Below are 288,358 nucleotides of genomic sequence, written 5' to 3' on the forward strand. Positions count from 1 at the left end.
GTCCTGGAAAACCGCTGTATGACCTTGGCCACCATGCTGTAGCTCAGTTTCAGGGTGTTAGCAATCTTCTTATAGCCCAGGCCATCTTTGTGGAGAGCAACAATTCTATTTCTCACATCCTCAGAGAGTTCTTTGCCATGAGGTGCCATGTTGAATATCCAGTGGCCAGTATGAGAGAATTGTACCCAAAACACCAAATTTAACAGCCCTGCTCCCCATTCACACCTGGGACCTTGACACATGACACCAGGGAGGGACAACGACACATTTGGGCACAATTTGGACATGTTCACTGTGGGGTGTACTCACTTATGTTGCCAGCTATTTAGACATTAATGGCTGTGTGTTGAGTTATTTTCAGAAGACAGTAAATCTACACTGCTATACAAGCTGTACACTGACTACTCTAAGTTATCTCCAAGTTTCATGTCTATAGTGTTGTCCCATGAAAAGATATAATGAAATATTTGCAGAAATGTGAGGGGTGTACTCACTTTTGTGATACACTGTATGTATATTTAAATTAAATATATGTGCATAAAATATATTCTGTATAAAAACCAAAAGTGGTTAAATGCTTGTTTTAACTTTGGGTCTATTGTTTCCCATATATTTTCTAAATGTATTATATAAACTTACTCTTAATTTTTTTTTTCTTTTATATATCTTAACATACAGTGGGAAGGTGAAAGTCTGACTTGTAAAAATAAGTCAGGGTTGTTTTCTGAATTAATAAATGTTTTTTAATTACAAATAGAATAGATTTATAGATTTAGAATGCCTTTATTTGTCATTTATACATGTACAGATGTACAGTACAATGACATTCTTTCTTTGCATATTCCAGCTTGTTTGGAAGCTTAGGTCAGAGCACAGGGTCAGCCATTGTACAGCGTCCCTGGAGCAGAAAGGGTTAAGGGCCTTGCTCAAGGGCCCAACAGTGGCAGCTTGGTAAAGCTAAGATTTGAACCCTCAGCCTTTTGATTGATAGCCCATAGCTCTACCCACTAGACTACCACTGTCCCTTTAAAAAATAAAAATAATAATAGTAAATTATACAAATAATACAATCAGCATAACAAATTAAACTTTCATCTTGGAAAAACGTACATGAATTTCTGTATTTTAATATGTGATGTGGCCATATTGATAATAGGTAAACAATGCCTGCTAACAAATTAAAAATAAAATATCCACCTCAGTGTGGTCTGGGCTTGTATTTTAATGGAAACTATATAATACTTCATAAGAAAATTTGATCTGTTGTCATTACTTGCTTTTTAGTTGTGCCGGCTACTAAGAAATTCTGAAAATCATGTGTTTTTCAAAGGTTCAACATAACATATTTCTTGCAGTGTGTATTTGTTTAAAATGTAAAGTCTTAAAAATACCAGGTTCACACAGAGACAGTAATTTTAGAAATTGCATAATAAAACCATTATTGTGGTAGTATCATGTGTGAGGCTATTCCCAACAATGAAGAGTCTTCAGAAGGATGCTGTAAAATCTTGGCACAAATCGCTTTATTTGTAAAACCAAGTGCACTACCTAGGGTGTTTAGTCTACGAGTCTTTGGCATACTTCGTAGGGAGGAGGAGTGGATTCGGGATCAGCCCTGGTATACCTGCGCCACGGCAGTCTGACGACAAGGTACTCGAGCCGCGTCACAGAGCCTGCAAGGCGGAAGTGCAGAAGCCGATTCCACGTCATTTGAGGTGCACTGCCACCAAACCGTGGGCATCTGATGTGGGAATATGGCATGTGTGTGAAAAGAACCAGTCTGTGCCGTACGTACTTGGCCCAGTCAGCGTAACAAAAGGAGACGGGATAGAGACGGGTCTGGGAGGTTGGATTCTGCAGGTAGTATTAGTATTCTCCTTGTTGACCTAGCGTGGTTAGCGTATGAAACCGCATACTAGCGTACTAAGTAGTATGTGAGATTATAACGACGGCATGCGGCCGTACGGATCTGGCATACTATGTAGTACTGTAGTACGGTAGTATGCGGATTGATACACTGCTGGTATTACTAGCGTTAGCCTGGTTGTTATTTGTAATTGACAGGTAGTTCCTTTCTTTTAAACACGCATTATTATTAAATAATATAATCTTCTGTGTGTATATGATTATATATAATTTTATTGCGTATTACTTAGATAATTACGCATTAGTGAAGCTGTTAACACCAGTCCTTCACCCAGCCACAGTTCTGATTAATGAGGCGCTTTGCTTTTCCTGACACCCTGTGATTCCGTCTCATTTATATAATCACCCTCATTTATGTGAAGGTTACTATGGCTGTTTGCTTTATTCTAACCTGGTTCGTTATTGAACTGGAGGGTTTGGTTCACCTCCAAACGGTGAAGCCCTCTGGGCTGGCAGGTGTCTGTCATGTAAACATAACATGAATAGAAAGAGCAAACTCAGCATGGTGAGGCTGTGTGTGCTTCAAGCAGAACTGCCTTATGCATGTATTTTCACATATCCAATCTTGTTTGGAAGCTGGGGTCAGAGCGCAGGGTCGGCCTTTGTATAACACCCCTGGAGCTGAGAGGGTTAAGGGCCTTGCTCAAGGGCCCAACAGTGGCTGCATGGCAGATCTGGGATTCAAACTCTTAATCTTCCAGTTGATAGGTCAAAGCCCTACCCATTAAGCTACCACTGTACCACTAAACAACTTCATTGTACAGTGGTACCTTGTAACTCAACGTCCCCTAAACTCACAATCTTTGAAACTCAACGCCCTTCATCGAGAAATTTCTACCTTTAAACTCAACGTTTCTCTTAAACTCAACGTATGTACGACTGCTGCTTTGTTCAGCGCTCGGTTTGAGCGGTGCAGTAAAACGTCATGAGAACATGAGACGAATCTGCATTTGTGTGAAATAACCGTCAAATTTACCCTGAAAGTAGGCCGCACACGCTGGAACCAGAGCTGGGATCTTGAATACATCGTATCGAATCTCAGCTCTGCCGGCTGGGCTGAGCAGCCACATGAACAACAATTGGCCTGTTGTTCAGATAGGGGTGGGATTAAGCCGAATACGGTCTCTCTCTCTCATAACTAATGCAATTACGACCTCTGCTGGCTGATTGATGGCGCCTGCACAGAGACGGGAAAAGAGTGCTGTCAGGGTGTGTCTCCGTACACAGTGCTAAGCTGCACTGCACTCGGCAAAGTGTAGGTGATGAATGCATACGGCATGCTGCTCACGTGTCGGAGGGGGCGTGGGGTAGCTTCGTTCTCCTCAATCAGAGCGGGGATCGGCATAGGTGGAGAGGAAGCATGACGCAATCGGGCAATTGGACGTGCTAAAAAGGGAGAGAAAGGGGAGAAAAATGCATTAAATAAAAAAAATATATAAAAAATTATAATTTACTCTGAAAGCTCCAAATGTATATGTTCAGCTGTATTTCTCCTTTTTCACTTTTAAACTTGTGTTATAGCTCGGGGTTCTGCTTATTTGTTCTCTCCACTAATTACGAAGCATAAGAAAACAATAAAGAGGTAAAGGTAAAGAGCAGGTTTTATTTTATTTTTAGTTGATTTTTAATTGAATTTCAGTGTTTTATATATTCATTTTCAGTGTATAAGTGTCAAAAACAACCTCATTATTTTCCATTAGCCTAAAATATATGCAGTTCCACGGGACCATGAAACACATTAACAGGTTTCCCATACATCCTTATGGGGAAAAAATACCTTAAAGCTCAACGTCTTTTAAACTCAACGCCACTCCCAGAACCAATTGACGTTGAGTTTCAAGGTCCCACTGTATATTGTAAACAGAAACACGTTTAGTATTTAATGCCTGCAACACACTTAAAATTGGCTTGTTTACCACTGTTACATCACCTTTCACTCAAAAACGAAAGCAACTAAATAAGCCTGAAGTCCTGCTGGATTCCAGGACACTGCGTCTTTAAGGGAAATGAGCAAGCAGACTTGACAGCAAAGCAAGCTGTAACGTCCCAGCTCCAACAATGTCCTTATTCACCATCTGATCTCAGACCAGCCATAAAAGCATACACTGCAGAAGCCTGGCAAAAAGTATAGAAAACCTTTACCACCTCTAACCACAGACTCTATCAGAATCAGAATCTTTATTTCGCCAAGTACCAGATGTACAAGGAATTTCTCTTGGTGCAGGTGTCAACATATAAACATCTAATTAAATAATAGAAAGGTATACTATATATAAACATAGAATGAATCAACACAGCAGCGACATAGAACAGAACAGCATCAGACAAGGTGTACGATGAAGATGTACAGTACAGTACACTGAAGACGAAGAAGTAGAGAATTGAAAAGTTATACTATATGTAAACAAAGAATAAACGACTCAGCAGCAATAACAACAGTATAGCATTCGATAAAGTGTGCAATACAGATGCATAGTACTGTACACTGCCACACTTCAAGTATAAAAAATTGTGCAATAGATATTCCAAGTAAATAAGGTGCAAATGTGTGTAAGGGAAGAATGTGGAAGGCACGTGTGATGTGCAGCATGTTTGTTGAAGTCCATGTGCATTTGTTAAAGCGGAGGAATGTGGGAGTAGTCCTTGTGGGAATAGTCCTTGTGGGAATGGTCCTTGTTAAGTATGGTGATGGCCTGGGGAAAGAAGCTGTGGAGGTGACGGTTGGTCTGAGTCATTAAGGCTCTCACTCTCGGTCTCCGCTGGGATGTAAACTGCTGGAAAAACAAGTGAAAAACTATGAGATCCTATGATAAAAACAAACAGAACTCAATACCACAAAAATAGTTGGGAGCAAATCATTTACACAAGATGTTGGCACGGTGGCTAAGTGGGTAGCACTGTCGCCTCACAGCAAGAAGGTCCTGGGTTTGATCCCCAGGCGGAACGGGGCGCCTCCGGGAGCTCCGGTTTCCTCTCACAGTCCAAAGACGTGCAAGTGAGATGAATTGGAGACACTAAATTATCCATGACTGTGTTTGATATAACCTTGTGAACTGATGAATCTTGTGTAATGAGTAACTACCATTCCTGTCATGAATGTAACCAAAGTGTAAAACATTACGTTAAAATCCTAATAAACAAACCAACATACACAAGATGTCGTATTGGACAGACCAAACTTACTCGATATGAAAATGGAACCTTTTATTCAGCCATGATAACAGCCATAGCAGCGTTAAGAATCAATCGAACAAACAAACAAAACAAGACCTTGCCTTAAACTGCCGTATGCATGTACAGTATTTTCTCTGCTCCTAGTCTAACTAGTGTTTTTGCATTTTATTTATATAAATCAGCACCCAAACGTGTGCTGGAATCATTAATAACTAGTATGCACAACCTGCATTCCACTTAAGGGTGTTGGAATGGGTGTATCTGCTAAAGTTCATTGTTTATTGTGTGTGACTTATTAGAGGGTGTGAAATTATAATCTAACTTAATTACTAATTCTTTCTAGATGAATTGTTCAGAAATTGGCCTAAAATGTAAAACCCATATCAGATCAAATCGAGTAAATGTAATGTATGGGTGTAAAAGTCATCCAGATGTTCCTACTCATCCAAATGTTCCTAGTCATCCAAATGTTCCTAGTTCCCAGTCATCCAAATGTTCCTACTCATCCAAATGTTCCTAGTCATCCAAATGTTCCTAGTTCCCAGTCATCCAGATGTTCCTACTCATCCAAATGTTCCTAGTAATCCAAATGTTCTTAGTTCCCAGTCATCCAAATGTTCCCAGTCATCCAAATGTTCCTAGTCATCCAAATGTTCCTAGTCATGCAAATGTTCCTAGTCATGCAAATGTTCCTAGTTCCTAGTCTTCCAAATGTTCCTAGTAATCCAAATGTTCCTAGTTCTTCGTCATCCAAATGTTCCTAGTTCCTAGTCTTCCAAATGTTTCTAGTCATCCAAATGTTCCTAGTTCCTAGTCTTCCAAATGTTCCCAGCTCCTAGTCATCCAAATGTTCCTAGTTTTTGTCATCCAAATGTTTCTACTTTCTAGTCATCCAAATGTTCCTAGTCATCCAACTTGTCCTAGTTCCCAGTCTTCCAAATGTTCCTAGCTCCTAGTCATCCAAATGTTTCTACTTTCTAGTCATCCAAATGTTCCTAGTCATCCAAATGTTCCTTAAACCCAGTGGCACAAGATCTCCATGGCCTGGAGCTGATTGGTCTTGGGTACTGAGTAGAAAGGATGACGTTTCTGTCTCCCTTATTAATCATGCCACGGCTGCCAATATTGAGTGTCTTTAAGGTTATTTATCTTGGCAAGAAGAGTTAGTGCGTCCCCCGAGCTCCCCCCAGCAATATTTGTCCAATATAGACAATGTGGCTCAATGGTTAAGGTACCTACTTGCATTGCATGGGGAGTGGTAGCTCAGTGGTTAAGGTACTGGTTGCCAGTTCAAGCCCCATCACTGCCAGGATGCTATTGTTGGGCCCCTGAGCAAGACCCTTAACCCTCAATTGCTCAAATTGTGTTCAGTCTTAATTGTAAGTCGCTTTGGATAAAAAAGCATCTGCTAAATGCCACATGAATTATGGTCACAGTTGTAAGTCACGTTGGTTTATAGCGTCTTCTAACTGGTGTAAATGTAAATGTATGGGCAGTTATTGCCTTTTCCAAGTTTGTCAGTTTGTAAAGAGGTAGTGAAAAGGATGTACTATAGGAACTGGCAATATCTAAATTGGGGAAAATTGTAAAAGGAAAACAAACGAACAAATGGGGTGATTGGGGGCCACAATGGTCTAACACATTAGCCCAGCATTGCTGAGATCTTAAGCTCTCGAGTTCAAATCTCTGCTCTGCTGAGCTGGCCGGGTGCCTACACAGAAATGAGGGTGTGCAGGCTAAAGGGATTCCTCAATCGCAGCCTCTGCTGGCTGGCTATAAGTTACCCTTAAAAAAATAATGAATTAACCACAAAGATTAGATGCTATGCTATATACCTTTATTTTAAAGTTCTCAGTATGCTTATCATGTTTTACTTTTTTTTCAGTTTGAGAGTTCTGGTCCATATCCCGATGGGGGAATCAGGGCAGCGACGCTCCACCCTAGTCTCCAGGTTGCCCATCTTCAGGCGGAGCGGGAGGAAGAGGCAGGACTCGCTGCCATCCTCTCCCTCTTCTGGAGGCATTGGCAATGGTGTCCATACCTCCTCACCGTCTAGCACCAACTCGAGCTCCAGCAGCACGGGCAAGCGACGAAGCCTCTTCAGAACCCCCTCTATCAGCTTCCACAGCAGGAGAAGCGGCGATTCATGCGCCGATTCCAGTCAACTCAGCTCAGACAACCGGAGCCAAGTGTCCGAACCTGGCTTCAACAATAAAAGCAATAACTCTAAGACTCGACATTCGTTTGGTTTCGGCGGACACAAGAAGAAGATCAGTCGTTCCCAGACTGAGGACTTTGAAAAAGCCTCTAATAACCGCAATGTTTTCATCAACTGCATCAGCTCAGGGACGAATGAGGGAGATGATTCAGGTTTCCTGGATGACCCAAGCAGCAGAAGATCCTCCAAATCCAAGAAACATCTACTGCCCAAATCATTTTCAGCTCACCATCGGTTTTCTAAGAACTCCTCTAGTTTGGCTGAACCTTGTAAAGCCCAGGATGATGCGCCCAAAACAGGAACTCCTGGTTCTTGGCCAGGAGAGTTGGCAGAAAGCTCACTACAATCCCCTATCATTTCTGAGGACCGCACAACAGCCTTAACACCCTCAGATTTTGTACCCGTCACTGAGGACACCGTCTCGGAAGTGGATGCTCTACCTGTTCCAAGTCCAGCTGAGGTTCCACCTGAGAACATCAGTCACGCTGCTCCTGTCCCACAGCCCTGTATCAGTCCAGATCTGCCTGCTGAGGAGAAACCTATACTGCCAGATGTAAACCAAACAGCCAACGTACAATGCGATAGCACAACAGTTCAAACCGAACCAGAAACGCTGATGACGGTGGAGGAGCTCCACCAGGAGCACAGTGAAACCAGTGAGTGTGAACCTAACCCAGAGCTGAGTGAGGGGAGCGGGGTCAACACGGGGCGCAGAGACAGAATGCACCGGAATACAGTGTTCATCCAGCAGTCGGGAAAACCTGTCATCCTGGGCAAACTGGAGAACAGGCCAAGCCATCTAAGAAAACCTCACACAGGTAAGATTAATGCTGTAATAACTACACTACCTTTTCCGAAAAAGTTGGGACATTTTGTAAAACACATAGAAAAGAAGAATCTTTAATTAACTGACCAATTCAGAATATACAATAAAAAAACCACCTCCTTGTTTCTACACTCACTGTTCATTTTATCAGCTCCACTTACCATATAGAAGCACTTTGTAGTTCTACAATTACTGACTGTAGTCCATCTGTTTCTCTACATACTTTTTTAGCCTGCTTTCACCCTGTTCTTTAATGGTCAGGACCCCCACAGGACCACCACAGAGTAGGTATTATTTGGGTGGTGAATCATTCTCAGCACTGCAGTGACTCTGACATGGTGGTGGTGTGTTAGTGTGTGTTGTGCTGGTATGAGTGGATAAAACACCTCACTGTCACTGCTGGACTGAGCGTGCCCTGTGGGCAGCGTCCTGTGACCACTGATGAAGGTCTAGAAGATGACCAACTCAAACAGCAGCAATAGATGAGCGATCGTCTCTGACTTTACATCTACAAGGTGGACCAACTAGGTAGGAGTGTCTAATAGAGTGGACAGTGAGTGGACACGGTATTTAAAAACTCCAGCAGCGCTGCTGTGTCTGATCCACTCATACCAGCACAACACACACTAACACACCACCACCATGTCAACAACAGTAGCTGCATGGCAGCCTCAACCTTTCAGTTGATAGCCCAAAGCTCTACCCACTAGACTAACACTGTCCCAGAACCAGGACTGTCTGTTGGCTCATTGGGAAATGTTGCTCGAAAACAAAATGCTTCCAATTTTATATGCTGGATTTTACACCATGTGATTACTAAAGGCCGGTACACCCAGGCTGGCCTTTCTAGTAGTAACCCATAGCACACTGCTCACAGCAAGCAACACACTTAAACCCTGGCTCTGCTTTCCTGCATGCAGCTTTTTGTTTAATTAACTACTTTTATTAAAGCAAGCTGTAATGTCTTCACTTCCAACAATGTCCATACCCACCATCTGATGAGATCCACCCTACCATGAACGCTGATAAAGCTCAATACCTCAAGAACTGATGTGAACAATGCATATACACAAGATGCCGCATACAACACACAAAACTGACCCATACACACCTGCTTAAAGGAGACCAGACCCCCACTTGCCCCTTCTGTAAATCAAGAACTTCTATCAAACACATCCTCTATTCATGCCAACAAATGAACACCATCAGAGCACAATTCTACAGTACAAACAGCTACAAGGAAATCTTCACATCAGTACCCCCCAAAAAACTGCTTAAATTCTTGAAATCACTTGCAAGTACAAACACCATATAAGTTACACCCTCACAGTCACACAAACACTCTTAACCACCATTCGTACATAGAGAGAAAAAAAAAGGACCCACCACCTTGCTTGACGTTTACATAATCTATTAGTTAGCCATGATAATAGCCATTGCAGCTGACATGGCGTTAAGAATTAAACAAACAAACTCACCATCTGATCTCAGACCAGCCATAAAAGCATACAGAAGCCTGGCGAAAAGTATAGAAAATGTTTACCACCTCTAACCACAAACTCTATGAGATCCATCTTACTATAAAAACAGACAGAATTCGCTAGTGCACCAGAGTTGGGGTTTCGAATACATCGTATCAATCTGTTGTTCAGGGTTAGGGGGTAAGAAAGTCGGATCATGGGTCCTCATAACTGGTGCGACTGCGGCCCCTGCTGGCTGACTGATGGCGCCTGCACTGGGCTGAGGAATAATGCTGATGGGGGTGTGGCCCTCCATACACAGTGCCCGTCAGTGTATGAACTCGACTCGTGCAGGTGAAAAATGCAGTCTGTACTGACTGTACGTGCCGGAGGGGGGTCGAATCAGTATAGAGGACGCAATCAGGGTAATTGGACACGACTAGATTAGGGGAGAAAAACTGGGGGAAAAGTGGGAGAAATAGAAAATAAAAAAAAAAACTAAACAAAAAAAAAACCCAGACAGAATTCAATACCCCAAAAAACGATGGGAACAAATCATTTACACAAGATGCCGTATTGGACAGACCAAACTTACTCATACCTACCTGCTAAAGGGAGACCAGGCCCCCACTCGCCCCCTCTGTGGAGCAAGAAGCTCTGTTAAACACATTCTCTACGCATGTCAAAAAATGAATAACACCAGAACAAAATTTTATAATACAAACGACTATAAAGAAATCTTTACCTCAGTCCCCTCCTAAAAACTGCTTAAATTCTTAGAAGCGCTAGGATTTAAAAACGTATAAGATATGAAAAAACCATAGTGGCTGATACAGTGTTAAGAATGAAACAAACAAATAAATAAACAAACAAACATTACCTTTCCTGTTCATTTAAATGTATTTATCTTTTGGAAGCTGAGGACACAAGTGAAATTTTTGCCCATTCTTGCTTGATACAAGACATCAGTTCCTCAATATCCATTGTCTGATTTTTAATAGGAGACCAATAGGAGATCAGACAGCACGGTGGCTCGGTGGGTGGCACTGCTGCCCCACAGCAAGAAGGTCCAGGTTCGATTTCCAGGTGGAGCGCGGTTCGGGTCCTTTCTGTGTGGAGTTTGCATGTCCTCCCCTTGTCTGTGTGGGTTTCCTCCCACAGTCAGGTTAATTAGAGATACTAAATTATCCATGACTGTGTTTGATATTAAACTTGTAAACTGATGAATCTTGTGTAACCAGTAAGTATCTGTTTCTGTCATGAATGTAACCAAAGTGTGTAAAACATGACGTTAAAATCCCAATAAATAAATAAATAAATAATAGGACACGCTCAGGTGGCGCAGCGGTAAAAAACACACGCTGTTCACCAGAGCTGAGATCTCGAATACATCGTATAGAATCTCGGCTCTGCCTGCCGGACATTGGAAAATGTTGCTTAAAAACAAACACTGTCAGATGCTGGGTTGTACGCCATGTGATTACTAAACACATGGCTAGGCTAAAACCTGGCATTTCTAGTAGTCACCCATAGCGCACTGCTCACACAAGCAACACTTATAACAACTCTGGCTCTGCTTTCCTGCATGCAGCTTTTTTTAATGAACTTCTTTTATTAATGTGTCTACAGGGTGTTACAGCTCACCAACTTTCATTTGATCACAAGAACACTATACGTACCATGATGCTTTAATAACCTTTATGCAACTATAGGCCTGCAGCCTTGGAGTGTTGCTAGGGCTGTGGTTGCTGTAAATAGATTTAGGTACCACATGAAAAATAGCACTCAAGCATTCCAGGAATTATTAAAGCTGAGGGCAAAGGCTGAACCTACGACTATGCTTGATAAATAGACCAGGGTTCTAGGGGTTAATGTTTTTCACAATTGAAAGGATGAGTATTTGTCAAGACACAGATTAGGCAATACAAGACAGAAAGGAACTTGTCGTTGTAGAGGACAGAGATATTTACACTCCCGTTTTCTGAATTATAATTATAATTATAGTTTTTTTTAAACATTTGCTTGTGTCTAGAAGCACCAGTACAGGTAATTCTATGAGTTATATTGTTTGTTAGCTTCGGTGTAATATAAACTGCTGTATTGCATCAAACATCTTCCTGTTAGCTTCTGCTTGTGTTCGACACTACTGTTTTTCCTTCTCCAGCTTTCTGTTATTACTGTGTATTTCACTGCTGCTCTCACTCCAGAATTCCTGTGGCTAAGTAGCTTTGTAAAAGCCGTACAGTCTTGTTCCATCGTATTATGTTTCCTCCAGCCGAGACCCGATCTGCTTTCTCTCTCCAGTTTCTCTTATTTCATTAAGCTTCTGCAGGAGAAAGTGAATTCTGTACACATTAGAGGTGTTGATTCACAATTGTACAACATGACTTTAATATTTAATTGTCCTGACTTGTTTGTTGTTGTAGTAGAACAGTAAAGGGAGCTGATATATTAATGCTACTGGTTTAACAGCGAATGACTTTAGGGTGTTGGTGTGTTCTAAGAATGTAGTGGATTAGCAGGATTAATAAGGTATGACAGGAGAGTATACACAAGGTGCCACATTTAGTTTGTGTTTCTCATTCTGTGATCGGCTATGGTTTCACTACCTCTAAATAAGGAGAAGCTGATGTTAGAATAAACAAACATATTCGTGGGCCGGCCTTGTTTTACCAGTAATCTTAGAATATTTATGTATTTATTTATTAGGATTTTACCGTCATGTTTTACACTTTGGTTACATTTATGACAGGCTAGGTAGTTACTCATAACACAAGATTCATCAGTTTACAAGTTTTATATCAAACACAGTCATGGACAATCTAGTATCTCCAATTGACCTGGCTGCATGTCTTTGGACTGTGGGAGGAAACCGGTGCTCCTGGAGGAAACCCATGCAGACACGGGGAGAACATGCAAACTTCAGACAGAAAGGACCCAAACAGCCCCACCTGGGGACCGAACCCAGGACCTTCTTGCTGTGAGGCGACAGTTCCAGACCCACTGAGCCGCCGTGCTGCCCAATCTTAGAATAAAAGCAGAATTTGAATATGAAGCATTTATGAGACAGTATTTGTCTCATATATGTTTAAGTATTTCTGACTTCATCACCTGATCAGTTTAACGAAACATTTCTGTTCTGATGACGACGATCTCTTCCAGGATGACAAAGTCCCATTCACATAAAACAAATGTGTTAAATTATGTTAGACTGTATTAAAGTAGGGCTCTGTCTTCACAAATTCGGGTTAGTTTTTCATCCCTTCCATTTACAGCATTAAAAAAGCAAAGAAAAGACAAACATGAGCCTGCCAGTCCAGTAGGTGGCGAAATATATTTTTAACACGCATACTGCTTAATATACACTGATCAGCCATAACATTAAAACCACCTCCTTATTTCTACCCTCATTGTCCATTTTATCAGCTCCACTTACCATATAGAAGCACCTTGTAGTTCTACAATTACTGTCACTGTCACTGCTGGACTGAGAATAGTCCACCAACCAAAAATATCCAGCCAACAGCACCCCGTGATCAGCATCCTGTGACAACTGATGAAGGTCTAGAAGATGACCAACTCAAACAGCAGCAATAGATGATCGATCGTCTCTGACTTTACATCTACTAGGTGAACCAACTAGGTAGGAGTGTCTAATAGAGTGGACAGAGAGTGGACACGGTCCACTCATACCAGCACAACACACACTAACACACCACCAATATGTCAGTGTCACTGCAGTGCTGAGAATGATCCACCACCTAAATAATACCTGCTCTGTGGTGGTCCTGTGGGGGTCCTGACCATTGAAGAACAGGGTGAAAGCAGGTTAAAAAGGTATGTAGAGAAACAGAAGGACTACAGTCAGTAATTGTAGAACTACAAAGTGCTTCTATATGGTAAGTGGAGCTGAGAGTGGAAACAAGGAGGAGGTTTTTATATTTCTGCATTATTCCAATATTTTTGTGTTAAGTATGCTCTTTACCATTTTGAAATCTGACTCCAGTGTGATTCACTTTCTGCAGTGTCCATGTGCAGTAGTATCAGCCCGTACCGTGAGGTGATGCGCATGGAGCGGAGGCTGCGCTCGGCCTCGGAGGGAGCCGGAGGACCGAGACTTCACCTCAACCTTAGAGATCCTAACTGCACTGAGGATAGCATGCTGGCTAAACACAGAACCAACTCATCATCCTCCAAACTGGGAAGCCTGGTAAGCAGTGGGGTAAAGATTATGGGCGCTCATGCTTGTGCTGGTGTTGATTTTATCTAAAGGGTTCCAGGTCGTAAAATATAAGGAAGGCTTTGTGGAGTATTTCTGAGCTGAATGTACTGTACAGATCAGTTTTACTCCTAATCTTACACACTGCAACTATTTCTAGATTTTCAGATTTGATGTGGGCTGTGCTTGACTTTGCCAGCATTTATAGAGACTGAGACTCAAGATTAGAACTAAGACTGTTATTGCATCATATGTAATATAGACTTACTTCTGCTATTCAAATCCTGTGACCTTACCAGCAGTCAACCGAATACCAGCTGACTGCTGTTTTTATTTTTGCATATTACCCGATTGCATTTCCCTTCCTCTCTACTGATGCTGACCTCCACTCCTGACCGAGGAGTACCGTGACTAACACACGCCCCCTCTGACACGTGTGCAGTAGCCGACTGCATATTTTTACCTGCACAAGGCGAGTTCATTTGTGGATCAGTCTCACGCATGGAGAGTCACACCCTGTCCACGTTATCCACATTATCCCTTGTCTCTGTGCAGGCGTCATAAATCAGCCAGCAGAGGTCGTAATTGCATCATTTGTGAGGAATCCCCGCTGGCATCCACCCTACGAACAAGCCAATTATTGTTCAACAATGAGCTGGGATTCGAACTGCGCCCCAAGCGCCCACCAGCTGACTGCTTTGCTAGCGCCCAGCTCTCAAGCGCCCACCAGCTGACTGCTTTTATCCTGAATAGGTTTTGTGTGATTTGGAGCAGGACTTTGGCTTCAATTAAGAAGCGTCCTTGATAGTCTTAATCGTCCGTCATATTTCCTCCACCATGCTTTACAGATAGCATCAAACAATTCTGGCGCTCAAGTGGCGCGTCTGTCTGCAACCAGGTGCCTACATATACATTATTGGCCATGTCTGAGGGGGGAAGCTAAAGCCCTGCAATTGATTGAATTGGCACCTTGTCTAGGGCAGGGTTTTTCAAACTTTTTTTTCAAGTGACTCACATTTTGTCCAGGATTTTTATGTGACTCAGGCAACACATTTAATGCATCTTACTTTCTCTGTACAATCTGGTCCCACTGTGGTTTACAAGATGTAACATAAAGCCTCCACAAGCAGGCATTCGCGTACAAGTTTATTTAATTACTATTATTTTTCTCTGGGGGCGGCACGGTTGCTAAGTGGGTAGCACTGTCGCCTCACAGCAAGAAGGTCCTGGGTTCGGTCCCCAGGCGGGGCGGTCCGAGTACTTTCTGTGTGGAGTTTGCATGTTCTCCCCGTCAAGTCAACTTTATTTATATAGAGCTTTTTACAATAGACATTGTCTCAAAGCAACTTTACAAAATCCAGGACCAACAGATACAAAACCGCCTGTTGAGCAAGCCGAGGGCGACAGTGGCAAGGAAAAACTCCCTGAAAATTACAGGAAGAAACCTTGGAAGGAACCAGACTTAGCAGGGCCCATCCTTCTTGGGTAGCCTGGAGGATACTTTAAATAAATAGGATTTACACAAATCAATCAAACACAGATTTAAATAAACTAAAAGTTATAACTGGCAATAAATAAATTAAAAAATGTTATTCGGTCTAGTCTTCAATAAAGTCTGTAGTTAGTTCTTGTCATTCTTGGTGCAATTACTCCAGATCCGTCACATCCGGCAGGAGCAGCATCATTGTCACGGCAGTCTCGACTTCAATCCTTAACCTTGGCGGGTAAACAGGTTTCCATCAGAATGTCCTCGGGGTAAAACAACAGAGAATGTAGTTAAATAATGTACAATGGTAGTTGAGTAAAACAGTTTCTGCGTGGGTTTCCTCCGGGAGCTCCGGTTTCCTCCCACAGTTCAAAAACATGCAGTCAGGTTAATTGGAGACACTGAATTACCCTATAGGTGAATGGGTGTGTGTATGTGTGTGTGTGTGTGGGTATGTATTTGTGTCTGCCCTGTGATGGACTGGCGCCTCGTCCAGGGTATTACTGTGTGCCTTGCGGCCATTGAAAAGCTGGGATAGGCTCCAGCACCCCCCCACCCTGATTGGATTAACGGTTAAGAGAGTGAGTGAGTGAGTATTTTTCTCTGTGACCCAATTTTGGAAATTTTGCACCCAATGTTTTTTGGTGGAATAAAATCTCGACCAGTATAGTGCTTGATAAAAAAATGAAACAAAATGATATCAAGCAGTTCTCCAGCATGATGTCCTTTTTGTGATCCGAACACCTCAAATTTAGATAGATTTTTCCCCAAGTGTCCATTCTCCATCCTCCATGTGTCCTTTTCCTTTTATTGGCCTGTTTCAAATATGTTTTTTTCCCCCTCAAATTGCTGCCTAGAGGTCAGCCCTCCTGGTAGAGATGAAACTGGTACTTTGTGCCTGCTCTTTAATAAAGCTGCTGGATAAAGACCGCTGAGGCGTCATTTTCTTAAACTAGAGATACTGTTGTTTTTTTTTCCCTCTCTGAACCGAATGCTCCCACTTCTATTTCTTTCCTTTTTTGTGAAGGAAGTAGTACACATCTTGGTGAGCTGTCTGCACTTTCTTGGCAATTTGACAAGAAGTAGGTTTCATTTCTCAAAACGAGGAGAGATTGGCGGTGTTGTAAAGAAAGCTTTTTCTGGACGCTTGGAAATCAATCCCACTGATGATGATTCAGATGCTGAAGTAGAATAACCAAGGCCAGCTTTATCGCTTCCTGTAACAGCAGTACGATTTTCAGCTGTGCAGACATCATTGCATAAGTGTTTTCTAATGATTAATTAGCCATTTAGCATGAGGAGTAGCTAACACAGGAGTGTCGATTGCAGTGGAGGGAAATGATCTTGTATGCATTAGTAGACGTTCCATTATAAATCTATAACAGACAAATACAACATTGCCAGCATCTGTACTGCATTTCTTTTTTTTATATATATATATATAATTTAGCATAGTAAGTTTGTCTTCTGCTGCTGGGGGATCCCTGATTGCAGTTGAGGAGGGTATATTGCGGCCCACACCTCCTCTGACCCGCGCACAGCCCTTAACAGAACCCTTTTCCACCCACGTACTCTGCACAGGTTCCTCTATCCATCAGTCAGGGTCCTTACACAGCGTTTGAAGACCCCGTCCACATATTCCGGTCATCCCTCCCTGCAGGCACTGCCAGTTGCCCGCTAGATGGCACCCAGCCGACCAGTGGCAAAGCCGAGATTTGAACCGAGGAGTTCAGAGTCACTGCGCTGGTGTGCTAGCGGAATATCCCGCTGCACCACCTGGGCACCTGGACTGCATTTCTATTGAAAATTTGGGGAGGAATTCCTCCACCCCCGCCCTGACCGAGGAGAGCCACAGATTATCACACGCCCCCTTTGACATCATGTACAGGAAGGCGTTCTAGACTAGGCTGCTCTGTGAGTCCCACTCGCTTTAATGTAGGTCGCATTTGCAGCCTCAGTGAGGAACCCGGCTGACTGTGTCTGTTGGACGCTCTGCCAGGTTGATAGCACATCTGAGATTGGAAATCTGGAGCGCAAGAGCTCAGTGGACATTAGACCCCTGCGCCATCCGAGTGACATCTATTTTTTTAATGCATTTTGCCCCTTTTCTCCCAATTTAGTGCCAATCAGCTGTTGGGGACCCCTCCAAGGAGGGTGTATATTCGCCTGACACATACTCCCTCCGATGTGTGCGCAGTCCACCAAGCCCTTTTTATTCTCCCATTCTTCGGTGGATTTGCGCCTTAGGTCGGCTTTGTGTATGGAGAGCCACGCCCCAATCTGTGCGCTTCTCCACTTTCTGTACAGGCAACCAAGGTCCTTACACAGAGTTGATAACCCCGTCCCTTATTCCAGTCTTTCCCACCCAGCAGACTGGAGGCCAATTTTGTCTGCTGCAGGCATTAGCCAATTGTACCTGCTAGAGGGCGCCCAGCTGACTGGAAGCAGAGCCAAGATTCAAACCCGGGAGCTCAGAATCTCAGCGCTGGTGTACTAGTAGATTATCCTGCTGTGCTACCTGGGTGTTCAGACACCTGTTATTTTAATTAGAAAAAATATATATTTTCTTTTACAACAGTAAGTTTCTCAGTACATTTTGAAAATATGGCGTAGATACCTGAGCAATTACCTGAGCGATTTGTAGGCTTGTAATCTACCAAGCTGCACATCGGCACTCAATGATCTGTAGGATACTCTCTGTCCGAAGAAGCTAAGCCTTTGCTAACTGGCTTAAGCGTTGTTATCCAGCAAAATGCAGCACATTGTAAATGCTCATCTTTATACCTCCAAGTTTGTTTTGTCCCATGAGTAACATTATGGCAGAACACACCATAAATAATATAATAAAACGATACGTGAGAGCGGACGGGTGGTAAATTCTCCGGCCTGTCGTCGTTCCGGCTCTGCAGGGCGTTTTACTAAGTAGGAGCGGAACGCAATCGATACAGTCAGCACATCAGCTGGAAGATTTGCAGCCTTTAGAGGTGTGTGTTTGAGCAAAGTTCACAAAAAAGATGCTTCAGTTTGTGAAGATTAAACTTTGATTGGACCAAATTACTTTGGACTTTGATTCACGACTATGTTTCATTAGGAGTGCATTGGGAAGCCATTTACAACAATCTTCATCAGGGATTCGTTACCAAAAAACGTTCATAGCGCTAAGTACTTTGTAACCTCATACTAAAGAACATTCTTACATTTGCGAGTGTTTCTCGAAACCCTTCGTAACTAACGTAGTACTTAACTAAAATATATTTAAGTAGTCTGACCCATTCATAACTCACTAAGTACTTCTTAACTTGAAGTTTGCGTGCACAAAAACAATAAATGCAGCTAATTAGCCTTAAAAAAACCCTCACAGACGCACTAATTCTATGCATGGCATTTGTACCTTTATAAAAAAATAAATATTACATATAATATAATAAGTTTCTGCACTTTTCCCGATTGCATCATGCTTCCTCTCCACTAATGCAGCCGTATGCATCTCTTCACCCGCACTAGGCGAGTGCTAATGCGAATCAGCACTGTGTACGGAGAGACGCAACCCGCTCCTTCACCGCCCCTGTGCAGCGAGCAGAGGTCATAGTTGCATCAGTTATGAAGAGACCGTATCCGGCTTATTACTACCCCATTCCTATATGAACAACAGGCCAATCGTTGTTCATGTGGCCGAGAGTCGATACGATGTATTCGAGATCCCAGCTCCGGTGTGCTAGCGTGTGTTTTTACCGCTGCGCCACCTGAGCGCCTGCACTTTTATATTTTGGTTGGAAGCAGTGAGGGTGGGAGAAGCAGTAATCGGTCGTGACTGAGAGACGCTTATAGTCCGGATTTAGCACCATCTGATTTCCACCTTTTTGGACGCTCAAAGAAGCTTTAAGGGGAAGAAGATTTTCATGTGATGATGATGTGAAAGCAGCGGTGTATCAGTGGCTACGCGCTCAACCAAAAACATTTTTTGCTTTAAAAAGTTGGTACCAGTGCTTTGGAAGTGCATTGGAAGTTCTTTGTGAAAATTTCCCTTTGCGCTGTAGGTTCACCATGCTTCTGGATTGATGCATGAAAGCTTAGTTGTGGTATGTGATAGATTTGCAAATGTAATATTTGTCATTATTTACTTAATGAATTATTTGCTTTGTGTGATATAATAAAGACAAACTGTCTGGTAATTGGTGATTCAGTTTTCGACTGGCAGTGCATTTTTTTTTAGAGATGCAGAGTCAACAAAGAACTACTTAAAACTCGTTTATAATTTCAGAGACTTAAGACGGCTTTTGGGAAACACTCAAAACTGGCGTTCTTAAGTTCATGTTGTTCTTAAGTTGTTTGTAAATCGCTAAGATTAATCGTTACCAAAAAACGCACCTCAGAACTGTAGGGCAGTAGATCTCAACCTGAGGGCTGCCCTTTACCAGGGGGCCTCAGTGAGTACAGAGGAGGGTCCCATTGCGTTTTATTGAGAAGAGTAAAAAATAAACACATTGGATGGCAAAATCAGCATGATGTTAGCATAGAATAGATCTCATATGGTGATGTCATAATAATCTATTTTAACCTACCTTTAGCTTTCATTGGGTCTTTTATCATGGACAAATATTTGATTTGCTCACCTCCAAAGTGCAAAGTTGAACGAATGGTCACCATGAATGATTCTGACTAAAGCAGACCCAGGTGAGGAAGCTCCCACCACCAGTTCAGAAGAAGTGAACCCACTACATCAATTGAAATTAGAAAGGGTGAGGGGCAGGGGCGGCTCGTTCCTTAGGGCGATCGGGCGACGCACCACCAAAGGTCGAATGGGAAGAAATTTTTCTATCACAGCTGTGACTGTTCTGGACAGTCTCTTGCCTCTGAATATCGTAGTCCAATCAGCGTCGAGTTGTGTTCCGTACAGTTCCGCCCCTTTTGGGGCGATTTCAGTCTGACTAAAAATCACCCCGATTGCTCTTATAGACTCTCATGTTAACGCTCTTTTTTTCGAACTGCAGGCGCTGCAATACAATCTGAATGGGTTCCGGGAGGGCTCGCACTTACGCGCTTGCGTCACACGTAACCTGGTGTCGCGATCTCGTCACCATGACTACCATCACCTCAGTTCTGAGCAACTCCATCGTGACATTAAGGGAAATGCCATTCAGTCATCATAGTAATCAGGATAAATTAGCAACTTAAGAAATAGGACCAAATTTAAACATCAAGCAAGTATCTACAAAGGGGGGAAAATCATATAAGTAACAAGTAAATTACAAGTAAGTAATGTAATTTTTAAATTGTGAATTGTGATTGCGCTTATTGTATCTCCCCAATTGTTTAATTGTACTTCTTTATTCATTGCACATCAGCCCCGATGCCCCAATCTTTATTCTGGATCTGCAGCACCTAAAATAAAATGCTATCCGATGAAGACTAAATTAAATTGTTAGTGTGAAGCTTTACTTCATTTAATGATTGATGGTAAAGCTGGTCTCTCTCCATGTTCAAAGTTATTTGTGAGGGCAAACTGACAGATGACTTAAGATGTTAATTATTTAAGCTTTAATTTACCCATTAAACAATTCAAAGTGCTTTACATAAGGAAAAAAAAAAATTAAAAGCATTAAAACATTCCTGAGGTCTAGAATCTCATAAAGACTTCTTGCAAACATTTAGTTACAATTAAGAGAGCATGAAATTCAAACAAGAGAGATAAAAAATTAAGAACATGAAAAATTAAAAGAAAATATTGTAAAATATACCCTACAATTTGGGAAATACGAAATTAAAACAAGAGAGATAAGCAATTAAAACTTGAAAACTAAAAGAAAATATACACTACAATTTAGAATGTACACTACTCTATAAAAAGAATTATTAAGAGCATGAAAAACTAAAAGAAATAGGGTAATAGCAAAAATTTCGAGCTCAATCATAGGCACAAGAAAAAAGAAAAGTTTTTAACCTGGATTTAAACATTTCTACATTTGAGGAACATCTAATATCTCCTGGCAGTCTGTTCCAGTTATTTGCAGCCCAACAGCTAAATGCTGTTTCACCATGTTTAGACAATATACACACAGTTCTGTCAGTCACGTTGGATAAAAGCATCTGCTAAATGCTAAAAATGTAAATGTAAACATCTGTTTGTGCCCATGCACAGCCATGCAGGGACTGTCGCCCCACAAAATAATTCAACTTATTTTATTCAGTTGTTAGCAGAGGGTGTTGTTTAAACACCTGAAGCCAGTTATTAGTAGGGGTGTCCAAATAATTTTGACCATATAGTATATTTTCCTTTCATTGTGTTTCATTATTTTTCTCCCAATCTAGTTGTTTCCAGTTCCTCTACTGTAATTCCGCTTGAGGTGGCACGGTGGCTTGGTGGGTAGCACTGTCACCTCACAGCAAGAAGGTCCTGGGAGTTTGGGAGTTTGCATGTTCTCCCCGTGTCTGCGTGGGTTTCCTCCGGGGGCTCCGATTTCTCCTACAGTCCAAAGACGTGCAAGTGAGGTGAATTGAAGATACAAAATTGTCCATGACTGTGTTAGACATTAAACTTGTGAACTGATGAATCTTGTGTAACGAGTAACTACCGTTTCTGTCGTGAATGTAACCAAAGTGTAAAACATGACGTTAAAATCCTAATAAATAAATAATAATTCTGCTAACACCATGTCCGCCCTGACCAAGGAGAGCCACAGACTATCATGCGTTCACTTCAATACACATACACACAGTTGCTGGGTGCTTCTTTCGCCAGAGGTAAAGGTTAACAGAGAGACTATCAGTCTGTCTGAAAACCTCTACGTAGACCAGCATTTCTCAAAGTGTGGGGCGTGACAGCAGGGGCGCACCTGACCGAAATTAAGCGCGGAACCAATGTTTTAACGTCGGACTTTTTACGAATTACGAGTAAAGGCACCAACAGGCTCTGCACGTCCCAGTGTTGCCAGATTGGGCGGTATCCAATTTAATAGCAGTTAAATAACACTTCTATTTAAAAGAAAATATTCCGTTTTAAGAAGCTCCAGCATTGTAGAAGGCTATTAAAAGTAAAGTCAATTTTCATTGCTGATTTGGCTTTATAGTGTTGGTCAGTCTGTGTCATATTGTTAAAAGAAAATTAAAATTTGTTTTCCATGCTTTCACGCTAGCATGTTCTGGGGTTCAATTGAGTGTCATCATTACACACAAGTTGGCAGCCAAATGAAGTATTGCAAAGGAATATCTTTGAAATTCTTCCTCATAATGTTTTTTTCAGTCACTTGCTCTGTAAAGCTGAATATCAATATTGGAACTGAAGCGCATTTAAAAAAGCTTCAAAGCTTTTTTGAAAAATGATGAGGCCGACCTTAAAAAGTAGATCAGGATGACCAGTAGACTAAAACAGTAGATCTCAAGCCATGAAAGTGTGTAAATCCCTGGTCTAGATGTACAGAATGGAGAGGTATTTGACAGGGATAAAAATAAATGTGATAAGACTTGAACTCTCACAAATGACTTTTTTTGGCACAGATTCAACTTGATCTTTTTTTGCAAAGTGTTTGCAAATTTAATTTCCTTTTTTTTAAATAGCAGACTGATTGAAGGAGCAGTTTAGTGATGGCAAAAGGGGTTTGATAAAGTCTAGTACAACAGAAACGACTGACATAAAGGTCAAAGGAAAATAAATGATCTTTGAAGTTGTATCAACAAAGTTAAAATTGACCTATTTTTGTCAGCTGTTTTTTTTTTTTTTTGGGGGGGGGGGGGGGGGGGGGGGGGCATGACAGATTTTCATCTTCCAAAGGGGGGCGTGACAAAAAGTTTAAGAACCACTGATGTAGACGCATGTTACGTCCTTCTATGCTCCTGAGAAGAAGGCATGTCTACATTCTTAGGTACCTTAAAAGGCTGCCTACTGAGTTGCCTTAATTTGAAGCTATAATCTGGCTGAATAACGAGGGAGCATTTGATGCTTCCTTAGCTGTGAAGGCAATCCCAGCATTCAGTGCGGCACAACTTTTCTCACAAAAAATTACAAATATGGCGGATGAATGTGGAGCAACCAACGGAGTTCTTTTGAAATGTAAATAAATTCTCACTGATTTTTAAGTTGTATAAAGGTGTAATTATACAAGTGTCATTTACTTGCAAATTCAGGCTAGTCAGTGACAGTTTAACCGTTTCCGGTACACAGAGGGAGATGTTAGCTGGCATGCTAGCGGGTTGTGCCACCTCAGTCCATTGGTTGGAATGGCCTGAGGCTAACTGTGTTAGCTTAGTAAGCAAAAACTGCAGTGACGTAATCACTGTCTAAGTAGTGTATTTAAATGATCTGCCTTATGAGTCTGATGTTTTATTAGAATCCTCTCTACTTAGGCAGCTGCCCAGGTAGGCAGTAGGCAGCAAGGCAGCTCACTAGGTTTTCAGACAGACCCTGTAGCATTCGAGGAGCCATGCTGTGCTATTTTGAGATCCTCCCCTTCCTTGTACAGGTGCCTCGACCATCCAGCAGACCAGGTCACATTTGCAGCAGTAAAGCACCCTGTCAACCTCCCACCCTCAGACATAACCAGTTGTGTCTGTTGGATGCCTGGTCGGGTTGATGGCACAACTGGGATTTGAGGAGTCCAAACTTGAGAACTGGAAATCTATATAGTCTATTATGATGAATATGCACAAATATTATTATTATTATTTTTATTTATTAATTAATTTATTTTTTAATGCATTTTCTCCCCATTTTCCCCCCGATTTAGCGCATTTAATTTGTCTTCCGCTGCTGAGAGATACCAGATTGCATCCGAGGAGAGCACGTCACTGTACACGCCTCCTCCGACACGTGCACAGCCCTCCTCTTCTCTTCTCGCCCCTGCATTCTGCACAGGCGTCTTTTCCGCCAATCAGGGTCCTTACACAGCGTATTAAGACCCACACATAGTCCGGCCCCCACCCTACAGATACCGAAGCCAATTAGTATCTGCTGCAGGCACTGCCAATTATGCCCGCCAGATGGCTCCCAGCTGATCGCTGGCAACACAGAGTTTCGAACCAAGGAGTTCAGAATCTTGGTGCTGGTGTGCTAGCGGAATATCCCGCTGCTCCACCTGGGCGCCTATATTATTTGTATCACAGCGAAAACAAAAAGCAAGTAAAACAGATGTAAAGACACAGTATCAGGCTGAACAGTGATTCTCATGCTGCTTACAAAGGCAGAACTGCTGTGGTGAATGTGATCACAATCATACTGATCTCATTAATCTTAGTGTTAGGCTTTTATTAGTAGTGTTAGGTTTTTATCTTAAAGCACACACGTTACTTGTTCTTTTGACTACATAAACTTTTATTAACCAATCAGTGAACAGCAGAACGTGACTGATTTATATTACATAAAGAATAAATCTTCTCACTTCCTCTGCAGAAAAACCCTTTATTTTCCCCTGTTTGTAAAGTGCAGTTCTGTTTACACTATCTGATAACATGATAGGTTCTCTATGTATCTTCCTCTGTGGACAGGCTGCATTCCTCTTTTACCATCAAGTAAAGTGCAAACACAAAAATAAAACCATAGTAGAAAGAAATAATCCTAACAATAGAGCCAATGGTTGCTTTGGTGGCGCTCTGGTCTAACGTGCTAGCCCACCACTCCTGAGAGTTCGAATCTCACCTGTGCTATTAAAAGGATTGACCGTGTGTCTGTAGGGTTGAGCAGGGATTCCTCATCAGTGCTGCTATGACTGTTTCTGCTGTTCACTTGAGGAGCCTACATAAAGGGCAGTAGATCACGGCTGGCAGTGTGTGGCTCTTGGTTAGAGCTGGGCGATATGGCTAATAATGCTATCACGATAATTTTTTATTGTTAGAAATGTTTTCTACCCGGTAGTCGATACCCTGTGAAGTATCAACTACCAATTATCCAATTACCTGATTACCTGAAGCATTTGTCTTCCTCTGTACTGATGCTGATCCTCACTTCTGATTGAGGAGAGCCGAGACTGACACACACCCCCTCCGACACGTGTGCAGTAGCCTACTGCAGCTTTTCACCTGCACGAGGCGAGTTCATATGCGGATCAGCTTTGTGTACGGAGAGCCACACCCTGGTCACACATTATTCCTCGACTCTGTGCAGCCAGCAGAGGTCGTAATTGCATCAGTTATGAGGTCCCTGCTCCGGCTCCCACCCTGTATGAACAACAGCCAATCGTTGTTCATGTAGGCACCCAGTCCAGCTGGATGGCAGGGATGAGTTTCGAACCGATGTGAAGGTTTTTGAAGCCTTCTTTCTCCACCGTACTAATGGACATCATTTCTTTAGCCAACGGCAGAAAAAGACACCACAAAGACTGTTGCTTAAAAGAAACTCTAGTGCTTGATGACTTGTAAACAGAGCTTGGACACCGCTCTGTCTCTGTGTACTCAGCTAGGTGGTATTTTTTCAAATGATGAAATAAATTGGTAGTGTTTCTCGACTTTGTCAGCGCTGGATGGCGACATATTTAGCATTTTGGACTGAAAAATTCGAACCACTTCCAGCAGTTTTTTTTGGAACGATGTTATGAGAGCAGACGGCTCACCTTTGCCTTCGCTTTTGCTTTTTGGCTTCTCTCCACTGGCCATCTTTCTAGCTTGCTACTGTTTTCGTGCTATTCCTCACCTTGTGTAATTCAGCATGCAGATTGGCTCAGATTGGCTCAGATTGGCTATTGCTATTGCCATTGCCAGCTTTACGCCAACCTTCAGTGCTGCGTGATTTGGCTGCTTATTATGGCTTTTCTGCATTAGTAAGGCGTGAAATAGAATTATGCCCAAAGCTTATCATCGTAATCAAGAAAAAGTTATCTTGATACAAATTAAGATTGTTTTATTGACCAGCACTACTCTCTGTACATTATACTGATCAGCCATAACATTAAAACCACCTCCTTGTTTCTACTTTCACTGTCCATTTAATCAGCTCCACTTACCATATAGAAGCACTTTGTAGTTCTACAATTACTGACTATAGTTCATCTGTTTTTCTACATATCTTTTTAGCCTGCTTTCATGCTGTTCTTCAATGGTCGGGACCCCCACAGGACCACCACAGAGCAGGTATTATTTAGGTGGTGGATCATTCTCAGCAATGCAGTGACACTGACATGGTGGTGGTGTGTTAGTGTGTGTTGTGCTGGTATGAGTGGATCAGACACAGCAGCGCTGCTGGAGTTTTTAAATACCGTGTCCACTCACTGTCCACTCTATTAGACACTCCTACCTAGTTGGTCCACCTTGTAGATGTAAAGTCAGAGACGATCGCTCATCTATTGCTGCTGTTTGAGTTGGTCATCTTCTAGACCTTCATCAGTGGTCACAGGACACTGCCCACGTGGTGCTGTTGGCTGGATATTTTAGGTTGGTGGACTATTCTCAGTCTAGCAGTGACAGTGATGTATTTAAAAACTCCATCAGCGCGGCTGTGTCTGATCCACTCATACCAGCACAACACACACTAACACACCACCACCATGTCAGTGTCACTGCAGTGCTGAGAATGATCCACCACCCAAATAATACCTGCTCTGTAGTGGTCCTGTGGGGGTCCTGACCATTGAAGAACAGGGTGAAAGGAGGTTAAAAAAGCATGCAGAGAAACAGATGGACTACAGTCAGTAATTGTAGAACTACAAAGTGCTTCTATATGGTAAGTGGAGCTGATAAAATGGACAGTGAGTGTAGAAACAAGGAGGTGGTTGTAATGTTATGGCTGATAGGTGTATACTGTGTTTAGCAGGGAAAAGTGACTACATTCTGCATTACATAGATGCAGAAAGTATGAAGTCTTTTGATATTTGGCTGACCATTAAGTCACACTTATACTTTTGTTTATACAAAGTGTCTGTAAGAACCTGGAAAAGATCAATCGGGCCGAAATGGCAAACGTTTCATAGATTTTTCTGGTCTTGAATGTGTTTACCTGGTAGTTCCTCTCCATTAAAATACATAGCATGGTTTTGCATGCCTGAAAATAACTGCTGGAAGCTTTCGCAAAGATTGGATCAAGTTCAACTGGATTAAATTTCAATTACAGGGCACGAGATAAACCTGCGTAGTGCAGCAACCCCCAGGTTAAAGTGGCAAATCTCTCAGCAGAGGTAAACAGTGATATTGATGGGGCTGCACATTAACAGTAGGCAGCTCTGGGCATCTGTTAACCTGATAAAGAGGAAAAGCAGCTTCCAACCTAAATTAGTTTTATTCACCGGCTTACCAGGATGAAAATAAATGCCTTTAAATGTGAGAGAGCGAGTGTGCATATTCAATCTCACTGTGGAGGATTCTGGCTTAAAGTTTGCTGGGGAGACGAAATGACGTTACATTTAGGAGGGTGACAGAAACACTTTAGGAGAACATTACCTACATAGAATTACAATTATTGTGATATAGGTACACTGATCAGCATTACCATTAAAACCACCTCCTTGTTTCTACACTCACTGTTCATTTTATCAGCTCCACTTACCATATAGGAGCACTTTGTAGTACAATTACTGACTGATGTTAATCTGTTTCTCTGCATGCTTTGTTAGCCCCCTTTCATGCTGTTCTTCAATGGTCAGGACCCCCACAGGACCACTACAGAGCAGGTAATATTTAGGTGGTGGATCATTCTCAGCACTGCAGTGACACTGACATGGTGGTGGTGTGTTAGTGGGTGTTTTACTGGTATGAGTGGATAAGACACAGCAGCACTGATGGAGTTTTTAAACACCTCTCTGTCACTGCTGGACTGAGAATAGTCCACCAACCTAAAATATCCAGCCAACAGCGCCCCATGGGCAGCGTCCTGTGACCACTGATGAAGGTCTTGAAGATGACCAACTCAAACAGCAGCAACAGATGATCGATCATCTCTGACTTTACATCTACAAGGTGGACCAACTAGGTAGGAGTGTCTAATAGAGTGGACAGTGAGTGGACACGGTATTTAAAAACTCCAGCAGCGCTGCTGTGTCTGATCCACTCATACCAGCACAACACACACTAACACACCACCACCATGTCAGTGTCACTGCAGTGCTGAGAATGATCCACCACCTAAATAATACCTGCTCTGTGGTGGTCCTGTGGGGGTCCTGACCATTGAAGAACAGGGTGAAAACAGGTTAAAAAGGTATGTAGAGAAACAGATGGACTACAGTCAGTAATTGTAGAACTACGGAGTGCTTCTATATAATAAGTGGAGCTGATAAAATGGACAGTGAGTGTAGAAACAAGGAGGTGGTTTTAATGTTATTGCGGATGGTGTATGTAAATAAGTCATTAAGAATACATCAGCTAATTAGCTGCTAATAACTAGCTAATTTCAGGTACTGCAGTCTGTTCTGAAATGTGTATCATTAGGTTTAAGAACTTAGAACTCCATTAGCCACTTCATTAGGAATACCTGTACACCAGCGCATTCATGTAATAGTTCAATTAGCCAGTCATGTGGCAGCCACACTGAGCATAGAATAAAGAGGGGTCCAGAGCTTCAGTTAATTTGATCTTTATGTATTATCATAGTCAGACTGGTTTATTTAAGGATGACTGAAACAGAAACCATGTCTTTAAAGAATAGTGTGAACATAAAACATCAAGTGAGCGGCAGTTCAGCTGGCTAAAACACCTTGCTGATGAGAAAGGTCAATGGAGAATGGCTAGACAGGTTCTGCTGGGGAAATGAAATGACGTTACATTTAGGGGGACGACAGAACACTTTATACATGTACACCAGCGCATTCATGTAATAATTCAATTAGCCATTTATGTGGCAGGGCAGCCATTCAGGGCAGTTGTAGCCTAGTGGTAGTGTAGACTAGTAAGCAGAAGGTTGCTGGTTCCAACCCCAAACTGCTAGGTTACCATTGTTGGGTCCTTGAGCAAGGCCCTTAACCCTCAGTTGCTTGAAGTGTAAGTCGCTTTGGATAAAGGCATCTGCTAAATGCCATGTAAATGTGGCGGCCACACAGAGCAGACAGTGGGTCTCGGTGGTAAAAATGAAGGACTGGACTAATGCGGACAAAATAAGAGGGCAACAGTTCATCCTTTAACATAACAATGGTACAAAGCATAACCTCAAAACAACACTGCAGTGACTTTGGGGCACCAAGCGCATGGTGATGTTGAGTTTTCATGTCTGTGGACAGTGTCCAGTCATATAGCACTATATAGGCGCACGGGTGGTACAGCAGTCTATTACAGGTGCTTTCCCAGAAGAAAGGATATCACCTTGTTTCTGCTGCAGTGACTTTTACAATGCGGCCAAGTCACTCTAGCATTTTAAGAGCGCGTTAGCACCGATCAGTAAATAAAAAGATCTCTTATTTGTAATCACACTGACCTGTTCAGTTATTTCATCTCAGTGTTTTTTTGTGTTTACTCGTTCTAACAGCAGTTCAGAGTTTGTCTGTTTACTAGCAAATCAAAAGAAGCCGATAATGAGATGAGGCTCAGTGTTTATTTCAGGAAGTATTGAGGATAAACTGAGCTCTGCATCGGTCTAGACAAAAGAAAAAACAGCCTGTCTAAATGGCCTGCCTAAAATGGTGAAACTAAACTGATTTACCTAAAAATTGATTTGAAAGAAATGATCATTACATTAGAACCCGCTAGATTAAATGAGCATGTCTCTCCTGGTTGGGTTTTGTAATGAATCATCATTAAATCAGCCTTGCCTAGATAATAATAAATGGTTATGAAGTACCGTGTCCTCAGACACTCATCAGTGATGGGTAACCTTGTAGCAGATCTTCATAAAATCCAGCTTATTTATTTAGACAGTGCAATAACACAAGACAACTTTATTCTGATAGCACAGCTTTACAAGGGTCTGTGCTTCTCACCCTGAGCTCTGCCAAGTTAAAAATGAGTTACATTTATTTACAGTGCAAGAGTAAGGACAGTGGTAGCTCAGTGGTCAAGGTACTGGAGTACAATTGCTTGAATTGCATCTGTTTCTCTGCATGCTTTGTTAGCCCCCTTTCATGCTGTTCTTCAATGGTCAGGACCATCACAGGACCACTACAGAGTAGGTATTATTTGGGTGGTGGATTATTCTCAGCACTGCAGTGACACTGACATGGTGGTGGTGTGTTAGTGTGTGTTGTGCTGGTATGAGTGGATCAGACACAGCAGCGCTGATGGAGTTTTTAAACACCTCACTGTCACTGCTGGACTGAGAATAGTCCACCAACCAAAAATATCCAGCCAACAGTGCCCCATGGGCAGCGTCCTGTGACCACTGGTGAAGATCTAGAAGATGACCAACTCAAACATTAGCAATAGATGAGCGATCATCTCTGACTTTACATCTAGAGGTGGACCAACTAGGTAGGACAGTGAGTGGACACGGTATTTAAAAACTCCACACAACACACACTAACACACCACCACCATGTCAGTGTCACTGCAGTGCTGAGAATGATCCACCACCTAAATAATACCTGCACTGTGGGGGTCCTGTGGGGGTCCTGACCATTGAAGAACAGGGTGAAAGCAGGCTAACAAAGTATGCAGAGAAACAGATGGACTACAGTCAGTAATTGTAGAACTACAAAGTGCTTCTATATGGTAAGTGGAGCTGATAAAATGGACAGTGAGTGTAGAAACAAGGAGGTGGTTTTAATATTATGGCTGATCGGTGTATATTGGAGTCCTGTATGTCAAACCTGCATTGTCATCAGTGTAATTGTTAAAATTGATGTACTGATTTTGTTTTGCCTTTTTATGGAATGAGTTTTCAATTGGTCTCTTGAGCATCTGTAGTCGTGGTAAATTGTAGCAAATTTGACTTACGCGTCCATAAACGTAATTAAATTAGCACGTTATACGAGTAAAATTGTTGCTTTTTCTGTTTTGGGAAACAGGTGGTGATTTAATAGCGCTGTTAGGGTATTATCAGGGTCTCATTATTGTTCTCCTGAGCTGAGTGCCTATGACTACAGAAGATTTGATTGCCAATCATCGTCACTAACATTCGCTTTGCTTTGATGCTTCTATCAGGCATTTTGCCGAAATGGTTGAGAGGTTTAATGCCCATAATCTTGAGGATATAGACAGTGATAGTCTGTTTAAAAATGAAGCTAACTGCAGAATGGTTGTTCTGTTCCTCAGAATGTTACATTGACCTAAAAGGAAGTTTTTTCCAACTTTATTTGATCTCTGCAATGTGTTCTTTTTGGTGTCCAGTAATGGAGTTGGTAGTCGCATGTTGGCATTGCCCAGCTTATCTAAAAGCTTCGACTTTTATTTGATGTCAGACAGGATGAACCTGAGATATTTCATGTTTTATCTGCTCAACTTCATTTCATTTATTAATAAACATCCATTCCTGCATTTCAGGCCTGCAACACATTCCAAAAAAAGTTGGGACGGGGGCAATTTAGGGCTAGTAACGAGGTGAAAAAACTAAATAATGATGTGATTCCAAACAGGTGACATCAACATGTGATGGTAATCATGGTTTGGTACAAAAGCAGCATCCAGGAAAGGCTGAGTCTTTGATGAGCAAAGATGATCAGAGGATCTCCAGTTTGTCCACAAATGTGTGGGAAAATTATTGAAATGTTTAAAAACAATGAACCTCAAAGAAAGATTGGAAGGGATTTGCATATTTCTCCCTTTACAGTGAATAATATCATTAAAACATTCAAGGAATCTCAGTGCGTAAAGGTCAAGGGCTCAAGCTTAAGCTGAACGCCTGTGATCTTCGATCCCTCAGACGGCACTGCATCAAGAACCGCCATCAACAATATCTGATAGAACCACATGGGTGAGGGATTACTTTGGCAAACCTTTATCAAGCTCTACAATACAGAGTTACATGCACAAATGCCACTTAAACTTTACTGTGCGAAAAAGAAGCCTTGTGTTAACTATGTCCAGAACTGGTGTCAACAACTCTGGGCTCGGAGGCATCGAGGATGGACCATCACACAGTGGAAATGTGTATTGTGGTCAGATGAATCAGCATTCCAGGTCTTTTTTGGAAAAAATGGACACCGTGTGCTCCGGATCAAAGACGAAAAGGACCATCCAGACTGTTATCAGTGACAAGTCCAAAAGCCAGGGTGGTATGTCATGGTATGGGGCTGTGTCAGTGCCCTTGGAAAGGTCATTAACACTTCTGTGATGGCAGCATTAATGTAGAAAAGTACATTGAGATCTTAGAGCAACATGTGCTGCCTTCAAGACGTCATCTTTTCCAGGGACGTCCAGCATTTTTCAACAAGACAATGCAAAACCACATGCTGCACACATTACAAAGGCATGGCTGTGGAAGAAGAGGGTACGGGTACTGAACTGGCCTGCCTGCATTCCTGACCTGTTCCCAATAGAGAACGTGTGGAGAATTTTGAAACGACAACGACGACCCCGTACTGTTGCACATCTTAAGATGTGTTTGCAGGAAGAATGAGACAACATACACTGATCAGCATAACATTAAAACCATCTCCTTGTTTCTACACTCACTGTCCATTTTATCAGCTCCACATACCATATAGAATTGTATTACTATTTGTAGTTCTACAATTACTGACTGTAGTCCATCTGTTTCTCTACATACTTTTTAACCTGCTTTCACCCTGTTCTTCAATGGTCAGGACCCCCACAGGACCACCACAGAGCAGGTATTATTTAGGAGGTGGATCATTCTCAGCACTGCAGTGACACTGACGTGGTGGTGGTGTGTTAGTGTGTGTTGTGCTGGTATGAGTGGATCAGATACAGCAGCGCTGCTGAAGTTTTTAAATACCGTGTCCACTCACTGTCCACTCTATTAGACACTCCTACCTAGTTGGTCCACCTTGTAGATGCAAAGTCAGAGACGATCGCTCATCTATTGCTGCTGTTTGAGTTGGTCATCTTCTAGACCTTCATCAGTGGTCACAGGACGCTGCCCATGGGGCGCTGTTGGCTGGATATTTTTGGTTGGTGGACTATTCTCAGTCCATCAGTGACAGTGAGGTGTTTAAAAACTCAATCAGCACTGCTGTGTCTTATCCACTCATACCAGCACAACACACACTAACACACCACCACCATGTCAGTCTCACTGCAGTGCTGAGAATGATCCACCACCTAAATAATACCTACTCTGTGATGGTCCTGTGGGGGTCCTGACCATTGAAGAACAGCATGAAAGGGGGCTAACAAACAGATGGACTGCAGTCAGTAATTGTAGAACTACAAAGTGCTTCTATATGGTAAGTGGAGCTGATAAAATGGATCATAAGTGTTTATGGCTGATCGGTGTAAATTCTAAAACACTAAGTCATTTGGTCTCCTTGGTTGAAAGGGAATGGCAACGTTACAAAGTGGTAAATGCTTTACTGTCCTAACTTTTTTTGGAATGTGTTGCAGGTCTGAAATGCAGGAATGGCTGTTCATTAATAAATGAAATGAAGTTGAGCAGATAAAACATGAAATATCTCAGGTTCATCCTGTCTGACATCAAATTAAAGTCAAAGTAAATGTAGGGAGCAGACCATAGTTTCTCCTGAAAGCTTTTTTTATTTGGCTAGTTTAATGGACGGAAGACTTAACAGGCAGCTTGACATGCATGGTTTATCTACAAATGAAGAAGTAATTGTTTTTTCCTGATAATTGTCATGCTAGATGCTGTCAGATCAATGAAAAAACATCCCATGACACAAAGGGAACTTGACTACTAACAGATTGTATTGATTTAAGGAACAAAATTTTCCAACCGTCACATGATGCATGTAAAACCTAGCTGCTTTTAGCTCATTAGTTTCATTTTTCATTTCATTAATCACGTAGGTCTTATTTGCACCCTGTCCAGGGAATTGCAGCCTTGCGTCCCAGGGTTTTGGCATAATCAAACACCCAACCCACTATTTGATAGCATCTACTGAGCTTTGGCTCTGAAGCGGTGTTTGTATTTCAGAACAGCAGCAGGTTAGCAGTTATCAGGAGACGAGCTACCACATGACGCCAGGCTCCTGTCGAGGACTGGGTATTATGTAGATCGGTCACAGAGTGGGCCAAAATTAAAAACTGGGACTATGTTGAGAACCGGGGTCAACAATTATGCAACAGGATATTGGATTAAGTGCAAAAGGAAAATATATTCTTTAATTATGACCATGCCAACTCCACAAACAGGGCAAACTGGTTTACCAGTTTGTAAACAGATATGTAAATAGATACTCTGCCTCCCACCTGTCTTGAAAGCCCCTGTTATTGTAGTCCACCTTTCGTTTTTTTCATTTCTTTTGGACGGCTTGTTTAAACGTAGTTAAAAGTGATGAGCGTGTAGGCCGCTCAGGTGGCACAGCGGTAAAAAACCACGCTGCAACCAGAGCTGGATCTCGAATACATCGTATCGAATCTCAGCTCTGCCTTGCCGGCTGAGGATGAGCGGTCACATGAAAAACGATTGGCCTGTTGTTCAGATGGGTGGGACTAAGCCAGATATGGGTCTCTCTCTGTCAGACTGGTGCAATTACGACCTCTGCTGGCTGATTAGAGGCGCCTACACAGAGATGAGGTAAGAGTGCTCTTAGGGTGTGTCTCTCCGTACACAACGCTAGGTGGCACAACACTCGTCAATGTGTGGGTGATATGCATACGGCTTGCTGCCCACGAGTCGGAGGGGGCGTGGGTTAGCTTCGATCTCCTCGGTCAGAGCAGGGATTGGCATAGGCGGAGAGGAAGCATGATGCAATTGGGGCAATTGGACGTGCTAAAGGGGGAGAAAAAGGGGAGAAAATGCATTAAAAAAAAAAGAAAAAGTAGAGTGGACGAGATCCGGGGTGTGAATATCACTGGCATTGAGAGGCAAATTGCCAGATTGCATCGCGCTTCCTCTCCACTAATGCCGACCCCGGCTCTGGTTGAGGAGAACGAAGCTAACCCACGCCCCCTCTGACACGTGGGCAACAACTGTATGCATCTTGTCACCTACACTAGGCGAGTGCATATACGCGAATCAGCCTTGTGTACGGAGAGACACACCCTGATCCTCACTCTTTCCCCGCCTCTGTGCAGGCGCCATCAATCAGCCAGCAGAGGTCGTAGTGCACCAGTTACGAGGAGTCCCTATCCGGCTCAATACCCCACCCCTATATGTACAACAGGCCAATCGTTGTTCATGTGGCCGCTCAGCCCAGCCAGATGGCAGAGCTGAGATTCTATACGATGTATTCGTAATGCGGATCAGGACTGTATACGGAGAGACACATTCGTCTCTGTGCAGGCACCATCAATCAACCAGCAGAGGTCGTAGCCGCATGAGAGAGTCCAGATCTGGCTTAATATCCCACCCCTATATGAACAACAGGCCAATCGTTGTCATGTGGCTGCTCAGCCCAGCCGGCAGGCAGAGCTGAGACTCGATACGATGTATTCGAGATCCCAGCTCTGGTGTTCTAGCATGTGTTTTACCGCTGCGCCACCTGAGCAGCCCTACAGAGTGCCTTTTAATTGAATGGCACAAATTCCCACACAAAAGAATGAAAGCTGTTATAGCCGCAAAGGGGAAAAAACAATACCCATGGTTTTGGACGCTTAAGGTTAGCTGTCCACATACTTTTTGGCCATTTAGTGTGTCCATGCTCAAGCGGCTGGAGAAGTTTGTTCACAAGTTTATTCTGTTTCATATTATCAGACACAAACATTGCAATTTAGGTTGCAATCGAACTGTTTCGACTGACTCGGTGGGTTCAGGATCCAACATTAACAAGTACAAGATGTTTTCGGCTGGCTGTGTTATGAGGGAAGAGGAAAATCAATATGTGTACGGGGGAGCGAGAGTGAGTCACACAAAACGTCCGTCACCCCACAAACTCTCACGGCTCGCTGAACGTTCACATGAGAGCTTTTCGACAGGGAAATAATAGATATTTCTGCAGTTGCTGTGGGTACCTGTGTGAGGTTGCCAGTGTTGATGATCCCTCTGGACTGAAAATACTTATTAAGTAATGAAACTCTACAACAGTGGATAGGTTATAGTGAAACGTATGGATGACTGACTTCAACCAAACAGTCAAAGCATGTACATTAGAAAGCTATTTCTGTCACACTCCTTACTAACAAACAGAGGTGGAAAGTAACGAATTACATTTACTCACGTTACTGTAATTGAGTAGTTTTTTTGTGTACTTGTACTTTTTAAAGTAGATTTTACAGCCTGTAATTTTACTTTTACTTAAGTATGTTTTGTATTAGGAATTGTAATTCGCTACATTTTAAATAACATCCGTTACTGAGTAAAATAAACCGCGCGGCTGGGAAACTGCTGCAGTGAATTCTGCGATTAATCCGGCTTAATCCCGCCCCTATCTGAACAACAGGCCGATCATTGTTCATGTGGTCGCTCAGCCTCAGCCGGCAGGCAGAGCCGAGATTCGATATGATGTATTCGAGATCTCAGCTCTGGTGAACAGCGTGTGTTTTACCGCTGCGCCACCTGAGTGGTGTTCTAGCAAACTTTACCACTGCGCCACCTGAGCGTCCCTTAATGCCCATTCATCTTGTTCTAGTCCGTCATCTTCCTCTTTTCCTTCAACTCTTCCAAGCAAAATTGTTTTTTCCAAATGTTGGCCTAAAACAAAAGATCAGCGGTTTGAACTAGGGTATCCTGGACAGCGAAGAAGACAAACAAATAAATAAACTGATCCTCAACCAAATCAAATCTCAAAGCCCAGAAAATCAAAGGCATCAATATTCTTTCTGTCCTGCTTTTTTTTTTTTATCATCCAGCTTTCACATCTATAAAGAATCACAAAGACGACCACAGTCTGGACAGTTCTGATCTTTGTTTGAAGGGACAAATCCAGTATCTAGAGATCTTTCATCTAGAGTTCCTTCATGTTTGTTCTGCCAACCGTCTGTGTCATATCTCCTGGCTGCTGAATCCTTTGCTCTTAATAATTGAACCATGTAGGCAAAAGCTGTCCACCACTCTGACGTCTCTTCTCTCAGTGGTAAAACTTTCTAAAGTTATTGTTATTTCATGTTGTCATGATTTTGTGTTCTTCATATTGAGCTGACATTCCATTTTTCACTCTGTTTATTAACTTTCCTTAGAAGGGCCTTAAGGTCTTCCTGATTTTCTGCTTTGAGTGTTGTGTCATCCACATATTGAAGAATATTGATTTTTTTTTTCTACCTACCCTGGATCCTCAATCATCTTCCTTCAGTCCTGCTTCTCAGGTGCCAGAAGAGTGCTACAGCTGGAAACAGTATTCCTAGATAGAAATTGGGGTAATGGAGGAATAATTAGGCTGGAGTCAATTATTTTTGAACAAGTTCAGGCTGGGCTACCAGTGGAAGAACAATCTTAATGCTACAGCATATAATTTAGTTTAGACTTTTAGACAGTTTGGTTTTGCGTCGTAGCGGGATGATCCACTAGCACACCAGCGCAGAGATTCTTAGCTCCCTGGTTCGAATCTCAGCTCTGCTACCGGTCGGCTGGGCGCCATCCACCAGGCACAGTTGGCTAATGCCTGCAGCAGACAAAATTGGCCTCCAGTCTGCTGGGTGGGAAAGACCGGACTAAGGGATGGGGTTATCAACTCTGTGTAGGACCTTGGTTCTACACAGAACATGGAGGGGAGCAGAGATCAGGGCGTTGCTCTCTGTACGCAAAGCCAACCTCGCACGTAAATCTAAGAAGGGATTGGTGGACTGCGCACTTGTTGGAGGGAGTGTGTGTCAGGCGAGCATACACCCTGCTTGGACGCCATTGGGGTCCCAGCAGCAGATTTGCTATGCTAAATTGGGAGAAAAAAAGGGGGTAAAATATATATGTAAAAAATGGCCCCAACCTCTTTGTCTAACTAACTGGCTTGCGCCAAACTAATTCATATTATTTGAGATGAATTGGAACACTTCATTAAGCAGTACCCACTGGCCATCATCAGTGCTCACCAAAAAACCCTAAGTGACCTCTCACAAACAGTAACCACTAGAGGTTTAAACCCAGCTCCCTGGGAACCATGTTGCTGTACGGCACTCACTCTCTCTTGGTGATGTGTTAGACGATGGCATCTTCTTATCACCTATAGTTGATGCTTTTTGCATAAAAACGAACATCTGTAACAACAGCACAAATGCTCGGAGGTAATCTACTCGCTCCGTCACCTTGTTACTACTCTTTACTTCTGTTGCGCAACGCCCACCGTTGATGATGCATCCTTGGTTTCCAAAAACTGGTGGAAACGCAGATCGGTTCTCTAATAAGCACCAAGGTTCTAAAAAGCCTAACAAGAACCGGTTTAAGAACCAGAGCTCTTTTGGTGGAAAAGTGCTACCGATGTCCTCGTGGGGTTCTTCCAGGTGCATTGGTAGATTCTTTAAACTGGAAAACCAAACGTCCGGTCCGATTCTTTAAGGTAAATAAAATTTCTTCCCAGTAGTACAGTACACCAATTTTAATATACACTGATCATCCATAACATTAAAACCACCTCCTTGTTTCTACACTCACTGGACTGTAGTCCATCTGTTTCTCTACATGCTTTGTTAGCCCCCTTCCATGCTGTTCTTCAATGCTCAGGACCCCCACAGGACCACTACAGAGCAGGTATTATTTAGGTGGTGAATCATTCTCAGCACTGCAGTAACACTGACAGCAGCGCTGCTGGAGTTTTTAAATACTGTGTCCACTCACTGTCCACTCTATTAGACACTCCTACCTAGTTGGTCCACCTTGTAGACGTAAAGTGAAAGACGATTGCTGCGATCGCTGCTGTTTGAGTTGGTCATCTTCTAGACCAGGGGTCATCAAACTACGGCCCGCGGGCCGTATACGGCCCGATGCTGTCATTTGACCAGCCCCTTTAACCACAGTAGCAATACATGTTGTCTGGCCCCTGTTCATCTTTAAACTCACAGTATTATAGCGGAAAAAAAATAACAGAAAAAAAAAAAATTGGCCACCTGGAGTCTCCGTAGATTATATGGCAGCGATCCAACGGGTGGCGCTCCAAGCATGGTGGGTTCTGCGAGAGGAGTAATTGTGCATATCAATAGAGAGATGACTGACCGCAGCCACTGCACTGTGTTGCAAAGCAGTTAAATGGAATTTCATTATGAAAATCGTTGTGTCCTGTGTTGATTTCATTAAAACTAATGCTCTTAACTACATGCAGATTCAGGAATTATTGTCCTGTTTGGACGTGAACAATTTTACTTGGTATACGACCTTTGTTTGGAATACGACTCGTGTGCTAGAACTTGTACGGGTCAAAATGAGTCACGACACCGCGCGCTACTCTTGTTTACCTCTCGCGAGACAAAGCCACGAGCGTTAACGGTGTGCCGTATTGCTAGGCAACATGAGGGCGAACGTAACATTCGCAAACTATTACACTATTTCTTGGACGAAACACCCGCTTAATGATCAGGATTACTGTTTATATTAATCTGGACGTTTCCATGTGTAGTACATGACTTAAAATAGTGTTCAACCAAGTTTGTACTTTTTCTTTTCAGTGGCGTATTAATATGGAATGATGTGAGGTGGTGACAGGTGCGCTTATATCATTGATTTTACAGCGGCTTCGAACGCGGCTCAGCCAATCAGATTTTAGGACCGGAACTATCCGTTTTATACATTATTTTATACAACCCCATCAACGTATAATATGCCAAAAACAATAGGATTTTTTTCATGGGAACGGATTAATCATTTTCCCTTTATTTCTAATGGGAAGAATTTGTTTGGTATACGTCCTGTTTGGTATGAATCCAAGGATCTGGAACGGATTAAGGACGTATACCGAGGTACCACTGTACCTGTGAGCAGACTTTATCGAAGTTTAAACACCTTAAATCTCCAACCAGATTCAGACTCATTCATCAACACTTATTACCTATTATGACTGGCAGTAACAAATATGGAACCTGATGCTGACTGTCTCGTCAGGCAAAAGCAGACTCACAGTTCACACAGATTGTTTGGGAAACACTGTATGAGTTGGGATAACGGAAATGATTAAAATAAATAAAATGTCTGCATTATCATTATGAAGTAAAATTATACTACAGTTATACACAGCAGACAATACATCCAGTATACATAGTAAATAGCTTTTTTTGGGGTGTGTTTACTATTTCATCTGTGGTCCGGCCCCCCGAAACACTGAAGAACAGTAATCCAGCCCTTAAGTTAAAAAGTTTGAGGACCCCTGTTCTAGACCTTCATCAGAGGTCACAGGACGCTGCCCACGGGGCGCTGTTGGCTGGATATTTTTGGTTGGTGGACTATTCTCAGTCCAGCAGTGACAGTGAGGTGTTTAAAAACTCCGGCAGCGTTGCTGTGTCTTATCCACTCATACCAGCACAACACACACTAACACACCACCACCATGTCATTGTCACTGCAGTGCTGAGAATGATCCACCACCTAAATAATACCTGCTCTGTAGTGGTCCTGTGGGGGTCCTGACCATTGAAGAACAGCATGAAAGGGGGCAAACAAAGCATGCAGAGAAACAGATGGACTACAGTCAGTAATTGTAGAACTACAAAGTGCTTGAGTGAATGGGTGAGTGTGTGGTAGAAAGCCATAGACCGGTGCCCTGTCCAGGTAGTATTTCTACTGTTCCACTATGTTTCCTGATGTCACCATCGGGCCCCGGACCTACTGCACCCGGGTCAGGATGGTTATTAAAGGTGCATGAATAAATTATACAATTTGTGATGAGGCGTAATCTTTACTGCCACTGAAAATGTCATTAATGAGTCGTGCTTTAAGGTGTCGTTGTAGCACGTAGTCTTTTCTTGTGCTTTTTTATGTGTGTAGGGTAATTACCCCATGCTCTGCAGCTTTGTTCTTCCTTACAAAAACTTTGTCTCTTTTCTTTTGCCTCATGTATTCACGAGCACAATTAGGTCCTCGGCTATGTTTAAGTACTTTATTTTTTTTTTCTGTTCAGATTTTTTATGATTTTATGGTAAATCTGAGCAGACAGGACTGTTCTCCACTGGACCACAAGATGGCAGTGTGTGTCTTTGTAAAAGCTTTTCCAAGCACTTGGATGAGCAAGTTGATCAAGCAGTTCGTGTAATTTAGATGTGCTGCATTATTTTGACCTTCAGTTCTATTGGTCAGTGAGGGACAGTCTGTGTTGTGTGTCTGGATATATTTCTATTAATACTTTTTCTATTAGGGCTCCGTCCACTCAGCTGGATTAAATAATATGAGAATATTAAATCAGCTTAACTTGTATAACTTATATATATATTTCTAGACCAAATGTTGCATTCCAGTCATGGAAGCTTAGATGGTCAGCACAGATTTCCCTGCGTAATATAATATATACACCGATCAATATATGACCACCTTCCTAATAATGTGTTGGTCCCCCTTTTGCTGCCCCATACGCCACAAACTGTGATGCACTGTGTATTCTGACACCTTTCTATCAGAACCAGCATTAACTTCTTCAGCAATCTGAGCTACAGTAGCTCGTCTGAGCCTTCGCTCCCCACATGCATCAGTGAACCTTGGCCGCATGACCCTGTCGCCGGTTTACAACTGTTCCTTCCTTGGACCACTTTTTATTTTCTTTTTAATGCATTTTCTCCCCTTTTTCTCCCCCTTTAGCGCGTCCAATCGCCCAATTTGCATCACGCATCCTCTCTGCCGATGCCGATCCCTGCCCTGACCGAGGAGATCGAAGCTAACCCAAGCCCCCCTCAACACGTGAGCAGCAAGTCGTATGCATCTTGCCACCCACACATTGACGAGTGTTGCGCCACCTAGCGTTGCGTGCGGAGAGACACACCCTAAGAGCACTCCTTCCTCATCTCCGTGTAGGCGCCTCTAATCAGCCAGCAGAGGTCGTAACCGCACCATTCTGACAGAGAGAGACTCACATCCGACTTTAGTCCCGCCCATCTGAACAACCGGCCAATCGTTGTTCATATAGCTCCTCAGCCTCGGTCTGTAAGGCAGAGCTGGATTCGATACGACGTACTCGAGATCCAGCTCCGGTTGCAGCGTGTGTTTTTTTCCGCTGCGCCACCTGAGCGGCATCCTTGGACCACTTTTGATAGATGCTGACCACTGCAGATCGGGAACACCCCACAAGAGCTGCAGTTTTGGAGATGCTCTGACCCAGTCGTCTAGCCATCACGATTTGGCCCTTGTCAAACTCACTCAAATCATCACGCTCGTGCATTTTTTCTGCTTCTAACATCAACTTTGAGGATAAAATGTTCACTTGCTGCCTAATATATCCCACCCGCTAACAGGTGCCGTGATAAAGAGATAATCAGTGTTATTCACTTCACCTGACAGTGGTGTCATAATGTTATGCCTGGTCAGTGTATGTAGCAATGCAAGAAAAACCACCTGGATTTCTGCATGAATTACTCAGAAAATATTACATCGCTACAGTCACATTCTGATGCATTTTTCCAGCGTCGTACCAACTTTTTAATGCCATCAGCAAAAAATATTTTTTTGGTCGAGCATGTAGCCACTGATGCACCGCTGCTTTCACATCATCATCACATGAAAATCTTCTTCCCCTTAAAGCTTCTTTGAGCGTCCAAGGGAGTGTGTGTCAGGTGAATCTACACCCTCCTCGGACGCCATTGGGATCTCCAGTATCGCACTGGCTCCGCTAAACTGGGATACGAGCTTAATACAAGGCGGCACGGTGGCTCGCCTCACAGCAAGAAGGTCCTGGGTTCGATCCCCAGGCGGGTCCTTTCTGTGCGGAGTTTGCATGTTCTCCCCGTGTCTGCGTGGGTTTTTTCCGGGAGCTCCGGTTTCCTCCCACAATCCAAAAACATGCAGTCAGGTTAATTGGAGACACTGAATAGGTGTCTATAGGTAAATAAGTGTGTGTATGTGTGTCTGCCCTGTGATGGACTGGCGTCCCATGCAGGGTGTTACTGTGTGCCTTGCGCCCATTGAAAAGCTGGGATATGCACCCCCTCGTGACCCTAATTGGATAAGTGCTTAAGATAGTGAGAGTGAACTCAATACAACTGTGCCATTTGTGCCTGGCATGAATCCAAACATAGTGTCGGCATCTCCGCTGGTGGGACCGCACTGAGCCCAGCATCACTGTTCTAGGAACAAGTAGGTTGCAAACAGAGGACCTAGAAAGAGACCATGACAAATAAAAACACTTCCACCTGGAGCGAGGTAATGCTCAACTAGGCAGAGGAACCGACACGTCAATCATCTGCTCCTTTGTGCCGCATCTGCCAACCATAAATGGCAAGGCAGACAGGCATTATTCTGTGATCTGATGTATTGTGCACAATAATGTGTATTCAAGAGCATGTTATTGTGCATGACTTCCACACTAACAAAATGTTTATCTCGTTACAGGACGCTTTAAACAATTTTGGCTCTTCAGAGCTGGATGAGGATGATCTGATGCTGGACATGGAGCTCTCAGATGACCAGAGACACCGACATGGTACGCCTTCAAACATGTTCACTTAATCCTCAGCCTCAGTAAAGTCTGTGATGAATATCTGTAATATAAAGATAATTATAGAAGTAATTTGCATAATACTCCAGTGGTTGGATTGCTAGAAGGAATATTTTACAGGCCTCACTTATATCTCGTTAGTAAAGTACATTAAAATTTAACATCTATTTAATACTATAAAATGACTTATGAGCTAAACGTGCACGTAGATATCAAGTGTGTAATAAAAATGTCACCATTCTATACAATCTGTCGTATTTATATGTAAACTGAGTAAACTGGGATTATAAAATCAGCTTCTGTTTATCATTTCAGCATCATTTCCTGTCACACTGTACAGTTAATACTCCATGGAGGTTCGACATCATGTCAGCGAGACGCACTTTCATCTTGTTAGTGAAGTAGGGGCAGTTATAGCTCAGCTGTTAAGATACTGGACCAGTAATCAGAAGGTTCCCGATTCAAACCCCACAAATTGCCACTGTTGGGCTCCTGAGCAAGGCCCTCAACCTGCAACTGTAAGGGCGCGAGCCTCGGCACAAACTGCTGCTTTGCTCAGCGCTCGGCTTGAACGGTGCAGCAAAACATCATCAGAGTGAGAATATGAGACGAATCTGCATTTGTGTGGAATAACCATCAAATCCACTCTGAAAACATCCACATGTATCTGTGTTTAGCTGGATTTTCCTCACTGTTTCACTTTTAAACTTGTGTTACAGCTCGGGGTTCTAAAAAAAATTGTGAGAATCAGTTTTTTCGAGAGAATCTAAAACACTTAACGTCAAAAAATAAAGCTTAACGTGGTTTAATGTACTAAAAGAACGACACAGAAACACTAAACCTCTCTTGGTCATCGTTTTAGTACAATAAGTCACATTAATGGTACGTTGTTCATTCTGCATGAGTCGCTTTTACTGCATCATATCAAACAGTTCGTTACATTGTAGGCCCTTTGAAAAGGTCAGCGGCAAACTGGGTTTAAAGTGCAATCAGGTGAACTTTGACAGAGCGCAGCGACAAGCTAATGCCCAGATCACACCTGGCTTTCGCTCGACAGCAGGTCGACACTAGATGTACTCGGCTCTCGATCGATATGTGTGAACTGTTCGACGACTCGATCCCAGCGGCTCGCAGACTCAAGAAAAATATCTAACATGCTAAATATCTGGACCAGTCGGCGAGTCAAATCTCTTTTCTCATTGGCTGTCGAACTACAGTCAATGGGAACGCAAGATACAGGGTGAGGGGAAACCCGGGGATGGCATGGAGGCTAAGTGGGTAACACTGTCGCCTCACAGCAAGAAGGTCCTGGGTTCAATCCCCAGGTGGGGCGGTCCAGGTCCTTTCTGTGTGGAGTTTGCATGTTCTCCCCGTGTCCGCGTGGGTTTCCTCCGGGTGCTCCGGTTTCCTCCCACAGTCCAAAGACATGCAAGTGAGGTTATTTGGAGACACTAAATTGTCCATGACTGTGTTCGATATACCTTGTGAACTGATGAACCTTGTGTAATGAGCAACCACTGTTCCTGTCATGAATGTAACCAAACGGTGTAAAACATGACATTAAAATCCTAATAAACTAACAAACAAGGGAAACCCGGGAGAGGAGTGTAAAAACTTGGGACAGGGGCATAATATGGTTTCTATCAAAATACATCACTACACATACAAGCTTTACAATATTTGTGACCTTATCGTCCATGCCAAACCATAATACCAACTCACTACAGAACAGATGATCCCTGCTAGTCATGTTGCCAAATCCACTCTGATTCATTTATTTTTCCTATTTGATTTTATGCTACACATCAGCGCACACACAACTTTGATCGCTCGCTTATTGTTGACGTACACTTTTAGATATGGTATCATTAAACCCCTCGTCACTTCTCGCGTGTGTTTTCGTGACAAAACGTAGTTTGGGACACCAGACAGACTCGCCTGCTATTCCTCATGGTGATAGATCATGTAGTGTATGACCCCCTTATGGCCGATCAGTCGTATAGTGTGAAATATACAACAACTCAAAAGACTCCCGACTGCAAGAGATCCAGTGGTGTAGTGTGAACTGTACAGTGATCTGAACACCTTGGAAGTCATGTAGTGTGAACTTAGCATAAGCAGCACAAAAGCAGTTCTCATGTAAAAGTCTTTTTGGATAAAAGCGGCTGCTAGATGCTGTAAATGTAAAATGTAAGATGAAGGCTGTGTTTATACATCTCATCTTTACTCAGCGGGCAAACTTAGAAAACATAGTGGAGGCTGGATTTCATGTATGGTAGATATATTAAAACAGCTTCTGTGTTTCACAGTGGTTGGATCTACAAGCTGCTTTTATCTTGCACATTTGCAGTGGCATTCATGCGTTTAGTTATATACGTGGTATACTATTTAAAACACGTTGTTTCAGGACTCATATCAAAATAAATAAATAAACAAATAAATAGTGTTACACCAGGAAGAGACTTGTGGCTCTGCCTGTTCCATCTTTTCCTATAAAGTTCTGCGTACCTTTTCTTGAGTGTCACCACCGTGCATATTTGGCACTCATTTTTTACCGTTCTGACTTTGAACTTTGCCCTAGTTTGTCGCTGACCTTTTCAAAGCGCCGCTAATGAGACAGATTGTTTATATAAAGTAGACAACAGTGCAGCACAGACATGGTGGTGAGAAGCGGATTTACAAAACATTTAACATTTAGAAATCCTGCGTTTACTTATCATGGAATTGCTGAGTTTTATATCTTATCTCATCTCCAAATGACGACAACTGCCAGATGTTTTTTTTAATTATTTCAAGTAGGGCTGGCACGGTATCGGTCCGATATTGGCACAAATCTCTGGATAGGATATCGGAAGGAAAACGTGTAATCTGATCTGATACTGTTGCTTAATGTAAATAACACTTAATGTAAATAAAGCCATTCAGAAATGAAAACACACTGATCTACTTAAACTTTTAGCATTTAAAAAAAACCATCTACTACTGCCACATCTAAAAACACTGTTTTACGGCGTGTCGTAATTGTGTCTACAATTGGAAGATGTGGATGTCAATCAAAAGCGATGGACCAATTAGAATTGTGCTTGGTTGAGATTTTCCGTTAAAGTTCTGTCATGTTTTTAGATTATTAAAAACCAAAGTGAGCTTATTAAAAACCCTGCTGGATTTTGAAGAGGACATTTGTGACTAAACAGGAAACAGTGTAGTTTGTTTAATTTCATAACACTAATGGATTAATCATTGAGGATGTGAGAGATCTCCAAGCCAGGACAAGATAGATACATTTGTTAATTTTTTATTATTTGTGTCATTTTTACTGTTTATAAATCATATTTTTTATTATTTATTTTATGTATTTTTTTTGCTGCCTCTTCAAGGTGTAGACTTGAGAGTTGACAGATCTAGCATTTTATATTGAAATTATAATTTATTTGTTAAATACAGATAAAGTTGCACTTTACATTTAATTTTAAATGTTTGTACGGTGCTGTTAAACAAGCCAAAAATGCTGCTAAATGTTCTGTGTGTAAAAGTTCAAATAAAAACAGTAGTTCTGCATAAGTGTGATGTTGTAGGTTCTGTATTTATTCCTTTAGAATATTTGTTACACAGTCTGAGCATTGTTATTTAGATAGATAGTGCATTGAGACATGTATTATTACTGCTTAGTTGTTTGAGAGGAGAAATGATGGTATCGGATTGGTATCGGTATCGGCAGATACTCAATTTGCAGTATCGGTATCGGACATAAAAAAGTGGTATCGAGCCAGCCCTAGTTTCAAGCTTGGTGTTCTGTGGTGATAAAGCCAGTAGAGAAATGCACATTATTTTGCATATAATGTCGAAGGCTTAAATTTGTTTTACTACAGAATGTCCCAACATTTTTGAAAATGATTTTTATGGGTAGTCATTTTAAATCTCAGTAGAATGTTTAGCTTGTGTTTTTACTTTGTTGTGTTTTTGTTTCAGCTTCTCAGGAAGACTCCAGCCAATCTCTTGCCTCCTGCCTGAACCTGCTTCCTTCCCCCCTAGAGCCGCCTACAGACCAGCACACTGCCAAACAGTGTCGAGAGAACAACAGGTACTCCTCCCTCTTCCTCCTCCATCTCACGCTCTTCATCTGTTTCTCTCCTCTCTGCTTCTCTGTTCGAACATCATCTGCTCTGCTCTTCTTTTCTCTTCTAAATCTTTGTTAATATTTAGTCAGCAGGGCTTTGGAGAGCCACCTAGAACAGACGTACTTCAGTCTTCAACATTGTAGTTCATCAGATTAATGGTGGTGGTCAAAGCGAACAGTGTTTGTTGTTAGTTGAAACAAAATGCCAGCATTCTTAGGCAAACAAGGCTGCTACTTTTTTCTGTGTCAGACAGAATTTTGTTGTTGCCCTATTGCTCTAAAATCAATACTGTAAAGAACCATAAATAACTGCTTTTAGGGTAAATAATGACCAAGAATAATGTAAAACCCCATTTCTGGAAAGTGTGGGACATTTGCCATGTTTGACTGTTGGTTTGATGTTCTTATGTAGGAGTTTAGTGTTAGCTTTATGCCAGGTGTAAAAGGACAAGTGTCAAAAAGTCTTGGGGGCGGGGGGCGGGGCACTTAGATGTTTTTTCTTTGGCAAATGTGAGATGCACCTTTGTGTTTGTTTTGATCAGCAGACGTTTGCCACTGTGACTTATTGTGGATTGTGTACATTGACCTCTACTGAGGCAAACCAGGCCTGCAGTTCTTTACATGTTTGTCTGGGTTCCTTTGTGACCGTCAGGACTCACCCAGGACCACTACAGACCAGGTATTATTTGGGTGGTGGATCATTCTCAGCACTGCAGTGACACTGACATGGTGGTGGTGTGTTAGTGTGTGTTGTGCTGGTATGAGTGGATCAGACACAGCAGCGCTGATGAAGTTTTTAAACACCTCACTGTCACTGCTGGACTGAGAATAGTCCACCAACCTAAAATATCCAGCCAACAGTGCCACGTAGGCAGCGTCCTGTGACCACTGATGAAGGTCTAGAAGATGACCAACTCAAACAGCAGCAATTGATGAGCGATCGTCTCTGACTTTGCATCTACAAGGTGGACCAACTAGGTAGGAGTGTCTAATAGAGTGGACAGTGAGTGGACACAGTATTTAAAAAATCTCCTGCAGCGCTGCTGTGTCTGATCCACTCATACCAGCACAACACACACTAACACACCACCACCATGTCAGTGTCACTGCAGTGCTGAGAATGATCCACCACCTAAATAATACCTGCTCTGTAGTGGTCTTGTGGGGGTCCTGACCATTGAAGAACAGGGTGAAAGCAGGCTAAAACAGTATGTAGAGAAACAGATGGAGTACAGTCAGTAATTGTAGAACTTCAAAGTGTTTCTATATGGTAAGTGGAGCTGATAAAATAGACAGTGAGTGTAGAAACAAGGAGGTGGTTTTAATGTTATGGCTGATCAGTGTGTATATATACTGTGTAAAACGAAACTTTTGCCCAAATTAAGCTAGGCTGGACTGTATCATGTTGCCTATATTGCACCACTAATTGAAACACTTTTGAGTCTTGATGTCTCTTTGCTATCTTGGCATCAGTTAATTAATTTGATCTGATTAAAACACAGCAGGTCATCAGTGCTGGGTCACTTACTCTTACACAGAAATTCATTCTCAGCGTCTGTTGCTTTAGGTGGCCGAAGCTATTAGGCAAAAAGATTAACAATAGACGAAAACTATTCATGTAAAACAAAAATGTATAACGATTTCAAGAACTGTATAAACAGCAGGAAATAAAGTCTTAGACTGATTTTAAACCAGGTTTTTTTTTTCAAGCAACCCACATTTTGTCCATTTTCCTCCTGATTTAGCACACTCAATTTGTCGTACGCTGCTGAGGGATACCCGATTGCATCCGAGGAGAGCATGTCGCTGTCCATGCCTCTTCCGAAAGATGCACAGCCCTCCTCTTCTCGCCCCTGCATTCTGCAGAGGTCAATCAGGGTCCCACCCACACATAGTCCGGTCGTCCCACCCTAGCAGATACGGTGGCCAATTAGTATCTGCTGCAGGCACTGCCAATTATGCCTACTAGATGGCACCCAGCCGACCGGGGGCAACGTCGAGTTTTTACTGTGACCCAGGCAACAAAAACAATGCATCAAAACAAAACACAAAATGAAATACACTTAATAAAAATGGCAGCAATCTGGTCCCACTGTGGTTTACAAGATGTAACGTAAAGCCTCCACAAGGGATGTTCGTGTAGAGGTTCATTTTGTGTTTATGTGCCTGTTAAATATTGTTGATTTGTTTATTATTATTTTTTTTAATTTATTTTACTAACATGGGGCGATGAAGACAGAGAATCAACTTTATAGCGACTAACAAATACCTTAGCTACATGTGTTAATAACCCTAATACAGTATATACACCGATCAGGTATAACATTATGACCACCTCCTTGTTTCTACACACATTGTCCATTTTATCAGCTCCACTTACCATATAGAAGCACTTTGTAGTTCTACAATTACTGACTGTAGTCCATCTGTTTCTGTGCATGCTTTGTTAACCCCCTTTCACCCTGTTCTTCAATGGTCAGGACCCCCACAGGACCACCACAGAGCAGGTATTATTTGGGTGGTGGATCATTCTCAGCACTGCAGTGACACTGACATGGTGGTGGTGTGTTAGTGTGTGTTGTGTTGGTATGAGTGGATGAGACACAGCAGCGCTGCTGGAGTTTTTAAACACCTCACTGTCACTGCTGGACTGAGAATAGTCCACCAACCAAAAATATCCAGCCAACAGCGCCCCATGGGCAGTGTCCTGTGACCACTGTTGAAGGTCTAGAAGATGACCAACTCAAACAGCAGCAATAGATGAGCGATCGTCTCTGACTTTACATCTACAAGGTGAACCAACCAGGTAGGAGTGGACAGTGAGTGGACACAGTATTTAATAACTCCAGCAGCATTGCTGTGTCTGATCCACTCATACCAGCACAACACACACTAACACACCACCACCATGTCAGTGTCACTGCAGTGCTGAGAATGATCCACCATCTAAATAATACCTGCTCTGTAGTGGTCCTTTGGGGGTCCTGACCATTGAAGAACAGCATGAAAGGGGGCTAACAAAGCATGCAGAGAAACAGATGGACTACAGTCAGTAATTGTAAAACTGCAAAGTGCTTCTATATGGTAATTGGAGCTGATAAAATGGACAGTGAGTGTAGAAACAAGGAGGTGGTTTTAATGTTATGGCTGATCAGTGTACAGTATATATATACAGTGTATCACAAAAGTGAGTACACCCCTCACATTTCTGCAAATATTTCATTATATCTTTTCATGGGACAACACTATAGACATGAAACTTGGATATAACTTAGAGTAGTCAGTGTACAGCTTGTATAGCAGTGTAGATTTACTGTCTTCTGAAAATAACTCAACACACAGCCATTAATGTCTAAATAGCTGGCAACATAAGTGAGTACACCCCACAGTGAACATGTCCAAATTGTGCCCAAATGTGTCGTTGTCCCTCCCTGGTGTCATGTGTCAAGGTCCCAGGTGTAAATGGGGAGCAGGGCTGTTAAATTTGGTGTTTTGGGTACAATTCTCTCATACTGGCCACTGGATATTCAACATGGCACCTCATGGCAAAGAACTCTCTGAGGATGTGAGAAATAGAATTGTTGCTCTCCACAAAGATGGCCTGGGCTATAAGAAGATTGCTAACACCCTGAAACTGAGCTACAGCATGGTGGCCAAGGTCATACAGCGGTTTTCCAGGACAGGTTCCTCTCGGAACAGGCTTCGCCAGGGTCGACCAAAGAAGTTGAGTCCACGTGTTCGGCGTCATATCCAGAGGTTGGCTTTAAAAAATAGACACATGAGTGCTGCCAGCATTGCTGCAGAGGTTGAAGACGTGGGAGGTCAGCCTGTCAGTGCTCAGACCATACGCCGCACACTGCATCAACTCGGTCTGCATGGTCGTCATCCCAGAGGGAAGCTGACGCACAAGAAAGCCCGCAAACAGTTTGCTGAAGACAAGCAGTCCAAGAACATGGATTACTGGAATGCCCTGTGGTCTGACGAGACCAAGATAAACTTGTTTGGCTCAGATGGTGTCCAGCATGTGTGGCGGCGCCCTGGTGAGAAGTACCAAGACAACTGTATCTTGCCTACAGTCAAGCATGGTGGTGGTAGCATCATGGTCTTGGGCTGCATGAGTGTTGCTGGCACTGGGGAGCTGCAGTTCATTGAGGGAAACATGAATTCCAACATGTACTGTGACATTCTGAAACAGAGCATGATCCCCTCCCTTCGAAAACTGGGCCTCATGGCAGTTTTCCAACAGGATAACGACCCCAAACACAACCTTCAAGATGACAACTGCCTTGCTGAGAAAGCTGAAGGTAAAGGTGATGGACTAAACCCAATTGAGCACCTGTGGCGCATCCTCAAGTGGAAGGTGGAGGAGTTCAAGGTGTCTAACATCCACCAGCTCCGTGATGTCATCATGGAGGAGTGGAAGAGGATTCCAGTAGCAACCTGTGCAGCTCTGGTGAATTCCATGCCCAGGAGGGTTAAGGCAGTGCTGGATAATAATGGTGGTCACACAAAATATTGACACTTTGGGCACAATTTGGACATGTTCACTGTGGGGTGTACTCACTTATGTTGCCAGCCATTTAGACATTAATGGCTGTGTGTTGAGTTATTTTCAGAAGACAGTAAATCTACACTGCTATACAAGTTGTACACTGACTACTCTAAGTTATATCCAAGTTTCATGTCTATAGTGTTGTCCCATGAAAAGATATAATAAAATATTTGCAGAAATGTGAGGGGTGTACTCACTTTTGTGATACACTGTGTATACGTATATAACGGTTTTAAACAAAGGTGAATAATGTTAAGAGGAGCTCTTATACAGCTCAATTTAAGCTAAAATGAGCTGGATCAATAGTGCTTTCATCCATCCTGGATTTCATTATTAGTTCTTCTTAACCCACAATGCAGTGGTTCAGTTTCCTCTCTGTCCTCTCAGACTGTAATCAGTGGAATTGAATCAGTCCCTTTTAAATTCACTTCAGCCTCTCGACTTCCTGATAATATGAAAGTGTTTTGATAATGCTGACAGCTGATTACAGTCATTTATACCATTACAAGGTTTCGATTTTGTCTCTTGACTTCCCGATGCCCTCACGCTCGCCCTGGCACGACAATCCTCATTTATACACTTGTTGATAAATATCGTCCTGACAGGACTGAAGCTCAGCTTTGACAGCACGCTTCTCCTGGTAATGACCGCAGAATCATCTGAAACCCATCTGCGTCCCGTGTGGATACGTCGGAAATTATATTAGCATGGAAATTAGCCTAGAAAATTAAATGTATTTCCGTGACCTTTTAATGATTTGTACAATTTTAGAAGCAGCCCTGTAATTGCTCTGGCTTCTTTTGGAATCTGAAGTATAAAAATATACGAAATAGAAAAATGGATACAAAAATCGTGTATGTATGTATATGTGTATGAGGCATAACATTATGACCACCTTCGTAATATTGTGTTGGTCCCCCTTCTGCTGCCAAAACAGCCCTGAACCGTCGCGGCATGGACTCCACTAGACCCCTGAAGGTGTGCTGTGGTATCTGGCACCAAGATGTCAGCATCAGATCCTTTTTACTCCTCCAAGTTGCGAGGTGGGGCCTCCATGGATCGGACTTGTTTGTCCAGCACATCCCACAGATGCTCCATTAGATTGAGATCTGGGGAATTTCTACTCCTCAGGCCAAGTCAACACCTCAAACTCGTTGTTGTGCTTCTCAAACCGTTCCCGAAAATGAACGAGCAGATCTGATCGCCAGAACATCCACTGCAGACACGATCACCACGTGACCCATTCCCCCCAGAGACGCCTTTCCAAATATCTTCACATTCTTTAAAAACAAATCGCAGAATCGCAGAATGAATGGGACAGTAAACCACAAAACAAACTGTACGAAATAGAGCCAAAAGTAGGACAAACCCATACTAGAATGGACAGTCGACTAAACCAAACCATCCTCACAAGATGCTGAGTCGGACACTCCAAACTAACGCACAAGCATCTCCTCACCAGGGAAGATGCTCCAACCTGCCATCGATGTAAAGAGAGACGAACAATCAAACACATACTGATAGACTGCAAAACACTAAACTCAGAAAGACTGAAATGTCGACACCACCAGGGAAAATAATGAATTTTTTAACATATTTAAATCTAAAACATCTTTTATAATTCGTTTTAAATGACACAAAGTGAAGAAGCAACTTGAGTATTGCCGTATAAATGACCGACCCCAGTGTGTCAGTACGGCGCTAAAACTAATCAATCAATCAAGCAATCAATCAAACCGTTCCTGTACCATTTTTGCTTTGTGGCAGGGTGCATCATCCTGCTGAAAGAGGCCACAGCCATCAGGGAATACCGTTTCCATGAAAGGGTGAACATGGTCTGCAACAATGCTTAGGTAGGTGGTACGTGTCAAAGTAACATCCACATGGATGGCAGGGCCCAAGGTTTCCCAGCAGAACATTGCCCAAAGCATCACACTGCCTCCGCCGGCTTGCTGTCTTCCCATAGTGCATCCTGGTGGCATGTGTTCCCCAGGTAAGCGACGCACACGCACCCGGCCATCCATGTGATGTAAAAAAGAAAACGTGATTCATCAGACCAGGCCACCTTCTTCAGTTGCTCCGTGGTCCAGTTCCGATGCTCACGTGCCCATTGGTGGCGCTTTCAGCGGTGGACAGGGGTCAGCATGGACACCCTGACTGGTCTGCGGCTATGCAGCCCCATACGCAACAAACTGTGATGCACTGTGTATTCTGACACCTTTCTATCAGAACCAGCATTAACTTCTTCAGCAATTTGAGCTACAGTAGCTCGTCTGTTGGATCGGACCACACGGGCCAGCCTTCACTCCCCACGTGCATCCATGAGCCTTGGCCACCCATGACCCTGTCGCCGGTTTACCACTGTTCCTTCCTTGGACCATTTTTGATAGATACTGACCACTGCAGACCAGGAACACCCCACAAGAGCTGCAGTTTTGGAGATGCTCTGACCCAGTCGTCTAGCCGTCACAATTTGGCCCTTTATATACACATACACATGCTGGGGGCAAAGCAGGATGCCAGTTCGTCCCACACCTTCAGTCAAATTTGCCAATCATGTCTGTGTAGACCTGGCTGGCCGATAGCACTGCTGAGATTTAAACCGAATCTCAGAGGTGGAGGGCTAGTGTAATAGGCCACTTTGCCAACAGATGGCAACTTTCAAAATAATTCAACTCAAACACACCAAACCAAAGCAGCAGATCGAAGCAGGACTAGAAAAAACAATCAGCCGCATTAATAGAGCAGAAACACGACACTCCACTACCAACTCTCTTTCTGATCTAGTTTCTCAGTATTAAACTGGGTTTGCTCATAACACTGTTCCACATTACAGAATATTGTTTTTTTGATCAATAATGTTTAAAGACTTGATATGAAGCTCAGTGGCATGTTTTAGATTTTACCATACATGGTGCTCAAAGATTGCTAATGGATAATCTGTTGGTTATCACACAGATTATTAAAACACGGACAAAAATCTTTGTCTTTGATTCAGAATATGAAGCCTCACACAGTCACTGGATTTTTTAGGTTTACATTCAACTATTAAAGTAGGCTGTGCTTACTCACTCACTCACTCACTCACTCACTTTCTTAACCGCTTATCCAATTAGGGCCGCAGGGGGTGCTGGAGCCTACCCTAGCTTTTCAATGGGCGCAAGGCACACAGTAACACCCTGGATGGGGCGCCAGTCCATCACAGGGCAGACACACATATTCACACACATACACACCCCCATTAATCTATAGGGCAATTCAGTGTCGCCAATTAACCTGACTGCATGGTTTTTATTGGACTGTGGGAGGAAACCGGAGCTCCGGGTGGAAACCCACACAGACACGGGGAGAACATGCAAACTCCACACAGAACGGACCGGGACCGCCCTGCTTGGGGATCGAACCCAGGACCTTCTTGCTGTGAGGCGACAGTGCTACCCACCGAGCCACCGTGTCGGTAGGCTGTTCTGTGTATTGTAATTAGGGACGGTGAGTAGCCTAGCGGTTAAGGTACTGGGCTAGTAATCAGAAGATTGCTGATTCAAGCCCCACCACTGCCAGGTCGCCACAGTTGTAATTCATGAGTGAAATTTAATGACTGCCGTGAAATGTGGCACTTTTCTTTTAAAAAATCTGATTTTTAAAAAACGAGGTGCATGAAATTTAGCAATTTGTTCCAAGAAGGACTGAAGCTGTTGCTTTTTGCTCCTATATAGCAATGTATTGTTACTTGTACATTTTTTCAAAAGTTCAGAGCGCTGACTGACATTCCTACTCTGTTTTTGAGGTATGGCAGTCCTAATGCCATTAGAAAGCTTCTTCCTCGAACAGGGTGTTTTACCCCGTCAGCAACATATGCACAAATGACCTTGGCTGAGCGTTTGATGTTGGATGGTACACAGTCTCTTGTAAAGCAGTCTGCTGGTCTGCCTTTGTTTCATCTCAACATGATTTTTTCTTGTAGTTTCCATAATGACAGCACAGTCTGTGCACTGACAGGGTTTGTTTTTATTCCTTTTTCATGTTCTCAACCGTCATAAATCAGTTCACGGTCTGTCTGAGCTGCAGAGGCATTGTTCAGCAGATTTTGAGGAATAATTGATCAAAGAACTTGGAATGTCATCGCTCTGAGTGAGAAAGGGCTCGGTAGCAGAGGTGGAAAGTAACGAATTACATTTACTCGCATTACTGTAATTGAGTAGTTTTTTTGTGTACTTGTACTTTTTAAAGTAGATTTTACAGCCTGTAATTTTACTTTTACTTAAGTATGTTTTGTATTAAGAATTGTAATTCTCTACATTTTAAATAACATCCGTTACTGAGTAAAAAAAACACAAAAAAAAAACGCGTCTGGGAAACTGCTGCAGTGAATTCTGCGATGGGGAGTCGGATCTTTTGGCTCGGTTCCTTTTAAAGAGCCGTTCAAAAAAAATGGCCCTTCATTCTTTTGTTCAGGCAGCGAGAGGCGCTACTGTAACTATAATACAGCCCCGATATTAATATCAATGATGAACAATCATCTAATTCAAACAACACTTAAATGAGAAAAAGAGATTGTTGTCAAAAGTATACCAATTGACAACAAGTATATTTTAATAACAAAAATAGTTTAAAATAATTGCAATAAATCATCTGTTGTATAACTTATAGCCAAACTGGGCTTACATTTCATTTCATTACATTCTGCTCGGTAATACCTGATAGAGAAAACACTACAGGGAAGAGACATGCTGTGGTTGCATTGCATTTAGTTTTATGGGATAGTCTGTACTAAAATGACACATTACACTAAATTTTAAATGTTGTATCAACATGTTTTTTCTATTATATTTGAATAAAAAACAACTATTGTGAGATTTATATCCACTTGTCACCCTCTCCTGTTAAAAAAAGTAACTAAGTAACGTTTACTCTGAGTACATTTTAAATGAATTACTTTTTACTTGAGTAGATTTTTAGACTAGTAACTTTACTCATACTTAAGTAAAAATTCAATAAAGTAATAGTACTTTTACTTGAGTACAATATTTTAGTACTCTTTCCACCTTTGCTCGGTAGTAGTTACAGATGGTTACGATCCTCATCACGACTATAGTGCTCTTACACTAATGTGCTTTTGCTCTCTGAGAGCTGAAAAAGCAGTTCATATGTTTAAGCTATAATCACACACTTGTTCTAAGTGAAATGATATATTATCTAAACGTAAGATCTTGACAGTTTCAGCAGATGACACGTCAACTGTTGACAGGGCTGATGTTCAGAAGCTTGTGTTGAGCTTTTACTGGCTGCGGAGTGTTTAATCTTTCAAACTCATCTCTGAAGACTGAGGCAGAGATTAACTGAGCAATTGAAGGTGAAAGGATGAAGGGGGCTTTTCCTACTTTGAGGCAGCACTTATATTGACAGGCTTCACAGTTACGGTGGGTCCAGCACCACTCTAAAACACTCACTCTCTTACTTATTCACACCCGGGGCAATTCAGAACAGCCACTTAACCTTCTGCATGGTTTTGACAGTTGAAGGAAAATGAATGACCTGGATGAACTTTACATGGACACTGGAGGTGAGGATCAAACCCAGGTCGGCAGAACTCGTGTTCCTGTGCCCAGTCTGACAGCTGTGCCAGTGTGTGACCCACACTAATATTGGGTTAGTCGGATTTGGGGTGTGGTCTTCAACAAATCCGCCTCATTTTCCGGGTGGGACAGGATTACAGTATCCTGCCCTTCTGCCTTGCCGTTTATAGCCAGCAGAGGGGACATTGAGGCACAGATTAGTGACATGTTGGTTTCTCTTACCTGACAGTCACCTGTGCTTTGTTGAGTGTTCATTTGCTTCAGGTGGAAGTGTTTCTATAAGTGTTGCTGTGCCATCTGTTGGCAACCTTCTTTCTGGATTTGGTCCAGTTTTCTGCCAGCGCAGATGGTGGCACTATTTATTTTTTGCTGGGTACTCAAGACGATGCTTTCGTAGTCAAGATGGAACCACTCTGGACTCTGCCCCAGAAGTGGCATGATGTTGTTTTCTAGAGCAGGCCACACATTTAATTTGGATTCACGCTGGGTGTGAGTGGTGCTCGTCCATTGCCCAATCCCTGTCTTGTTCTGCGTTTTCCTTTTGTGACAACCAGTTGTTCTTTCTACTTAATCCATTTTCTGTCCACAATCTCTGTTGCTATTTGTTACTAGTTGTTTGTTAATTTATTTTTTGGCCACCTTTGTTTTTTCCCATTACCCCTTTTGGTTTGTGCCTTTCAACTGCAGTATTGGTTTAAACTGGTTAGACATCTTGCACATTGAGTTTGTTTTCAGTTCTTCTAGCCCGCCTAGATATAAATGGCTCATTTTGACTGGAAAGCATGGTGGAGGGTGCATCATGATTTGGTACTGCTTTGTTGCCTTTACGTCTAGACAGCTTGCACATACTAAATAAGCAGGTTTCCTACTTATGGACTCGTATTTTGTGACTTGTGAACATCTCTGGTATGTAGATGCCTGACCGTCTGATACTACTGCTGAGGATTCAAGCCCTGTGTCCCAGTGGTAGTGGGCTAGTGTAATTTACTGCTGTGCCACCCGAGCACCCAGAGTCTCTGCAAATATTCATAAAATGAAATCTGATTAAAAGGAGCTGCTTTATGGATTTATTTTGCAACTTGGAAATGTATTGTTGACCTTACTTTGCGAACAACTTTTCTATTTTTGTTATTTAAATTAGAAATGAAATCGGTATCTGGCCGGAGCCCAGGTGGTCAGTGCTTAAAGTCTCAGCCTCAAAGTGCTGTTTATCATGTGTGTCCTTCAAGAACAGGTTTGCTGCAGCAGGGGGGCAGACTACATAGGTTTGTGCAAGCTGTAGTCCTTCTCAACAGAAGGCGGTGTGTCTGGCCCTGTTCTACTTTCCCTTATATTCAAGGTGATTTAGAATAGTGGCCTGGTAAAAGCACGGGTCCGGAGAAAAGTGCTGCAGAGTATTCGGTAGGTCATTGCTTGGTTGTAAAGACAAATAAAGATTGTGCGTTAGGTTTTCCGTCATGTTTTCGCTTGGTTCTGAGATTTGCCGAGCCACTTCTTTTACATCAGCCTGTGATTGGAAATTCCTTGATGATTCTTGATTGTTATGTTTTCTGTCACTCAGTGTGAGGCTGCATACACAAGAATCTGCATGGCTTCCATAAGACAAGTAAAGGATGTGTGTTGCAGGTTTGTTGTAGGTGTGATTGCTGGTGGTGATTATTTCTTTCAAAACATCACATGAGAAATAAAATACAGAGCATGTTTAGTCAGTGAAAAAAAAATAGTTGTAGTGGTTCTAACCAGATTTTCTTTTAGGACTCAAACATGGTTAACAAGGTTAATTTGCATCTAATTACATCAAAACATTAATTTGATGGTTTTGAAAGATGTAGCTGTAGGTCCTGTAATATCATTCAAACTATGTGTAGTGCCCAATTTACTGGAAAATGTGCTTAATTAGCCGCTCAGGTGGCGCTAGCTCACCAGAGTTTCGAATACATCATATCGAACCTCAGCTCTGCCTCTCCGACTGGGCTGGGCGGCAGCATGAACAACAGTTGGCTGTTGTTCAGGGTTAGGAATAGGAAAGTCGGATCATAGGTCCTCATAACTGGTGCAACTGTGGCCCCTGCTGGCTGACTGATGGCGCCTGCACAGGGCTGAGGAATAATGCTGATGGGGGTGTGGCCCTCCATGCACAGTGCCTGTCAAGTATATGAACTCGACTCGTGCAGGTGAAAAATGCAGTCTGTACTTACTGTACGTGCCGTGGCGTATGTCAGTTGAGAGGCGTCCTCAGTCAGCGGTGAAGGGTCGAATCAGTATAGAGGATGCATTCAGGGTAATTGGACACGACTAGACTGTGTGATAGAAATTGGGGGGAGAAAGAGGTGAAAAAATATAAAGAAAAAAGAAAAAAGAAAATGTGCTTAATTTCACGCACCTCGTTTTTTAAACATCACAGATCTCTACAGAAAAGTGCCAGATTTCATGTCAATAAATTGCACTCATAAAATGAATGCTAGAATAAATAGAAGCTACAATACACAGCAGAGCTACCTTAACAGTTGAATGTAAACCTAGAACATCCAGCGACGATGTGAGGCCCCGTCTGTCTCAGAGACAAAAATTCTCCCCCCCCCCACACACACACACAGATTTGGTTGGGAGTTTTCCAAACTCACTAACCCGAGTCATGTTTTTAGGTTTAGACTTCAACACCTTGGTTATTTTGTCTTATCGATTGGTAACTGAATTGCCGTAGTATTGCTAGGGTATTGGGTGACCACATTTTGTTCATGATTTTTACTGCGACCCAGGCAACACAAACAATGAACACAAAAAACAGGATGCACACCGCAGTGTACTTAGGGGCAGGGTTTTTTCAAGTTTTTTTCAAGCGACCCACATTTTGTCCATGATTTTTACCATGATCCAGGCAACACGAACGATGCATTAAAACAAAACACAAAACGCAATAAACTTAATTATCAAAAATGGTGGCAATCTGGTCCCACTGCTGTTTACAAGATGTACACGTTTATTTCATGTTAGTTCCGGTTAAAATTTGTCTATTTAATTTGTATTATTTTTCTGCCTCTGTGACCCATTTTTTGGCTCATTTCCACTGCTCCAGTGCAGTGGTGGCATACTACGTACACTACTCCATTCTTTGAAAAACCCTGATTTAGAGGAAATGTGCAATGACGAAGGGGCAGAACAATAATGTCCTGTACAAGTGCACAGAATCTTTTGACTTTAGATGAATCCAAAATATCCTTGTAAACAATTTTTTTGTTTATTTATCAGACACTTTTGACATTCAGCCCTGATTACAGTGGCTGTTTGGAAGTGTCACGTCTCTTTTACTCACAGGCAAATTATGGTGTAATTATTATTTGTTTACTTGGAAATAAATGGTATAAGTATTAAAGTGGCATTTCCCTTCATTCTTAGAGTGTAAATAAGGAATATTGTTCAGTTTTCTGTAAATACCATGCCCCTTGGCATTTTTCAGCGAGCATTTAGAAGGCTAAACAGTGAGCTATTACACACAGATGTGACTATTATGGCATAAAAAAAGTGCATTAGTGTCAAACAGATCACCCGCAGCCATCACCTCTGCATTGTAAATAAAGTTAAATCACCGCCGCTACGGCACTAAAACATTATGAGCGGCAGAAACTAAACACATCAGCACTAAACAGGTTGTTGGTTTAAAAGGTCAAGGAGGTCGAACTTCAATACCCCGAGCGTCAACATGTAGCATTAGCATTGTGTTACAGAAACCCACACTCATTCATCGGACTGCCAGATACAGAAACGTAATTCATCACTTCACAGAACACGTTTCCACTGCTCCAGAGTCCAGTAGTGGTGTGCTTCACACTATTCCATCCTCCGCCTGGCATTGTGATTGGTGATGTAAGGCTGACATGGAACAGCTTGCCATAGAAACACTCGCCATGAAGCTCCTGGTGCACAGTTTTTGTGCTCATGTTAACTGTTTATCACAGCAAATATCAACTACAACACACTCCAACATTAGAGTCAGTATGCACCATGTGCCAGCTAATAGGGTTCCAGTTAGGCTGAATGTTGGGTGACCGACCTGCAGGGGCATCTTTCATGTTGTTCTTCAATGGTCAGGACCCCCACAGGACCACTACAGAGCAGGTATTATTTGGGTGGTGGATCATTCTCAGCACTGCAGTGACAATGACATGGTGGTGGTGTGTTAGTGTGTGTTGTGCTGTTATGAGTGGATAAGACACAGCAGCGCTGCTGCAGTTTTTAAACACCTCACTGTCACTGCTGGACTGAGAATAGTCCACCAACCAAAAATATCCAGCCAACAGCGCCCCGTGGGCAGCGTCCTGTGACCACTGTGGACAGTGTTTTTAAAAACTCCAGCAGCGCTGCTGTGGCTGATCCACTCATACCAGCACAACACACACTAACACACCACCACCATGTCAGTGTCACTGCAGTGCTGAGAATCATCCACCACCTAAATAATACCTGCTCTGTGGTGGTCTTGTGGGGGTCCTGACCATTGAAGAACTGGGTGAAAGCAGGTTAAAAAAAAGTATGTAGAGAAACAGATGGACTACAGTTAGTAATTGTTGAACTACAAAGTGCTTCTATATGGTAAGTGGAGCTGATAAAATGGACAGTGAGTGTAGAAACAAGGAGGTGCTTTTAATGTTATGGCTGATCAGTGTATGTTCAGGCAAGCCATATTATGGGATTCCTTTTAGCTAATCATCATTTATGTACTCTTTGTATTTGGAAAGCTACAATAGTTACTGCTACAAGATTATTTCAATATTAATTGATAACTCCCGCTTTAAAAAGGTTTGACTTGTCAGCAGTTGAACATTCAGTTGAAGGCTGTTTCCTTTATTTGAGCACAATTAATGCATTGCAAAACATTTGACTTTTCCTATATTTTTATTGAACAAAGAGCTTATTAAAACTTTAATTTTCTGACCTTGATAAAGGTTCTGCAATGTAGCCTCTCATGCAGAACTTCAGATCATTTTGAAGGGTTCACATATTTCTCAGAATTTTTCTAATGAGTATACCAGCCTTACTGAGTTAGCATGCTGAGAAGCAGCACTGCTCCTCCAGCGTGAAATTAACGTGTAATTAGAAATCAAAGACACCGTGTTGCATGATGCTAAAGGCTCTAATGGGAATATTGTGCTTAGAACTCAAACGCTGAATGCTAGCTATAAAGCAGTCTAGCTGGAAGAGTCTATTGTGTAGGACAGATTCTCATAAAGAGCAAAGGGACACTGACTCCCTGTGTCCTCCAACACTGAAGAGTCCAGGTGAGAGCACAGAGGGGGCCGTCAAACCCCAACACAAACAGACTCATATTCACATGACACTTAGACCAGAAGACGTGATTAGTATTCACACAGCCGAGCGGTGGCATGAACTCTGGGAGTCCTGGGGGAGGCTTTAATGGTTATAATGATATTAAAATGGGATATTCGAGGTGAGACTGCAATGCTGTCAAAGATAATGGTCACTACTCTGAGATGTTTTACTCAGACCCAGATTACGAGAAGAAAAGCTGGAGGCACTGATGTGAATTATGCTCACATTTTGATCTGTTTGAAGTTTAAGGCACCTAGCTTGTGCTAATGTGGATTAAAGGAGTGCTTAAGAAGTATTGGTCATGTTTTTAAAATATTCTTCAGATCAATCACCCACTCTACTTTAACAAATGAGATTTATTACAGTAGCAACAGTTTTTATCTTTGCAAAGGACTTAGAGAGTGACCAGTGGGTTCTATCGTACCTTCCTGATCTATGCTCCAAGTTTGTCTTAGTGTTTACATACATGTTCCAGCTTGATTGGAAGCAAGGTGTTGTCATTTGGTTGGGTTGATTTTAAGGTTTGTACTGAAAAAAACAAACACTGTGTCAGTTATTTCCATAAAGCATTTAAAAGTAGGCGCTCGGGTGGTGCAGGAGTCTGTTACGCTAGCCCACCTATCGGCCAGCCGCGCATCTGCACAGAAGTGATTGCCCATGTCTTGTGGTTGGGGTGATAGCTAAAGTTCTGTGATAGATTGGTGCCCTGTTTAGGGTATTACTGCCTTACGCTTATTATTTCCTGGTGGTACTGGACCCACTGTGGACCCACTGTGAACCCGCTGACCAAGATAAAGCAGTTAATAAAATGAAAATTACATTTTAAAGTAATTTAGTAATGATAATTGTCATACTTATAATATTAATATTATTATTAATAGTAATAATGGTATTATTATTATTATTAATAATAATAATTAATAATTGCATAAATAATAAAAATAATAATATTTATTGTAAAATAATATGAAGAGTAATAATTTCTTGTTCTTATATCTATTATAACAATACTGATAATAGCATTAATAATTATAATAATAATAATAAATTGTGTAATAATAATAATAATAATAACAATAAATTGTACAATAACAATAATAATACCAATAATAATAAATTATACAATAATAATATAAATAATAATAAATTATACAATAATAATAATTGGTATAATTAATACAATGATGTAATAATAATAATTATAATAATAATAATAATAATAATAACAATAATAGTAATATAATAATAATTAGTATAATTTTAAGGGTGATTATTATATTAAAAAATACATTAATAATAATTGGTATAATTATTACAATGATGATATAATAATAGTAGTAGTAGTAGTAATAATAATAGTAATAATAATAATAATAATAATAATTGGTATAATTTTTATGGTGATTATGATAATAAAAATAATAATAATAATAATAAATAATACATTAATAATAATTGGTATAATTAATATGGTGATGATAATAATAATAATAATAATAATAATAATAATTGGTATAATTTTAATAGTGATTATGATAATAAAAAATAAAAAATAAAATAATACATTAATAATAATTGGTATAATTAATATGGTGATGATAATAATAATAATAATAATAATAATAATAATAATTAATTCAATAATAATAAATAATGCAATAATAATAATTGGTAAAATTTTTATAGTGATTATGATAATAATAATAATAGTACAATAGTAATAATTTGTATAATTAATATGGTGATGATAATAATAATAATAATAATAATAATAATTAATAATAATAAATAATACAATAATAATTGGTATAATTATTACGATAATATGAACTAATGTTTATTATTAATAATTTTCTTCAGCTGCTCCCGTATTTAGGGGTCATCTCTACAGACCGTTCAAGTCTGCCCAATAAACCAAGCCCAGAGAGGTCAGCGTCGTTTCTGGACATTGTTGACATATTGTTTTCACTGTGGGATAAAATGGCACAGCCTATAAAGTGTTTCTTGGCCTTGTCCTTTATTTCTCTGGATTTTGTAAAATTTTTAATGATCTTTTGCAGTGTGGAGAGACCTAAAATCCTTGTCATTTCTCTCTGAGGAATATTGTTCTTGAGCAAGGCCATGAACTAGCCTTGAACTAAGCTTTACCTGGATGCTCCTTTTATACCCAAGCATTCTTACATTACCTATTTAAATTCTATTTTTAACATTCCCTGTGTGGAATTACGTACGGAATTATGGAATTATGTATAATTACCCTGTCCCAAGTTTTTTGGAACATGTCAGAGCGATCACATTTGAAATAAGTGTTTATTTACAAACAAGCAACGAAGTAGCATCTCATCTCATCAGAGATAATGTTTTTGTAATGTGAATTCCAGTGCATTCTTTTTTTGATCGACTCAAATAGGATTAAAGCAAAAACAATAACGCTTTCAGAACATGAAGTGCAACTAACTGAATGCTGTTGTATTTCAGAGGAATATGACTGAGCGTGTGATTTTCACTTTCCTAAATGAGAAACACGTCTAATCAAATCCTGTGAGTTAATTTGGCAAAGCAGAGTGAGTGGATGAAAAGAGAAGATTATGTGTATTTTGTTATGCAGCTGGTAAAAATCACTCCTGAGTATTTTTACTGTAAGATTTTCACTGTACCTTTAGTGACGAGTGTTTATACTTACAGCATTGTACTATACACCCATCAGCCATAACATTAAATCCACCTCATTGTTTCTACACTCACTGTCCATTTTATTAGCTCCACTTACCATATAGAAGCACTGTGTAGTTCTACAATTACTGACTGTAGTCCATCTGTTTCTCTGCATGCTTTGTTAGCCCCCTTTTATGCTGTTCTTCAATGGTCAGGACCCCCACAGGACCACTACAGAGCAGGTATTATTTAGGTGGTGGATCATTCTCAGCACTGCAGTGACACTAACATGGTGGTGGTGTGTTAGTGTGTGTTGTGCTGGTATGAGCAGCGCTGCTGAAGTTTTTAAACACCTCACTGTCACTGCTGGACTGAGAATAGTCCACCAACCTAAAATATATCCAGCCAACAGCGCCCCGTGGGCAGTGTCCTGTGACCACTGATGAAGGTCTAGAAGATGGTTACAATAGTATAACAGTTATAATGGTTATAGTTATAATAGTAATAATAATAATAGCTTTAATAATGATAATAATAATTATAGTAACAATAATTATAATAGCAGTATTGTTAATAATTATAATTAATAATAATAATAATAGCTTTAAAAATGATAATAATAATTATAGTAACAATAATTATAATAGCACTATTGTTAATAATTATAATTAATAATAATAATAATAGCAATAATAATAACAGTGATAATTTTATAATAATAATACTATTAATGGTAATAATAATATTTACTAATTCTATTTATTATTATTATAACAATACTCATAATAACATTATTAATAATAATAAATAAATAAAAATACTACTACTATTAAAAGTTATAACATTATTTATTATTAATAATAATAATTATTTGTTATTATTATGATATTTATTATTAATTTCTATTCTCAATTATTATTAATTTATATTATTAATATTATTATTAATTTATATTATAGTTATTATTCATTACTATTATTATTCATTGTTATTAACTTCTGTTATTATTCATTATTATTAACTTCTATTATTAATCATTATTATTTATTTCTATTATTATTAATTCTTATTTTCTATTATTATTAATAATTTCTATTATTATTACTTTTAATTATGAATAATTTCTATTATTCTTATTCATTTCTATTATATATTATTATTATTTTCTGTTATCATTATTAATTATTGTTAGTTTCTTTTATTATTATTAATTATCGTCAATTTCTATTGTTATTATTAATAATTATTATTATTTTCTATTATTATTTAATAATTTCTATTATTACTATTTTTTTTTTTACTATTATTAATTATTTATAATTTCTACTATTAATTATTAATTTCTATTACATTTATTATTTATTATTATTAATTTCTATTATTATTATTTATTATGTAATGCCACAGCCTATGTAGTGGATTTTGGCCTTGTTTTGTATTTCTCTGGATTTGGTGGGGGGAGTTAATACATTAATAAATCAATGAGTGAATCAATGAATAAATAGCTTAATATAAATGAACGAATGAATGAATGAATGAATAGAAAAGTAAATAAATAAATGAATAAATACTCCTGCCAAGGTGGCACAACCATTAGGTTTAGGGGGAATTATTTTTTACATGAATTATAAAGGTTTTAAATAAATCTTTTTTTTTTAATAAATGGAATGAATATTTTAAAGCTCCTTTCTGTCTTGACTCATGTTGCCTTTTTTATACTGAAATGAGTTGGAAGATCTGACACATTTAAATGTGACAAGTTAGCAATAATAGAAAAAAAAGTAGCGGGACAAACACTTCTTCACAGTACTGTATGTAAATCACTGAGAGCTGAAACTCTGAATCTTGAATTTTACTTTTCTACCTGTGTGAATAAGAGCTAGAATAGTATATTAGCATTTAACTAGCCAGCCTGCTGTCATGGGAAGGTGGGACGGCATGGTGCAGTTTCTAAATGGCCTAGTAATGCATAGATGCATAGATCGTGATGTGAAGGGTGAAAAAGCCATTATTCTTTTCCAGACCCGTTTCTCGTGGTATGGAATCTTCACTACAAAAAAGTCAGTAACAAAACAGCAGGTATAGAAACGTTCTAACCCTTTAGTGTCTTGTGTTTGATTCTTTATTTTGCAGGGAACCACGGCCAGTGTCTCTGTGCTTATCCCGTGATGATGAGCCGTTCTCCGGGCTGGAACCATTACCCTTAAGACTTATGCAACAGGACTGCACGGCCATGAAAACGCTCCTGCTGCGTCTCCGCAGACATTTACAGGAGGTAAGAAACGTGGTAGAATATGATCACCCTCAACTAGATGATCTCTGGCCTGTGAAACATCTACACCAGCTTTATCAGAGGCCACTGGACCACGCAAAGCACACACACACACACACCAGTTGTTCCTGAAGAACATCTGCTTTATCTTGACCTGTTGTGCAGAAATTAATCCCTGTTTGGATGGGAAACATGTCTGAACAGTTTAATCTCGTACTGTCCATTCCCAATAAGAAAAACACGTTATGTACAAAGTTTTTTTGGTCAGCCCTTTTCCAGAGCGGGCCCCATGTTTGGACCCACGCTGGGCACAGGCTAGGTCAGTTAGGAGGGTCAGATGCCGCTCATGCATTGCCTTCCCTGGGCTGTTCTGGGTTTTCTTTCTTCCTCTTCTCCTGAGAACAGTTTGCTGTATTTTGACAACCGGTTTTCATTTCTGCGCTCCCCTTTTTTGTCCACTTTCTTTGTCGTGGGCTGCAGATTTTTTAATGCATTTTCTCCCCTTTTCTTCCAATTTTTAGTGCGTCCAATTTTTACCCAATTGCGTTATGCTTCCTCTCTACTGGAACTGACACACACCCCCTCTGACACGTGTGCAGTATCTGACTGCATCTTTTCACCTGCACGAGGCGAGTTCATATACATGTCAGCCTTGTGTACAGAGAGAAACACCCTGATCAATGCATTACTCCTCTACTCTGTGCAGAGGGTGGCTCGGTGACTAAGTGGCTAGCACTGTCGCCTCACAGCAAGAAGGTCCTGGGTTAGATCCCCAGGCGGGGCGGTCCGGGTCCTTTCTGTGAGGAGTTTGCATGTTCTCCCCATGTTTGCGTGGGTTTCCTCCGGGTGCTCCGGTTTCCTCCCACAGTCCAAAGACATGCTAGTGAGGTGAACTGGAGATACTAAATTGTCCATGACTGTGTTTGACATTAAACTTGTGAACTGATGAATCTTGTGTAATGAGTAACTACTGTTCCTGTCATGAATGTAACCAAAGTGTAAAATCCTAATAAACAAACAAATAAACAAACTACTCTTTGCAGACGCCATCAATCAGCCAGCAGATGTCGTAATTGCATCAGTTATGAGGTCCCTGTCTGGCTCACTACCTGGATGAACAACAGCCAAATGTTGTTTATGTAGCCACCCAGCCCAGCCGGATGGCCGAGCTGAGATTCGATACGATGTGTTCAAAATCCCAGCTCTGGTGTGCTAGCGTATTTTACCGCTGTGCCACCTGAGTGGCCTACGTCGCTTACTTTGTTACTTAGTTTCTGTTATTTTGGTCACCTTTATTTTTCATTTACCTTTTTTTGTTTGTGGCTTGATGAATTGGACAATTATGGACCCAATGAATAGGATGATTAAAGCAAACTGGATGTACCTGATGATGGTTCAGAGTGCCTGATTATGGCTGATTAAGTATTTATTTATTTATTAGGATTTTTACATCATGTTTTACACTGTGGTTATATTCATGACAGGAACGGTAGTTACTCATTACACAAGATTCATCAATTCAGTAGTAAAGAGTAAAGATAAATAAGTAAAGATTGATGGTTAAAAATGATAGTTCTGTCCATTCAAAAAGTCAAAGGGTCTGAATACTTCCAATTTCCACTGTATAGAAATAGACCAGAGCTACTGGGAGCCCTGCTAAACCAGTTTAAACACCACAGCTCTCGTCATCGGAAGGTTTTGATTGAAACCCGGTGTGAAAGCTGTAAACACCAGCTGATTTGTTTTGAGTGGAAGTTCTTTTACTCTCTGTTGACTGCTGTTCATTCAGCTGTCTTTATTGACTCTGACCATAACACAAAAGACACGACGCACCCGCCAGACAGCTTCTTCATCACATTTCTCCAACCGCCAGCAACATGAAATCTATTTTGTACATCATAAAAACCTAAAATAACAATTACGAGCCAAAAAAGAGAGACATCGAAGGAAGAAGAGCATGAATATTAAAGAGGAAATTGTTTGCCCTCCTTGACGACAGTGTCCTCTCATTAACTTGCAAATGTGCCGTCTTCCATCTCCATGTGTAAACTGCTTCCCAGCCAGAATCACAATGACTCTCTCCTCTCTGCCGTGTTTGTGTTGTATGACCCGGTGATATTGAGCACAGATGAAAACTTCTCTCATTTCTTTCCCTCGGCTTATTATATCACCCGAGATCAACCTGGAGCAGCGCAAATATACGCCAATTTTTGAATGAAGACCAGCTATCAAATGCATTTTGAATAGAAAATAAAAGCACAATGTGTCTTAAAGATCTAAATTACAGGGTTAGACTACGAGATGAACACCCCAACGTCAGGAATAAACAGAAAATACATTATGGAAAACGTACAGACCATGTTATCAACACTTAATGTAGAATAGGCCGTTCCTGACTAACACACCAACAGCTAATACTAGGAGAAGACCCTACACTTTGCAAAGAATGTCAGACACCCATCACCATAAAACATATCCTAAATGAATGCCCAAAGTACAACAGTGAAAGACAAAGACTACATACACCCAATACATTAAAAGAAATTCTCAATCAAGATAATACAGAAATACTCCTCAAATTTTTCACTAAATTCACGGGAAAGCATCACCTTTTTAAAAATCACAGATTTCACAGATTTTTAAAGAAAAGTGCCACATTTCACAGCAGTCTTAAAATAACACTCATAAATTCAATGATAGAATAAATAGAAGCTACAATACACAGCACAGCCTACCTTAACGGTTGAATGTAAACCTAGAACATCCAGTGACTTCATGTTCTGTCTCACTGGCAAAAATTCTTATCCGTGTTTTGACATACACCCCCTCTGCGTCCACAGACTTAGTAAATCGAGTACAGTGGTACCTTGTAACTCGACGTCCCCTAAACTTAAAATCTTTAAAACTCGAGGCTTGAGCGATGTGGTTAAACGTCATCAAAGTGCGGATATGAGACGAATCTGCATTTGTGTGGAATAACCATCAGATTCACTCAGAAAGTGGTAATGGGTGAGGGGGCCTATCTTTTAGGTTATGTCCGGAACATGGCAGCCATCTTAAAAGCCGCCATATTGGATCAAGGGCAAGTTTTTCCAATACGAAGGTGGTCATGTAGCATATCAAAGAAGAAAATCGATTTCTCAGAAATCGATTGCCGCAATCAGATTTGCAATATCTCTTGTGGTTTAAAAGTTATCAACACAGAAAGTTGCAACAACAACTGGGAACGTTCCCTGTGATACACAGCTATTTGACGTGTTCAATGTGTTGTCCCTGGTGCTGAACACAGAGCTGAAGGCGCTGGATCCAATCGTTATGAACCCGCATGAGAATCTCTGGAGAAATACTGTCACAAGCCTCCACGATGCGGTGCTGAAGGTGGTGTTTGTTGCGGATTTTCTCAGCATACACAATTTGTTTGAGATGACCCCAGAGATAGAAGTCGAGTGGTGTGAGGTTGGGTGATCTGGGCGGTTATTCCTCAGGACCACGACGGCCAATCCAATGACCAGGGAATTGAATTTCCAGCCACTGACGAACACCTGCTCCGTAGTGTGGTGGAGCCCCATCCTGTTGGAAATAACAGGGGAAACTGCCATCTTCGGTCAGAATGGATGGGAACACTGTTTCCTGTAGCACTGTCAGGTAGCGCTGAGCATTTAGGGTCTGGTCGATGAAAATGGGTCTGATTACACGGGTGCCCCATATTCCACACCACACCATAACCTTCACATCACCTACGACTTTGGTGTCTGCTGTCCAGTGAAGGTTTTCGTCACTCCAGTACCTCACGTTCTGGCGGTTGACCTCACCACTGACATAAAAATTGGCCTCGTCACTAAACAGAATGCCCTGTGCGAATGCGGGATCCCGTTGATGTTGGTCTAACGCCCAGGTGCAGAACTCGACACGTCTATCAGGGTCATCCTCTGATAGTTTCTGCTGCAGCTGGATCTTGAAGGGGTGCCACTTATTGGTATGAAGAATCCGTACAAGGGATGACTGGCTGACACCACATTCTGATGCGAAACGTCGCGTGCTGCGTCGTGGACTTTTCGCAAAGGCTGCCAAAACCATCGCTAAGGTTTCTTCGTTGGTAGCGGTCTTCGGACGACCACTATGTGGCTTGTTGTCCACAGTCCCGGTTTCTCGGAATTTGGCTATGAGGGATGCGACAGTGCTGTGTGAAATTGGTCTTTCTGGGTGTCGGTTGTTGAAGTCTGTGGCTATGATACGGCAGCTGCGTTCCCCGGACATCAGAATCACCTGAATCCTCTCTTCTTTCGTCACTTCCATCTTCAGTTGTAACCTGCAACCAACAACAAACTTTGAACTTTCTGTGTTGATAACTTTTGAACCACAAGAGATATTGCAAATCTGATTGCGGCAATCGATTTCTGAGAACCTTCTGCTTCTGCTTATGCTACACGACCACCTTCCCATTGGAAAAACTTGCCCTTGATCCAATATGGCGGCTTTTAAGATGGAGGCCATGTTCCGGACATAGCCTAAAAGATAGGCCCCCTTACCCATTACTTGCAGGGCTATTCAGATATGTAATTTTCCCTTAATATTTCAGATTTTCCCATAAAAGAGTGTTCTGCGACTTTTGACTCACCCTGTATATATACAGCGTATCACAAAAGTGAGTACACCCCTCACATTTCTGCAAATATTTTATTATATCTTTTCATGGGACAACACTATAAAAATAAAACTTGGATATAACTCCAGTAGTCAGTGTACAACTTGTATAGCAGTGTAGATTTAATGTCTTCTGAAAATAACTCAACACACAGCCATTAATGTCTAAATGGCTGGCAACATAAGTGAGTACACCCCACAGTGAACATGTCCAAATTGTGCCTAAAGTGTCAATATTTTGTGTGACCACCATTATTATCCAGCACTGCCTTAACCCTCCTGGGCATGGAATTCACCAGAGCTGCACAGGTTGCTACTGGAATCCTCTTCCACTCCTCCATGATGACATCACGGAACTGGTGGATGTTAGACACCTTGAACTCCTCCACCTTCCACTTGAGGATGCGCCACAGGTGCTCAATTGGGTTTAGTCCATCACCTTTACCTTCAGCTTCCTCAGCAAGGCAGTTGTCATCTTGGAGGTTGTGTTTGGGGTCGTTATCCTGTTGGAAAACTGCCATGAGGCCCAGTTTTTGAAGGGAGGGGATCATGCTCTGTTTCAGAATGTCACAGTACATGTTGGAATTCATGTTTCCCTCAATGAACCGCAGCTCCCCAGTGGCAGCAACACTCATGCAGCCCAAGACCATGATGCTACCACCACCATGCTTGACTGTAGGCAAGATACAGATGTCTTGGTACTTCTCACCAGGGCGCCGCCACACATGCTGGACACCATCTGAGCCAAACAAGTTTATCTTGGTCTCGTCAGACCACAGGGCATTCCAGTAATCCATGTTCTTGGACTGCTTGTCTTCAGCAAACTGTTTGCGGGCTTTCTTGTGCGTCAGCTTCCTTCTGGGATGACGACCATGCAGACCGAGTTGATGCAGTGTGCGGTGTATGGTCTGAGCACTGACAGGCTGACCTCCCACATCTTCAACCTCTGCAGCAATGCTGGCAGCACTCGTGTTTATTTTTTAAAGCCAACCTCTGGATATGACGCCGAACACGTGGACTCAACTTCTTTGGTCGACCCTGGCGAAGCCTGTTCCGAGTGGAACCTGTCCTGGAAAACCGCTGTATGACCTTGGCCACCATGCTGTAGCTCAGTTTCAGGGTGTTAGCAATCTTCTTATAGCCCAGGCCATCTTTGTGGAGAGCAACAATTCTATTTCTCACATCCTCAGAGAGTTCTTTGCCATGAGGTGCCATGTTGAATATCCAGTGGCCAGTATGAGAGAATTGTACCCAAGACACCAAATTTAACAGCCCTGCTCCCCATTTACACCTGGGACCTTGACACATGACACCAGGGAGGGACAACGACACATTTGGGCACAATTTGGACATGTTCACTGTGGGGTGTACTCACTTATGTTGCCAGCTATTTAGACATTAATGGCTGTGTGTTGAGTTATTTTCAGAAGACAGTAAATCTACACTGCTATACAAGCTGTACACTGACTACTCTAAGTTATATCCAAGTTTTATATCTATAGTGTTGTCCCATGAAAAGATATAATGAAATATTTGCAGAAATGTGAGGGGTGTACTCACTTTTGTGATACACTGTATATGTATGCCGATTTCATTATAGTTGACTAGACTACTGGTTTGAAGTATCTCTGAAACAGCAGTAGGTGCTCACAGGCAGCTCTAATGAGTACCCACTGAGGAGGGACTGGTGGTGCTGGGGTCTAATGCACTGCTGAATCTACATTTATATTTACATTTCTGGCATTTTGCAGATGCTCTTATCCAGAGCAACTTACTGAAGACATTTAACAACACAGTAAACATTCCCTATTTTAGTAAAAAAATTTTTATAAGATGCTATGGGGTGGCACGGTGGCTTGGTGGGTAGCACTGTCGCTTCACAGCAAAAAGGTCCTGGGTTTGATCCCCAGGTGGAGCAGTCTGGATCTTTTCTGTGTTTAGTTTGCATGTTCTCCCCGTGTCTGTGTGGGTTTCCTTCGGGAGCTCCGGTTTCCTTCCACAGTCCAAATACATGCAAGTGAGGTGAACTGAAGATACTAAATTGTCCATGACTGTGTTTGATAATAAAAACTTGAACTGATGAATCTTGTGTAACCTATAACTACCTGTCCTGTCATGAATGTAACCAAAGTGTGTATAACTGTGCCCAGGTGGCGCAGCGTGATATCTCGCTAGCACACCAGCGTCGAGATTCTGATCTCCTCGGTTCGAAACTCGCAGTTGCCACTGGTCAGCTGAGCACCATCTAGCGGGCATAATTAGCAGTGCCTGCAGCAGACACATTTCTGCTAGGGCAGGATGACCGGACTATGTGGGTGGGGTCTTCAAACGCTGTGTAAGGACCCGGATTAGCTGATAGAGGGGCACCTGTGCTGAATGCATGGGTGAAAAAAGGGTCCCGCTAAGGGCTCAGGGGTCGGAGGAAGCGTGAGCAGCAATATACCCACCTCGACTGCAATCAGGGATCCCCCAGCAGCGGAAGACAAACTGACTATACTAAATTGGGAGAAAATGCATAAATAATATAGAAAAAAAACCCTACTAACTTATTAAATAAATAATAATAACAATAATAATAATGTAGATTAAACTGTCAGTGTGTGCTCTATTTTACTGGGTTGATATGCAGACATACAGCTGGATGTACAAGTTTAGGCACCTCCAGCTAAATCCTATACTTTGTTGCTTTTTGAGGGTTTTTGCAGGTCAGTAACACCCTGTGAGAGATATTACAGCCTGCGAACACTTACACAGCTTGAAGCTTTTCTGTTCTTGTTCTAGAAATGTTCACCCACTCTTCCTTGCAAAAAGCCTTCAGTACTAAAACATTCTCTGGTCATCTTGCATTAACAGCATTTTGACTCTAAAAACCGATATTTTATGATGTTCGAGTCAAGTTCATGTTTGTGGCCTTTCCAAAGGCTTCCGCTTGCATTTTATTGGAATCTGCAGTGGTTTATCCTGTTATAGAAGACTTTTTCTGGACTTTTCCAATTCCTCTTAATTACAGTTTCTAAGTGACATTTCGAAAGTATAATTGAATCTTTTTTACAGCCTTATTCTGCTTTCTAGGCATCAATTTATTTTATTTTAGCTACATAAGGTTAAAGGGTCAGATGAGTTATGCTTTAAAATGATCAGCTGAACGTTTCTAATTACACTTCTTTACTTAAGTCCTAGATGAAGTCCTTTGTGCATAAACAGTTCATTTTTTTGGCATCACACCCTGGCACAGTCAAGTGTTTATGCAGCATTTGCTAATCACGTCAATAAATCAACTATTTACATTAAATTTACGTCATTAAATCAACAATTTTTTTTATAAATGGAGCTTGTTGAAGGTGCTCTGATGTGCTGAGAAGAATACGGCTGCTGGAGAACATTCTTCCTGGGGCCTGTTATGTCGTAACTATTATACACCGATCAGCCATAACATTAAAACCACCTCCTTGTTTCTACACTCACTGTCCATTTTATCAGCTCCACTTACCATATAGAAGCACTTTGTAGTTCTACAATTACTGACTGTAGTCCATCTGTTTCTCTACATACTTTTTTAGCCCCTTAGGACCCCTACAGGACCACCACAGAGCAGGTATTATTTTAGGTGGTGGATCAGTCTCAGCACTGCAGTGACACTGACATGGTGGTGGTGTGTTAGTGTGTGTTGTGTTGGTATGAGTGGATAAGACACAGCAATGCTGAGGGAGTTTTTAAACACCTCACTGTCACTGCTGGCTCAGAATAGTCCACCAACCAAAAATATCCAGCCAACAGCATCCTGTGACCACTGATGAAGGTCTAGAAGATGACCAACTCAAACAGAAGCAATAGATGAGCGATCGTCTCTGACTTTACATCTACAAGGTGGACCAACTAGGTAGGAGTGTTTAATAGAGTGGACACGGTGTCTGATCCACTCATACCAGCACAACACACTAACACACCACCACCATGTCAGTGTCACTGCAGTGCTGAGAATGATCCACCACCTAAATAATACCTGCTCTGTAGTGGTCCTGTGGGGGTCCTGACCATTGAAGAACAGCATGAAAGGGGGCTAACAAAGCATGCAGAGAAGCAGATGGACCACAGTCAGTAATTGTAGAACTACAAAGTGCTTCTATATGGTAAGTGGAGCTGATAAAATGGACACTGAGTGTAGAAACAAGGAGGTGGTTTTAATGTTATGGCTGATCGGTGTATATATCATATAGAGGTTTTTATGGAAATATATTGTCTTGTCATGTGTCAAAAGTTTTTTTATTCACTCTGCATCTGTCCTGTCAACGAGGCAGCCGGTCGGTGGGTGGTGGAGGGACAGACAAGCATTTTACTTGATAAATCATGTGACAAAACCACAGTACACGAGAACAAACGAAAAGGAAAAGCACCATTTATTTCAGCTAGTTGACGTTTTTTCAAATGGTTAGTTTTTCTGATACTAAAACTGACCCAGGAAACACTCACGCACGCACTCACTCACTTTCTTAACTGATTATCCAATCAGGGTCACGGGGGGTGCTGGAGCCTATCCCAGCTTTTCAATGGGCGCAAGGCACACAGTAACACCCTGGACGCTGCGCCAGTCCATCCCCAGACACATACACACACACTCATACACACACACATTCACTCATAGGGCAATTCAGTGTCTCCAATTAACCTGACTGCATGTTTTTGGACTGTGGGAGGAAACCGGAGCTCCCGGAGGAAACCCATGCAGACTTGGACCGCCCTGCCTGGGGATCGAACCCAGGACCTTCTTGCTGTGAGGCGACAGTGCTACCCACTTAGCCACTGTGCTGCCACTCAGGAGACACAGACAGTCTTATCAGTAAAGCTTTGTTAGGTTCAGCTACTGCTAGTGAGTCGGTCTTGGAATGACCCAGCCAGAGCCCAGACCTGAATCCAATAGAAAATGAGTGGGGTGTTCTGAAGAGGGCTGAGCACTGGAGAGGCTCTCGCAACCAGACAGATTTCGAGTGCTTTTGCAAGGAACAGTGGGTAAAGATTACTGAGATCTGGCATGCTGATAGACTTATAATAAAAAAATGTTATTATTAAATCAAAAAGAGCTGCAGTAAAGTGCTACTCTAAGGGTGTGCATATTTATACTGCCATTAAGCCACTTTTTTTTGCATTTTATCCAATTTTCCTCCCAATCTAGTCGTACCGAATTACCCGATTGCATTACGCTTCCTTTTCTACTGATGCTGATCTCCACTTCTGATTGAGGAGAGTGAGACTGACACACATCCCCTCCGACACGTGTGCAGTAACCGACTGCATCTTTTCACCTGCACGAAGTTCATATGCGGTTCAGCTTTGTGTACGGAGGGCCACACCCTGATCAGCATCATTCCTCATCCCGACTGCAGGCGCCATCAATCAGCCAGCAGAGGTCGTAATTGCATCAGTTATGAAGTTCCTGCTCCGGCCTCCCACCCTGTATGAGCAACAGCCAATGCTGTCTGCACAGACGCCTCTATCTGCTAATCAGGGTCCGTTTGAAGACCCCACCCACATAGTCCGGTCATCTGGCCCCCTAGCACAGCGGTCCCCAACCTTATTTGCACCACGGAGTGGTTTCATATAAGATATAATTTCACGGACAGGCGGGGTGGTAGGATTTAAAATAGAATAACTATAGAATAGCAAATCAGTCTAAATCCTTAGCTTTTTTTGCTGCAATGAGATGCTACTCCCATCTAACAGCCAATCGTTGTTCATGCAGCCGCCCAGCCCAGCCGGATGGCAGAACTAAGTTTCGAACTGACGGATTCGAAATGTCAGCTCTGGTGCGCTAGCGTGTTTTACCGCTGCGCCACCTGAGCGGCCTACATCCACATTTTGGCTGCTCTTGAGGTTCAGCTTACAATTGGGCTGAGGCACTGTCGCCTCACAGCAAGAAGGTCCTGGGTTTGATTCCCAGGTGGAGCGGTCCATGTTCTCCCCATGTCTGTGTGGGTTTCATCCGGGAGCTTCGGTTTTCTCCAACAGTCCAAAGACATGCAAGTGAGGTCAACTGGAGATACAAAATTGTCCATGACTGTTGAACTTGAACTGATGAATCTTGTGTAATGTGTAACTACCGTTCCTGTCATGAATGTAACCAAAAGTGTAAAACATGATGTTAAAATCCTAATAAAATAAAATCGTTTATTCCTTTTCTCTTTCTTTCAGAGCACCGAGATCAGTCCTGCCAGCAGCCTTCATTCTTTACCCATTAGCCCTTGCAGTGAGAGGTCACTTCCTTTTAAGGTAATTAAAAAAAAAAAGTATTTATGCATTTTTCTCTCATTTTCTCTCAATTTAGTGTAGTCAATCTGTCTTCCGCTGCTGTGGATCCCTGACTGCATTCGAGGAGGGTATGTTGCTGCTCACGTCTCCTCCGACAAGTGCACAGTCCCAGTCACAGTCTATCTGCTAACCAGAGTTTTTGTACAGCGTTTGAAGACCCCACCCACATAGTCCGGTCATCCCGCCCCCTAGCACAAAATAGTGCCAATTATGCCCGCTAGATGGCGCCCAGCCGACCTTTCGCAATGCCGAGTTTCGAACCGAGGAGTACAGAATCTCGGTGCTGGTGTGCTAGCGGAATATCCCTCTGCGCCACCTGGGCCCTTGTTCTACAATTACTGACTGTAGTCCATCTGTTTCTCTGCATGCTTTTTTTGTTTGCTTTTACTCTGTTCTTCAATGGTCAGGACCCCCACAGTACCACTACAGAGCAGGTATTATTTAGGTGGTGGATCATTCTCAGCACTGCAGTGACACTGACATGGTGGTGGTGTGTTAGTGTGTGTTGTGCTGGTATGAGTGGATCAGACACAGCAGAGCTGCTGGGGTTTTTAAATACCGTACCCACTCTGTTAGACAGTCCTACCTTGTTGGTCCACCTTGTAGATGTAAAGTCAGAGACGATCGCTCATCTATTGCTGCTGTTTGAGTTGGTCATCTTCTAGACCTTCATCAGTGGTCACAGGACGCTGCCTACAGGGCGCTGTTGGCTGGATATATTTGGTTGGTGGACTATTCTCAGTCCAGCAGTGACAGTGAGATGTTTTAAAACTCCATCAGTGCTGCTGTGTCTGATCCACTCATACCAGCACAACACACACTAACACACCCCCACCATGTCAGTGTCAGTGCAGTGCTGAGAATGATCCACCACCCAAATAATACCTGCTCTGTAGTGGTACTGTGGGGGTCCTGACCATTGAAGAACAGGGTGAAAGGGGGCTAACAAAGCATGCAGAGAAACAGATGGACTACAGTCAGTAATTGTAGAACTACAAAGTGCTTCTGTATGGTAAGTGGAGCTGATAAAATGGACAGTGAATGTAGAAACAAGGAGGTGGTTTTAATGTTATGGCTGATCAGTGTATGTTCAGTTGAGTTATTTATAGTGTGTACTTTCATTGCTGTATAATGCAACTGGGGCTTTAATTTCCTTCGGAATCAATAAAGTATCTATCTATCATCTATCTATCTAAACATACTGTAAGTGCACACTTTGTTGTGGTTAATGCAGATGTTGTAGGGTGTCAAACAACTTCAGATCTGAAGAACTTCACCTTCTTTCAAGACACGATTCTCTAATATATCGGTTGATTGTGATTTCTCCTTATTCAACTTTTTCAAATGCTTTTTCATCCGCGTCCCAAAAAAACTGCAGCCTTTTGAGTTTATTTAATGTGCTCTTTATAAAAGCCAGCTCGATCGGAATTGCTCTTCTCAAGCATCAATAACATTTTCTCCATCTATCTTTGAAGAGATTATTTTATTATGTGCTCAAATCCTCCAGAGTTGGGACAGGCCTGTCAGGGGAGAGAAAGCTTTCCGATTTTGCCGATGGAGCTTTTTGTGAAAAAGAAAGCGGATTTAGTTTTTCATTCTTTCTCTCTCTCTCTTTTTATTACGATCGGAAATTCCATCAAGCCGAGCGCAGTGAAACGAGGTCTCTCTCTGTGTCCTCCTTCCTGACCTATATGGAGTGCTTGCGGAGGCAGCAGTCACCCCAGCGAGCAGCGCAGCGTCGCAGCTCGTCCACGGCTCGTCCACAGCTCAGGAGGGAAGCTCAGAATATTCTGACCTAGGTGTTGGGATAACGGGAGAGGGGCAGGGAGGGGACTCGTCCTGCTTCGTTCTAGAAAACTTCCCGGGTTTTAAAAATAAAACCCAGATTTGCACCTGAGACAGAACCGTGTCACTTCCTGTCCTACTTTGGATAGAGGACTTTGGGTACTGAACATTTTTTAGCTCTGCCTTTTTTACAAATGGAGTCTGTGGAAGGTGATCTGATGTCTTGAGAAGAATATGGCTGCTGGAGAACATGCTTCCTTGGGCCTACTTTGTTAGATTCTGGCATGGCTGAGCTGTTTCTGCTAATAGATTTTTTTTTACCTAACAAAGAAATTCTGACACAATACATTTTTAAATTGAGTATTTGAAAAGGTGGCACTCTATTTGTGTCTGTCTAATTGTGGTGGCACAGCGGGATTATCCGCTAGCACACCAGCTTGGCTTCCAGGTTAAAATGCCTGCAGCAGAAAAAATTGGCCTCCAATCTGCTTGGTGGAAAAAGACTGGACTAAGGAGTTGGGTTACCAATGCTGTGTAAGGACTCCGATTGCCCAGGGCACCTGTACAGAAAGTGGAGGAGGGAAGAGATCGGGGCGTGGCTCTCCGTACACTAATCCACCGAAGTATGGATGAATAACAAAGGAATTGGTAGATTGCGCACACATCAGAAAGAGTGTGTTAGGCGAATATGCACCCTTCTTGGATGTCGTCAGGGTCTCCAGCAGCGGATTGGCTATGCTAAATTCGGAGAAAATGGGGGTAAAATGTATAAATAAATAATAATAAATAAATAACGTATGCTTCAAGCTTTCTGGGAAGGTTCTTTCTTGTGTGCACAAAGTTCCGACCTTAATCTCACCAAACACCTGTGAAATGAATTGCCGTTCTCACCCAACATCGTGCCTGACCCTACAACAAGTGTGTTAACACTATTTGTGCACTAATGGGTGGCATGGTGGCTCAGTGGGTAGCACTGTCACCTCACAGCAAGAAGGTCCAGGGTTTGATTCCCAGGTAGAGCAGTCCGGGTCCTTTCTGTGTGGAGTTTGCATGTTCTCCCTTTGTCTGTGTGGGTTTTTTCCGGGAGCTCCGGTTTCCTCCCACAGTCCAAAGACGTGCAAGTGAGGTGAATTGGAGATACAAAATTGTCCATGACTGTGTTTAACATCAAAAACTTGAACTGATGAATCTTGTGTAATGAGTAACTACCGTTCCTGGAATGAATGTAACCAAATGTGTAAAACATGACGTTAAAATCCTTATAAATAGATCAGTTACATATATTATAAATCTTTATATATATTAGAACAATTTTTACTAAATTAGTACATGCTTTCAGCTTTCTGGGAACACTTTGGGGAAGGTACATGTGTGCACAAGGTTCTGACCTTAATCTCACCAAACACCTTCTAAATGAATTGCCGTTCTCGCCCAACATTGTGTCCTACAAAACAAACCCCTACAGAAACCGATTCTCACAGACACAATCCAAAATCTCGTTATCGCCCATGGTTTTGACCATATTGTGTATATTTTTTATAACGGTGACTGTAAAGCTGAGTGTTTTAAAGCCAGACTCTCTGCATTTAATAGTGTTGAACTAGGACATCCAAACTTAGAACTACATGCAGCTTTACAGCCTGATGCCAAAGACACTGCGTACGGTCCTGTTACGCTAAGGGCGTCCGTCTGTCTGTCTGTCTGTCTGTCTGTCTCTGTATTAGATGTGTGTGTTTTTTTAAGGGTGTGTGTGTGTGTTTGTGTGCAACTCCAAGCCGAATTGCTCTCAGGAGGTTTACTGCAGAGATAAAACGCCTCTTGGTTAAAATCTATAATTATTTCATAATTAAATATTCCCACAGGCTCGGATTTGGAAACGACTTTTTTCTGGTGGATTTGATGTTTTAAAAAAAATGTTTTTTTTATCCTGTCTAAATTCAGTGTCAGGCAGAAAGTTAATACTTTGTCTAAACTTGTGTTGAAGTAGGGGGCAGATTTAATCCATGTTCTTGTCAGTGGGGCATCAGCTCCATTCTAGACGTACATTTTCTCACAAAGGAGCATGTTATAGCTGAATAAATAAAGTGTCGACTGATTAATTTGAGTGCATGACATTGAAATCATAATCCTTTTGACTGATGAAGGACTCTCAACCATATAACAGGATTAAGTTCAGCCCTTGAACAAATTCTACTTTACACCTGGATTATTAAACACCGTTATTATATAGTAAAAAAAAAAAATCTAGCTATAAAATATATAGGTAGATATTTTATAATTATATTAAATATTATTATATAAAATATGTATTTTTTATAATTATCCAAAAGTTAAATATATACTATATACACCCATCAACCATAACATTAAAACCACCTCCTTGTTTCTACACTCACTGTCCATTTTATCAGCTCCACTTACCATATAGGAGCGCTTTGTAGTTCTACAATTATTGACTGTAGTCAATCGGTTTCTCTGCATGCTTTGTTAGCCCCCTGTCATGCTGTTCTTCAATGGTCAGTGTCCTGTGACCACTGATGAAGGTCTAGAAGATGACCAACTCAAACAGCAGCAATAGATGAGCGATCGTCTCTGACTTTACATCTACAAGGTGGACCAACTAGGTAGGAGTGTCTAATAGAGTGGACAGTGAGTGGACATGGTATTTAAAAACTCCAGCAGCGCTGCTGTGTCTGATCCACTCATACCAGCACAACACACACTAACACACCACAACCATGTCAGTGTCACTGCAGTGCTGAGAATGAGCCACCACCTAAATAATACCTGCTCTTTACTGGTCCTGTGGGGGTCCTGACCATTGAAGAACAGCATGAAAGGGGGCTAAAAAAAGCATGCAGAGAAATAGCTGAACTACAATCAGTAATTGTAGAACTACAAAGTGCTTCTATATGGTAAGTGGAGCTGATAAAATGGACAGTGAGTGTAGAAACAAGGAGGTGGTTTTAATGTTATGGCTGATCGGTATATATTAGTATTATAGAAAATTTTATACCAATATATATATATTTTTTTATAAAAGACACTTTAATAAAGCCAGGGTTTTTTGGGCAGAGCAATGTGTCAATATCATGCACAAATGTGGCCAAAAATATTGGTACGCTTCTACATTCTTTAAAAAAATAAAAATAAAATCAACATTTTTTTTTTAAAGACACTCGGATGATGCAGCAGTCTTTTACACTAACCCGTCACCACTGAGATCCGAACCTGGAGTTTACACAGACATGATGGTAGTAGCCATGTCTACTGTGATGGCCGAAGCTCTGCTTTTCGTTGGCACCCTGTCTGTAACGCTTATGGGCTATGACAGACAAGAGGGGTGGACACACACGCAGAGATGTTTCAAACGAAGATTTAATAATAAAGACAAGACACATATACAAACACATGTAACCTATGCTAAGCTAATGCTAACTTAAACATACATGAACTAAGCTAAAGCCTAAACATGAAACATGAACCTAGACCCTAAGCTAAACGAGAACTAGACAGGACTAAACAGAGCTAAACAGAACTAAATAGGACAAACAGGGCTAAGGCTAATAGAAAAGACTAAATAGAGCTAAACAGGCTAAACGGTGCTAACAGGGATAAAACAAAGGCATTGGCTGACGGACGGACGGACGGAATCAGGCAAACGGACAGACCAGATCAAATCAAAATAACAGGAGCTAGAAGCAAACAGAGTTCAGAAGCAAAATAGCCTCCAAAGTCTGTTCCCCAGCTCCCCTCTTAAATACCCTCAGATGAGGGGCAGCTGGGGCTAATTAGCCCAGGGGACCAATCATGAAAGGGGGCGTGGCAGGAGACTGAGAGTTCTACCAGAGAGAGGGGTGTGGCGCATAGGAGCACAGGAGCTCCAGCAGGAGCACAAAGAGGCTGGATTCATGACACTGTCCAGGGTTTTCCCGCCTTGCGCCCAGTGTTTCTTGATTTTTTCACATTGAATATAAAAACAACAATAACAACAATACAGTAGACCCTTGACTTACGAATTTAATTGGTTCTGAAGGGCTGTTCTGAAGTCAAAATGTTTGTTAGTTAAACCTATTTTTCCCATAAGAAATAATGTAAATATAATTAATCTGTGCCAGACCTCCCAACACCCCCCCCCCCCCCCACCTAACCTTTCTAATGTCTTAAATGGTCTTTTTTGTTATAAATACAATTATATATTCCCTTGATAATAGAATAGACATTACTGTAATAAACAATAATAAACAACAATACACAGTAGTACTGTACTGTACATAAACACACACACCACATTTCAGTACAGTACGTGTGCTGCACCATACACCATAATACATTTGCTTCTTTTTATATAAAATGTATCTACCAGAAACAACAATAACTCTCATATTTCTCTATTATTTCCTTCTTTATTTCAGTAGTGTTGTATTTTGTAAGTGTAATTGCACGAAAGAAAGAATACTTTACTGAGCCGAATTCCTTCTTCTCTCTTACTCACTGTCCCCTCTGTCTGATACACAGTGACACCCACTGGCAGGAGTAATTATATAACACAACAACGCTTTCTCTGCACCTTCTTTTTGGCCATTTTAATATAGAATTTTACAAAATATAAAGAAAACACTGAAAAAAAAAACATTGTCCGCTGTCCGAATGTTTGCTCACTGTATATATATCAGTGAATCAGTTAGACCAAGAAAACCATTACGGCGAAGTGTGTTACTAATGGTTTTCTTGGTGACTGTGCTTCCAGCTCCCTTGAGATCATTGACAAGCTCCTCCCGTGTAATTCTGGACTGACCTCACCTTTCTCAGAATCATTCTTACCCCACCAGATGAGATCTTGCATGGAGCTCCAGAGTGAGGGAGATTGACTGTGATCTTGTATTTCTTTCATTTTCGAATTATCGCGCCAACAGTGGTCTCTTTCTCACCAAGCTTCTTGCGGATGGTCTTGTAGTCCATTCCAGCCTTGTGCAGGTCTACAATCTTGTCCCTGACGTCCTTTGATAGCTCTTTGGTCTTGCCCATGGTGGTCGAGAGATTTGAATAGAAGAAACTGATTCTGTGACAGGAGTCTTTTATACAGGGACAGGACTAATTTGTGTGCCTCATGGGCACATAACCGGTCTGTGGGGGTCAGAATTCTTGCTGGTTGGTAGGGGATCAAATACTTATTTCCCTTAATTAAATACAAATTAATTTATAACCTTTATTTAATGTTTTTTTTTTTCTGGATTTTTTGTTGATATTCTGTCTCTCTCTGTTAAAATAAACCTTCCATAAAAATTATAAACTGTTCAAGTCTTTGTAAGGGGGTAATCTTACAAAATCATCAGGGGATCAAATACTTATTTTCCCCACTGTATATATAGTGTATATACAGTATATATAGTTACAATAGTAACATGATGATGATTATTATTATTCCACAGTCCCACAGTCCAGTAGCTGGTAACTACCTGTCCTGTCATGAATGTAACCAAAGTGTGTAAAACATGATGTTAAAATCCTAAAAAAAAAAAGTAAATAAAAATATTATTATTTTCAGTCAGGTAAAGTGTTCATTTTGACTTTCCATTTAGTAATAAAACATAGAACATGAAATGAAAATGACATGACATTTTCCCCGACATGACCCATTAAAGTGGCTTTTAATCTTTATACTCTTTAGGCAGTAACTTTAATGAATGCATGTGAAGCAATGTAGGCTCCTATTTTATCATACTGGATTTACTTTGCTAGCTTAAGATGATCAGAAATAGCTGTGGAGTCTAAATCCAGGTCGCTAATGCCAGTCCACTACCAGTCTAATCCATGCCAGACTTTTCGTATGTGCTTGATTGGACCAAGAGTTTATGCTGTGAGTTTTGTTCAGGGCTTCACCCCTGAAGTCGCTGCCTCCTCCACATGCACATAAAAGATGCCTCGAACCCTCGCTGGAGAGAGTGTTTCTAGTTCACGCCAAGTTCCTGGTGAAGTGATAAACTTGCTGTTTTTTGGACTTACTTAGAGAGCTGGTTTTAGAAGCTGGCCTGAATACCGCAGTCCTCTTTAAAACAGACCGTGTGTGTGTTTGTGTGTGTGTGTGTGTGTGTGTGTGTGTGTGTTTAGGATCCAGGGCGAGATGAGTGCCAGTCTCTGCAGCAGCAACTGAAAGAAAGAGATGAGCTGATCCTGCAACTGCAGACTGAGCTGGTGAGAACAGTCCAAACTTTTACATTCATTACATTCAAAATGTATCAGCTTATTTTCTGCCCCAAGTGTTGTCAACCATGTCCCAACATTTTAGCATTTTATTGTAAGTAAAGCATATACAAAATATTAAAGAAATATTATTTTTGCTTTTCTTCCCCCTTTTTTTTTTTTTTTTTTTTTTTTTTACAAATCTAGTGTCAGAAGGATGTAATCTAACTACCATGTTATTAAGTTTTGAGAAAAATGATAAAATAATAATAATAATAAAACAGGCCATTTGCTGCGGCACTTCCTGTTATTGTTTAGTAAATCTTGCTCATTTTAATTATCCTTAAGCTAGAGAATAAGGTACTGGACTAGTGATTGAGCCTCACCTCTGCCAATTTGCCACTGTTGGGCTCCTGAGCAATTTACATTTACATTTTCAGCATTTTGCAGTTGCTTTTATCCAAAGCGACTTGCAGTACTGTGACAGTATATTGTCTAAGCAATTGAATGTTAAGGGCCTTGCTCAAGGACCCAGCAGTGACAACCTGGCAGTGGTGGGGCTTGAATCAGCGATTTTTTGATTACTAGTCCAGTACCTGAACCACTAGGCTACAACTGCCCTGCAATCTAGTGATTTCCATTTTTCTACTGATATCCCTCAGTGGCCGAGGAGAGCCGCAGACTATAACCCGGGGGTGGGCAAACTTTTTGGCTCATGGGCTACACTGGGTTGTAAAATTTGACTTGTGGGCCGCGCTAGTAGCAGATTTGGGGGAGACGGTGGTAAACTAATATAACTTGTAAATCTCATTACCTAAAAAAGATGTTATTATTTCCTACCTTCTTTAATCAATCACTGTTTGAAGTGTGCCATTTAGTGGAATCAACTGAAATGTGGAACTTGTCTACACCGATTAGGCATAATATTATGACCACTGACAGGTGAAGTGAATAACACTGATTATCTCTTCATCACGGCACCTGTTAGTAGGTGGGATATATTAGGCAGCAAGTGAACATTTTATCCTCAAAGTTGATGTTAGAAGCAGGAAAAATGGGCGAGTTTGACAAGGACCAAATTGTGATGGCTAGACGACTGGGTCAGGGCATCTCCAAAACTGCAGCTCTTGTGGGGTGTTCCCGGTCTGCAGTGGTCAGTATCTATCAAAAGTGGTCCAAGGAAGGAAGAGTGGTAAACCAGCGACAGGGTCATGGGCGGCCAAGGCTCATTGATGCACGTGGGGAGCGAAGGCTGGCTTGTGTGGTCTGATCCAACAGATGGAGAAGTTAATGCTGCTTCTGATAGAAAGGTGTCAGACTCAATGCCTTAAGGGTCAGGGCTGTTCTGGCAGCAAAAGGGGAACCAACACAATATTAGGAAGGTGGTCATAATGTTATGCCTGATCGGTGTATATTGATGGATAAAAGTGGGTAATAAAACACAAAGTTTGCAAAAAGTCAGGGGGTCTTAATAATTTCTAACTCCACTTTAGATGTTTGAAGGAGAAATATGGCGGCTCTTTATCAGATTTATAAGCTAGAAGTGCAGATGATAAATCAAAGAGCTGTAAATGGAAGAGGACAAAGGAAGAATAACACTGAAACCATGATGTGAAAGACGATGTCTTAATGGTTTTCTAGCTGTTAAATGATATTTGTTGGACTGATTTGTGGAGATTATAGATGGAACTCTTAAATCATGTCAGTCGGGAGACCGTTGCTCTGAAAGGATAATGTAAAGGATGAAGGTCGAATCACACGTTGAGTTTTTATCAGTATGCTATTATGATTGTCCTTCATGTTTTATATGTTGTTGTAAGTAGTTTTGTGATTGGTCTAGCTGTTTGGCTAATGCGTGCTGTAATTCATGTTGTAGATAGACACTTTAGTAACCTTTTTTACAGTTGCCAGAAAAATTCCTCTAAAACCTTGGAAACTTGCTGGACTTTTTAGATTAATTACTCATAGCTAAGGCCCTGCCTAACTTATTGCCGTGAAATAAGTTTCCCATGTAATATGAAATTTGCTGTAAAATTTAAACTTTAAGGTTTGTGTTTAGTGACTTAGCATTTTTATTCGTGTAGCGTTCAAGTGCCTCATGTTTACTGGTTAATTTGAACTATGAGGCGGTCCTAGCAATCCTACGGCAATTCAGTTAGCAATCGGTTAGTCAAAATTTCGGTGTATTGGGGCGCCCAGGTGGCGCAGAGGAATATTCCGCTTGCAAACCAGCACCGAGTTTCTGAACTCCCCGGTTTGAAACTCGGTGTTGCCACCGGTCGGCTGGGCGCCATCTAGCGGGCATAACTGACAGTGCCTGCAGCAGATACTAATTGGTCACACGGACACTGTGACATCTTACATCAGCTTTTGTGAAGACATCTGTGTTCCCACCAGGACTCGCATTAAATATAATAATGACAAGCCCTGGTTTAATGCCAAATTGAAACAGCTGCGCCGGTCTAAGGAGGTAGCATATAGAAGTGGGGATCGGGCGCTGTACAACCAGGCAAGGAACACCCTAACCAAAGAGATCAAGGCTGCAAAGAAGAACTACTCCAACAAGTTAAGCAGCATGATGTCCACAAATGAGCCATCAACCACCTGGAGGTGTCTGCAGAACATCACCAGCTACAAAAGGCCACCTACACAGACAATGGGAGATCGTCAACTGGCCGACGACCTTAACAGATTCTACTGCAGGTTTGAACAGCCCAGCAACGAGCTCCTATCCAACACCACTTCACACCCATCTGACTATCAGCCACCCATCCAGCCTGCCCTGAAGATCTGCGAGGAAGACTGAGACTTTTTAAAAAACAGAAAGTCAAGAAGGCCCCAGGTCCTGATGGAATCTCTCCCTCCTGCCTGAGGACCTGTGCAGACCAGCTTGCACCTGTCTTCACTAAAATCTTCAACAGATCACTGGAGCTGTGTGTGGTTCCATCCTGTTTTAAATGCTCCACAATAATACCCATTCCCAAAAAGGCAACTACCACAGGACTAAATGACTACAGACCTGTTGCCCTGACCTCTGTGGTCATGAAGTCCTTTGAAAGACTGGTTCTCAACCACATTAAGGAAATCACGGACCCCCTGCTAGACCCCCTGCATAAATTTATTTATCGGGCCAACCGGTCGGTGGACGATGCAGTGAACATGGGTCTCCACTTCATCCTCCAACACCTTGATCACCTGGGAACTTATGCAATAATTCTGTTCCTGGACTTCAGCTCAGCCTTCAACACCATTATTCCAGGACAATTACACAGCAAACTGGCTGAACTCAGCGTACCAGCCTCCACCTGCCAGTGGATAACTGACTTTCTTACTGGCAGAAAACAGCAGGTGAGGCTGGGAAAGTGTACTTCAGGGACCCGAACCATCAGCACAGGTGCCCCACAGGGTTGTGTACTCTCCCCACTGCTCTTCTCGCTGTACACAAATGACTGTACCTCCATGGACTCCTCTGCTAAAATCCTGAAGTTTGCAGATGACACTACAGTCATTGGTCTCATCAGTGACAGTGATGAGTCTGCTTATAGACGGGTGGTTGATCAGGTTGTCCTCTGGAGCAGTCAGAACAATCTGGAGCTGAACACAGCAAAAACAGTGGAGATGACCGTGGACTTCAGGAGGAGCCCCCCAGCCCTGCCAGCACTCACCATCCTAGACAGGACTGTGATGGCTGTGGAGTCCTACAAGTTCCTGGGCACAACGATCTCCAAGGACCTGAAGTGGGACAGCAACATCAACTCCATCATCAAGAGGGCTCAACAGAGGATGTACTTTCTGTACCAGCTGAGGAAGTTCAACCTACCCCAAGAGCTGATGGTGCAGTTCTACACAGCCATCATAGAGTCCATCGTCACCACATCCATCACAGTGTGGGGCAGCGCTGTCACAAAACATGACACCAAGAGACTGCAGCGCATCATCAAGTCTGCAGAGAGGACCATCGGTGTAAAGCTGCACACACTGCTGGACCTGCATGCCTCCAGAACCAGGAAGCGTGCAGAGAAAATCATCACTGACCCGTCTCACCCTGGCCATCACCTGTTTCGGTGCCTTCCATCAGGCCGACGCTTCAGCCACATGAAGACCCGAACGACCAGGCTACAGAGAAGCTTTTATCCAAACTCCATTACGCTCATGAACAATTGAACACTACTGTACTGTTAATACTCGGGACACTTGCACATCAAAAACTACCTATTTCATTTATGTAATGGCATACACAGGATTTTCACCTTTACTTCCATTTCATATTTATATATTTTTATATTTTCTATAGTTTTTATATTGCACAAAACTGCACCTTTTTAAAATTACAATGTAAATTGCACATGCTAAATGTTTACAATGTTTTCTATGTTTACAGGTATGAATGTGTGTGTTAGAGAGAGTGAGCTGTGTGAATAAGATTGTCTTTACTGTATTTTTTTTGTGCACTGCAAGCATCTGTGTAACCAAAAACAAATTCCTTGTATGTGTGAGCATACTTGGCCAATAAAGCCCGATTCTGATTCTGATTCTGATTCTGATCTGCAGGGTGGGGGCCGGACTATGTGTGGGTGGGTGGTTCTTCATACGCTGTGTAAGGACCCTGATTGGCGGAAGAGACGCCTGTGCAGAATGTGCAGAAGGAGGGCTGTACACGTGTCGGAAGAGGCGTGTACAGTGACGTGCTCTCCTCGGGTGCAATCTGATATCGCTCAGCAGTGGAAGACAAAATTGAGTGCGCTAAATTGGGAGGAAAATGGGGAGAAAATGCATTAAAAAAAAAAATACAATTCTGTGTATTGTAGCTTCCATTGATTCTATCATTCAGTTTATGAGTGTTTTTTAATGACTGCTGTGAAATGTGGCACTTTTCTTTGAAATTTGTAAAATCTGTGATTTTTAAGAAATGAGGTCCGTGAAATTAGGCACATTTTCCCATGAATTTAGTAGGGACCTACTCAAAACATTTTGTTTTCTCTTCATTTATGCCTCAAATCAATGGTCCCGTCACACATGTGAAAGTCACCCATGCCTTGGGCGCTGATGCACCCTCATACGTGACAGTTGGCTTTTGCACCTTTTGCTGATTACACTCTTTGCCAACATCAAGCTAGAACGTGCACCTATCTGACCGCAGTGTACATTTTTACTGTCTCAGATAAGCTCAGGCACAGAGAACTCTGTGGTGATTATTTGTGTAAGTTCACTCACTGTCCACTTTATTAGACACTCCTACCTAGTTGGTCCGTTGGCAGCAGGATGCTGCCCACGGATGCTGTTGGCTGGATATCTTTGGTTGGTGGATTATTCTCAGTCCAGCAGTGACAGTAAGATATTTAAAAACTTCAGCAGCGCTGCTGTGTCTTATCCACTCATACCAGCACAACACACACTAACACACCACCACCAGGTCAGTGTCACTGCAGTGCTGAGAATGATCCACCACCCAAACAATACCTACTCTGTGGTGGTGAAAGCAGGTTAAAAAAGTATGTAGAGAAACAGATGGACTACAGTCAGTAATTGTAGAACTACAAAGTGCTTCTATATGGTAAGTGGAGCTGATAAAATGGACAGTGAGTGTAGAAACAAGGAGGTGGTTTTAATGCTATGCCTGCTCGGTGTATGTTGTCTGAGGGTTTAAAAATGTCTTTTCTGGAAATCTGGTTTGTTATGATTTATTAAACAGTATGACCTTTTCTACTGATACATTTTTAGTTTAATTTTTTTTTGTTAAAACATCATATGCTTTTTCTCATACTTCTCACTGTCTGGGAAACCAGCAGCACTTCATGTATCTGAAACAAGAAAAAACTGTGAAATCCTTCAAGCAAAAAAACATAAAAATAATAAAGATCATTTTAAATATATTTGCCTTCTCAGGTCTATGCTTAAATATTGCTGGCTAGAGTTCTCAACTATGTTTATTAAAAACATGCATCTTCTCTGCTTTGACAGAACTGAATTCAGATTTATAGATGTTGTCACTAGAGGTTTTGTGCTGCCAAAAACAAGAGCAGTATTTTTAAAGGAAGTGATACTATAGTCAAAAAATGAAAGGTATTGTTTAATGTGGCACCTTCACATTTCTCAAAAACATGCCAATCAGCAGCTAAATGTCAGCTCGATGAGAAGTGGGCACTGCAGAAAAAGTTTGGGAATCACTGGCTTAACTGATTTAGTGGTTGTGCATCTGTGTGCAATGGAGCATCTGTGGGATGTGCTGGACATGTCCGATCCATGGAAGCCCCACCTCACAACTTACAGGAGTTAAAGGATCTGCTGCTAACATCTTGGTGCCAGATACCACAGCACACCTTCAGGGGTCTAGTGGAGTCCATGCCTCAACGTGCCAGGGCTGTTTTGGCAGCAAAAGGGGCACCAACACTATATTAGGAAGGTGGTCATTAACCCTAATCGTTGTATGCTCCCAATCTGTGACCATTTCTTATCACTTGACTCTTTTGGGTTCCCACACAGAGCTGTGTACAGTTACCAATTATTATGGTCCAGCAATTTTTGTTTTTCTAACCCAGTTATTTATTTTAGCTGCTCGTTATTTCTACCAAATTTGGCGTTAAAATATAAGAAGCATTTTCATTGAAATGTAAACATATAATTAAATATTAGACTGAAACGAGAGCTAGCTACATGACTCCTAATGGAATGCTTCAGTTTAATTGTGTGTTTGTGTTTGTTTGTTCTAGGAATCTGCACGAATCGCCCAGAAACCCCTTCGCCAAAAAAGTGACAAAACAACCCAGACGGATCCCGCGGTCCTAGAGGTGAGCGCCCATTAGCTGATCATAATAGAACTCTTAGTGGCTCCTTTCACGTCTCGGCTTCATCGAACACTGTCAGTTTTTTAATTGAATTTAGGTCACCTCGCCCTGTGTTTTTTTTTCTTTTAATTCAGCGACTTAAAAACACTTTAAAGCAGTAAGACTATAATCCATGAAATGCATGTTTAGGTTCAGATAGTGCGGCTTGAACCGAAGACTTTGTGAGAAAAAGCGTCAGGTCCCCTGAACCGTAAAGTCCTGACACAGCATCTCCTCTGACGTCCTTTCACTAAATCGTTTCTGCACAATCCTTCAGCAGCATTCAGTGAATCACAAAGCTGCATAATTTACACACACTAGTATATCTGATGTACTTTAGATCTGTTTTAATGATTATTACCCTGTATTAGTAAACACCAGTGGAACCTCGATTTTACAGACTAAAAGGGGGAGCACTGGTCTGTAAAAAGTGAGTTTTTTTCCATGAGGTGCGAAAATATATGAAAACAGCACTAAGGTCCACAAAAGTGCTAAACATGTAAATATTATAAGCAGTAAAGTGAACATTGTAAATATATTTGTACGTTAATGAATATTACTGTACTACTGGAGAGAAATTTTATTTACCTAGTGTGGTGGAGGAGATTTTTTTTTTGTGATCTTATAATATGGACTCAGAGTATCTATTATTTTGAGTCTGAAGCAGTGCTGGTGCATAACTAAGCACTAGAACTTGAAATTAAGAGCAAAACACTGAGAAAAAGGTGAGAACAAAGCGAGCCTCCCGACAAAATAATGCCTATCATTCATGTAAACAGAGACGTGCACCGGCTAGCGGACAGTTACTGAACTACTGGTCTTCTCACACTTCTTCCAAAAATCCAAAATCTATTAAATGGAAGTCTGTTAAATCGAGGTTCCACTGTACATTGCTCTTTCAATCCCGACTCCATTGTTAAGTACCTCAAGCTCACTGAAATGATTTTTAAATCATATAGGCAGTTGTAGCATGGCAGCTAAGATAATGGACTAGTAATTAGAAGGTTGCTGGTTCAAACCCACCACTGCCAGGTTGCCACTATTGGGTCCTTGAGCAAGACCCTTAACCCTCAAGCTTCGCTTTGGATAGAAGGGTCTGCTAAATGCTGAAAATGTTCTGACAGTATACAGTTCAAGCAAGTAGACAAGGTTAAGGGCCTTGCTCAGGGGCCCAACAGTGGCAACCTGGTAGTGGTGGGGCTTAAACCAGCAACATTTCAATTACTAGTCCAGTACCCTAATCACTAGGCTACACCTGCCTACACACACACTTTTGCAGTACCTATAATTTTAAATCCTGGGTTTCATCCCATTTTTCTCTTAGTGTTGGCTCTTCATGTTACTGGATGATGTTTGTAATAAGTTCATTTCCTGTCTCACATGTTTGACACCCACTGGAGTGAGAATAATTACTTGTACTATTTGTCACCTGTTGGTGGTTGAATTCTGTCATCCAGCTGCTTGTTGTAATTTAAGAAGGTCTCAATTTTATTTCAATGTTCTTTTTGCTCTGCTCGCTTCATTCAAAGTAACTTAACAAAAAAAGTCAGGAAGTCCACTTCTTTTGGAAATGCGGTCTTCATACCCCAAGCCTACCTTCCCTCCCCTTCCTCCAGCAGCTCTGTGTGATAATGTTTTACTGTGATGTGAATTTCAATGACTTGTTTTAATTGGTTTATCATTCACACCGCTAACACAACATACATCATCCAGCAAGCCGTCAGATCTTCCAGCATTAATAAAACCACTAAACTTTTTCTCTGCACTACCCCATTTATCAATCGAAAAAGTTCCCCACAGGACCCACACTGACAAAAAAAAGCCTAAACACTCGAAAGAAAAGTAAAACAGAGAACAGCAGTTGAAGAGCTACTGATATGGGTAGCTGATGTGTGGGCAGAGACGGAGGAAACATGCCTGAGTCTGTGTCTGAGAGAGGAATCTACAGAGAGTGCTGGTATAAAAAGAGAACACAACATGCAAAAGGGAAAGATTCAAAAAACAAAAGAGCCATTAAGTGTGACTAAACCTGCTACTCATTCCACTGACTATTTACATCCCAGAAGCTTTTGAGAGCATGAAAAGAGGAGTCAGAAGTCAGAAAATCGATAGAGACTAGAGAGGCTTGAGAAGCTTCCACAACAACCATTAGAAACTCAAGAAGAAAGAAGCTGGGCCGGTCAGGTGGCGCGGCGGTAAAAACACACGCTGGAACCAGAGCTGGGATCTCGAATACATCGTATCGAATCTCAGCTCTGCCTGCCGGCTAGGCTGAGCGGCCACATGAACAACGATTGGCCTGTTGTTCAGATATGGGCGGGACTAAGCCGGATGGGGTCTCTCTCCCATGACTGGTGCAATTACGACCTCTGCTGGCTGATTGATTGCGCCTGCACAGAGACGAGAAAAGAGTGCTCTCAGGGTGTGTCTCTCCGTACACAACGCTGAGTTGCACTGCACTCGTCAAAGTGTAGGTGATAAGATGCATACGGCATGCTGCCCACGTGTCGGAGGGGGCGTAGGTTAGTCAAGTCAAGTCGTCCTCGTCCTTCGTTCTCCTCAATCAGAGCAGGGATCGGCATTGGTGGAGAGAAAGCATGATGCAATCGGGCAATTGGACGCGCTAAAAAGGGAGAAAATGCATAAACAAAATATATTAAAAAAGAAGAAAGAAGAAGAGGCAACTGGATTAAATAAAGTAGCCACACTTTATGGGTTGAGTGGAAGAGAGATTACGATTGCTAAGGTTCATGTAGTCTTATGCCTAGTTTACACGACTTGATTTTTATCCTGAATTTGTCTTGCCGACAGGTCGCTGCTAGATGTGCCAGCTCGGAGGCAAATCAGCGTTTGCTCGCAATTGCCATGTGTGAACCGTTCAATGTCTCGATCTGAGCACTCGCAGACTCAAGAAAAATATCTAGCATGTTAAATATCTGAACCTGTCAGTGAATCATGCAGTGTGTAAAGTGTTGCGATCAGGTTGTAACTGGCAGTGAGTGCGATGTAGAACTACAGCCAATGAGAACGCAAGATACAGAGGAGATGTAAACGTATAGGGCAGAGGCATAATATATGAGGGTTCTTCAAAAAGTTTCCACACTTATTTTAACTGTATTTATTAAAATTATTTATTAATTATTTATTCAAAAACAAATGAAATCACTTTTCTACATATAATTTGAGCCTTTACTATTTTTATCTGATGTACCTTGAGCTGTTGTAATACTTGACTTTTCCTTTGGGATTAATAAAGTGATCTATCTACAGTGCCTTGCAAAAGTATTCGGCCCCCTTGAACTTTTCAACCTTTTGCCACATTTCAGGCTTCAAACATAAAGATATGAAATTGTAATTTTTTGTGAAGAATCAACAACAAGTGGGACACAATCGTGAAGTGGAACGAAATTTATTGGATATTTTAAACTTTTTTTAGAAATAAAAAACTAAAAAGTTGGGCGTGCAATATTATTCGGCCCCTTTACTTTCAGTGCAGCAAACTCACTCCAGAAGTTCAGTGAGGATCTCTGAATGATCCAATGTTGACCTAAATGACTGATGGTGATAAATAGAATCCACCTGTGTGTAATTAAGTCTCCGTATAAATGCACCTGCTCTGTGATAGTTTCAGAGTTCTGTTTAAAGCGCAGAGAGCATCATGAAGACCAAGGAACACACCAGGCAGGTCCGAGATACTGTTGTGGAGAAGTTTAAAGCCGGATTTGGATACAAAAAGATTTCCCAAGCTTTAAACATCTCAAGGAGCACTGTGCAAGCGATCATATTGAAATGGAAGGAGTATCAGACCACTGCAAATCTACCAAGACCCGGCCGTCCCTCTAAACTTTCAGCTCAAACAAGGAGAAGACTGATCAGAGATGCAGCCAAGAGGCCCATGATCACTCTGAATGAACTGCAGAGATCTACAGCTGAGGTGGGAGACTCTGTCCATAGGACACAATCAGTCGTACACTGCACAAATCTGGCCTTTATGGAAGAGTGGCAAGAAGAAAGCCATTTCTCAAAGATATCCATAAAAAGTCACCTGGGAGACACACCAAGCATGTGGAAGAAGGTGCTCTGGTCAGATGAAACCAAAATCGAACTTTTTGGCCACAATGCAAAACGTTATGTTTGGCGTAAAAGCAACACAGCTCATCACCCTGAACACACCATCCCCACTGTCAAACATGGTGGTGGCAGCATCATGGTTTGGGCCTGCTTTTCTTCAGCAGGGACAGGGAAGATGGTTAAAATTGATGGGAAGATGGATGGAGCCAAATACAGGACCATTCTGGAAGAAAACCTGTTGCAGTCTGCAAAAGACCTGAGACTGGGACGGAGATTTATCTTCCAACAAGACAATGAACCAAAACATAAAGCAAAATCTACAATGGAATGGTTCACAAATAAACGTATCCAGGTGTTAGAATGGCCAAGTGAAAGTCCAGAGAATCTGTGGAAAGAGCTGAAAACTGCTGTTCACAAACGCTCTCCATCCAACCTCACTGAGCTCGAGCTGTTTTGCAAGGAAGAATGGGCAAAAATTTCTGTCTCTCGATGTGCAAAACTAATAGAGACATACCCCAAGCGACTTGCAGCTGTAATCGCAGCAAAAGGTGGCGCTACAAAGTATTAACGCAAGGGGGCCGAATAATATTGCACGCCCCACTTTTCAGTTTTTTATTTCTAAAAAAAGTTTAAAATATCCAATAAATTTCGTTCCACTTCACGATTGTGTCCCACTTGTTGTTGATTCTTCACAAAAAAATTAAAATTTCATATCGTTATGTTTGAAGCCTGAAATGTGGCAAAAGGTTGAAAAGTTCAAGGGGGCCGAATACTTTTGCAAGGCACTGTATATATCCATCCATCCATCCATCGTCACCTTCCAATGCTTTTTCCCAGCGTCGCACCAACTTTTTAATGCCATCAGCAAAAAATGTTTTTGGTTGACTGCGTAGCCACTGATGCAGTGCTGCTTTCACATCATCATCATCACATGAAAATCTTCTTCCCCTTAAAGCTTCTTTAAGGGTCCAAAAAGCTGGAAATTAGATGGAGCTAAATCTTCACTATAAGCTCTCTCTTAGTCTCTCAGACACGACCAATTACTACTCCTCCCACCCTCACCATTTCCAATGGAAATATAAAAGTGAGGAAACTTTTTGAATATTCTTTGTAGTTTCTGTCAGACTACATTGGCACACACAAGCTTTACAGTACAGTGGTACCTTGAAACTCAACGTCAGTTGGTTCTGAGAGGTATTTTTCAAGGTATTTGTTCCCATAAGGATGTATGGGTAACCTGTTAATGTGTTCCATGGTCTTGTGGAACTGCATATATTTTAGGCTCATGTAAAATAATGGGGTTGTTTTTGACACTTATACACTTAAATTAACACAAATATAATGTAAAACACTGAAATACAATTAAAAAAAGTTACAAATCTATCAAAAATACAATAAAACCTGCAATAAAACCCTCTATTGTTTTCTTATGCTTCTTAATTAGTGGGGAGAACTTATGAGCAGTAATAATTAAGAGGTTTAGTGTTTCTATGTCGTTCTTTTGATACATTAAGTCACATTAAGCATTTTTTAATGATAAGCATTTTAGACTTTCGGAAAAGCTGATTCTTACAATTCCTACCTCGAGCTGTAACACAAATTTAAAAGTGAAACAGCGAGAAAAATCCAGATGAACACAGATACAAGTGGACGCTTTCAGAGTGGATTTGACTGTTATTTCACACAAATGCAGATTCATCTCATATTCGCACTTTGAGCGCTGAGCAAAGCAGCAGTCGCACACATGTCGAGTTTAAGAGACACGTTGAGTTTAAGGGTAGAAATTTCTCAACGAAGGGTGTTGAGTTTCAAAGATTTTGAGTATAGGGGACGTTGAGTTACAAGGTACCACTGTATTTGTAACCTTAAGGTCCACGCCAAACTGTAATACCAACGTTGCATTGCAAAAAATATTTATTTACCTCCAACTCTTTCTGCAAAACAGGTGGTCACGTACCCAAATCCGCTCCTTCACCCAGATTCATTTCTTTTCCCTCATTGCTTTTTCGCTGCATATCAACTTTGATCGCTCGCTTCTTGCTGACGTGCATTTGTGGAAGGAAAAAAACCCATCTCACATGTGGTATCATTATACCCACTGTCACTTCTTGCGTGTTTTCGTGACGAAACGTAGTTTGGACGACCAGACAGACTCGTCTACGATTATTCTTGGTGATAGATTTGTTGCTGTGTGACCCTCTATTGCTGATCAGCCGTGTAGTGTAAGAACCAAACCACACCGACTTAAAAGACTTCTAATTACAAGAGATCAACTTGTGTAGTGTGTAAAATGTGTGTAAAATTAGACAGCATGGTCTTTAGGTGTTGCTTGTAATCCCTAGTAATGAGGCACAAGGATGGTGAAGTACACTGTGCTTAGACCTGTGCCCACCACCTTCACCCCTCACCCCTACCTACAGGTCGGTGTGAGCAAGTCAGGTCTCTTTTAAATGGGATGGGGTAGATGTTCATAGTTGGTAACTGTAAACCCACAAAGAATGATTAAATGAATGAATGAATAAATGAATGCCTTTATTTGTCATATATACATTTATACAACTGGTAGTTCCGACCTTACAATCTGATTGGTTGAGAAGCGTTCTAAACGTGCTGATATTCATGATAACAGCACGGTCTTTTCACACTACAATGGTATTACTCCGCTGACGCGTTGCCATTAACGACAAGCTTCATGCACATAAACGCGCACGCAGGCGACACAGACTTTTTTCCCGGTCGCGTTTTAAATCCGTTATCTGATACACAATCATCTAGCGCACTGTGTAGGGAACATAACCAATTGTCTAATTTACTATCTAGTGCACTATGTAGGGAACATATATCCATGATCTGATACACAATCTAGTGCACTATGTAGGGAACATTAATGTGTTTGTAACGCGAACAGTTAGTTAAGCCCTAGTAGTTCTGTTTTCATCCATAGCCTTTGGTGTGTGCGAGAATTTTTTTATTTCTTTTTTTCCCTTCGGAGGTTCTTGCTTTCTTTTTGTTGTTGTTCTTACCTCCCTGAAATGAGTTTTTGCAACTTGGGATGTCTGCTTTGTAGTGTTAAACTTTATATTCGTTGTGGAACTACTTTTTGGCGGAAGGTATTGTCAATATTAAAGCATTTTTAATATGAAATTCAGGGCTTCTTTGATTTATTTTCTTTCTTTATTTTGTAAAAACTGTTGTATAAAAGCAATAGAACACTCGAGTTCGTGTGTTATTCGCGATAACACACTCCCTCTCGTGTTCTATTGCTTAAATACAGGTATACAGTACAATGAATATATTGGCTTGTTTGGAAGCTGGGGTCAGAGCGCAGGGTCAGCCATCGTATGGCGCCTCTGGTTCAGAGAGGGTTATGGGCCTTGCTCAAGGGCCCAACAATTTCTGCATGGCAGAGCTGGGATTCGAACTCTTAACCTTTTAGTTGATAGCCCAAAGCCCTTCCCACTAGGCTACCACTGTCCCTAAAGTGCATCAATAGAAATGTACATACAAGATCAGTGAGCGACTTCAGACTCGACTCGGACTCGTTTCAAATGACTCGGACTTGACTTGTGACTCGCACAACAAAAGTCAGCAACATTAGTTACGTGTGACAATTATATATATACATATATATGATCCGACATCATTCTGATCGTGTCATTTCTGCTCTCTAATAACGCTCCGGCCGTCTTAACCCACAACGCACGCAATGGCTAAATGTTCCAGCCAGCTTCCGACGTAGTGATGAAGCGTCGCTTCCGTACTTTGAATTTGTATCTCACTTAAAATGGTGGAATACATAGTGCACTTAACAGTAACAGATGTGAATAGAACGCTCTTAAAGAATTGGCGCTAATGATTGAAAAAACGCTTTTTGAACCAAACAGAGCCTCTGATTTTAATTGTTAGTAAGAAATGCTGTTATTTGCATGTATTTAGTTTGCAGCGTCACACAGATTATGTCAATGAAACGCTTGATTGGCTTTCTAACGAGTTCGTGTTTTACTTCACAACCGGGAAAAGTTTGGAGGTTTTTAATTATAAGCACATTTACAAAATAACGGATTATATTCGTAATGGGACAACACACGGTTATACAGTGTATCACAAAAGTGAGTACACCCCTCACATTTCTGCAGATATTTAAGTATATCTTTTCATGGGACAACACTGACAAAATGACACTTTGACACAATGAAAAGTAGTCTGTGTGCAGCTTATATAACAGTGTAAATTTATTCTTCCCTCAAAATAACTCAATATACAGCCATTAATGTCTAAACCACCGGCAACAAAAGTGAGTACACCCCTTAGTGAAAGTTCCTGAAGTGTCAATATTTTGTGTGGCCACCATTATTTCCCAGAACTGCCTTAACTCTCCTGGGCATGGAGTTTACCAGAGCTTCACAGGTTGCCACTGGAATGCTTTTCCACTCCTCCATGACGACATCACGGAGCTGGCGGATATTCGAGACTTTGCGCTCCTCCACCTTCCGCTTGAGGATGCCCCAAAGATGTTCTATTGGGTTTAGGTCTGGAGACATGCTTGGCCAGTCCATCACCTTTACCCTCAGCCTCTTCAATAAAGCAGTGGTCGTCTTTGAGGTGTGTTTGGGGTCATTATCATGCTGGAACACTGCCCTGCGACCCAGTTTCAGGAGGGAGGGGATCATGCTCTGCTTCAGTATTTCACAGTACATATTGGAGTTAATGTGTCCCTCAATGAAATGTAACTCATTTTTATTTCTTTTTTTCCCTTCGGAGGTTCTTGCTTTCTTTTTGTTGTTGTTCTTACCTCCCTGAAATGAGTTTTTGCAACTTGGGATGTCTGCTTTGTAGTGTTAAACTTTATATTCGTTGTGGAACTACTTTTTGGCGGAAGGTATTGTCAATATTAAAGCATTTTTAATATGAAATTCAGGGCTTCTTTGATTTATTTTCTTTCTTTATTTTGTAAAAACTGTTGTATAAAAGCAATAGAACACTCGAGTTCGTGTGTTATTCGCGATAACACACTCCCTCTCGTGTTCTATTGCTTAAATACAGGTATACAGTACAATGAATATATTGGCTTGTTTGGAAGCTGGGGTCAGAGCGCAGGGTCAGCCATCGTATGGCGCCTCTGGTTCAGAGAGGGTTATGGGCCTTGCTCAAGGGCCCAACAATTTCTGCATGGCAGAGCTGGGATTCGAACTCTTAACCTTTTAGTTGATAGCCCAAAGCCCTTCCCACTAGGCTACCACTGTCCCTAAAGTGCATCAATAGAAATGTACATACAAGATCAGTGAGCGACTTCAGACTCGACTCGGACTCGTTTCAAATGACTCGGACTTGACTTGTGACTCGCACAACAAAAGTCAGCAACATTAGTTACGTGTGACAATTATATATATACATATATATGATCCGACATCATTCTGATCGTGTCATTTCTGCTCTCTAATAACGCTCCGGCCGTCTTAACCCACAACGCACGCAATGGCTAAATGTTCCAGCCAGCTTCCGACGTAGTGATGAAGCGTCGCTTCCGTACTTTGAATTTGTATCTCACTTAAAATGGTGGAATACATAGTGCACTTAACAGTAACAGATGTGAATAGAACGCTCTTAAAGAATTGGCGCTAATGATTGAAAAAACGCTTTTTGAACCAAACAGAGCCTCTGATTTTAATTGTTAGTAAGAAATGCTGTTATTTGCATGTATTTAGTTTGCAGCGTCACACAGATTATGTCAATGAAACGCTTGATTGGCTTTCTAACGAGTTCGTGTTTTACTTCACAACCGGGAAAAGTTTGGAGGTTTTTAATTATAAGCACATTTACAAAATAACGGATTATATTCGTAATGGGACAACACACGGTTATACAGTGTATCACAAAAGTGAGTACACCCCTCACATTTCTGCAGATATTTAAGTATATCTTTTCATGGGACAACACTGACAAAATGACACTTTGACACAATGAAAAGTAGTCTGTGTGCAGCTTATATAACAGTGTAAATTTATTCTTCCCTCAAAATAACTCAATATACAGCCATTAATGTCTAAACCACCGGCAACAAAAGTGAGTACACCCCTTAGTGAAAGTTCCTGAAGTGTCAATATTTTGTGTGGCCACCATTATTTCCCAGAACTGCCTTAACTCTCCTGGGCATGGAGTTTACCAGAGCTTCACAGGTTGCCACTGGAATGCTTTTCCACTCCTCCATGACGACATCACGGAGCTGGCGGATATTCGAGACTTTGCGCTCCTCCACCTTCCGCTTGAGGATGCCCCAAAGATGTTCTATTGGGTTTAGGTCTGGAGACATGCTTGGCCAGTCCATCACCTTTACCCTCAGCCTCTTCAATAAAGCAGTGGTCGTCTTTGAGGTGTGTTTGGGGTCATTATCATGCTGGAACACTGCCCTGCGACCCAGTTTCAGGAGGGAGGGGATCATGCTCTGCTTCAGTATTTCACAGTACATATTGGAGTTAATGTGTCCCTCAATGAAATGTAACTCCCCAACACCTGCTGCACTCATGCAGCCCCAGACCATGGCATTCCCACCACCATGCTTGACTGTAGGCATGACACACTTATCTTTGTACTCCTCACCTGATTGCCGCCACACATGCTTGAGACCATCTGAACTAAATAAATTAATCTTGGTCTCATCAGACCATAGGACATGGTTCCAGTAATCCATGTCCTTTGTTGACATGTCTTCAGCAAACTGTTTGCGGGCTTTTTTGTGTAGAGACTTCAGAAGAGGCTTCCTTCTGGGGTGACAGCCATGCAGACCAATTTGATGTAGTGTGCGGCGTATGGTCTGAGCACTGACAGGCTGACCCCCCACCTTTTCAATCTCTGCAGCAATGCTGACAGCACTCCTGCGCCTATCTTTCAAAGACAGCAGTTGGATGTGACGCTGAGCACGTGCACTCAGCTTCTTTGGACGACCAACGCGAGGTCTGTTCTGAGTGGACCCTGCTCTTTTAAAACGCTGGATGATCTTGGCCACTGTGCTGCAGCTCAGTTTCAGGGTGTTGCCAATCTTCTTGTAGCCTTGGCCATCTTCATGTAGCACAACAATTCATCTTTTAAGATCCTCAGAGAGTTCTTTGCCATGAGGTGCCATGTTGGAACTTTCAGTGACCAGTATGAGAGAGTGTGAGAGCTGTACTACTAAATTGAACACACCTGCTCCCTATGCACACCTGAGACCTAGTAACACTAACAAATCACATGACATTTTGGAGGGAAAATGACAAGCAGTGCTCAATTTGGACATTTAGGGGTGTAGTCTCTTAGGGGTGTACTCACTTTTGTTGCCGGTGGTTTAGACATTAATGGCTGTATATTGAGTTATTTTGAGGGAAGAATAAATTTACACTGTTATATAAGCTGCACACAGACTACTTTTCATTGTGTCAAAGTGTCATTTTGTCAGTGTTGTCCCATGAAAAGATATACTTAAATATCTGCAGAAATGTGAGGGGTGTACTCACTTTTGTGATACACTGTACATTTAATATAATCTGGAACAACATAAGCTAAGGTAAGCAGTATTATGGATTTTTTGCTGTGTTTGGGATTTTGGCCGCTGTGCCGTAATTTGCAATGAAAACAAAACGTATCAGTTTAAGCTTTTAACTGGTACCTAGGAAAGTAAAGGCACGAAGTAAAACGGCAAAATACAGTCGCTAATCTGTTATTGAACTTACATATTATCTGAACTTACATATTATTTGTTTATTTCTATGCTACACTTCCAATATGTGTTTTGTGTAGATTATATTGCCTCGTGACTTGACTTGGACTCTAGCCTAAAGACTCGTGACTTGACTCGGACTCTAGTCTAAAGACTCGTGACTTGACTGACTCTAGCCTAAAGACTCGTGACTCGACTCGGACTTTAGCCTAAAGACTCGTGACTTGACTCGGACCCTAGCCTAAAGACTCGTGACTCGACTCGGACCCTAGCCTAAAGACTCGTGACTTCACTCGGACTCTAGTCTAAAGACTCGTGACTTGACTGACTCTAGCCTAAAGACTCGTGACTCGACTCGGACTTTAGCATAAAGATTCGTGACTCGATTCGGACTTTAGCCTAAAGACTCGTGACTCGACTCGGACCCTAGCCTAAAGACTCGTGACTTGACTCGGACCCTAGCCTAAAGACTCGTGACTCGATTCGGACCCTAGCCTAAAGACTCGTGACTTGACTCGGACTCTAGTCTAAAGACTCGTGACTTGACTCGGACCCTAGCCTAAAGACTCGTGACTTGACTCGGACCCTAGCCTAAAGACTCGTGACCTGACTCGGACCCTAGCCTAAAGACTCGTGACTTGACTCGGACCCTAGCCTAAAGACTCGTGACTTGACTCGGACTCTAGTCTAAAGACTCGTGACTTGACTGACTCTAGTCTAAAGACTCGTGACTTGACTGACTCTAGCCTAAAGACTCGTGACTCGACTCGGACTCATATTTTGTGACGTGTGAACATCTCTGTTTGACCCACACGTCATCATGACTTTCCATGCTTAGCAAAAAAGTGAAGCAGCTCCTCTGCACTATGTAGACTGCACCGCTATATAGGTTACCGCATTGAGGACACACAAATATCCAAAAGTGTGTCTACAAGTGGGTCAGCTATTTCTAAGCCTGCTTTGACTTCAGAAGGTTATCGTTTCTTTTTTTCTCCTCTGTATCCTTAGTTCTCGTTTTTTTTTTCTAGAGCACCCCGCCTCTCCTCTACTAGGCTAATTAGCTCTAGGGGAGAAGAGGCAAAGGTTCCATGTCCTCTTTTCAGCCACAGATCACCAGAAGGAGCAGACCGACCCTGTTCATAGAAATTGGACAGACCGGCACCCCGCACGGCTTCGACTCATCAACGGGTCGTAATGCTCTGGTCAGACTGACACGAGCCGGGCCGAGCCTCTCATGCATGCCCATCAATTTTCATCTTGTCCACAGTTGGAGAACTGATTATTTTAATACCAGAGTAATAATTTTCTGTGCCAGTTCCAACTGAGACACAAGCTGATCATAAATTAGATGAATTCAGCCTGTGGGTGCTAAGAACCTGTTTTTTTTCCATTCCCTGACTTTGACTCGAGCTGCTTTATTTGCCATTGAGATGGTCATTTAGAACAAAGTTATGCTGTGGTCAGAACCCTAAAATGCCTCATTTGCTAAAAATGTCAGTAGCCTGACCCAATCAGGTCAGTTCTTCAACAAAATAAAATATCCAGCTTTTCCTCTCTGTGGATGCCACTCAGATTCTTGTCCAGTCATTTTAAGGCTAGACTAGTGCAACTCGCTTCCAGTAGATCTTGGAATGCCCGAATGCCCCTATGACAAGGTTTTTCGTTGCGAGTCAAAAAAATGGGTCGCAGAAAAAAATAATAAGAAATAAACTAATTTCAACAGGTACAGAAAAATGAAATAAACCTGTACACGAACGCTTCCTTCTGGAGGCTTTACGTTACATCTTAACATAAACCACAGTGGGACCAGATTGCCACCATGTTTATTAAATAAGTATACAGTGGTACCTTGAAACTAAATGTCAATTGGTTCTGGGACTGGCGTTGAGTTTAAAAGGCGTTGAGTTTCAAGGTATTTTCTCCCATAAGGATGTTTGGGAAACCTGTTAATGTGTTTCATGGTCCCGTGGAACTGCATATATTTTAGGCTAATATAAAATAATGGGATTGTTTTTGACATTTATACACTGAAAATAACACAAATATAATATAAGAACACTGAAATAAAAAGCTGATTCTCACAATTTTTCAGAACCCCGAGCTGTGACACAAGTTTAAAAGTGAAACAGTGAGGAAAATCCAGAGAAACACAGATACATGTGGAGCTTTAAGAGTGAATTTGATGGTTATTTTACACAAATGCAGATTTGCACTTTGATGACGTATTACTGCACCGCTCAAGCCAAGCGCTGAACAAAGAGATTGTTCATTGTTAATTTGAAAGTAAATAAATACATTTTTTAAAAAACAAACTGAACACGTTTGAAGGGAAACGTTGAGTTTAAGGGTACAAATTACTAGACGAAGGGCGTTGAGTTTCAAAGATTTTGAGTTTAGGGGACGTTGAGATACTAGGTACCGCTGTATTTCCAGAGTTTTTGGATAAACGTGGCGGCTCCAAAGAAACTAAAACTAGACAGTAAATACAGAAGATTTTAGGTGCTGGGAAAATGAATATTTGTTCACTGAGTTCAGTGGGTAGTGGGTATGTTTAATTTAAAGAAGTATAATAATCTTCCCATTAGGATTATAAGCTGGTAAGTAAAATTGGCAAAATCTTAGTTTACACAACACTGTCGACGATAGATCATTAGTCACTCAAATTAAAAGAAAGAGGAATTGTTAGTAATCAAGTAGATCTGTTATATTTACATTTTTTTATTACAAAAGAGTCTATGGCCTGTGTTTGCATTTTTTTTTACTCCATCTGGTCCCCAATAAGAAAAGTTTGGACATCCCTGTGTCCAAAATGATCACTTTTGAAAGCGGAATGCTCAGTGTGTTGACATCAGAAAGCTTCAGTAAGAGAAGAGGTGTTGCAGTAAGAAACCTTGTGACAGAACCTAGTGTGTGTTTCCACACGCTTCCACACGCTTCCACATGCTGTTCCCACCATCTGAGCATGTGCTCATGCTTTCTTCAGTTTAGTGACTCTAGCCAACAATCTTCACTATAAATTGGAAAGCACTTAAGAGGTCATTTACTTTTTGCAGTCCTTGGTCTGTGGCACAGATATGAAGTATAAATTACTCTCTAGTTTTTATAAAACTCAGCTTCAAGTCATAAATCTTCTTTAGTGAGGTGACAGGTCATTAAGAGCTTGAATATTTAGCCATATGGAACACCCCCTTCAGACAGAATGAATTGTTCTGATGCCGGCCTCGACACTTTAATCCATACAGGCGGAGGGTGGTGGGGGAAAATCGATCCGCGATCAACGTTGTTGCTAGAAGAAACCTGTTAGTCGAATAGCAGTTGACTTGGGCATTTATGCTCTTTGAGATGTTTCGTCTGTGCAGCTGACAGACCTTTCAGACCTTTTCATTTCCACCCAGCTTAAATCCTTGCATTCTTTGTTACCGATCTGCCAGGGCGTAAGAAGGTCTTAGGTTTTGCACTTTGCTCACTGCGAGCCTCGGAGCGAATTACCACTTTTTTGTTAAGCGCTTGACTTCAGCGGTGCGGTAAAACAGCATCAAAGTGAGAATATGAGTCGAATCTGCTTTTTTTGTGGACTAACCATCCAATTTACTCTGAAAGCATCCACATACGAGGGTTCTTCGAAATATTTCAGCACTTTTTAAACTCTTATTTATTAAGAATTTCAAAAACATATTACATCACTTTTCTACACAGTCACCTTCCGATGCATTTTTCCCAGCGTCATACCAACGTTTTAATGCACATCATCATCACATGAAAATCTTCTTCCCTTTAAAGCTTCCTTGAGCGTCCAAAAAGGTGTAAATCAGATGGCGCTACATCCGGACTATAAACATCTCTCACAGTCTCTCGGACACGACCGATTACTACTCCTCCTACCCTCACCGCTTCCAACCAAAATATGAAAGTGCGGAAACTTTTTGAAGATCCCTCGTAGATCTGTGTTTAGCTGTATTTTCCTCACTGTTTCACTTTTACATTTTCAGCATTTAGCAGACGGTTTTATCCAAAGCGACCTACACAATGAGCAGAACACGATGAGCAATTGAGGGTTAAGGGCCTTGCTCAGGGACCCAACAGTGGCAACTTGGTGGTGGCGGGTCTTGAACCGGCAACCTTCTGTTTACTAGTCCAATACCTTAACCACTGAGCTATCACTGACTTTTAAACTTGTGTTACAGCACAGAAATTGTGAGAATCAGCTTTTCCGAGACAGTCTAAAATACTTATCGTTAAAAAAAAGCTTAACGTGGTTTAATGTACTAAAAGGACGACACAGAAACACGAAACCTCTCTTAATTATTACTGCTCATAAGTTCTCTCCACTAATGAAATTCCTTGCTCGTTGTTTTAGTACACGTGTCAAACTCAAGGCCCGCGGGTCAAATCCAGGAGCTTAAAAGACGTATGATTGTCTCCCACAATGCATGCCGATTTTGTGACCCGCAAATTGACCACATTCCGCCACTAGATGGCAGTGTTTCCACATCAGCGTTTAACTGAGGTGGTTTTCCAACAAGTGATGTTAAGAAATATTTACAAATAATCCCAAAATGTACAAGAAGAGAAAATTGAAGCAGAAGGAGGAAATGTAATGAAAGATGGAAAAGTGAAAACAAGTTTGTGCTTTAAGAAGAAAAACGGTTACGTCTCTTATGTGATGAGGCCATGTCTGTGGTAAAGTAGAACAATATAAATGTAGATATACATTATAAATATACAGCATTAATTTGGACATTTTGACACCAAACACAGAATTTAGCCTCCAAGAAAAACAACAAATTGTCCAAGGCTTAAAAGGCAGACTGCAATCACAGCAGGAAATGTTACAGTCGCCACCATAATGCAGATGTGGCTCTCGGGGAGAATGAGTTTGACACCCCTGTTTGAGTACAATAAGTCACGTTAAGCTTTGTTCACATTAAGCCTTGTTTTTACTGCCTGAGTCACTTTTACTGCGTCATATCAAACAGTTTGTCTCATTAGAGGCGCCTTGAAAAGCTCAGCGGCAAACTGGGTCAAAGTTCAATCAGAGCTTTGGGAAGCGTAGCGGCATAGAAAACAACAGCACAGCCAGCGCAAAAGCAGTTTTGCCACCTCTCATGTGCCCTTATTAGCGAAGTCTCAAGCTGAGGCTCATCTGATCCTGTAGACAGCACGCCTAGCTCTGGTGCTTTAAGCTTTAGTCTTAGCATCAGTGCTAAATGTGGTTAGAATATTAAAGCAGGGCTTCACAGGATCAAATAGAGTTCCCAGCAAGCTGTAATGCTGCGAGCGGACATCCAGTCTGCAATGTCAGACCTTGTTTTTGCAGATTTTCAATTTGGTGGAGAACTCTTCAAAGACCGAGCCTAAAAGATACCCTCTGTTAAAGTCTTGTTAATCCTAACCCTAAATTTACACCAGGCGTGTTTAAAAGCAACTTGTCTGTGTTGTATCGCATCAAATGGCACATTTGAATAAAAAGTCTGTCCACAGTGGGCGTGTCTTTGCTAAGTATACTAAGATACTGAAATTTTATGGATAAAATAGGAAAACTATAAGGATTTTAATAAGACATTTTAATAAGACATTGACTTTTATGGCAGATTATTTAGACTCACTACTTAGACAGCGATTACAGAACTGCAGTTTTAGCTTACTAATGCCAAGTTCAGACTACACGACTTTCCAAGTCATCAGGTCACTGTACAGTTCACACTACACGACTGGATCTCTTGTAATCGGGAGTCTTTCAAGTGGGTGTGGCTTTCACACTACACGACTGATCGGCGATCGGGGGTTTCACACTACACCATCTATCACCAACTGGAATCGCAGGCGAGCTTCTCTGGTCTCCCAAACTACTTTTTGTCACAAACAAACACGAGAAGTGACGAGGGGTTTAATGATACCACGTCCAAAAATGCACGTCAACAAGTAGCAAGTGATCAAAGTTTGTGCGCTGATGTGCAGCTTAAAAACAAGTAGGAAAAATAAATGAATCTGAGTGGATTTGGCTACGCAAACAGCAGGGATTGTTCAATAGTGAGTTGGAGGTTAATAAATATTTTTGCAATGCAACGTTGGTGTTATGTTTTGTAGAAAATGATAAGGTCAAAAATACTGTAAAACGTGTGTGTGTGCCGATGTATTCTGACATAAACTATATTACACCCCTGTCCCACCGTTTTACAAAGCCTCCCTTGCGTTTCCCCTCACCCCGTATCTTGCGTTCTCATTGGCTGTTCGGCATAGCACTCATTGCCAGTTGGGCGACTCAGATCCAGATATTTGACAAGCTAGATATCTCTCTTCAGTCGCAGAGCACTCGGATCGAGTTGTTGAGTAGTTCACACATAGCGATTAAGACCAGAGTTTCGATCGCAGAGCGAAAACCGAGTTGCTTTAGAGCCGGCAAATCTAGTGCAGACCAGTCGGCAAGCAAAAATCAGGGCAAAAATCGTGTAGTGTGAAAATTACATTTGTAAAGATCTGTTCGTTGCTCCGCATTCATTCGCTTTATTTGTAATTTTTATTACCGCCAAGGAAACACGGGATGCTCCTTTGTTATCTGTCAGTTTATTGCTTAGAAATAACCTCAGTAGGCAGCATTTTAAGGTATCGAAGAATTTAGACATGCCTTCCTCTCTGGAGAGTGTTGGATGACGTAAAATGCGTCTATGTAGAGAGATCACTAATTTTCATACAGACCCTATTACAAATAAATGATTTAAAGTTCAACAGTCGTAACTCTGGAACGTTAATGTAGGTGTAACATTAATGTTTTGAATTGGGGAAAAAGAAGACGGGGAGCGTTTTAGATTAGTTTTTTGCCGTAGCGACACCCATAGTTTAAAAAGTTCAAGGAGTTTTATTTCAACCTGCTTAATAGTGCACCAACTTAATTTTTATTTATTAAATACCTTGCAAGCTACTTCAAAAATGGTAACGGGCCGTAGTTTAGACATTCCTGACCTAAGAGAAACAATTCAAATAGAGTCCCAGCTAAAAAAAATCAGCTCTTAATATGCAATGTGGTTTATCATTAATACTGATTAAATATTGGTCACAATCTGGTTGCTGGCAGGTCTTCAAGAGGTTAAAAAAAACATCCCTTACTGAAGTCCTGTATTGCAGCAGTGTGTACAGGTATTTATTTCAGGCCTTAATTGTGTGAATTACTTTTCCTATATTCAGGGAAAAAACTCGTTGGGGAAATCAGATGGTTCTCAGACCTTGAAAAATACCATTAGACATTGTGACACCTAGCTGAAAGGATTGCACATGTATGGGGATGAATATTCTCAATATAGGATATATAATCCAGTAGGAACGTTCCTGAGAAATTGTTTATCAATATAATTAGTAAAAAAGGGAAATTTGATTACTCGTTAAGCCATAAGTTTTTACCTTATTTATATTTAGGATGGGCATGAAAATTAAGAAGTTTGTCACGGCTGGGCAAACCAGACTGGACATAGAGACACCCCTTCCTCCTGCCCCGCCTTCAGAATAAAAAGTAAAAAAAAAAAACACGCCTAGAAACAACAGGTAATTACAAGCCTAAATTTTCTTTTAAGCAGTAATTAGTTTCGGGGGTGAGTTAAAGCCCCAGAAAAATAACAGACAAAATATTTCTAACTGGTATTAGAAACTAAACTACCAAAAAAATAATAATAATAAAATACAATGTTTCCCTGTCTCCCTCTCTATCATAACCAGGAGAAAACATAAAAACAAAAACAGGGCCTTACCCCCTTTACTCTGCTTTAGGCTTGATAACAAAATAAAAAAAAATACATAAATAACTTAACTTTCAATTTCCAAAGAAAATACACAACACAACAATAAAGTTTGTCTGGCTGGCGGCGCAGGAGGGAAAAAGATTACTCTCGCTCAGGCGTAACAAAGGGTCTTTATAGCGGCGGCTTTTTGTCACTCCACCAATCACCTGGAGCCACGTCACAGAATCAGGTGGATCCTCTTGTCTCTGTTTTTAATGACAGGCCATCTGAGTTAACACAGAAGAGGGGGAAAAAGAAAAAAAAAGAAACACCATAAACAATACATTTCTTACAACCCTATTTCTGTCCGTAACAAAGTCATTCAGTCAAAATAGATAGATAAATACACCGATCAGCCATAACATTAAAACCTCCTTGTTTCTACACTCACTGTTCATTTTATCATCTCCACGTACCATACAGGAGCACTTTGTAGTTCTACAATTACTGACTGTAGTCCATCTGTTTCTCTACATGCTTTGTTAGCCCCCTTTCATGCTGTTCTTTAACGGTCAGGACCCCCACAGGACCACCACAGAGCAGGTATTATTTAGGTGGTGGATGATTCTCAGCACTGCAGTGACACTGACATGGTGGTGGTGTGTTAGTGTGTGTTGTGCTGGTATGAGTGGATCAGACACAGCAATGCTGATGGAGTTTTTAAACACCTCACTGTCACTCCTGCACTGAGAATAGTCCACCAACCAAAAACATTCAGCCAACAGCGCCCCGTGGGCAGCGTCATGTGACCAGTGATGAAGGTCTAGAAGATGACCAACTCAAACAGCAGCAATAGATGAGCGATCGTCTCTGACTTTACATCTACAAGGTGGACCAACTAGGTAGGAGTGTCTAATAGAGTGGACAGTGAGTGGACACGGTATTTAAAAACTACATCAGCGCCTTCTGTGTCTGATCCACTCATACCAGCACAACACACACCAACACACCACCACCATGTCAGTGTCACTGCAGTGCTGAGAATCATCCACCACCTAAATAATACCTGCTCTGTGGTGGTCCTGTGGGGGTCCTGACCATTGAAGAACAGGGTGAAATCAGGCTTAAAAGGCATGTAGAGAAACAGATGGATCACAGTCAGTAATTGTAGAACTACAAAGTACTGTACTTCTATATGGTAAGTGGAGCTGATAAGATGGACAGTGAGTGTAGAAACAAGGAGGTGGTTGTAGTAGTGTAGTGAGTCCGTGGCAGAATTGAAGTCTGAGAATGCCAGTTCCTATACCATACGGGCACTTTCGTGTGCCTGTATTTACAAAGCTCATTTGGAAAACCTGTTCATTAGAGTGATTGATTGTTTACGTCCTAACAGCTCTAAAACTAATTCTTTATTAACAATCCAACGAGAGTGGCTGAGACGCCCACTTAAAGTGATGTGGTGCCAGCTGTCGAAGTTTTGGCATCTTAGTGCTTTTCCACCTGTGCCAGTCTACACCCTCCTATATACAGCTGTCAACAGGAATTAGGGTCTTTATGATTGTTCAGTTTTTACTTTTACTTTTTACGTTTCGGCATTTAGTGACTTACAGTACTGTGACAGTATATCATTTAAGCAATTGAGGGTTAAGGGCCTTGCTTAAGGGCTAAACGGTGGCAACCTGGCAGTGGTGGAGCTTGAACCAGCGACATCTTGATTACTAGCCCAATACCTTAACCACTGGGATACAGCTGCCTCAAAATTCCAGTGTTTTTATTCATTTTAAATTTACATTTGTAGCATTTAGCAGATGCTTTTATCCAAAGTTACTTACAGTACTGTGACAGTATATTGTTTAAGCATTTGAGAGTTAAGGGCCTTGCTTAAGGGCCCAACAGTGGCAACCTGGCAGTGGTGGGGCTTGAACCAGCGACATTTCTGTTACTAGCCCAATACCATAACCACTAGGCTACAACAACCTCAGAATTCCATTTTTTTTTTACTCATTTTGAATTTACATTTGCAGCATTTAGCAGACGCCTTGATCCAAAGCGACTTACAGTTATGACTGAACACGATTTGCTTGATTGAGGATTAAGAAGGCCTTGCTCAGGGGCCCAACAGTGGCAACTTGGTGGTGATGGGGCTTGAACCGGCAACCTTCTGATTACTAGTCCAGTACCTTAACCACCTTAACCAAACAATATACAAGCATCTCTGTGAGGCTCTGGATTTCTGGCCATATTGACCACATTGTAGCTGTGAGTAAGCTGTTTATCAACCAGGCTCCAAACGCATATGTCACGTTTGTGTTCATTTCCAAGGTCTTCGTCTCGCAGGCGGCATCGTGAGTTTCTGTGTGTGTTGTCGGTCAGCTATGTGGTGTCTTCCATAAAGCAACTCAGGGAACTAGACATTGTTACTTCTCCACTGATGGTCCATGCATTGTTCTGTCTTTATGAATATGAATAGCCTCTTCATCTCCAGCCTGACAAGCTCTCTCTCTATTTACGGCCTGGTCTTTATCTGTCCCTGGTTCTCCTGTACGTTCCCCTCACATCTTCTGTTATTCCTTTTTTTGTCTAGACTGAACATAATTCTAACATAACAGTTTAAAATTCTTTTCACCTCAGATGCCGTTTTTAAATTCTATTTTTTTCTTATTTATTTATGCTTTTTCTTCCGATTTAGCGGAGCCAATTAGTCTTCCGCTGATGGGGATCCCGATTGCGTTTGAGGAGGGTATATTCGCCTGTTCGACACCCTCTCAGTCCCTTGTGCGCAGTCCCTTGACCCCTTCTTTTCTGCCCATGCCTTGTTGGACTCGCACATGAGGCTCATCCACTTCTGCACAGGCAGGGTCCTTGCACAGCATTTGAAGACCCCACCTACTTAGTCCGGTCTTTTCCTACCCAACAGACTCTGTGGCCAATTTTGTCTGCTGCAGGCACTGCCATTTGTGCTCGCTAGATGGCGCCCAGCCGTCCGGCAGCAGAGCCGAGATTCGAACCGGCGTGTTCAGAATGTCAGTATTGGGAATATCCTGCTGTGCCACCTGGGTTAAGTTCTATTTTTGCATTTTTCTCTTTCCCTTCTAGTGTAGTCGCATCTAAGTGGCAGAGACGCCCACTTTAAGTGATGTGGTGCCAGCTGTCGAAGTTCTGGCATCTTAGCGCTTTTCCTCCTGTGCCAGTCTACATGCTCCTAGGTACAGCTCTCAGCAGGAAATAGGGTCTTTATGATTGTTCAGTTTTACTTTTACTTTTTTACTTTTTCGGCATTTAGCGATCAACCGTGCCCTTAAGGGCTCAACCTTGGCAGGCTGGCAGTGGTGGGCAGTGGTTGAACCAGCGCCATGTAGTGGGCTGGGTTAAATTCTATTTTTGCATTTTTCTCTTTCCCTTTTAGTGTAGTCGCATCTAAATCCCCGCAGCATAGTTGCAGACATGCGTTGTCGCCAACCGCTTCTTTTTACCTGCCAGAACCGAGGTCTCACTGAGAACAGAATTGAATCCAACCATCATGAATCAACCATCACTCATCCCCAGTTGCACCAGCAATGAAGAACCTGCTCAGCCTTCCTCCCTCAACTACTCCCCCCACTCCACCCATCCTCAGACACAGCCAATATTGTCTGTGTGCGCGCCGGGCCGGTCTCTAGCCCAGCCAGAATTCGCACTCTTTAAACTTCTGACAGCAAATGGAGTTTATCTAGTTTTCACAGAGTAATCATCTCTTGGTTAAATCCTCCACCTCAATCTCAGCTTCACATCTTTACTGTATTTAATTCCCCAGACCCACCGCTTCAAAGACAGAAGCGGAAAAGCTTACCAACATGCTGATCCATGTACTAGCTTCACGTGGGTGTTGAATCTTATTCCACTCGGGTGAGAAAATGGCAGCGTCAGCCCGAGACGATTGTTTAGGCAGATGAAAGCAGCTTGTTTACTCAGGAAGAGGAGCTCGCTGAATGAAAGCAGAGGATGCTTTGATCCACATCCATCTGTTTTTGCTGTTGTACACACTTCTGCCTGTGTTATCTTATGCATTAGCACTGACGAAATCTGAAACTCTACCATCACGTCCTGGTACCCTAGTAAACTCAAACCATATATAAAAAAAAGGAAAAGTAATAAAGACTACTTTTATTGTCAACTATACATTTGTCTATTGTACAGTACAATTAATTTTATGTAATTGCATATGCAATATACATTATATGGCCAAATTTGGATGGATGGATGTATGGATGAGGGCACTGAATTTTTAATCAGATGGATGGATGAATGGATGGATGGATGGAAGAATAAATGAATCAGGACACTAGATGGATGGATGGATCAGGACACTAGATGGATGGATGGATCAGGACACTAGATGGATGGATAGGATGGAAGAATGGATGGAACAGGGCACTGGATGGATGGATGGCTGGGTGGACAGAATGGAATGAATGAATGGATCAGGGCACTAAATGGATGGATGAGGGTGCTAGATGGATGAATGGATGGAAGTATGAAAGGATGGATACGATGTAAGAATGAATGGATCAGGGCACTAGATGGATGGATGGATGGATGGATGAGGGCGCTAGATGAATGAATGGGTGGATGGATGAAAGGATTACTGGATGGATACGATGAAAGAATAGATGGATGAGGGCACTAGATGAATAGATGGATGGATGAAAGGATGGATGGATGAGGGCACTGGATGGATGGATGAAACGATGGATGGATGGATGAATGAGGGCACTGAATTATTAATCAGAAGTTTAAGGATTCAATCCCAAATTCATTAGGCTACCACCATTCAGGAACAGAATCGCTACTTTTATCTACTCCAAGGGCAGCATCCTATGGCAGACTCTGCTTATTGGCCCAATTTGGAATCTGTGGTCAGAGCGCAGGGTCAGCCATTACACAGCACCCAATGAGCTGAGAGGGCTAAGGGCCTTGCTCAAGGCCCAACAATTGCTGCATGGCAGAGCTGGGATTTCAGCTTTTATTCTTTTAATTGACAGCCCAAAGAGCTTCCCACTAGCCTACCACTGTCCACTATACCACTACATATTTAATGCGGCTGAGGTCAGGGATGTGTGTAGGCCACTGGAGTTCCTTCACACTGAACTTGTCAAGCATGAAATGTATTTTATATAACTGATCGCACATTCCTTTGGCATGAGTGACTGAACCAACTGAACTCAATAAGTAGAAGGTGTGTCCACATACTTTGTCATATAGTGTATCTTGTTGGAAAAAAAAATTGGGCCAGTGAGCAGAGTCTTCCATATGATGAAGCCCTTGGAGTGGATAGAACTAGCAATCCTGTTCCTGAACGGTGGTAGCCTAATGGATCTGGGATTGACTCCTCATCCATCCAGCCAGCCACCCACCCATCCATTCATCCAGTGCCCTGATCCATCCATCCATTCATTCATCCATCTATCCATCCATCCATCTAGTGCCCTGATCCATTCGTTCATTCCATTCTGTCCATCCAGCCATCCATCCATCCAGTGCCCTGATCCATCCATTCTTCCATCCTATCCATCTATCCATCCGTCCATTCATTCATCCATCCATCCATCTAGTGCCCTGATCAATTCATTCATTCATCTTATCCATCTATCCATCCGTCCATTCATTCATCCATTCATCCATCCATCCATCTAGTGCCCTCATCCATTCATTCATTCATTTATCCAGTCATCCATTCATCCATCCATTCATCCAGTGCCCTGATCCATCCATCCATTCCTTCATCCATCTATCCATCCATCCATCCAGTGCCCTGATCCATCCATTCTTCCATCCTGTCCGTCCAGCCATCCATCCATCCATCCAGTGCCCTGATCCATCCATTCATCCATCCATCTATCTAGTGCCCTGATCCATTCGTTCATTCCATTCTGTCCATCCAGCCGTCCAGCCATCCATCCATCCAGTGCCCTGATCCATCCATTCATCCATCCTGTCCGTCCAGCCATCCATCCATCCATCCAGTGCCCTGATCCATCCATTCATCCATCCATCTATCTAGTGCCCTGATCCATTCGTTCATTCCATTCTGTCCATCCAGCCGTCCAGCCATCCATCCATCCAGTGCCCTGATCCATCCATTCTTCCATCCTGTCCGTCCAGCCATCCATCCATCCATCCAGTGCCCTGATCCATCCATTCATCCATCCATCTATCTAGTGCCCTGATCCATTCGTTCATTCCATTCTGTCCATCCAGCCATCCATCCATACAGTGCCCTGATCCATCCATTCTTCCATCCTATCCATCTATCCATCCGTCCATTCATTCATCCATTCATCCATCCATCCATCTAGTGCCCTGATCCATTCATTCATTCATCCAGTCATCCATTCATCCATCCATCCATCCATCCAGTGCCCTGATCCATCCATTTTCCATCCTGCCCATTCATCCATCTATCCATTCATTCAGTGTCCTGATCCATTCATTCTTCCATTCAACCATCCACCCTCAGGGCTAATTATCTGGCTGTTGCTACGGTCCCTTTGTGCAGATACTGCATTGTTCCTCACTGGACTCTGGCCAGCACAAGCAGTCATCTTAATTTTCCTTGCAGTGTGGGGGTGTTGTCACAGTTGCTCAAACATATAACCATGTAGAAAATGGTCAAAAAGGCCCCACACTGAATTCGCACAGGTGCTTCATTAAGGACTGCACTTTCAGTCTAATTCTAGAGAAGTCGTCAATATATCAGGTCCAAGAGACCCACATCACTTCCACATCACTTCCAGAGGCTGCTTCATATCGTTAGCAGACACTGCCTCCGGTGCTAGACAAGCATCAGTCTTCACTAGCTTTAAAAAACCCTAATATTATTTCCTAACAGTACAAAGAGGATACAGTTATAGGATGAAATATTGTTGTTTTTTAACTAACTGAGACAAGTCCCTTTGGGATACTCTTGACAGCGTTCCAGCAGATGCAGGCCATGGATGATTTAGTGCAAATTAACTGGCGATGAGAAGTGGTACGTCTCATTTTGTGCAACACTTCTGTTTTTCTCAGTTTTCCTCAAGCTTCAGAGGCCCGTTCGGTACAGTGCTGGTATGATGTACCTAATCTTTTTCCTTGCATGGAAGTAATTGCAGAAATCACAACGTTCCTAAAGTGCATCACTTAAGGGTGCATTTTCCAGCTCTCATTCATTTCTGTAGTTAGGTGAAGCCGGCCCCTGGGAGTTTCGGACATGTCTGTTGGTCAGCAGGTGTGCGGTTTCGAGTGCATTGCTGTTCTGTAGCACTATGATTTGGATAAGTGCACTGGAGTGTGCTCAGGCAGCGTGCAGACTGTGCTAGGTATTGACACAGCATCCCTCAGGTAGGCGCGTGGGCTCCTGGAAGCCCCTGCTGTTCCATTATTCCTGTAGCTGTTGCCCCAATGGCTGCATCCATCTCATCTCTCTTGGCGCTTTGTTACTGGGTTACCTTTGTGGCTAATTTCATGTTACACATGAATTTTTTTACATGGTAATGGACCAAGTAATAGGGCGGCACGGTTGTAATAGGCTGGGGAGACACAATCTCCCTCCATGTACCGAAAACCAGATGGCATCCAGCCGACCGGTGGCAACACTGAGTTTCGAACCGAGGAGTTCAGAATCTCGGTGCTGGTGTGTTAGCGGAATATCCCACTGCGCCACCTAGGCGCCCAATTTGTAATTTTTTGTGAGACAAGTTGTGCCACACTGAATGCTGGGAGTGCCCTCACCATTGAAATAGCTTGTAATGCTCCCTCATTATTCTGTCAGACTATCGCTGAAACCAGTGCTGAAATTCTGAGCTCCTGGGTTCGAATCTCAGCTCTGCTACCGGTCGGCTGGGCACCCTCTAGCACAGTGTTTCCCAACCTTTTTTGCACCACCGACCGGTTTCATATAAGATGTAATTTTATAGACTGGCGGAGGCGGGTATAATGAGCTTTTAGCACTACAACGAGATGCTGTTCCCACCTAAGGATGACAATAAAACAATAACACCTGAAATAGAAGCAGTAAGAACTGCTTTTCTAGCAATTTCTGATTATTTATTCTTTCTGTGCAGCTCGTTAATAAATAGCCCGCGGACCGGTACCTGGTGGTTGGGGACCACTGCTCTAGCAGACACAATTAGCTAGTACCTGCAGCAGACAAAATTGACTTCCAGTCTGCTGGGTGGGAAAGACCGGACTAAGGGGTGGGGTTATGAACACTGTGTAAGGACCTTGGTTGCCCAGGGCGCCTGTATAGGGCAGTTGTAGCCTAGCAATTAAGGGACGAGACAAGGCCCTTAACCCTCAATTGCTTAGGTTGTATACTGTCACAGTACTGTAAGTCGCTTTGGGTAAAGGCGTCTGCTAAATGCTGAAAATGTAAACGTATGGAAAGTGAAGGCGCGCAGAGATCAGGGCGTGTCTCTCCTCACACAATCCACTGGTCGGAAGGGAGTGTGTGTCAGGCGAATATACACCCTCCTTGGATGCCGTTGGGGTCCCCAAAAGCGAATTGGCTACGATAAATTGGTAGAAAAGGAGGGTAAAATGCATTAATAAAGGATTATCGGTCAGAATAAGGCAGCTTAGTAGTTTTGAGGCATCTTCCTGGGAGCGCGTGTAGGATGACATACAATGCTGCCCGTGTAGAGAGCTTGCTAGCTTTTGAGACAAACCCATAATGTAACCTAAAACAAACAGCACAGAAATTGACATCTTAAATATGTATCATTATCACTAGGGCTGGCACCGATCCAATACTCTGTATCGGTATCGGTCCGACATTTACCCAAATCACTGAATCGGATATCGGAAGGAAAAAAACGTGTAATCTGATTCGATACTGTTGCTTAATGTAAATAACACTTAATGTAAATAAGGCCATTGTTTGTGTGTAAAGCAAATAACACATGAAGATACGTTCCAACAGAGTGACGTTTATTGCCAGCTCACTCGGCAACTGCCGTAACCAGGTGCATCTTGATGACATCATTAACATGTGCCACTGATCTACAACTCATTCGCAACAGCCATTCAGAAATGAAAACACACTGATCTACTTATACTTTTAGTAATTTTAAAAAATCATCTACTACTGCCACATCTAAAACACTGTTTAAACACAGTAAAAATCATCTACTACTGCCACATCTAAAAACACTGTTTAAACACAATAAAAATCATCTACTACTGCCGCATCTAAAACACTGTTTAAACACAATAAAAATCGCTTTATAAATGATAAATCGCTCATCTGAGATAAAGAAAATCTATCTTGTCCCGGCTTGGAGATCTCTCACATCCTCAACGATTAATCCATTAGTGTTATGAAATAAAACATACTACACCGTTTCCCGTTTAGCCACAGACGTCCTCTTCAAAATCCAGCAGGGTTTAATCATCTAAAAACGTGACAGAACTTAAACGGAAAATCTCAACCAAACTCTTTGTCAATTCTGATTGGTCCATCGCGTTTGATTGACATCCACATCTTCCAATTATAGACACTTTGGACGAATCGCCGTAAAGCGAGATGTGTCACATGAACAACAGCTCGAACGTAAGTGAAACTAAAATTGCTGCTAAATGTTCTGTGTGTAAAAGTGAAAATAAAAACAGCAGTTTTGTGTAAGTGTGATGTTGTAGGTTCTGTATTTATTCGGCAGATACTCAATTTGCAGTATTGGTATCGGACATAAAAAAGTGGTATTGAGCCAGTCCTAATTATCACCTGGGTGTTTGGCCTACTCAACACTGCATTAGGTGCTCACAGGCAGCCGCCATGAACCGCCAACTTGAACCGCTTTCCAGGCAGCCAAGACTCATTGATGCCAGAGGACATCTGATACCAACAGAAGGGCTTCTGTGGCTCGAACTGCAGATGATTTTTATACCTCGTCCCCACACACAGTGCATCGAACCCCTCTGTGTTTTGGGCTATTTCTTTAGATTGGTAAAGTGTTAAGCAATCTTTAACATGAGAGGACATTTGTACCACAGTGCTTTAACTGGGATAGTGCTGAGGCAGCGTTAGATATGTAGCACCAGGCATGTATGTAGGTGTTTGTGAGAAGAAATTACCCAGCAGGCAGGAACATTTGCTTTTTTATAAAGAGCTATGCCAGTTGATTAAGAAGTACTCCAGGGGTGAACATTAAGCGTTTTTTTAAACTTTTCCTTCTCTCTGTAAGTGCAATAACTTCTGCGCCGTGTTCTTTCTGCTCCCTGAATTAACTTGGTGCTCATAATAACTTCGTCAAGGTAATGACTGCAACCGAAAAACAATGACCGAGCCATGGCGCCCCTGTACACCCGGCTCGCTGCGGGCTGTCCGTGGGGTGTTTAGTTATTAACAGAAGGTAAATGCTGGTCGCTGTGTGTGTGCGCCTCTCTCTTTTCTATTTCCTCGCTCGTTTTTCTCCCCTCAAGGGCCAAAGTGCAACAGAATGCACAGGCGACACCTCACCAGGGACAGATGGCTGGGAGAGGGAAGAACATTAAGACACTCTACAGAAGTTAATAAAGAGTTATATCATCAGTGACTTCAGCCTCGTGACTATTCTTGGTTGCCCACTTGTTTTGGGAGGTTAGCTGGCCGAGTTTGAGTTAAGTGTGAAAAGAGAGTCACTTCTTGCCTGACAGTCTGGCAGTCTGCACACACACACACACACACACACACACACACACACACACACACACACATTTGTTTTTCTTTTATGTTTTTCATTTATTTACTTTAAGCAAAGGCCTGTGTGTAAAGTGACTGGCGTAATGTTCTGATAGGCATTAGCACAGGCGACACATCTGGCCAAGCCATTTTGACTATGTAAATCTCCTGCACACTATTCAATAAGATTTATTTGAGTAAATTAGAGCTGTTGGGTCTTAATGAGGTCAAGGTCATTTCAGCATCATAAAAATAGAAACTGGTAAAAAAGATTTACGTACACGCTTACTTAAATCAGCCTTTTTCAAACCCTGGGCCAAAAAAAAATAGGTCGTAGGCGCCCAGGTGGCACAGCGGATATTCCGCTAGCACACCAGCACAGAGATTCTGAACTCCTCGGTTTAAAACTCGGCGTTGCCACCGGTCGGCTGGGTGCCATCTAGCGGGCAGAATTGGCAGTGCCTGCAGCAGACTTCTAGGGGGCGGGATGACCGGACTATGTGGGTGGGGTCTTCAAACACTGTGCAAGGACCCTGGTTAGCAGATAGAGGAGCCTGTGCAGAATGCATGGTTGAAAAGAAGGGGTTCTGCTAGGACTGTGCACGTGTTGAATGAGGTGTGAGCAGCAACATACTCTCCTCAAGTGAAATCAGGGATCCCCAGCAGCGGAAGACAAATTAATTGCATTAAATCGGGAGAAAATGGGAGAAAATGCATAAATAAATTGCAGAGAAAAAAATTATAATTACATAATCAAATTTTAACATTTACATACAAGGTTAAACTGTAGAATCACTTAAAGCAGGTTTTTCAAACCCTGAATCAAAAAAGGGGTCACAGAGAAAACAAATATATTTAAATAATCAAATATTTACAGGCACATAAACATAAAATGAACTTGTCCATGTATGCCATCCATGTGGAGACTTTATGTTACATCTCGTTAACCACAGTGGAACCAGATTGCCACTATTATGTTTATGTTTTGATGCATTGTTTGTGTTGCCTGGGTCGCAGTAAAAATCATGAACAAAATGCAGGTCGCGTAAAAACAAGTAAAAAAAAACCCTGACTAGGATTGTCATTTGTACGTATATGTCCACAAAATTCAGACCAGTCAACCTTCTTTGATTGCTTCAGTGTACAGTTCTGATGCCTGTAGGCACACTGTAGGTGTTTTGGATGGTGGACAGGAATTAGCATTCAGCAGCCTCAAACACATTATCATGGCAACCTGGGCGTCCATAAAATCTCAGCAGTGCCACAAGCTGATTGCCTCCATGCCATGCTGGATTTATGCTGTAATTTTATTAGTCAGTTAGCCACAACTAAATATTGAGTGTATAAATGAACATACAGACACTGCGTGATTCATGATTAGGCTGTGTTTCAATAAACCCATTAGTTTACAAGTTAATTTTATTGCACACCGAGGAGTTTTATAAATTAGATTAAGATTAAGATTAGATTAGATCAAGAACAGTAAACAGGTAATGCTGATTGTACAGTGGATAGACTATAATTACAGAGTTATGAAAGGTGACTACAGTGGCTAAATGAATGAGAATAAATATAGTATACTGTATAAGTATAGCAGATCTACAGTATACAATATATACATTATTGTTGTGCTGGTGTAAATAGTACAATAGTGCCAGGTGCAAATGTACAAATACTGATGGTATGTACACAGATGAGATGGTCCACTTGTAAAAAGTACAAGAGTTCAGTGCGATCCAGGGTGCAGTGATATTTTAAAGTGGTGTGAAAGAGTTTAACAGGGTTACAGCCTTTGGAAAAAAGCTCTTCCTGAGTCTGCTGGTACGAGCGAAGGCTCCTGGAGCGCCTGCCAGACGGAAGCAGGGTGAAAAGTCCACGGTTGGAATGAGAAACGTCCTTGATAATGTTCCTCGCTCTGCCCATGCAGCGTTTTTAATAAATGTCCTGTATGATGGGTAGGGCTGGACGATATGGCTAAAATTTATATCACGATATAACTCCTAATTTCGGTCGATACGATATAATTCCGATATCGATATGAATAATACAAATGTCAGAAAAACTGCCAGAAACACCAACATTGAAAGGCTGTACCTGCGAACCTCTGAAAAATTTATTTGCATAGTCTATGAAATCTCACCCTTTACAACTACATAATATTTTAGAAATAATAATAATAATAATAATAATAATACAAATAAATTAGCTTTCACCTTTTACTTGTATTCAGCATTTGTCTACAGTGTAATCAGAGCGGTAACTCTGGCTTCATGCCTGTGGCGTACGTCATCACGCACCTACGTATGCATATCGATCGAATTTGTTTAAAAATCATATCACCGTTATTGAAACATTTTCTATCGCGATATATTGATATCGAATTATTGTCCAGCACTAATGATGGGTAACTGGGTGCCGGTGATGTGTTGGGTGGTTTTAACCACCCGCTGGAGAGCTTTCCGGTCAGCTGTGGAGCAATTGCCATACCACACAGAGATGCAGTTTGTTAGAATGCTCTCAATGGTACAGCGATAAAAGTCCACAAGTAAGTGCAGGTGAAAAATACAGTCTGTACTGACTGTCAGTTGAGAGGCGTCCTCAGTCAGCGGTGAAGGGTTGAATCAGTGTAGAGGACGCATTCAGGGTAATTGGACACGACAAGACTGGAGGATAAAAATTGGGGGAAAAAAGAAGGGAAAAATTATAAAAATAATAATAAAAAAAAGTCCACAAGTATTCTGGGGAACAAGTGGGCTTTCTTGAGTCTCCGTAGAAAGGTGCTGTTGTGCCTTTCTGACCAGGACTGATGTGTTGAGGGACCAAGAGAGATTGTCAGAGATGTGGACGCTGAGGAATTTGAAGCTTGGCACTCGCTCTACTACAGCTCTGTTGATGCAGATAGGGGTGTGTGCCTCAATACTGTATATATCACAGCCTGTCTTACCATAACACTTCAGACCTTAACACAAGGCTTATTTTATTAGAAAGTGTTGAGTATGTCGTGTTATTAATTGAATAATGTATTGCAGGTGAAAAACAAAAATAAAATGGTTATACAGTAGGGGTGGGCGATATGGCCTTTAAATAATATCACAATATTTTGGGATATTTTTGCGATAACGATATTCACTAGCGATATATAAGAACACTTTTTATTAAAAACACAAAACATTGTAGTTCTGTTAAATTCTGACTAATTACAGTGTTTATATTTTGTATTATTACAGGCTGGCAAGCAGAATCTCACAATCACATTTATGTTGTCCGTTTTACTTCAAATTAATGAGCATCAAAAAAATCCCGAAAACGTTTAATATTTGATAATGCTTTGCTATCATTGCGAAATGAAAGCGCACGGTAAACAGCAGTACCGTGACCCAGATCAACCACACAGCAGCATAAAATCATAACGGCAGCTTACCTTGGAGGCCATCTTGTATATTTCCAGAATATTTCCAGAATATAAAATCCATTTTTAACTGTGTTTGTCCACCTCTGTTTAACTAATGAAAACCGTCTCAGATCATTTAACTTCATTTATTCTCTCGGCTGTCACGGTTGAAAGCTGAAACTGGTAATTCGTTCACTTATCTGTCAATTATACAGCAACCAATGAAGAGAGAAGAGATTCCGCCCAAAATTTAAATTCGGAAGCTCTGATTGGTTAATACATCTGAATCTCTTGAACCGGAGTGGTTTTGCCCACAGAATGAGCAAAACGAATGAATCTTTACCATAGATAAGAGCACAGTTTTCTGATTCGATTCCAAAAAATAATTTGTCTGAAAAGAGTCGTTTCTGACTCATTGACTCAGTGATTCAGTTTCCATGCTCATATGCGAAGGAAAGCGTTCCGCTTAGCGCTTTTGTGTTTTAAACGTTCTCAGATGGTAACCTGTGTGTTCTATGTTCGTTCACTGACAGTTTTTGGCCTCGCATCATTCTCTGACTCACGCAGTGACTGACCCTCCTCATACTCACGCGGGTGCTTTTGCTTTGGGTGGTGAAATAAATGTGATGTTGCCACCTTTTGTTTGTCGTCACAGTATTTTTGCACGTTTTGCAAATTACAGTCATTTATTTGGAGTCTGACCTTCTGTATCCGAAAAACTTCCACACTAGTGATGTAGCTCCCCTTTTAGGGACTAGTTCGTCCTCGTGCTAACTCTGGTACTACTCTCTGCATTGGTCGCCATTATTTCACTGTTATGTGCTTGAGAGCGAGTGACACGCGTTTGCTAACAATATCGCGATATGGCAAAAATCATATTGAATTTACAACTATACCGGTATTATCGTGAACGATATTATATCTCCCACCCCTATTATACAGACATACGCATTTCATAGTCACAATGGATAACACAACCTATACAAGAGGACATCCAAAAAAAATGGCAACGCAAATACAACTGTATAGTTGTATAGTTGTACTGTATATGCTAACATTCGCATGGCAGCATTGTTGCCAGGTCCAGTAAAAACATCCAGTCTAAAGTCTGTCTAATTCTTGCCCATCAGAAGCTGAAACTAGCCTAATTTAAATGGAAAACCGCAAACCCGGCAGCTCTGCGTGGCAGGCCGAGGGCGCTGCTGCTCAGCTCAGTCAGCTGGCTTCTGACTGGATTGCTTGCCGAGGGACAAATCGAAATAAAAAATTCAGAATACGGTCTCTGCTGAATGTGCCATTCTGTGTAATGTATAACCGAATTCCCATGGTAAAGCTGAAATATCGTAAACCAAACCATCGTAATTAGAGATGGAACGATCGATCGGCTACGAATCGGTATCGGCCGATTTTTAATCAAAATATGCTATCGCCGATCGGCCGATATTTCCTAAAAGTAGCCGATCCGATCGTGTGATATATAAAGATCACGTTAAGTTAACAGCTCAGTGGATTGATCCAGACTTTGAGCTACGAAGCACCAACCATCACATCACCATTCATCAACCATCGTAGAAACCACAGTGAAAGCTCTTCATGACCTAAAATAACATCATTAACGTTGTGCATCATACATACGATGTAATTTTGCTGATTTTAATATTTACTTTAAAATGGTAATTCAACGCGGTCACATCTGAGTCGATTCTATCAGCACGTTATATAAACTCCTGGTTCACTTTGGTAAATCGTAAGTGGTTCTTACTTGTGATGTAGATGAGAACAGAAAACGTTACAGAGCCAATCCGAGGCAAAAGTGTATTCATTAGAAAATTCGTTAGTTCAGGATCATCTGCTGAACTTTTAGGATAATCAGAAAACTTTAAGCTCCTTAGACGGAACGAGTCTGACGGTCGGTTACAGATCTGTGGTAATAGCAGTTTAATGAAGCTTTTTAATGTAAGAGAGTCACACAAAATGTTCTGTAGTAGCCGGTGTTTATTTAAAACCACGACATTTAATTAATAACAGTAAACACGGAGAGATAACTGAGAAGAGAAACTTACGCTTCACATAAAACGAATCGACTCATGAATCAATGAATCACTTATAGCGATACTGTGAACAAAGCGTCTCTTCTAAAGGCACAAACACACACACACAAACGCTGCTCCGGTTTATCTTTACTTTGATAAAGATACCCCCCCCCCCCTCCATCGGAATCGGCTATCGGCCGATATTCCGGAAAGGAGATCGGAATCGGAATCGGTGCCAAAAACCCCGATCGGTACATCTCTAATCGTAATCCGAGGAGCGTCTGTACTGTCAGAAGTTAGACGTTTCTGTATTGTACATCCCTTCTGTTTGATCTTATGAAATATTCTAATTATTACAGATACTGGAGTTCTGCCTCGATCAGTTTAGTTTTGTGAATTAATTACTTTAAGGGCCTAAGGCTGCGTCTCTCTGAACACTTGATATTTGCTGTTGTAATCTTGTCAGACGGTCTAGCCTTGGTTCATAAAAGCGGTAAAAAGATTGATTTACTTGAGTAGCGGAGCCTTTAGTGTTTACATTCCACCTTAATTCTGTATTAGTGTAGGAAATAAATCATCCCCCTCTCTCACTTCCTCACACTTTTATTTTTATTTTCAGTTTATTTTGTTGTTTTGTACCCCTGGTTATTTTTCAAAACTTGGCACCTACTGTCTCCCTGTCATGTTTAGTTTTTTCTCCCCCTCTCCCTACCTCCGCCCAGTGGCTCTGCATAAATATTGCAGTGTGAGACACTCCTCTGAGGATTTCCACCCACTGCTTCTTTAGGCATTCGCAGGTTCACTTCTACCCAGAGTTAATAAACAGTCTGTTTCTTTACAATTCACTTGTTCACTCTTACTAATTTGCTTGTATGCTGAGCAACTGTCTAGTTTTTGCTTTTTTTAACAATAGTAAATAATTGTAATTTTTTTTATATATACACTGATCAGCCATAACATTAAAACCACCTCCTTGTTTCTACACTCACTGTCCATTTTATCAGCTCCACTTACCATATAGAAGCACTTTGTAGTTCCACAATTACTGACTGTAGTCCATCTGTTTCTCTACATACTTTTTTAACCTGGATTCACCCTGTTCTTCAATGGTCAGGACTCTGCCAAGACCACTACAGAGCAGGTATTATTTAGGTGGTGGATCATTCTCAGCACTGCAGTGACACTGACATGGTGGTGGTGTGTTAGTGTGTGTTGTGCTGGTATGAGTGGTCAAGACACAGCAGCGCTGCTGGAGTTTCTAAACACCTCACTGTCACTGCTGGACTGAGAATAGTCCACCAACCAAAAATATCCAGCCATCAGCGCCCCGTGGGCAGCGTCCTGTGACCACTGATGAAGGTCTAGAAGATGACCGACTCAAACAGCAGCAATAGATGAGCGATCGTCTCTGACTTTACATCTACAAGGTGGACCAACTAGGTAGGAGTGTCTAATAGAGTGGACAGTGAGTGGACACTGTATTTAAAAACTCCATCAGCATTGCTGTGTCTTATCCACTCATACCAGCACAACACACACTCACACACCACCACCATGTCAGTGTCACTCTGTAGTGGTCCTGTGAAAGGGTGAAAGCAGGCTAAAAAAGTATGTAGAGAAATAGATGGACTACAGTCAGTATTTGTAGGACTACAAAGTGCTTCTATATGGTAAGTGGAGCTGATAAAATGGACAGTGAGAGTAGAAACAAGGAGGTGGTTTTAATGTTATGGCTGATCGGTGTATATACAGTGTATCACAAAAGTGAGTACACCCCTCACATTTCTGCAAATATTTCATTATATCTTTTCATGGGACAACACTACAGACATGAAACTTGGATATAACTTAGAGTAGTCAGTGTACAGCTTGTATAGCAGTGTAGATTTACTGTCTTCTGAAAATAACTCAACACACAGCCATTAATGTCTAAATAGCTGGCAACATAAGTGAGTACACCCCACAGTGAACATGTCCAAATTGTGCCCAAATGTGTCGTGGTCCCTCCCTGGTGTCATGTGTCAAGGTCCCAGGTGTAAATGGGGAGCAGGGCTGTTAAATTTGGTGTTTTGGGTACAATTCTCTCATACTGGCCACTGGATATTCAACATGGCGCCTCATGGCAAAGAACTCTCTGAGGATGTGAGAAATAGAATTGTTGCTCTCCACAAAGATGGCCTGGGCTATAAGAAGATTGCTAACACCCTGAAACTGAGCTACAGCATGGTGGCCAAGGTCATACAGCGGTTTTCCAGGACAGGTTCCACTCGGAACAGGCTTCGCCAGGGTCGACCAAAGAAGTTGAGTCCACGTGTTCGGCGTCATATCCAGAGGTTGGCTTTAAAAAATAGACACATGAGTGCTGCCAGCATTGCTGCAGAGGTTGAAGACGTGGGAGGTCAGCCTGTCAGTGCTCAGACCATACGCCGCACACTGCATCAACTCGGTCTGCATGGTCGTCATCCCAGAAGGAAGCTGACGCACAAGAAAGCCCGCAAACAGTTTGCTGAAGACAAGCAGTCCAAGAACATGGATTACTGGAATGCCCTGTGGTCTGACGAGACCAAGATAAACTTGTTTGGCTCAGATGGTGTCCAGCATGTGTGGCGGCGCCCTGGTGAGAAGTACCAAGACAACTGTATCTTGCCTACAGTCAAGCATGGTGGTGGTAGCATCATGGTCTTGGGCTGCATGAGTGTTGCTGGCACTGGGGAGCTGCAGTTCATTGAGGGAAACATGAATTCCAACATGTACTGTGAAATTCTGAAACAGAGCATGATCCCCTCCCTTCGAAAACTGGGCCTCATGGCGGTTTTCCAACAGGATAACGACCCCAAACACAACCTTCAAGATGACAACTGCCTTGCTGAGGAAGCTGAAGGTAAAGGTGATGGACTAAACCCAATTGAGCACCTGTGGCGCATCCTCAAGTGGAAGGTGGAGGAGTTCAAGGTGTCTAACATCCACCAGCTCCGTGATCATGGAGGAGTGGAAGAGGATTCCAGTAGCAACCTGTGCAGCTCTGGTGAATTCCATGCCCAGGAGGGTTAAGGCAGTGCTGGATAATAATGGTGGTCACACAAAATATTGACACTTTGGGCACAATTTGGACATGTTCACTGTGGGGTGTACTCACTTATGTTGCCAGCCATTTAGACATTAATGGCTGTGTGTTGAGTTATTTTCAGAAGACAGTAAATCTACACTGCTATACAAGCTGTACACTGACTACTCTAAGTTATATCCAAGTTTCATGTCTATAGTGTTGTCCCATGAAAAGATATAATAAAATATTTGCAGAAATGTGAGGGGTGTACTCACTTTTGTGATACACTGTATATATATATATATATATATATATATACTGTATATATATAATAATAATTAGGTGTTTGTCTCATTCAGTCCTAATAGTAGTGCACTACCAAAGCTAATATGGAACACAGCTCTTTGTTATTAAATTTGATTCTTGTTGCACCCGGGAGCGCTGGAGTGATCTCAGTGAGAGAGTCCTGATAGAACCTCAGCAGTAATGAAGCAGGCAGGCAGGCAGGCAGGCATTGATATAAATGCTTTGTAGAGGAACTACAGCATAAAAAGTTTCACCAGCAAGAAGAGAAATTCAGTGATCAAACTGGGACGTAACAAAATCCTCTGTGAAGTTTCAGTTCTCAGAAAAGGTCACATTGGAGATCTGCAGGATCTGGTGATTGATGTCATGTGAGAGACCTTGTCATCTAGAATCGCTCCACGATTTTTAGTTGTGTTAGCTGGATGGACCGTGAGGCTAACAACGGAGATTGAGAGGTCTGTCATGACAGAGGGCATCGCCAGTCCGGGGATCAGCTCCAGTTTGTCAGAATTCCGCCGGGGTGATACGTCTTTATCCCTGAAAGTGTAGATGGAGAAGAAATGATTGAATTTAAGCATGTGGTGAGAGTACATCAGGCTGGTGAAGGAAACACAGAGTTTATCACCATTACACACACAGTGCTGGAACAGTAACGCCTCCTGTGAGGATTGTTCTATTATTATGATACAGACATCATGAGACCTGGTGGATAAGCAGAACTCACTATTAGTACTTCAGCATGTTCACCCTGATCAGACAAAGGTGCTTGTTGTGGAAAAGCATCTTTGTGGTCTGCTACATATTGGCCTTGAATAAAGCAAATCAGAGTTAGCATTTGGAGCACTTAGCTTTATTTACTCAGATTTTAAGGTGGTTCATAATAATCTGTAAAATATAAAATATTTTCCCCAACAATTTTGTCTTTAAAAATAAAGATTTTTAACATTAAATCAAGAACCATTAATAATAGATCCTAATCAATAATCTATAATCAATAGATCCTAATAGCATCTGTTTTTTTTTATCTTTCTTTCTTTCTTTCTTTCTTTCTTTCTTTCTTTCTTTCTTTCTTTCTTTCTTTCTTTCTTTTTTCCTTTTCTGTCTGTTTTTCTGTCTGTTTTCCTTTCTTTCTTTCTTTCTTTCTTTCTTTCTTTCTTTCTTTCTTTCTTTCTTTCTTTCTTTCTTTCTTTCTTTCTTTCTTTCTTTCTTTCTTTTCTGTCTGTTTTTCTGTCTGTTTTCCTTTCTTTCTTTCTTTCTTTCTTTCTTTCTTTCTTTCTTTCTTTCTTTCTTTCTTTCTTTCTTTCTTTCTTTCTTTCTTTCTTTCTTTCTTTTCTGTCTGTTTTTCTGTCTGTTTTTCTTTCTTTCTTTCTTTCTTTCTTTCTTTCTTTCTTTCTTTCTTTCTTTCTTTCTTTCTTTTCTGTCTGTTTTTCTGTCTGTTTTTCTTTCTTTCTTTCTTTCTTTCTTTCTTTCTTTTCTGTCTGTTTTTCTGTCTGTTTTTCTTTCTTTCTTTCTTTCTTTCTTTCTTTCTTTCTTTCTTTTCTGTCTGTTTTTCTTTCTTTCTTTCTTTCTTTCTTTCTTTCTTTCTTTCTTTCTTTCTTTCTTTCTTTCTTTCTTTCTTTTCTGTCTGTTTTTCTGTCTGTTTTTCTTTCTTTCTTTCTTTCTTTCTTTCTTTCTTTCTGTTTGTCTGTTTTTTTCTTTCCTCCATTTCTGTCTGTCTGTCTGTCATTTTTTCTTCATTTTGTCTTTCTTTTTTCTGTCTGTCTGCCTTTCTTTTTTGTTTCTATCTTTCTTTCCTTGTCTTTCTGTCTGTCTGTCTTTCTTTTTCTGTCTGTCTGTCTTTCCTATGGAAAATTATACAAATAAATAGAAATGTGCACTAGATTTTACCTAGGTTTGTTTTCTGTAAAGTATTTATCGACTTATTTTTCATCTGAAAAACAGTAAATCTGACCAGGGGTCAAAGTCTTTGTCTGCCAGTCTGGAATTGTCTTTATACTGTAAGGTGGATTTAGTTAGTGGAAGAAATGGCTGGCGTGAGTCATTCTGCTTTCTGAAGAGATGTAATAGATTCAGAATCATTAGCCTGTGGGATTTTAACTTCTTTTTTTGCCAGCTACGCAACTCAACAAAATTTGGCAAGTGGGTGTTTTTTCCTTATCAGGCACCATCTTTAATTAACTGAGCGCAATAGAACAAAAACTGCACTTGACTAATCCATTCACCTGAGGCACTCATATTTACCACTACCACACACACAGCCCTTAGAATTTGAGCACGTTTGAATAATTTTTCCAGCTACGATTGTTGAAGATGTTTTTTCGGTAGAAGCTAAATCTTAGTAATGATTGAAGACGTATAGACGTATTTGGCCTCGGGGGAGTGCTCTGTTACCTGCCAATGTGTCATTTATTACTCAGTGTAAAACAGAACAGTGGTCATGCTCAGGAATGGTGCATACATTTCATACGTGTCATGTAATAAATCAGATCAAATCAATCAGCAAAATTCAGCATTTATACATATACATACATCTTTTTCATATCTTTTCAGCTCCACTTACCATATAGAAGCACTTTGTAGTTCTACAATTACTGACTGTAGTCCATCTGTTTCTCTGGATATTTTTATATATATATCTGCATATATGTTATATACTCTAATTATTAATAGATACATATATAGTATATATTATGTATATACTATCTACTATAATTTCACTATACAATGCTATACAAACATTAATATAGTGAATACGATATGTACTAATCAGGTGCTGGGTGAGTGTATATTAGATGTTCTACTATATATTTGATATTATGATAAATATGATAAATCATATAATACAACATATGTTTTAGAACGGTGACATTTTATTTGAAGGGTTCCTGCATTACACATTTATTATACATTCAAAAACATTACATAAATAATATATAAAGCCATGTTGGAGGGTTTGTAAATGGCTCATGTTGAAACATGTTCAGCTTTATTAATTTTATTTATCTGTAATATTTGTATAATTTGGATTCTTGACTATAAAGCAGTTTTTAACAGTTGTAGTGTTGATTTTCCTCAGGTAAACTCTGTTTTCTTTTAAAAACATTGCTACAGTTTTTTATAGAATGATAAATACTTTCCTATGATATAGCAATTTAGTTTAAGAATGTAATAATCATCAATTTTATTAATGTGCATTTAAATGCTGCACAGTACACGAAGTCTGGCATTATGGATTCAAAAGAAAAGCAAGTTTTCCAACACAGGAGCCGGCAAATCTGTGAGGAACAAACCGTGATAAATAGAAACACTTCCACCTGGAGCGAATTAATGTTTAATGAAATGTAAGTGACTGGTAATAGGAAGCAGCACATCAATCATAAGCTCCAACATGCCCCTTTTGCCGTCCATATTCGGCAAGGCAGAAGGACATAATTCCATAGCCAAGCCATGCCACTGATCCCCACGGCAATTGGATCAGAATCAAAATCAGATTTATTGGCCAAGTATGTGGATACACACAAGGAATTTGGGTCCGGCTGATGGTATGTCTCTAGTATAAATCCAGTACAAAAAGCACAAAAATGTACAATATAAACACACAAAAAAATACAAACTATAAGACTATATACAGGCAAATATACAGGAAACTGTATAAACGTGTGCATGTATGTATGTACAGTATTATTATGAGAACTTTTCCACCGGTCTGTTACATGCTGCCAAGTCACCTACAGTCTTCATAAACACTGTAGAAATGCAATATAAAAGATTCATATTTATATATAACATTTACAGTATTTATGAATGTGTTAGGAATCCCACAGGTACCTTTCTCATAATGTGCTACAGACAGAATTGTCATTGTTAGAAAGCTTGCAGAATCAAGTGTTACCAAAGTGTCTATTAGATTTTTAGACATTTCTTTATTTGATGTAATATAAGCCCACACATCCGCGTTTTTGATCTTCCCCTGATGCTGTGTGGGAATTCAAAGGCATCATTATCCTTACATAATGATACATCCCATTTCAACTCATGTCATTACGTATACCTTTGTTCTCCCCTCATTTTACTCAGCGTAGTGTTTTGGTTTGTGTTTTACACACATCATGTTCATCTGTGTCTTCACTGTTGTGTTCTTCTGCTCCTCCCCAAGTTCTTTCCGGTTGGCGCAGTAGGCACAGAGAGGCCATGATGGAGGCTGAATGCAGGTAGGGGGTCTCTCTGTATGCAGCCTGTCTGGCTCTAATCAAGGGCAGGTAGCTTTTCCTTGCCAATCTTCAGCCTGGCTAATGAAGGGAAACGGACGAGCTTTTCGGGTTTCGTTAGTGAATAATCTAATCGCTCTGCTGTGGTGGTCTTTATGTAATCTTATCTGTACTGTTTTAATCGGGGACATGTTGATTATGGGCTTTCTCTGTATCTATGCTTAAAAAATCTAACAGTCTGGGATGTTTCCTGTCTTTTGCTTAATGAATTGGACCTTGCACTGATCTAACCATGATAAAGTGTGGTAAAACAGACAATGAATCAATGAAGGAATGAGTAAATGTATGAATGAAGGAAGGAATGTCTTCAGAAATGAGTAAATGAAGGAATGGATGGATGAATGGATGAAGGAATGAATGTATAAAGGAATGAAGAAAGGATTGAAAGGAGGAATTAATGAATGAAGGAATAAATGAATGAATGAATAAATGAATAAAGGAAAGTAAGTATTAATGAATGAATAAAGAAAGATTGAAGGAAGGAATAAATAAAGGAAGGAATGAGGGAAAGTAAAAAAATTAATGACTGAATTGAGGAATAAAGGAAGGAAGGAAGGAATGAGGGAACAAGTGAAAGAATGAATGAGTGAATAAAGGAATGAAGGAATTAATTAATGAAAGAATGAAGGAAGGAATTAACAAAGAAAGGAATGAATAAAGAAGGAAATAAATGAGGGAATGAAGAAATGAATGAATAAATGTATGAAGGAATGGATGAATAAATAAAGGAATGAATGAAGGAATGAATGAAGGAATGAATGAATAAGTGAATAAATGAATGAATGACTGAATGAATGAATAAACGAATAAAGGAATGAATAAATGAAGGAATGAATGAAGGAATGAATGAATGAATAAATGAATGAATAAATAAATAAAGGAATGAATGAAACAATGAAGGAATGGATGAATAAATAAAGGAATGAATGAAGGAATGAATGAATACATGAATAAATGAATGACTGAATGAATGAAGGAATGAATGAATAAATGAATGAATAAATGAATGAATGAATTAAAGGAATGAATAAATGAATGAATAAATGAATGAATGAATGAATAAATGAACGAAGGAATTAATAAATAAATTAAGGAAAGAATAAATGAATGACTGAATAAATAAATGAATTAATCAATTAATCAATTAATGAATGAATAAATGAATGATGGAATGAACAAATGAAGGAATAAAAGAATGAATGAAGGAATTAATGGATAAATGAGGGAATAAATGAAAGATTGAATAAAGGAAGTAAGAAATGAATAAAAGAATAATTGAGGGAATGAAGGAATGAATGAATGAAGGAATGAATGAATGAAGGAATGAATGAATGAATGAATGAAAGGATAAATGCACAAATGCATGGATGAATGGATGAATATAGGAAAGAAAGAATGAATGAAGGTATAAAGGAATGAATGGATGAATGAATGTATGAATGAATGAATGAAAGGAGTAGGAGTACACACATGAATTCACTCCAGTCTTCTCTTTCGTATTAGCACAGTGTTAATGTGATTAAAATATTGAAGCTCTGCTGCCCTGCTATAATTCTCTTCGATTTCTGGTAAGACTATTTAGATCTGCAGTTATACCAACTCTGCCAACCGTAAACCTCTCAATGAGCATTTGTGGTGTTGAACTCAATTATCCAGGACGCTCTCATACATTCTGAACACAGGGCGCTGGGGTGGTGCGGCGGGCTAATGCGTTTGCCCAACCCTGCTAATGAAAGCTGAAGTAACTGTGCTTGAATGTGTGCGGTCTAATGCGCTAGCCCAACTCTGCTAAGATCTTAAATTTAAATCTAAGCAGTGCTATAGACCTGGCTTGTGTGTCACAACAATTGTCTAAAACAATGGTGTGTCTGAGGGAGGAGAGGTTGACTGGGTTCCTGATTGCTGGTTAACAGCATAGTGTGTCTCTCTGTATGTGATATGGCTTTACATGAGAGATGTGAAAAGCAGAAGCGTTTGATGGAGGGGGTGCGGGATCATTTGCGTCTCGACTCAGTCAGGGTGAGGGTGGTGCGGGCAGAGGGATTGAAAATGGCTAAAGTGGGTGAAAAAGGGTGGAAACAGAAAAAAGTAAAGTGCAAATACCTACAAAAAGCAGTCTTTGTAACCTGTCTTGGGCAAGGTGTAGCTTAGTGGTTAAAGTACTGGACTAGTAATCAGAGGGTCGCTGGTTCAAGCCCCACTACTGCCAGGTGGCTGCTGTTGGGCCCTTGAGCAAGGGCCTTAACCCTCAATTGCTCAGACTGTACACCGATCAGGCATACCTTTATGACCACCTCCTTGTTTCTACACTCACTGTCCATTTTATCAGCTCCACTTACCATATAGAAGCACTTTGTAGTTCTACAGTTACTGACTGTAGTCCATCTGTTTCTCTACATACTTTTTTTAACCTGCTTTTACCCTGTTCTTCAATGGTCAGGACCCCCACAGGACCACTACAGAGCAGGTATTATATGGATGTTGGATCATTCTCAGCACTGCAGTAACACTGACATGGTGGTGGTGTGTTAGTGTGTGTTGTGCTGGTATGAGTGGATCAGACACAGCAGTGCTACTGTAGTTTTTAAACACCTCACTGTCCCTGCTGGACTGAGAATAGTCCACCAACCTAAAGTATCCAGCCAACAGCGCCCCGTGGGAAGCGTCCTGTTACCACTGATGAAGGTCTAGAAGATGACCAACTCAAACAGCAGCAATTGATGAGTGATCGTCTCTGATTTTGCATCTACAAGGTGGACCAACTAGGTAGGACTGTCTAATAGAGTGGACAGTGAGTGGACATGGTATTTAAAAACTCCAGCAGCGATGCTGTGTCTAATCCACTCATACCAGCACAACACACACTAACACACCACCACCATGTCAGTGTCACTGCAGTGCTGAGAATGATCCACCACCTAAATAATACCTGGTGGTCCTGTGGGGGTCCTGACCATTAAAGAAAAGGGTGAAAGCAGGCTAAAACAGTATGTAGAGTAACAGATGGACTACACTCAGTAACTGTAGAGCTACAAAGTTCTTCTATATGGTAAGTGGAGCTGATAAAATGGACAGTGAGTGTAGAAACAAGGAGGTGGTTTTAATGTTATGGCTGATCGGTGTGTATAAAAAAGAATTCAAAATTAGAAAGGGTGTCCTTATACTTTTGGCTACAGGTGGAGGAGAAGAGGGTCTTCTGATTGTTTGATTAAATCTTAGCTTGAGACCCAGACACTGATGTATTATTAAACAGCCTGCGGGCTGTTGTCTATCACGACGGTGTTTGTTCTAGCTTGTAGCAGTCAGCCCTCAGTTTGAAACGATGTGTACTTTTACAGCGGGGTAAGGCGTTTTCTGTAAAGTGGCATATTTTAGGAGCAGGGGATACATGAAGGTACCCATATAAATATTTCAGGAGTCATCGCCAGGAGTAATTGGTTTGATATGGTTTGTTCCAGAACAACATCACCACCATCAAATATGCTGGCACTTTAACCCAGAGAGTGAAAATTGCATACTTTTTCTCTGTTGGCAAAGAAGCAAAATAAAATTCACCCCCCCCCCCCCCCCCCCCCACCCTGCCTAAAAAAAGAAAAGGAAAAAAGCTAGTTTTGTTAAGTGCAGCGGTTAAACTGGCATCGCTATGTTGTTCTAATTGGATGAAAACAGCGGCTGAAATAAAAGCCTGGCCTTATTGAATGTACAAAATCTATATTTAATTAGACATTAGGATAGAAGTTCACCTTTTGGGAGGAAAGGGTCATTAAGTAATAACATTTATTTTGCACCGTTTGATCTGTGTAAGATCATGAGCTGCACACACTGGTTAATTATGGATGAAAAATTTAACAATTAATTAAGCAATTATGAACGTCACATGCTGTAGTTAATAATTAGAGTGCAAAACCACTTTTTAAGAACGGTCAGGTGGCGCAGTGGTACATTTTATCACTACTACTGATTTAAATCCCCAGTGGTATATTGGCCTGTCGGGTGTTTACCCACCATAAGGGCCCACCATGATCCTGACCAGGATAAAGCGTTGGTAGAAAATGATTGAACGAGTAAATAAATGAAAAACTTTTCAATGTTGCCTTAGAGCAGGGATGTCCAAACTCCGGGCCACGGGTCATTTGCGTCCTGTTACCATTTTTGAACTGGCTTGCGAGTTATTTTAATAAAATTAATAAAAGTTGGCTCTTCATCTTCTTTCCTCCAACTCAAAACATTAACGTTAAATAAAAGTTTTTGGGAAAACATGGCGGCTTCAAAGAAATCTAAACTAGATGGCGAATGCAGAAGATGTTAGGTGCGCTGGGAAAATGAGTATTTTTCACTGAGTTCAGAGGGAAGTGGGTATGTCTAATTAAAAAAGGTATAATAATATTTTAATAATATATAGCCTAGAATGCTGTATCCTGCTTTATACTGCTTTATTTACCACTTATTTTAGGTAGTGGGGGCCGACAAACTTTTACACAGTTTATACATAGTTTATACTCCACCCTTGAAGTAGCACACCAACAGTTTTCTGTTGAGTAGGTGGTAGCATGTTTGAATTAGAAAACAGCATTCAGCAAAACATTTGCTACCTGCCTTGTTTATTAATGTATGTATTTTAAAAATAAAAAAGCCAGTTCTACATTTATAAGGGTGTCATAGTGGATAAATCGGTAGCACTGTCGCCTCACAGCAAGTGATTGATCCCCAGGTGGGGTGGGCCGGGTCCTTTCTGTGTGGAGTTTGCATGTTCTCCCTGTGCCTGCGTGGGTTTACTCCGGGAGCTCCGGTTTCCTCCCACAGTCCAAAGACGTGCAAGTGAGGTGAATTGGAGACACTAAATTGTCCATGACTGTGTTTGACATTAAAGACTTGAACTGATGATTCTTGTGTAAGCAGTAACTACCGTTTCTGTCATGAATGTAACCAGTGTGTGTAAAACATGACGTTAAAATCCTAATAAATAAATGCAGCATCAATAAACTGTTATTACTGGACATTTCCTCTACCAGTGCAGAAATGTCATGAACAAATGTATTCCAAAGGTTTGAAGATTGCGTGTCCCAGGAATTTTGCCACCTGTAGCATGAATGTGACTAAAAGATCCTCCCTACTGTGGGGGTTCATTTACTTTAAAAAGACTGTGTGGTTCCAATTTTAAATCATAATCCAATCTGGCTGTTGTTTATAGAAGACGCTTGCCACTCATGCCAAACCGTTTTGTTTGCCAAAATGTCATGAGCCCAGTCATGAATGTGATGGCCGTTATGATGCATCGTTCTTTGTTTTGCATCACATAATAAAATGTTTACTAATCCGTGATGCGCATGTGTAGGCTGTTTTAAACACGTTCAATTTGTGGTGCAGGCAAAAAAGGACAGAAACAATCGTGCTGTGGGGGAGTTGAGAACTTGCCATCCGTAGAGGCGGCTCTTTATTTTAATTTAGACGAATGGAGTCGTCTTTCCCTGCTCAGGCTGGCTGGACTGAAGTCTGTTAGACGCTCTGAACTGAAAGGACCCGCATGCCAAAGCTTTTCCTGCAAATGTCATTGAAGGCATTTTCTCTGAAGTGGCTCATTTCGGGAGGAGAGGATACGTGAAGGTGCCCATATAAATATTTCAGGAGTCATTGAAACAATTTCTGTGCAACAGTAATTCATTTAGTGGGATTTTAAAACACCCATCAGCTCAAAAAATAATACAATAAAACATTTAATATGGTTAAAACATCTTCTGGAGCAAATAAGTGCAAAAGTACTTTTTAAAATACAAAGCAGGGACATGCCAAGCCTTTTGGTCCGAGAGCTACAAAAAGAGTGTGACATCTAAAATAAGGCAGCGCTGTACTATATAGCCAAAAGTATGTGGACGCACCATACACATATTGTAAACAAGTGTATAAATGCTTCCAAACTGTGGCAGCAAGGTGGTAAAGGACCTTACCTGTTTTAACCTGATTGTGCCACTCCATAAAGACCATGGTTCGGCACATTTGGTGTTAAGGTAGTTCAGTGGTCTGCTCAAAGCCCTGGCATCAACCCTACTGTATATCTTTGGAATAAATTGGAATGCTGGTATGAGTGGATCAGACACAGCAGCAATGCTGGACTTTTTTTTAATACCGTGTCCACTCACTGTCCACTCTATTAGACAGTCCTACCTAGTTGGTCCACCTTGTAGATGTAAAGTCAGAGACGATGGCTCATCTATTGCTGCTATTTGAGTTGGTCATCTTCTAGACCTTCATCAGTGGTCATAGGACGCTGCCCATGTTGTGCTGTTGGCTGGATATTTTAGGTTGGTGGACTATTCTCAGTCCAGCCGTGACAGTGAGGTGTTTAAAAACTCCATCAGCGCTGCTGTGTCTTATCCACTCATACCAGCACAACACACACTAACACACCACCACCATGTCAGTGTCACTGCAGTGCTGAGAATGATCCACCATCCAAATAATACCTGCTCTGTGGTGGTCCTGGGTGAGTCCTGACCATTGAAGAACAGCAACAAAGCATGCAGAGAAATAGCTGGACTACAGTCAGTTATTGTAGAACAACAAAGTACTTCTATATGGTAAGTGGAGCTGATAAAATGCACAGTGAGTGTAGAAACAAGGAGGTGGTTTTAAGGTTATGGCTGATCGATGTATACTGACTATGTTCCCAGGAACCAGAGTTAAAATGCGCCAGCAGGCGAGCTCACAGAAGAGATAGGGAGTCAGAAGACTCAGTCTTGAGCTAAGTCCCTGGTACACGTTTAAAGTATTGCACCCAGGTGTAGAGAAGCAAGTTGTTTTTAATGTGTTGATGCTAGAGGGTTGTGTCTCAAACAACACACTGGTTACTATACAACAAGAGCTTAAAATTATCCAAACCAATTTCTAAACTTTTTAAAAAATGTTGCCAAGTATGTGCTAAAAGAATTGAAAAAAATGTAATTCAGCACTGAGAGAAGCACTATTCAATAGCGGTAAACGTTATTGCTAAAAGCTAATTAAGCTCATTTCCAAAAGAAATGGAAGAATTAGGGAATTAGCAGTGAGAGAAGATTTTGCAGAATTAAATCTGCTAAAAGGAACCTCAGGACAATTCTATAGTAAATTAACATGTAATAACAGTTTGATGGAAATGCATCAATATTTATATATATCAGGGCTGGCTCGATACAACTTTTTCATGTCCGATACCGATATTGCAAATTGAGTATCTGCCGATACCGATACCAATCCGATACCGTCATTTCTCCTCTCAAACAACTAAGCAGTAATAATACATGTCTCAATGCACCATGGTTAAACTAGCTATCTAAATAACAATGCTCAGACTGTGTAACAAATATTCTAAAGGAATAAATACAGAACTTACAACATCACACATACAAAACTGCTGTTTTTATTTTCACTTTTACACACACAACATTTAGCAGCATTTCTGGTTTCACTTACGCTCGAGCTGTTGTTCACGTGACACATCTCACTTTACGGCGTGTCGTCCAAAGTGTCTACAATTGGAAGATGTGGATGTCAATCAAACGCGATGGACCAATTAGATGCAGAGTTTGGTTGAGATTTTCCGTTAAAGTTCTGTCACATTTTTAGATGATTAAACCCTGCTGGATTTTAAAGAGGACATCTGTGGCTAAACAGGAAACGGTGTAGTTTGTTTTATTTCATAACACTAATGAATTAATCGTTGAGGATGTGAGAAATCTCTAAGCCGGGATAAGATAGGTTCTTTATCTCAGGTGAGCCATTTATCATTTATAAAGTGATTTTTATTGTGTTTAAACAGTGTTTTTAGATGTGGCAGTAGTAGATGATTTTTATTGTGTTTAAACAGTGTTTTTAGATGCGGCAGTAGTAGATGATTTTTATTGTGTTTAAACAGTGTTTTTAGATGCGGCAGTAGTAGATGATTTTTTAAAATGCTGAAAGTAGAAGTAGATCAGTGTGTTTTAATTTTTGAATGGCTGTTGCAGATGAGTTGTAGATCAGTGGCACATGTTAATGATGTCATCAAGATTGCCGAGTGAACTGGCAATAAATGGCACTCTGTTGGAACGTATCTTTGTGTGTTATTTGCTTTACACACAAACAATGGCCTTATTTACATTAAGTGTTATTTACATTAAGCAACAGTATCGGATCAGAAAACACTTTTTTTTCCTACCGATATCCGATCCAGTGATAGCCCTAAAATATATATATATATATATTTAAGACTTTTAGACTTTTTTCATGTTGATATTTATTATTAAGTACATAGAAATGAGTGAGAAATTGAATACATGTTAATAAAATTAAGCTCACTGTTAGTGAATTAGCACAACAATTAGTAGATAGGTGTTTAGGGCGCATCACGTCTCCCTTGCTTTATGTGCAGCCTAATACAGCGTCATTATTATTTTCTGAAATTGGCTTTTTCATTGGCTATTTCTAGGGTCCTACTGTTCTTGAATCTCGTTTTTTTAAAATCAAAGGTTTCACATATTTTTAAATAAAAGTGCCACATTTCACGGCAGTCATTACATCACACTGATAAATTGAATCCTGGTTCTTTCTGTGTGGAGTTTGCATTTTCTCCCTGTGTCTGCGTGGGTTTACTGCGTGGGGGTGCTCCGGATTCCTCCCACAGTCCAAAGATATGCAAGTGAGGTAAATTGGAGATACAAAATTGTCCATGACTGTGTTCGATATAACCTTGTGAACTGATGAACCTTGTGTAATGAGTAACTACCGTTCCTGTCATGAATGTAACCAAAGTGTAAAACATGATGTTAAAATCCTAATAAATAAACAAACAATATACAGCACAGCTACCTCAAAGGTTGAATGTAAAACTAAAACATTTAGCTATGGTGCGTGTTTTGACGCCCCTCTATGCGTCCACAGAATTGGTTGGGAGTTTTCCAAACTCAGTTACTCGAGTTGTGTTTTTAGCTGCTTTACACTTTGACATCTTGGACATTTTGACTAAACGATTGCTAACTGAAGTGCCGTAAGATTGCTAAGACGCCTCATAGTGCAAATTAACCAGTAAACATGAGACACTTGAACGCTACACGAATAAAAAAAGTTAGATTTCTGAAGTTGCATATTTCACAGTTTGTGACACAATTTTCACGGCTATGAATTAGGCAGGGCCCTAGCTATTTGTAATCGTTGGTTTGGAACTAGTCATTGAGAAGTGGACACTACATGCTGAGAATTTCAAACATGCTGGACAGGTTCAATGACTTCTGGGACTGAAGGAATCAGCTCAGTGTATTAACACTCATCACATACATGCAGTCGGTGACTGTAAAATCACACACTGTACATTGGACAAAAATATGTGGACATATGACCATAAGCTAGCTCTTACTTTTTGTTTTGTTATTTTTTTTAAATAAACCAAAAATGAGTTTAGCATTTAATGATATAATTTCAGAGGTGTTCAGGAGTGCTCTAAAAACCTAACAAATCCATTTCAGGACAGGACCATTACCCAGCTCTTATTTCCTGCTTTATTTTGTCTACAACAACTATTATGAAAATAAGATTATTTTCTTACTGCATAACATTTTTATCAGTAATAACAAGGTATTTATAGCTGCAAGTAAATCAGAAAGTCATTAGCTTCAGTCGACAAAGAGGAAGAAAGAAATCTGGAACGAAGCTGATGCGGTATTTATGGGATGATTTACTGACTTCAATCCACTGATGGGTTTTTGGGACATCTTAATTGAACACCATCGCAATCAGCATATCCGTCAAAAGAGAGATTTTAGTGTCGTTCATCTCTGAGAATAGGCTGCATTTAGAAATTAATTAGCCTTCCATTATCCTCTGGACTGCAGATTGCAGAATGAGTATGAGGGAGCTGCATGTGCAGTCGTGTGTGTGTGTGTGTGTGTATTTATGAGTGAGTTAACTGAAGACTTTGAGAGAGCTTGAATGTGAAATGGATTTCATGTTTCTTTAGGATATTACAGGACTTGGTGCATTATGTGGAAGTGTCGTGTCTGCGTGGTGAACGGATCAGTTTTAAATCAGTGGGACAGTGGTAGCCTGGTATGTAGAGCTTTGTGCTATTAATCGAAAGATTGTCGGTTCAAATCCAGCTTGTACAGCCACTGTAGTCCATCTGTTTCTCTGCATGCTTTGTTAGCTCCCTTTCATGCTGTTCTTTAATGGTCAGGACTCTCCCAGGACCACTACAGAGCAGGTATTATTTGGGTGGTGGATCATTCTCAGCACTGCAGTGACACTGACATGGTGTTAGTGTGTGTTCTGCTGGTATGAGTGGATAAGACACAGCAGCACTGCTGGAGTTTTCAAACACCTCATTGTCACTGCTGGACTGAGAATAGTCCACCAACCTAAAAAATAACCACCCAACAGTGTCCCCATGGGCAGCATCCTGTGACCACTGATGAAGGTCTAGAAGATGACCAACTCAAACAGCAGCAATAGATGAGCGACCGTCTCTGGCTTTACAACTACAAGGTGGACCAACTAGGTAGGAGTGTCTAATAGAGTGGACAGTGAGTGGACACTATTTAAAAACTCCAGCAGTGCCACCACCACCATGTCAGTGTCACTGCAGTGCTGAGAATGATCCACCACCTAAATAATACCTGCTTTGTAGTGGTCCTGTGGGGGTCCTGACCATTAAAGAACAGGGTGAAAGCAGGGTAAAAAGATATGTAAGAAATAGATGGACTACAGTCAGTAATTGTAGAACTACAAAGTGCTTCTATATGGTAAGTGGAGCTGATAAAATGGACAGTGAGTGTAGAAACAAGGAGGTGGTTTTAATGTTATGGCTGATCTGTGTATTTATATATAACAGATAAAAGCGTTTTTCTAAATCCGTACCAGCATGTGTTTTGGGTACGTTACTAATGATGAGCACTCCGGAGCAGGAAATTTGGGAGAATCGAGCAGCTGTTATTTTAAATAGATCTGACACATGACAAACGGGACTGTAAAATTCGTACATAAGTGTTTCCTTAAGTCCTGATTTCAAATTACGTTTAAAGCATAACGATAGAAAAACGTTGTAAGGGGGCGCTCAGGTGGCATAGCGGTAAAACACCAGAGACATTTTGAACTAGTCGGTTTGAAACTTAGCTCTGCCATCCGGCAGGCTGGGCGTATTCACGGCTGTTGTTCTAGGGGGGTGTCGGATGGGACCTCATAACTGATGCAATTACGATCTCTGCTGGCTGATCGATGGCGCCTGCACAGAGTCGAGGGATAATACGTTGATCAGGGTGTGGCTCTCCGTACACAAGTCTGATCCGCATATGAACTCGCCTTGTGCAGGTAAAAAGATGCAGTCGGGTACTGCACAGTCAGAGTGGAAGTTAACATCATTAGAGAGGAAGCGTAATGCAATCGGGTAATTGGATACGACTAGATTGGGAGGAAAATTGGGGGAAATGTGTGAGTCCAGTGGATTTTCATTTCAGAGAAAGTCATGCTTTCAGCCTGTGGCTGTATCCTAAACCTTCTTCTATTTAACATTCAGTGCCAGTGTAACCACAACCTGTAAGCTATTTTTATTATATACAGTTTATATAATAATGTGAGCTTTAGTTAAAAGAAATGGGTGGCACAGTGGCTCAGTGGGTAGTACTGTTGCCTTACAGTAAGAAGGTCCTGGGTTCGATTCCTAGGTGGAGCGGTCGGGGTTCTTTCTATGTGGAGTTTGCAGGCTGGACGTCTAGGGGGGTGTCGGATGGGACCTCATAACTGATGCAATTACGACCTCTGCCAGCTGATTCATGGCACCTGCACAGACAAGGGATAATGCGTTGATCAGGGTGTGGCCCTCTGTACACAAGGCTGATCTGCATATGAACTCGCCTCGTGCAGGTAAAAAGATGCAGTCGGGTACTGCACAGTCGGAGTGGAAGTCAGCATCATTAGAGAGGAAGCAATCGGGTAATTGGTTACGACCTGTAAGCTATTTTTATTATATACAGTTTATGTATTATTGTGAGCTTTAGTTAAAAAAAATGGGTGGCACAGTGGCTCAGTGTTGGAAATCTATGTTCGATTTCCAGGTGGAGCGGTCCGGGTCCTTTCTATGTGGAGTTTGCATATTCTTCCAGTGTCTGTATGTGTTTCCTCCGGGAGCTCTGGTTTCCTCCAACAGTACAAAGACGTGCAAGTGAGGTGAACTGGAGATACAAAATTGTCCACGACTGTGTTTCACATTAAAGACTTGAACTGATGAATCTTGAGTAACCACTAACTAGCTGTCCTGTCATTAATGTAACCAAAGTGTGTAAAACATGATGTTAAAATCCTAACAAAATAAATAAATAAATAGTTAAAAGAAATAAAAGAAGTGCTGCACAAAACCTAGGGTCATGTCTCATTCACGTCTGACGCATTTTAAACCCAGCCAGTGTGGAGCAAACAGCTTGTTTTCTTTACAGCAACATATTTGCCATGTGACGCAGATTGAAAAAGTAATAATAATTGTAATAAAAAATTTAAATAATTAAATAAAAAACATGCATCTGTGTGGCCCTTAATAGTTACACTTCCAAACTTATCTGTCTCAGATGCTCCTCCAAAGCAGCTCAGTTCCAGGAGAAACATCTGTGCATCTGGCAAACTGTGTGTGTTTACTGCTTCCCTTCACAACTGCCACCGTACAAATTCATCATTAGCTAACAATCAGCATGACAGTAATGATTGCAGTCAGACTTGTTATGTGGGCACAGAGAAATCAGCAGCTATAGGTATTATTATAATCACTGGTAAGAATCAGACCATGCAGAAAAGTGAAATGACATTATAAAATTTTCTATAATTGGGAGGGGGGGATTCAGTTGATCTAGCAGTAACAATTATTTTGTCATGGAGGAGAAACATTCATAGAAATAATCAAAACACATAATATAATATAACAGTGTTTACATAATTGGTTGGGAGTTTTCCAAACCTCAGTTACCCGAGTCATGTTTTTAAGCTGCTTTACACTTCAACATCTTGGATATTTTGACAAACTGATTGCTTACTGAGTTGCTGTAGGATTGCTAGAACTGCCTCATAGTGCAAATTTACCAGTAAACACGAAGCACCGAACCTGACTAGTTTTAACGTTTTTATACATATTTCATTCGTCCAGACCAGAGATGTTCACAAGTGACAAAATGCGAGTCCTAGTCAAGTCACACGTCTTTAGGTTAGAGTCCGAGTCAAGTCACAAGTCAATATAAGATATACAATCATATATTGGAAATGTAATGTAGAAATAAACAAATATGTAAGTTCAGATAAAAAACAACAACAGATTAGCGACTGTATTTTGCCGTTTTACTTAGTGCCTTTACTTTCCTAGTCATTGTGCAAATAAACGTAATTTCCATAACAATAAGGTACCAGTTAAAAGCCTAAACTGATATGTTTTGTTTTCATTGCAAAACAAAAGTGCACAATAAATAACGGGACAGCGGTCAAAATCCAAAACACAGCAAAAAAAAACCTTACCACTGCTTACCTTAGCTTTTGTTATTCCAGATGCTATTAAATGTATAATCGTGTGTTGTCACATTAGGAATATAATCCGTTATTTTGTAAATGTGCTTATAATTAAAAACCTCCAAACTTTTCCCGGTTGTGAAGTAAAACATGAACTCGTTAGAAAGCCGATCAAGCGTTTCATTGACACGTCATCTGTGTGACGCAAACTGAATAAATACAAATAACAGCATTTCTTACTAAAAATATAAATCAGGTCTGATTGGTTCAGAAAGCGGTTCTAAAAATCATTAGCGGCAACTCTGTTCCATTCACATTATCTGTTACTGTGTAGTGCACTACGTAGGGTATTCCACCATTTAAGTAGGGAGCGACGCTTCATCACAACGCTGGCTGGAACATTTACCCATCGCGTGTGTTGCGGGTTAAGATGGCCAGAGAGTTATCAGAGAGCAGAAAATGACACGATCAGAATGATGTCTGATCATATACAGAGTACACCCCTCACATTTCTGCAAATATTTCATTATATATTTTCATGGGACAACACTATAGAAATGAAACTTGGATATAACTTAGAGTAGTCAGTGTACAGCTTGTATAGCAGTGTAGATATACAGGGGTTGGACAAAATAACTGAAACACCTGGTTTTAGACCACAATAATTTATTAGTATGGTGTAGGGCCTCCTTTTGTGGCCAATACAGCGCCAATTCGTCTTGGAAATGACATATACAAGTCCTGCACAGTGGTCAGAGGGATTTTAAGCCATTCTTCTTGCAGGATAGTGGCCAGGTCACTACGTGATGCTGGTGGAGGAAAACGTTTCCTGACTCGCTTCTCCAAAACACCCCAAAGTGGCTCAATAATATTTAGATCTGGTGACTGTGCAGGCCATGGGAGATGTTCAACTTTACTTTCATGTTCATCAAACCAATCTTTCACCAGTCTTGCTGTGTGTATTGGTGCATTGTCATCCTGATACACGGCACCGCCTTCAGGATACAATGTTTGAACCGGTAGTCCTTGGCAGTGACGCACCCATCTAGCACAAGGGAATGCCATGATATGGCAGCCCAAACCATCACTGATCCACCCCCATGCTTCACTCTGGGCATGCAACAGTCTGGGTGGTACGCTTCTTTGGGGCTTCTCCACACCGTAACTCTCCCGGATGTGGGGAAAACAGTAAAGGTGGACTAATCAGAGAACAATACATGTTTCACATTGTCCACAGCCCAAGATTTGCGCTCCTTGCACCATTGAAACCGACGTTTGGCATTGGCACGAGTGACCAAAGGTTTGGCTATAGCAGCCCGGCCGTGTATATTGACCCTGTGGAGCTCCCGACGGACAGTTCTGGTGGAAACAGGAGAGTTGAGGTGCACATTTAATTCTGCCGTGATTTGGGCAGCCGTGGTTTTATGTTTTTTGGATACAATCCGGGTTAGCACCCGAACATCCCTTTCAGACAGCTTCCTCTTGCGTCCACAGTTAATCCTGTTGGATGTGGTTTGTCCTTCTTGGTGGTATGCTGACATTACCCTGGATACCGTGGCTCTTGATACATCACAAAGACTTGCTGTCTTGGTCACAGATGCGCCAGCAAGACGTGCACCAACAATTTGTTCTCTTTTGAACTCTGGTATGTCACCCATAATGTTGTGTGCATTGCAATATTTTGAGCAAAACTGTGCTCTTACCCTGCTAATTGAACCTTCACACTCTGCTCTTACTGGTGCAATGTGCAATTAATGAAGATTGGCCACCAGACTGATCCAATTTAGCCATGAAACCTACCACACTAAAATGACAGGTGTTTCAGTTATTTTGTCCAACCCCTGTATATACTGTATATATATGTATAATTGTCACACGTAAATAATGTTAACACATGCTGCTGACTTTTGTCATTTTTTGCGAGTCACGAGTCGATTTGTCATGAGTCATTTGAAATGAGTCACTGTTTGATTTGTGTTTAAATTCAGTTTTCTTTCTTCAGTGCTCTGTTGTTTACTAAACCCGGGAGCTTAGAGCCAATTTCTAAACTTTCCTAAATATTTGTTAAAATGTTTGCTAAAAGTTAATAAAATCAATTTTTAAAGTTAATTAGAAAAAAATTGAATTTAGCACTGAGAGAAGCACTATTCAATAGCGGTAAACATTATTGCTAAAAGCTAATCAAGCTCATTTCCAAAAGAAATGGAAGAATTAGGGAATTAGCAGTGAGAGAAGATTTTGCTGAATTAAATCTGCTAAAAGGAACCTCAGGACAATTCTATAGTAAATTAACATGTAATAACAGTTTAAGACTTTGGAAAGTCCTGTGGAAATTTGTGCTTATTCAGAAAATGAGCATTTATGTGGTCAAGCTATTAGGTTGAATGTAAAGGCCTGACTAGGACTGGCCATTACTGTTTATCAATAATGTCCCCACAGGACTAAGTAGGAGTTTCACCGCATTAAACTCATCAAACCATGACTTTATGGACCTCGCATGTGTGCATTTGGGCACCGTTTTGCTGGAACAGGAACCCTTTTCTAGCTTTTGCCACAAAACAAAGTAGAATGCATTTAGTTGCATGTAATTGGGTCACAGAGAGTAATAATAATTAAATAAATGGGTACGTGAATGCCCCTTGTGGAGGCTTTATGTTGCATCTTGTAGATCACAGTGGGACCAGATTGTACAGAGAAAGTATGATGCATCGTTTGTGTTGCCTGGGTCGCAAAATGTGGGTCGCTTGAAAAACCCCCTGATATAATTGATGCTTTACGTTTGGTAGAAGTGGGTGGGCTGTGCACAAACTTTTAACCATGTAGCATAGAAGAAACAGAAAGCAGTAAAGCAGCACAAATCCAAAAAAGTTTAGTTTTAGTGCAAATTCCAGCGCAGAAAAACAGAACCTGTGACATTTATTGCTTTCAGTGTTTACTTTAATATCATGGGCTGCAGTGTTTGCTGAATTGAAAATGTCTTGCTGGAACGTAGGACAAAGCAAACATATTGTAAACGCTTGCAAAGGAAATTGTAAACTTATTTTTTAAGGAGAAAACCGAGAAAATCGAGTTTATGCTGCTTTGTGGAAAGAGCTGCATAAATAATGGAGCTACAGACTGTAGACTGTAGAAGTTCTTTAAGATCATTAGTGTGAGGTGTGTAAAACATGACGTTAAAATCCTAATAAATAAATTCAGTTAATCAAATAGCGCTTTTCTACCAAAAGAATTCTGGTTCTTTAACCGGTTCTGTTCAGGTTTCTTTGAACCATGGTGTTTTGTAGGGAACCGACCCATGTTTCCACCAGTTTTTGGGAACCAAGCATGCGTCATCAACAGTTGGCTTTACACAACAAAAGTAAAGAGTAGTAACATGATGGAGGAGTGTGAGGATTATGTGAGAGCATTTGTGCTGCTGTTACAGATGTTCAGCTATTGTTCAGCTATCAGCTATTGGTGATAAGAAGACGTAGACGTGTTTGTCGCAGTTGTTGTTGACATGAGAAGCGTTTTGCGCTTTGCTCTCACCTGGCGCAAAAAATCCATTTGTGTAAAATAACCATTAAATCCACTCTAAAAGCTCCACACGTATCTGTGTTTAGCCGTATTAACTTTACGTGTGGTGTTTATACAGCTCAGGGTTCTGAATCCGCTTCTCAGGATCGAAAAAGCTTTAAGTAAAAATAAAGCGTAACGTGGCTGGATGTACTAAAAGTACTACATAGGAACACTCAATTTCTCTCTGTTATTACTGGTTATAAGTGCTCTGTACTGCCAAAATTCATCTGTAATTGTTTTAGTACAACAAGCCACGTTAAACGTTGTTCGTACTGTCCGGGTCACTTTTACCACGTCATATCACACAGTTCTTTGCTTTGAAAATATCAGCGGCAAACTCGATTAAAACTTAGGTGAACTTTAAAAAATGGAAGTGCAGCGCAAACGCAGTTTTGCAGCTTCTCAAACCTATACACTTTGACACGCCCACATATGACATCACGGTTCTCGCTGAAAAAACAGGTGTTCTGTGGTGCCAGATTAGAACGCTAGTTCGCTGTCTGGAACCTCTTTTTTTTGGTGGAAACACACGGAAGCGGTTCACGTTTCGCGAACCGGAACGGAGCCGGATCCGCGCTGGTGGAAAAGGGGTAAGTGTAATGTGGTATGAATTCACCTAAAGATCAAAGCTGAAGTGGAATCGAGTCCATAATTGTGTCATCATTTCCTACTCAGCATCGTCAGCTGATCTATCATCCTGCTGACTGTCACCTGTGTGTGTGTGTGTGTGTGTGTGTAGGTGTGTTGGCACCAGAGTGCCTCCATGCACCTGCCAGGTCTGACCCAGTGTCTAGAGAGGAGGCTGCATATCCATCACTGTTCAGTGACACATAAGCAGTTCCAACCCTGGGACTCGCTCCTGTTTACCGCTGCCCTCCTCGCCCACTAGTGGACAGATTCAGGACATTTTGGGTTCATTTGTCTCACTAAAGTAGGACAGGTGCATTAAGAGCTCTGTACTTGCTCTCCTGGATCAGTAGTGTATGAGTGATGACTGGACTGGGTTACGTACTTATGTACTTTTGGACCTCGTTCTGTCCTAGTCGAAATGTTTGCATGGTTTTAGCTTGAGTGATCTGGATTGGCGTCTTAATTGTATGTCTAGCAGTTAAGGTGATAGACTAGAAATCAGAAGGCTGCCAGTTCAAGCCCCACCAATGCCAGGCTGCCACTGTTGGGCTCCTGAGCAAAACCCTTAACCTTCAATTGCTTGTACACAGATCAGGCATAACATTAAAACCACCTCCTTGTTTCTACACTCACTGTCCATTTCATCAGCTCCACTTACCATATAGAAGCACTTTGTAGTTCTACAATTACTGACTGTAGTCCATCTGTTTCTCTACATGCTTTTTTTTAACCTGCTTTCATGCTGTTCTTCAATGGTCAGGACCCCCACAGAGCAGGTATTATTTAGGTGGTGGATTATTCTCAGCACTGCAGTGACACTGACATGGTGGTGGTGTGTTAGTGTGTGTTGTGCTGGTATGAGTGGATCAGACACAGCAGCGCTGCTGGAGTTTTTAAATACCGTGTCCACTCACTGTCCACTCTATTAGACACTCCTACCTAGTTGATCTACCTTGTAGATGTAAAGTCAGAGACGATCGCTCATCAATTGCTGCTGTTTGAGTTGGTCATCTTCTAGACCTTCATCAGTGGTCACAGGACGCTGCCCATGAGGCGCTGTTGGCTGGATATATTTGGTTGGTGGACTTTTCTCAGTCCAGCAGTGACAGTGAGGTGTTTTTAAAACTCCATCAGCGCTGCTGTGTCTGATACACTCATACCAGCACAACACACACTAACACACCACCACCATGTCAGTGTCACTGCAGTGCTGAGAATGATCCACCACCTAAATAATACCTGCTCTGTGGTGGTCCTGGGAGAATCCTGACCATTGAAGAACAGCATGAAAGGGGGCTAACAAAGCATGCAGAGAAACAGATGGACTACAGTCAGTAATTGTAGAACTACAAAGTCTTCTATATGGTAGATGGAGCCGATAAAATGGACAATGTGTGTACAAACAATGAGGTGCTTTTAATGTTATGGCTGATCAGTGTACACTGTAACAACTGTAAGTCGTTTCAGATGAAAGCATCAGCTAAATGCAGAAAAAAACTGTAAACTGTAAAACTGTCTCTCAGGTGCCTCCAATTCTAGTTTAATATAATTTACTTCAGAACTAATAGAGAAACAGAGACAGCATGAATATTAATGAGTTAGCATATTCCGAATAGCTCTCAGATATATGGTTGGACTCTTCTGCGTGCAACTATAGGAAGTGCATATTCAGAGGAACGTAAAATCTAATAAGCATTATTTATCTGTGGATCTTTTGAATGCAGAGACCACCAACAAGGTCTCAAATGAAAAGCAGCGGATACAAATAAGGGTTTAATTATTTGCCCCAGAATCCTTCATTAAAAAAATGGTTTGACTTTAAAGCAGCTTCAGGGCAGTTCTGTATAACTCATGCTGTCATTAAGAGGGTTGATTGGTACTTTATGAATATTTAATGTAACAGTGAAGCGTTATGTATTAGGGTACCATTGATATGAAAATAGAATAAATAAACAGGGTCCTGCTGACATGGGTTTGAACCTCACCTCCAGGAACTGTCAAATTATTCTCCAGGCCACCCAAGAAGGACGGAGGTCCCTGCTGAGCCTGGATCCTCTCAAGGTTTCTTCCTGTAATTTTAAGGATGTTTTTACTTCCCACTGTCACCATTGGCTTTCTTAGCAGGGTTTTTTTGGTCTGTTGGTCCTGGATTCTGTTAAGCTGCTTTGAGACATTTGACCTGACTTGACTCACTGAGGAGTCAATGGTCCTGTTTTTCCCATGTCCAGGTTAAGTTTCCTCCCATCGTTTAAAACGTACCAGATGCGAATTGGCCAGTTCAATGTACACCTAGGTGCAAGTGAGTGGAAGAGTGAGTTTTTAGGGTGGCCAGGGTAAATTTCTCTCTTGTACCCAATGTTTCTGGCTGGCCTCATACCCATGATGGCCTTAATCAGGGTGAAATAGTTACTGAAAAATGAGCACAGGTGACATGATGTTGTTTTGTTTACGTTAGTTACTAGATGTGTATGAGAATGTTAAGGCACCTAAACTTCACTAAAAGATCAGGGTGTGTCTCTCCGTACACAGTGCTGATCCGCATTGCACTCGTCAAAGTGTGGGTGACAAAATGCATACGGCTGCTGCCCATGTGTCGGAGGGGGCGTTGGTTAGCTTCGTTCTCCTCAATCAGAGCGGGGATCGGCATTGGTGGAGAGGAAGCATGATGCAATCTGGCAACTGGACGCTCTAAAAGGGGAGCAAAAAGGGAGAAAAAGGGAGCTCTCGGGAGAGGCAGCGGTCTAATGCTCCAGCCCATCATTGCCAAGCTCTCAGGCTTTTAGCTGTGCTAGTGTCTGTTTGGACACCCACACAGACACGACCAGCTGTCTCTAAGGGGGCATAGAGCCGAACGGGTTCCTGATTGCTGCAGTCGCGGCCTCTTTTGGCTTAAGAGGTGGTTCTTTAATAAATAGTAGTGCATGGTTTTCCGTACACAGGACTGCGCTCTTAGAGACCCGGGTTCTGGAAGGTGGAAAGAAGTGGTCGGCGTCTGCATGCTACAAAAATTTTGGTTCCACAGATTTGGTTGGGAGTTTTCCAAACCCAGTTACCCGAGTCGTGTTTGTAGCTGCTTTACACTTTTTTCTCTATTTAATTTTTCCATTTTGTCCCATTTTCTCCCAACTTAGCTTGGTCAATTTGTCTTCCGCTGCTGGGGGTTCCCGGATTGCAGTCGAGGTGGGTATATTGCTGCTCACGCCTCCTCTGACCCACGTGCGGCCCTTAGCGGAACCCTTTTTCACCTATGCACTCTGCACAGGCGTCTCTACATCTGCTAATCAGGGTCTTTGTACAGAGTTTGAAGACCCGACCCACATAGTCCGATCATCCCGCCCTAGCAGAAACGTGTCTGCTGCAGGCACTGCCAATTATACCTGCTAGATAGAGCCCAGCCGACCGGTGGCAACGATGAGTTTCGAACCGAGGAGTTCAGAATCTCTGTGCTGGTGTGCTAGCGGAATATTCCACTGCGCCACCTGGGCCCTAGCTGCTTTAGATTTTGACACTCTAGATTTTAGACATTTTGACTCAGCGATTGCAAACTGAATTGCCGTAGGACGCCTCATAGTGCAAAATAACCAGTAAACATAAGGAACTTGAACACTACACGAATGATAAATGTTAAATCGCTAAACACAAACCTTAAAGCAACTTACAGTACTGTGACAGTATACAATCTAAGCAACTGAGAGTTCAGGGCTTTGCTCAAGAGCCCGACAGTTGCAACCTGGCAGAGGTGGGGCTTGAACTGGCAACCCTTTGATTACTAGTCCAGTACCTAACCAATAGGCTACAACTGCCCGCATATTACATGGGAAAAAGCTAATTTCATGGTTCATATAATTCAGGGCTGTGAATTAGGTAAAGCTTTATTAATAATGAATTAGCTCTGCTTTGGTTGTATTTTTTTCCTTTTATTGTTTAATATCCACATTGACATGGTGAAAAAGCAGTGCACAAAACCCGGCATGTAACGTCTCATTTGATTGTCCTCTGTCTCTTTTTTCATGAACTTGCCTGCAGCTCTACAGGCTTAACGACAACAAATTGTAATTAATTCAGACTGCACATGGGAATTGACTGACGTGTGTATGAAAGAGTCAAATTCCCTAAAGTAGAGCAGACATTAGACGGCTAGCGGTGGGGCCGGCCTTTCTTTCAGTCAGTTTGTGGCCCAGCTCCACACGACATGTAATGGCTGCGCTCAAAAGCCCCGTGAAGGACACCATGTATTTTTCTCCTTTCTTTTTTTGGGTCTCTTTATTCTCTCTGACATGGTTGACAAGCGAGGAATGAGAATATGTAGAGAGGCTCGGGCAGTCACTCCTGTGGTGTTGAGGTGTGTAATAATTCAGATTATTCTTAGTGAGGAGTTGACCAGTTTAATGGCACCTCAGTACAGACGGGTCCCCGAGCCACTGTCTTAAAGATGAGATATTTGAGGTATTCTTGGGGTATTTTTTATACGTATATGTATATATAAAATCTAAAATATACATATGTAAATAAATAAGTAAATTCAGAAATGGCCGGGACTAAGCCGGATGGGGTCTCTCTCTCATAACTGGTGCAATTACGACTGCTCGCTGATTGATGGCGCCTGCTCAGAGATGAGAAAAGAGTGCTCTCAGGGTGTGTCTCTCCGTACACAACGCTGAACTGCACTGCACTCGTCAAAGTGTAGGTGATAAGATGCATACGGCATGCTGCCCACGTGTCGGAGGGGGTGTGGGTTAGCTTTGTTCTCCTCAGTCAGAGCGGGGATCGTCATTGGTGGAGAGGTATGAATATACATGTCTATAAATATACATGTGTGTGTATATACAGTATATTACCACAGATTGTATATTAGCCTAAAAAGTCTGATAGCAAGTGCTAAAGTGTTTTGTGCTTTACCGCAGGGGTTTTTAAACCCTGGGTCACGACCCTTGGGTGGGTCACTAACCAAAAAAAATGGGTTGCAGAAAAAATGGTAATTAAATAATTTTTTTTTCTTTTTCTATGATTCCCCCCCCCCAATTATCTCCTTTAATCTAGTCGTATCCAATTACCCTTGTTGCGTTACGCTTCACCTCTACCAATACAACCCTTCACTGCTGACTGAGGAGCTTCGCAACTGACACACACCCCCTCCGACACGTGTGCAGTACCTACTGGGTATACCGACACCATACCGACTGCCCCTTTTCACCTGCAGGAGGCGAGTTCCTATGCAGATCAGCCTTGTGCACAGAGAGCCACACCCTGATCAGCATTATTCCCCAACTCTGCTCAGGCACCATCAATCAACCGGCAGAGGTCGTAATTGCATCAGTTATGAGGAACCCTGATTCGGCTCAACCCACCCAGAACAGCAGCCAATCGTTGTTTATGTGGCCGCCCAGCCCAGCCGGATGGCAGAGCTGAGATTCGATACGATGTATTCAAAATCCCAGCTCTGGTGTGCTAATGTATTTTACCGTCGCACCACCTCAGTGGCCTTGGGGTATTTATTGAATAAAATAAATATAGGTGTCCGAGATTGATTGATTGATTGAAATGTCCTTTTATCACGGGTTGTATATTAGCCTGAAAAGTCTGATAGCAAGTGCTAAAGTGTTTAGTGCTTTACCACAGGGGTTGTCAAACCCTGGGTTGCGACCCTTGGGTGGGTCGCAAGCCTAAAAAATGGGTTGCAGAAAAAAAATTGATAAACTAATTTTACCAGGCACATGAGCTTGTACATGAACGCCCTTTTGTGGAGGCTTTACATTACATCTTGTAAACCACAGTGGGACCAGATTGCCATAATTTTTATTAATGAAGAATATTTTGATGCATAGTTTGTGTTGCCTGGGTCGCAGTAAAAATCATGCACAAAAAGTGGGTCACTTGAAAAAAGTTTGAAAAACCCTGCTTTAGTGCCCCTAGAATGACAGCCTGTAATGAGCTTCAGTAAGAACAGTGATTTTTTTTTTAATGGCTCTGTCATACACTGATGCAATAATATAGAGAAAACCTGAAAATACAGACTGTACAAAATAAAAGGAACACCATACTGGGCCACCATAAGCTTCCTATGTCATACTAAACCTATAGAACACTACTCGTCCATAAATGAAACCACTATTTAGTCATCTAAAATGGTGCTATGAATAACTGTCTTAACAAACAGGTCCTAAATCTCCTGTCTTTATTTGACTGGGTTGCGATCTGGTGACTTTAAACAACACAGAATACAATTAACATTAGTCTTCATCCTCATCAAACCCTCCACTGACCTCACTTGCTCTTGGAGAGAGGAGGCATTGTTATGCTGGAAGGTACAACTCCCAGGAGAGGAATGTTCCATGTTGTTAATCAGGGCATCAGTAAGATAATAAATGGTACTGATTTATACTGACCCTTTCCTCCGAGGTGAAAAATGAACCCAAACCGTGCCAGCGAAATTTCCCCAACAGCATAAAAGAGTCACTGGAGCCCTTGCTGTAAGGTTAACCATTTAAACTTCTACAACACAAGTAAAAATGTATTTATCTTTATTATTGATTTTAAGTAAGGCTGTTTTCATATTTACATATTTCATGTATTTTTTTAAATGCATTTTCTTCACATTTTCCTCCTGATTTTAGCGCACTCAATTTGTCTTCCGCTGCTGAGATACCAGATTGCATTCGAGGAGAGCATGTCGCTGCACACGCCTCTTCCGACACGTGTACAGCCCTCCTCTTCTCGCCCCTGCACTCTACACAGGCATCTCTTCCGCCAATCAGGGTATGAAGACCCACCCACCCACACATAGTCTGGTCCCTACCCTGCACATACGATGACCATTTACAGGCACTGCCAATTATGCCCGCTAGATGGCGCCCAGCCGCCCTGAGGCAACGCCGAGTTTCGAACCGAGGAGTTCAGAATCTCGGCGTTGGTGTGCTAGTGGAACATCCCGCTGTGCCACCTGGGCAGGCACAATTGACCTGGGCAGGCACAATACCTGAAGCAGACAAAATTGACCTCTAGTCTGCTGGGTGGGAAAAGTAGGGTCTTTGACACTGTGTAAAGACTTTGGTTAATAGCCTGAGACGCCCGTGGAGTGCATGACTCTCCATGCGCAAGACTGGCTTCACACACAAATTCATTGAAGTACAGGGAGAATAAGAAGGGGTCGGTGGACTTCACACTAATCGGAGGGAGTGCGTGTCAGGCAAATATACCCTCCTCAGATGCGATCAGGGTCCCCAGCAGCGGATTTCTAATTGACTATGCAAAATAGGAAGAAAATGCATAAATAAAATTGTAAACATTTGTGATTTGTTAATTTTGTAAATATCTTTTCACTTACCAACTTACTTGTATTGGAGCAGTCCGGGTCTTTTCTGTGTTGAGCTTGCATGTTCTCCCAGTGTCTGTGTGGGTTTCCTCCGGGTGCTCCGATTTCCTCCCACAGTCCAAAGACGTGCAAGTGAGGTGAATTGCAGATACTAAATTGTCCATGACTGTGTTCAATAGAACCTTGTGAAGTGATGAATCTTGTGTAATGAGTAACTACCATTCCTGTCATGAATGTAACCAAAGTGTAAAACTTGATGTTAAAATCATAATAAACAAACAAACAAACAAAGCACTTTGACACGCCCACCGATGACATCACGGTTCACGTTGAAAAACCAAGTATTCTGTGGTGCCAGATTAGAACGCTAGTTTGCTGTCTGGAACCTCTTTTTTTTTTTGTGGAAACATGCAGAACCGGTTCAAAATCGAGTTCGCGAACCGGAACCGGAGAAGCCTGAACAGAACCGGTTGAAGTTCTTTTGGTGGTACAGTGCGGTGTATTACAGCAAAATACACTTGCTAAGCTAATAAAGCACATGAGCGCTCTCTCATTAGAGTTTCTATAGAGTACCAATAATCCTGAAGCTGAAAAACTTCTTGATTGATCTTGATTCTGATTGCATAAAAGGACTTTTAATTGTAGTATGTAGGGTGGCACGGTGGCTAAGTGGGTAGCACTCTCACCTCACAGCAAGAAAGTCCTGGGTTCGATCCCTAGGTGGGGCGGTCTGGGTCCTTTCTATGTGGAGTTTGCATGGTTTCCTCCGGGAGCTCCGGTTTTCCTCCCACAGTCCAAAGACCTGGAGACACTAAATTGTCCATGACTGTGTTCCTGTGTAATGACTAATAAATTAACAAACAAACAATTGTAGTATGTACAGTAGTTCACTTGTTTGAACGTTTCTTTACTTATTTGTTTAGTTTTATAAAAACTAAAAGTCAGGGCTTTGTGAGGGCCTCTGAAGTTCTCCAAACCATGACTGTCCATTCATGTCTTTATGACCTTTGTTTACAAGGGCCTTCCTCTGTGATTTATTTTATCTTGATTGCATGAAAGGACCTGAATTATTTGTTCTGAATTTGTAACTCCTTTAGAGATTAAAGGAACGATCGCAATGCTTACAAAAGCTTTAAAAATAGCTGTAAACAATCGTGTGCACCTATAAAGCCTGCATGAATAATTTACATTTTAATTTCCCTCATTAATAAATAAAAGCAGAATTTGCTTAGATAAACCTTGACTTTGCAGGAAAGTTCTTGCATTTGTTCTGCAGTCCGCTCTCAGAAATGAGCTGCCACGTCCACAGCGTTGACTCAGTAAATGATTTCAGCTCCAGCTGTTGACACTGGGCCCAGATTCAGAAGGGTGTCTCGGGCAGGATGACACACTGGCTGTTTGAACACGAATCCTTGTGTTTCACACCTGAACTAAAAGCCTCGGCCATCACGTCGATTTCAATCGAGCGCGGCGATAACAGTGGGCTGTGGGTGACGGCTCTTTTCTCCGAAACGTTGACACCCGAGCGAATGGAAGCGAATCGAGCAGAGCAACACAAACATCGCAGCCTGAGGGCACTCGGGCTTCAGGTTCAGTGATTTGTGTTCCGTCTGCGCCGGCAAATGGAGCGGGAATTATGCAGCCTGCCAGGTCGCTGATGGGATGTTCGGCTCTGATATCTATCCAACAGGTTTTGATTACTTTGATTCTTTAGTGTTTTTATGCTAGAAGTAGTTGCCTGAAATTGTCATATGAAAGACTGTCAGTAAAGATGCCGTGCTAGAAAGACCAAGCGGATGCGTTCTCTCCGCTGCTTCGTGATATTCCTTATGCTTGTGAATCCCATATGTGGCAATGATGCGTGGTGTGTTTTTGTGACATGATCGTAAAAAAAAAAAAAAAAAAAAAACATCCTCGCAAGAGTGAAGTTGACAGTCCTTAAAACATACAGCTGCAGCTTTATAATGACACCCGGGCAGCTGCAGCATTTCCATCAGCCTGGGAGAACATCTGCCACGATGTCTGGTAGAAGCTCAATTTATGGGGTTTTTTTTCCTGCTTCCTTTTCCTTCTGATATACATATCCCTTATTGTCTCTTCAGATCCTGCACTGTCAAAGAAAACAACAAACGCTCAGTAAAGCACCTTATCTTCCCCCAAAGCTGACAGCTATTCGAGGAAGGCGGTTGTAGGAGGACGTGCTTTGATGTTCGCGCCTCTACACTATCAGATCCAAGCATCATCACGTCTAGTCATTAAATGAGCGGATGCTTCGTTCAGCTGAAGCTTTTCGATTGCTTACTAAGCCCAATCACATTTACTGTCATCTGTGAAGTGGAATGAATTCCCGGCCATGCAGGAACATACTGCAGCGTACCAGATAACACAGAGGTTTCGTATAGAGGAGACGGTGGCTGCGACTGATGCAAGAGCTGTCCCAATACATATGCCATCGTCCTACTTTTTCTCTCTAGAGCAGGGGTGTCAAACTCACGGCCCGTGGGCCAGATCCGGCCCGCCACGTCATTTTATGTGGCCCGCTAGAGCTTAAACGACTGTATGATTGTTGTGATGGTTCAAGTCGTTACAGAGATGTTCCTATAATTTAATGGGACACCTGCGCCTTTAAGTGCAACTGGTGACATCGTAGTCATGGCAACTAACTTTGACCTTCGCTGAGAAGCCATGTGACTTTTACGGCAAAAGAACGCAGGTAGTAATGTAAACAATAATAAATATAAATAATTATCTTGCAGTATAATACCAAAGCATCATCTGTAAGTAGTGGCGTTTATATTCTCAGTTGTTTGTAAATGTTTAGTGAGTATATCACAGCATTTTACTTACAAATATACCGTAATTAAATACAGTTGTTACCGTTACTATAGCAATTAGTATCTTTACACAAAATGCTAACTCGTTAGCGCTATTTTACGTTTGGTTGAATCTCATATTGTACCAGATGTAACACTTGACTACAGCTGTGTGCTTTTACTGTATTAAGTTCTTTATTGTTTTTATTGTTTGTATTTTTTTACTTCATTCTGGTGCACACAATGTATCACACAGCTGGGGAGCAAATAAACCGACTGTATTCTGAAGAGAGCTGTCTGTCTGTCTGTCTGTCTGTCTGTCTGTCTGTCTAGCTGAGCAAGGGGGATAAACTAGTAGTGAGGGCAGAACAATTGTCTTAAAATACACTGTAAAATCCTACATTAACTGCATCTCTCAAAATGCAGGCTGATGTTGTGACCTGCAAAGTGACACAGCCCGCCAGTAGATGATGTTAAGAAATATTTACACATGATCCCAAAATGTACAAGAAGATAAGTAAGAAAATTAAGCAGAAGGAGGAAATTTTATGAAAATAAAAACAAGTTTGTGCTTCAGGAAGAGAAACCGGTGCGTCTCTTCTGTTATGAGGCCGTGTCTGTGGTAAAGGAGGACAATATAAATGCAGAATTTAGCCTCCAAGAAAAACAGCAGACTGCAATCACAGCAGGATACGTTACAATCGGCCCTTTGAGGGCCACAATAATGCTGATGTGGCCCTCTGTGAAAATGAGTTTGACACCCCTGCTCTAGAGCATTCTATTTTCTCTTACTTGCTACTCTTTTCTAGGTGGGCTTACTAGTGCTAGCATGTGCTTTTTCTGAGGTGGGTTGACAGCTGACCATGAGCTTGATGGACATCCCACTTCAAAACCATTGACATAGGTGTGTACACTAATCAGGTATAACATTATGACCACCTTCCTAATATTGTGTTGGTCCACCTTTTGCTGCCAAAACAGCCCTGTAACTGTGAGGCACTGTGTATTGTGACACCTTTCTATCAGAACCAGCATTAACTTCTTCAGCAATTTAAACTACCGTAGCTCGTCTGTTGGATCGGACCACACAGGCCAGCCTTCGCTCCCTACGTGCATCAATGAGCCTTGGCCGCCCATGACCCTGTCGCCGGCTTACCACTGTTTCTTCCTTGGACCACTTTTGATAGATACTGACCACTGCAGCCCGGGAACACCCCACAAGAGCTGCAGTTTTAGAGATGCTCTGACCCAGTCGTCTAGCCATCACAATCTGGCCCTCGTCAAACTCGCTCAAATCCTTACGCCTATTTTTCCTGCTTCTAACATCAACTTTGAGGATAAAATGTTCACCTGCTGTGTAATATATCCCACCCACTAACAGGTGCAGTGATGAAGAGATAATCAGTGTTATTCACTTCACCTGACAGTGGTCATAATGTTAAGCCTGGTCGGTGTATATGGAGCTGACCTCTCATTTTGGTGCTGAATCTACTGAATCAGAATCTACTGTGTCTACGGCACAAAGGTCCTGGGTTTGATTCCCAGGTGGAGCGGTCCGGGTCCTTTCTGTACGGAGTTTGCATGTTCTCCCCATGTGTGCGTGGGTTTCCTCCGAGAGCTCAGGTTTCCTCTCACAGTCCAAAGAAATGCAGTCAGATGAATTGATGATACAAATACAGAAGCATTCCAGATCCTCCATGTTTTCAGGTTGTCTCGTCTGGACTTCCCAGCTGTCTGTTTGTGGTTAGATGAAAGAAAAGCCTTTTATGTGGCATCTTTCCTCTAATTTTGGCAGATGAGCTAGACGGTCTCGGTCTACTTTGAACAAGTGAATCATTGATGATGAATCATCATCATTTGAATACAAGAGCTGGCAGCAAAGCAAATAATCTGTAAATGGCTGCCTGAATTATTTTAACAATTTATTTACATGGACTTGGAAGTTTGATCCACATTGTTCATCAAACCACATATGCATTGTTTTTATGTAAATAAACAGGTTGGCTACCTGTTCATGGCTCTACCAAAATATGCAGGAATATTCATTGTTCAGGTAGAACAGCAGTTCACAACTGCTGAGATCACAAACTCTCAAGTTTGAATCTTGGCTGTGTCTGAGGGAGGATGTTGGTCAAACGGTCATCGCTGCTGCAGTTGTATATACACCGATCAGTCATAACATTAAAGCCACCTCCTTGTTTCTACACTCACTGTCCATTTTATCAGCTCCACTTACCATATAGAAGCACTTTGTAGTTCTACAATTACTGCCTGTAGTCCATCTGTTTCTCTGCATGCTTTGTTAGCCCCCTTTCATGCTGTTCTTCAATGGTCAGGACTCTCCCAGGACCACTGCAGAGCAGTTATTATTTAGGTGGGTCATTCTCAGCACTGCAGTGACACTGACATGGTGCTGGTATGAGTGGATCAGACACAGCAGAGCTGCTGGAGTTTTTAAACACCTCACTGTCACTGCTGGACTGAGAATAGTCCACCAACCAAAAATATCCAGCCAACAGCGCCCCGTGGCTGACCACTGATGAAGGTCTAGAAGATGACCAACTCAAACAGCAGCAATAGATGAGCGATCGTCTCTGACTTTACATCTACAGTAATTGTAGAACTATGAAGTTCTTCTATATGGTAAGTGGAGCTGATAAAATGGACAGTGAGAGTAGAAACAAGGAGGTGGTTTTAATGTTATGGCTGATCGGTGTATATTGTCTAAGCAATTGATGGTTGAGGACCTTGCTCAAGGACCCAACAGTGGCAGCATGGCTGTGGTGGGACCTGAACCAGTGACCTCTTGATTACTAGTCCAATACTCTAACCGCTAGGCTACAACTGATTTGTAAATGTTAATGTTAAAAATGTCATTTTTTTCACCGTTGAATGAAAGACCCTAGCCGACATGCTTCCAGCACCAGCACTCGAACTCAGAACTCAGTAAATGCTGTTTTCTGGTCCTCTTAAATCTGCTATTGTGAAACCTTGATGTACCAAGCAGAAAACGGTCCTGGCAAATGGACCAACATCATTAAAACTCAAGGACTCTCTGTACCAGATGGCGGTGGCATCTTCAGGATTCATGCTTGCAGTTTTTTTATGACAGGGCAACAAATGTCAAGAGCCGCATCAGCAGCGTTTGTAGTATTACAGTACATTGTCCTCTTATCCGTTATCTCTTCCTGTGCCATTGTTGGTGTGATGATATAAAGCACTGTGCCAGTCTGAAACAGTTTATTCTTTAAGCTGAGCCGAGTCGAGCTAGGGAATGTACAGATAATGTATTTATCAGAACTGAGAGGAAGTTCATTCCCAGTGTTATTAGGTAATCATGTTTCAATGGTTGCTTTTTTATTTGGTCTATTTTTGCCATTTTCTCTTTAATTGTCTCTTGAATATAGTCGTTTCCAATTGCCCAGATTGTATCTTTTTTTTCCCCCAGTCTAGTCGTGTCCAATTACCCTGAATGCGTCCTCTATACTGATTCGACCCTTCACCGCTGACTGAGGACGCCTCTCAACTGACTTGCGCCCCCTCCGGTACGCACAGTCAGTACAGATTTTTCACCTGCTCGAGTCGAGTTCATACACTTGACAGGCACTGTGTATGGAGGGTCACACCCCCATCAGCATTATTCCTCAGCCCTGTGCAGGCGCCATCAGTCAGCCAGCAGGGGCCGCAGTCGCACCAGTTATGAGGACCTATGATCCGACTTTCTTACCCCTAACCCTGAACAACAGCCGATCTTTGTTCATACAGCCGCCCAGCCTAGTCGGAAAGGCAGAGCTGAGATTCGATATGATGTTTTTGAAACCCCAACTCTGGTGAGCTAGCGAATCTTACCAGATTGTATCTTACCTCTCCTGCTGACAGAGGAAAGTCATGATTATCACACGCCCCCTCCGACACATGAGCGTTACCGACTGCTTCTTTTCACCTGCATGTTTCTATAAGGGGATCAGTTTTCCATATGGAGAGTCACGCACTGATCTCCGTTATCCCTTGACTCATTGTGCGGGCGCCATCGATCAGCCAGCAGAGGTCATAATTGCATGAGTTTATGAGGTTTTTCCTCGGCAATCCCACCCAGCGGACGAGTCAATCAATCAGCATTTAGCAGATGCTTTTTATTCAAAGCAACTTACAGTACTGTGACAGTATATTGTCGAAGCAATTAATGGTTAAGGGCTTAACCAATGACCATTCGATTACTAGTCCAGTATTTTAACCACTAGGCTACAACTGCCCTATCAACTGCTACAACTGCACAATCACCGTCTGTATAGGCCTGTCGGTAGCAGAGCTGAGATTCGAACTTGTGAGTTAGAGATGTCAGCTCTGGTGTGCTAGCGTGTTTTACCGCTGCACCACTTGAGCGCCCCCGAAGGGATACACTTAACCGAAACAGAAAAATATACAATTCACATGAGGTAATGACTTGTCCAAATACTAATGTTAAGTAGCTACATTTGGGCGGCACAGTGGCTCAGTGGGTCACTGTCATCTCACAGCAAGAAGGTCCTGGGTTTGATTCCCAGGTGGAGAGGTCCGGGTCCTTTCTGTGTGGAGTTTGCATGTTCTCCCTGTGTCTTCCGGAAGCTCAGATTTCCTCCCACAGTACAAAAACGTGCAAGAGAGGTGACCTGAAGATACAAAAAACGGACAAATCTTGTGTAACCAGTTACTACCAGTCCTGTCATGAATGTGACCAAAGACTGATGTTAAAATCTTAATAAATAAATGAATAAATAAATAAATGTAGCTACATTCCAACATCATTTTAAGTTCTCATCCCTCATTACCCGGTAAATATTTATAAATATTTATTTCATTTGATTGTCACGTATTAAAAACGATGCATATTAAGCAAAGCTGATACAGTTTTGAAGCAGATTGGACCATAAATAAGAGCTTGGACTGGTTGTCCTGTGGCGGACTACATCCAAGTACAGTGGAAGGTGAAAAGCGTCCTTCGGCTCAAGCGTGCCACTGTGGGATCTCTGAATTAACAACGCTAGCCTGAAGAAATATTTTATACCTTCTCCCTGTGTCTGTCAGCTCTGCTCTTCGATCATTTGAGGACTCTTAGCTTCAGTCTTCTCAGCTTCAGACCGCCGTCTCTGCGCCAGCCACAGGCGGACAGCGACTCCCCGCTCGGCGCTGCCTGAACACAGGTCCGCTTTCCTGCTCTGCCTCCGTCATTCTGGATACGCTGACAACAGAAAGGAGGCCGGTGTGCAGCTTTACTTCCCACTTGTCTCAGTGAAGACAGACCAAGGTGCTTTTATCATTCAAAACACCGACTCCTTCAGCGAGCCTGGAAAATGGCACACACCGGGCGAGGTGTTTGGATCCCATTCCAGCGGATTTCAGGCGCAATTAAGCTGCAATCTGCGCAAGATTTAGTTTTTGTACAAGAAGAGTTATGTAGAAAACTGACGTACAAGCCAAGACAAGCACTGTACATGTTTTTGGCATCACAGAAAGTGCCAATCTTCACGTCATATAAATGCAAATGTGCAGAAAGCGAAACCTCTGTGTGGGGATGATGAATGTGCGCCTCATTACAAAGAACCATCAGCCATAACATTAAACCCATGTGCTTAATACTGTGTAGGTCTGATCCATTGAAGAATGGACTCCACAGGACCACTGAAAGTGCCTTGTGCCACCTGGCACCAGTAGATCCAATAAGTCTTGCAAGTTGTGATGTGGAGCCTTAATAGATCGGACTTTTATTCAGCATGTCCTGTAGATGCTTGATGGGATGAGATCTGGGGAATTTGGAGGCTACGTCAACACCTCAAACCATTTGTTAAATGCATTTTACCCCCTTTTTTTCTCCCAATTCAGCATAGCCAGTTTGCTGTTGGGTACCCCGATGGCGTCCAAGGAGGGTGTATATTCGCCTGACACACCCTCCCTCTGACGTGTTCACAGTCCACCAATCCCTTCTTATTCTCCCATACTTTGGTGTATTTGCGTGTAAGGTCAGCTTCACGTATGGAGAGGCACGCCTCAATCTCTGTGCTCCTTCGCTTTCTGTACAAGCACCCTGGGCAACCAAGGTTTTTGCACAATGCTGATAATCCAACCATAGTCTGGTCTTCTCCTAGCCAGCAGACTGGGGGACAATTTTGTCTGCTGCAGGCATTAGCCAACTGTGCCTGCTAGAGGGCGCCCAGTCGACTAGTAGCGAGCCGAGATTCGAACCCGGAAGCTCAGAATCTCGGTGCTGGTGTGCTAGCGTGTGCCTTCAGGGCACCCTCTTGGGCACCCTCCTCAAACCATTTCTGAACAGTTTCTGTAGTGTGGGAGGTGCCTCTATCCTGCTTGAAGAGGCCACTGCCATAAGGGAATACTGTTGGGTGAACATGCAAAGGAGAACGCAATTCATTGAGGGCAGTGATAGCTCAGTGGTTAAGGTACTGGACTAGTATTCAGAAGGTTGCTGGTTCAAGCCACACCATCGCCAAGTTGGGCCCTTAACCCTCAGTTGCCTAAAATTGTGTTCAGTCATAATTGTAAGTCGCTTTGGATAAAAGCTTCTGCTTAATGCTAGGGATGTAACGATACACTATTCACGATACTGCTAGGGATGTAACGATACACTATTCACGATACTGGGTTCACGATACGACTTTTTACCGATTTTTTATTACTGAAATTGAAGACAAATTATGACAAAGTTTCCTTTTATTATTTATCTTAAAAAATAAAATAAATTACTGTATTTGTGCTTATCTTTTATTTATCTAAATAATAAATGCCCATTTATTTCTGAGGTAGGTTCAAACTATGCAAAACAATTTTGAATTAAGCCCAATTTGGCTGAAAAACCCCGAATTTGGCAACCAGGTGTATAGCGCCAGTGACGTCAACCAGGCGAGGTGTATAGCGCCAGTGCCCTCTGTTGTTTAAAGTGATTATCGATTCATTTTACATGTCAAATCGATTTGAATCGTGGAATTTCTGAATCGGTTATTAACTGTATTGTGGTGAATCGTTACATCCCTACTAAATGCAGAAAATGTAAATGTAAATCGGACCAGGTTGCCTTTTTTCACTGAATGTTCCAGTTTTGATGCTCACATGGCCATTGTAGGTGCTTTCAGAGGTGGACAGAGGTCAACATGTGCACTCTGATCAGTCTCTGGTTCTGCAGCTCTATATACAGCAAGCTGTGATGCGCCTTAATGTCACAGCTAGCATGAACGTTTCAGTAATTTGTCCTACAGTAGCTTTTCTTGGTATCAGAACAGCTGACTTTTACTTAAAAAAATTCAACTCCTACAGGGTTTAGTTCTACTGGGTTTTCTTATCTTTGTCTCTTATCCTCACTTGGTTTCTGCTATCATTCCCCTGCTAACACTACTCAACTCATACGATTCTTCACTTCTTTAGAAACTTGAGTGTCAGCTCACATCTTAGTGAATCTGCCAGAGTTTTCATCATGGATTCATGGATTTCAGATTATTATCTTAAGCTTAACCCAAGTAAGACTGGGCTGATATCCAGGTGTGGAAAACCTGACCACTGAGACCACAGCAGAAAAACAGTTTGAAGTCTGGGTGTCGCTATCACATAAAACAGATCTAAAATGCTCCCCGTCTTCTTTCCCCCGACTTAGAACATTAAGGTTACACCTACATTGATGTTACTGAGTTTTTGGATAAACTACACAGCGAATGCAGAAGATTTCCGAGGGAAGTGGGTATGTTTAATTTAAAAAAGTATATTAATCTTCTACATCTACAAGGTGGACCAACTAGGTAGGAGTGTCTAATAGAGTGGACAGTGAGTGGACACGGTATTTAAAAACTCCATCAGCGCTGGTATGTCTGATCCACTCATACCAGCACAACACACACTAACACACCACCACCATGTCAGTGTCAGTGCAGTGCTGAGGATGATCCACCACCTAAATAATACCTGCTCTGTAGTGGTCCTGTGGGGGTCCTGACCCTTGAAGAACAGGGTGAAAGCAGGCTAAAACAGTATGTAGAGAAACAGACATACTGTTATATTATTTGTTTTATTACAAAATAGTCCGTGGACCGTGTTTGCATGTTTTTACTCCATCTGGCCCCCAATAAGAAAAGTCTGGACACCCCTGGCATAGACAAAAAACAGATCTTTAATCTGATGAAGCAAAATTTGGATTTGATCTGCTTAATATAGCCTAGAGTCAAAATAAATTATATTTGCAAGACTTATTTTACTGCAAAAACATCTAAAATTCTACATATTAATTTTTCAACAACCTAATGTTTAGCGTTTCTATTTTAGCACTAGCCCAAGAGATGCGAGTGTACCAACTGCACCGCCAAAAATCATCAGTGTAGGTTTATGTGTTTGTGTCATTTTATATGCCCGTGTATGTGTGCTTTATAGCGCTGTGAACTAATACGCTGCTTTATTTTTTACACTGGCTGTAATCTTCCTGAGGGGCTCTTAGCAAAAGAGTACAATTAGCACCAGGCGGGTTTTTATCACAGGCTAATAAAGACCCGAATGGATTGGGACTGTTAAATCACTGGGATTTACTCTGCTCTTGTGTTTTCACAGCGTGACTCTGCAGGTCCTGTGTTGTGTGTACTGTATGAGTGTGTATGAGTGTGTATGTGTGCATTTGGAATTCTGGCCTCCATCCAAAACACCAAACTGTGCGGTCACAGACGCTGATGGCTTTATGTGTCTGTGTATGCGAGGCTGCAGTAGGTACCTAAAAAAACATCAAAGCTTACACACCAGATCTGATTTTCCTTTGAACGTCCCCCTTACCAGCAAATCACCGTCATTCCTTTGAGTTTTAAGCCAAGAAACCAAAGTACAGCGAATGCTTCAATCTGTAACATGTCATATGTCAAATTAAATTTATTTGTATGCCACTTTTTACAATAGACATCGTCTCAAAGCAGCTTTACAGAATCCGGAATAATGTGTGATGTGGGGAAGCACTTCTTGTCTAAATAGCTCCTCCAGAAATAGATCTTTTGGCTTTTTTTTATTTGTTTTAATACAAAAGAGTCTGTGGCCCGTGTTTGCATATTTTTACTCTATCTGGCCCCCAACAAGAAAAGTTTGGACACCCCTGGCATAGACACAAAACACATCTTTAATCTGATTTAGCAAAAATTGGATTTGATCTGCCAAATATAGCCTAGAGAATACACCGATCAGCCATAACATTAAAACCACCTCCTTGTTTCTACACTCACTCACAGCACTTTGTAGTTCTACAATTACTACCTGTAGTCCATCTATTTCTCTGCATGCATTGTTAGCCCCCTTTCATGCTGTTCTTCAATGGTCAGGACCCCCACAGGACCCCCACAGAGCAGGTATTATTTAGGTGGTGGATCATTCTCAGCAATGCAGTGACACTGACATGGTGGTGGTGTGTTAGTGTGTGCTGTGCTGGTATGTGGATCAAACACAGCAGCGCTGCTGGAGTTTTTAAATACCATGTCCACTCACTGTCCACTCTATTAGACACTCCTACCTAGTTGGTCCACCTTGTAGATGTGAAGTCAGAGACGATCGCTCATCTATTGCTGCTGTTTGAGTTGATCATCTTCTAGACCTTCATCAGTGGTCACAGGTTGGCTGGATATATATTTGGTTGGTGGACTATTCTCAGTCCAGCAGTGACAGTGAGGTATTTAAAAACTCCACAGACTCGAGTCCCCATCTCTGGGTGGTGGGCTAACATAATAGACCACTGCACCACCTGAGCACCTCTGCATCTCTTTTACAATAGTTAAGCAGCATCACAATTAACATTTTTTTATTTTCAACCCAGAGGTAAATGTGTTCTTACTGCAGTTTATTTTCTCGCTCTGTAGCTGTACTGTCAGATGGGATTACTATTTTCTTAATGTCTTCTTTTTTTTTTGGTGCTGCGCTCATTAACATTGTGAGTGATGGAGGCCTCTTATATAAGCCACAGTACGGTGTGTGAATAAATGAACAGGTGGCTTAAGCTCTGCTGCGATCTTTCTTGTGCCACCTCCCCATGGTGCAAACTCTGGCCAGTTCCTCCACTAAAAGATTCCAGTTGGTCAGGAAGCAATTAAGAGAGCTTTCTGGAGGCTGTCTAGTGAGCCCTGCCAAAATGCCATGGAATTGTTACTTTTCTGTTAGTCAGGCTGTTAGCTTGTTCTTTTCTTTTTTTAAAGGCAGGAAACAAAAGCATTTTAAAATCACATTCATCCTTTAAAATGATGTAGTTCTAGTTAAACTTGGAAAGTACAGAAAGTTCTGGTACACAGTTGGAGTGACGGACAGAGATGTTCACAAGTCACAAAATACGAGTCGGAGTCAAATCACGAGTCTTTAGGCTAGAGTCTGAGTCAAGTCACGAGTCTTTAGACTAGAGTCCGAATCAAGTCACGAGTCAATATAATACACTAAACATATACTGGAACTGTAGCGCAGAAATAAACAAATAATCTGTAAGTTCAGATAAAAAACAACAACAGATTAGCGACTGTATTTTGTTTATTTATTGCAAAACAAAAGCGCGTGATAAATCACCGCACAGCGGCCAAAATCCAAAACACAAAAAAAAACCATAACCACTGCTTACCTTAGCTTATGTTTTTCCAAATGCTATTAAATGTATAACCGTGTGTTGTACCATTAGGAATATAATTCGTTATTTTGTAAATGTGCTTATAATTAAAAACCTCCAAACTTTTCCTGGTTGTGAAGTAAAACACGAACTCGTTAGAAAGCCAGTCAAGTGTCAAAGCCAGTCATTGACACTTCATCTGTGTGACGCAAACTGAATAAATGGAAATAACAGCTTTTCTTACCAAAAATTAAAATCAGAAGGATTTACTTCTAACTGGTTCAGAAAGCGCTCTTTTAACCATTAGCGCCAATTCTGTAGGAGCGTTCCATTCACCCCAGTTGTTCCTGTGAAGTGCACTATGTAGGGTATTCCACCATTTTAAGTGAGATTCCAATCCAAAGGTAACGAAAATGTTTAAATGAAGTGAACTTTAAACTGGGGAGTAGGAAGCGACACTTCATCACTACACCGGAAGCAGGCTATACCCAGTGTGTGCGTTGTGGGTATATACAGTATATGTATATAATTGTCACACGTAACTAATGTTAACACATGCTGACGCTCTTGTTGTTTACGAGTCACTTTTTTTGCGAGTCATTTGAAATGAGTCCGAGTCGAGTCTGAAGTCACTTTGCATCTCTGGTGACAGATCACTGCAATGTCTGGCAACATTTTTGTGCTTATTTTACCATTTTTGTGTGGATCTTGTATGTTTTGTTTGTCCTGCTGGAGGAGCCAAATATTTATGTCCTTATTGTCCTTATTTATGTCCTTATTGTCTTTATTTATGTCCTTATTGGCCTTTATTTATGTTCTTATTCTAACAAGGTTACTATAGCTTTGGTAGGTAAAAAGAAAATCCCTAAACCAATACAGATCCTCTTCCATACTGTCATAATAAATTGTAGATTTAAAGACTTGTTGACCCCAAAATACGTTGTGTATGGAATTAAAATGCAACTCTGGTTGTTTTAATCTGTAGTACTGCCTCATTTTCAAGAAAAGGCAACAATACATTGCTTTATAAAATTTTTGCCATTTAATGAAAACAAATGTTGCTAGCTATTTAAAAAGGAAAGTTTGTAACCGTTTTGTTCTATGAGGAATCTTCGAAAAGTTTCCGCACTTTTATTTCCGTTGGAAACAGTGAGGGTGGGAGGAGTAGTAATTGGTCGTGTCTGAAAGACAGAGAGCTTATACACTGCCTGGCCAAAAAAAAGGTCATACACTCTAATATTTGGTTGGACCGCCTTTAGCTTTGATTACGACACGCATTTACTGTGTCATCGTTTCCACAAGCTTCTGCAATGTCACAACATTTATTTTTGTCCAGTGTTGCATTAATTTTTCCCCAAGATCTTGTATTGATGATGGGAGATTTGGACCACTGCGCAAAGTCTTCTCCAGCACATCCCAAAGATTCTCAATGTGGTTCAGGTCTGGACTCTGTGGTGGCCAATCCATGTGTGAAAATGATGTCTCATGTTCCCTGAACCACTCTTTCACAATTTGAGCCCGATGAATCCTGGCATTGTGATCTTGGAATATGCCCGTGCCATCAGGGAAGAAAAAATCCATTGATGGAATAACCTGGTCGTTCAGTATATTCAGGTAGTCAGCTGACCTCATTCTTTGGGCACATAATGTTGCTGAACCTAGACCTGACTGCAGCAACCCCAGATCATAGAACTGCCCCCACAGGCTTGTACGGTAGGCACTAGGCATGATGGGTGCATCACTTCAGCTGCCTCTCTTCTTACCCTGATGCGCCCATCACTCTGGAACAGGGTAAATCTAGACTCATCAGACCACATGACCTTCTTCCATTGCTCCAGAGTTCAATCTTTATGCTCCCTAGCAAATTGAAGCAGTTTTTGCCGGTTAGCCTCACTGACAAGTGGTTTTCTTAAGGCTACACAGCTGTTTAGTCCCAATCCCTTGAGTTCCCTTTGCATTGTGCATGTGGAAATGCTCTTACTTTCACTATTAAACATATCCCTGAGTTCTACTTGAGTTTTTCTACCATTTGATTTCGTTTAAGTGATCGCCGATCACCATCATTCAAGATTTTTTTCCGACCACATTCCTTCCTGGAAGTTGATGTTTCCCCACTGTCCTTCCACTTGTTAATAATGCGTTGGACAGTTCTTAACCCGATTTTAGTAGTTTCAGCTTCTCCTTAGATGGTTTTGCATTGCATTGTTTTGTTATTGCATGCCAATAATTTAACTCTTCTGAAACAGATTAACATCTTTCCCACGACCACATGGTTGTTTAACAAATGAGAAGCTACTCACTGCATCAGTTAGGGTTAAATAACTTGTTGCCAGCTGAAACATAATCACCCATGCAGTAATTATCCAATGGGAGCTCTTACTTATTTGCTTAGTTAAATCCAGATGGTGACCTTTTTTTTTGGCCAGGCAATTTATTAGCGCCATCTGATTTCCACCTTTTTGGACGCTTAAAGAAGCTTTAAGGGGAAGAAGATTTTAATGTAATGGTGATGTGAAAGCAGTGGCGCATCAGTGGCTCAACCAAAAACATTTTTGCTGATGGCATTAAAAAGAGCCCTTTTTGATGAACCCTCATAACAAACAGTATTGTAACCTGTGGGTCTAGCCAAATTGTTGTAGGGAAAAAAGGTTGCAAAGATTAATATTTTAATTTTCTACATATGAACAAGTACATTGTACATTTTACATACATTTATACACATTGATAAGAATCTTGAAGGGCTCCTCCAGATGTGGGCCCCTAAATACATTGCTTGCTTTTACCACATAATCAGACCTTACCTTTACTCTTCTTTTGTTCTTTTTCTTCCCTTCTTTTTGTGTCAACAGCCCACTCATCCAAGTCGAGCCTTGGGCAACAGCAGCAGCAGCAGCCTTCCGAGGGAGCGCAGACCATCCCGGCTGTCCAGCGTGGAGCAGTCCAACCGAAACCTATCAAAGGAAGAAGAATGCCACGGAGGAGGAACAGCTATGAAAGATTTACCCCAGCGGAGAGCTGAAGCTATGCACTCGTCATCTTCTGAGGCGACCGCGGCGCGAAAGCCAGAGCATCCGGGCCCCTCCCAAATCCCCCGTGCCGTGATGGGCAGCAGCTCCAGCAGCCTTTCTTCAGAGAGCGAGAGATTCTCCACGTCACGCTCGCACTCGTCCTTCAGCGGCCGACTGGGCCAGCCGCCGCGCGGGCCGCTCTCCCTGCACATGTACAGCCGCAAGAACGTCTTCCTCCAGCACTCGCTCTACACGCCCGAGCTGCAGCCACTCGGCCAGCAGGACGCCTGAAAATGCACCCACACATCACAACAATCAGTGCGAATCAGACCTACTGCCTCAGCCTCACTCGAGGTGCTTTACACACATCTGGACAGTTTTACAATCACTGCTTTCGGTTTCCTCTCGAGCCGCAATTTGGATTCCACGGCCAGTCTTAAGACTAGTTTACTCAAAGCTTGGGTTGAAAATTTGGCAACTTGGACCTGCACAGGTGGAGGTCATAATGCTGCTGTGGGACGGACGGTGCAGTGGAAGTGAAGTGAAATTCAAAACGGTTTACACTTTACCCGGTGCTCACTGCTCAAAGACCAAAATGAGAGAAATCGTCCAGCAGGGTTTTTTCTTTTAGGGGAGGAGGGCGGGGGAGGGTGTGGGTGTGGGGGGGTCTGTAACTGCTATGATTCTTTATCTGTGTAATAGTGGCACTAGAAGTACCGTCCGATTTAGCTTAGCATCTACAATCACTCGTAGTGTTCTTGAGAACATGACAAACGTCACTTTGAAGTTGAATCTTTAAAGTTCATTTTCAAAGAGATAAAAGTAGAACTGATAGAATTAAAAGAAATTAATTAATGTCTCATATCAAATTAAGCTGAACTTCATATCTACTGTGTCTGAGTTAAATAAGTGTGGAATAGGAATCGAATGACAAATCCAATATTTATAATTTATGATATTTATTATAAATTCTCCAAAATGGCATTTAACTGGTTTGCTGTTCAAAAATATTTTGCCAGTGATGCCAGTAAATACACTGATCAGCCATAACATTAAAACCCCCACCTTGTTTCTACACTCACTGTCCATTTTATCAGCTCCACTTATTATATAGAAGCACTTTGTAGTTCTACAATTACTGACTGTAGTCCATCTGTGTCTCTACATACCTTTTTAGCCTGCTTTCACCCCCACAGGACCACTACAGAGCAGGTATTATTTAGGTGGTGGATCATTCTCAGCACTGCAGTGTCACTGACATGGTGGTGGTGTGTTAGTGTGTGTTGTGCTGGTATGAGTGAGTAAGACACAGCAGCGCTGCTGGAGTTTTTAAATAACATGTCCACTCACTGTCCACTTAATTAGACACTCCTACCTAGTTGGTCCACCTTGTCGATATAAAGTCAGAGACGATCGCTCATCTGTTGCTGCTGTTTGAGTTGGTCGTCTTCTAGACCTTCATCAGTGGTCACAGGACGCTGCCCATGGGGCGCTAATGGCTGGATATTTTTGGTTAATGGACGATTCTTAGTCCAGCAGTGACAGCGCTTCTGTGTCTGATCCACTCTAACCAACCCAACACACACTAACACACCACCACCATGTCAGTGTCACTGCAGTGCTGATCCACCACCTAAATAATACCTGCTCTGTAGTGGTCCTGTGGGGGTCCTGACCATTAAAGAACAGGGTGAAAGGGGGCTAAAAAGGTACGTAGAGAAATAGAATGACTACAGTCAGTAATTGTAGAACTACAAAGTGCTTCTATATGGTAAGTGGAGCTGATAAAATGGACAGTAAGTGTAGAAACAAGGAGTTGGTCATAATGTAATGCCTGATCGGTGTATGATGCGATATGATGCCAGTGAATCTGTCATGCTGCCATTTCAATTCATTGTTTTTAAACTTTTGGAAAGTTCTTATGTGATAGTGATATTAAAGCAAGGTATTAACCGATACACAATTGGCGTCTAATACTGGCATCCTCACAGTAACCAAACCAACACTTTACAAACAGTTCAACACCTTAGAAAAATAATGATGGCATAATAATAATAATAATAATAATACATTTAGTTATGTAGTACCTCTTTTACACCTAGATCAACAACATGGTAACATAGAATCACACACATGCAATTTTCCTCATATTAGCACAGTGCAGTTTAATAATGGTGATGCCACCCAAATTCTGCCACATCATGCCTTTACTGGGTGGCTGGGAGGCAACTTGGGCTGTAAGACATGAGCACCAAGTAGGATTGGTTATATCTGAGCCACATCTCCCTGACACCAGCAAAAAAGCATGCAGAGAGCAAACACAAACAGAAGAATTCCAGGCTCAGTGAATTAATGATTAAAACTCACAACGGTCTAACATGCTAGCCCCCCACCACTGAGATCACAGGCTTTCGGGCACCTAAAGAGCTTATGGCATTGGTCTCTAACCACCGGTACCGGTCTGCGGGTCATTTATTACCGGACCACACAGAAAGAATAAATAATTAGAGATCGCTACATCAGCAATGAAAACACTACTTTTTTACAGGTGTTATTTTCTCCAATCACCCCTAGATGGGAGCAGCATCTCGTTGCAGCAAAAAAAGCGAATTTGTGAGTAGTGCAGTTATTCTATTTTTCTATTTTCTATTCCCCCGCTCCTGCTGGTCCGTGAAATTATATCTTACATGAAACCGGTCCATGGTGCAAAAAAGGTTGGGGACTGCTGACCTATGGGATTCCTCATCGCTGCTGCACAGAGAGGAGGAATAAGGGAGAGCAGTGCATGACCCTCTGTACTGATCCCTGTGTGAAGATATGAGTTAAAATAAGAGTGTTCAGGATGACACCAGCAAAAAGAGCAAATGCAGAGAGCAAACAAATGCATATTCAAATGCACGTTGAATTCCAGGCCCAGTGAATTAACGCTCAAAGCAGTGTTGTGGGGTGGTATGGTGGTGCTGACTCTCTGTACTGATCCCTGTGTGAAGATAAGATAAACGTTGAGATAAAATAAGCTAAGATCATCCAGGATGTTTCTTACTTTTTGCCCAATGACCGGACCCACCGCAACCCTGAACGGGATGACACCAGCAAAAAAGCATGCAGAGAGCAAACACAAATGCAAATTCAAATGCACGCTAAATTCCAGACCCAGTGAATTAACACTTAAAGCTCTGTTGTAGGACAGCATGGTGGTGCTGACTCTCAGTACTGATCCCTGTGTGAAGATAAGATAAACGTTAGGATTAGGTAAAATAAGATGAGATCATCCGGGATGTTTTTTACCTTTCGCATAATGACCGGACCCACCGCAACCCTGAACAGGATGACACCAGCAAAAAGAGCAAATGCAGGGAACAAACAAATGCATATTCAAATGCACGTTGAATTCCAGGCCCAGTGAATTAACACTTAAAGCTCTGTTGTGGGACGGTATGGTGGCACTCTGACTCTCGGTACTGATCCCTGTGTGAAGATAAGATAAAAGTTAAGATAAGATAAAATAAGCTAAGATCATCCAGGATGTTTCTTACTTTTACCCACCGCAACCCTGAACAGGATGACGCGATGGTAAAACAGACAACAAATTAATGAATGAATCATATAAGCACTAACACTGGTATTAATTGACCCTAATATTAAATCTGCACCCTTGACTCTGCCCATCTGAACACCTTTATCCACCAACAAACATGCCACTAAGGTCTGTGCACGTTGCCAACTAAAATCCTCTTGAGGATGTTTAATCTCTTGCTGCTAGCTCGGAATTACTCCCAACACTCATTAACCTTCACTAATTGCATGCTAATTTACCTCATTTTTAAGTAGCTTGAGCAGAAAAGAGAAGCTGAGCCTGTTTGTACAGTGACTGGAGTTTAAAATAATTTACAGCATTTAGAGATCATCACTGCCGTGTCCAGGAATAGATGCCCGTTAGTTTGATTCCACACATCTTCAAGAATACAAACTGACACAAAGCAAGGTATCATATTATACACCGATCAGCCATAACATTAAAACCACCTCCTTGTTTTTACACTTACTGTCCATTTAATCAGCTCCACTTACCACATAGAAGCACTTTGTAGTTCTACAATTAGTGAAAGTGGTCCATCTATTTCTCTACATGCTTTGTTAGCCCCCTTTCATGCTGTTCTTCAATGGACAGGACCACCACAGAGCAGGTATTATTTAGGTGGTGGATCATTCTCAGCACTGCAGTGCCACTCACTGTCCACTCTATTACTCCTACCTAGTTGGTCCACCTTGTAGATGTAAAGTCAGAGATGATCGCTCATCTATTGCTGCTGTTTGATTGAGTTGGTCATCTTCTAGACCTTCATCAGTGGTCTGTTGGCTGGATATTTTTGGTCGGTGGACTATTCTCAGTCCAGCAGTGACAGTGAGGTATTTAAAAACTCCAGCAGCGCTGCTGTGTCTGATCCACTCATACCTGCACAACACACACTAACACACCACCACCATGTCAGTGTCACTGCAGTGCTGAGAATGATCCACCACCTAAATAATACCTACTCTGTGGAGAGTCCTGACCATTGAAGAACAGCATGAAAGGGGGCTAACAAAGCATGCAGAGAAACAGATGGACTACAGTCAGTAATTGTAGAACTACAAAGTGCATCTATATGGTAAGTGGAGCTGATAAAATGGACAGTGAGTGTAGAAACAAGGAGGTGGTCATAATGTTATGCCTGATCGGTGTATACAGATAGTACGAGTGAGGAATTAAGTCAGATATTTGTATAAGAAGAAACACAGATGCAATTAATCTACTTTCTTTACATATCATCAATAATAAAAGTAAAACCGTGTTTATGGGATTTTGTTCACTCTACATGAAGGTCGTGTTTTCGACCAGCGCGGGGGCAGGTTTACTGATCAGGACGATGAGGGGGAGAAACCCTGAAGAACCGTGTTCCCATCATTCAGCAGGTCTGCTCCCCCAGGTCCTCTGCTCCACTTTCAGCATCTGCTGGGAGCTCCGACGTTCTCTCTCTCTCTCTCTCTCAGCCCTACTTCTCCAGCTCAGAGAGAGCGAGAGATTTATCCTGCTCCCTCCATCATCATGCTGGGACCCTAATATTATTCCTTTGCTAAACTGGAACAAGCTTATTCTCCGATTTAAAAATGACCTTGCGAGAACAGATACTGCATAGTTACACAGCCAGTTTAAGCCCTTGTGAGACTTTGTGAAACCTAATGCAGCTCTCGTCCACATAGTTCTTAGCCCTACTTTCTGAAGTCATTCCTGGCCACAAATGCTTCTTGTGCCATAATGGTGTAGGAACAGGTAATCAAGGTCAGTATGATTTGAGTAAAGGGTAAAGGATGGCGACTGAGAGTTGCACAGCACTAGGCGTTTAACGACACAATGCAATTTAAAACCCAAAAATACAACCCCAGATCAGAAAAGGCTGGGACAGCATGGAAAATTCAAATAATTAAAAAAACACAGAGTTTCACATTTACTTTGACTTTTATTTGATTGCAGACAGTTTGAACCTGAGATATTTCATGTTTTGTCTGGTCAGCTTCATTTCATTTATTAATAAACATCCATTCCTGCATTTAAGACCTGCAACGCATTCCAAAAAAAGTTGGGACAGTAAAGCATTTACCACTTTTTAATGATGCCATTCCTTTTGGCACTGAGGAGACCAAGTGATTTAGTGTTTCAGCTTTTACTTTGTCTCATTCTTCCTGCAAACGTCATTGCCCATGACCCACAGCCCCATACCATGACAGACCCTGGCTTTTGGACTTGTTGCTGATATCTTCTGGATGGTCCTTTTCTTCTTTGGTCCGGAGCACACAGCGTCCATTTTTTCCAAAAAAGACCTGGAATGCTGAATGCTGACCTCAATACACATTTCCACTGTGTGATGGTCCATCCTAGATTCCTCCAAGCCCAGAGAAGTCGACGCCGCTTTTGGACATGGTTAACATAAGGCTTCTTTTTTGCACAGTTAAGTTTTAAGTGGCATTTGTGCAGTAACTCTGTATTGTAGTGCTTGATAAAGGTTTGCCAAAGTAATCCCTCACCCATGTGGTTATATCAGCTATTGTTGATGGCGGTTCTTGATGCAGTGCCGTCTGAGGGATGGAAGATCACAGACATTCAGCTTAAGCTTGCACCCTTGGCCTTTACGCACTGAAATTCCTCCCGATTCCTTGAATGTTTTAATGATATTATGCACTGTAGAGGGAGAAATATTCAAATCGCTTCCAATCTTTCTTTGAGGTTCATTGTTTTTAAACATTTCAATCATTTTCTCACACATTTGCTGACAAACTGGAGATCCTCTGATCGTCTTTGCTCATTAAAGACTCAGCCTTTCCTGGATGCTGCTTTTGTACCAAACCGTGATTACAATCACATGTTGACATCAGCTGTTTGAAATCGCATCATTATTTAGTTTTAGTCCACCTCATTACTAGCCCTAAAATGCCCTCGTCCCAACTTTTTTTGGATTGTGTTGCAGGCCTGAAATGCAGGAATGGAGGTATATTAACAAATGCAATGAAGTTGAGCAGATAAAACATGAAATATCTCAGGTTCATCCTGTCTGCAATCAAATAAAAGTCTAAGTAAATGTTAGGAACACCGTGTTTTTATTTTATTTACATTTTCCATACTGTCCCAACTTTTTCTGATTTGGGGTTGACAACACAATTTCAAGAAATGATAACTGAATTGCATTCTTGAAATTAAAATGTTCATTCACAAAAGCTGTAGCATTTAATTTATTTCTTAGCTAATTAAATAAATCTGTCTATTGAGGTTTGTTTTAACAGAAAATAACTGTAGAATGAGGAGGTTTAGAGTCTTACAAAGCCAGCAAGTATCTTTTAACATGATCTGCCATTGCAAAAGAGCCAAAAACAAGTGCAGCTTCGCCCACAGTTTTTCTAAAACGTGCCTCAACTTAACATCAGAAAATGTGGTTGTGACCCAAACCACACACTGTGTGCTACATACTGAGTAACTGTACTATTTGTACTGCACTAATTAGACAAAGTATGTAATATTGTACCTTGGGATTTGTGGGACTGCCCGTTTCAGCTGCTGCTGTCACATTAGTTGGCATAAATTGGCTCGAGTTCAATTGGAGCTATACAGTACACCAACTAGGCATAACATTATGACCACAGACAGTGAATAACACTGATTATCTTTTCATCACGACACCTGTTAGTAGGTGGGATATATTAGGCAGCAAGTGAACATTTTATCCTCAAAGTTGATGTTAGAAGCAGGAAAAATGAACAAGTGTAAGGATTTGAGCGAGTTTGACAAGGGCCAAATTGTGATGGCTTGACGACTGGGTCAGAGCATCTCCAAAACTGCAGATCTTGTGGGGTGTTCCCAGTCTGCAGTGGTCAGTATCTATCAAAAGTGGTCCAAGGAAGGAACAGTGGTAAACTCGGCGACAGGGTCATGGGCGGTTAAGGCTCATTGAAGCACGTGGGGAGCGAAGGCTGGCCCGTGTGGTCCGATCCAACAGACGAGCTACTGTAGCTCAGATTGCTGAAGAAGTTAATGCTGGTTCTGATAGAAAGGTGTCAGAATACATAGTGGATCACAGTTTGTTCTGTATGGGGCAGCAAAAGGGGGACCAACACATTATTAGAAAGGTGGTCATAATGTTATGCCTGATCGGTGTTTGTGTGTTTGTTTATTAGGATTTTATCGTCATGTTTTACACTTTGGTTACATTCATGACAGGAATGGTAGTTACTCATTACACAAGATTCATGAGTTCACAAGGTTATATCGAACACAGTCATGGACAATTTAGTGTCTCCTTTTCACCTCACTTGCACGTCTTTGGACTGTGGGAGGAAACCAGAGCTCCCGGAAAAAACCCACGCAGACATGGGGACCTGATCGGTGTAAAAATTAAATATCAGTGTGTTTAAAGAAAGTTTTGTTTGTTAGGAACTAAAAGGTTACAGAAAAGTATTTAACTTATCATCAGGACTTCATGAGGTTTAGTCCCAGCAATAACTCAGAGACTCAGAACTGGTTAGTAAAACCACCTGTCTGAGGGAATAATACGGTTGGGGGTGCGGGTACAGGCTGCATTGCTTTTGTTTTCAGCTTTAATGTTCAGTATGTGGATTCAGGATGCCATTGTTTATCTTATGAGATTGATGCTCACTTGTCCCATTGATTGTTTTTTTTATATGACTACAACATAATGTCTGGTTATAATTTGTTTTGGCTGTGACAAAAATCGTATCATTTTTACAGATCATTGAACAAAAAGATCATTGTAAGGACATTATTGACTGAAATTAGACGAAACCCTGTCTCTGACGCACCTTCTGTAATTGAATCAACCTTTGAAACGTTGAAGCATTGCATTGTGAGAAGCATTTTCATTGTTGTTTATTTAAACTGCCGTATGGATTTTGGCTTGTGTTTGGTAGCTTTATTTTAGTGATATTTTAGTTTTGTGCATCTTTTGACCACACTAGTAAATGATGATGAAAATTAAGTGATACGAATTTGCAGAAATACCTCTTAACTGACTTAAGCATTTTAGTCGACTAGCTTCGGTATTTATTTATAGTGTGTGGGGTGAAACGTCACTTTATTTGCGTTATGCTTTATTTGACATGTTAAACTTAAAAACATTAAGGACGCGCTTAATGTATTGAAATGCTTATGTGTATCACGCTGAAAATTTGGACCTTAAATTATGTATTTTCAAGATGTACAGGGTTCGTTTCATATTGGCACTTCAAAGAAGTGATTTTAAATCATGAACAACATGCTGGAAATGTAATAAAACATGTTCCTGTACTTTATTCTCTTCATTTTGGATTTTAAAAATCATGATCTGAATGTAATATATTTAATCTCATTAAAAACATCTGCTTCTTCTTTTACACCTCTCTCTAGCACATCTGTGTCTCTGTTTTGTTTATTAGGTTTATAGAATTACCAGAATTATTGTACATACACTTTTTACTATCATTAAAAGAAAATAATCATGATGTTTAATGTTCTACATACATAATCATTAGGGTCACTGTTAAAATAAAATAATAGACTTTGATATTCTATTTCCTCGGCTGCTCCCGTTAGGGGTCGTCGGCAGATCGTGATCCGCATTATTGACTTGGCACAGTTTTTACGCCGGATGCCCTTCCTGACACAACCCTCCCTATTTATCCGGGCTTGGGACCAGCACTACAATGCACTGGTTTGTGCATCCTAGCGGCTAGGTACCTACAGGACAATTCAGTGTCTCCAGTTAGCCTGTCTGCATATTTTTGGACTGTGCACCTGCAGGAAACCCACACAGACACGGGGAGAACATGCAAACTAGCACAGAAAGGACCCGGACCACCCCACCTGGGGATCGAACCCAGGACCTTGTTGCTGTGAGGCGACAGTGCTACCCACTGCCCAGAATTTGAGATTAAAGTTGTAATATTTCAAGAATACAGAGTAAAGTTACACAAATAAAGTCTTGATATTATAGCCAGTGGGTGTAAAAGTGGTAGATAGTAACCTCTTCGTGTTAAAATAAAGGGACGCTGAGGATTTGGTAATGTTATACTGTACTATACTAATATAAGATGCACATTCTTTCCCCTTACAATTAGCCAACTTTATTTTAACCTTATTCTCCAAGTATTTCAACTTTGAGTTGTCTTATTATTTTCTGTATATTTTTTTAAAGCCACACAATAACCTGACGACTGAAAAACTCGTTTTTACAGTTAATCATTTTTGATTTGCGAATATGCTTGTGGCTCATTGTTAAAGATACAAGTAATGGAAGCCACACAGTAGCACAAGCATCATGAAACTTGACTCAAAAAGCATAATCCTGCAAAATGATAAAATCACCTGCGCACCTCTAATAAAGATCTACTTTCACTTCATTTAGAAGTAATGAAATTGTACAGAGTTCTTAATATAAAAGAACATGTTTGCTCTTCATCAAGATTAATCTGTCCAAAGAACATTCAAATGTGTTGCACGAATGTCAGATAAGCATTAATGCTGCTCTTGCTTAGCAGTGGTTTCCAACTTGCCATAATAAAATGTCATTTTGCCTGGTGTCTTTTGTATTGTGAAGTCATTAACACTGTACTTAGCAGATTGACCTCTTTGGGGTAGATTTACAACGGTCCCAAATCTAGTCTATTTGAAAATGTTGGGTCTTGGATTCATACGGGGTCTGGTTGAACTTTGACTTGGCAAATGGTTACCAATTAAATATGAGGAGATGGTTGGTTGAGAAATCAAATAAGCAGTAGTGTTAGGGGTGATAAAGATGCTGGATAATTTTAAGAATAGAAGAGAATATAATAGAAAAGAATAGAGAATAGAAAAAAGAATAGAAAATATAATAACGAATAGAGAATAGAATAGAGAATAGAATATAATAAAGAATAGAGAATATAATAAAGAATAGATAATAGAATAGAGAATATAATATAATAAAGAATAGAGAATAGAATAGAGAATATACTAGATAATATAATAAAAATAGAGAATAGAACAGAGAATTGAATAGAGAACAGAGAATAGAATAGAGAATAGATTAGAGAACAGAGAATAGAATAAAGAATAGAATAGAGAATAGAATAGAGAACAGAGAATAGAATAGAGAATAGATTAGAGGACAGAATAGAATAGAGAATAGAATATAAAACAGAGAATAGAATAGAGAATAGAATAGAGAATAGAATAGAGAAAAAAGAATAGAATAGAGAATAGAATAGAAAATATAATAGAGAATAGAGAATAGAATAGAAAAGAGAATAGAATAGAGAACAGAGAATAGATTAGAGGACAGAATAGAATAGAGAATAGAATAGAGAATAGAATATAAAACAGAATAGAATAGAGAATAGAATAGAGAAAAAAGAATAGAATAGAGAATAGAAAAGAAAATAGAATAGAGAATAGAATAGAGAATAGAAAAGAGAACTGAGAATAGAATAGATAATATAATAAAGAATAGAATAGTCCACTCTATTAGACACTCCGACCTAGTTGGTCCACCTTGTAGATGTAAAGTCAGAGACGATCGCTCATCAATTGCTGCTGTTTGAGTCGGTCATCTTCTAGACCTTCATCAGTGGTCACAGGACGCTGCCCACGGGGCGCTGTTGGCTGGATATTTTTGGTTGGTTGACTATTCTCAGTCCAGCAGTGACAGTGAGGTGTTTAAAAGCTCCATCAGCATTACTGTGTCTTATCCACTCATACCAGCACAACACACACTAACACACCACCACCATGTCAGTGTCACTGCAGTGCTGAGAATGATCCACCATCCAAATAATACCTGCTCTGTGGTGGTCCTGTGAGGGCCCTGACCATTGAAGAACAGCATAAAAGGGGGCTAACAAAGCATGTAAAGAAACAGATGGACTACAGTCAGTAATTGTAGAACTACAAAGTGCTTTTATATGGTAAGTGGAGCTGATAAAATGGACAGTGAGTGTAGAAACAAGGAGGTGGTTTTAATGTTATGGCTGATCGGTGTATACAGTAACAGAGCAAGTCGGAATGGGGGCAGTTGCAGTGTTTACAGTGTTCTGGGTAAAAGCAAATGAACCTTTCAGGAATATAAACAGTTTCAGCAAACAGCAGTAAATTATGAAGAAATCATCCAGAGGGTCTGTCATGTTTTATTATTGCTATCCAAAATTTCTACTAGCAGTGACATCTTAAAGTGTAAATGAAACAGTTTAAAGGGTACTAGTTCCAACATCACCACAAAACGTCATGTTTTTCTTTTTGAAATGCTTATTTCGTGGGTTGAACAGTCAGTCTTTATTGTGCCATGATTCCTCCCAGTGCTATCACGCTGCGGTTCTTAGCCTCAGGGCTCCAGTACAGAACTACCAAAGCTAAATCTGAATCCAAACATATCTCATGAATCCATCTGAAAACAAATGAAACATCTCTAGCCTCTAACCACGTCTCTAATAGGATATCCTGTGGAGTGGGCATGCTGTCCATGTATGTTTAGTGTGCTTTTCCGGCAGCTGTTTGCTAGCTTGGCTCTGATTGATCTCTCTTCTTAGCAAACATGGGAACCAAAGGACAATTACATACTGCTTGCAGCAATCTACCCGGGATCATTTTTTTTTGCTGGTTGTATCTTATCTGGCGTAGAAAACCTGCTTCTTGGATTTTTAAAATGATTCTGGAAATCACTTATTACATTTTCAGTAATTTATTGCATCAGACTTGAAGGCTTAACGGCTCGAGTGAACCAGAGCAACATCCCTCCCTTCCTTTATCTGTTCTTCCTCCCTTCAGCATTTTATGTTTGGCCTCCTTGGCCCAAATTGAACTAGCCTGTGTTCACGGCTCGCGACTCCTCTTTTATTTATCCGGTTAATGAGTTTGCTGACTGAAGGGAGGCCAGAGGCAGCGGCTCTGAGAACCCTGGCGAGAGGAAATCGGTGTGGTGGAGCTCTGCGGGAACAGCCGCCAGTATGCTGAGAGAAACTGTGCTAATGAAGGCGTGGAGGTTTGAGGGAATTTAATCACTGCTGCCAACTCTAATTGTATGGGTACCCATTCATGCCATTTAATAATTAAGAAATGTGTAAATGGACTCGTAATTAGCTAAATGCATCAACAATTGGGTAAATAAACTAAAAATCTATTTATGTAAAAAAAAAAACAATTAGTAAAATTTGCTACTTGCTAAGCAGGTCATTACCATTTAATCTATTTTGTGTTCATTGTTATCTGTCTTACCATGCTCTTCTGTAAAAGTTCTGATCTGAGATGATTGCTATAAAGACCTTTCTACAAAGAAAATCTTGAAGAATCCACTACTGATCCATGCAAGCTCAATGTCACAATGTCTCGATGTCACTTTGGCTTTGATCGATGTCTTATGACTAGCCATCATCCTCTTAATCACACTTTCTAGGTTCTGGTTTGCAGATTGGGTCATGGCAAGATCTTGTTCCAGCTGTTCTTTAGGCATCTGCCAACCCTATAACCTGCCTTCTGGTTACCTGTGTCTCTCCTTTTTAAAACATCTGGCAACTCTATAACCAGTCTTCTGGTGTCCATCTTATACATAATGCGTTATATAATTAACCAAGATTCTTAATCACGTCCTTCACAAACGATTCCTTAATATATCTCTATAGCTGGCATGCACACCACCAGTCCTTCACATCGCCGTTGGTCAACTTGATGCCACTCCTGGCATAAAATATCAAGCACTTTGGCTTTAATTGATGACATATGACCAGCCATCATCCTCTTAATCACATTTTCTGGATTGGGTCATGGCAGGGTCTTGTTCCGGATGTTTTTTAGGTATCTGCCAACCCTATAACCTGCCTACTGGTTGTCACTTGACCATGAGTCTTTTGTACCAGTTCATTACCTGTGTCTCTCCTTTTTCAAGCATCTGGCAACCCTATAACCAGTCTTCTGGTACCATTATCATACATAATGCTTTAAATAATCAACCAGGATTATTAATCACAACCATCACCAACAATTAATTGATATCTCTACAGCTGGCATGCACACCACCAGTCCTTCACATTGCTGTTGGTCAACTTGATGCCACTCCTGGCATTAAATATCAAGAATTTGATTGATAACTTATCACCAGCAATCATCCTCTTAATCCTAATTCCTGAGATTTTCTGGGTTCTGGTTTGGAGATTGGGTCATGGCAGGATCTTTTTCCGGATGTTTTTTTAGGCATCTGCCAACCCTATACCTGCCTACTGGTTGCCACCTGACCATGAGTCTTTTGTACCTGTCCCTTACTTGTCTCTCCCCCTTTTAAAGCATCTGGCAACCCTATAACCATTTGGTACCTTTCTCATACATAATGCTTTAAATAATCAACCAGGATTCTTAATCACATCCATCACCAATGATTAATTGATATCTTTACAGCTGGCATGTACACCACCAGTCCTTCACATTGCTGTTGGTCAACTTAAAGCCACCCCTGGTATAAAATATCAAGCACCAGCCATCATCCTCTTAATCACATTTTCTGGATTGGTCATGGCAGGGTCTTGTTCCGGATGGTTTTTTTTGGCATTTGCCAAACATATAACCTGCCTTCTGGTTGCCACTTGACCATGAGTCTTTTGTACCAGTTCATTACCTGTGTCTCTCCTTTTTCAAGCATCTGGCAACCCTATAACCAGTCTTTTTGTGCCATTCTCATCCATAATGCTTTAGATAATCAACCAGGATTCTTAATCACACCTATCACAAAATGATTCCTTGAGCTGGCATGCACACCACCAGTCCTTCACATTGCTGTTGGTCAGCTTGTCACTCCTGCTTATATAACCTGCTTATGGTCAAGTGGCAACCAGGAGTCTTTTGTACCAGTTCCTTACCTGTGTCTCCTCTTTTTAAAGCATCTGGCAACTCTATAACCAGTCTTCTGGTGCCATTCTCATCCATAATGCTTTAGATAACCCCCCAGGATTCTTAATCACACCTATCACAAACTATTCCCTGATATCTCTACACCTTTCAAGACAGCAAAAGTTATTTCACCTCAAGAAACCCACGGACACCTCAGACATCAACTACACATCTATATTGGTCTTTTCTTTCCTTTCCAAGGTTTTTAAATGTGCCACAATTGACCATCTCTCTTTCTTACTCAGAATGACCTCCAGGTTGAGAATCACTCTTGCTGTAAAACAGAGCACTTCACAAAAAAGCTTTCTATCCAGCACATTATCAGATACGTCTCATTCTACAGCAAAGCAAGAGTCGACTGTTTATCTTTTCCAGCCCGGGAATAGATCACTTGTTAGCTAAAAAGACAGTCTCACCAGGTGTTACAGATGGAATCAATATCAGCTCCATGCAAAAAAATCTACTGGAGTCCTACAGGGTTTAGTACTACTGGGTTTTCTTATCTTTGTGTCTCATCCTCACTTGGTCTCTGCTTTCATTCCACTGCTAACACTACTCAACTCATACGATTCTTCACTTCCTTAGAAACTTGAGAATCAGCTCACATCTTAGTGAATCTACCAGAGTTTTCATCATGGATTTCATATTATCATCTTAAGCTTAACCCTGATATCCAGCTGTGGAAACCTGATGACTAATACCACAGCAGAATTCAGTTTCTCTGGTTTTACTGTTTATAAGTACGTGTTTAGGTAAAATGAACATTTCGTTTTATTTTATAAACTACAGATGATAATTTATGCAAAATTTCAAATAAAATATTGTCATTGGGTGCTTTATTTGCAGAAAATAAGGGCAGTGGTAGCTTAGTGGCTGAAAGTACTGGACTAACTATCAGAAGGTTGCTAAATTAAGCCCCACCACTACCAAGGCGACTTTTTTGCCCCGAGCAAGGCCCTTAACCCCTTATGCCTAGTTCACACTACACGATTATTGCCATGATTTTTGCTCGCCGACTGGTCACCGCTAGATTTGGCGGCTCATGAGCAACTCGGTATTTGCTTGGCGATTGAAACTCGGCTCTCAATCGCTATGTGTGATCTGCTCAACAACTCAATCTGAAGAGGGATATCTAGCATGTCAAATATCTGGATCTGAGTCGCCCAACTGGCAATGAGTGCTATGTCGAACCTCCAACTCACTGTAGAACAATCCATGCTGTTCGCGTAGCTAAATCCACTTATATTCATTTATTTTTCCTACTTGCTTTTACGCTGCACATCAGCGCACAAACTTTGAGCGTTCGCTACCTGTTGACGTGCATTTTTGGACGTGGTATCATTAAACCCCTCGTCACTTATCGCATTTGTTTTCGTAACAAAACGTAGGTTGGGAGACCAGAGAAGCTCGCCTGGGATTCCAGTTGGTGATAGATGGTGTAGTGTGAAACCCCCTATTGCTGATCAGTCATGTAGTGTGAAAGCCACACCGACTTGAAAGACTCCCGATTACAAGAGATCCAGTCGTGTAGTGTGAACTTAGCATTAGTTTCTACGTTGGCGTTGTAGTTCTACAATTACTGACTGTAGTCCATCTATTTCTCTACATACATTTATAACCTGCTTTCACCCTGTTCTTCAAGGGTCAGGACCCCAACAGGACCACCACAGAGCAGGTATTATTTAGGTGGTGGATAATTCTCAGCACTGCAGTGACACTGACATGTTGTGCTGGTATGAGTGGATCAGACACAGCAGCGCTGCTGGAGTTTTTAAATACCGTGTCCACTCACTGTCCACTCTATTAGACACTCCTACCTAGTTGGTCCACCTTGTAGATGCAAAGTCAGAGACGATCGCTCATCTATTGCTGCTGTTTGAGTTGATCATCTTCTAGACCTTCATCAGTGGTCACAGGACGCTGCCCACGGGGCACTGTTGGCTGGATATTTTTGGTTGGCGGACTATTTTCAGTCCAGCAGTGACAGTGAGGTGTTTAAAAACTCCATTAGCATTGCTGTGTCTGATCCACTCATACCACCAGCACAACTCACACAAACACACCACCACCATGTCAGTGTCACTGCAGTGCTGAGAATGATCCACCATCTACATAATACCTGCTCTGTAGTGGTCCTGTGGGGGTCCTGACTATTGAAGAACAGCATGAAAGGGGGCTAACAAAGCATGCAGGGACACAGATGAACTACAGTCAGTAATTGAAGAACTACAAAGTGCTTCTATATGGTAAGTGGAGCTGATAAAATGGACAGTGTGTGTAGAAACAAGGAGGTGGTTTTAATGTTATGGCTGATCGGTGTACAGTGTATGTCCCCACATGCATAACCACATCCAAACCAGATTTTTCTTGGCTTGTGTTGCTAACCTGAAGTATTATGTAGGTTTTTCCTCCACAGAATTGCAAGTATTAAAGAAAATAAGGTGCTTGTCCGGTCACTTGTCATCTCCAGACCTGACTACAGCGACTGCCACCTGGCACGTTTCCCAGGCTCACAAAACAGACCCCTGCAAATAATTCAACAAGCTGCTGCAGGCTTGATGTACACAAGCAATCTTACTGCTGCACTTCTTCTACACATCAGATTTAAAACAGTGAGGCCTGCAATACAAAGTTAATAAATTGACAAGCTCCCAACTATCTAAAGCATGTAAGATCCTGTTAAATTCCATGTACACTGGAGCCTCAAACCTGGCCCAGACCTGATCCACACCTCAGGACTTAAAAAAGACAAGCACCAAGTCTCATCTCTGTGCTGGAACCCAGTTGGTGAAACTAAGTTTTTTTAGATTTTGTTTCCCATTAAATTTTTGCATGTTTTTCTCCCAATTTAGAGTAGCCAATTGGTCTTTCTCTGCTGGGGACCCTGACTCCCTTCAAGGTGGGTATATTTGCCTGACACACGTTCCCTCTGATGCATGCACAGTCAATCGACCCCTTCTTATTCGCCCATACTTTGGTGGATTTGTGCATGAGGTTGTTGTTCAGTCTCACGCATGGAGAGTCACATACTGATCTCCATGTTCACTTCTGTACATGTAGTTTTACATTTTCGGCATTTAGCAGACACTTTTATCCAAAGCGACTTACAGTACTGTAAGAGTATATATTGTCGCCCAATAGTGGCATCCTGGCAGTGGTGAGGCTTGAACCAGCAACCTTTCGATTACTAGTCCAGTACCTTAACCACTAGGCTACAACTGTGCCCAGTACAGGGTTCTTACACAGAGTCAAAAGACTTTTTTGTGTGGTCTTTTTACATCCAGCACACCCATTTTGTCTGCTAAAGACACTGCCAATTCTGCCTGGAGCTGAGATTCAAATTTTGAGAATCCAGAATCCCAGTGCTGGTGTGCTAGTGGAATATCATGCTGTGCCACCTGGCCACCCTGCACACTTAGTGATTGTGAAAAGGATTTTAGCTAAATGCTGTCCTTAAGCTGCTGCCTATTTGTACTAGAGGAAAGAAATTCCAACTGAAGAAAATTGAAATCACTTCTGAAAGTGGGTCTGGATTGAAGTATCCTCTAAATGGAAGCAAAAAGTATGTAAAATAGATGTCGTGGCTGACCAAATTCATCCCTTCAGGTCTTACATGTACACCAGTGGCGGCTGCTGGTCTTTCAAAGAGGGGAAGCTCATTGTCGGCTTACATCATAAAATTTGTCAATTTATTTATATATAAATGTATAAATTCTCCCCTTTGTTAGTTTTCAAGTAAATGGCATGAAATGGGTTGCAGTTTGTCTTCCGACTTCACTCGCAAAATCCGCGATGGTACTGAAGCTCCCAGCGACAGCTGTCAATCAAAATGGGATTCAGCCTTTTGACTGATCCTCCAATCATCTTGCAGAAGCTCAGCATCCAGACCCGCCCATGCAGCCCCATAGAAGCAAAGAGACGCTCAGCGTCTGCGGGTAAATGCATTGACGCTCCGGGAACGTATGAGTTAAGTTAACAAAATCGATTTGTGATAAGTAGCTGATTCTGAACGAACTCGTCTTCAAGATGAACTGTCAGAGTGACCCTCAGGTTCCTGCTCACCTCCCTGGCCAAGGCCCGTCTTCCCTGATCGCTCAGTTTGGCTGGGTGGCCAGGTCTAGGAAGATTTTTGGTGGTTCAAAACTTCTTCCATTTACGAATGATGGTGGCCACTGTGTTCTTTGGGACCTGTAAAGCTGCAGCAATTTTTCTGTACCCTGCTCCAGATCTATGCCTTGACACAATCCTGTTTCTGAGGTCTGCAGATAATTCCTTTGACACCATGGCTTGGAGTTTGCTCTGATATGCACTGTCAATTGTGGGACCTTATATAGGCAGGTGTTGGCAATCCCCAATCATGTCTAATCAATTGAATTTACCACAGGTGAACTGCAATTAAATTGTAGAAACATCTTGAGCAGTATCAGTCAAAACAAAATGCACCTCTTTTTGGGTGTCATATCAAAGGGTGTGCACACTTGTGTACAGATGATATTTTACATTTAGATTTTTAAGAAATTAGCACAAATGTCTAAAAACCTGCTTTCACTTTGTCATTGTGGGCTATTTTGTGTAGAATTTTGTAACAAAAAAAGAACTCAATGTACAGGGTGAGTCATGTGGTGTCAGCCAGTCATCCCTTGTATGGATTCTTCATACCAATAAGTGGCACCCCTTCAAGATCCAGCTGCAGCAGAAACTATCAGAGGATGACCCTGATAGACGTGTCGAGTTCTGCACCTGGGCGTTAGACCAACATCAACGGGATCCCGCATTCGCACAGGGCATTCTGTTCAGTGACGAGGCCAATTTTTATGTCAGTGGTGAGGTCAACCGCCAGAACGTGAGGTACTGGAGTGACGACACCAAAGTCGTAGGTGATGTGAAGGTTATGGTGTGGTGTGGAATATGGGGCACCCGTGTAATCAGACCCATTTTCATTAACCAGACCCTAAATGCTCAGCGCTACCTGACAGTGCTACAGGAAACAGTGTTCCCATCCATTCTGACCGAAGATGGCAGTTTCCCCTGTTATTGCCAACAGGATGGGGCTCCACCACACTACGGAGCAGGTGTTCGTCAGTGGCTGGAAATTCAATTCCCTGGTCATTGGATTGGCCGTCGTGGTCCTGTGGAATGCCCGCCCAGATCACCCGACCTCACACCACTCGATTTTTATCTCTGTGGTCATCTCAAACAAATTGTGTATGCTGAGAAAATCCGCAACGGACACCATAAAGGAGTGTCCTGCGACTTTTGACTCACCCTGTATTATAGAATGAGTCTGTAATGTAATAAAACATGGAGAAGGTGAAAGGGGTGTGCAAACTTTCCGGCTTGACTGTAAATTAGTATTTTCAGCATGGTAATGCACCGAATTCCAAAGCTCATGGTCAGTGAATAAACCCAGAAACCTGACTGATTTTCATTGCTTTCTTGGGCTTCACAGTCTTTACATCTCAATCCAGTTAAGAAGCTTTAGGACACAACAGATGTTAGCAGCTGTAGGAGCAACAAATGAGCAACACTGTAATTTCCACACGCATAAGAAACCAGCATATCATATCATTTATATTCAGAACAATGTATGATGGTCTAAAAATAAAAAAGAGAAGCAACATGCTTCTAGATACAGTAGGTCTACCAAACAAACTGGCACATCAGCGCAGACAACAGCATTCGATGTGACATGCCAGCCTTCCACCAGTGCCAAGCCTGGAGGCTTCATCCATACGCGACATCAAGCGAGCACATATGGCGCTGACAGAATGTATGCACTAAATTCTGCTTAGCATTAAACTGCCATAGAAAAGCCTTCAGGCAACAAGAATAAAGAGGGCGTACATCAGCCCACATGGTCCTGCAGAGATTCTGCTGCCAACAGAGCAATAATCCCTGGAGTTAAAAGAAAAGCCAGAGCAGACTGATTCTCCTGTGCATACTCGCTGGCAACTATACAGATATTAAGTACAGCCAGGTCAGAGTCAGATCATAAATGGTGTCGTAAACTTTATAGCTTAGGATAAAATTGTCACTACAGGACAGTTACAGCTCGATCATGCTGAGAAAGAACAAAACCCAAAAATCATCATTCATACCGCTGAAGGTTTCATTCATGCGGGTAATTTAAATGATGTAGAGAGGGGCTAGTGTTAGCTATTAGCCATTTATTTTAAAGGGTGTTGCACACCATAAAGTACAGTACTTGGCTGTCACCATTTTTGATACACATCCACACAACATAATTTAAGCTAATTAGTCAAGACTAATCACTCTAGAAATGCTGATTGGCTGATGGCCTCAACAGATAAAACTCACTTATGTGCAAACACTGATGATGACAAAGCAAACACAAAGATCAAAATGTAATGATATGAGTAAACATGCTTTACACCATTGGATTCTACTCTATCTGCCTACTGGGGCTAACCAGGTACACCTGACCAGCCAATTGGTCACCCCTGGACTTTTATTTTAATCCTAGTGGGCTTAGACGGGCCACCAGTTCATTGGGCAAACTCCACACAGACAAGACTGAGCAAGGATCAAACCTGACCCCAAGGATCCTAGAGCTCTGTGGCACCAACATTGTCAGCTTATGTAAACATGACCACAAAATAAGAACGTCTAAGGGCCTTTGTATGTAAAGAAATAGTGTGGGGCAGTAAATTATGCTAGCCCACTAACACTGGGATGCAGTGTTGGAATCTCCACTGGTGCTATCGCCCGGTCGGGTGACCTTGATTGATTTTCTTGATGGATTAACATCCTGTCCAGGGTGTGTTACTACATTGCGCCCAGTGATTCTGGGGAAAGGTCAGCCTTCCCAAAGGGTTTAAAGTATATAAACCAAAATATAATAATAATAATAATAATAATACATTTTATTTATATAGCGCTTTTCAAGATACTCAAAGACGCTTTACATAAGACAAATAATCAAAACAAATACGTACATACACCATACAAATCATAAACAAAATATGTATATTTATCAACATAATTCTCAGTTGTGGAGAAATATTTGATGCTAAACATGAGTTAGTAAGTGATTAAGTGCAGGTACCAAGCTTTAAAAATCAGTACATTTACTTTTTCAGCATTTAGCAGACGCCTTTATCCAAAGTGACTGACAGTACTGTGACAGTATACAGTCTGAGCAATTAAGGGTTAAGGGTTAAGGGTTGTCTTGTTTGTGTTTGTGTGCAGATATATGAAGTAAGAAACAGAAGGGATTTAAATACAGCTAAGTTTTAAGCAGCAGTTCTCAGTCATGTTGTACAGATGCCAATCATTTATGCTTATATTTAAATGCTGTACTGTTCAAAATTCAGTCAGATAGAGAGTGCCAATCTATTAAAATGGTAACACACTTACCCATGTACTGACGTGCTCACTCATTGCAACCAACACCAGGTCTCCTTGAAGTACTAATTAACTTTTTTTGCAGGGACAAGGACACCATCAGCTTTGTGACAGACTTACAAGGGTAGACAAAATTAAAGAAACGACACATAAATGAAGTGAGTAAATCATGATTACAAATACTGCTGCATGGATGGTTTCTAACTGGTTGACTGGCAATAATGAATAAATATTAACTAGCAATAGCTGACTGTGCTTTATGTAAGATTTTAAAGAAACTTGAGACAACTAACAGAGTTATGGATAGTCTAACTCCAAGTATGTAAGTGCAAAAACTGGACAAACAATGGTGTTGAACATACAAATGACATTTGCAGGTGGAATCTTAGTGATAGGTGGAGATTGAACATTAAAGGACAAATGCCAAATTTCCCAGCAGTCTATTTCCTCGGCTGCTCCCGTAAAGGGTCGCGGCGGATCGTGATCCGCATTATTGATTTGGCACAATTTTTATGCCGGATGCCCTTCCTGACACAACCCTCCCTATTTATCTGGGCTTGGGACCAGCACCACAATGCACTGGTTTATGCATCCTAGCGGCTAGGTACCCTACAAGACAATTCAGTGTCTCCAATTAGCCTGGCTGCATGTTTTTGGACTGTGGGAGGAAACCGGAACACCCGGATGAAACCCACGCAGACACAGGGAGAACATGCAAACTCCTTACAGAAAGGACCCAGACCGCCCCACCTGGGGATCGAACCCAGGACCTTCTTGCTGTGAGGCGACAGTGCTACCCACTTAGCCACCGTGCCACCCTACTAAATGTCCCAGCAGTAATGCCAAAATATAAAATCAGAGCTGAATCATCACCTCTACGACCCAGTCTCAGTTACAACAACAGAGTTTGAATACATGACACACAAACGCAAATATGTTTAAACATTATTTAATTAAATTTTATTAGGATTTTAACATCATGTTTTACACACTTTGGTTACATTCATGACAGGAACGATAGTTACTGGTGACACAAGATTCATCAGTTCAAGTTTTAATATCAAACACAGTCATGGACAATTTAGTATCTCCAATTCACCTCACTTCCATGTTTTTGGACTGTGGGAGGAAACCGGAGCTCTCAGAGGAAACCCACGCAGACATGGGGAGAACATGCAAACTCTACACAGAAAGGAGCCAGACCGCTCCACCTGGGAATCTAACCCAGGACCTTCTTGCTGTGAGGCGACAGTGCTACCCACCGAGCCTATATCCTTCTTCTTTATTCATCAAATCTCAAATCGAGAAAGACGTTGCATCAAGGCTCTTTTCTGTACTGGCACCCACGTGGTGGAATGAACTTCCCATGTCTGTTCATTCATCTGACTCTCTCACTGTCTCCAAAAGACGATTTAAAGACCTTTATCACAAGAAGCAAGAAGGTCCTGGGTCCTTGTCTCTATATCCTCTTCTGTCTGTATTTATTGATCATATAAGGAAAATAAAGATTCTGGTGAGCTTCAATCTCTGGCTGCTTAAGATAGCTTCCAGCAGTTTGAAAGTTCTGGAAGCCTTTCTAGAGCAGCATCACATCTGTGACCTGGTTTTGCACCTTACATAAAGATCTCTGGTTGTGAAGCACAACAATGTAGAACTATGAGGCTTATCAGGCGCTTCTGCACAAGCAAAATCTACACTGGTCTTTTTAAAGATATTGGATGTGGTTTTATTATGTGATTTTATTGGCATTAGTCTTGGTCTGAGCTAGGCCAGCTTAAAATCAAGTGCTTCATATTCTACTGATTGGCATCAGTGTTGTGCTAATTGTAATTATTTTCACAATGGCTGGCAAATAAATACTTTCAAGTGATGTCTTTGTCTCAAAACCACTCTAAATTAATTGTGGTGTTGGTCTCAAGCCCATTTAGTCCTAATATTAGTATATAATCCTGCTTTTCACCTAAACACAGACCCCAAATCAGTAAATCAATGAAATCAATAAAATTGTAAATGTTTATGATGCTGTTCATGGACTGGCTTTGTCTTTAGAATCTATTTCTTCAGACCCAGTTTTCTCAGGATAGACTCAAGATTAAATCAGTTATAGCTAGGGCCCTACTAAAATATTAATGTGCTTAATTTCACAGACCTTGTTTTTCAAAAATCACAGATTATACAGATTTTTTTTAAAAGTGCCACATTTCACAGCAGTCATTAAAAAACACTCAGAAATTAAATTATAGAATCAATGGAAGCTACAATACACAGCAAAGCCTACCCTAATAGTGCCCTTTCAAAGATTTCTAGTGTAACCAAATGTCTTTAGAGTTTGCTGCATTCATAACGAAAGAAATAAACTGTACGCACAGTGTTGCCAACTTCTCAGTAAGGAAAATAGCCATTGGCTGTGATTTGCCATCTAACATATGAATAACCTGTCAATCAAATTTTTGACAACGGGTTGGATATGGTGGGAGAAGGTAGGTCTATGTATATTCGAGCTGCTTTAGAAAACAATAGTTTTTTATTTATATCTAAAGCCGCCAAAATGATTACAAACCAGCCCAAATTTTGTCCACCCACCAATTTCCAACAAAATCCGCCCAATTTGGCGGAAAACCGCCCAATCTGGCAACACTGACTAAAAGTTTAAACAACATTATAAAACCTGGGAGGTGCAGCAATCTAATGTGCTAGCACAGCACTGTGGTGGTGGGGGGTGCAATTGTGGAAATTGCTAGATTTTAGTAGCAAAAAAATAAATAACCATAGACTTGTTAAAACAATAACTGTCATAGTGACTTAATTGTGGGTGATGCAAGGTTAATTTAATAGTAAGGTTTAAGACCAAATTCTAATCTATAAAACCTCCTGCAGGATTCAAGTGAATTAGCTCTGAAGCAGAAAAAACAGACATGATGCTTTCACTATTTTGCCAGTGCTGATCATAAAGTGCTTAATTTCACACAGCCAATTGCCCACATCTCCATCTACTTCCAGATAATCAAATACCAATCAAAAGGGGGTATAAAACTGATTCTCCGAGGACAATACCTCATTTTTTTCCATTCCAAAGGGCTTTTAGCCATTCTTGAGCTTAGGGAGGTTATGAAATCCATCTTTATTCAATCCCATTGCTATGCCTGTCACAACAGCCAGACTTTCACTTGTGCAGATTTAATCTATTTTAGACACTGATGCTAAGCGTACTAAGCCAGTTTTTGTGCAAAAAAACTGCATACTGCTGTCCTGTTCCCAGAAAAATGTAACTGTACTTTGTAAATACACTGATCAGCCATAACATTAAAACCACCTCCTTGTTTCTACACTCACTTTCCATTTTATCAGCTCAACTTACCATACAGAAGCACTTTGAAGTTCTACAATTACTGACTGTAGTCCATCTGTTTCTCTGCATGCTTTGTTAGCCCCCTTTCATGCTGTTCTTTAATGGTCAGGACCACCACAGAGCAGGTATTGTTTAGGTGGTGGATCATTCTCAGCACTGCAGTGACAATGACATGGTGGTGGTGTGTTTGTGTGTGTTGTGCTGGTATGAGTGGATCAGTTTTTGAATACCGTGTACACTCACTGTCCACTCTATTAGACACTCCTACCTAGTTGGTAAAGTCAGAGACGATCGCTCATCTATTGCTGCTGTTTGAGTTGGTCATCTTTGTGTCTGATCCACTCATACCAGCACAACACACACTAACTGCAGTGCTGAGAATGATCCACCACCCAAATAATACCTACTCTGTAGTGGTTCTGTGGGGGTCCTGACCATTGAAGAACAGCATGAAAGGGGGCTAACAAAGCATGCAGAGAAACAGATGGACTACAGTCAGTAATTGTAGAACTACAAAGTGCTTTTATATGGTAAGTGGAGCTGATAAAATGGACAATGAGTGTAGAAACAAGGAGGTGGTTTTAATGTTATGGCTGATCGGTGTATATCATGTTACATTTCTACATGCCTAGCTATCTGTAAGCCTTGAACAAAGTAGCGCTTTTATTATATGCACCATGAGCACCACAAAGTAGACATACTAAAAATAATAAGCTAAAAGCACAGTGCATGTAATGATAAGCAAAAGCTGTCTGGGTTCAAAGCACCACAGAAAATATAAGAAACAATAAATCTGAGAATTTTGAGGTTAGGATGTGAACAGGAAACAATATGGAAATTAGTAAACTGAAATGTGAGAGATCTGGTAACAGCAACTAAAAAAGGAGCCCTGGGTGAGCGTACAATGCCTAGCAACACGTCTCAAAGGCACAACACGTCTCAGCTGAACTGTATGTCAAGACCAACCAAAATAGTCCACTGATGGCAAATAAGCCTTTGTCTAGTACGTAATGTTAAAATTCAGAATAGAATAAGAGCAGTGTTCTTTTAAACACAACTGAAGATGGTTTTATTAATGGGTATGGGTTAATAAGAGTTGGAAGCCTCATCAGTGAAGCAAATATTGAAAAAAATTCTTGCCAAAATTTTGGACTTCAGTTGTAACAATGTGAGTAGGCGCTTGCATTTTTAAGGACAGCTATGGGCGCCTGAAGGAGATATTTTAGAGGGTTTTGCACTATTTACTGTAGAATAGAACGTCTTTATTTGTCATATCTACATATACACATTTACAGTACAACGAAATTCTTTCTGTGCATATCCCAGCTTGTTTGGAAGCTGGGGTCAGAGTGCAGGGTCAGCCATTGTACGGCGCCCCTGGAGCAGAGAGGGTTAAGGGCCTTGCTCAAGGGCCCAACAGTGGCTGCATGGCAGAGCTGGGATTCGAACTCGCAACCTTTCAGTTGATAGCCCAAAGCCTACCCACTAGGCTACCACTGCCCCATGCATGGGGATGCAAGAGTGTTGCCATTTTATATTTTTAAAAGCTTTCTTAACTGTGTTAATTGCATTTTCTAAATGTGCAGACAATTGAGGCACAGGTCAGTTTCTAACTCATGTCAGACATGACAAATATCTGCAGTCATCATTGACATTATTGCTTTGTCATGCCTCTTTGAGCTATACAGTATACAGGTATACCTGGATGACACAGTATTCAAGGCAGGTCCAGTGTTTCAAGCAGCTTGGCTTGGCAAAATATCTCCCACATAGAGGATCTATGGTGGTAAATTGCTACACAAAGTCGCTAGGAAAACATGGCACTGACAAAAACACCATTTAGAACTGCCAGCTTAACTCCACTGACAGGCAGTGGTGGAATACCATCATGCTAGGAAGGACAAGTTTTTTTGTTTTATTAGGATTTTAACATAATGTTTTACACTTTGGTTACATTCCTGACAGAAACTGTAGTTACTCATTACACAAGATTCATCAGTACAAAAGCTTTAATGTCAAACACAGTCACTGACAATTTTGTATCTCCAATTCACCTCACTTGCATGTTTTTGGACTGTGGGAGAAAACTGGGAGCTCCCGGAGGAAACCCACACAGACACGGGGAAAACATGCAAACCCCACACAGAAAGCACCCGGACCGCCCCACCTGGGGATGGAATCCAGGACCTTCTTGCTGTGAGGCAACAGGTTTATTTGGGTGGTGGATCATTCTCAGCACTGCAGTGTCACTGACATGGTGGTGGTGTGTTAGTGTGTGTTGTGCTGGTATGAGTGGATCAGACACAGCAGTGCTGCTGGAGTTTTTAAACACCTCACTGTCACTGCTGGACTGAGAATAGTCCACCAACCAAAAATATCCAGCCAACAGCATCCTGTGACCACTGATGAAGGTCTAGAACAGGGGTCCTCAAACTTTTTAACTTAAGGGCCGGATTACTGTTCTTTAGTGTTTCGGGGGGCCGGACCGCAGATGAAATAGTAAACACACCCCAAAAAAAGCTATTTACTATGTATACTGGATGTATTGTCTGCTGTGTATAACTGTAGTATAATTTTACTTCATAATGATAATGCAGACATTTTATTTATTTTAATTATTTCCGTTATCCCAACTCATACAGTGTTTCCCCAAAAATCAGTGTGAACTGTGAGTCTGCTTTTGCCTGACGAGACAGTCAGCATCAGGTTCCATATTTGTTACTGCCAGTCATAATAGGTAATAAGTGTTGATGAATGAGTCTGAATCTGGTTGGAGATTTAAGGTGTTTAAACTTCGATAAAGTCTGCTCACAGGTACAGTGGTACCTCGGTATACGTCCTTAATCCGTTCCAGATCCTTGGATTCATACCAAACAGGACGTATACCAAACAAATTCTTCCCATTAGAAATAAAGGGAAAATGATTAATCCGTTCCCATGAAAAAAATCCTATTGTTATTGGCATATTATACGTTGATGGGGTTGTATAAAATAATGTATAAAACGGATAGTTCCGGTCCTGAAATCTGATTGGCTGAGCCGCGTTCGAAGCCGCTGTAAAATCACCGATATAAGCGCACCTGTCACCACCTCACATCATCCCATATTAATACGCCACTGAAAAGAAAAAGTACAAACTTGGTTGAACACTATTTTAAGTCATGTACTACACATGGAAACGTCCAGATTAATATCAACAGTAATCCTGATCATTAAGCGGGTGTTTCGTCCAAGAAATAGTGTAATAGTTTGCGAATGTTACGTTCGCCCTCATGTTGCCTAGCAATACGGCACACCGTTAATGCTCGTGGCTTTGTCTCGCGAGAGGTAAACAAGAGTAGCGCGCGGTGTCGTGACTCATTTTGACCCGTACAAGTTCAACTCAAACAGCAGCGATCGCAGCAATCGTCTTTGACTTTACGTCTACAAGGTGGACCAACTAGGTAGGAGTGTCTAATAGAGTGGACAGTGAGTGGACACGGTATTTAAAAACTCCAGCAGCGCTGCTGTGTCCGATCCACTCATACCATTACAACACACACTAACACACCACCACCATGTGAGTGTCACTGCAGTGCTGAGAATGATCCACCACCTAAATAATACCTGCTCTGTAGTGATCCTGTGGGGGTCCTGAACATTGAAGAACAGCATGAAAGGGGGCTAACAAAGAATGCAGAGAAATAGATGGACTACAGTATTTATTTTTACAACCAGACGTTCAAGTTTAAACTGAACAAATAAAGAACTGAATGAATTTATTTATGTAACTTTAATCTTCATCATTACTCTATGAAACGCTGTTAGTTATCAGTGTGGTTCGGCTGTAAAACAGTATAAAATCTATTAAAGATTTTCCTCCCTTTATTGCCATGAGGGAATTACCACTGCATGTTCATCCACAACAGCACTTTCATCATCTCATGTTAGTGGCCATCCAGCCGTTCACAGAGAAACGGACCGCTTTAGCTGCGAGTGATGACACAGGTATCATGCATACAGATCATTTAATAGATTTTAAGCCATGACAGGAAAGATAAGTAGGATGCAGAAATATTTTACTAGGCAATTCATAAAAGCAAGTCATAAAAGTGTGAACCCAGTCGAGAATTTCCCAAAGTGACAATGTAAAAAAATCAATCAGGTAAAAGTAATAATTCAAATAACTTCTTGAGTAAGAAAGCATCTGGCTCTCTAGCTATCCCACCATCGCTAAGATCTCAATTTCATGAGTTTTCATCTCAGCTGTGCTACTGACCTGGCCAGGTGTCTATCCGACACAATAAGCTGTGCCCAAAGACAAAGGTGCAGAGCTTGGGGGTTCTTGGTCATAGAAACTTGTGGTGATCAGGGCTGTTGGGTTGCTGTCGTTCTACCTCTCTTGTCTGATCACTCAGGTTTGATGATGGTGGGGGGAGGTGGGTGCTGATTTCCTGTGAAAGCCTTCATGACTTTGTTAATAATTAGGGGTGCCGGAGTCTAAAGCTACTCTCTGCAAAACTGACATTTTACTCTTAATGATTTCACATTGTGACTACATCTTCTGTTGTTTTACCCCGAGGTTGTTCTGACAGAAAGCTGTTTACCCACCTGAGGTTGAAGCCTGCAAGTCGAGACCAACAATGCTGCTCCTGCTAGATGTGACAGACACCTGGCTTGTTTGCACCAAAAATGTCAAAAACTCACTATGGACTTTATCACAGACAAATAATGAAGAACTCCAATTATTTTTGCTAGTTATAACTTTTAGTTTAATTTAATTTTGTGTATGTATGATTTGTGTAAATCCTATTTATTCAAATTATCCTCCAGGTTACCCAAGGAGGACGGAGGTCCATTGCTGAGTCTGGTTCCTCTCAAGGTTTCTTCCTGTATTTTTAAGGGAGATTTTCTTTGCCACTGTTGCCCTCGGCTTGCTCAACAAGGGTTTTCGGCCTGTTGGTCCTGGATTCTGTAAAGTTGCTTTAAAACAATGTTCATTGTAAAAAAACTTAAATACTCAAATAAACTTGACTTGACTTGAAGAGAAAGGTCGTCTAGGTTTCTCAGTGATGCTGCAAATGCGGTCTTTGCTGGCTGGTCAAGGTATCTGCATGAGAGATGGAAGATCCACAGATGGCAGTGTTTGTGACTGCCTGATACAACTTTCTGTGAGGCTCGGCTGGCAAGTCAGAGAGGGCATAAGAATCTGTGGCTTTTCTCGGTCAGGGCTGGAGTGATGCAAGCACTAAGCAATCAATGAATGTATTTTTTTTCTTATACAATCATGGATATTGTGAAAAGATTCGGGAAATCCAGAGAAATCTCACTCCTTGGGGGGCAGGGACGCTGGACGCCAATGATTTTGTGTATGCCCTTTAAGCCTGTATAGACACTTGGGGGTATTTTGGAAAATCGTTGTCACTTAGCACAGCCTCCAGTACATCATGAAATGCAACCTGAAACACCATTACATAAACAAAATGCCATACATCATTTATATCCTCAAACTCTGAGCTGTCTAAGCTTGTTTTTGGGAAAAAAATGTATGTCAGGTTCTCTGTGTCAAAAATAAACTAGACTAAAAGACTATCTAGACTGTTGTGAGTAAAAGGTGCAAAAGCCAACATCTGTCATGGTTGTGGGATGCATCAGTGTTCATGGCATGGGTGACTTAAATGTGTGTGAATGTGTTTCAGAGAGACAATGGGTCTGTCGCATACATGCGTCTGACGCATTCTACATCATCCTACACTTTCTTCCAGGAAGAAGGCTGTCTAAATTCTTAGATGCCTTAAAATACTGCCTACTAAGGTGCCTTAATTCTAAGCAATAATCTGAATGAATAATGAGAAAGCATCCAATGCAACATCCTGTAGGGAGATGTTAGCTGTTCAATGTTAGCTAGTGGGTTGTGCCGCCTTAGCCCATTGGTCGTAATCTTTACTTAAAGAGGCTGCCCAGGTATGCAGTAGGCAGCAAGGCAGCTCAATAGGTTTTTATACAGACCCAAAGTGTGGCTTCATAGACACAGAGTGAATGTGCTTGACTGACCTGCCTGCAGTCCTGATCTTTCATATTAAAATGTGTGGCATATGAATCAAAGAGTCAGACAACAGCAACCACAGACTATTGATAAACTGAAGTCTAGTATCAAGCAATGATAGGCAAAAATTCCAGTTGCAAAACTGCAACAATTAGTGTCCTCAGTTCCCAAGCATCAAATTCTAAAGTTCTTTATATTTATTAGGGCTGGCACGATCCGATACTCTGTATCAGTATTAGTCTGATATTGGCCCAAATCACTGGATTGGATATCAGAGAGAAAAAACGTGTAATCCGATCGATACTCTTGTTTAATGTAAATAACACTATGTAAATAACACTTAATGTAAATAACACTTAATGTAAATAACACTTAATGTAGATAAGGCCATTGTTTGAGTGTAAAGCAAATAACACATGAAGATACGTTCCAACAGAGTGCCATTTATTGCCAGCTCACTTAACTTGATGACATCATTAATATGTGCCACTGATCTACAACCAACTCATCTACAACAGCCATTCAGAAATTAAAACACACTGATCTACTTCAACTTTTAGCATTTAAAAATCATCTACTACTGCCACATCTAAAAACACTGTTTAAACACAATAAAAATCACTTTATAAATGATAAATCGCTCACCTGAGATAAAGAAAACCTAACCTTGTCCTGCTTGGAGAGCTCTCACATCATCAACGATGAATCCATTATTGTTATGAAATAAAACAAACTACACCGTTTCCCGTTTAGCCACAGACGTCCTCTTCAAAATCCAGCAGGGTTTTATCATCTAAAAACATAACAGAACTTTAATGGAAAATCTCAACTCTGCGTCAATTCTGATTGGTCCATCGCGTTTGACTGACATCCACATCTTCCAATTGTAGACACTTTGGATGACACGCCATAAAGTGAGATGTGTCACGTGAACAACAGCTCGAATGTAAGTGAAACCAGAAATGCTGCTAAATGTTCTGTGTGTAAAAGTTCAAATAAAAACAGCAGTTCTGCATAAGTGTGATGTTGTAGGTTCTTTTTTCCCTTAGAATATTTGTTACACAGTCTGAGCATTGTTATTTAGATAGCTAGTTTAACCATTGTGCATTAAGACATGTATTATTACTGCTTAGTTGTTTGAGAGGAGAAATGATGGTATCGGATTGGTATCGGCAGATACTCAATTTGCAGTATTGGTATTGGACATGAAAAAGTGGTATACTGTAGAGCCAGCCCTAATATTTATAAATTACAATTACAATGGTGAGTAAAACATTATAATTGTTTTCCTTGTAGGTTCGTTGGTTTATTAAAAGTCAAGGAAAATTATCAAATTCCAGATTCTCGTCCCAGCTTTCCTGGAAACAGGTTTTTTATTTCGACCAAACCCGCCTGTGACTGTCCAGTAATGTTGGACATATTACACACTGGATTTAAGAGTTATACTTGCTGTGTAAACCCTGCTGGTCTGTATGATAGAGTGTATAATCATGGCACTTAGCAAACTCTAAGGAGGGTCAGAGTGGCATTCACTGAACCATAAAAAGACGCAGATTTTTCTAGATAACCTGCTGAGATTCCTGCTACTGTAAGATCAGTCGGGCCAACTGGCATGTGGTCTGCTTGGAAAAGTCAAACTGAGCCTTTAACAAGCAGAGAGTCCAATTTAGTGAAAATGGCAGAGAGAGAAGGAGAAAGAAAAGAAAATTATTTGGACACCCTTTCTATTGTGTGGAATTAGCAATTTTTATTGTTATCCATTAGTCTTCCTTTTCTTCTTCTTCTTATTATTCCACCCATTTTTTGTCCGGCTTTCTTATTCGAGATATCGATGCTGTTCCAGCCCGTTGATGACACCACTGATTGTATACAGCTTTTGGATCCTCCCACTCGTTCACCCACCACGCCCGTTTTTATACCCATTTTTTGCCCCATTCACTTCCTTTTTTTTTTTTTTTTAAGTTTGAGATATCCCCGTTCCAACTCTAAATCATACGGACCATTTATGACATCATGGCTTTTATACAGCTTTTGGGTACACACACCCGCTCACCCACCACGCCCGTCTTTTTGTCCATTCACTTCCATTCATTTTTTTACATTTTGAGATATCAACGCCGTTCCAACTCTAAATCGTCTGACCCATTGATGACACCACGACTTCTATGACATTTTTGTATACGCACATCTGGTCACCCACCATTGCTGCAATCGCACTTGCATTTTTCAGGAAATGCACCTCTCTAGTTTAGAATTGAAATTTTAGCCACAGTTACTAACAATATATGTGCATAAAATGTAACCTACAGCTATGCAAACTCCGGTAGAATAAGTCATATTCAATAGCTCAATGGCTTTCATAGGATACCACCTATCCAAAACATTAAATTCAGTTTTGAGATGCACTGGTCAATGGTAAGTGCTGATGTTTAGCAGTGACATTTTCTAGGAGCAACTACAGCTCAGCAGTAAAGCAGTTCATAACAGAAGCTCAAACAGCTGTAACTGTTGTAAAAAGCAGCTTAGATCATTTATTACATGTTGCTTAATGAAAATTTGTCTCATAGCGTATGGCCAAAAATATGTAAACATCGCTTCTAACCATTAAGTTTAAGTGTTTTTAACACCCATTGCTTCTTTAATTTTTTTTGTTTCAGCTTAACTGTGCACTCCAAAGTTAGGTCATTACTGATACGGTACCTGCAGAATGTATACTGGACTCTGAGAGCCAGACCTCTTTTTGAAATTAATACTTCACCCCACAATTGAATTGCTCTATTCTCTATTAGCTAGGTATGAATTCCCACAGACATACTCCAAAATCTTGTTAATTCCAAAAAGAGTAAAATTTATTATAGCTGCAAGTGGGGTGCAACTATAAATGAATGCTTGTGATTCTGGAATGGGTCAGGTGTTCATGTACTTTTGACATATCCTCCTGAGACCCAGCAATTCATTATTGTCCACTGTGGGGGACATGAGTCTGAGATCTCTAACTCAAGCACCATTTATGCAATCCATTTGAGTACAACTGTACTGTATAGAGTACATCCTGGACTTTTTAGTAATGCCACATTTGTGGGGGTGTGGCAAACAGAGCTCATGGACTTTCATTTCAAAATGGCTGAATCTCATATTCCACATTTTATGGCAACAAGCAAGTTAAAAGATCAATTATTTGCTGATATTAGGTCTCTGTTGCTAATAATCAAATTGTTTCATCAATATGAGAGTCTTAACTTCAGTGTCCTTAGTAGTGGACAGCAGGACTTACTGCACCTGTTTTTAGCCAATTTCTATACAAGGAAGCATATTTACATATGGCAGAGAAAAGTTTATTAAGAATTTATGCAGGGGACTGATGGGAGTCAGATTTAGAGCTGTTAGGAGATGAGGAAGAGGAGGGCCAGACTGTAGAGCTGGAAGAGGAGGAGGCCTGTCGAACCACAGCTAAATGACAAGGTCAAACATAATGGGGCACTGCATTTGCTAAAAATGCTGGATGCAGTACATGCATCACTACGCATGAGAGCAGGATGTATAGGGAAAACATTTGTCAAATGTATTAAATGTACAACCCCAAATCATAAAAAGTTGGGACAGCATGGAAAATGCAGATAATAAAAAACATAGAGTTTCTTACATTTAGTTTGACTTTTATTTGATTGCAGACAGGATGAACCTGAGATATTTCATGTTTTGTCTGTTCAACTTCATTTCATTTATTAATAAACATCCATTCCTGAATTTTAGGCCTGCATAACATTCCAAAAAAAAGTAAAGCAGTAAAGCATTTACCACTTTGTAATGTTGCCATTGTTGAAAAATGCATGAACGTCCCTGGAAAAGATGACTTGAAGGCAGCACATGTTGCTCTAAGATCCCAAAGTACTTTTCTGCATTAATGCTGCCATCACAGAAGTGTAAATGACCTTTGCCAAGGGCACTGACACGACCCCATACCATGACAGACCTTGGCTTTTGGACTTGTTGCTGATAACAGTCTGGATGGTCCTTTTCGTCTTTGGTCTGGAGCACAGTGTCCATTTTTTCCAAAAAAGACCAGGAATGCGGATTCATCTGACCACAATACACGTTTCCACTGTGTGATGGTCCATCCTAGATGCCTCAGAGCCCAGAGAAGTCGACGCCGCTTCTGGACATGGTTAACATAAGGCTTCTTTTTTGCACAGTAAAGTTTAAAGTGGCATTTGTGCATGTAACTCATGTTTGTTTATTGTAGAGCTTGATAAAGGTTTGCCAAAGTAATCCCTCACCCATGTGGTTATATCAGCTATTGTTGATGGCGGTTCTTGATGCAGTGCCGTCTGAGGGATCAAAGATCACAGGCGTTCAGCTTAAGCTTGCGCCCTTGACCTTTAGCACTGAAATTCCTCCCGGTTCCTTGAATGTTTTAATGATATTATGCACTGTAGAGGGAGAAATATGCAAATCCTTCCAATCTCTCTTTGAGGTTCATTGTTTATAAACATTTCAATCATTTTCTCATGCATTTGTTGACACACTGGAGATCCTCTGATCATCTTTGCTCATCAAAGACTCCTTTCCTTTCCTGGATGCTGCTTTTGTATCAAACCATGATTACAATCACATGTTGACATCAGCTGTTTGGAATCACATCATTATTTAGTTTTATCACCTCGTTACTAGCCCTAAATTGCCCCCGTCCCAACTTTTTTTAGAATGTGTTGCAGGCCTGAAATGCAGGAATGGATGTTTATTAATAAATGAAATGAAGCTGACCAGACAAAACATGAAATATCTCAGGTTCATCCTGTCTGACATCAAATAAAAGTCAAAGTAAATGTAAGAAACTCTGATTTGAAGGATATGGTGTAATATTTTGTTTTATTTAGAAACATTACAACTAATCTGCTCTATTAAGCTCTGTCTCTGGAAATGTGTGTTTTGAGTAGTAAGGATGAATATTCATAGAACTGTGTGAGTGCATAAGATTTATTTTACTGGCTGATGAGTTACCTTAAGGAAGGAAATCTTCAAACAACCAGCCAGACTCGTCATTTTGGCACAGCGTAGCCTGTCAGATAGCTAATTTTCAACCAGTTATTATGTCTCTTTGCATTTGATTTCAGACAGGTAGTTTCATAAAATGCCTGAACAGAAAGGAACAATGATTGCTGTCGGCTATAGACTAGCTTTAAAGCTGAACTCAACAGTTCATGGATGTCTTTATATCCTCTCGCTGGTGCCAATCAGGAGAATCTTCACCTTCAAAAAGACATTTTTGAACACTAAGTTTAAGAGCACTGCTCTTAGGAGCAAATGGTGTAAAACACACCATCAATAGACTCTTAAGTGGCACTACTAATATTGGGTTCTCCTAAACATTGGTAATATACACCAATCAGGCATAACATTATGACCACCTTCCTAATATTGTTTGCTGCCAAAACAGCCCTGACCCATCGAAGCATGGACTCCACTAGACCCCTGAAGGTGTGCTGTGGCATCTGGCACCAAGATGTCAGCAGCAGATCCTTTAACTCCTGCAAGTTGTGAGGTGGGGCCTCCAGCACATCCCACAGATGCTTGATTGGATTAAGATCTGGGGAATTTGGAGGCCAAGTCAACACCTCAAACTCGTTGTTGTGCTCCTCAAACCATTCCTGAACCATTTTTGCATAGTGCATCCTGGTGCCATGTGTTCCCCAGGTAAGCGACGCACACGCACCAGGCCACCTTCTTCCATTGCTCCGTGGTCCAGTTCCAACGCTCACGTGCCCATTGTTGGCGCTTTTGGCAGTGGACATGGGTCAGCATGGGCACCCTGACTGGTCTGTGGCTATGCAGCCCCATACGCAACAAACTGTGATGCACTGTGTGTTCTGACACCTTCTTATCAGAACCAGCATTAACTTCTTCAGGAATTTGAGCTACAGTAGCTCGTCTGTTGGATCGGACCACACAGGCCAGCCTTCACTCCCCACGTGCATCAATGAGCCTTGGCCGCCCATGACCCTGTCGCCGGGTTTACCAGTGTTTCTTCTTTGGACCACTTTTGTTAGTTACTGACCACTGCAGACCGGGAACATCCCACAAGAGCTCAAGTTTTGGAGATGCACTGACTCAGTCGTCAAGCCATCCCAATTTGGCCCTTGTCAAACTCGCTCAAATCCTCAAATCGCCCAAATTTTTTCCTGCTTCCAACACATCAACTTTGAGGATAAAATGTTCACTTGCTGCTTAATATATCCCACCCACTAACAGGTTATTCACTTCACCTGTCAGTGGTCATAATGTTATGCGTAGTCGGTGTAGGTATTTCTTTCTTTATTAAATAAAAATGATTTCCGAACCTTTTTTGTTTATCCATGTTCTTGTCATATTGCATTTTGTCTAAACCTATTTGTCTGACGGTTGATGACGCAAATATAACAAAAGTCAGAAGGTGTGGTAATTTTATATCATTGTAATATGTTGTACAGAGAATTTAGAAACTATATTCTGTTTTATGACATAAAAATACTGGTTTGTGTTGATCTAACATCATGCGAGCAAATCTGTGCCTGTCGCTGCTCAAAGGCAGTATTCCAGAGAGGTTAGGCCTTCAACTCTAATATCCTTATCTCTGCGCTCCACTTTCAAACAGCCTCTGCAGCAGCAAAACAAAAGCATCGAGTCTGAAACGGCAAATGCATTTTATTGTCATTCCTCTCACGATGCTGAGAGTGGAAAAAGAACGAAAGTCTAAGTGAATTTAAGGAATCCATTTCGACTGGTTTCTACTAACCAGATTGCATCTTGATAAAATCTTGACATTGGGTCGCCTGCTGCAGTTATTGCATAATCACCTTACCATTAACAACTGAGCTAAATGCAATTAAGTTAACTCATCTACATGTGATGCAAAATGATCCCCGTCCTGATTGAGGAGAGCAAACTGACACACGCCCCCTCTGACACGTGAGCAGTAGCCGACTGCATCTTTTTACCTGCGCGAGGCGAGTTCATATGCCAATCAGCCTTGTACACGGAGAGCCACACCCTGATCAACGCATTATTCCTCTCTCCGTGCAAGCGCCATCAATCAGCCAGCAGATGTCGTAATTGCATCAGTTATGAGGTCCCTATCCGGTTCCTCAACAGCCAAACGTTGTTCATATAGCCGCCCAGCCCAGCCGGATGGCAGAGCTGAGATTCAATACGATGTATTTAGACATTTCTCTGACATGTGAGCAGTAGCCGACCTGCATGAGGCAAGTTCATATGCCAATCAGCCTTGTACACGGAGAGCCACACCCTAATCAACATTATTCCTCTCTCAGTGCAGACAGCATCAATCAGCCAGCAGATGTCATAATTGCATCAGTCATGAGGTCCCTATCCGGCTTCCTTTCCTGGATGAACAACAGCCAAACGTTGTTCATGTAGCCGCCCAGCCCAGTCAGATGGCAGAGCTGAGATTCGATACAATGTATTTAGAAATCCCAGCTCTGGTGTGCTAGTGTATTTTACCGCTGCGCCACCTGAGCAGCCTAATAATAAGATACTTTTTTTTTATTATGACATGTTCACAGTCCTTTCTTCAGGCCACATACAGCTGTCATTTTAAATTTACATCATCATCTGACAATTACATTCATCATGCTCAGGATTGGAGGATTAGAGCTGGCTTGGAGACTCAAAATATCCTGCTTCTATTTGGTCTAAAACAAAGGTCTACAGAGCTTTACATTTACATTAAGGGTTTTGCTCAAGGACCCAACAGTTGCAACTATGTGGTGTTGGAGCTTAAACTGGCAGATTACTAGTCCAGTATCTTAATCACCAAGCTACCACTGCTACTAAACTTTAAGGTTATGATTTTAAACCTATAAACCCAAGCTTACACTGATCAGCCATAACGTTAAAACCACCTCCTTGTTTCTACACTCACTGTACATTTTATCAGCTTCACTTACCATATAGAAGCACTTTGTAGTTCTACAATTACTGACTGTAATCAGTTATTCAGTTACTTACAATACTGTTACTCTGTTATTCAATGGTCAGGACCCCACAGGACCACCACAGAGCAGGTATTATTTAGGTGGTGGATCATTCTCAGCACTGCAGTGACACTGACATGGTGGTGGTGTGGTAGTGTGTGTTGTGCTGGTATGAGTGGATCAGACACAGCAGCGCTGCTGGAGGTTTTAAATACCGTGTCCACTCACTGTCCACTCTATTAGACACTCCTGCCTAGTTGGTCCACCTTGTAGATGTAAAGTCAGAGACGATTGCTCATCTATTGCTGCTGCTTGAGTTGGTCAGCAATGCCCCTAACCCTCTCAGCTCCAGAGGTGTCATACAATGACTGACCCTGCGCTTGACCCCAGCTTCCAAACAAGCTGGAATTTGCAGAAAAAGAATTTCATTGTACTGTACATGTGTATATGTATATAAAGGTGTTTTTTCTATTCTCTTTCACTTATGGCATTTGTTTTTTTGGTGATACTTGGATATCTCTGACCATCCAGACAAATCCCCTCTCAGCGTAAAGCGGTCATTTAGATTTTCTTTACGACTTTATCACGAGACCACTGTTCTATGCATTTTATTATAGGGTGCTGTAAAACCATCAAGATGTCATGCTACAAAGTTAAATGAACTAATAATCAAACTAATAATCAAGGTTGCTAAATTTAATTATATTTATAATTTTACAATATTAATAAACAACCTCAAATAAATCTTAAACTAATAAATACATTATCCTGTAAATAATGTAAATCTATCTATCTATCTATCTATCTATCTATCTATCTATCTATCTATCTATCTATCTATCTATCTATCTATCTATCTATCTATCTATCTATCTATCTATCTATCTATCTATCTATCTATCTATCTATCTATCTACCTACCTACCTACCTACCTACCTACCTACCTACCTACCTACCCACCCACCCACCCACCCACCCACCCATCCATCCATCCATCCATCCATCCATCCATCCATCCATTTTAACATGAAATTAAGAGGTTTTGTAGTGAGTACAGTACCATCAGGTTAAACAGACAGGCTACAGCTTTATCAGTCCACATCCGTCACAGCAGACAGCAGGGAATTTTCACTTTATGATAATTAGCATTAACTGAGAGGAGCGTTTCTTTTTTTATCTACGAGGTGTCACATTGTCTCTCACTTTCCCACACTGTCACAGTCCTGCTGTTTCTCACTTCAAACTGTCCAAGAAATCTTTATTCTTCTGTTGCATAACAGTATTGAACTGTGCTTACATGCAGACTCCTTTACTCCGCGAGCTATAAGAATACCTGCTATAAAAGTACATGATGACATTAGTAGCAGTTGTTCTTCCGCCCACAGAAATGACAACTGGATTTAACAGACATAAAGCAGACTAGCTCTTACTCACATTAAGTGCTCATAAATTCAGCACCAGGAGCAATAAAGTATAACTATAAAGTACAACAGCAGTGCTGTATTATTTCTACACACATCTGTCTGCTGGTGGGTTGATGGACCTGAAATAACTACGGCCCAACCTAATTCACGACTGTAAAAATTGCACGGACTGTAAAAGGAGCTTTTACCTATGTAATATGCAATTTACGGTGTAATTACAAATGTAAGGTTTGTGTTTAGTGATTTAACATTTTTCATTCACGTTGCATTCAGGTACCTCACGTTATTGGTTAATTTGCACTGAGGTGGTCCTAACAATCCTATGGCAATTCAGTTAGCAATCAGTTAGTCAAAATGTCCAAGGTGTTAAAGTCTAATGCCAAGTTCACACTACACGTTTTTCCAAGTCGTCAGGTCACTGTACAGTTCACACTACACGACTGGATCTCTTGTAATCGGGAGTCTTTTAAGTCGGTGTGGCTTTCACACTACACGACTGAGTGGCGATAGGGGGTTTCACACTACACCATCTATCACCAACTGGAATCGCAGGCGAGCTTCTCTGGTCTCCCAAACTATGTTCTGTCGCGAAAACAAACGCAAGAAGTGACGAGGGTTTTAATGATACCACGTCCAAAAATGCATGTCAACAAGTAGTGAACGATCAAAGTTTGTGCGCTGATGTGCAGCTTGATCAAATCAAGGAGAAAAAATAAATTAATCTGAGTGGATTTGGCTATGTGAACAGCATGGATTGAGTTGGAGGTTAATAAATATTTTTTGAAATGTAACATTGGTGTTGTGTTTTGTAGAGAACGATAAGGTCAAAAATACTGTGTTTTTACAACTCCTCCCCTGCGTCCCCTCACACCGTATCTTGCATTCTCATTGGCTGTTCGACACCGGACTCATTGCCAGTTGGGCGATTCATATCCAGATATTTGACAAGCTAGATATCTCTCTTCGGTCAGATCGAGTTGTTGAGTAGTTCACACATAGCGATTGAGAGCCAAGTTTTGATTGCCGAGTAGACCAGTCGGTGAGCGAAAATCATGGCAAACATCATGTAGTATGAACTATGCATAAAGCAACTAAAAACACGACTCAGGTAACGACTCAGAGTTTGGAAAACTCCCAACCAAAGAAAACAAAGAGAGGGCCGTGTCAAAACACTTTTGTCAAAATCAATTTTGTCTTTGAGACAGAACATAAAGCCCTGCACCGTCGCTGGATGTTTTAGGTTTACATTCAACAGCTGTGCTGTGTGTTGTAGCTTCCATTCATTCAGAGTGGTATTTAATGACTGCCATGAAATGTGGCACTTTTGTTTAACAATCCTTGAAATCTGTGAGGTCGGTGAAATTAAGCACATTCTCCTGTGAATTTAGTAGGGCCACAAAAAATAAGTGATGTGGCCCTAGTAATAAGTGACCACATAGTGCAGACACTTCAATGTCACGTCATGTAAAATGCTTTTTGATATGCTCAGTCCTCGGTTATAGTCAGTACACTTAATAATTCAAACAATTTTTTAGGTTACCTAATAGGAGATGAACAATTTGTTTTTAATCTCTAGTAAGCTGCTGTGTATTTAACTTTTTGTAATAGTTTTATCGAAGAACAAAACACAGCAGCATAAGTTCTGTGGACCTGGGTTCAATAATTACTACAGGTTACTACAGGTCTGTGTTTGTCCTGTTTTTTTTTTTCAATGGTCTGTGGGGGTTTCTATGGATACTAGGGATGTAACGATACACTCTACCCATGATGCGATTCACGATACTGGGTTCAATTTAACCAAAATTAAATTGAAGACAAAAAAAAAAATTTTCTCTTAAAAAATATATAAAACTCTGTATTTGTGATTATCTTTTATTTATCTAAATAATGAATGTCCTTTTATTTCTGAGGTAGGTACAAACTATGCAAAACAATGCTGCACATTTCCCTTTTTGTGTAAAAAAAAAAACTGAAATGAAATAAATCCCACATTAAATAAATAAATGAATAATACAAATAAAGAAAGTATCCTCACATAAATAAATTTGGCTGGAAAATTCCGAACCTGGCAACCCTGTAGTGACGTCAACCAGGCGAGGTGAATAGCACGAGTGCCCTCTGCTGTTTAAAGTGAATATCGATTCATTATACATGTAAATTGATTTGAATCGTTACACGTGAATCGATTTTTCGTCTTCGTCTTGTGGTGCATCGTTACATCCCTAATGGGTACTTTCCGAAAACACACAGAAGGTGGATTGGTGGCTAAAAATTGTGCCTTAATTGTGGAGAGTGAACTGACACACACACTTGGACACGTGCAGTAGCCAACTGCATCTTTTCACCTGCACGAGGCAAGTTCATATGCAGATCAGCCTTGTGCACGGAGAGCCACACCCTGATCAACGCATTATTCCTCTACTCTGTGTAGACGGCATCAATCAGCCAGCAGAGGTCGTAATTGGATCAGTTATGAGGTCCCTATCCGGCTCCTTCCCTGGATGAACAACAGCCAAACATTGTTCATATAGCCACCCAGCCCAGCCGGATGGCAGAGCTGAGATTCGATACAATGTATTCGAAATCTCAGCTCTGGTGTGCTAGCTTATTTTACCTACCGCTGCGCCACTTGAGCAGCTCTCATTTTTATTAAATCGTGGCATGGTGCTTTTATATATTTGTCTAAAGTTATTCAATAGACAAGACAAATATGCAATAACAGAGGCAAATGGAAGGGTGTAATTACTTTTAAATACCACTGCATAAATGACCTCCTGGATAAAGATGGCTGAGGCATTCATTCTGATTAAATCTTGCAATTTCCTGATTACGGTTTACTGGAAGGCCACTCAGAAACCATGCTGTCTGTCTCAGTGTTCTCTGTGTTGTATTTGAAGTTGCTCCGATAACACCCGAGCAGCACTGCATCAAAGAACACTCAGGCATTTGTGTGATAATGACAACCAGTGGACTCTACATTACCAATCCATGTCACTTTAAAACTGCCACATAATCTGTTATGCCAGGCTGCTCCCCACCTCTTCCAGTTAAGTTCCCGCTGCTATTCATTTCCTCCGAGCGGCCCTCTTAACCTTAACCTGCTTTCCTCCATTAGCTGAGCAAACAGTATCATTCTTCCTTCTTCTCTCTCTCTCTCTTCCATGGTCACAACTAAGATCAATTATTTATTTCTGCCTCAATCATTCTCCCATCAAACCATGGGCGTTTTGTTTATGCAGAAGGCTCTTATCATAGCCGTGGCATGCGCTTTTTTTTAATATCCATATGCCCCCTGACAGTTCACTTCATTTCAGGTCTCTCCTTTTTGTATTTTTGAGGTCAGTGAGCCAGAAATCCAATTAGTCAGGGTTCTTTCATCACCTGAATGAAAGTAAGTGGTGTAGAGATTGGCAGTGATGCTGGCTAGACACACAAATCCTGACTCTGCCAATACTAAATGTTATGATTGCACACTTACAGTATGCCCACAATGCCCTGCTTTCTCAGTGGACGAGATGGTGCCTGGTTTTCATACATCATTGCTTTGTTTGAATATGATACTGGGGGATATAGGGGGATGGGATGTGGCATGGAATAGAATTTAGAACCAAAAAAGCTCATTAAAAAAGGTCAGGTTGAGCCCTATGACCTATGGATTCCCAAGTGGAAAAAAATTAAATTGAAAATTAAAATTAAAAATTAAAAAAAATTAAATTGCAGGCACCCAGGTGGCCCAGAGGGATATTCCGCTAGCACACCAGCTCTGAGATTTTGAACACCCCGGTTCGAATCTCGACCCCTGATACGGGTCGGGTGGGCACCATCTAGTGGGCACAATTGGCAATGCCTGTAGCAAACACAAACTGGACACTGTGTCTGCTGGGTGGGGAAATAGACCACTGAAGTCACGCCTCATTCTGTAGTCTTCATTATGCCCATATCTGGAGACCCGGGTCTAAGCCCGATTTCCTATAGCAAAAATGAATGGGGTTTTCAAAAAAATCAGCTCTAATGAATCCTGTGCTAAATAAACATGTGCAGAGCCCTATACGTTTTGTCCTATGCACATTTTTCTCTGAATTATGAGGTTGTTAAAGGGTCATAATACTAATAATGCTACACGAAAGCTAATGCTACTGCACATTAATTAGACGTCACTGAACTTCACCAAAGCAAGGCGTATTATGGTGGTCGTATCGCTTTGTGGTTTGTCCTCCTTTTTCAAGGATGATTACAAAAGTATTAAAAGAGGTGAAAACCACTTTCAGTTAGGTCATGTTGAGCAGTGTAGCTTCAGTGCAGGTCATTTAAGAGGCTTCCAGTCTAGTGATTTCAATTCAGTGCGTAGTAGCATTAGTGGAAAGAGTACTAAAATATTGTTCTCAAGTAAAAGTACTATTACTTTGATGATTTTTTACTTAAGTACAAGTAAAATTACAAGTCTAAAAATCTACTCAAGTAACAAGAAAAAAAAACTCATTTAAAATGTACTCAGAGTAAACGTTACTTAGTTACTTTTTTAACAGAAGGAGGGGGTGTCTCTGCTGTGTAATGCAAACAGGACAAGTGGATATAAATCTCACAATAGTTGTTTTTAATTAAAATATAAAAGAAAAAACATCATGCAACATGAAAACATTTATCCTCAGTAAATCACTGTATAAATGCTGTTTCTCTCTGGGCAAACACAGCTTACACTGCATAAATACAGCTGTTGCCTTTATTGCACTTGAAGCCAAAGTGGTCCCTCAGATATGGCCAGGGGTTTGGTTCGAGTTCAACGTCACATTTAAATGGGCCTGCACAGGTGTCTGACTTGTCTGTCTATCTTTTTGAGATTTTAGCGCCAGTTTATTCTCCATCCCAGAATTCAAAGTGGTTTTCTGGGTTTCCCAGACAAGTTTTTTTTTTTGCGTTTTTTTTTTACTCAGTAACGGATGTTATTTAAAATGTAGCGAATTACAATTCTTAATACAAAATATACTTACAGGTTGTAAAATCTACTTTAAAAAGTACAAGTACACAAAAAAACTACTCAATTACAGTAACGTGAGTAAATGTAATTCGTTACTTTCCACCTTTGCATGTAGCAATATTCATATTTTGACTCTTTAATGACTTCATAATTCAGAGGATCCAGTAATAATAGACAGAAGAATCTCCATAAAACAAAACGTAACAGCTTTGGAACATTTTTCCCATTCAAAATTTCTCTTAGACCCGGGTTACCAAATATGGGCATAACAACATGGCGTGGACTACAAAATGACGACACGACTTCAGTGGTCTATGACCGGATCAAGTGAGTGGGGTCTTTAAATGCAAGGCACGAACGTAAAGAAGGGGTCGCGCTAGGACTGCACACGAATCGGAGGGCACATGAGCAGCAATATACCCTCCTCGAATGCAACCAGGCATCCACAGCAGTGGAAGACAAATTGACTACGCTAAATCAGGAGAAAAAGAGAGAAAATGCATAAATAAAATAGAATAAAAAATGAAATTGCAGCTGGAATTTATGCACCTTTTCTTCTCTCTACAAGTAATAAAGCAACACATTTTTGCTGAGTGGACATCTCTTCTGTGCTCTCTATTTAAAAGAGATTCCACAGTGCTTTCAAATCAATGTTACAGCCTCATTGTTACAGATTATTGTTAGAGATGATTATTGTTTGAGATGTAGTAATGTAATCTTTTCCTAGGGCCAACTTAAAGAACTTTATAGAAGTAAAGACACTATAGCCACTTTGCCTTGCTCAGGGTGGCCTGAAAAATAAAGAAATATAATTGCTTGTTTATTCTTTTTGCTAATTATAACTTTTAGTTTAAATTCATTTTGTGTATGTATGATTTGTGTGAAGGGCCACGTGATGGCTCGGTGGGTAGCACTGTCGCCTCACAGCAAGAAGGTCCTGGGTTCGATCCCCAGGCGGAGCGGTCCGGGTCCTTTCTGTGTGGAGTTTGCATGTTCTCCCTGTGTCTGTGTGGGTTTCCTCTGGGAGCTCCGGTTTCCTCCAACAGTCCAGAAACGTGCTGTCAGGTTAACTGGAGACACTGAATTGCCTTATAGGCAAATGGGTGTGTGTGTGTGTGTGTGTGTATGTGTGTCTGCCCTGCGATGGACTGGCACCCTGTCCAGGGTGTAACTGTGTGCCCTGCACCCATTGAAAAGCTGGGATAGGCTCCAGCACCCCCCTGCGACTCTAAGTGGATAAGCGGTTAAGAAAGTGAGTGAGTGATTGGTGTGAATGCTAATTATTCTCCAGGCCACCTAAGGAAGATGGGTCTCTGCCGAATCTCTGCCCTCCTAAGGTTTCTTTCTGTTATTTTAAGGGAGTTTTTTTTCTCGTCACTGTCACCCTTGGCTTGCTCAACAGGGGGTTTTGGTCTGTCTGTCCTGGATTCTGTACAGTTGCTATGAGACAATGTGTACTGTATTGTTAAAAGCGCTATACAAATAACTTGACTACTGTGAAACCAACTGTCAATCTGAAAGGTGCAGAAGTTAAGAGCTGTAACTAAAGGTGATCTTTATGAATAACTTATATTTAAGGTGCTGCACATTTTTGGAGATGCAGGAAAGACGTTCTTAGGCCTTATGGTGTGATGAAATTAAAGTAGAACATTTCAGCATGGCACATCAGCCAGATTTATAACCCTCACTGTAAAATTTGATGGTGATAGCATCATGGTCTGGGGATGCTTGCAGGAACTGGCCATCTGGTCAGGGTGTCAAACTGAATGGTGCACGGTAAAGAGAGATCTTGGATAAAAGCCTGCTACCCTCTGCCAGGAAGAATTCAGCAAGGAAATGACTCGAAGCTCACTGCCAGTGAAACATGGGAGGGGTTTAAAATGAAAGGTATTGATGTATTTAAACAGTACATGGCTGCTTTTCAACTAATGTGTCAGAAGAGGTGAAGAAGATGGAAGAAATGGGCCAAAATGTCATGTTGTTCAAAATAAACATATTTAATACGATTACCAACAACTAAATGAGTGATATTTAGCAAAGCTAACACATTCATGTGGGGGTTTAAAAGGTTGAAGCTAAATACTTTTTACTTTAGGGGCATCATACCCTTTTAAATGCCAAGATCCAGTTTACCAAAAGAAAAGGGTTTGGTTAGCTGTCGCTATCTGCCAAAGCATGACTCCAGGTCACCTGAGCAACTGTACCACGTGAAAGGTGCTGTATTAATCATGCAAAGACTTAAAGAGTCAAGGGCAGCGGAAGAAGCATGCTGGCCCCTCTGCCCAGCGGGGGACGTCTTTGTCGCTCAGGGCCACATTCTGTCCTACCTCAGCATTTAAGTATATTAACTAAGTGCCCTTGCAAAATATGAGCAAACTTCATCACAGAGAACTGATTAATATTCAGATAAAAGCATTTTCTGCCTGAAATTTTAACTAGACACTGAAGTAAAAGTAATTACAATGTATCTTATTTTAATTTTAATAATAATAATACCAATAATAATAATAATAAATTATATAATAATAAATAATAATAAAAATAATAATAATACCAATAATAATAATATAAAATAATAATAATAATAGTAGTAGTAATAATAATAATAATAATATAGTAATATTAATAATAATAATAATAGTAATGATAATAATAACTATAATAATAATAATAGTAAAAGTAATAATAATAATATACCAGTCATGATAATAATAGTAATAATAATAGGGATAATAATAATAATAATAATTATACTAATAATAGTAATACGTATAATAGTAATAATACTAATAATAGTAGTAATAATAATAATAGTAGTCATAATACTACTACTACTACTATTAATAATAATAATAATAATAATAATAATAATAGTAATCATAAAAATAATAATAATAGTAATAATAATAATAATATAGTAATAATAATAATACAGTAATAATTATAATAATAGTAATCATAATAATAATATAATAGTTATCATAATAATAATATAATATTGTAATAATAATAATAATAATAATAATATAGTAATAATAATAATACAGTAACCATAATAATACAGTAACAATAATAATACAGTAATAATAATAATAATATTAATAATATAGTAATAATAATAATAATACAGTAACAATAATAATACAGTAATAATAATAATAATATAATAGTAATAATAATAATTACAAATAATAATAATAATAGAATAGTAATAATAATAATTATTATAAAAATAATAGAATAATAATAATAATAATAATGTCTTCAAAATAAATCAAGCTCCTGAGAATTGTTGCTTTACTGAACATTCTATTTTCTCGTAATTTTCCTCCCAATCCAGTCCTATCCAATTACCCAATCGTAATTCGCCTCTATTGCTGCAGACCTTTCACTCCTGACCAATGAGGGTCATAAATGTCACACACCCCCTCCAACACATGTGCAGGACAGACCGCATCTGGTTTATACGGTGATCCGTATCACACAGAGTCCCGCAGCAATCTTCATTATCCCCCTGTTTCATTGTGCAGGCGCCATGAACCAGCCAGCAGAGGCGGCAATGCAGCAGTTATGAGAGAACTTTGTTCAGCCATAGTCCGCCCCCTTACAGACACACAGCCAATTGTGTGTCTGCTTGAGATCCCAGGACTGGTGGGTTAGCGTATTTTATCGCTGTGCCGCCCGAGCACCACAAATAGTTTGGAAAATTGTCCACCAATGGTCAGTGAAGGTCTTATGGGCGTATACCAAAGGGCGTCACTTTTAATTAGAAAATCTATGTACTTACCTGATAGGTGTAACTAGAAGTGTTTGGTAAGCTGGTTGTTTTACGTATGATATGTAGGTGCTGTTAAGTAAATGGAAAGGAAACATGCCGTGCGAGTGCTCGGGTATGATATGAGCAAGCTGCTTTATTGTGCAGTCAAAGCCTCTTTCTTTGTGTCTTTGATGACTTGAGTATGATTTATTCTGAGAGTGTCTGATTCCCATCTGCAGAACTGAAAATAACCTGCAGCTCATTTTTATGCAGAACAAGTGTGATGACCTGGACTGCATGAAAGCCCACACGGTGTAAGCCATGCTAGCTCTTTACAGACAAACGTTCTGACAAAAGAGTTCTGAATGCCTTGGAACTGTCACTAGGGCACAGAGACATCTGAAACAACAGTATGAACAAGATGAAACTGTAATAACAACATAAATTATTTTTACTGCTGCAAAGAAGGATACAATTTCAGTCACATCATAATATATATAATATGATACCCCCTTTTGTCTGAGTAAATCTAAAGACTGAACCCTTTAAATCATGTCTATTTAGTTAGCAGTTCACTAACCACATTTCACCCTTGAGTAAAATTCTACTTGCCTAATCCTGATTAGTTTTTTATCAATTGCTGTAGACGGCAATCATTTCTGGAAACCATTCTCATAAACGGCGTCTGATTGGATTATACCATGCATGAGCCAGATCATAAGAAAATGATCAGCAACCTCATGGTCAGCTGTCTACATACTTTTGGCTATACAGTGTACACAAAGAACACCCAATATTTAAAAAGAAATGTAATGTAATATTTAAATGTCTAACGTTTCCCTTTAAATATACACCAATCAGGCATAACATTATGACCACCTTCCTAGTATTGTGTTGGTCCCCCTTTGCTGCCAAAACGAGGCATGGACTCGATGTTAGCAGCAGATCCTTTAACTCCTGTAAGTTGTGAGGTGGGGCCTCCATGGATCGGACTGGTTTGTCCAGCACATCCCACAGATGCGCGATTTGATTAAGATCTGGGGAATCTGAAGGCCGAGTCAACACCTCAAACTCATTATTGTGCTCCTCAAACCATTCCTGAACTATTTTTGCTTTGTGGCAGGGCGCATCATCATACCGTGAAAGGGTGTACACGGTCTGCAACAATGCTTAGATACAGTGTATCACAAAAGTGAGTACACCCCTCACATTTCTGCAGATATTTAAGTATATCTTTTCATGGGACAACACTGACAAAATGACACTTTGACACAATGAAAAGTAGTCTGTGTGCAGCTTATATAACAGTGTAAATTTATTCTTCCCTCAAAATAACTCAATATACAGCCATTAATGTCTAAACCACCGGCAACAAAAGTGAGTACACCCCTAAGAGACTACACCCCTAAATGTCCAAATTGAGCACTGCTTGTCATTTTCCCTCCAAAATGTCATGTGATTTGTTAGTGTTACTAGGTCTCAGGTGTGCATAGGGAGCAGGTGTGTTCAATTTAGTAGTACAGCTCTCACACTCTCTCATACTGGTCACTGAAAGTTCCAACATGGCACCTCATGGCAAAGAACTCTCTGAGGATCTTAAAAGACGAATTGTTGCGCTACATGAAGATGGCCAAGGCTACAAGAAGATTGCCAACACCCTGAAACTGAGCTGCAGCACAGTGGCCAAGATCATCCAGCGTTTTAAAAGAGCAGGGTCCACTCAGAACAGACCTCGCGTTGGTCGTCCAAAGAAGCTGAGTGCACGTGCTCAGCGTCACATCCAACTGCTGTCTTTGAAAGCTAGGCGCAGGAGTGCTGTCAGCATTGCTGCAGAGATTGAAAAGGTGGGGGGTCAGCCTGTCAGTGCTCAGACCATACGCCGCACACTACATCAAATTGGTCTGCATGGCTGTCACCCCAGAAGGAAGCCTCTTCTGAAGTCTCTACACAAGAAAGCCCGCAAACAGTTTGCTGAAGACATGTCAACAAAGGACATGGATTACTGGAACCATGTCCTATGGTCTGATGAGACCAAGATTAATTTGTTTGGTTCAGATGGTCTCAAGCATGTGTGGCGGCAATCAGGTGAGGAGTACAAAGATAAGTGTGTCATGCCTACAATCAAGCATGGTGGTGGGAATGCCATAGTCTGGGGCTGCATGAGTGCAGCAGGTGTTGGGGAGTTACATTTCATTGAGGGACACATGAACTCCAATATGTACTGTGAAATACTGAAGCAGAGCATGATCCCCTCCCTCCGGAAACTGGGTCGCAGGGCAGTGTTCCAGCATGATAATGACCCCAAACACACCTCTAAGACGACCACTGCTTTATTGAAGAGGCTGAGGGTAAAGGTGATGGACTGGCCAAGCATGTCTCCAGACCTAAACCCAAGAGAACATCTTTGGGGCATCCTCAAGCGGAAGGTGGAGGAGCGCAAAGTCTCGAATATCCGCCAGCTCCGTGATGTCGTCATGGAGGAGTGGAAAAGCATTCCAGTGGCAACCTGTGAAGCTCTGGTAAACTCCATGCCCAGGAGAGTTAAGGCAGTTCTGGGAAATAATGGTGGCCACACAAAATATTGACACTTCAGGAACTTTCACTAAGGGGTGTACTCACTTTTGTTGCCGGTGGTTTAGACATTAATGGCTGTATATTGAGTTATTTTGAGGGAAGAATAAATTTACACTGTTATATAAGCTGCACACAGACTACTTTTCATTGTGTCAAAGTGTCATTTTGTCAGTGTTGTCCCATGAAAAGATATACTTAAATATCTGCAGAAATGTGAGGGGTGTACTCACTTTTGTGATACACTGTAAGTGGTACGTGTCAAAGTAACATCCACATGGATGGCAGGACCCAATGTTTCTTAGCAGAACATTACCCAAAGTATCACACTGCCTCCGCCGGCTTGCCTTCTTCCCATAGTGCATCCTGGTGCCATGTGTTCCCCAGGTAAGCGACGCACACGCACCCGGCCATCCATGTGGCCTGAAAAAAACATGATTCATCAGACCAGGCCACCTTCTTCAATTGCTCCGTGGTCCAGTTCCGATGCTCACGTGCCCATTGTTGGCGCTTTCGGCGGTGGACACCCTGATTGGTCTGCGGCTATGCAGCCCCATACACATCAAACTGTTATGGACTGTGTATTCTGACACCTTTCTATCAGAACCAGCATTAACTTCTTCAGCAATTTGAGCTACAGTAGCTCGTCTGTTAGATCGGACCACACGGGCCAGCCTTTGCTCCCCACGTGCATCAATGAACCTTGGCCGGCCATGACCCTGTGTTCCTTCCCTGGACCACTTTGATAGATACTGACCACTGCAGACCGGGAACACCCCACAACAGCTGCAGTTTTGGAGATGCTCTGACCCAGTCGTCTAGCCATCATCCTCACGCTCGCCCATTTTTCCTGCTTCTAACACATCAACTTTGAGGATAAAATGTTCACTTGCTGCCTAATATATCCCACCCACTAACAGGTGCCGTGATGTTATGCCTGGTTGGTGTACTTCTGATCTCTGTAATAAACTCACTTTATTACAATAAACTAACACCAAATGAGGTCTTTAAATAACTTAAGGACAATTAAAGCAAACTGTCATTATGCAATACTTCGTCATTATGGGAGTGTAGATTAGGTAAAAATGGCAGGTCTATCCATTTTAAATCTAATCCACAGTACAGTAAAGTGTGTGAAAAGTCACAGGTTCTGAGATCCACTGAACTGAAGCGGCTTTTTATCTGAACCTTTACAAGACGACATCACTTTGTCTGTGTCAGGCAGGAACACAAGTCTACTCCTATAAATTATTGTAGAGTGACAAACTAGGAAGTCCATGATTTATCAGTCTGAGGTACAATCCTTCAGAATTGTTTTAAGATAGAATGATGCAGTTTTTTAAAAGCTCTGACAGGCTTTTCTAATACTCTCAGTGAGCACTTCATTAGGAACACCTTTCTGGTACGCACATTCCATGAATATTTCATAAGCTACACCTACCATACAGACTTTGTGGCTGTATACCACCTAATGCTCTGTACACCTTTCACCCCCTGTATCTTGAATTAATCTATCAGTTAAAAAGGGATCTTCACATGACAAGTACTGACCAGATGTTACTTGGGTGTTGGACCACTCTCAGCATGGCAATCACACTAACATGATACTGTGCTGTATTCACTTTACCAGCTGCGTATACTTTATATTTGTAATGTAAAATTCGAAAGCAGACAGTGTGGGTGCAGCCCAGTAGCAGGGTCATGAGGACCTGGGCTCGATTCACATCTTCACCTGCTTTGTGCCAAGTGTTTCTGGAACAGAGAATAAAGACGTTAATAATGATAAATCAATAAATATTCCCTTTAAATTAAGTAAATCTAGTCAAGTTATACAAAACCTTTGGGTCTATCTTGAGCCCAATGTTGTCAGGACATGCCTGGTCTATCTGTATCTGTATCTCTCTGTGTATACAAAGGTGTCCTTCTGGTACTCCAGCTTTCTTCTCCCTACACATACAGAAAACAGACAAACAACCCCCCCCCCCCCTTTCCAAAAGAAACCCTTCCACAAATTACTGTAACTGGGTAAACTGACTAACTAATACTGTTTCTTGGTGTGAGTGAGTTAAAGGATGGGTAAAAAGCCGTAGCCTAATGGATAAGGCACAGGACTAGTAATCCAATGGTTGCTGGTTCAAGCCCCACCACTGCTAGGTTGCTGCTGTTGGGCCCTTGAGCAAGGCCCTGAACCCTCAGTTGCTCAGACTATATACTGTAATTGTAATGTAAGTCGCTTTGGATAAAAGCGTCTGCTAAATGCTGAAAATGTAAATGTAAAAAACTGGTAAAGTAATAGTCTGCCCATGTTTTTTCTTGGCTTGCACCCAGTTATTCTGGATATGATCCACATCCACCACAGCTGTGATTCAGTAAAGTTCCATTTCCATTTCAAGTTTCATTTCATCACCTGCTTTATCCTGGTCAGGGTAGTGGCAGACCTGGCTCCATCTGGAAACAGTGGGCGCAAGGCAGGAATACACTGGACATGATGCCAATCCGTTCCAAAGCTTTGGCCACCCTCTATCCAGACATAGCCAATAATGTCTGTGTAGCTGCTGGCCTGCCAACAGGACCACTGAGATTTGAACTCGGGATCTCAGCGGTGGTGGGCTAGCATAATAGACCACTGCACCACCACCACAAGCGCACATTATGTGAAGTGATTTACGAAAAACTAAATGAATGAGCTGAGGTACTGTATTGTAAACTGATAAATGATATATCGCCTAATAAATAAACACACATATGAAAGTTATGCATTATATGCAGATTTATCTTTTTAAAAATATTCAGCAGAAATTGTTCGTTTGCCTGAATTTATCTTAGAATATCATATTAATCAGTGCTTTGTTTACAGAAATAAGCCCCATCACAGCTTGTTAAGCAGTTTAAATAGAAGGGAGCCCTCTACTGTTTGCAGTGAAGTACTTCACACAGTTAATTTATTAACTGGTAAGGAGAAATGGATCATGAAAAATGAGGATGAAAAATGAAGTGTGTCTTACTGGCCACTGTTAATTTCGCTAAAGGTTTCCTCTTTGAGATTGACCTGATGGCACAGCATTTCCCCTAGATTTGAATACGTTGAATAAGTAAATGGGTAAACGTAATGTTGTATGACATAAATTGGTGCTCTGGTCAGGGTGTGGTCTTGCTTTGTGCCATGTGCTTCTGGAACAGGCCTGTGACAGAATAAAGCAGTTAATCATAATAAATCAATACATATTCCCTTCATATCAAGTAAATCTAGTCAAGTAATACAAAACTTTTGGGTCTATCTTGAGCCCAGTGTTTCTGGGACACACCATGGCCATCTAGGACCCTGTGATCCTCACTGTCATCTTGTTTGAAATCTAATGGTTAAGATTGTAGAGGTAAGTGGTTTCCTTTCCATACAGTTTGTATGGGACATGTACAACAGTTCTGGGTTGTGGCCACTGTTAATTTTGCTAAAGGTTTCCTCTTTGAGGGTGACCTGGTGGCACGGCATCACCCCTGGACTGACTACTAAATATTTCCCCTAGATTTGAAGATGTTAAATAAGTAAACGAGTGAACATATTGTCTTATGATGTAGATTGCTGCCCTGGTCAGGGTGTGGTCTTGCTTTGTGCCATGTGCTTCTGGAACAGGCCTGTGACAGAATTAATCAGTTAATCATAATAAATCAATAAATATTCCCTCTATATTAAGTAACTCTAGTCAAGTAATAGAAAACCTTTGAGTCTATCTTTAGCCCAGTGTTTCTGGGACACGCCATGGCCATCTAGGACACTGTGATCCTCACTGTCATCTTGTTTGAAATCTAATGGTTAAGACTGTGAAGTTAAATGGTTTCCTACAGCCAACCCTTTTTTATACAACCAGTGGCGTAACTAGGAGCTCATGGGCCCCAGTGCAAAAAAAAAATTCATATACAGTTGACCTTTGAGTTACGAACCATTTACCATACGAACATTTTATGTCACGAACAAGTTGACTCAGAGCGTCTCTCTCTCTCTCTCTCTCTCTCTCTCTCTCTCTCTCTATATATATATATATATATATATATATATATATATATATGTATATATATACAGTGAGCAAACATTCGGACAGCGGACGGTGTTTTTCTGGTGTTTTCTTTATATTTTGTAAAATTCTATATTAAAATGGCCCCAAAAAAGGTGCAGAGAGAGTGTAGTGGTGAGAAAATGAAAAAAATGTATTACTATTTGTTGTATAATTACTCCTGCCAGTAGCTGTCACTGTGTATCAGACAGAGGGGACAGTGAGTGAGAGAGAAGAAGGAAGTCGGGTGAGTAAAGTATTCTTTCTTTCATGCAATTACACCTACAAAATACAACACTACTGAAATAAAGAAGGAAATAATAGAGAAATATGAGAGTTATTGTTGAGTTCATGTCGTGAAGGGACGCCTCCCCCCCCCCTTGCCCCCTCCGGTAGTTACGCCCCTGCATACAGCTTGAATGGGTAATGTACAACAGTGCTGGGTTTTTAATCATTTCTGCAGCTGTTATTTTTCTAGGTCTTAATTTTGAAGCACATAATTTATGATCCAAAGAAACTTTTAAAACCATGAATACTTTTGAGGTTTTGTGGGTCTTCTGAAAATATTCTGGGTCAAATATACAGACAACCACTTATATAATATAATTTCAGTGAAAAATTTTTAACAGTTTTCCTTCAGACATTGACAAGAGACACTGCATAGACACCAGATGCTGTCAATCATAATTTGGAGGTAATGCCAAAAAGTTAAAAAGCATTATAGATTTTTAACACCACTAAATTATTATTATTGGTGTAAATTGCTGTACTATCAGTTCAAACTTTTAAAATAGCTCACTTTCAAGTCTAGTGACTGTAAAATTGACAATTATATCAGGAAACATAATAGTTAATCCCCCCCTGGTCTGTTTAAAATCATTGTTGGAATAGACTTTGTTGCTACACGATTTAGTTCATTACTTTGATAATATCGCACAATGAATTGCTAAATATTACTGTTGTAATCAGCTCCACTTACCATATAGAAGCACTTTGTAGTTCTACAATTACTGACTGTAGTCCATCTGTTTCTCTACATACTTTGTTAGCCTGCTTTCACCCTGTTCTTCAATGGTCAGGGCCCACACAGGACCAATACAGAGCAGGTATTATTTAGGTGGTGGATCATTCTCAGCACTGCAGTGACACTGACATGGTGGTGGTGTGTTAGTGTGTGTTGTGCTGGTATGAGTGGATTAGACACAGCAGCGCTGCTGAATTTTTTTTTTCCCAAATACCGTGTCCACTCACTGTCCACTCTGTTAGACACTCCCACCTAGTTGGTCCACTTTGTAGATGTAGAGTCAGAGACGATCGCTCATCTATTGATGCTGTTTGAGTTGGTCATCTGCTAGACCTTCATCAGTGGTCACAGGACGCTGCCTACGGGGGCGCTGTTGGCTGGTTATTTTTGGTTGGTGGACTTTTCTCAGTCCATCAGTGACAACACACAACACACACTAACACACCACCACCATGTCAGTGTCACTGCAGTGCTGAAAATGATCCCCCACCCTAATAATACCTACTCTGTAGTGGTCCTGTGGGGGCCCTGACCATTAAAGAACAGGGTGAAAGCAGGTTAAAAAAGTATGTAGAAAAACAGATGGACTACAAAGTGCTTCTATATGGTAGGTGGAGCTGATAAAATGGACAGTGAGTGTAGAAACAGGGAGGTGGTTTTAATGTTATGGCAGATCAGTGTATCATGCTAGGCAAAACTCAGGAAGTCTGGCAGACCCAGAGCCAAATCAAAATCAGTTTTTGGGAGTCAACAGCGTGTATGATAGGCTGCTTATAGGACAACAACCTCAAGCACAGTCTAACACTGGTTGAAATGTTCCACAAATAGAACACTTGTAAAAATCATCAGAATCCCATCACTGCCATGGCATACATGTCCTCTACATGTGTATTTAAACCTTTGACTTTGGCTGTGTGACGGTGTGAAGAGCACCAGTAAGTAGCAATACATTACTAGGCTGGTTTACGGACAGCTCCCATTTAACACGTCTTGAGTCGAGAGGCAGCGCTCACATCACATCTGCATTACAATGATCTTCTTTCAAAGCACTTGTCATTTTACTGCAGCAAAGAAGAGGCTCTGACGTCCAGGTCATGATGAACATGTTTGCCATTTACTGTGGGGTGCGAAGGGCTATAAAAATGATCCAACAACTCTTATAGTAAGACAGGAAATTATACACAGTGGGCACAAATTGCCATTCTAATGCATTGTGCTTATGATTAATGCATCGTCTCGGGCTCTGTAAAACATTTCTACGTGCTGCTGTTTCTTCGCCTGAGCTTGTTTTTTGTTGTTGTGGTTGTTGGTAAATGTCAGTTTGTTAGAAATTGCCTGTTTCAGTTCATAAAAGCAATTCTTTTTACCACACAGTATTTTTATGCAGTCATTTAGTAACTGCTTAATTTGTATTTAGACGTTTCGCAAGCTCTTTTGTCCAAAGCAATGTACAGTACAATTGTGACAGTATTTGGTCCAAGCAGCTGTGAGTTTTGACCCTTGCTCAATGGGCCCACGGCAGCAACTTTGCCATTATAAAGCTTGAACCAGCATATTTTGGATCTAACTCTAAAAAAATAGAGTTTAGAGAGATAGCTCAGTGGTTAAGGTACTGGACTAGTAATCAGAAGGTTGCTGGTTCAAGCCCCACCACCGCCAATTTGCCACTGTTGAGCTTCAGAGCAAGGCCCTTAACCCCTCAATTGCTCATAATTGTATTTAGTGAGAGTTATAAGTCGCTTTGGATACGAAAAAATTTAAATGTAAAAAAGTACTGGAACTGTCACACCAGCTCTCAAGCTGTTAAGTTGTTAAACCCCCTAAGAACATTAATATGACATTTACTTATCCATCTTTAGCTATCGCTTTATCTGGGTCAGGATCACAGTGAGTCTGGAGCCTTTACGCAAAATGTGTTAACAAAAGAAGCAATACAATGACTCATCTGAGCCCTGTTGCTGGCCATTATTGGCATGGCAGGTGGGCATTATACTGTAATCGCCCCCCCTCTGTTGAGATATGCGGCAGGTGGGCCTGTTACAATACCTAAGGACCAGTGCTAAATTTGGTTATATGGACGCCACAAACCCAACTGCAATATATTTTATTGATCTGACTAGAGTGAAATAACTAGTTTATTATTATTATTACTACATTGATCAGCCGTAACATTAAAACCACCTCCTTGTTTCTACACTCAGTGTCCATTTTATCAGCTCCACTTACCATATAGAAGCACTTTGTAGTTCTACAATTACTGACTGTAGTCCACCTGTTTCTCTACATACCTTTTTAGACTGCTTTCACCTCGTTCTTCAATGGTCAGGACCCCAACAGGACCACCACAGAGCAGGTATTATTTAGGTGGTGGATTATTCTCAGCACTGCAGTGACAATGACATGGTGGTGGTGTGTTAGTGTGTGTTGTGCTGGTATGAGAGGATCAGACACAGCACTGTGTCCATCCACTGTCCACTCTATTAGACACTCCTACCTAGTTGGTCCACCTTGAAGATGTACAGTCAGAGACGATTGCTTATCTACTGCTGCTGTTTGAGTTGGTCATCTGCTAGACCTTCATCAGTGGTCACAGGACGCTGTCCACGGGGCGCTGTTGGCTGGATATTTTTGGTTGGTGGACTATTCTCAGTTCAGCAGTGACAGTGGGGTGTTTAAAAACTCCAGCAGCGCTGCTGTGTCTGATCCACTCATACCAGCACAACACACACTAACATTTCACCACCATGTCAGTGTCACTGCAGTGCTGAGAATGATCCACACAAATAATATCTACTCGTAATGGTCCTGTGGGTGTCCTGACCATTGAAGAACAAAGGTAAAGCAGACCAGAGGTCTTCTAATGCTGTACAATAGTGGTGCTGTTGTTTAGTTTTGCTCTCAGTGTATCCTTTATTTTTATAAGTACCCCTTTGCAATATTTGGATATTTACTGTATTGTATTGTTGGATAGTTTGTAATGAAAAAGAAGCTTTAGTAGCCTCAATCACAGCTGGGAAAATACAGAGAAACCCATGTTTTGTGGGTGGTCAGAGGAAGCTGGAACACCCAGCAGAAACCCACACAAACAGCAAGACTTGAACCTGGTTTGCTAATGCTGAGGCTCCAGCATACCTGTTAGGCTTCAGCACTAAGCTGACAGTCGGTGGAGTAGTCGCATTACTTTGTGATCTTTAAAAGTTTAGAGTTGTTTGATTATTCATGATTGGAACTGCTGGTTCTCTTGCTTTCCCACTGATCTACAAAAGCACACTTAGATGTCGGAGGCGCTATAAATATTTCGCAGCATATCAGGACAGCTGAAAATGGCAAAATAGCTTTTCCAAAATAAGTCCTGCATATGTGACCCTTTATCTCTGACTGCTCTTGAGATGAAGCTACTTTTATTCTGTTTGTTTGCTGATAAATAATTCACCCTTTCCAAATCACTGAGAAAGTGGCCTTTGATTTGCTTGCCTCTGTGTGTTTGTGTGCTGGTATGTGCCGAGAAAAGAGCAAACAGGAGCGAACTGGAATCATTCTGAGTTTCTGATTAGCAGAAACTAATTAAAGTTAAATTTTGACACTGTAGCTCTCAGTAGCCATTGATACTGATCTTTAGTGATTATAAATCATTGTGATAATTGTTTGATTACTAATTTGCCTCTGCTTTCTTTTCATCCTAGCATGCATTTACATAATTTAGCATACATCTTATTAGAGACACTTACTAAAGTGATTTGTATTTTCCTTGGTATTCACAACCTTGTGCTAGCACAAAACCAAACATGAGGAGTTTTACATATATTTTGTCTGATCATAGTACATTGTTTCGAGTGTTCTAATTAGTCTAAATGCAAATGTGCAAATTGTGGATGTGCAGTTTTAGTAGCAAAGTTTTGTTTTGGTGCAGTTTACTGTCTATGATTTACACTCTAACTGTTGTTTCTGCTGCTTTCAGGGCATCCTGGAGATTGTTTTGGAACATGAAGGGCAATCTTAAGTGGAGGGATCAGAAGTGGTTTGAAATCTGGCGCCTAAGGCCATAACACATAATATTCAGCAAACTGTGTAGTGACCCCTTCTGTTCTTTGGTTGGGTACATTTTCACCGTGGATGAGATTAGTACTTTCATATTGATAGGTAACTAATCAGAGATTGTGGTAAATTTCAGTCCTCATCCATCTAAGGGGACAAATGGATTTGAAACCATGTTAATAAACTGTCCCACATCGCATCAGCACTCATTATGCTTCTCTACTTATTTATGAAGTTACATTTTGACACTGTAGCTATCAGTAGCCATTGATACTGAACTTTAGTGATTATAAATCATTGTGATAATTGTTTGATTACTAATTTGCCTCTGCTTTCTTTTCATCCTAGCATGCATTTACATAATTTAGCATACATCTTATTAGAAAGACTTACTAAAGTGCTTTGTGTTTTCCTTAGTATTTCCGTAGTATATATATATATTTTTTTGTCTGATCATAGTACACTCACTCACTCACTTTCTTAACACTTTAATATTCAGCAAACTGTGTAGTGACCCCTTTTGTTCTTTGGTTGGGTACATTGTCACTGTGGATGAGATTAGTACTTTCAGGATAGAAACGTTTAATTACATTGATAGGTAATTAATAGGGCTGGCACCGATCCGATACTCTGTATCGGTATCGATCTGTTATTGGCCCAAATCACTGGATCTGATATCGGAAGAAAAGAAATGTGTAATCAGATCCGATACTGTTGCTTAATGTAAATAACACTTAATGTAAATAACACTTAATGTAAATAACACTTAATGTAAATAAGGACATTGTTTGTGTGTAAAGCAAATAACACACGAAGATACGTTCCAATAGAGTGCCGTTTATTGCCAGCTCACTCAGCAACTGCCGTAACCAGTTGCATCTTGATGACATCATTAACATGTGCCACTGATCTACAACTCATCTGCAACAGCCATTCAGAAATTAAAACACTGATCTACTTCAACTTTTAGCATTTTAAAAAGACATCTACTACTGCCACATCTAAAAACACTGTTTAAACACAATAAAAATAATCTACTACTGCCACATCTAAAAACACTGTTTAAACACAATAAAAATCATCTACTACTGCCACATCTAAAAACACTGTTTAAACACAATAAAAATCATCTACTACTGCCACATCTAAAAACACTGTTTAAACACAATAAAAATCATCTACTACTGCCACATCTAAAAACACTGTTTAAACACAATAAAAATCATCTACTACTGCCACATCTAAAAACAGTTTAAACACAATAAAAATCATCTACTACTGCCACATCTAAACACTGTTTAAACACAATAAAAATCATCTACTACTGCCACATCTAAACACTGTTTAAACACAATAAAAATCATCTACTACTGCCACATCTAAAAACACTGTTTAAACACAATAAAAATCGCTTTACAGATGATAAATCCCTCACCTGAGATTAAGAACCTATCTAGTCCCGGCTTGGAGATCTCTCACATCCTCAACGATTAATCCATTAGTGTTATGAAATAAAACATACTACACCGTTTCCCGTTTAGCCACAGACGTCCTCTTCAAAATCCAGCAGGGTTTAATCATCTAAAAACGTGACAGAACTTTAACGGAAAATCTCAACCAAACTCTGCATCTAATTGGTCCATCACGTTTGATTGACATCCACATCTTCCAATTGTAGACACTTTGGAAGACACGCCGTAAAGCGAGATGTGTCACGTGAACAACAGCTCAAGCGTAAGTGAAACCAGAAATGCTGCTAAATGTTGTGTGTGTAAAAGTGAAATTAAAAACAGCAGTTTTGTATGTGTGATGTTGTAGGTTCTGTATTTATTCCTTTAGAATATTTGTTTCACATTTTGAGCATTGTTATTTGGATAGCTAGTTTAACCATGGTGCATTGAGACATGTATTATTACTGCTTAGTTGTTTGAGAGGAGAAATGACGGTATCGGATTGGTATCGGTATCAGACATAAAAAAGTGGTATCGAGCCAGCCCTAGTAATTAATCAGAAATGGTGGTAAATTTCAGTGCCTTTTTTAATCTAAGGGGACAAATGGATTTGAAACCATGTTAACAAACTGTCCCACATCGCATAAACACTCATTATGCTTCTCTACTTATTTATGAAGATTTTGTTTTATCATTTAATTGTACATTTAAAATGCCTTTAAATAAATAAGAAATCTTTGAATCAGGAAGGATAATAAAATGACCAAATGATCAATGTGCTATAAATAATGTTTTGCAACATTCTAAATTCGATTATAACTCTGTTCCTATTTGTGTTGTTATTTTAGAGTTATACTCCTCTGTTAATAGTACCTATTGTTTTTGCCCCAATGTACACTGATATGTTTTGTGCCCTCTTTCCCTTGTGCCTTATCCAATCACAGTGGTTAATGAACCATTTCTCTCTTTCTCTATGTTTGTTTTGAATGCTGTTACGAGGGCTGCTGTGTTCTCATCTTCCACAACCCCCTGCTTTACCGAGTCCACTCTACAATCCATACTGCGAATGTAAACACAACAGGTCATTTCAAACCAAACGGAGCTTTCAATTGCAAATTTATAGGAAAAATTTATTGCTTTAGGTTAGTGTTAGAAACAGGGTTAGCAGTCGTGCCATATCCTTAGACCTTACTCCGTAAATTTGAGTAAAAGCTGAGACTATGCACTGAAAAAAAAACACATTAACATGTCTTCGCACATTGCAGGTGTCTCCAATGACCAACAATCAATTACAGTGGTACCTTGAAACTCAATGTCAATTGGTTCTGGGAGTGGGGTTGAGTTTAAAAGGTGTTGAGTTTCAAGGTATTTTTTCCCATAAGGATGTATGGGAAACCTGTTAATGCGTTCCGTGGTCTCATGGAACTGCATATATTTTAGTTTAATGTAAAATAATGGATTGTTTTTGACACTTATACACTGACGGGAGTGGGAAGACGGAGAGGGACCTCATAACTGATGCAATTACGACCTTTGCTGGCTGGTTGATGGCGCCTGCACAGGGTCGAGGAATAATGGGGACAGGGTGTGGCTCTCTGTACACAAAGCTGATCGCCTCGTGCAGGTGAAAAGATGCAGTCGGCTATTGCATACGTGTCGGATGGGCCTTGCTCACCTCAATTAGCAGTGGGAATCAGCATCAGTAGAGAGGAAGCGTAATGCTTTCGGGTAATTGGATACGACTAGATTGGGAGGAAAATTGGGAAAAATGCAAATATACTGTACATATACAGTATATATACATATATACATATATAACCACATGGGCTTGTGAGTATTTTGGAAAACCATGGTTTGTAAGTAAACACGGTTCGTTTTTGCATCTACAACTGCTAGTTAAGGCTCAGCTACTCAAAGAGAGTCGTATTTCAACAGCATGCAGAAATGGCACATATTTCTATGATCACGAGCTATTTTAAAATAGACTGATGCAATTAGGATACATGTGCTGTGGTCCACAATTCAGATTGTTTTTTATTTTATAATGGATGTCATTTCCTTCAAGCCAAAGGGGAAGGGACTATCACAGTTGTTACTGATGCAGAAATTAACAGCAAGTGTCTGTCATTGTATAAGGGTGTTAGTGCTTATAGCTTGAGTAACTTGCACAACTTTGGAAGCATTAAAGCTGAGGCTACATATACATTTTAAAGCAGGGGTGGGGAACCTCCGGCCCGCGGGCGGTATACGGCCCCTCGCTCAATCAAATGTGGCCCGCCATATATTTGAGATTAAATTTAAACACTACATACCATCAGCATCATGTATTTATAAAGCCTATATTATTTGGCTGTATGTTGCATCATTGTAGTCTGTGGCCCATGACCAGATACTGTATGTAATTATTAATCTGGCCCTCAGTGGGTAAAGGTTTCCCACCCCTGTTTTAAAGCAACATAAGCTGCCCCCAAGAAACACTGGGCTCAAAGTTAAAATTACACCCTGGATAGAATGCTGTTTATATGCAGGCCACCACACATCCACTCAGACCTGTAGGGTAGTTTTATGGGACACTAAAAGTAAAAAATACACCCTAGCGGTCAGTCAATCCCAGGGCAACACGCGCTCACACATCCATTAACTTTCAAATGGGGGCAATTAAGAGCAGTCAATCCACCCTTTGCATGTTGTTAGGAGGTAGCAAGGAATTAAGAAGAAGAAGAATACCTTTATTTGTCATACATACATATACAGATGTACAGTACAACGAAATTCTCTCTTTGCGTATCCCAGCTTGTTTTTAAAGCTGGGGTCAGAGCTCAGGGTCAGCCATTGTACAGTGCCCCTGGAGCAGAGAGGGTTAAGGGCCTTGCTCAAGGGCCCAACAGTGGCTGCAACCTTTTAGTTCAACCCACTAGGCTACCACTGTCACTGAATTAAACTATCCAGAGAAAACCTATGTTGACATTGGGAGACCATGCAAAACTTCAAGTGTTTGGAGACAGGTCTTCAGGACCCATGTTGTTGACTGGCACTCCCTGTGTCACCATGCCAGCCACAAGCAAACCTAAACCCATCTCTTCTGAAAACAGCACAAGGTGGAAATACTCCCTGGACAGTCCCAGTCTACTGCACAGCATCAAACAAAGCAATTCAGAAAATCCAATTCACCCAGTGACATATATATATACCGGGGAAGGTGTCCACACTCTAAAAATATTTATGCTAATTGATCCTATGTGTGTCAGTTTAATAATTCACACTGGATCCAATATGGACTTAGCCATCATTGATGGTTCCAAATTAGTAGGAAAATTTAAGGTGGTGATAGATCTTCAGTGAGTTTATGTAAAGTACCTTATAGACATAGCTTGTAACTCACTCACTTAAATACCGATTCCTATTTAGAAGGTTCAAGATTTAGCACCTTGTGGCAATTTAGAGCAGCCAGTTCACCTTCTGCTTGTTTTTTTAGAAATAGAAGAAAACCCACACAGGGGTGAGAATAGTAACTGGATGCGAGGATTGAACCCAGGTCTTCAGGACTTATATAATATAGAAGCACTTTGTAGTTCTACAATTACTGACTGTAGTTCATCTGTTTCTCTGCATGCTTTGTTAGCCCCCTTTCATGCTGTTCTTCAATAGCCAGGACCCCCAAAAGACCACTACAGAGCAGTTATTATCTAGGTGGTGGATCATTCTCAGCACTGCAGTGACACTGACATGGTGGTGGTGTGTTAGTGTGTGTTGTGCTGGTATGAGTGGATCAGACACAGCAGCGCATCAACAGATGTGCGATCGTCTCTGACTTCACATCTACAAGGTGGACCAACTAGGTATGAGTGTCTAATAGAGTGGACAGTGACTGGACACGGTATTTAAAAACTCCACTCATACCAGCACAACACACTAACACACCACCACCATGTCAGTGTCACTGCAGTGCTGAGAATCATCCACCACCTAAATAATACCTGCTCTGTGGTGGTCCTGTGGGGGTCCTGACCATTGAAGAACAGGGTGAAAGCAGGTTAAAAAAGTATGTAGAGAAATAGATGGACTACAGTCAGTAATTGTAGAAATTGTAGTGCTTCTGTAGAAGTGAGTGTAGAAACAAGGAGGTGGTTTTAATGTTATGGCTGATCGGTGTACACTCTTGTCATTGTGCCAGTTTATGAAAGGGCAATACAGAGAGAATTCAGAGTAGGCAGTCTACCTACTGGCATGTTTAAGGGGATGACTTTAGAAATATCTGTGCTAATAATTAAGCTAACTGACCCAATTGGGTCCGACATGGTGATTACTAACATACTGACTCCTAGACTCCCAGCCTAGGGCACAATTTCCAGCAGATGATGTTTTTTTTGAGGAACCGGAGGAAACCGTAGTCCCTGGAAGAATGACCCACATGACTCCAAGGAGAATATGCCAAACTCCTTACAAAAAGAAACAGGAGGAAAGGTCGAACCCAGGGTTTCAGGATCCATTTTGGCACTCGTTTCAGTAGCTGTGCCACAGTAGTGCCCAACTCCATATTAATATGTCAGTGGCTCCATATTACTACTGGTAATGGTTTTTGATGTGATGAGGGTACGTATGGACAAGGGAGGAGCAATGGGCATGATCAAGACTCCTCCTATTCTCTCTCTCTCTCTTCCCCTCTTCCCCTCTCTCTCACTCTCTCTCCCTCTCTCTCTCCAGTTCTGTATAGCGCGGGATCCGTAACGGATGCTGCGTATCTTCTCGCTGCCTCCTGTCATCGGATGCCAAGTCGCATACGAACTCCCAGTTAATCCTCCATCGCGGATCGCAGAAGCGTGCACCCCCGCAAACAAGCGGCAGTGAATCGGAATAAGGGCTTAGTGCTGATCCGCTTGATCCAAGCTTGCGCGGTGGAAGTTGCGCCGTTTGATTGCTGTACGGTGTGCGGATTCTGCAGAAAAGCCGCCGTTACGCGTCGCATTTTTCCTGACTTTCTCTGGCGGATCGGAGAAGGCTGGTTGGAAGGCATGTCAGTCTTGAGCATCTGGATGTTCTGACGAGTTCTGGAGGTTGTTTAAGGATATCTCGCCTTCTTTTTGCTCTGCACAGAAAGCGACCGCAGACGAGGCTGAGGAGTGCGACTTTGAAGGAGGACGCGCATCCTTTTTCTAATCTGGACTGGATTGTCGGGTTGGATTTAAAAACCAGTAGGAGAATAGATTTTTTGTAAGCTGGAGAGATGAAAGTTTTTCCGGCTATGATGTTTCTGCTCACGTTTTGGAGTCTGGTGTGGGATCCAGTGCTTCCAGATTCCATTATTCACATCGGTGAGTTGAAACCCTTGTTTGATGCGACGTCAGTTTTTGGGATTCCTCTGTCGTTACTGGGTCTGTGCATGCTGCATTATTCAATTTATTTAATGCAGGTTTCTCTCTGCGGGGTTTCTCCTCAATAGCAGTCCACTCGTTTGGGCTAGAGGTTTGGTGTTACTCCAGAAAGACGCAGTTTGACATGAACTGGAATGTACCCAACAATGCGCCCATTATATTGGGCACGGTGGTTAAGAACAGGTGGTTTGCTTTGCTCAGCTGGTTTTCCTTCACATCTCTCATACCAAAGGATGCGCAAAATGAACCGACTGGACCTGTTTGCAAAGTATATTAGCAGAACAGAACAGGGTGAGATTTATGTTTTAGAAATACCTGTGTATAAATATGTATATATTGTATGGAAGTCAGAATGAAAAAGAGTGCGGGGTGGAATGCGCGCACCCGTGTGTCCACCAGGCACGAGCGGATGCGCTCCAAATAGTGTTAAATCGAAGCGGACGCATCCGAAATAAGGAATTTGTGCGCGTGCATGTGCGCGGTGCGTTAGACAAGGGTGCACAGACGAACCATTCCTGTTTTCCGTCTCACCAACCGTTTCATCCTGGTCAGGATCATGGTGGCTCCTTGGTCTACACCTTGGATACAGGACAGGTAGTTACTGGTTACACAAGATTCATCAGTTCACACAGTCATGGACAATTTTGTATCTCCAATTCACCTCACTTGCACGACTGTGGGAGGAAACCGGAGCTCCCGGAGGAAACCCACGCAGACACGGGGAGAACATGCAACATCCACACAGAAAGGACCCGGTCCACTTTGGGTTCGAACCCAGGACCGTCTTGCTGTGAGGCGACAGCGCTACCCACGGAGCCACCACTCAGTAATGCATTGCTTAACTCACATCTTAGAGCTGCCTAGCCACCTTTTGCACGTTTTGGATGGTGGAAGGAAAACCCAAGCAGACACAGAAAGATTGGGTAAAACTTCTCAAAGACATTGACCGTCCGACAGGATTGAGCCTAGGTCCTCAGGACCCATAGTCCTACACACCATATTTTACCAGCTGCATTACAGTGATGCCCACATGCAAATAAATATACTAATTATTACCTTTACTTTAGGGTCAAGGTGTGTGTGGAGCGGTCCACGTCCTTTCTGTGTGGAGTTTCCATGTTCTCCCCGTGTCTGTGTGGGTTTCCTCCGGGAGCTTTGGTATTCTCCCACAGTCCAAAGACGTGCAAGTGAGGTGAATTGGAGATACAAAATTGTCCAACACTGTGTTTGATATTAAAAGACTTGAACTGATCAATCTTGTGTAACGAGTAACTATCTGTTCTGTCATGAATGTGACCAAAGTGTGTAAAATGTGTGTGAGAGGTCTACGATCAGGACATATAGTGTCGGTCTACCTAAAGTAATCACATAAAGTAATTATTTATAGTCAATACACCTGGAGAAGAGTGTATGCAGTCTAAAATAATTGTAGCAATTCAGCCAATTTCAGTTCATTCACTAAGCCATGCTGGGTCCATTATTCAATTTAAGTTTGTGATCCAACTTTCTGGGTGGGTTCATTTAGAGAAAGGGGGGGGGGGGGGCACTTATACCGGTGCTTCACATCATAAAATGTGGAGGACCTTATGGCCTTGACTTGTAATCAAATTATTCATTTGCTCACTTTTAGCAGGGGGGAGTTTTTGCATGAGTTAGCTGTTGGAACTGATAGTATTTCTTTTGAAATTGCTGATAGTTTTGACACTGTCCGATTTAATTGAACCCACACAAATACAGATCTAAATAAGATCTATTTAAAAGATATAATATACACCGATCAAGCATAACATTAAGACCACCTTGCTAATATTGTGTTGGTTCCCCTTTTGCTGCCCCGTATGCAACAAACTGTGATACACAGTGTATTCTGACACCTTTCTATCAGAACCAGCATTAACTTCTTCAGCTGTTGGATCGGACCACACAGGCCAGCCTTCACTCACCACGCATCAGTGAGCCTTGGCCGCCCATGACCCTGTCTCCGGATTACCACTGTTCTTTCCTTGGACCACTTTTGATAGATACTGACCTCTGCAGACCGGAAACACCCCACAAGAGCTGCAGTTTTGGAGATGCTCTGATTCAGTCGTCTAACCATCACAATCTGGCCCTTGTCACACTCGCTCAAATCCTCATGGTTGTTAATTTTTCCTGCCTCTAACACATCAACTTTGAGGATAAAATGTTCACTTGCTGCCTAATATATCCCACCCACTAACAGGTGCCGTGATGAAGAGCTAATCAGTGTTATTCACTTCTCGGTGTATAACCCATATATAATTTTTTCCTCTTTCGGCTGCTCACGTATTTAGGGGACGCCTCAGTGGATCTGGTCTACATACCAGACTTGTCACAGTTTTTACTGCACTGAATGACCTTCCTTATGCAACGCATACGCAACGCATTTTTATTCAAGCTTGGTACCCGGCTTAGAGATACTGAAAGCGCACTGACAAGCACAACTACCAATGGCTAGGCCCCTCCCGGACATCTGCCAATCATGTATATGCAGACGTCCGACCGGCTGATGGCATGGCAATCGAACCACCCACAACATCAGTTCTAGTGTACTTTACCGCTGTGCCACCTGAACGCCCACTACGTATCAAAGAAAATATATGTACATATATAAAATACAAATTATTATTATTATTATTATTAATTAATTAATTTTTTTCTGCTAGCAGGTTTATGCAATTTGGGAAATCAAAGCCTATATGTCTGGTTTACATTGAAAATAGATACCTTAAATGTGTAGAAATTGAACGACTACTTTGACCCAGACCAGGATAAAGTTTTTACCCAAGCAAGTAAAATCTAAGAGTAGATACGTCATGGTTCAAAACGCTGCTCCTTTTATTTCAGGCGGTTGACATCAGCTTACAGGCGACACAGACATGTCCAGCGGCAAACTGGTGGCCTTTAGAGAACCCTGCCATCAATCACGCTGGCATTATTTTCAACCTTGTCTCCCAGGATTTAAATCCCGATAAAGTACTTACATCCCTCACTAAACCACTGGTAGATCCTCACAGTCACTAAAGTGTAATGTACGGTACTTCCCACAGAAAACTATTCATTAGTTTTCATTCATTTATTCATTGTTTTACCACCTCTTTTCAGGCCAGGGTTGTGGTGGGTCTGATTCTTTGGGTGAAAGGCAGGAAAAACCCTGGACAGGTTGCCAGGATATCACAGGGCAAACACACACACATTTTCGGGGAGCTCCCTGGGGAAACCCACATGGACACCGGGAGAACATGCATACTCTACACAGAAAGACCCCTGGCTGCTCGGCCAGGGAATCAAACCCACACCCTTCTTGCTGTGATGTGACAGTGCTGCCCACTGCGGCATCATGCCTCCCCACATTAAACCAATAATAGATGGAAAGAAATCAGAATTTATGATTTCATGCTTTTTTACTGATAAAACATGCACATCTCATGACAATACATTAAGCTACTGCATTATTATGGACAGCCCAGATAGATTTGATGATGGGGAGAGTAATCCCCATCCTAATCTCGTCTACTATAGTAAAACCCTGTGTAAAACCACATATTTTCTAATTCATGTTCACTTTCTGCTTATTCTGAGTTGTGGTGGCTCCTGTGCCACCTTATATAGAATGCCTTTATTATATAAGTCATATACACATCTACACATGTACAGTACAATGAAATTCTTTTTTCGCATTTCCCAGCTTGTTTGGAAGCTGGGGTCAGAGTGCAGGGTCAGCCATTGTACAGCGCCCCTGAAACAGAGAGGAGTAAGCGCCTTGCTCAAGGGCCCAACAGTGGCTGCATGGTAGAGCTGGGATTCAAACTCTCAATCTTTGAGTTGATAGCCCAAAGCTCTACCCACTAGGCTACCACTGCCTTAAAAGTGCAAGGCACTTTGCCAGTCCATTGCGGGACACCATACACTTACCTAATCACTCATTTATTCACACCTAGGAGTTTAGAGCAGGTCAGTTCACCTACCGCCTGTTCTTGGAGGGTAAGATGATACCAGATTACCAAGAAAACAGGCATAACTGCTCTCAGACAGTAACCAATGGCAAGGATCAAACCCTGGTCATCAGGGAACATGTTTCTGTGCAGCATCCTCTCTTTCAGCTGTGTCACTGTGCCACCCTGGTCCACATACTAAGCTCCTAAATAAAACTTACATTTTAAATTAATAGGTAATGTACAATGTGGACATTCTGTTTGGGATGATAGACAGGTGGGTAAAGTGGCATGGTGGCTCGGTGGGTAGCATTGTCGCCTCACAGCATAAAGGTCCTGGGCTTGATTCCCAGGCGGAATGGGTTCGGGTCCTTTCTTTGTGGAGTTTGCATGTTCTCCTTGTGTATGCGTAGGTTTCCTCCGGAAGCTCCGGTTTCCTCCCACAGTCCAAAGATGTGCAAGTGAGGTGAATTGGAGATACAAAATTGTCCATGACTGTTTAATATTAAAAGACTTGAACTGATGAATCCTGTCATGAATGTAACCAAAGTGTGTAAAACATGACGTTAAAATTCTAGTCAAATAATAAATAGACAGGTGGGTTAGCAACATGTAGTGTTGATGCCATACAGCTCCCAGGAGCTACGTTTGACCCTCATTTGACCCTGTGCTGTCTGTGTGAAATTTGGTGTGTGGATTCTAAATGAAAAAAATGAGCACTCATTCATTTATTGCTTGTTTTACCACCGCTTTATTATATTTAGATATGGGCAATTTTAGTAGCTTCAGTTAACCTGGCTGATTGTATTTGGACTGTAGGAGGAAACCTGGAGAAAACCCAGACAGATACAGGGAGAACCACTCCACCTGGGAATCAAACCTGTACCTTCTTGCTGTGAGACGACAGCCCTACCCAGCAAGCCACAGTGCTGCCCATGAGCTCATTTGTGTTCAGTTAAATCGGGAATTACCACTTGGTTACTGCCAAAAAAATGTACAATACAAACAACTACAAAAAATCTTCACCTCACCCCAGAGATGTTCACAAGTCACAAAATACGAGTCAGAGTCAAGTCACGAGTCTTTAAGCTAGAGTCTAAGTCAGGTCACAAGTCTTTAGACTAGATTCCGAGTCAAGTCACAAGTCTTTAGACTAGAGTCTAAGTCAAGTCACGAGTCAATATAATAAACACAAAATTCAGTTCAGATAAAAAACAACAGATTAGCAACTGTATTTAGCTGTTTTACTTAGTGCCTTTACTTTCCTAGTCATTGTGCAAAGGAATGTAATTTCCATAACAAGAAGGTACCAGTTACAAGCTTAAACTGATATGTTTTGTTTTCATTGCAAAACAAAAGCGCGCAATAAATCACGGCACAGCGGCCAAAATCCAAAACACAGCAAAAAAAAATCATAACCACTGCTTACCTTAGCTTCTTCCAGATGCTATTAAATTTTTAACCATTTTAATTTTATTCCATTAGGAATATAATCTGTTATTTTGTAAATGTGCTTATAATTAAAAACCTCCAAACTTTTCCCGGTTGTGAATTAAAACACGAACTTGTTAGAAAGCCAATCAAGCGTTTCATTGACACATCATCTGTGTGACGCAAACTGAATAAATGCAGATAACAGCATTTATGACTAAAAATTTAAATTAGAAGATCTGATTGGTTCAGAAAGCTGCCTTTCAACCATTAGTGCCAATTCTGTAGGAGCGTTCCATTCACCCCAGTTGTCCTGTGAAGTGCACTACGTAGGGTATTCCACCATTTTAAGTGAGATTCCAATCCAAAGGTAACGAAAATGTTCAAATGACGATTCATCACTACGCCGGAAGCTGGCTGTATCGTTTACCCATTGTGTGCGTTGCAGAGCGCTATTAGAGAGCAGAATATTTATAATAATAATAATTATTATTATTATATATTATTAGTATATAATTGTCACACGTAACTAATGTTAACACATGCTGACGCTAGGGACTCGATGTTTACGAGTCATTTTTTTGCGAGTCATGAGTCGAGTCTGAGCCATTTGAAACGAGTCCGAGTTGAGTCTGAAGTCGCTGTGTGTCGCAGACTCGAGTCCTCATCTCTGCCTCAACCCCCCCCCCCCCCCCTCAAAAACGCTTAAATTCTTAGAAGCAATAGCACTTAAAAACGCCATTCAAGATATGAAAAAAAATCAATTAAACTCTACACCCTCACAATTACTCAAGCAACAACCGAAACATATCAACCCCCACCTTGACTTTTTAAAGATGGAACCTTGTATTCAGCCATGATAACAGCCATAGCAGCTGACATGGCGTTAGGAATCAAACAAACAAATAAACAAACCACTTGGTTACACGCAGATTGTCTTTGGTGTTGCTCTCCGGTATATTCTTGTAGGGTGTTTCTCCCTTCCAATTTCCTTAGATTCCTTAATTCCTTTGTCCAGAACAAAGAGCAGGGTGTATTCCTACCTAGCACCCAGTGTTTCCGGTAGTGGCTCCGGACCATGTGTGTTCCCAGAATAGACTCCGGACCTTCTGTGTCCCACCAGGATGCCTTGGCTAATGAAAGTGATTACATAAATGTGTAAGTTCATATGCAGGTATGGATATTATAGAGAGTGAATATATTTACAGTCTAGGAATGTGTTAGTAATCAGAAAAAGTAACCAACGAGCACGAGCGCTGAAACCATTTCCACGTGACACGTTTCTATTAGACTGCTGAACTTATTGCTCATATGTACATTAATTATCTGTGGGAATCTGCAATGCAGAAACTTGTTGGTATCGATGTAAATGTCACCATGTAAACATAATTAACAGTTCAGTATGTGAGTGCAGGTTACAGGCAGTGAACATCCACTTCAACACGTAGGGTTGGCTCCTGTTCTGTGGGCGACGCACAGCTGACGAGTTTCATTACGGAGGAGCTGAAGCCCTTACGATGATGCGCTCTGCATCACGTCTTTATGAGCCCTGTTCACAAAGCCCTTGTGATTTACTTTTGTCTTTGCAAAGCCAACAAGTACCATGCTTTATCTAAATCGCCTGGCTGGCCTGCAACTACTGAAATGCCAAGTGTGCACTTAGCACTAGTCTCCAGACTAAAGATTTACGAGAATGCAGTTTAGTCTGACTCTAGCAGGGTGATGCACAAAGGTTTGATTTGAAACAAAGTGTAAGCAGGAAGGAGTTCGGTGTTTCGGGTTCACTCCCTCTAGTGGCTGCTGTTCTCTTGCAAGGACTTATTCTGCTGTACGTGACATGATTCATTTTTTGGGTCTGTGACAACACTCTTTATTTAGTACAAGTCAGTTTCTAAATGGCAAACATATATACCGATCAACCATAACAATAAAACCACCTCCTTGTTTCTACACTCACTGTCCATTTTATCAGCTCCACTTACCACATAGAAGCACTTTGTAGTTCTACAATTACTGACTGTAGTCCATCTGTTTCCCTGCATACCTTTTTAGCCTGCTTTCACCCTGTTCTTCAATGGTCAGGACCCCCACAGGACCACCACAGAGCAGGTATTATTTGGGTGGTGAATCATTCTCAGCACCGTTGTGACACTGACATGGTGGTGGTGTGTTAGTGTGTGTTGTGCAGCAGCGCTGCTGGAGTTTTTAAACACCTCACGGTCCCTGCTGGACTGAGAATAGTCTACCAACCAAAAATACCCAGCCAACAGCGCCTCGTGGGCAACGTCCCGTGACCACTGATGAAGGTCTAGAAGATGACCAACTCAAACAGCATCAATAGATGAGCGATCGTCTCTGACTTTACATCTACAAGGTGGACCAACTAGGTGTCTATTAGACTGCTGCAGACATTTCAATCCTGACCATGGAGGGTCAGGCCAGTCGTGTGTCAGTGTAGGCGCCCGCCTGGCTGAGATCAGAGCTGAGATTCAATCTCGAGACCTCGAGATCTCAGGTGAGAAGCAGGTTCCAGCCCAACATTATTGACAGAAATTATCGACAGTCATGTTAACTGCATTTTCAGATCACTGGGCAGGTTCTACGTTCCAGCCTGCTGGTAGATGCATGGTCAAATTGCCAGTCATTCCATACCAATTGTTTGTTTCTTTATTAGGATTTTAAGGTCATGTTTTACACATTTATTTAGTACCCATTCATGACAGGACAGGTAGTTACAGGTTACATATAAGTTATCAGTTCAAGTTCAAACACCATCACAGGCAATTTTGTATTTTTAGTTCACTTCACTTGCATGTTTTTGGACTGTGGGAGGAAACCGGAGCTCCTGGAGGAAACCCACGCAGACACAGGGAGAACATGCAAACTCCACACAGAAAGGACCCAGACTCCTCTACCTGGGAATCTAACCCAGGACCTTCTTGCTGTGAGGTGACAGAAAGAGAAATAAAGAGTCAGAGAGTTATATTTACCTTATAATCTTTCCTCTTCTACACATTCAGGGTCTGTTACATGGTTCAATCAACTGCAAAGGGAATTGTGGATAATCTTTAAAGCTGCCTCGCAGGTGGGCCAGATGAGTAGTCCTATTTTGACGGTTTATTTTTAGACACTTATCTGGCCTTTGTCACAAGAACACGGGGTAATGAGTGTAGCCTAAAGGCTTTCTTTCAGAGCAGTGTTACATCATCTTGCCTCCTTCGTATTTATGCAGTAAAAAATGTGGGGGTGTGAGCTTTCCGTGCAGCAGGGACAGAACGCATGTTCATATTTTGGTTTGAAATCCAAGCGACGCAATTTGCAATTTGAAGAACTAAATTATAGGTAACAAATACATGTGTAGTGTATAATTTGGGGCTGTAAGGTGAGGAAATGTTTGGGGTGTTTGTATAGAGTTTGTAAGTGATACTTCAGGTTTTGAACAAGTGTTAATGTTCTAAAAACTGTATTTTTTGAAAATACACTATCATTTTATGAAGCAAACTTCTCACTTGAGAGTAGAGTGGCCACATTCATAGTCACAAAAAGGAGGACATTACACCCCCAAAAGGAGGACGTCATACCAGGAACAGGGGGACATAATACTGCAACACACAGAATGAAACCAGAACCCATTTAACAGAGTTTTTTACCAATTTAAGCAAGAATTCTATAAGAAATTACTGTTTTACTCACCAAATGTTGTGTCTACTTTTGATATTTAAGTCTGTTCCTCGCTGCCCTTCAAAAGTTTACTATTGGCCAGGAATTTGTGGTACATCTCTGTACACCCTTCTGTGAGGTTCACACAAATCTGAAGTTCTACCTTGACACTATCAACCTCCAGACGGTTTCTATCATTTCTCCATGCTGTGTTCATCATTGAAAAAACACGCTCTGTGTGAGCATTGGCATTTTGGCATTTTCAAAGCGATCCTGAGCATGAGAGCATGTAGAACAGAGCGAGCGGGCGAAATTCAACCACCCAATCACAGACTAGCATTTAGAGGGCGGAGAAGGTCCGCCCACGATAGGTAGAACTATAAGCAGTCAAATGAGGCTATTAAACCAATGAAATACAAAGCATTTGTTTTGACATGTACCTGAGCCAGACAGATAATATTGATAAAAAATGTAACCAGTTCACTCCAAAAGGAGGATTTTTAAGTGTCCGTCCTAGCGTTGCATGGGCGGAGGACTGGCAGCTGAAAAACCGGACTGTCCAACCTAAAGCCAGACGGCTGGCCACCCTACTAGAGAGACAATGATATTTGGTGTCTGTGCCAGATATCTGTGGGATTTACAGTTTTGCTATTTCCATAAAAGCTTTATCTGAATGACTGAGGACTCAAGAGAGTCAGACATGATTGTTTTTTGTTCTAAGCATAATCTGTGCCAGTATATTTTTGAGTTAGTGTTAGCAAAGTCTTTATAATAAAAGACTTTGCTTCAAAGTCATTGTTGCAAAGCCTTGAGGCGGTTATTTCCATCCAGATAAGACCATGCACATTTCTATTTTAATAGAAATAAAGTCTTATACTGTCTTAACTATGGGAGTTGTATAGAAAGTGTCTTAGCATCATCTGTGCAACACTGTATAAACAGATATTCATCAACTTTAGCTCAATTCATTAAAATAAATTTTATTTTAGGTCATTTTGGGTACTGCTCAAGATCAATTAACATATTTAGCTAGGCTGAATTAACACTGTCTTTCTAATGTATATACACAGATCAGCCATAACATTAAAACCACCTCCTTGTTTCTACACTCACTGTCCATTTTATCGACTCCACTTACCATATAGAAGCATTTTGTAGTTCTACAATTACTGACTGTTGTCCATCTGTTTCTCTACATACTGTTTTAGCCTGCTTTCACTCTGTTCTTCAATGGTCAGGACCCCCACAGGACCACTACAGAGCAGGTATTATTTAGGTGGTGGGTCATTCTCAGCACTGCAGTGACACAGAGGTGGTGGTGGTGTGTTAGTGTGTGTTATGCTGGTATGAGTGGATCAGACACAGCAGCGCTGCTGGAGTAGTTAAATACCATGTCCACTCACTGTCCACTCTATTAGACACTCCTACAGTACCTAGTTGGTCCACCTTGTGTGTCATCTATTGCTGCTGTTTGAGTTGGTCATCTTCTAGACCTTCATCAGTGGTCACAGGACGCTGCCCACGGGGTGTGGTTGGCTGGATATCTTTGGTTGGTGGACGATTCTCAGTCCAGCAGGGACAGTGAGGTGTTTAAAAACTCCATCAGCACTGCTGTGTCTTATTCACTCATACCAGCACAACCATGTCAGTGCAGTGCTGAGAATGATCCACCACTCAAATAATACCTACTCTGTGGTGGTCCTGGGAGAGTCCTGACCATTAAAGGGGGCTAACAAAGCATGCAGAGAAACAGATGGACTACAGTCAGTAATTGTAGAACTACAAAGTGCTTCTATATGGTAAGTGGAGCTGATAAAATGGACAGTGATTGTAGAAACAAGGAGGTGGTTTTAATGTTATGGCTGATCGGTGTATGTGTGCATCATAATAATTTTACACACTAAGTAGTGCACTATTATTATTATAGTATAAGGTAATCTAGATTTGTTTTGTTGAATTAATTTGAATTAACACTAAAGAAGTGCAGATGACTGTTAGTTAAATGGAACTGACACATCATTCATCTGCGCCTCAGTGCCCCCTTTGCCGGCCAAAAATGGCAATGCAGAGAGACACGACTTCCAACGTGGCTCACTGCTGAACTCATTCAGCAGCTGAGCCATGGTACACGTTGGGTACAAAGACTACCAAAAAACTGAGGGTAAGGTAAAATGGCTGCAGTCCAATACAGGGTGTCACACACGCACTAGCTCAATTATATTCATGAAATGTTTAAAGTCAATCATTCATTAACTGTTTCACTCTAATTAGTGTCACATTGTGTAACGGGGTGGGCTGCTCCTGGCAAGTGAAACACAAGGTAAAGCCCTGCCTTGCAAGAATAAAAAATGAAACCAAGTGTCTGTCCAAAAACCTACTGAGCTGCCATGCTGCCTACTGCATACCTGGGCAGCTGCCTAAATAGAGAGGATTCTAATAAGGCATCGAACCTATAAAGAAGATTATTCAGACACACTACTTAGACAGCTATTACGTCTCTGCAGTTTTTGCTCACTAAGCTAACACAGTTAGCCTCAGGCTATTCAAACCAATGGGCCGGGGCTGCACAGCCCGCTAGCATGCCAGCTTACATCTCTCTCCGTGTACTGAAAACGGTTAAACTGTCACTGACAAGCCAGAATTAGAAAATAAATGACATCAATGAGAATCAATTTACATCCGCCATATTTGTAATTTTTTGTGAGAAAAGTTGTGCCGCACTGAATGCTGGGATTGCCTTCGCCGCTAAGAAATTAGTTTAGAATTAAGTCCCGCTTATAATTAGGGCACCTTAGTAGGCAGCATTTTAATGCATCTAGAACTTTAGACAGCCATCTTCTCAAAAGTGATGAGGATTAAATACGTCCACATAGGATGAGGTTAAATACGTCTATGTAGAGATAGGTTTTCGGACAGACCACAAATGCTTGAGGCACACTAACAAAAAAGGGGATAAACACAAATAAATGTGATGGCCAGCCCTACCAACTGGTTCAGCCCACTCATAAAGTGGATATATGAGTGGACGTCACGCTGTCTCTGGGCCAATTCACTCTCCCAGTGCAGTTTTGTATTGAATGACATTGGGTGAGTTTCGAGAAAGAGCCAAGTGTGCTACATTCACACATCAGGGGAAAATTGGACCGGATCAAGCTCAGCATTAGAGTTCCAGAGAAAAGCAAGTTTACCAATCAAAGAAACTGGCATATCTAAAAGAGAAACCAAGATAGGAGGACTGCCACCTGAAGTGACTGTTAATTAAATGGAACTGATACATCAATCATCTGTGCCTCAGTGCCCCCTCTGTTGGACAAAAATGGCTATGCAGAAGGACAAGACTCCCAACGTGGCTCACTGCCGAACTCAGCAGCCGAACTATGCCATGTTATACGTTGGATCCAAAGCATACTAAAAAACTGGAGGTAAGGCTATGCAGAGTGTCCGACGCTCTCTACCTCAATTATACCCATGAAACATTTAAAGTAGTTTATTTACTTACTGCCAGTTTTTGGAAGGTAAGAGAGAATTTGATCATCTGGAAGTAAACCAACATGGTCATGGCAGGAACTCAAATGCTCTGGCAAACCTTTCACAGACGTTAACCAAAGGCGAGATTTAAACCCACACTACCTGCTGTGCCAACTGACCCAAATAAATATTTTCTAATTCTGAAGGACGTTTTTATCGAAACCCTTAAACCATTATAAAATAAAAAACTGTAATCTTGTACTCAAGGGCACTGACATGAAGGAAGCAGAAAGGAAAAAATAAGCCATTAAACAAGCCTCAAAGGTTCCATTATCCAACCTTGTAGTTCTTACGGTTGAGTGAAAGAACAGGCATGTTCACAAAGTGAAAGCCCATGCCAACAGAGGTGAGAGAGGTTGAGATTTTCACCTGGGTTGTCTCCTGCTTCATTTCCATTTTTTAAAATAAATTCTGTTTCAGACTCACCTGAGGCCTTATGGGTATTGTCATGTAAAACTAATCTGTGTGCTAGTAGAGACCTGTGCAGACGTTTTGAGATTTGAATGTGTCTGAATTATGCTTGTCAAATGGCTAAATTTACCCCTTATGTTCTAAATAAATGAAGCACTGTAAAATGAAAGCATTTTATCTTTATGAATAGATGATTTATTCATTTATTCTTTTAAGAGACAATTAAATCACACCTTAGAGGACTGAGTATAACATATATACAGTAACCACTTTCTTTTCATTAGGGTTGTGGTAGGGTCTACCTAGAGAAAAAAGGCAGGAATACACCTTGGACAGGATGCAAATTCACATCACAGTTTCATAAAGTATTACATTCATTCATTAATTCATTCACTCACACCTAAAAGTAATTTACAACCCCAAATCAGAAAAAGTTGGGACAGTGTGGGAAATGCAAATAAAATAAAAATGCAGTGTTCCTTACATTTACTTTGACTTTTATTTGATTGCAGACAGTTTGGACCTGAGATATTTCATGTTTTATCTGCTCAATCATTTCATTAGTTAAAATACCTCCATTCCTGCATTTTAGGCCGCAACACATTCCAAAAAAGTTGGGACGGGGGCAATTTATGGCTAGTAATGAAGTGAAAAAACTAAATAATTATGCAATTTTAAACAGGTGATGTCAACAGGTGATCAGGAGTCTCTGATGAGCAAAGATGATCAGAGGATCTCCAGTTTGTTAACAGATGTGTGAGAAAATGATTGAAATGTTTAAAAACAATGAACCTCAAAGAAGGATTGGAAGGGATTTGCATATTTCTCCCTCTACAGTGCATAATATCATTAAACCATTCAAGGAATCAGGAGGAATTTCAGTGCGTAAAGGCCAAGGGCGCAAGCTCAATCTGAGCGCCTGTGATCTTTGATCCCTCAGACGGCACTGCATCAAGAACTGCCGCTCAACAATAGCTGATATGACCACATGGGTGAGGGATTACTTTGGCAAACCTGCATCAAGCACAACAATACAGAGTTACATGCACAAATGCCACTTAAAACTTTACTGTGCAAAAAAAAAGCCTTATGTTAACCATGTCCAGAAGCAGCGTCGACTTCTCTGGGCTCTGAGGCATCTAGGATGGACCATCACACAGTGGAAACATGTGTTGTGGTCAGATGAATCAGCATTCCAGTTGAATGGAATGAAAAAATGGATGCTGTGTGCTCCGGACCAAAGACCATCCAGACTGTTATCAGCAACAAGTCCAAAAGCCAGGGTCTGTCATGGTATGTGGCTGTGTCAGTGCCTTTGGCAAAGGTCATTTACACTTCTGTGATGGCAGTGTAAAACATGACGTTAAAATACTAATAAATACATAAATAAATTAACATAAATAAATAAACACAATAAAATGCATTTTATGGTCACGTAGAGCCACCAATTAGCATTTTTACATATAAAAGACAATTGTGAGTCTGTTTTTATTTATTTCAAATCATGTGAAGTAGGCATTTGCTACCACGCATTAGATAGGACTTTATTGATCTCCTTGGGGAAATTAACTTGTTACTGTAGTATGAAAGAAAGAATAAGATAAAGACTTAAAAATTGCACACATAGTGTGTAGTTATTTACAGTAAAGGATTCCCTTTAAAACAAATGATGTACTTATTTACTTAGTTATATTATTCTAAATATAACATATACATGAAGAAATTTTAGCATAGCATGTTGCACTATGCTATACTGTGTAACATACTGTTTTCTTTCACTGTACTTTTGAGATGCTGATGTAAAAAACTTGAATTATTGCTTACCTTTTGAGTAAACATGCTTCAGGTGAACTGCAACACAGCGCTGCACAGCACACATCAGTCACGCCTCACTACAGGAGTTACGGGGAGCACCGCAGCACCGTAATTACAATATACCCACTTAAAATGAGAAAAAATTTTCTCCGGTGATGACTACTCTGTGATTCGTAATAGATGTACCTGAATGGAAGGGCTGCATGCTAATGCTAATGATGGCAAGGAAAGAAAACCCCAGCAGCAGAATTACTGTAGCGTGGGGGTTATTTTCACATCTTGACACCGTCTTTGTCTGTGCGTGGCAGAACTCACCCAGAACATGCAAACATAAAGCTCTTGAAATATACAGTAATTCTCTAAAGGAAGCCAGTCCCTTTGAGAGCTGGTGGCTCTGATTATCACTCACTCTTGCATACGGAGCCTTGGGCCCCGTTCTTTGACTCCTGTTTTTCAGTGTTGTTCCTCCTACCTGTTTTTTTAGTCGTCACTAGCAGCTTTGATCTCCGGCTGTATACTTTACCACATAAGACAGCTTCAGGAGTGTTGCTCAGGATTAGTGCTTCCTTGCAGGTGAAAGTTATGAAACGTTGCATAATATCAGTGTGTGCTGTATTAGCTGTTATGTTTTTGGTTTGTTGCAATGGTTGTTATTAAGAATGTCAAAAGTATCGTGGCGACCGACTGTTCTCCTGCGTGCGTCGTCATCCAGGGCAGAACAAACCCCATGATGCCATGCGGCCATGGCCGAAGCATTTTTAGGGGATAAAAAGTGTGTTTGGGGGTTGAAGAGTGGTTTGTTTGCTTGTAAATAGTTATACTCCAATTGCGTTTTTCTCCCATTCACTCCCAATTTAGTGTAGTCAATCTGTCTTCCGCTGCTGGGGATCCCTGATTTTCTGCAGTTGAAGTGGGTATATTGCTGCTCACGCCTCCTCCGACCCATGCGCAGCCCTTAATGGAACCCTTTTCCACCCATGCACTCTGCACAGGCGCCTCTATCCACCAGTCAGGGTCCTTACACAGCGTTTGAAGACTGCGCCCACATATTCCGGTCATCCCTCCCTGCAGGCACTGCCAATTATGCCCGCTAGATGGCGCCCAGCCGACTGGTGGCAACGTCGAGTTTTGATCGGAGGAGTTCAGAATTTGGTGCTGGTGTGCTAGCGGAATGTCCCGCTGCGCCACCTGGGTGCCAAGTTACAGTTTATGTGAAGTGTGTCATGTTAGGTGGTGTGTATCTGTTTTGTGGTTGTTTAGTAATAGTGGGACTGGTCTTGCTCTTGCTTTTGTAATCCATTCAAAGGCAATTCTTGGGTGGCACGGTAGCTTGGTGTGTAGCACTGTCGCCTCACAGTGGTCAAGAAGGTCCTAGGTTCGATCTGCATGTTCGATCTCCCCATGTCTGTGTGGGTTTACTCTTAAAGTCCAAAGACATGCAAGTGAGGTGAATTGGAGATCCAAAAATTGTCCTTGACTGTGTTTGATATTAAACTTGTGAACTGATGAATCTTGTGTAACCACTAACTGTCATGAATTTCACCAAAGTGTGTAACATATGACGTTAAAATCCTAATAAACAAAATAGGCAATTAATAAAAAGCTACGTCCTACGAGTAAAAGAATAAAATGCTTCCTTCTTCCTTGCTGACGTCACAATATTGACATTAAAGTAATAATACAAGTACAACAATCCTGTTTTCCTGATCGCAAGTAACTAACTTGAACTGCCATTTAGTTCAATGGAACATTTACAGAAGTTGGACAGTGGGACCAAGATGCATCTAAAACACTTACATAAAATCAAATATTTCTGTTTACTATTTACAGTATTGTTAATTTAACTGTTGTTAAAATGTCACATGCCTATGTTTAGTTTGATAATACACAGATGAGTGTACTAAACAATAGTACCACCACCACATGTGTATGGTAATGCTTATTCTATTACAATTATGCAAGTCATGGTCAGGAATATGTCAAATGATGGGCTACTAGTAGTTACTTATATCTAGGGCCCTACTAAATTCATGGGAAACTGTGCTCAATTTCAAGGACCTCGTTTTTTAAAAATCACAAATGCACTCATTTTGTAAACACACACATTGTCAGCACATTACAGCACAGAAAAGTCTTAATGTAATTATTGTTTATTTATTAGGATTTTAACGTCATGTTTTACACTTTGGTTACATTCATGACAGGAACAGTAGTTACTCATTACACAAGGTTCATTAGTTCACAAGGTTATATCAAACACAGTCCTGGACAATTTAGTATCTCCAGTTCACCTCACTTGCATGTCTTTGTGCTGTGGGAGGAAACCGGAGCACCTGGAGAAAACCCACGCGGACATGGGGAGAACATGCAAACTCCACACAGAAAGGACCCGAACCACTCCACCTGGGGATCGAACCCAGGACCTTCATGCTGTGAAGTGACAGTGCTACCCACTTAGCCACCATGCCACCCCAAACATGTACAGAAGGTACAGTGGTACCAATATGCATCTAAAACAACAATACAAATAATAATAAAAAACAATAAAATATTTCTGTTTACTATTTACAGCATTGTTCATGTAACTGTGAAATATTGAAAGGTCATGTGCCTGTGTTTAATTTGATAATACACATGAGCACATGCAATAGTATTGCCGCCTTAATGTGTATGGTAAGGTATGGTAATCAAATGATGGGCTGGTAGTAGTTCTTACTCATATCACATGTGTTAAATGCAGCTGATATAAAAATCATTTACTAAATTTATAGAAAACTAGATGCCAAGTTTTACGACCATCTCATCTTAAGTGCGTCCTGCCATAAAGATAGGGAACTCTATGGAACACACTTAAAGAAACTTTAAAAAAATAAAAAAGGAATCACCACAGTGGATCATTTGTCTGCATATTCAGTTTGGAACAGTTTTATGCTGGATGCCCTTACTAATGCATCCCTCCCATTTATTCAGCTTAAAACTGGTACTAAGGGTGCCTCCCCAACTAAGCTACAACCACCAGATAAACGAATAAATACACAGACCAGGCATAACGTCATGACCACTGACAGGTGAAGTGAATAACACTGATTATCTCTTCATCACGGCACCTGTTAGTGGGTGGGATATATTAGGCAGCAAGTGAACATTTTATCCTCAAAGTTGATGTTAAAAGCAGGAAAAATGATCAAGCGTAAGGATTTGAGTGAGTTTGACAAGGACCAAATTGTGATGGCTGGACAACTGGGTCAGAGCATCTCTAAAACTGCAGCTTTTGTGGGGTGCTCCCAGTCTGCAGTGGTCAGCATCTATGAAAAGTGGTCCAAGGAATTAATGGTGGTAAACCAACGACAGGGTCATGGGCGGCCAAGGCTCATTGATGCACATGGGGAGCGAAGGCTGGCCCGTGTGGCCCGATCCAACAGACGAGCTACTGTAGCTCAAATTGCTGAAGAAGTTAATGCTGGTTCTGATAGAAAGGTGTCAGAATACACAGTGCATTGGGGGGACCAACACAATATTAGGAAGGTGGTCATAATGTTATGCCTAATTGGTGTATACATCTTTTTTTTCTGAAATGCATGGCAGTCTTTTAATTTTTTTAAATCTTCAGAAATGTTTCCTATTAATTTACTGCTATGATGAATGGTATTCATATTACTTATGTAAATCCTCAAGAATGTGTTGTGATCATTAGTCATCTGATTGTATTCTGTATCACTTATGGTGTTATGCATATTCAGAATGTGCTGGACATATTAAATAAAATATATTATGATCTGTGCAGTAATCCTCATGCGAATGTCTTATTCACTTAATGTATGACCTAAAATAAGTCTTGTAAATCTTGAAGAGTTAAGCTTTAAATCCTCTTTGGAGGAAGCCTGCTTTAATTGTGTGGGTGTTGTTGTTTTGGCGTCACTAATTCCTGATTATTTCCTTTGACCCTCCGGCATCGGTCTTTGTTCATGGCGGACAGAGGGTTCATTTTGAATTATGCCACTGTACACTATTTTCTAATCAGGCCTCGACTATCTAAGAACTGAGAGAACTAAGAATAATTGAACACAAACTTTAAAATAACGCTGACGTGTCAGGCTGTTAACAGTGTGGTCAAAGTTCAGCAATAATTGTACGTCCAGATATAATTGGGCAGAATATGCCTTTACAAAGGGGAGGGGTTAGAACATATGGAATTATTTCCTCCAGTTAATTGGGTGTTAAAACACTACTGACTGCCTTGTACATTTGTTTACAGTGGAACTGTGTTCTACGCTCACTACTTACACAGTGACCCCACTATGCATTATGGGAATGATACTCCCTTCAGTAGTATCATAATAAGCGAATGCCAGCAAAGTGGCATTAGTTTTAAAGAACCTAACCAGAGCTGGTCAGGATTGCACTACAGGTCATTTGCATTGTGCGTCTGCACTTTAATTGGTGTTTATTCGAGCTTTTGAGATCAGCATTGTAGTTATAATTAGTGGAGTGGTATGAGCCAGAGTTCTACACTATATGCCCTGTTTTTTTTGCTATACCTTTTCTAGAAAGGATTTTGGAGTGTGTCTGTGGCAGTTTGTGCACATTTAGTTAAAAAGCCTACCTCACAGGTCACTGATGTTGGATCAGATGTCCTGGCTCACAAATGATGTTCCAGTCCTAAGCATGTTTATTTGGGGTTAAGGTCAAAGCTCTTTGCAGGTTATTCTACTCTAAACTGGTCAAACTGTTTATTTATGGACCTGGCTTTGAACAGGAAAGTGTTTTTCCCAAACAGTTACCACAAAGTTTACATTTTTGTCATTTAGCAGATGCTTTTATCCAAAGCGACTTACAGTATACAGTCTAAGCAACTGAGGGTTAAGGGCCTTGATCAAGGGCCCAGCAGTGGCAACCTGGCAGTGGTTGGGCTCAAACCAGCAACCTTATGATTACTATTTCAGTACCTTAACTGCTAGACTACAACTGCCCTTTGTTGGAAGCTTATAATGTATTTTACACTGATCAGCCATAACATTAAACTGTCCATTTTATCAGCTCCACTTACAATAGAAGCACTTTATAGTTCTACAATTATTGACTGTAGTCCATCTGTTTCTCTACATACCTTTCAGCCTGCTTTCACCTTGTTCTTCAATGGTCAGGACCCCACAGGACCACTACAGAGCAGGTATTATTTAGGTGGTGGATCATTCTCAGCACTGCAGTGACAATGACATGGTGGTGTGTTAGTGTGTGTTGTGCTGGCATGAGTGGATCAGACACAGCAGCGCTGCTGGAGTTTTTAAATACCGTGTCCACTCACTGTCCACTCTGTTAGACACTCCTACTTAGTTGGTCCACCTTGTAGATGTAAAGTCAGAGACGATCGCTCATCTATTGCTGCTGTTTGAGTTGGTCATCTTCTAGACACAGGGTGCTGTTGGCTGGTTATTTTTGGTTGGTGGACTATTCTCAGTCCAGCAGTGACAGTGAGGTGTTTAAAATCTCCATCAGCGCTGCTTTGTCTTATCCAATCATACCAGCACAACACACACTAACACACCACCACCATGTCAGTGTCACTGCAGTGCTGAGAATGATCCACCACCTAAATAATACCTGCTCTGTAGTGGTCCTGTGGGGGTCCTGACCATTGAAGAACAGCATGAAAGGGGCCTAACAAAGCATGCAGAGAAACAAAGGGACTACAGTCAGTAATTGTAGAACTACAAAGTGCTTCTATATGGTAAGTGGAGCTGATGAAATGGACAGTGAGTGTAGAAACAAGGAGGTGGTTTTAATGTTATGGCTGATGGGTGTATACAACTGATATTTTACACCTGTTAGTAATGGGTGAACTTAAGAGATAAAAGTGGAAAGATGTCTACATACTTTTAGCCATATAGTACATGTATTTAATTATGTTTAGCAGTTTATTGATCATTACACATCTGAAGCTGCTGGCTACCTACAGCATTTACTTGTAGACTGTAGTTAAGCTCTCTGTGTAAGGAACGTTTTTGATTACTTAAATCTGCTCATTAGCTTAGCACTGAGCCTTAACAAACTTTCTGCAAATGCACTTGACTTGATTATCTAACATGTTGCATCTGTCTCCAGCTGGTTCTAATCATCAGAATTTTCCCTCTTAAAGTCTTTCCAGTGCTTGGAGTCTGTAGATCATAAATAGAACTGCCCTGTCATCCTGAACAAAGCAGAGCAGCCCGGGGTCATCACATTGCCACCATCATGTTTGACTGCTGCTATGATGTTCTTATGAGAGTATGCAGTGTTAGTTTCATATGAGATGTAACAGGACCCATGCCTTTCAAAAAATGTTACCTTTGACTCATCAGTCCACAGAATGTATCCCAAAAGTTTTGGGGGTCATTGAGATGTTTTTGATGAATACAAGATGAGCCTTTGTGTTCTTTTTAGTCAACAGTGGTTTGCACCCTGTGACTCTTCATTGGATACCATAACATTAAAACCACCTCCTGGTTTTTACACTCACTGTCCATTTTATCAGCTCCACTTACCATATAGAAGCACTTTGTAGTTCTACAATTACTGACTGTAGTCCATCTATTTCTCTGCATACTTTTTTTAACCTGCTTTCACCCGCCACAGGACCACCTCAGAGCAGGTATTATTTAGGTGGTGGGTGATTCTCAGCACTGCAGTGACACTGACATGGTGGTGGTGTGTTAGTGTGTGTTGTGCTGGTATGAGTGGATCAGACACAGCAGCACTGCTGGAGTTTAAATACCGTGTCCACTCACTGTCCACTCTATTAGACACTCCTAGCTAGTTGGTCCACCTTGTAGATGTAAAGTCAGAGACGATCGCTCATCTATTGCTGCTGTTTTCATCAGTGGTCACAGGACGCTGCCCACGGGGCGCTGTTGACTGGATATATTTGGTTGGTGGACTATTCTCAGTCCAGCAGTGACAGTGAGGTGTTTAAAAACTCCAGCAGTGCTGCTGTCTTATCCACTCATATCAGCACAACACACACTAACGCACTACCACCATGTCAGTGTCACTGCAGTGCTGAGAATGATCCACCACTGAAATAATACCTGCTCTGTAGTGGTCCTGTGGGTGTCCTGACCACTGAAGAACAGGGTGAAAGCAGGCTAAAAAAGCATGCAGTGAAACAGATGGAGTACAGTCAGTAGTTGTAGAACTAGCGCTTCTATATGGTAAGTGGAGCTGATAAAATGGACAGTGAGTGTAGAAACAAGGAGGTGGTCATTATGTTATGCCTTATTGGTGTATGTACAGTAACCTTAACTGAGGCAAGTTATTAAGAGTTTTTTTTTGACCTCCTGGATGAGTTGTTTATGCGTTCTTGGTAAAAATGTAATAGGCTTGCCAATCCTGGGAAGGTTCATCACTGTTATGTGTTCCATTTGTAGATAATGGCTCTCACTGTGGTTTACTGGAGGCCCAGAGCCTAAGCAACTCTGGATTTGAATCTATTTGGAACATTGCATACAATGTCCAGTTTTATTGCCTGCATGTTTATTGTAGGTGCTTTTGAAGGTGGACAGGACTTTGCATGGGCAGTCTGAATAACCTGTGAGTACACAGCTCTATACACAGAAGGGTTCGATGCACTTATGTGTTGTGACACATTCAGCTCATCACCTGTATTTAAATGATTTGCCAAAGCCCTCATGTCCTCTAGCATTTATAAATCTTGGCTGGCCAACAACCGCCAGCAGTTCTTGGCTTGTCACTTCTCAGACCGGAGTTGGTGGGTACTCACCATGGCTGCCTGTCAGCACCCCTTGCTATTTTGGAGATATTTCAACCCAGTGGTTTGGCTAGCTAGCTTTGGCTCTTAACAAAGGTCCTGCTGATCAATTTTGCTGCATTCAACATTCCAAGCACTTAATGTAACCCTGACTGTGACACTGTGACATTTGTGGGTGTGTTCCTACTGTTTTGGCTGATCATTATTAGAGCACAATGTCCAAACCTTATGACTTTGTAATTAAGTATACAAACAAAATGAAAAAGTGAAGTAGCGTCCTATAATTTTCAGACCAGACTGAATAGTCCAGCAACCAAAAATATTCAGCCAACAGCGCCCCATGGGCAGCGTCCAGTGCCCACTGATGAAGGTCTAGAAGATGACCAACTCAAACAGCAGCAATAGATGAGCGATCGTCTCTGACTTTACACCTACTAGGTGGACCAACTAGGTAGGAGTGTCTAATAGAGTGGACAGTGAGTGGACACAGTGTTTAAAAACTCCAGCAGCGCTGCTGTGTCTGATCCACTCATACCAGCACAACACACACTAACACACCACCACCATGTCAGTGTCACTGCAGTGCTGAGAATGATCCACCACCTAAATAATACCTGCTCTGTGGTGGTCCTGTGGGGGTCCTGACCAGTGTAGAAACAAGGAGGTGGTTTTAATGTTATGGCTGATCAGTGTATTATTATATTTTATTATACTTTTACATATTAGATTTATATTATCAGATTCAATAAACCTTTAATATGTTATTATAGCCTGACATCCATGATTCATTTCTAAATAAAATACAATCTGTTTTTAACTGATTCAATTTAAGGAGCAGGTTCCTACATTACCCACAATGCTGTTCAGCTACACTCACAGCCTTTAATTCAGCTCACCTGTTTCCTATAGATGAATGGCATTTGCTTGGGTTCTAGTTTTTGTCGTCTTCTCTACTTCTATATTGGATTACTTTATTAAGACGGCACGGTGTTCAAATTGGAGAGTGACAAAAATGTATTTGTGTTTTTAGGATCAAAGTACAATATGGTTTATGTAACTGTAACTGGAAAAATAATGTCAATACACCATCAAACAGCAAATTACCAGCATGAATGCAGCATACACTGATCAGCCATAACATTAAAACCACCTCCTTGTTTTTACACTCACTGTCTATTATATCAGCTCCACTCACCATATAGAAGCACTTTGTAGTTTTGGACTGTAGTCCATCTGTTTCTCTACATACTTTTTTAGGCTGCTTTCACCCTGTTCTTTAATGGTCAGGACCCCCACAGAGCAGGTATTATTTAGGTGGTGGATGATTCTCAGCACTGCAGTGACACTGACATGGTGGTTTGTTAGTGTGTGTTGTGCTGGTATGAGTGGATCAGACACAGCAGTGCTGCTGGAGTTTTTAAATACCGTGTCCACTCTATTAGGCACTCCTACCTAGTTGGTCCACCTTGTAGATGTAAAGTCAGAGACGATCGCTCATCTATTGCTGCTGTTTGAGTTGGTCATCTTCTAGACCTTCATCAGTGGTCACAGGAAGCTACCCACAGGGCGCTGTTGGCTGGATATTTTTGGTTGGTGGACTATTCTCAGTCCAGCAGTGACAGTCAGGTGTTTAAAAACTCAATCACTCACTTATACGAGCACAACACACACTAATACACCACCACCATGTCATTGTCACTGCAGTGCTAAGAATGATCCACCACCTAAATAATACCTGCTCTGTATTGGTCCTGTGGGGGTCCTGAACATTGAAGAACGGCATGAAAGGGGGCTAACAAAGCATGCAGAGAAATAGATGGACTACAGTCAGTAATAATAGAACTGCAAAGCGCTTCTATATGGTAAGTGGAGCTGATAAAATGGACAGTGAGTGTAGAAACAAGGAGGTGGTTTTAATGTTATGACTGATCGGTGTACATGTTAAAAGCAGAATTTTGCCTTTTAGTGAAATATGTACTGGTTATTTCCATGACTACCACTGCTCACTACATTGGTAAATAGCTGCAAGGTTATGTAATTAAAGTATCACTGCACATTTCTTTATGACAACATCTGGATATGATCCTTTTCCACCAACATAAGAAATCATGTTGCGAGAACAGCAATTATAGCTTGAGATTAGACAAAGAAACAATCTAAAGAAAAATAGCTGACAGGCAGAAGATCAGTTTCATAGAGACAATATAGGATTTAATTTATTTATCTGTGTGTCCTATACATTTTTATCACAACCCAACCAAATGATTCTTCAGCATTTTCAACCACTCGAACCCTATAAACTAGCTTTGCTCCAGCATTGTAGCGGGATAATTGGCTGGGGTGGAAACTGATGGTATCGCAGTGAGTGTCAGAGAGGTGTACAGAGCATTCTAATTGAATAGGAGGTGTTGGGGGAGGGGGGGGGGGGGGCAGAATGCACAGGGCATGCTGAAAGGACAGGCAGCTGAAACATTACACCATTAACTCTGTTTTGTGAGGCGTTATGCGGCCGCATCGCTTTTCGTTTGTCACCGGGCTGATCCCACTGCAGAACCTCTGATTATGTCGAGCCATCGTTTGACCGTGCGTTCTGCATGTGGGTCAGTATCATGTTACCAGATGTGCATGTTTTCATGTTTCTATTCTGGGTTCTGGGCTGACCTGTGAGTACGTAGCTCTAAACTTGGAAGGGTTCGATGCACTGTATGTGACACATTCAGCTCATCACCTGTATTGTTATGTGTTCCATTTGTAGATAATGGCTCTCACTGTGGTTTGCTGGAGGCCCCGAGCTTCCAGCTTGGTAGATTTTAGTGAATTTCGTTTTGCATCTGTATTCGAATCTCTTTGAAACATCACATCCAGTGTCCAGTTTTATTACCTGCATGTCTATTGTAGGTGCTTTTGAAGGTGGACAGGACCTTACATGGGCAGTCTGAATAATGTAGCTCTGTACACAGAAGGGTTTAATGCACTGTTTTATGACACATTCAGCTCATCACCTGTATTAAAATGATTTGCAATTCAGCCAAAGCCTTCATATCGTCTAGCAATAATGAATCTTGGCTGCCCAACAACCGCCAACAGTTTTTGGCTTGTCACTTCTCGGACTGGAGTTGGTGGGTACTGGGTACTCTCCATGAATTCTTGTCAGCACCCCTTGATATTTTGGAGATATTTCAACACAGTGGTTTGGCTAGCTAGCTTTGACTCTTAACAAAGTCACTCAGGTCCTGCTGCATGACTGTACGAGTAACTGCTGTTGTGCTGGAATGAGTGGATAAGACACAGCATACCTTTTTAGCCTGCTTCCACCCTGTTCTTCAATGTTCAGGACCCCCACAGGACCACTACAGAGCAGGTATTATTTAGGTGGTGGATCATTCTCAGCACTGCAGTGACACTGACATGGTGGTGGTGTGTTAGTGTGTTAGTGTGTGTTGTGCTGGTATGAGTGGATCAGACACAGCAGCGCTGCTGGAGTTTTTCAATACCGTGTCCACTCACTGTCCACTCTATTAGCTGCTGTTTGAGTTGGTCATCTTCTAGACCTTCATCAGTGGTCATATGACACTGCCCACGGGGCGCTGTTGGCTGGATATTTTTGTTGATGGACTATTCTCAGTCCAGCAGTGACAGTGAGGTGTTTAAAAACTCCATCAGCACTGCTGTGTCTGATCCACTCATACCAGCACAACACACACTAACACACCACCACCATGTCAGTGTCACTGCAGTGCTGAGAATGATCCACCACCTAAATAATACCTGCTCTGTGGTGGTCCTGGGAGAGTCCTGACCATTGAACAGCATGAAAGGGGGCTAACAAAGCATGCAGAGAAACAGATGGACTACAGTCAGTAATTGTAGAACTACAAAGTGCTTCTATATGGTAAATGGAGCTGGTAAAATGGACAGTGAGTGTAGAAACAAGGAGGTGGTTTTAATGTTATGGCTGATCAGTGTATATGATCAGTAGCTCATTCAGCAGAGCTAGGTACAGTACAGCAATGCTTGTGATTTTGTAAAAGACAGTCAGTAAAGACACTTACCTGCTTATGATATGTGCATTATAATTATTATTATAAAGAAACTAGGGCTGTCGAAGTTAACACGATAATAACGCATTAACGCAATCTCAATTTAACGCGATTAAAAAAAATAGTGCCGTTAACGCAAATTCTATTTGGCTCTGCGAGTCATCCGTAGTTCATGTTGAGACTTGACCGTGCACGGCATCTCTCATTAAGACAGCGTTTCTCAAATGTAACCGAGCGTCGTAGTGATGCACTTGCTTAATAAAGAAATAAATACACGTTATTCACAAATTGTCGGGAGCAAAACACTTTATTACTTTTTCTGTTACGGTACCGAACAGCGGACAGCTAGAGTCATCGCGTTAGCCAAGCATGCGATTCCATGAACTATGGAAGCCCCAAAGGGTCAAAACACACTCACTTCGTGTAGAAACGTCCATCAAACCATTGTCACAATACAACAACAGAAAAGTCTGTTACAATAACTACGCCTTATCCCACCTGAAGCACCGCTGATCTACAATGTTTGCTGATGGAGAAATTTTAACCTACAATCTGACATTTATACGAAGTCAAGGGTCTCTGCTGGATAGTATTACTGCCTAGTATGTGAGTGAATAAAACTCCCTTACAGTTTTCTCTTGTCCCAGCAGTTTTTAACATAAGTACATTTAGCATAAAATGTGTTCACCATTTTAATTGTAACATTTCACTTAAAAATCCTTGTTTTCTATAACATTTACACATTTTTTTTAATGCGATTAATCGCGATTAACTATATGAAATTCTGAGATTAATCGCGATTAAAATTTGTAATCGTTTGACAGCCCTAAAAGAAACAGATCAGCTAAAATCCTAATTATTAACTTGTCATTTGCTAATTCTGCACCACTAGATTGTTTAATAATAGGCTCACTCTAAACTGTGAGTAATTTTAGTCTTAAGAACACTTAAAACAATTGTTAGAGGTAATTATGAAATGCTGACCCAGGTGTTTGGGATCAATATTTTAGGCAGTCGAATAACTGTGGGTGTCTGCAGCAGAATTCCGTTTTATTTTAGGCTTGTATCTCGTTAAAAGAAAAGCTTCCTGCGCTCCGTGGTCAAGCACCTCGCCTTTAATAATTGACTTTTGGAATTAGTCCAGATTAGATTTTTTATAGCTTTGTACATGACAACATGGGATTCCAGCGCTCTTCAATATTACATTTCCACGCCGGATGAAGGAATAAAATATTCATACCAGAAAATTACTTTAATATGAGGAACTTTTGAAGCATTTGAGAATAATCTGCAGAATTCCCAGTCGTCCTGTTTCAATAGTTTCTGTGTAAATAGCAGGTCATGTCCTGATAAAAAATTTTAAACACCATGAATATCATGCAGGATGTGGTTCTGCTCTTGTGTAACCTGCCTCATGGCTCAAATGGTTTAAGACTTTTTAAAGACGTGACTCAGTGCGTCGAGATTTAAATCCTCAACAAAACTCACTCACTCACTTTCTTCTTTTTTTTTTATTTTACCCCTTTTTCTCCCACTTATTAGCGCATCCAATTTCTACCCGTCAATCATCCTCTCACTAATGCTGGTCCCTGCTCCTGATTGGGGTGGACGAGGCTGCTCGAACATCTTATGATCTACACTTGACGAGCGCAGTGCGGTACAGTGCGGTACAGCCACACCCTCTACCGCACTCCTTCCCCATCTCCGTGCAGGCGCCACCAACCAGCCAGCAGAGGTCATAATCGCACTAGTCTGAGAGAGAGTCCCCATCCGGCTTTTAGTCCCGCCCCTTCATCTGAACAACAGGCCAATTGCTGTTCATGTAGCCACTCAGCCTCAGCCGGCAAGGCAGAGCCTAGATTCGATACGATGTATTTGAGATCTCGGCTCTGGTAAACAGCGTGCACTTTACCGCTGTGCCACCTGAGCGACTCACTCACTGTCTTAACCGCTTATCCAGTTAGGGTCGTGGGGGGGTGCTGGAGCCTATCCCAGCTTTTCAATGGGTGCAAGGCACACAGTAACACCCTGGCCAGTCCATCGCAGGGCAGACACACACACACACACACCCATTCACTCACCTATAGGGCAATTCAGTGTCTCCAATTATCCTGACTGCATGTTTTTGGACTGTGGGAGGAAACCAGAGCTCCCGGAGGAAACCCACGCAGACACGGGGAGAACATGCAAACTCTGCACAGAAAAACCCCCGGACCGCCCGACCTGGGGATCGAACCCAGGACCTTCTTGCTGTGAGGCGACAGTGCTACCCACCGAGCCACCGACAAAACTTTAAAAAGAATTGCCATTGTAGTTTTACAGAAGGAAAGAAAAATGTGACCAGTGATAAAGATTTAATAGATAGGATCCTGACAAGATTAAAAGCCGGCCGTACAGAAGCAGATGTACGGTTAATTCTTAAAACCTTTGCTGAAGAAATTGGTGCTGAGAATGTTCCAGCGCTTCAAGATAAAAGGATTGAGTTGTACAGTTCTTGGGTCTGAATAATTTATATATATAAAAATGAATAGTATGGGGAGATACTTCTCACTAGATGGCAATGAAAATTACAGTGGGGAAAATAAGTATTTGATACGCAGCTGATTTTGCAAGTTTTCCCACCTACAAAGAATAAAGATTTTCTATTGGGTTCAGGTCTGGAGACTGGCTAGGCCACTCCAGGACCTTGAAATGCTTCTTACGGAGCCACTCCTTAGTTGCCCTGGCTGTGTGTTTCGGGTCATTGTCATGCTGGAAGACCCAGCCACGACCCATCTTCAATGCTCTTACTGAGGGAAGGAGGTTGTTGGCCGAAATCTCACGATACATGACCCCATCCATCCTCCCTTCAATACGGTGCAGTCGTCCTGTCCCCTTTGCAGAAAAGCACCCCCAAAGTATGATGTTTCCACCCCCATGCTTCACTGTTGGGACGGTGTTCTTGGGGTTGTACTCATTCTTCTTCTTCCTCCAAACACGTCGAGTGGAGTTGATACCAAAAAGCTCTATTTTGGTCTCATCTGACCACATGACCTTCTCCCATGCCTCCTCTGGATCATCCAGATGGTCATTGGCGAACTTCAAACAGGCCTGGACATGTGCTGGCGTGAGCAGGGGGACCTTGCGTGCCCTGCAGGATTTTAATCCATGGCGGCGTAGTGTGTTACTAATGGTAATCTTTGAGACTGTGGTCCCAGCTCTCTTCAGGTCATTGACCAGGTCCTCCCATGTGGTTCTGAGCTGATTCCTGACCTTTCTCAGGATCATCCGAAGTGAGATCTTGCATGGAGCCGCAGACCGAGGAAGATTGACAGTCATCTTGTGTTTCTTCCATTTTCTAATACTTGCGCCAACAGTTATTGCCTTCTCACCAAGCTGCTTGCCTATTGTCCTGTAGCCCAGGTCTACAATTTTGTCCCTGGTGTCCTTAGACAGCTCTTTGGTCTTGGCCATGGTGGAGAGGTTGGAGTGTGATTGATTGAGTGTGTGGACAGGTGTCTTTTATACAGGTAACGAGTTCAAACAGGTGCAATTAATACAGGTAATGAGTGCAGAATAGGAGGGCTCCTTAAAGAAAAACTAACAGGTCTGTGAGAGCCAGAATTCTTGCTGGTTGGTAGGTGATCAAATACTTATTTCATGCAATAAAATGCAAATTAATTATTTAAAAATCATACAATGTGATTATCTGGATTTTTTTCTCTCACAGTTGAAGTGTCCCTACGATAAAAATTACAGGCCTCTCCATTCTTTGTAGGTGGGAAAACTTGCAAAATCGGCAGTGTATCAACTACTTATTTTCCCCACTGTATAGACCCAGCAGCAACCGTGCAGTTTCCAAATCAAGCTTCAAGCTGTATGTCAAGACGGTGGATAATTAGATCTGTGACGCACACTGTCTAGTGGCCGTCACACTGACATTCACCCGGACCTCAATCCATCTGCCTTCTTCTGTGCATGGTTCACGAATGAAGAATGCAATTAGAGCTAAAGTCGGTTTGAGCTTAGAGGCTGCTGTGCGGAAGTAGTCCCAGCTCCTGATTTTTTTTGTCCATGTGATCTTAAGTTAAGCTGTAGTTAAGCTTTAAAGTGCTAGTCTTGTCATTTACACTAATAACATTAAGGCATAATCCTGTATTGAGCTGTGATCAATACAGTGCAGGCATTTAGAGGCTGGTCATGCGCCCAACACTGGCACAGTGGTGGTGTTTGATCCAGCAACTCTCTGATCACTCATTCATTACCTTCACCACTAAGCCTAGTATTGCCATTGCCACAATTGTATGATTTTACAGTGACACCTGTGTTCCAGCAGCTTCTGTTTTTGACAGACCTGGTTTTGGTGGTTCTGACCATTCAATATTACTCTCATTGTACCAATATTTTATATACTTTGTAATACGAGACTACTGTTCATCTTGGAAGCTGGAATTGTTTAGAATTACACCAATCAGCCATAACATTAAAACCACCTCCTGTTTCTACACTCACTGTCAATTTTATAGAAGCACTTTGTAGTTCTACAATTACTGACTGTAGTCCATCTGTTCCTCTGCGTGCTTTGTTACCCCCCTTTCATGCTGTTCTTCAATGGTCAGAACTCTCCCAGGACCACCACAGAGTAGGTATTATTTGGGTGATGGGTCATTTTCAGCACTGCAGTGACACTGACATGGTGGTGGTGTGTTAGTGTGTGTTGTGCTGGTATGAGTGGATCAGACACAGCATTGCTGATAGAGTTTTTATAAAATATCCAGACAACAGTGCCCCGTGGGCAGCGTCCTGTGACCACTGATGAAGGTCTAGAAGATGACCAACTCAAACAGAAGCAATAGATGAGCGATCGTCTCTGACTTTACATCTACAAGGTGGACCAACTAGGTTGAAGTGGACAGTGAGTGGACAAGGTATTTTAAAACTCCAGCAGCGCTGCTGTGTCTGATCCTCTCATACCAGCACAACACACACCAACACACCACCACCATGTCTGTCACTGCAGTGCTGAGAATGATCCACCACCCAAATAATACCTGCTCTGTGGGGGTCCTGACCATTGAAGAACAGGGTGAAAGCAGGTTAAAAAATTTGTAGAAATTTGTAATTGTAAAACTACAAAGTGCTTTTATATGCTAAGTGGAGCTGATAAAATGCACAGTGAGTGTAGAAACAAGGAGGTGATTTTAATGTTAAGGCTGATCAGTGTAGCTTTAAGTGTTATTCCTTAAATCTGTTCAAAGCTCTCAATACTTTTTTACTGGTTTGCTTGTAACTCGATCAAATAGGTGAAGTCAAACTGTACAAAGTCTATGTTTATATGTCCTCTGTAAATGACCCTCACAAAACCACGGCTAACAAAAACCTGTATGTTCCACAGTGCTTCTGGGAACATGGTATGTGTACACTGTAGAGTCAAACGTTAAAGATGAAGACAGAAAATGAACACTGATGTGAAATATGGTGGAGGGTGCAACATGGTTTGGGGCTGCTCTGCTTCTGTAAAGGTACCATTAGTGCAAAAGTATTGTGACACACTTGCGGCCAACATGTGACGTCTTTTCCTGGAAAGGCAAAACCGTGTCGGCCCTAATTCTGCCCTAATCATCTATGTTAACTCAGGTGTGATTTAGGTACGATTTATAGAATAATCTATACTTATAGCTCCATAAACCATAGACAAACCACATAAATTCACCAGTAAATTTTTTGCACTTTAAGAGAAACCTGTAAGCGCTGAAATATCAATAGATTTGAAAATGTCAAGTTTTAATTAGCCTCTCCATGTCCGAAAAAAAAAATGAGTCGGCCTTCTTAATATGAGGAAATCAGCTATCCTTCCATCAAAGAGCAAAGTTAATCAGCACGGCCGTGTCAGCCCTTGATAAATGGGGTGATCAGTAAGTGTACACAACTCGAGCCATTTGCCTCCATCCTCCGCCTTCAAATCAATTTAAAAATGTCAGAGGACCCGATGCAAAAGCTCCTGAAGCGTTTTTTATTTGTAGAAACACAACGACACGGCTTTCTGATGAAGAAGACGGGCATCGATAAATTTGCTCGAGCTTTCCCCCACTGTGTGTGTGACGGCAGGCAGACAGGATGTGACTTTGTGTGTTAATTTCTCCCACGTGAGGTTATGAGCTACTATAAAGAGTGTGCAGATTAATGAACACTCATTAGTCAAAGCTGCTAGAGGAAATCTGTCTTCACACTTTGTGTCTTTTAGAGCTTGAATGCCACATGAGATGTATAATGGATTCAGTTCTTTCAAGGCACCTTTTGTGGTTACTTGATACCTTTTATGGTTTTGCATTGTCTTGTTGAAAAATGCATGGACGTCCCTGAAAAAGATGATGTCTTGAAGGCAGATCTCAATGTACTTTTCTGCATTAATGCTGCCATCACAGAAGTGTAAATGACCATTGCCAAGGGCACTGACACAGCCCCATACCATGACTGACCCTGGCTTTTGGACTTGTTGCTGATAACAGTCTGGATGGTCCTTTTCGTCTTTGGTCCGAAGCACACAGCGTCCATTTTTTCCCCCAAAAAAGACCTGGAATGCTGATTCAGCTGACCACAATACATGTTTCCACTGTGTGATGGTCCGTCCTAGATGCCTCAGAGTCCAGAGAAGTCAACGCTTCTTCTGGACATGGTTAACATAAGACTTCTTTTTTGCACAGTAAAGTTTTAAGTCGCATTTGTGCATGTAACTCTGTACTGTAGTGCTAGTGCTAGTAATTTATAGCCCATGTGGTTATATCAGCTATTGTTGATGGCGGTTCTTGATGCAGTGCCGTCTGAAGGATCAAAGATCACCGGTGTTTAGCTTAAGCTTGTGTCCTTGGCCTTAACGCACTGAAATTCCTCATGATTCCCTGAATCATTTGATGATATTATGCACTGTAGAGGGCGAAATATGCAAATCTGCTCCAATCTCTCTTTGAGGTACATTGTTTTTAAGCATTTCAATCATTTTCTCACACATTTGTTGACAAACTGGAGATCCTCAGAGACTCAGCCTTTCCTGGATGCTGCTTTTATACCAAACCATGATTACAATCACCTGGTTTTTTCACCTCATTACTAGCCCTAAATTGCCCCCGTCCCAACTTTTTTTGGAATGTGTTGCAGGCCTGAAATGCAGAAATGGATGTTTATTAACAAAAGAAATAAAGTTGAGCAGACAAAACATGAAATATCTCGGGTTCATCCTGTCTGCAATCAAATAAAAGTCAAAGTAAATGTAAGAAACACTGCATTTTTATTTTATTTGCATTTTCCATACTGTCCCAACTTTTCCTGATTTAAGGTTGTAAAAAATATCATTTTATTACCCAGAATATGTTTTATTAAAACAAAAAAATCTGCCTGTTGACCTGTGTTTGATCCAAGCCTTTAGTCACTGTCTGTAATGTCATGTTGTATCACTACAACGCTTCACGATGGTTTGCTGCACAGATGGGTCAGCTTTCTCCAAAGCTCTCTGTCTCATGTCATCTGTAGCGGACTAGCCCGTGATGATGCAATCCACATTGTTTATTTTTGCTCATTCTCGTCTTCTGAGTCCTTCCACAACACTGTCATAATACTGCCTTCAATGTTGTCATGTGGGTGCTTCATCATGTACCCAAAGTAATGTAACTTGCAGGTTCATGTATTACTGTCTATTAGGTGTTCTTGTATTCTACATGGATTCCCACTTGGTACTCTACTCGAGTCCTCCAACTACAAGGAAATCGTCACCCTAGTACACCTAGCTCCTAAAAACGCCACATCATTTATGAAAAAAACAATTGAAATCTACACCCTCATAGTCACACAAACACTCTAAACATCACAGTAGGGGGTCGATTTGCTTTTTTAACACATGTGTATAGCCATAGCAGCTGACATGAAGATTAGAATTAAACAAACAAACTCTGAGTCCTCTGGGTACCCGAGGTATTGGTGAGTAAAAGGTTAAGTGTGTGCTGCAGTTGATGTATGTCCTGTCTAGGTTGTATTCTCGCTCTGAATTCAATAAGTGTGTCCTGCAGTTGATTTATGTATTCTCGCTCTGAATTCAGTGTTAAATCCAGCTGGAACGCCAGAGCTGGGATCTCGAATACATCGTATTGAGTCTTGGCTCTGCCTGCCGGCTGGGCTGAGCAACCACATGGACAATGATTGGCCTGTTGTTCAGATAGGGGTGGGACATTAAAGCCGGATGGGGACTCTCTCATGACTAATGCAATTAAAACCTGTGCTGGCTGATTGATGGTGCCTGCACAGAGACGGGAAAAGAGTGCTGTCAGGGTGTGTCTCTCCGTACACAGTGCTGATCCGCATATATGCACTCGTCAAAGTGTAGGAGATGAAATGCATACGGCTGCTGCCCACGTGTTGGAGAGGGCATGGGTTAGATTCGTTTTCTTCAATCGGAGCAAGGATCGGCATTGGTGGATATATTTTATATATATATTTAGGTGGTGGATCATTCTCACCATATACATACACACACACACACTATATTGCCAAGAGTATTCGCTTGTCTGCCTTCACGCGCGTATGAACTTGAGTGACGTCCCGTTCTTAATCCATAGGGTTTAACATGATGTCGACCCACCCTTTGCAGCTATAACAGCTTCAACCCATACCATAATCCCCCCTCCATCAAACTTTACACTTGGCACAATGCAGTCCCACAACTACCGTTCTCCTGGCAACCGCCAAACCCAGACTCGTCCATCAGATTGCCAGACGAAGAAGCATGATTCATCACTCCAGAGAACACGTCTCCACTGCTCTAGAGTCCAGTGGCAGCATGCTTTACACCACTGCATCCGATGCTTTGCATTGCATGACAGGATGTGTGTATTTGAAATTCCAGCTCTGGTGTGCTAGCGTATTTTACGTTTTCATTTTGATCAAAAATCTAAACCTTTGGTATGACCTGGAATTTATTTTAAATTATTTAAATATTTGCAAGGAAAACTTTAGGAAATTAAAACTTTTTTAAAATAACAGTTTTAAATGACACTTTTTTATTTTTATTCCTAAGGCTGGATGTACAAAGCTGAAGTGTTCCAGTAATTCAATACAAATGACGCCTCAATCTTAGCACTATAATTTTTTTTCCTGCGTAATTGCACTCATACAAAGACGCAGGGTTTAAAATATGCTATAATGGTTGAAATAATAAACCATGAGCAATAACAAACAGGAACGTCTCTGTAACTGTACTGAAGGTCTTTTAATGTGCAGTTTTTGAAGTTATTTTCAAATTGAGATGCATCTGAACAGGTAATCAGTCTGGAGGGCTTGTTCTTGTTCTTCACTGTGGTCAAATGGTAATTATACAGTACATCTCGCAAATGGTTTTTCTTCTGAATTGCATTGATTGAAGTCTGGATTACAGTGGCATTAACGATCTTCGAAATTATACAGGGATCTTTGATCAGGGTCGCCAGATTTCCTTTTACAAAATCAGCCCAGCATCCACTGCTGTGGAAAAGCAGTTTCATAATGAGGTTTTCTACTTAAAATATTTTTAAGTGCTCAAATGAAGTAATTGAATTTATGCAAATTATCTAAACTCTGAGAAAAATCAGCCCTGAGCCTGAGTCTGAATCTTTTTTTCCTTGTTTTTGTATTAAAGATCTGCTTGTTCTAGGCCTATAAGCCAGTATTCTTTGCTTCTGTAACAAATAATTCTTAAAAGAGCCCTAATAGAGAGACATGTACACCGATCAGCCATAACATTAAAACCACCTCCTTGTTTCTACACTCACTGTCCAATTTTTCAGCTCCACTTACCATATAAAAGCACTTTGAAGACTGTAATACATACTCTTTTTAGCCTGCTTTCACCCTGTTCTTCAATGGTCAGGACCCCCACAGGACCACTACAGAGCAGGTATTATTTAGGTGGTGGATCATTCTCAGCACTGCAGTGACACTGACATGGTGGTGGTGTGTTAGTGTGTGTGGTGCTGGTATGAGTGGATCAGACACAGCAGCGCTGCTGGAGTTTTTAAATACCATGTCCACTCACTGTCCACTCTATTAGACACTCCTACCTAGCTGGTCCACCTTGTAGATGTAAAGTCAGAGACGATCGCTCATCTATTGCTGCTGTTTGAGTTGGTCATCTTCTAGACCTTCATCAGTGGTCACAGGACGGTGCCTACAGGGCGCTGTTGGCTGGATATTTTTGGTTTGTGGACTATTCTCAGTCCAGCAGTGACGGTGAGGTGTTTAAAAACTCCAGCAGCGCTGCTGTGTCTTATCCACTTATGCCAGCACAACACACACTAACACCACCACCACCATGTCAGTGTCACTGCAGTGCTGAGAATGATCCACCACCTAAATAATACCTGCTCTGTAGTGGTCCTGTGGGGGTCCTGACCATTGAAGTACAGGGTGAAAGCAGGCTAAAAAGATATGTAGAGAAACAGATGGACTACAGTCAATAATTATATGGAAAGTGGAGCTGATACAATGGACAATGTTTTAATGTTATGGCTGATCGGTGTATATTAATGCCTGTGGTTTTGCAGTGTGATTTCCAACATATTTATGGTCAGTTGTCCACATTACTTTGGCTTTTAAGTGACCTATAGGTTTACATATGTCACCCCACAGTTGTTGTGTGTTACACTTTGCTGCATGAAAGCTTTATTTTCCCAAATGTTAATATGTCTTAGGATCTACTGTCAAAAGATTAGTATCTTTATTAGAAGTGGAAGGAAATCAGGAAAGTTCATTTCTCATGCTGGGTTTAGAAACTAGTCATTTTTCTGTCAGGTAAAGTGAAAGTAGCAGGACTTCTTTCCATCATATTTCATCATATGTCACGACTTATCTCACATTCGTTCAGTGATTCTTATTTCCAGGAAATTTGGAATGATAACGCAGCAACCCTAGTGACAGATGAATGACATTATATTACAGAAACACGGTTGAAACACGTTTGTTTTCAGCCGTGCAGGAGTGCTGCATATCTCGGAGATCTGACAGGCACTGAAATGAATTCCTGACTCTGTTTCGCTTAACAACTAGAGATATATTGCTTGTTGTATTTGTTACTTTTAAATTAGGTGCTTTACCGGAAAATAAAAATGAGAAACCGCATAAATAAGGATTTCTCTGTATTTGAGGGGGTGGATCTTAATTCAATTTGCACCAAGTAATCTAGAGCTGAAATTGGTCAGTATTTAGATTGATAAGTAATATATGCAGTACTGTATTAAATCTTCCTTTAAGAGAAATTAAGAATAATTAAAAAAAAAAAAAACACTTGACTAATAACCATGTGCTACTTGTTATTGAGACTTAAATTTCAGCACCAAGCTAATTCATTTGCAGAATTAAGAATAAAATGTTCAGTTCCGTTTGTTTAATTTTTATATATTTTATTTTCCCTAATCTAGTCATATCCAATTGATCCAATTGAACCCTGGTTGCGTTACGCCTCACCTTTACCGATACAACCCTCCACTGCTGACTGAGGAGCTTCACAACTGACACACGCCCCTTCCGACACGTGTGCAGTACCGACCTCTGTTCACCTGCACGAGGCGAGTTCATATGCGGATCAGGATTGTGCACAGAGAGCCACACCCTGATCAACGCATTATTCCTCAACTCTGTGCAGGCGCCTTCAATCAGCCAGCAGAGGTCGTAATTGCACCAGTTATGAGAAACCCTGGTCTGGCTCATCCCACCCAGAACAATAGCCAATCGTTGTTCATGTGGCCTCCCAGCCCAGCCGGATGGCAGAGCTGAGATTTGATACGATGTATTCGAAATCTCAGCTGTGGTGTGCTACCGTATTTTACCGCTGCGCCATCTGAGCGGCCCAGAATCTGTACTATAAATTTTTTTTTTTGTTTTTAGACTCAGTGCAGTTAATCTCAACACAATGTGAGTAAAATTCAAGGTTTTGGGAAGTGTTTTGGCTTTCTCTTGAATTAGTCATTATTGGTTGTTAGCATGATACTGGGGAAATGGGATAGTCTGACCCTCCTAATTAATACTTGGGTAAAAATAAAATAGGGGGGGGGGGGTGTTTGGGTGTCAGCTAAACTGTAGAAACTAGCTGATGTTAACATTTATCAATATGCAGTTGACAAAGTCTTATTAAGCATATTAAACAAGCTAGATAGCTGCTACTTACATTGACATGCAGTGCCTTTACTGACTTGTGCCACTGCAACCTAAATGAAGATGCAACCAATAATGGGGGGGAAGGCAGGCAGATGAGATGAGGAATGGTATGGTCCTTTTTAAAGGGGTGTCTGAAATCATATTCTTCCAAGCATGAATATGGGAAGTATATATTGAACGATTAGCCATAACGTTAAAACCACCTCTTTGTTTCTACACTCACTGTCCATTTCATCAGCTCCACTTACCATACAGAAGCACTTTGTAGTTCTACAATTACTGACTGTAGTCATCTGTCCATCTGACACCTCACTGTCACTGCTAGACTCAGAATAGTCCACCAACCAAAAATATCCAGCCAACAGCGCTCCATGGGCAGCATCCTTTGACCACTGATGGTCTAGAAGATGACCAACTCAAACAGCAGTAATAGATGAGCAATCGTCTCTGACTTTACATCTACAAGGTGGACCAACTAGGTAGGAGTGTCTAATAGAGTGGACTTTGAGTGGACACGGTATTTAAAAACTCCAGCAGCGCTGCTGTGTCTGATCCACTCATACCAGCACAACACACACTAACACACCACCAAGTCACTCCTTAACTTTACTCGCTAGTGCTACAGACTGTGTCCCAAATGACTTTGTTATTCTTGCATTCTCATCTTTGGTCACTGCCAGTGAGGAGTTTGGCATGCTCCCTCCATGTCTGTCTGGTTTTCCCCCAAGGATTAAATCAGTAAATGTGTGAGTGTGTTGCCTGGGATTGGTGCCCTGTGTAGTGTGTGTTCTTGCTGTGTGAGTAACAATGTGCTCAAAGGGAATAAATGTTTTTATTCATTGCTTATACATTTTTAAAATCAGTATCCACCCTGTCAATCAAATTAAATTGTTTAATAAAGGTATCAGTTTGTTAAATATATTTATGTCCTTAATTAAATATTTATTGTAGCTCTAAATGATTAAAAACAGGGCCTGTGGTCACTGTTTGTGAGGAGTGCCATGTTTACTCTATATCTGCATGGGCTTTTCTATTGGGTAGAAATGACATTCACAAGCTGGATTAACTGGTTCAGATTGCCCTTAGGTCTGGTGCCCTGTCCAGGGTGCATTCCAGGTGGTGCCAGACCCGGAGTAACCCTGGCCAGGATGCAGCTGTTAGTGAAAATCAATAAATTATGAGCTTTAGTTTTTTAAATGGCGAGTATTTGAGCATGTAAATGAGTGTATTTTTTTAAATAAAAGGTAATTTAGGAAAGTATTTGATGGTCAAACAGTGGTACCATGATATAATGAGCATTCTGTGGGACATCATGGTGCTGAATCTCATCATGCTAACATTTGGTAGGAGCGATTTGGCTGGTCTGTGTCCCGGCTTAGATTTGGCTTCACTAAAAGCTGCTTGCTGCTGTCTAACAGGAGGGCAACATCACCCCTGCAGATTTATGCCAGCGCTGTGGCATTGTAGCTCTGCTGTATTTGATTAAGCATTTGGCACTAGAAGAAAGGGCAGTGGATCATGGCGTCTACAACAAACGTCCTAATTAAATCATCTCCACCTAGCTGTATGGAAATACTGTATATGACACATTGGCTGAACCCAGGCTGAGTTTATATTCAGACTATTTACTTTGTGCAAGATGCGTCACCTACAGATCTTTATGTATCAGTAATAACATCCTTGTCTAGAAAATGTAGGATGTAGGCAAGGCCAACACGGCATTAATAGTGGTTGGTCACAGAGTTCAAATGACCGGCGTTTGGGGCTTTTATAGGCAGGTCAACCTGGTTCTGGTTCTCCCCACACTAACACGGGGAGAACATGCAAACTCTGCACAGAAAGGACCCGGACCACCCCACCTGGGGGATTGAAACCAGAACCTTCTTGCTGTGAGGCGACAGTATGAAAGTCACCAATTCTCAACTCGGTTGGACGTCATCGTCAAAACACTAATTAAAGCACTATATCCTGGATGTGCTTGAGGTTGGCTAGAGGTTTTGTAGATTATTAAGGAATTGCATTCTACCCACCCAGAAAGCAGCTTCAGTTGGCTTCCAGCTCTCAGCAGAAAAACAGTTCTTCATCGCTGAAAAGTATTCAGTACTGATGTGCTGTATCCTCCCTGAAGCTTCCGTGCCAATCCCTAACTTCTGTAATGCCAGTGCTACCTGCTGTGCCTTTAGATAGATTCTCAAATGGCTTGGAATGCCTCATACAGACACAAAAGCAACCCAGGATTTCGATTAAGACTAGCAGTCACAAAAAGAACATGAATATAAGCTTATATGGAGAGTTTTAGAAAAGATATATGTACATGCCATGGCATTAAATTTAGTACTAGAATCTTGACCTAATTAGACGTACACGCTCTTCATCGCCATTATCACAATATTAACAGATTAATATAAAAAATACAGGTATTCTTAACGAATGGTGTTCTGGTGACTTGTAGAATTGTCTGATAAATAACATAGTCCCACATTTTTACTATGATGCTTTACACTGATCAGCCATAACATTAAAACCACCTCCCTGTTTCTACACTCACTATCTGTTTTATCAGCTCCACTTACCATATAGAAGCACTTTGTAGTTCTACAGTCACTGACTGTAGTCCATCTGTTTCTCTACATACTTTTTTAGCCTGCTTTCACCCTGTTCTTCAATGGTCGGGACCACCACAGGGCAGATATTATTTAGGTTGTGGATCATTCTCAGCACTGCAGTGACACTGACATGGTGGGGTGTGTTAGTGTGTGTTGTGCTGGTATGAGTGGATCAGACACAGCAGCGCTGCTGGAGTTTTTAAATACCCTCACTGTCCACTCCTACCCAGTTGGTCCACCGTGTAGGTGTAAAGTTAGAGACAATCGCTCATCTATTGCTGCTGTTTGAGTTGCTCATCTTTGAGAACTTCATCAGTTGTCATAGGATGCTGCCCACGGGGCGCTGTTGGCTGGATATATTTTTGGTTGGTGGACTATTCTCTGTCCAGCAGTGACAGTGAGGTGTTTAAAAACTCCAGCAGCGCTGCTTTGTCTGATCCACTCATACCAGCACAACACACACTAACACACCACCACCATATCATATCGTGTCATTGCAGTGCTGAGAATGATCCACCACCTAAATAATACCTACTCTGTAGTGGTCCTGGGAGAGTCCTGACCATTGAAGTTTAGCTTGAAAGGGGGCTAACAAAGCATGCAGAGAAACAGATGCAATACAGTCAGTAATTGTAGAACTACAAAGTGCTTCTATATGGTAAGTGGAGCTGATAAATT

General features: G+C 41.4%; 2 protein-coding genes across 3 annotated transcripts in view; both read left to right on the plus strand.

Annotated features, from left to right (window-relative positions):
- The first annotated feature begins 1,654 nt into the window (after positions 1-1,654).
- On the plus strand, positions 1,655-178,831 carry ccser1 (coiled-coil serine-rich protein 1). 2 transcript variants are annotated; one of them, XM_062998916.1, is made up of 10 exons: positions 1,655-1,860; positions 6,986-8,136; positions 13,630-13,814; positions 43,616-43,706; positions 47,691-47,802; positions 68,083-68,224; positions 79,052-79,129; positions 87,065-87,148; positions 93,847-93,924; positions 178,382-178,831. In XM_062998916.1, the coding sequence occupies exons 2-10, from the start codon at positions 7,011-7,013 to the stop codon at positions 178,829-178,831; spliced, it is 2,346 nt and encodes a 781-aa protein (XP_062854986.1). In that variant the 5' UTR covers positions 1,655-1,860; positions 6,986-7,010. The 2 variants fall into 2 exon arrangements, with proteins under 2 accessions (XP_062854986.1, XP_062854987.1); XM_062998917.1 differs by lacking the exon at positions 178,382-178,831 and adding an exon at positions 123,871-123,976.
- A 67,240-nt stretch (positions 178,832-246,071) lies between these two features.
- The window catches only part of grid2 (glutamate receptor, ionotropic, delta 2), a 744,839-nt gene continuing 702,552 nt past the window's right edge, over positions 246,072-288,358 (plus strand). Inside the window, exon 1 of the mRNA XM_062998321.1 lies at positions 246,072-246,279. Within this exon, the coding sequence (XP_062854391.1) occupies positions 246,192-246,279 (88 nt within the window). The 5' untranslated portion in view covers positions 246,072-246,191. The remainder of the gene's footprint in view (positions 246,280-288,358) is intronic.

Source organism: Trichomycterus rosablanca, chromosome 7, assembly GCF_030014385.1.
Source record: "Trichomycterus rosablanca isolate fTriRos1 chromosome 7, fTriRos1.hap1, whole genome shotgun sequence".
NCBI classification, from domain to species: domain Eukaryota; kingdom Metazoa; phylum Chordata; class Actinopteri; order Siluriformes; family Trichomycteridae; genus Trichomycterus; species Trichomycterus rosablanca.

Coding starts and splice junctions, on each gene's coding strand:
- ccser1 (XM_062998916.1), top strand. CDS start 7,011: ATGGGGGAATCAGGGCAGCGACGCTCCACCCTAGTCTCCAGGTTGCCC. Junction 13,815..43,615: donor CCTCCAAACTGGGAAGCCTG/GTAAGCAGTGGG, acceptor ATCTCGTTACAG/GACGCTTTAAACAATTTTGG. Junction 43,707..47,690: donor TGACCAGAGACACCGACATG/GTACGCCTTCAA, acceptor TTTTTGTTTCAG/CTTCTCAGGAAGACTCCAGC.